Below are 241,034 nucleotides of genomic sequence, written 5' to 3' on the forward strand. Positions count from 1 at the left end.
CAGGAGCTTCTGGAAGTCCCTGAGCAGGCCTTCCCCCAGCCCGCCCTCAACCTGACCCCATGGAGATCCCTTCAGGAGGCCCATCCCCCGCCAGGACATAATAATGACCATAATGAGAGCAGTCACCCACATGTGTGCACAGCACTTTACAGGTTACAAAATGTTTCACATACATCTCATCAATTCCTCACAACAGCCCTGTGAGGTAGGCAGGGCAGAGAATAATGTTTCCATCTGTACAGATGTGGAGACTGAGGGTCAGTGACATGTCTGTGGCTGCACAGCCAGTCAGGGGCACAGCTGGGACCAGAAGTTAGGCCTCGTCCCTGCCGCTGGCTTTCTCGGCTGACTATGCTGTCCTCCAGGAGGACCCCAGTCCCTGTCCAGAGTATCAGCCACACCCGACCAGGCCTCTGACCCTTGGCAGCTCAGCAGACAGCCCTGCCCCCATCTGGCAGCCCTGTCCCGTCCACCTGCTCCCAGCAAACAGCCAGCTGGGAGGTGAGCCCACACCCGCCACTCTGCCGGCTCCTGAAGGCTGCCCTGGCAGGGTGGGTGGGTGGGTGGTTGGGGTTAGAACCTCCTTTCCTGTTTTCCTGAGTTATCCCTCCCCACAGGGGAAGAGAAGAGAAAGGAGGAAGAGGAGGAGAAAAACTAGAAACTGAGTTGGAAGAGGGCCCTGGAGCAACCAGGATGTCAAAAGTTTGCATTCCGACTAGCTATAGAAATAGTTTTTTTCTCTTTTTATTATTTCAAGTTTTCATAAAAATCCATAATTATTGAAACCCAAGTTACAGAAGAAGTTTGTAACTTTTTAAATTGAATTACTGACTTCTGCATGTTGGTCCGTCAGTTTCTGACTCCAGTGTGTCCACGTGTGCCCCTGTGCATCAGGTTTCCCAGGCCTGGATTTCTGAGGTCCTGGTGGAGAGAGGGGAGTCGGTAAGGGCCAGTGGGGCAGGCCAGGACAGCAGTGGGGACCAGGGAGGCGTGGCGCAGAGCTAGGGAGGGCGCCCCCCCCCCATGCTCATATCATCTTCATGTTGAACTTGCGGGGTGCATCAGTGGAGCTGATGCCTGCATCCGACTTGCGTGGCACGTACTCAATTTCGATGTTGTGCTTCGTGTTGCCCTTGCCTCGGCTCCAGAGGAACAGCAGCACCAGGCAGAAAAGTACGACGCCCAGGAAGGAGATGAAGCCCATGGTGGTGGCAATAATGAGGGTCTTGATGTCGAAGGGGAAAGGCACAGTGGCTCGGGTGCTATTGGCCTCTCCCTCACCCGGCTGGTTGGAGATAAAGGCGAAGGTCTTGTTGGGCTGATGGGGCCAGTCAGGTGAGTAGCTGCGCACATGCAGATGAGCGGGCATGGAGTCGTTGCCACCCGCGTTGGCTGCAATGCACAGGTATGTGCCGTTGTCCTGCACCTGGGCATAGCGTACCTCCAGCGTGCCATCAGGGAAGACCGTGAGCCGCCCGTTGCTCTTGGCAGAGACCAGGTGCTTGCGGGGCGATAGCCAGAGGATGGTGGGTGGCGGGTCACCATCCGCCCGACACACAAACTGCACCGTGTGGCCCTCATCCACAAACACCTGTTGGGCCTTGCGGTCCCGGATGCGGGCACGGCGGCAGGTGAAGTAGTTGGGCAGGAGCACATCGGGGAAGTCCTTGAACTCCTTGCCCTGGACGAACTCGGGTGTGGCACACGTGGGCTGCTGCCGATTGAAGTTGAGCCGCCAGCGGCGCCGGAACACCCACAGGAGACGGCAGTCACAGGCCAGCGGGTTGGAGTCCAGGATGAGAGTCTCTAGGTTGCCCACTGAGTGGAAGGCGGACTCCTCCAGTGTGGTCAGCTGGTTGCCAGAGACGTTGAGCACACGCAGGTGGTTGAGGCCACGAAAAGCATAGGGCTCCACCACAGCCAGCTGCCCACCCACCAACTGGATCTCCTGTAGCCGTAGCAGCTCATGCAACATGGAGCCCTCAATGGTGCTGATGGGGTTGTAGGAGAGGTTGAGGAAGCGGAGATAGACCAGATGGCGCACAGCCAGGTAGGGCACAGCAGTCAGATTGCAGTGTGTGATGGACAGGGACGTCAGATTGAGACCATAGAGGCAGTTGGGTGTCATGGTGTCCAAATACGGCCAGTGGGAGATCTCCAAAACCTTGAGCCGGTACAACCTCTTGAAGGAATAGTCTCGGATGGCATTGATATTGAGGTGCCGAAGCCTCAGGACAATGAGACTGTGCAGGTGAGACAGCGCTTCGGTGGGGATGGAAGTCAGGTTGCATTTCTCCAGTGTCAGCTGCTCCAGGCTGTTGAGGCCACTGAAGGCGCGGTGGGAGATATAGACAAGGTCGTTGTCACCGACCTCCAGTGCCTTGAGGTTGTACAGATCCTGGAACATGTAGTCCAGCAGAATGACGATCTTATTCTCGCTGATGTCCAGCTTGGTCAGGTTACTGAGACCAGTGAAGACGCCTAGCGGGATGAGCTTCAGACGGTTGCTGCGGAGTCCCAGTGTTCGAAGGTTGAAGAGGTTATTGAAGGCGCCAGGCTCCACAGTGCTCACAATGTTTTCATTGAGCTCCAGCTCCTCCAGGTGTGGGAAGCTGGCAAACTCATCCTGGTTCAGTGTTTTGATGCGGTTCTTGCCCAGGTCCAGCAGGCGGGTCTCAGTGGGGATGCCCTCGGGCACAGCCACAAAACGTTTGCGGTGGCAGAGTACTGCACGGTCCTGGGCGGAGCACTCACAGCGGGGTGGGCAGCCTGTGGCTGAGCCTGACAGCACTGAGCCCAGCACCAGCAGGAGGATGGGCTGCCAGCAGGCCAGGAGGGGGCTGGGCATGCTCCTCTCGCCCCCTGTCAGCATCCTCTTGCTTACCTACAGCCCAGAGCAAGCACAGGACAGAAGGGGCAGTTAGAGGATAGTATCTGGCTGGACTCCACCCTGAGCCTCCTGTGCCCCACCACCATCCTGCTCTGTCAGAATGTCCCCGACTCAGATAGACAGGCAAAAGGCTAGAGTGGCATATGACACCTGACTGGGACCCCGTAGTGAAGTCCAGATGCCTGAGGGTGGAGGGAAACTCCTGTCACCCTATGCTGCTTCCTTATTGCCACTTACCCTGCCCAGAGCCCTACTGAAGGGTCTTCCCAGCATCTCTCGAATCAAGGGGGTTCCAGAGGAGCCTGGTATTGGCTCTAAAGGGGTCACCCACCTCCTTTACATTTTATGTTTTATACGTGTGTGACGCCAGGCCTGCGCCGTGCCCCCGCCCCGCACCCCCTGCATCCTGAGCCACTACTTCCCCCAGTGCTCATCAGAGATTAAAGCCAGGCGTGCTGAATTGTCCTTGGGGGCTCACAGAGAGACTCAAGGCTGAGGCCTCTGGGAACAGTCCACAGAGGAGCATATCTGGTCCCTAGCCTGCGGGCAAGAGCTTCTGAGGCTGTTGGAGACTCACCTCACAGCCTGTAGCCTGAGATGCCCTAAGTGAAGACACCACAGTCCAAATTCTGTGCGATCAGCAAACCCAGTGGTACATGTCAGTGTTCATGAATCTGCTCCCCAGTGGGGTTTCTCGATCAGTGAAGAGCACTCCCACCCAGAAATCTGGGACCCAGCCTGATGCCTCCCCACAGAGCCTCTTCAACTCTCCCCATCTTCTGGGTCCCCACAGTGGCCCGCCAGGCTCCTGACTGCAGGACTCCAGGAGTGAGTTCTCCTGGCCTTGGCTCCTGTACTTCTGTCCTCTTGGAATGCCCTGTCCTGCCTGTTTGAAACCTCAGCTTCTGGGCCTAATTTCACGTCCAGTGCTCTGAGAAGCTTTTTCTGATCCCCAGCGAGAAATATGCTCCTCTCCAAAGACCCTCCAGCCTTCATTGCTCTGTCTTCTGGGATTTCAATCACTTTCATCCTAGTGCCAAGTTCTGTGCAGCTGCTAGTCTGAGGTAGGCAGTCAGAGCCCGGAAGCCCAGGATGGCACGGGCAGCCTGGAGGGGCTGGTACACACTGCAGCTCTGAGGATGTGAGGTTTGTCATAGCTGGGCCCTGAGTAACATGCAGGACTTTGGTGGTGGTAACAAGGATGACAATGCCAGGGCCCAGTTTGAGCACAGGCTGCAGGTGGAGGGAACAGGGGTGTGCAAAGCTAGTTCCCCATTACTGTCTCCCAGTCTGTGATGTTCAGAGGCCACTTGCTCACACTCGTACTCAGATGGTCTCCCCATTTTCTCCTTCCCTCCTTTGTTCCATCACTCGTCTGGACCTCTCCAAACTCCAGGGGGTGGACAAGATGGCCTCTTGGAGCCGAGCTGCAGCCCTCCACTTCTGGCGAGGCAAAGATCCATCCATCCCAGCCTGGCACCCTGGGGCTCTGCTGCCTGTCCACACTCCCCACATCGTGGCCCTGAGGAGGGCTCACTGCAGGAAGTGGAAGTGCAGGCTGAGAGAGCCCACCTCTCTGCCCCAGCTCAGTCCCTTCCCCCACCCCTTCCAGCCTCTCCCCACACCTGTGCACAGTTTCCACTTTCAAGGCCATGGTTCTTGTCACCCACACTTCAACCCTTAAGGCAACTGGGGCCTGGGGGGCTTGCGGCTGCCCAAGAATACCCAGTCCATACAAGGGAGGACTTCAGACCAGAGCTTTGGTTTATCCGACTCAGTGGAACCACATGCTTTCGAATGCTCCAGTGAAAAGAGTGGTCTCTCAGGACTGACAGGTGCTCCCTAGCTATAGATCAACTAAATGACTGATTAACCAGAAAGGGCTCTGGCTGTCACCAACATGTGATGGAACTGCGAGATTTTGTCATCCCCAAGGGCTTTGTCCACCCCCTACCCCTTCAGCCCTTCTCATCCTCTCTGCAGATTCTTCTGTGGTTCATCCTTCCCCACTCCACCCCTACCTGGCCATTTTCCATAGTCACACATGCTCCAGGGACCCATCAGAAAAGCAAACATCTGACAGCAATCAATAAATAACCAGGCTAGCAGCTGAAGCCTGCACAGGTAGGAGGTTGGGGACCTGCAGAGGTAAACAGGACTTTTAGCACCGAGCTAGGGGTTGGGTTGGTGGGCAGGGTGGGGGATGAGGAATTAGAGGGGGTTAGCAAGGGCACAGGCCACCTAAGATGTTGGTAAGCCCCTCACACAGGCAATAATCTGGTATTGGAGGCCGCCACCACCTTGCCGCATCCTACCCAACTACCTCCTTTCCCACCATCCACCCATGATTCTATCTCATTCTGGCCAGGTCCTCACATTCCTGCCTTGAAGCCGTCTCTGTTTGGAGAGCTCTCCCAGCCTTCTGCTCCAGCAGCCTTTGTGACCTTCCACCCCAAAGGCTACCTCCTCCATGAAGCCATCCTTGAACTACTCAGTCAGAAATCATCTCTTGCCTACCACACTGAAGCACCTTACATTTATTAGTATTGATATTACGTAACTGACATATAGCACACATCATTCTAAAAATGACTTGAGCCAACTGACAGAAAAGCTAAATGACAAGATGATAAAAAGACAAAACTAAAGAGGGCAAGCCAGTCAGAAAAGAATGCCACAAAATCCTAATTAATGATTGAAGGTGAGAGCTTCCTGGTGATATAAGCCAAGATGGAGCTATGCTCCACAGCCTGAACACTCGGCCCTGCAGCTGTTCCATATGTTTAACTGCAGGTCAGACAGTCATGGGTGCATCTCACCTGCTAGAAGTTGAGATGCCTAAGGACCAACGATGTGGTGCAGCCTCAGACCAAGGTGTGGCACATGCAGGTACCAGTGAATGCGCTTTGAAAGGAAGGGTGTGCCTGAGTTTTTACAGGAGTTGAAGTCCCTCTGATGGAGCTGACACAAGCAGACAGCAGAGCAATGAGAGAACTAGGGAATCCAAATATGTTGGTAGGAGAAAGTTGGTTGGCATTGCCTTGTGCGGCTGCCGCCCTCAGGCCTGGCAGTGAGACCGCAGGGCCATGTTCCACAGGCCTGGAATAGCTCCAGAAGGGCATATCCTCTGAACTACCTCCACTCACCTTTTACATTGGGGCTCTCGTGAAAGGTGAGGAAACTGAGGCCTGGAGAGGTGAAGATGTTGGTCCAAGCTGACACAGCAGTAGCAGAGCATGCCCATGAGGTCTCTATGACCTAGGGATGCTGGCAGGTCATGTCTGAGGGGCCACCAAAAATGCTAAGTGCTCAATGTGCTGCTTCTGCCATTCTCACACCATTAATCCTTCAGGTTACTCCTGAAATTGCCAAGGAGATGTTTTATGCATTTTAATCAGTGTTTTATTTTGAGTCCTTGCCCCCTGAAGGGCTTCCCACAAAGGCAAGAGTATAAGAATTGGACCAATAAATACAAAGGAAATAAACACTGTAGGCAGGCAGGTGGGCAGGCAGAGGAGAGCCGTGCTGGGACACACTGCTCAGACCCACAGCAGGCTAAGTCCTTTCAGTCCCAGGTCCCTGGGCTGCCTGTCACCCCCATCAGACCTGTGCTGCCACCATCACACCCTCATGCATATCCTAGGCAGATATGGCCAGCTCAGCTGCTTCCCATGCCGGCCACTCCACTGTGAAGAGGGTCATTGCCTGTCCTCTCTGGACTATTCTCCTCCACTGTGTAGTGAGAGGCTGGATTCCAGGGTCCTTGAAAAAACCCACAATGAAACTAGACCTTCTTCAGCTGGGAGAGTCAACATCCTCTAATGCGGTTGGGGGACTAAGGGGAGTCGGGGCTCAGGCTCCAACCGCAGCTCCACTGGGACTAGAAGGACCTGTTTGAGGGTACTCATACTGTGGCTGTCTCCTCTGAGGCTCAGGGTGTGAAAGCGCAACTGGTGGAGATAGAAGGGGCATGGACCTGTAGAATCACTGGGGAAAGTCAAGGGTGATTCGGCAGTATCTGGATGCTTCCAGGGTCAAGTGTGTGTCTCCTCCGCACATCCAGCCCACAGGCTTTATACACACTGTCTGAGGAACCCTCACACCAGCATTCAAAAGAATTATTTCTTACATATTTTACCGATGAGAGTAACTGAGATTTCCAAAAGGGAATTCATTTGCCTTAGGCTGAGGCCACAAAGTTAGGAGGCAGCAGAGCTCAGCTCTTTCTGGTTCAGCTGCCTGGTCCAAGACCTGCCTGGTGTGAAGCACGGTTTCTTTCAGACACACAGGCCAGACCGGGTAGGGCAGGTATGTCAGAGCAGGGTGAGGGTAAGGCCCCAGAGCTGAAGGAAGGCACTACCTTCGACAGCTGCAAGTAAGCACCCTGGGTCCCGCAAAGCTGACAACAACCTTTCCCCAACTATCTGAAAATAGTATGTTGAACTCACGGAATTTTTTCAGTGTTTTCCCACCATACCCTTCTGCTTTGCCTATTGCACCGTCTATGTGAGAATCTCACCTAACTTGGGGTCAGCTGCAGCACAGGGTAGAATGTTTAGATATTTTAGGTTTCTAGTATCAATATTTCATGGTATTCTCACTCAGCATTACTCAGAGACCACAGGGATCCCCAGCACACCCCAGGGGTGTGAGGTCCCTGGCAGGGAGGTGCCACTGCTATCCCTGGAGACCTGGGGATGCAAGGGCCTCTGAGTTCTCAGTCTGGCAGTGAGGCAGGTGTATGAGATCTCATCTTGTCCTGACACCCTATGACTGAATCTACAGCAAGAGGGAGTGAAGATGGATGAACAGAGGTGCTAGGCCTGGGAATGGGGGCCAAGGGCTCCTGAAAGACAGCCTAGGGCCCTCTGCCCACCAAGAAATGACCAGGACAGCAGGAGAAGGGGGAGGTGACAGAAACAGAAAGACACCCAGTGGGCAAGCAGGAGAGAAAAGGAGTGGAAGTGAGAGGCAGAGAAAGCAGAGAAAAAAGATGGGTAGCTGGGCCTGAGGGCAGCGGAGGGTGGAAGGAGTCTGGGAAGACAGGAGGAGAGCTGTCCCTGCAGATTCAGCTACCATTTTCTGGGGTCCTCCTGCTTGTGTTGCCTATCAAAAAGTCCTAGCCAGTTAACATATCCTGTCCTCACTGACACTCCACAAAGCAGGTTTGATTATTTGGAAGAGGGAAGGGACTCATGCAGGGTCACTAAAGAACATGGGGAGAGCCCTAAAGACCTGCCCTGTTCCCAAGTCCCTGCCTGTCTGAGGTCCCTTCTTTGCCTTCAGCTCCAGGGTACAAAGTGACTGGATCCATTTCATGAAATTATCAGTGTGTTAGTAGAAAGTGTACCTGCTCACAGGCAGCCATGGCCGTGGGGTGGGTGAGGCCTGTCTCAAAAGACCTTAATGGCCATTTCTCCCACTGTGAGGAGATGCCTGGACATCTCCCATTGGGCCTTCAGAATCAAGCTCATGGGTCTCTTCCCCCATGCAGCTCTTCTCAAACCCCCAGGAAGATGTCCCCTTTGCCAGCACTGCTGGTATGTTTACCTCTCTCCCTCCCTTGGTTAGAGCTTCAGCAGTGCCACCCCATTCTGTGCTCCCTCAAGCAGGGCTGGGGCTGACACAGCTCAGCACCCCTAGGCCATCTTTCTGGGCCAGAGACAGCCCATCCAACAACTGCCAGGAACGCTCCCAGAGCAGCTCTGACCCCAGCTGAGGCTCTTCACAGAGGCTTCATGGAGGAGGTATAACATGTGCTCATGCTGAACTCAAACACACTTCCACAGGCCAAGTAAGAGGACATTTCAACAGAGGGAAGAGTGAGAGCAAAGGTGTGTGGGGTGGTCTTGACTCGTCTGGTCCCTGTGAGAGCATCCAGAGACTCCAACTTGATCTCTCTCACCCCAGCCCTGAGGGGACCAGAACACTCCATTAGGTCTTTCTAGGGCTAATCTCTGCTGAGGTGTGAATGGCTACTCCTGGTCTAAGGTGTGAGCTGCTTAATGGGGGAGCTCATTCGCAGTGTGGAGAGGAGGGGCAGGGGAGGGCGTGTTGTGCACAGGTCTGCTTGCCTTTGCCACCCTCTCTCTCTTCCTTCTCTTCTTCCCCAAGCTGTCCTCTATAGGGAGAACCATTAACCTGGAAGAAAACTGAGGTCATGTCCTTTGTCATGTATCATTCTTTATTTTCCTCTTGTTCTTGGTTCTGGCAAAGAGTTATTCTGCCCCACCCATATGCATGAGGCCAGTGTGGGTGTGTGTGCCTACTGACACTCCTCCTGATATTGCTCACCCTCCCTGACCCAGAGCCACCAGCCCCATCTCTTAGGTGCACTTGAAAACTCAATACTCTCCCAAAGGTGCTCACCTGTCCTCTTAGCTGGGGCCGGGCTGGAAGGTGCTCACTGGGCACGTGAGGCTGCCTGCCTGTTTGCTAGAGCAGCCACCAGTCCCCCCGCCCCCACCCCCACTGACTTGTGCGGCTGCAACTGTGTGGCCCTGGGCACACAAACCTCACACCCCTGCCTACCTCACCACTCGCCCCACTGAAGCACAGCCCATCTCAGGAGGTGCAGCCTTCTGACCAGCCCATGGTTCCAGGACATTTGTGGAATAAATTATGAATTTTAATTGTCAAAGTATCTTCGTGTTTAAAGGCTTCTCTATATAGGCTCTGCCCTGCAGGAGTGGCCAGCTTGGTGGGGAGAAGCAGGGGTGGGTGGGGTAAGACCTAGAGGAGGACACTTCAGGTAAGCAAAGGGCACTGGGCATACAGGGCCCAGGCCTTGGCTCCAGCCAGTATGCCTCTTCCCTGCTGTGTAATCTTGAATGAGTCCTGAATCATTCTAGGCCCTGCCTGTCCTGGGGTGGTTCTGAGGTGAGAGACCAGCCAGGAAGCTAGGAACTGACCTGGGGAAGGTTGGAGAGGCCACTGGTTCTGGGAAGCTTCTTTGCTGTCGGTGCTGGGACCACTTGAGTGAATGGCACCCCTACTTGGATTGGAGCTGTCCCAGAATTGAGGAGGGGTAGGCAAGCACCCATGTGGTGACCTGAGGGAGCTCAAGAAAAACCCAGGTCCTGCACCCCCATACTTCCCTTCCCATCTGTCTCCAGGTCTGAGATACCAATCTGGGGTCTAAGGGGCGAGAAGTTGTCCCCAAAGGACTCCGGCCCCATCCCCTGCCCAGGTCAGTGGCCCCTGGGGAGGTGCCTGGCAGAAATGCCTGCCCCATCTCCACTCATCCCCTCACACCTTCCTGGGGCCTTCTGGGGTCCTCTCCCAGGTGCCCCAACCCTCAGGGCTCCTTCACTTGAAAAGAGCTCAGGCTTTGGAGTCCTGGAACTGCCAATGCCATCTGGGACGTCCACAGGTTTGAACTTGAGAGAGGGGGTAGGTCATAACCTCAGAGTCCCAACGCAGGGAAGGGGGAGCTGAAGGGAGTGGTAGAACTAGCCTGAGGTTTGGAAAGCCCTGGTGTGCCAGACACCATTCTCAGTACTTTAACATCTAAAGATGCATTTAATCCCACCACAACCCATTGAGGTGGGTCCTGTTATCATCTCCACTTTGCAGATGGAAAAAAAGACAGAAACACAAAACAGTTCTGTAACTTGCTTAAGGGCACACAGGTAGCATAATATGAACTCAAACTTGAACTTGTTTAATCCTATCAGGCTGGTATATTATCTGTTTTACAGATTAGAGAACTGAGGCACAGAGGTAATACAACTCCCTCCAAAACCACAGTGATAAGTGGCAGAGCTGGGATTAGACTTGAGAAAGATAGACCCAAGGTAGTCCTGACCACTCCTGCATACCGCCTCTTCTTCATTCAGGTTCAAAGGCCTGCTGAGCTGCAGGATCGTGGGAAGGTGACTTTATATCTTGGGTCCTAAACTCCTCTTTCAGAAGAGGAAGTGGCAGATTTCATACTGTCTTCACAGGCTAGGGGCAGAGAGTTCAAGGAGGGGGTGGGGAGACATTTATACCAAACACATATATTCAGTGCTTTGTAGAATGACTCTACTAACTCTCACCACGTACCCTTTGAGAGAGGTACCATTATCCCCACTTTACTGGTAAGAAAACTGAGGCTCCACACTGTTAGCTTATCTGCCCAAGGTCACTGGGGCTTGTCTGACTCAGAGGCATGATAACTCGGGAGACCATCACACAAGTGAGGAATCAGAGGCCCACACACATCAGGGACCTGTCCAGGGCACCATAGCAGCTCAGGGCTGGGGCTTAGGAAGAACCCCCACCTCCTGACTGTAACCACCTTCTCTCCAATGTCATGCCAGGGTAACATGGTGGGGCTTATTCAGAAATAGGTGAAGGTTTGGGTTATTTCTGCCTCAAAAATGGAAAAAGGTTTAAAAACAACTCCCTAATACATCATAAACCAAGATCCAGTGAGTTATTTATAAACTCTTGCCCTTCTCCTGGCACTGACTGTTCAAAGCCCTCTCTGGTCAACTGAATCTTGGTGAAGCCCCTGACTAAGCCCATTTTTCCAACCTGGTATACTGAGCTCAATACCAAGAGGCAATTAACCCCACTGGGCAGACACATATGGGTGCCATGTTCTACTCAGGTACAATCGATGCCATCGCCCAGCTCCCTGCTCCTGAGACATCCAGGCCGTGGGGAGGGCAACGGCATAACTGCAGATCTTTAAGAGGTGTCCTAAGGCAGAGGGTGTGGAGTCTAGTGCAGGCCAAAAGGCAGAATCACAAGGTAGGCCCACTCTGCTCTGTGTAAGGAATCAAATGGAAGATTAGATAGCTCAAGATGGAAGATCTGCCTTGGTAAATAGTGAGTGAACAGCTCGTCATGAGAAGTGTGCAAGCAGGAACCACGGATCAGGGACATCGCAGGAAGACTCCTCTGCTGGGATCCATACCTCAGCAGCCCCTCCTAGCTCTGAGATACTGCCATCCTGCATCCAAGTGATGGGATTTGAGATGGCCAGACCTCCAAGTGTACCTGCAGCCCTGTGCTAGGCCAGGCAAGGGAAGGCTGCTGACCAGGCCCCACAATTCCCTGGAGCTGCCAACAGGTTCTCTGCAGAGGGAAGCAGAGGAGGTGGCAGAGAGAGACTAATTCCCTGAAATGGGAAAAAACAGAAAAACACACACACCACGCACCCTAATAACATGTAATAAGAGGTTGGAGACAAGGAACAATGCCCAGTTAATGTCACCCTGGCGGCAATCAATTTGGGTGTCACATGAAATAAGCATAATTATTCCACAAGCTCCATCGCTCCTCTCTAACCAGCTCCAGGGGCCCCTGTCTGGGCAGGGAAAGGCACCAGGCTGGCAGAGGGAGCCACTCCAGATAACCTTGTCAGCACCGGCCTTCTCAGCCCCTGTGGGGAGGAGGCTTGAGGGCCTCACAGGGGGCCTTGAAAATGCCCAGGAGCCAGCTTGCTCAACCTACCCCTCAGTCGCTCAATGGTAAGAGTAATCAGGGAAGACTCCCACAGAATGGGAATGAAGGAAGAAGAAAATATAGTTCATTCCATCCTGTTCATTCCCCAAGTCACCAAACTCTTATTGAGCACTCACCAGTGTGCCAGGGTATAGAGACTAGGCTTTTAGGGCCCTGTGCATTATTGAAATAATGAAGCACAGGCTTCCTCTATCTCCCAAGCTAGGACCACCCCTGCATATCCTGGGGTGAACACAGTACCACTGGGGTTCCTTTCATTCTAAATGCCCCTCCTCCATTCCCACTTCATCGAGGAGTCCTCCCTGACCTTGCCCATCCTTCAAAATAGGGGTTGTACAGACAGCATTCCAACCTTGGAAACTGAGGTGCAAAGGGGCCAATTGCTTAGTGAGTATGTGTTACACACTGGCTGCTGCTCACCTCAACCCCATACACAAGAAACCCTGAATTCCAGAAATGTAAATCAAGACCATAGAGTTTACCATTTTACACTTATTCAATCAGTAACAATCGAGACATCTGAGCATAGGAGTACCGATGAGGGTGTGGAGCAAGGAGGACATTACCTCCTGCTGGGGACACATAAAGGGTCCAACTAATTTGGAAGACACTTCTAGTAAATATGAATGCAAATGTATCCCCCCACCCCCACCCCGCAGCCCAGCAATTCTGCTCCCAGCTCTGTGCCCAGAGACTATGCCCCAGGAGACAGGACAGGCAGGTTTACGGCAGCATTGTTTGTAAGAGTAAAAAGGAAAACAACCCACATGTCTATCAACAGAAGAATAGAAAATACACTGTGTTGTGTCCAAACAACAGACCACTGTATATCAGTGAACATGAATGAACATCTATTATTTGCAATAATAGAGATGAAGCTTATAAACACGGGTACACTTTCATGTTCTTTTTACAAAGTTGAAAAGTAACTAAAGCTGAATAACTTCTATGTATCAAAATACGATTTAAAAAGGCAAGGAAATTCTAAATGGATAATTTAGGGTAGGGGTTACCTCACAGAAAGAGGCCAATGGATAAGGTGAGGAGAAGCACAAGGGAAGACGTACTTTGTTATTTAAGTGCTAACATTCAGGTTGGGGAGTAGGGTCACAGTGTTCATTGTATTATTATTATTATTATTATTATTATCATCATTAATACTAAATGCATTGGTTAGTTAATTAGCAGGTCACACTCAGTACAGTGAACAAGAGCCCCAGAGCAGAAGCCAGGAGGAAGACATTCTAGCCTGAGCCCCATGGTTGTTAGCAGGGACTTAAGTAAGTCATTCCACCTCTGTGGCTTTGTTTTCTAGCTATCCAATCAAATCTCTGTACCACCTACAAGGGTAAGACTGAGAGCACCTCACTGACAGAAACTGTGAGTAGTGAGCATTTCTAGAGAGCTTACTGTGTACCAGGTACTGCTCTAAATATCTCGCATATATTAACATACTTAATCCTCATGAAGGTCCTAGAGTTAAACACTGCTATTACCCTCACTTTATCAATAAGGACAGTGAAGCCCAGAGAGATGAAGTAACTTGCCCAAAGTCACAGGGCTAGGCAGTATGGAGCTAAAATTTAAACCTGGGCATCTGGCTCCAGGGTTCACTCTCAACACTTCACTATATATAAAGTGACCTGGAAGGAACTGAACACACGTGAGGAGAAGACTGTTGTCAGCACAGCTCTACCAGGCCCATCACACTCAAGGATGTTTATTCAGTCATTTATTCAACACAGAAATAAAGGTCAGCATCAAAGATGCCTTGAATGCATTTGGAAATGAACTTGTCCTCCCACACTTTCTCCAAAGAACTATCCCTGATCCTGGAATCCTTTGCTTTCTGTGTCTCTCCCATGTCTGCCACTGCCTCAGGACCCACATAGTCTCTCTCTTCCTGGAGGACCCCTGACAGTCGCAGCCCCCAAGAACAAATCCCATTCTTCTTTGAGTGTCTGTGTGAGAGCACCCCGCCTTGGTCCTCCTTAGTGGACCCCTGCCTGAGGCATCCGTGATGTTACCTAGCTCTGTTCTTTACAGGCTGAGACCATTGCGTCCCCTCCAGGTAGTCCTTGCCACCAGCCAACAGCTGCTCCCTGGAGCCTCCCAGTGTCTTCCCCATTCCAGGGCCGGAAAGGGGAGGTCAGGAGGTGAGCACACAATTACCCACCGTGTTCAAAGCAATCCATGGGAGCCATAGAAGGGCCTAGCCTGGAGCCAAGCAGGCAGCTCAGCCAGGATGTGTACAATAAATGCACAAATGAGTGGGTTGGTATGATATTAGGTGTAAACCAATGTAATTCTACCCTGTGGGTACCTGGTGGGTCAGTGACTTGGAGCAGTCAGGGAGGTTTCCTAGATGGGCCAGGAGAAGGAAAGGAGGAGAGGGCCTCTGGGTAAGGATGTTGGATCAAGCCAGGTGATGGGTGGACATGCAGAAGAACTTACTGATGGGAACAGAGAGCCATTGGGAGGGAGGGACTCTGGGGCTGGAAGGCTACCTACCATCTTTACATAGATGTGCCACACACAGGACAGACAGACCAAAAGACCCTGGCCAGGAAACCAAGGCTCTGACCCTGAAACCACCCCCACTTCCTGCCTCCCTCCCAGACCTTTCTCTAGCCTCACATGACCCACTTCCTGACCCTCCATTGGACACAGCTCCATGCCTCGTAGGACCCCTACGCAAATCACCACACAGCCTCACTTCTCAACAGGAATGCAGCACTAGCTCTGACTGTCATCGCCCAAGCATTTGCTTGGGACATACCCCTGGAGAGCAGCACCATCACTGGTACCAGAGATCCTGCCTCGCTTTATGGTGACTGCCACGCTCACAAGAGGGTATGTGTATGTGTGTGTCCCTCTGGAATTCAGGGTTTTAGACAATCATATCTAATACAAGGAAAAATGGGTATTCAGAGGCACGGGATGGAGGAGCTGAGTACTGGGATCAAAGAGCGCTATTACAAGGGGCAGAGCGGTCTCTCCACCTCCCTCCAGTCACACAGGGGCCCTCAACCCACAAGTCATGCATGATACCTGGCCTTAGAGCACATGCCCATCCCCTAAAACTTGGCCCCTTGGTTTCAGGACCCACTCTAACTCCAGGCCCTTGGGAACACTGCAGCCTTGGCCAAGCCCTGTCATGGGCTTAATAGGCAGAGGGGAGGAGAGGGGGCTGAGACAACAAGAACACAACAGAGGACCTGCCCTGGCCTTTGCTAAGCCCCACTCCAGGAGGGGCGGCTGAGTGCTGCCTGGAGCTCCCATCTGGGTTCAAGGATTTGGCACATCACTTCTGCTACCTTATTTTCCCTCTCCTGCCTCAGGCTATGAGGAGAAAACAGGAGGGCCAGGCAAGCTGTCCCAGCAGACCAGGTGCTAGCTAGCATCTTCCCAAACTTATTAGGACTCTGAGAGCCACATGGCCCACACGAGGATAAAGGGTCTGGGGTAAGTAACCCTTTCCTTTCTTACCAGCACGTTTCACTGGTGAGGGATGAGGGGAGCCCCAGGCTCATTGCTCCCTGAGCAGGGGAGGCACCAGTGCTGGAGCTGTTAGCATACTGACCAAAAGGGCTGAGCCCTGAGCCCAGAGCCCAGGGCTAGGCTGGGCTGCGTGCCCTCTGGCAATCCAAACCAAGCAGAGGAGAACTGAGGGAGGGATGGGCTGGTAGGGAAGGGGCTTGCCCAGATGGTACTGCCCCCACTTCAGGGCCTCCTGCCCTCCCACCCGACCAGGGCAGAGCTGTTCCCATCCTCCCCACCCCACCCCAGGAGCTCTGAGAACAAAGAGGAGATGCTGCTGGCAGACTCTGGGCTGGATGGGGCTGGGCTTGGGGACCTTGCAAAGCACTGGGAGGGGACTGCCCACGGGGCCTGGCCTCACCCCTCCTCAAAGTGGGAGCCACCTGGAAGGGTACAGCTCCTGAGGGTCACTTAGCCACCGGGGCGCCCACAGAGGCAGAAAATCCCTTCTTACCTCTTTCTTCTCAGCTGGTTCCCACCTCCTACCCACTCTGCCTCAGAATAAAAAGTGGGGCATGATTGGTGAGAAGCCAGGGCTAAAGGCAAACAAAGGGGAGGCCCCTAAAGGGTTCTTGGGTCCTCCACAGACCCAATTCCCACTCCTCACTTTCCCTTTCCTCCTCACCACTGGGGTTGCTCCTTGTGAAGGGAGGTAGCCAGGCTCTAGGCTGAAGCTTGTGGAGAAAACTGGCTCCTCACCTGCATCCACTGGCCTGGGAGTGCCTGGTGCTGGCTCGGGTGCCTGTGGGTATCTGGGGTGTATGGAAAGAGGCAGCCACCCAGCCCCCTGACCAGGGGCTGTACCCTCCGGGGTGAACAGCGCTCAGAATGGGAGAAGGAAGGAAGACGAGCAGGACTGAGACTCCCGTGGGGGGTCCCTCTACAGCCCCGGGGTCCCAGCCAGCCAACTTGAAATTTGTTGGGGTGAGGGAATGGGAAAGGAAGAATCTTCTGAGGCTTGAAGAGAGTCAGATATTTGACCCCCAAGGGGGGCTCTGGGTTCACGGTGCCCCCCACGGACGCTCACCAAGGAGCTGCCCGCTTGGTGCTGGGCCTTGGCCGCCGGGCTCACCTGCATCTCTGGCCTGCCGTCGGTCCTCTTGATTCGGTCACCAATTGCATATCTCCCAGGCTGGGCCACAGCCCGTGCCCAGCCCCCTCCTCCGTCTCCTCCTCCTTGGCCAACACCTCCGCCAGTCGGTCCGTGAACCTTAGCTGAGCTGGCCGTCCCTCTGTCCGACCCACGCGGGCAGGAGCCAAGCCAGAGCTGGGGCCGGGGTCTGAGCTCCGGAGTGAAGAGCCAGGAGGCCGCGGGCCCGGCGGGCGGAGGTGAGGGAGCGCTCAGGACGTGCTATACCGGCTCCACGAACCTGGTTCTGCGCCCGGAGCCGGCCTAGCACCGCCGCTGCCTCTGCCGGTGGGGCCGAGGTCGAGGCCGGGAGCACTCCGCTGCGGGGCTGTGGCTGGGGCCAGGGCTGAGGCCCGCGGGCAGCGGACGCGCATGCTGCTTGGAGCCCCGCGTCGGGAGAGGGGCCGGGGCGACGCGGGTGGGGACTCCGTACACTCCGGGGCCGGGCCCCGCCGCCGCCAGCTGCGCTGTCGCCCGCCACCCGCTCCAGCTCCCGCTCCCGCGCCGGCTCCCGCCCGGGGTCCGCGCTGTGCCGCGGCGCGGGGAGGGAACGGGAGGAGCGAGGAGCGAGCCTGAGAGGGAGGGGTACCGAGGGAGGGAGGCAGCGAGTGAACGGCGGGAGCCGGGCGGGGGAGGAGAAGGCGCGGCAGCACAACCAAGCCGGGGGGTGCTCGTCTCCTTTCCGCGAAGGGGGCGGAGAGCGAGCAAAGCCCCCAACCCCTGCTTTGCACCCAAGGAACGGCGAAACTGGCAAGGGGCCCGCCAGCCTCGGGCGGGAGCCAGCGCCCAAGCGTCAAGCTCTGCACATGGCCGCGCCTCTCCGAGTCCGGGCTCCGCGCGAATCTCCGGCCATGCCACCCTCTTGTGTGCGCGCACCCTCTTCGGTGGCTATATGCGTGTGCATGTGAACCCGAGTGTGTTCACACATGTTAACTAGGGTCATTGCACACTGCGGTGGGAACGAACACACGAACGTGAACGGACAAAGCTCTCCACCCATTCAGGGTTGTTTGGAGGACAGCGTGGGAAGGGTCAGGCCCATAGCCTCTTTCCTGCGCCTTGTCCCCTCTTCTCGGAAATATCTGCAAGCAGCGGGAGAGCCCACAGTCTGGCGGTCTAGGGGCAAGCACGTAGACAGGGAAAGCTCCGGAGGACTGCGAGGAAGGGGCGCCAGCTCAGGGGCTTAATCCCAAACTGGGTCTTGTGCCCCTTTTGCAGTCAGGGTCCCCGCGCAGCCTGGCTTCCTGTCCAGCAGAGGGCAGCAAGCCACTCTGGCCGGCCCTGGCCACGGATACTCCATCCGATGACCAGCAGAGAGCAGCGTAGAGCCTCCGTTTGAGCTTGGGGGTCCCTCTCCTAGTACTCTAAAGGTCCAGGGGGTCCTGACTGGGGCCACATACTCTGATGGGACCAAGGAATGGGACCTCTCCTCAAACATCCAAATCCTTCTTGGCCAGCAGATACAGAGAATCAGCTGGATGGCAGTGTCTTGGCAAAGCATGCAGAGTGGGCTAAGACCCTTGGGAACTCACCTCTGTCAGCTGTACACTATCTTCCATCTTCTTGAAGGCAGAAGCCCTTTATCACTAAGCTAGTTTGATTAAGATGACCACGAATGCTGACACTGCCCCCCGCTCTCCACAGTTGGGAGTGCATTCCTTTAGCACACTAGTGCTCTTGACACCTTGGGCCCACAGATGTAGGGGTTGTGGCAGGCAGAGAAGAAGCTAAGGCTAGGTGGAGGAGACTGACACAAGGCCTCTTAGTCTCAAGACAGACTCCCGCATCCTGCTCCCAGTGCCGCATTCCCCACGCACCCCCCACCCCAACCCCCAGCATGCCTGACATTCATTGCAGATACCTGGCTAGCATGGTGAGGCCACCAGTCTCCCCTGATCCGCAGCACCATCTTGCTTCTCCACTGCTCAGCCTCACACATGCAGCCCAAGTGTTGCACAGACCTTTTTTTTCCAGCTAAACAGATTCTGGGTACCTCTCAGTATCACTGCCACACCACAGCTAGGGACAGTCCTGCCTGGAGAACCATCTCCTGTCTTCTATCTCTCCGTCCATCTTCATCCTAAGCCTGGCTGAAGCCCCGCTCCTAGCAGAAGTCGATGTTGTACTGCTGTGCCCTCTACATTCACCCTCCAACAACCCTGGGAGGAGATGCTGTTCTCCCTGTGACAGAGAGAAGGAATCCCAAGCTCAGAGAAATGACTTGACTTGCCTGTGGTCACACAGCCGGTAAATACGCCTGGAAAGGGAACTGGAATCGCCTTCCAGGGCTGAGAAAACCAGCAGGGGGCAGGCTTGGCAGAGGGACTTAGAGGTGGGAGGGGAAGAGAAGCTGTACGGGAGTCCTCCTCCCTTCTAAAGCCCAGAGACTGCGGCTGCCTGGACCCACTCCCAGGCTTTTGGCTCCTCCGCCCGGGCTATTTGTGTGTTACCCGCGAGCTCCCGTCTCCCGCACCGCCTCCTCCCACCAGCCCAGCAGGAATAGACTCTAGCTCCTGCGTGAAGGCACCGCCGGCGCGAGAGCGCAGACCCGCTGGGGCGGGGGCGGGGGCTATTCCTGGTGTCGCGACTGACGCAGGCACTGCGAGGCCGCGGCCCATCTCCGCCCCCACTCACCTGCTCCCTGCCTCAGTAATCTCAGCAGAGAAATGGGGAAGAGTCCGGTGTCTCCCACCCCGCCCCCAGATGCTGGCGGAGGTAGCTCGAGACCCGGGGTAGGGTCCTCTGGGGCCCCGCGATGATCCCTTCAGGTTTGATGGCAGAGCTGTCTCTAGGAGCAACTGCCAGGCAGCCTTAGTTCTACATTGTCAACAGTATCCAAGCCATTTCCCCGTCCCTGCTTCTCCAAAAGAAATGACCCATCCCATCACACCCCGTCTTATTTCACGAATGGAAATAACTGGGGGAAGAACTTGGAGAAAGGCCTTTTTGAGGGTCCAGTCTAGGCTTGGTTAGAGTGCAGGCTCCTGGCCTTATCACCACAGATACCATAAAAGGGGAATCTGTTACTGGACCCTCACCCAATCAGAGCCTCTGCAGGAGCTGTGGGAACAGGCTCCCAGGGCCACAGGGACACACGGGAGTGGCTCAGTCCAGGTCTGAACCAACACAACGAGGGAAGGATACTCTGAAGCTATAGTTGAAGAAGAGTCACCTACACTTCCCAGCCTTTGTCCTTATCGGTCCACCTGTTCAACATGCCCTCTCCCTGTCTCCACTTGGGCTTCAAGACCAAACTAAGACCGTTCTCTTCTACTCCTGTCTCCTCCCAGCCTGAAATGGCATTAGAAGAGGAAAGGCTCCAGTCTCCTCCCTCTCTGTCCTCAGACTAGGAGGTCCCAGGGACAGGCCTGAGACAACATGCTATACAGGTGGGCACAGAGCAGATCCTGGCTTTGGGGTGAAGTCTCTGCAATTCCCAATCAATTAAGAGCTGATCACTGGGAGAAAGAGCCAGCCTATTGCAGTCTGAGTGTTCACAGCAGCACAGAGAAGCTGAAATGGGTTTGCCAGGGCACTCTGGAGGAGGGGGCAGGGTCATCTAACATTTACTCGAGCCCTGTGGTAAGCCAAGCACTGAGTTATACTTTATATATTTCTCACTTCAGGGTTGACACTGCTACCTCCATTGCACAGATGAAAAAGCTGAGGCTCTGAGAGGGCTGTTGACTTGCTCAAGTTCACTGTGTGCAAGAGGGAGAGCTGGGTTTTGAGGCTCTGTGTGCCTCTGATGTCAGAGCCCAAGCTCTGGTCTCCCTCACTTTGGAGGGCTGAGGATGCAGAAGGTGGGCCTGGGTCCCCTGAGAGGACAGGAAGGAACGGGTGGGTGCACACAGGCTTGCCTGGATGCCTGCTCTGTGCTGATCCTGCCCACTTGCATCCCATCAGCTCTTAGGGTTTTGCAGAAATGATTATTTATGAAGAATGACAGCTCTAAAGTGGCTGGGGCAGTGGAGTTACTGGTGAGACCTCTAATTAGCAAGACAAATAAAAACCAATTGCCCAGGAGACAGGTAGGGGCGGGGCAAGTAGCACTGGGCATACAGCAATGTTGGGAGAGTGGGTTGGACCCAGCATCCAGCTGGAAGTCCCCATATCCCCACTTTGTGCCATACATTTGACTCTGAGCTCTCCCATTAACTTGCTGTGTTTGCCTCTCCCTGGACAAAAGTGTCCCCAGGTATGCAATGAGGTATTGGCTTGGGGGTCTCTGCACACAAGTCTCTGTGGCCCTGCCTACACAGGCAGTGGGATGAGGCCTTATGTGGGGGCTCCTTGAATGACCTGAGTCCTAGAAGTCTGAAGCCCCAGAAGCTGGGGACCCTGTAGCTTCCAGGAGCCACAGCAGAAGCCCTGTGCTCTTGCAGCCCTCCATACTAATGGTTGTTGAGTCTGCTGGTATAATGAAGTCCCAGAGACTAAAGCTGGAGTCAAGTGGATCAGGAAATGGCAGAAAATCTGTAGGTCAGATCCCATGCTGGTGCAGCTATGGAGTGGGGCAAGGGATAGGGGGCCCCTGAGGGGGCTGACAGGAAAGCCCCCTCTAGGAGGTAGGTCTGGAGCTGTGGCCAGGGCTAAGGCCTTCCTGCCGCCTCTTAACCCCCTCTCCAACAGACAGAAGGGACTCAGGTGCACCAGAGTCTCACCTAGGCATGTTACAGAGGGTCAGGCCAAAGTACCTAAAAAGGAAAGGTGTTACTCAAGGTCACTCATCCAGGTACACCCCAGTTCCTTGTCCTCCACAACCTGCATTGGGCAGCCAGCAAAGGAAAGGGCACTGGGGCTCAGCTAAACAGGTCATCTTTGCACTGTGGCTGGTCCAACTAGAAGTGGCGATGTGCTGGCCAACATGGAGGGACATCCATATGGGTACAGGCTGAAGCCAAGGTTCCAAGGGCAGAGTGTGGGAAGCCCACCCTTACTTCCTTAGGGCAGCTTCTTTCCTGGCAGTCCCCACTACTGGCACGTTTTGACATCAACAGCTTTCTCAGATCCTAGACCTGCTATCTTGCATCCTTCCCTCTCTTCCCCTTCAAAATCAGGGGGCTATGTGGTCCTCTTCTTCCAGAAGCCTACTCTAAGCACCTCAGTCCCCTGCCCTGAGCTGGGCTTTGTGTCCTGAGACACCTCACCAAGACTCAGTTTCTTCCTCTGTAAAATGGGATGATCAGTAGAAACCATTTCACAGGGTTGGTGTGAGGATCTCATGACAATGTATATCTAGTACTTGATGCTGAGCCTGGCACACAATAGGTGCTTCATAAATGCAGGTATTTTCATGGTTATTATACTTACTGTTATGGTTGCTGTCTGCCCCTGAACTTGCAGGACCTCCTCTGTAAAGGCCCTTGCAGCATTCCTACTAGGATAGACCTTAACCAAGCTCTTCACCCTTGAGAATCAGGAACACCCTGAAGGCAGGGACTGATTTTGTGTTGCCTCCAGTTTCTGCAGACAGCCCAGACTCCTGATTCCAGAGCATCTGGTGTGTACAAATTAAAGTTGACTGAACTCCATCAATCAGGACAGACCAATGGGTTCCCCAGGGGAAGGGGCCAGGGTATGGGAGCCAGGGGTACTCTTGAGTCCTCAATTTCCACTTCCCCTCATTTCAGAGCCTGAGTCATCCACACCTCTACTGAAAATATCCCAGCACCAGCGACATTCACTTATCTAGAAGCAATGTAGTAAGTAGCCTCTACTATTTGGAATTGCACTAAGAATCTGGAGAGGTCAAGAGGCTCTAGGAGGCCCCAGGACAGAAGCCCTGTAGAGAGACAAGGTCCCAGGGCTGGCCCCTGCTCAGCCTGGCCACACAGCCCTGCTGAGCTGCTGCATCCATAGCAGCTGAGAAGCAGGAAATATGTCTGGGGCCAGTCAGTGAAGGGGCTTGTTAACCATCCCTTCCCCGAAGTCCCTCTGGGAAACATCTGATGTTTCTGACTTTGCAGTTAGCTCTCTTTAGAACACAGGGAAGAGTGTACTCCAATAAGATTCACACACACACAAACACACACTACCCAAATTATTAAATTGAGAACAAAAACAAAAAAGCAAACACAAAAGGCAGTTTTGTGAAGGGACCAACCACTCCCTGGCTCTTTGGGAATCTGAGCTCCAGGCTTGGCAGAACAACTTCTACAAGCCTGGGCTCAACTGTCCCCACAGATCATGTCAGGGGGAACATGAGCTAATGTGTTTAAACAGTAAACAGTGTGTAAATAAATCGATTAGCAAATCCATGTATTAAGCATTTGTCTTGAGTTCTGTTGTGCAGGAAAGTTGTTAAGTTGTAACGTATTATTACCCTAAATCAAAGGCAGCATGGCAGCTCAGAAGGTGCCTAGCCTCAGGGCCAAGCAGTCTTGAGTTCCAGTCCTGGCTCTATCTCTGACCTGTGTGACCCTAGGCAAGTCATTTCACCACTCTGAGCCTCAGTTGCCCTGTGACAGGCAGCCCCTAAGATGACCCCAATAGTCCCAGCCTTTTGGTCCTCTTCCCCACCTCAGTGTGCAATCCCCTACTCTTGAGTGTGGCCTGGACTAATTGACTCATATATGGCAGAAATGATATATCACTTCTGAGGTGAGGTTACAAAAAGACTATGGCTTTCATCCTGGGTACCCTCTCTCCATTACTTGCTTGTTCACTATGACAGAGGCCAGCTGCCATGTTAATAGCCGTCCTGTCGAGAAGCCCACAGGGAAAAAAATCGATGTCTATAACCTGCCAAGAGCCACACGAGCAAGCCTGGATGCAGACCCTCTCCAAGTTCAGCCTTGAGATGACTGACACCTCGACTGCAGGCTTGTGAGAGACCTTGAGCCAGAGGCAGCCGGCTAAGCCTCACCGAATTCCTGACCTACAGAATCTGCAAGGTATTTGTTCTTTTAAGTCCCTAAGTTAGGGGGTGATTTGTTATGAAGCAATTGATAACTAATACCTGCTCTATCTGTAAAATGGGCGTAAAAACTCCTTTCTCCCAGTAGGGCTGGGGATTGAGACAATGTAGGCAAAGTGCCCACTGCTGACCAGGGTAAGAAATAACACAGCAACTAGATGCTTATCCAGTAAAGTTGAAAAGACACACACATTATGACCCAACAACTCCCTCCTGGGCATATACCCTGGAGAGATACATCCATGGAAGACAAGTACAGGAAACGCTCACAAGGGTAGTATTTGTAATAGTGAGGAACTGGAAATATCCTAAGTGCTCATTGTTGGGAGAAGGGATAAATAGAATGTGGTATAATAACACAGTGGAATACTATATGGCACTGGAAAAAGATACACTAGAACTGCCTGCATCAGTGTGAGTGATCCCACACACACCATGTTGTTGATGGAAAAAAAACAAAACATGTACCATTTATATAAGGTTTAAAAACAAACCCTAGACTGTGTATGGATACCAACATATATAGGTAAAGTATAAAAACACGCATGAGAATGATCCACACCAGTGTTACCCTCTGGGGAGAGAAGAAGGGGGGTATTAGAATTGGGCCTATCCCAAAGCCTTCCCTCTGGAGTACTTACTATGAGCAGGCACAGTGGTTCTCATTTAATCCTTTCAGCAACCCCATGGGGTCCATTCAATTATCATATCTTCCTACAGGGGAAGAAACAGAGGCGCAGGGTCTCCCAAGAGATATTCCTGGGCTTTCCAGTCCAGTGGGAGGACAGGGCTTGGTTCCTCAATTTGCCACTAACTTGGCAAAGCCATATTACCTCTCTGGCCTTGGACTATTATTCTGTAGAACAGGAGAGATTCAACCCCCTCACCCTTTGTCAGTGTGGATCAAGATGCTAGGAAAGTGTGTATAAATCAATCTGGAATATTTGCAGAGGCCCCCATGAGCCAAGCCTGGAGCCAGCTACATAGCAGAGGAGACTGAAAACAAAAAGGCATGGACAAGAGAAGATGTGAATTAAAGGTGATTCAATTCAACACAATTCAGTTCAATTTTACCTCTATTCAGTTCACAGACAGACAATGCTTAAGGTTAAGGAATATTGCTTGAGCACTCACAACATACTGGACATGTACTAGGTGCTTCTATAAATTATCTCACATAAGCCTAAATCACAGTCCAGTAAAGTAGAGACTGTTATCCCCATAGAACTAATGAGGAAACAGGATCAGAGAGGGTGACCAACTCCCGCAGGTGACACAGCAGAGCTGAGATTGTCAGGATTTGTCCTCTCTCCACCCTGAGCTGCCCTCTTGTGCTGGGGGCACAGAGAGAGGGCCGAGGACTTGCTGCCCTCTGGGGACCCCAACCAGAGCAAGAGGGTCCAGAGAAGATGGGAGAAAAGGGAGATATGTGTGGCCACAGCACACATATTTCCTGGAGGAGGGGTAGGGGTGGGGGCAGGAGCTTCACTAGTGCTAAGGCAGGTAGAAGCATTCTCCATCCCCACCTACCCATTTATTCACTCAACACTCACTACAGCTTTCTCTGTGCCCCAGATAGCCACGGTCTAATACAAAGGTTCCATGCACAACATGATCCAGGCTAAGGTAAGGAAAGTGTAGGGGTCATGCACACACAGGGCAGACTCAGGGATGGCTGAGCCGAAATCCAAAGGATGAGTAGGTATCAACCAGCTGTACAGTGGGGGATGGTGCTCTGAGCAAAGAAAACATCAGGCGCAAAGGCCTGGCCCTGGGATGGTACAGAGAAGCAACTGGCCCCAGGGTAGCTCCAGCTCAGCTGACGGGATGGGACTGAGGCTGCCACCATCTCTCTCCCAGGTAGAGCATCTAGATGCCTGCTGCAATCTCTAGCCAGCTACGTCCCCAAGCCAGCGCAGCCCTTTTGGGCAGGATGGACTCTCTCCAAAGGAATTAAGAGCAGGGGAGTTGGAACCATAACAGCGTACATAAAAATCTACCAAAAAAATGAAGAAGAGCTCCTTCGTAAGTGATGGTTGGAGAAAGTCCAATACGGGCAAAGGTGCCCAGCTGCATCACCCCATCCAGTCTGGCTGGGACCCAGGGCAGCTGCCTAATCACTAATATGCCTATAAATTATTGAAGTTATAAAGAAGAAAGAAGGTGTCATGCCACACCTATAAACAACTTGTTAGCTAGGACTCACAAAGGCGCAGTTGGTGCTTGGCATTGCATGGGCCCACCCACAACCTCCCTGACTGCAGAGGGAGAGGAATGAGGGGTGGGTGTGGGGAGAGGCTGAGATTGGGATTCCCATTTCCTGCCCCCTTTCCCACTCCACTGTGGAGACAAGGGGCGGTGGGAGAGAGAGGAGGTCCACAGACATGAAGAGCCCAAACCAGACTAGGAGCCCCCATCGTGTGGTGTGCAAGTATGTGCACAATAACCTGCCAAGGAGGATGCTGGGGGCTGGCACTCTGAGGTCCTGTCCAGCTGATGTACTGAAGTGGGTAGGTCCTGGAAAGAACTGGATACTGGAGCCAGACACATAGGGTGAACTTCCTAGGGAAGCCTCTTGCTGGCCATGTGACCTTGGCTATGTCATCCACCCTCCTGGAGTCACTTTCCATTCACACTAACTGAGAACAGCCATGCCTACTGGGAGGAGTGTGGTGGGGTTCCAAGGAGCACATGGATATAATATTCCTGGTGCACAGTGTGCCCTTGAGCATAGGGCACTCCTCCTCTCATCCACCCCAATTTCCCAGGGCTCCTAATTAGATCAGGCCTAATGAGGCTCTCCTCTGCCGGGCCTTGTTTATGCTCCATTAAGGCCTAAGTCCAGGACATTAGTAGGAAGGGGGACAGCTGAGGAAGGGAAGGTGTCTAGCTGCTAGTGCTTGGCCCACCCAGGCTCTATAACACACAGGAAGTGCCCACCCCCAGGGAGCAGAGAATGAAGAGGGAGGTAGGGCTCTAGAGCCAGAGCTGCCAACACAGAGGGGCCTTATATGGAGTGGGGAGAGGTAAGAGTGTTAGCTGGAAATGCCGGCATTTTGGTTCCTTCACAGTGAAGAGTTTCAACCCCACTGTCTCTCAGGCTGGTCTGCAAGTCTTTCAGACTCTCTCCTCTGGAGGTAGGGCCAAGCAGCCTGATTTGGGCACTTGGGTACCCCTGGTGTGCTCAGCTCTGCCAAGGGCCTAGGGAAGGTGCCCTCACCTCAGCCTGGCCCTGGAAAAGCAGTCAGGTCACAATCCATAACCCTCCAAGGGTACACAGGGAGTAGGGCTGGGCCCATCACTTGGGCTTTGGGCCACAGACAGGCTCCTCTCCCCAGTTCTAAAATACCCCCTATTAGTTCTATCAGTGGTTTCCTTCTCCCAGGGGAAAGAAGGGAATCCTGAAAGTTCGTATCAGCTATGCTTTGGTCTGGGCTGTTTTCCAGGGTTCCTCTCTGCACCCCTTTATCTTATCTTTTACAGTCTTGGTCTGTCTCACTGTGGCCTGTTTTGCAGATGCACAGAATAGTATCACAGCTCCCCAAGGTCACACAGCAAGTCGGTGCTGAAGCCTTAAGCCTGGGTCTCCTGCCCTTCACTCAGCCCCAGGAGGAGGTCGGGGAGATTATCATGTCATGACTGGTGCTCAGCATCTTGTTGTGACAGCCACTGTGGTAAGGTGTTCCCAGGAGCTCCCTCGCAGCATGAAGATTCCCAGCCATTGGAACATGCCTGTCTGGCAGCAGACACCTGCTGTGAGAGCCAGGTAGCCTGGTCAGAGAGGGATGGAGGAATCTTCAAGGGACAGCTCCTGGGTCTGGGTGCTCACACAGCCCTAAGGACATCTTTTGCCCAGGATCGCATGGGTCATGTGTGGGGGAGGTGGAAGGTGTCTGTCTGGTTTCAAAGTCTGCACCGAACTGAATGGGGGAGTATGCAAAGGTGCAGCGGTATGCCCTGCCCCCCCGCTGCTACAAAGAACTGGGCAGGTGCTCACTTTTGGGGGAGGGCTGGTCAGGTCAGGCCACAGCCCCTCCTGGCACTCAGAGATCAGCATCAGGCCCTCCCTGACCTCCCAATGGTCTTTCTCTCTTTGTTTCTGCTCTCCCGCATCTCTCTGGCAGACTTTCCTTCTCTCAAAGGGTCAGAGGAAAGAAAGGTGGACCTGACCAGGCCCCCTGGATGGTGCTGGGAGCTGAGAAGGAATGGGGCACAGGAAGGCTGTCTGGGCTGCACAATATAGGAGAGCAGGGTCCTGGGGGTAGGACTGGGGGGTGGTGGCAAGCCCCCAAGACAAGGAAGGCCCTCCCTTCCCCCACCTGGGTCAGGCCTCCATGAGAAATGCTGGGGCCATCAGTAGTAAGGCTTCACTGAAGGAAAAGAGGCCCGTGGGGCATGTGGAAAGTGGCACATAGGAAGGAATGCCCAAGAGCTTTCACAGGGCCTCTCCTGGCTATGTGGGCCTAGATCCCCTTCCTGCCATTCTTGGGTGCGCCACCCCACCAGTCAGAGCACAGGGCTCAGGGAAAAGGAGGTACAGAAGGTACCTACACCAAGCTCCATGGTTTAGTGTTTACATCCAGAGAGGAGCCACAGCTGTGACCCACAAACAGCAAGCCAAGGGAAAATCTTAGGTATGGATGCAAGAAACCAGGGCACCCTTCCTAAAAGTCTGGTGCCACACCCAAGCAGGATGCTTGGGCTTTTTGCCCTCCTACCTTATCTCCCTCTAGTATGGGATAGTCGCGGGGGAGGGGGCAAAAAAACCCTGGAATTATCTTCTGGAGGGTGGGCCACTTATAGTACAGGCTTCCCCTGCTGAATGGGTGCTTTAAGAACCCATGTATATCAGTGTACCAGCTAGTGTTGTTGTGAGAGGCTTCAGTGAATTTTTTTTGAAGACCCTTTCAACAGGTTTGTCCATTTCATGATGGGTGATTTACAAGCACACCTGCCCACAGCACCCTGAGAGTTCTGGAGTTTTTGACGAAAAACGTCATGCCCCCTGTGCCCCACCCTCCATATTCCCCCAATCTTGTCCTGTGTGACTTTTTGTTTGTTTGTTTTCCCAGATGAAAAAAGTCCTCAAAGGGAAATGTTTTGCTAATGTGGAAGACATGAAACAAAAAACAGCAAAAGCACTAAAAGGCATCATAATCGATGCATTCAAAAACTGTTTTGAGCAGTGGGAAAAATGTCTCGATAGGTGTCTTGCATCAAATGGAGAGTACTTTGAAGGTGATGAAGGTTAAACATGTCAGAATAAATACACAATTTTTTACAAGTAAATTCTGGTTTTTGGATGCCCTCCCCCCCCGCCACGTATCTGCAAACAGGAAAATGGGTGGGTGTGACGAGTGAGAAAACCTGGAATATGGACCCCTCTGGGCAGAGCACTTGAACAAGTCCCTTCTCTGCTCCAAAGGGTTGTGAGGATTAAGTGAAGCCATCTATTCAGGTCCCTGGGCACAGGGACTGGCACATGGTCTGCCCTCAACAGAGTGACCACTGTGACAGTCTAGTCAGTAGAGCAGTGTCTACTTTGTGGGTGTATCCAGTTTGTTGTGTTAGGGTTTTGTTTTTTTTAATATAATTGCATTGTGTGGCAGATCCTTGCAGTGAGTGTCACTATCAAACATGGGGTATCGTCCCTGTTGTATGTGTCAGGGGTAGGCTTTCTGAGCAGGACTTTTCTGCATCTCCCTCATTCTCCAAGGCTTCTCGCCACAGTCAGAAAACCCAAGCCACAGTTTAGGGCTTCCTGGCTGTGCTGGGGAAGAGCAGCACCTGTGGTCTGTACCTGGGCAGTACCATCCCTCTCTCTCCCTTCTCTGCCCATGTTGTTCTGGAAACCCACCGCCCACGAATGGCAGACCAGAGCCTGAGGGCAGGTGGCTGAAGGGATGCCCTGGTCCCAGGGTTCCCAATGGCAGACGTGAGGATCTACCCGCGCGTTCCGGGCTCCTCACCTGCTTGAAGCATTTCTGTTACCTGGGAAACAAGGTTCGAATTGGTGGAAGTGAGTGACACCACAAGGGCAAGAGAGAACGAGCACATGTCCCCAAGATGACAGAAAATGGGCCCCAGAGCCAGGCTGAGCCAGGGGCAGCTGAGCTCTGGCTGACTTCTCACTGGCCACTGCTAAAGCTGATGAACATAGAGCTGGCTGGCTCCCTCAATCCCTCCAGCAACACGTGCCAAAGGGGCTGTTGTGCCCATTCCACAGATTTAAAAAAAAAATAAAACAAACTAAAGTTCAGAAAGTGGAGGTGACTTGTGGTAAAGTCACAGAGGTTTAGGGTTGGATGGAGGACTCCTCTTCACTGGATAAATGATATGGCTCAGGCCAGCAGCCCATGGTGGAGAGACCTGGAAGGCCCTGGACAGTGGGAGGGCCCCACGCTCTCAAACCCAAACATAGGCATGTACACTCAGATGCAGGGTTAACATCACCTGCTGGGGCATGAAAACCAGCCATAAATACATGCACTGTCATTATGGCTCATCTGGCAAGTGAGGAAAGGGATCTCATGTGCTCCCTGGAAATTTCCTAATGACTCAGAGACTCATGAACCCCTCTGCACACCCAGACACTCTGCCTCCCATAAGCACACCCCAGGCCAGCCTGTCCAGGAGCCTTGACGCTTCCCCAAGGAGAGCAGGGTCAAGAAGACCACCCTGCCACTTCCCACATGAGGGGGCAGAGGCATCTAGAAGGCAGCCCTGGCCAGCCAGCTTGCAAAGACTTCAGATGTCACAGCTCAGAAAGCAGGGGTCAGGGAGGACCCCTAGGGCACACAATAGGAAGGGGAGAACAGGGCAAAATGAAGGGCTGACTTTGAGGGCCGCTCCTCTTCACCTCCTCTCTCCATTTCTCATCTCACCCACTCAAAAGGCACAGGGGTGGACCTCATCACTACTCATCCTCCCAGCGCCAAGCTCTCTCTCCACTCTAGAACTTGGCAGGGCCATTTTCACATTAGTTAACACGCTGTGTGTGTGGGGGGGGGGCGGGAGGGCCGGGGGGGGGGGGGGGGCGCTGCACGACTCATGGCTAAGATAAATGCCAGCAGCATCTGAAGTGTGGGAAGTATCATGGACAAAGGTAGGCCTGCTGTGGTGGCCCTCCCATCCCCAGGCAGGTTGGTCCCTAACACCACAGGCCCTTAGTTGCAGGCCTGCACTCACTTTGTACCCACACATGTCTTACTGGTCCCCCTAGAGAGCTGGCTCCAGACCCAGCAGTCAATGCTGAACTGAAGAATAAAGAGGAGCAGTTAAAGACCTTGTTGATATAATTCTCCCTTTGTGGTGGACATTAGCCAGCCTTACTCAGGTGTGGAAGAGGAGACAGCCTAGGAGCATAAGGTCCCAAAAGGTTCTCAGACACCTTCATTGCTGTGGGGTTAGGAGGCCCCAGAAGAGACTCAGCCTGGCTGGCCACCCAGGGTGAGTCCAGCGAATGAGCGAGTATATGAGCAATCCTCCGTTTCCCCATCTACAAACTAAGACAGCACTGCCTATACTGCCTGCTTCAAGCAGGGGCCAGCAACATGTCAAGGGTGGTGAAGGGTCTTCTGCATGAAGCCTGGTGGAGATGTGATGGGGGCAGACACATCTGCAGCCCCCATAGTCAGTTAGGGGGCTGACCGTCAGGGGAGTGTGGCCCCACCCAAACACGGACCCTACACCATCACACACCAGCCTGCAGGAGGAGCTGGTGTACATGTGGAGGCATCCCCACCACGGTCACACATGCTGGCACACTGGTTCTGTCCCATACGGAGTCCTGCTTTCCAGCTCCCTGCTATCATGGCAACCAAGAAAGCTGATTGGGGCAGTGGGGAGGAGAGGGGTAAGCAGACTGGGCTATGGCTCACAATTCATAGAGAGGGCCAAGCCTCCTCCTTGTGCCCCAAATAGAGGTCAAAAATCTATGAGCGAGAGAAGCATGGCAGGAACCTGGGGTTTCTCCACTTTCAGGAGGGCCAGAGCAAAGGCTAGCCAGCCATCCCTCCAGGGAGCAGCCATAGCAAAGTATAAACCCACATTTAGAGTAAAGTGGGAGGGCCAGCCCCAGGCTGAGTCTTCATGATATTCTCTTATCTCCATTCTCATGGCCTGAAATTCCAGCATGAGAGATTTCCTCCACTGGGCCTCTGAGGCACTTCTGTCCCCATAAGTGACTGGGCTGGGATTAGCTGACAGTCAGGGAGAGTGTGCTACCTTAAACTGGGCCTGAGAGAAGGCAGGCCATGCCATGGACCCTGGGGAAAAAATTAAAATGTCTAAATCTTGCTGAGCATTTACTCCAAGCCAAGCACCAGGACCTCCTATAATCCAGGCAATAACTTGTTTCACACTCTGGACAACTCTGTGAGGAAGGCTCTGATAGCATCCCCACTTTACAGGTGACAAAACAGAGTAGCGGAGAAAGAAGCACAGTACCTTACCCAAGGTCACAGAGAAGTAAGTGACAAAGCTGGGGCCAGCACTCTATACTCTAGGTGCACTCCAGCAGAAGAGTGTAGGGGTGTGGGAAGGCCACTCTAGGCTGGGTGGCTATGTGGTCTGGGACTTAGAGCTCACTGCTCTAACTGCCTATTTGCAGACACTGATTCTGAAGCACAGAGGGCAGTTCCCTAGCGGCCTCCCTAGTGGGAGTCTAGAGGTGGGTAGGTGGCCTGCTGAGAACCCAAGGCTCTCAAACCTGGTTCTGCTATGGTCCCTGGAAGGTCTACTCTTGACAGAAGACACTAGGAAGCCGGAACTGAAATGGCCCTGATTCATCTGCCAGAGCACAGGCCAGGGGAAAGGCAGGCCCAGTTCACAGGAGGGTCTGACACCAGGTTGGTGATGATCAGAGCGGAAAGGGAAGAGAGATGAGCCCCAGGGGTTGAGAGGGAATCCTAAGGGTCTCCCTGGAGGAGGCAGTCTTGTGGGAATGGTAGGATTCTGACATGCAGAGAGGGGGACAGACATTCTAGGAGGAAGGTGAAATGGTGCAGAGGCTGGACAGAGTCTATACGAAGTCCATGGAGTGGCCACAACTGCCCATTGTGGGGACAGAGTCAGAATATGGTTAGAGGCCAAGCAGAAGCCTGGAAATTCCTCTCCAAGGTCTCCAACCCCAGCTGAGATGCCTCCATTTCTAAAATACCAAGGGCTCAAAGGCCTTCCTGATGTTGAACAGGAAGATACACAGGTATAATAGCAACTTTAATGATCACAGATGGTGCTGCCTTTGAGCCCAGGCTCAGGTGTGCATGCAGTGGCTGCTGGCTCAGAGCAGGCACTGGTCAAGGGCAGCCTTGCTGAATGCTGTTCCAGGCAGCTGGAAAGGCCCTGACAAACCACTGGCTCATTTTCTGCTGCCCTGCCCCATGCCCTTCTCTTCCCTGTCTACTCTGCCTTTCCCTCCATCCCCTCTCTTCCTTCTTTCCTTGTGTCTTCCCATCCTTGTTCTTTTATCTATTTTCAGCACTCAGCACTTCTCCTGGAAAAGAACAGCTGGGCTGCTACAGCCACAGAGGACTACTACTTTTTGACTACTTTGCAGATTCTCCACATAGATGAAAACTGACGCTACCCTTGCTAACAGACAGACAGATGGACGGTGAGATATTCATTTCCCTGCCTCCTTCTTTCCTCCCTTCTCCGGACTCTGTTCTGGGGTATCTAGGAAGACAGGGCAGCGGGGTGGTGGCTGGGGGAGGAGGGTGGTAAGTGGGGAGGACTTTGGTAGCATCATAACCGCATCCTACAGAAGAGGAGACTGAGCCCCCAAATCACCCAGATACAATTATAGTTGCAATATTAACACTAGTTATACTGCTAGCATTTAAGGAACACTTGCTGCATGCCAGGCACTAGGCCAGACACTTCAAATGCAATGAACTTATAGGCAGAAGCATTATTGGTCCCATTTCACAGAGGGGAAAACTGAGGCTCAAAGAAGGGCAGTTACTAGCCCAAGGCCACATAGCTGACTGGGTAGAGTTGGAATATCCATGCAACCATATACATGACCACTCTAGCAATAGCCCCTCCCCAGCTCTCTGTAAAATGGGAGAACCAAGATTTGAACCGACGTTTGTCTACATTCTCATTCTAAGACTGTTGGTTATAGTTCTAACATAGGATGACCTGTCCTGAATCTCACTGCAAGGCCAACGGGTACAGAGTGCCAGCAAGTCTGGCTCAGCTGTGACCTGCCCTCTCTGGGCCTCAGAGACCCTGCTAAGAAAGAGAAAGACTGGGCAGGTCAAGCCCTGGGTAGCAACAAATGAACTGGGGCCAAGCCCCTCAGCCCAGGACCATGCTGAGCCACCCATACTCCCTTCCCAAGGGTTACCCTTTGCTCAGCCCGTTCTACAGAGCTGGAGATTTCAGGTAAGCCCCTGCTCCGCTGGTACCCCAGTCTGCTCCCTGCTGTCAGTGGATCCCAGGCGAGGGCACCAGGAACATAAGCCTAGGCCTCAAACCTGTGCTTACACAGGTTTGCCAGTGGCTCCAGAAATCCTGCACACACCCCGATAGCACCCCTTTAAGGCCTGGATGCTCTACCTCTGCATGTGTTATTGTGGGCCTTGAACTGTGTATCCCAAGTCCAAACTTTGGTAAGTGCCTTTACAATACATCCAAGGTGACCCTCAGCCCTGCATGCTCAAGGAGGTCAGTTGGACGGGATGTGGGTGCACTACAGGATACAACCAGCCCTTGTATTATCTGCAAACCCAGAGCCCTCCTTGGCTGACAATGTAAAAATGTGTTTTAATAGTAGCACATTGGTTCAGGTTAGTGGGATGTGCCAGGCTAATTTATGGCCTGTGTAAATGTTCATGAATTCAAAGTAAACATAGTGGGTGGTGATGCCTGAGTTCAGTGTTTGGTGAGACAGAGGACTTTATAAAAAAAAAAAAGATTTCTAGTTGATGGAAATGCATGTGTGAGGTCAGTGGCAATGCACGTATTTACTACAAATGTAAGGTTTGAGGTATATACCCATGGGAATCTATAACATGGAACTGACCATCAGAAATGGGAGAAACCACAGTGGAGGAAAAAATAGGGCCAGCTCTACTCATTCACAGGGAGAACAAAGGCCAATGGGCACATGTGGGAAGGAGAGAAGGTCTATGAATGCGGAGGAGAGAACAGAGGCAGCCAGGGGGCAGATTGTGGCTGCTGGCTCCGGGTAGAGAATCTGGTCAGCTGGGGTCCAGAGATGGCTGGGGAAGGGCTCTAGCTAGAGGACAGAAACCAAGGGACCCCCAAGGGCAAGTAGGAGATTTGGGCATCCAGTGTGGCCGGCTGGACCCTCTACCCAGGCTGGGCTCCCACAGGTTGCCCCTCTGAGTAAGCAGTTCCCGACACTGCTGTGCCTGAGAGAGTGATGCTCTGCCAGGGGGAGAATGGGGAGAAGGAAAGAGTAGGAACCCATACACCTCCTCAACTCTATCATCCCAAGGGGTCAACCATGGAAAAACAGAAGTAGAGCCATGAAGCCTTAGTTCCAGTGCCAGCCACGGGCGATACTGGTCAATGCACCTAAAATCCCAAGCCTTAGTCTTCTCACATGAAAAATGGGAGGGGGGGTAATACTACCATGTGATCCCCACATAAGAGGCGATGTCAAAGGTCTTTGCAAATTATAAAGTGATATGCAATGTAAGGAGGAAGAGGAATCCTGGTCCCTGGGGTTTTGCTGTCTATTGACAAGCATCAGAGAGGCCAATCTGATATCTCTGTGGCATGTAAGCACATGCATAGCATGTGCATGCATGTGCATATTCATGTTTTTCAGCCCCAGAGCTCTCAGAGACTCTGCCATGAAGGCTTGTATTGAGAGAGAAGAGGACATGAGATTTCAAGATAATCTTAAAAGCAAAAAAAAAAAAAAAAAAAAAAAAAGTTAAAAGAGTGGAGAGGCTTAAATGGCTCCCAGGTGGGACACAGAATAAAACAGTCTTTCCTGTTATTTTTCAATTGTCCCCACGCAGGGAAAAATAGGCAGAGGGTTGCCATAGCAACCCTGGGCATCCAGCAGGGGGCACACTGGGCTGAGCAGGGTGAGTCACCCAGCAGGCCCCAGGGGCCAGGGCTGGGTTCAGTCCAGCACCCTGTCCTCTGTTCCTCTGTTCTGGAAGCCACCACAATGGGAGAAGGTTAGCCTGGAGTTGCCAAGTGGCAGGGCCAGGCCAGGTTGGGGACTGGGAGCTGCATCTAAAGATGGAGAAGTCTCAAGACTGGGATGGGATAAGGGAGGGACGAAATGGCAGCCCCTCAGGGTCATCACAGGTAGGTAGGCCATGCACGGCTAACACAGGATTGGGAGATGGGGCAGGTGGTGGGAGGGTACAGGTGCTGGAGTTAACAGAGCAGGGGGTGGGGGAAGCTGGTGGCTCTCCCAAGCCAACCCCGAGCCTATGCTAACAGAGGGGCAAGTAGACATTTTAGAGGCTGAGCCAAAGGCAGAGGTCAGGCAGGAGAGGAACGTGGAGAAGAAAAAACCTAACTGGAAAAAAGTAGCCATGGCAGATTCATGCATCTGGGTATGTACACAGAGGCCACTTTTAATGGAAAACTGAATTGGGTGAATTGGGGAGAAGAGGGAGTCCTCCATTTGTGGGAAGGGAGCCGGGAGCTCACCACCTCCTTCGCTGCATATCCCTAGTGCCTAATGCTCAAGAAATACCTTTTTGAGTAAATGACAGAGGTCTGAATGAACAGTATTCAGAAAGCTACATGGACACTCTAAGAAGGCAGCCAACACCTTCTCTCTGGTAATTTGTAGGTTGGATGGAAAAGGCTAAGTAGCTGAAGAAGCCAGTGCGACCTACAATTGCTACAGAGACAGTAGCTGGCCTGTGAAGACAGAGGAATCTTAGCATCAAGTGGCCCAGGGCACACCTAAAGCTTCTGGTAACCCAATCTGGAAAGAGTGGTAATAGTTCCTTCTTAAGGCCAATGACAAATTGATAACTATCCATTTCTACCCAGAAAGTACCACATTGTTTACCTAGGTATTTAGACTTCTTTAAGTCATGCTTTGACTTCATGAGCAATTAAGGGACATTCACAGTCCTGGAAGTTACACTTTCAAAGTACAGCTTCGCCCAGCGAACTGGTGCTTTTACCAGTCTTATTTCAAGGGAAAGAGGCTCTGCAGTAATTTGGGGTTTGGGGACTTTGGGGTCTCTGGGCATAGCCAGGCCCTCAGGGTCTCTGGGCTGAAGGCTCAGTAAGGGTAGCCTTGGAAGACCTCTCAAACTTGAGAAGTCAAGGTAAGTCGCAGAGCAGGTAACCTAGAATCCATTCCCCATCCATACCAGAACCTTGCTCCATCTGCTCACCAGAGAGATGTCCTCTAATGAAGGTCCCCATGACTCCTGAGAAGTGGGCACAAATACACTACGGAGTCAAGCAGCATGAACATATGTCATGGACCCATTGACTTTGGGCAAATCTTTTGCCTTCCCTGTGAATCAGGGAATCAATGGGACAGAGTGCCACTCACAGGACCTTGTGAGGATCGGATAAGATGGATCCAAAGTGGTCCATTAACAGTAATGTGTCAGAAAGAGTTACTATTATTCTTGTTGCTGTTATTGATTCACTGGGTATAAGGGGATACCTTCCCACAGTCCTGGGGGACTCAGAATCCTCCCTGGCCTCGCAGCAGCATCCCTTCTCTGCAGTACAAAATGTTGGCTGACAGCTCTTTTGTCTTCCTGAAAAACCCCAACATCTCTTGCCTGTGGCTACAGCTGGGGAGAGGGAGGGAGATATGTTAGAACAAGGTGCTTCCCCTCATCAATACATATATCCTCCAGGTGATATCTGTCACTCAGTCCCAATCCAGAGGCATGTTGCTTCCAAGTCACTGCTTCTGCTGTTCTAAACCTGGAACCTGCCCCTCTTCCTTGTCCAGCTAAGTGGTTCAGGGTCCTACTCCAATTCCTCCTTCACCAGGGAGTCCTCCTGGATTTCTCCAGTCCAGTGGTGGTCAATGGCAGGACTAGAGGAGAGAGGGCAGGAAATTGGGCTCAACCTCTAGTCTGTCTGGTTTGTGCCATGGCTGATAAACAAAGAGCTTCCTTGAAGGGAGTGTGCCTCTGTCACACCACCAGGTCTTTTCTGGTTACCTGTCTGTCTCCTCCTCTGACTGTGAGCTACTTCAGGAGAAGGCAGGGTCTGACCAGCCCCATGAGTACAGCAAGGGAGAGGGTGGATGAACAAGATTCTCCTTCCTATTTTAGGGAGGGAGAAATCCCGTTTGGTAAAGAAGCTCTCAGAATCCCAATGTCAGAAATGGGGATGGGAACCTAGGCCAATCCCTTAATTGGGGGAGTTGCGGGCCAAAGAGGGAAAGGGACTTGCCCAAGGTCACACAGCCTGTGTGGCCGTGAACTCAAGCCTAAGTTGCCTTCCCTGTCCACTATCCCTTCTCCTGCAGGCCTTGGTTACTCATCTTGGACTCCAGGGCAGACCTGTGGCCTCCCGCCATGGAGAGTGTCATCATCCTAAGAGATGAGGGAAGGAGTGGAGCAAGAGGTAGGTCCCCAGCCTGGTGAGTCACCCAGGCCAGGCTGGGCCCTCTTGGTGTCCAGTGGAACATTTGTAGAACAACTGAATTTCCTGGTTGATTACAAAAGATGGAATTTGATCCGGGTTTACATTTTCATTTGTTAAAAGGGGCACTGGGCGGGGCAGTGCTCCGCTGGGAATGAGGACATCTGTCTGCTTGTCCTGGCTCTGCTGTTACCACACTGTGTGCCCGTGGGCACCACCTTTCTTTGTCTCAGAAACAGAGGTCTTCATCTTCAAGGTGGGGATTGTCCATCAGCCCTAACAGCCCACTGGGGGAGATAGCCAGAAAGAAAAAGGGGAATTGGCTCTCCTGGGAGCTAGGAGTGAAGGAGAAGAGAACTAACATTCACTAGGTACCTTCTGTGTGCCCAGGCTCCCATTCTGTTTAGCACGTGGTATGCTTCTAGACAGGTGCCTGTGGTCGTCAGTTAAGAAATATTTGCAAAGATTCCAGTTTTTTTCCTTTTAGGCACATGGTGAGGAAATGCACTTCCCCTTCCCCTTGAAGTTGGGCAAGTCCATGTGACTTGCTTTGACCAATGAACTGTTAGTGGATATTACCTGTGTCACCGACATCAGGGAGCTTTACCAGACAGTGTGGCCTTGGCCACACCTCTTCCTGCTGCCATGGCATTGTGGGTACACATACTGAGATGGGTGCAGCTCCTTCAGCCTGGGGTCCTGAGTGACAGTGAGGAACAGACCCTCCTCTCCCTTTGTAATCAAGGCAAGAAATGCAGCTGAGCTGTTTTAGATCTCTGAGATGTTTAAAGTTGTTATTGCAGCAAAACCTATTTAGTCTGACTGACAAAGGGCCACTCTATTCCCTGTTCTCTGAATGAGGAAAAGGAGGCTCAGAGAAGTTCCAGCTGCGACCAGAGTGTGTAACTAGCAAAGTTCTGAGTCAGTCTCACTTCACCTGGTTCCTAAGCCAGGGTCATATCTCCAGGCTGGCTGGGTACATTCCCACTGCAGACAGTCGGGACTGAAGCCTGGTGCTCAACATCTATTTCTCCCTGCTCTCCACTGTTTGCTGAGCACAGTGTCCCTGCAACCCGCCACAATGGCCCATTCGAGAGGCTGGACTGGGGTCTTCAGTCTGGGGGAGCTAGAGGAAGTCAGAAGAAAGAGGCATGCAGGGGTCATGAAACAGGGTTCCCGGGCTAGATGGACCTGTGTTCGAGTCCTTTCTCTGTTCCTCTAGCTGGATGACCTTGGGAAAGACTCTCCTTCTCTGAGTCTCAGTCTTCTCAGGTATCAAGTGGGAATGGTACTACTTCCCTAGTTGTCGTAAGGGTGAAATGAGATGTGAAGATCTTGGCACATAGGAGGATTTGACCCATGGGCTCCGTTACTATTGGAGGCAACAACCAGAGTGCAATAACTCTACTCTCCACTCCTGCCCTCCCCACTTGCTCAAAGGGAATAAGGCCAGACTTCCCTCCTCTGCTTTCTCTAGAAACCTGCTAAAGGCAGCTTGCTTCCTTGCCCCTGGGGCCCTCCTCAGCCCCAGAGGAGGGGAGGAAGCAGTCTGAAACCCCACTTACAGTGGGCAAACCGCAGTCCAGAGAACAGCGCTTTCCTAGGACCACACATCAAGAAGTGCTGGTAAAGCTGGGGTTACAGTGCCAGTCTCCTTGCTTAGTGGCTCTGTTTCCCAAGGGTCTGGAGGGATTTCCCAAGAAGGTTGCCCCAGACATGACAGGTGAGGCTTCAGGAAGAGGATCTGGGGGAGAGCCAGGGATTCAGTGGAGACAGCAGTTCTTCAGAGCTATGGCCTGGGCCTGGGCCTTGTTGTGCCCCCACACCCACGCTCCCTAGTTGTCACCACTGCCTTCTTCCTGCTGTCACACTCTCCTTCCCTGTCAGGCAGCTCCTCCCTACAACGCGGCTTACCCAGAACATGGCTGTGCTGGGTCCCACCACACCTTTGCTCAGGGGGGCACTCCTCCAGGCTCAGGGCCACATAAATTCATCCCTCTGTCTACTGCCAATGCTAGGGACCACAGCCTGAAGATCATACCAGTGGCAGCTGCTCTTGTTCCCCCAATGTGGGCACACCACAGGAACCCTGCAAGGGAGGTGCTATCAACCCCATTAACAGAATGAGGAAACTGGGATTCAAGGAGGTTCATTTGCCAGAGTTGCCAGGGATGGAACTAGATTCACACCAGGCCTGTCCACCCCCAAAAGTCTGTATTCTCAGCATATCCACCCCCCACACCCTCTCCAGATGGATGGGTGAAAACAGTCCTTTCCTTTCAGCTCCCCACATCCTCCCAAGCTTACCTGCCGCCTCCTACCCTGTACTGTTCCTTCTTCTCCCTCAAGACAGCTTCCACATCTGACCCATTAGGTGGAGGTCCACTACCAAGCTACTAAAGGACTCTGCGATGCACTAAGGTTAGAATGGATGCCTGCCACTGACTGAGGCTCCTAGGAACAGGAGTCAAGTCTTTTGCTCTCTCTGCCCCCGTGTCACTGTCCACAGGGTAGACACTCAGGGGAGAGGGCTGAGGATAAGGAATCCAGAAAGGGACCAAAGAGTTGACTTGAACGCTCAGGCAGGGCAGAGGATTGCGTGTTTTAAGGAAAGTGTTTATCCAAGTCCTGGACAAGGGCTAAGGGGGGACACGAGGCCCCACTTTGGCCATGGGTTAAGCTCTGAGGAACACAGGCCCCCTGATCAACACTCAACAGCCCCAGAGACCTCCCACTGCTCCTGCGGCTCCCTGTCTTGCTATCTCTCCCTCCTTGCCTTTTTCCACCCCCTTTCCCTGCCCTTTTTCCTTTCCTAAAAAACACAGAGAAATGGGATTCAGAAGCCTACACCGCCTGCGAAGTATGGTTCAGCCTCCCCAAAAGAGGAAATGCCAGCACTCTGGTTCTCATGGCAACCTCAGCCCCCACCCCCCACAACCACCCTGCACCCATATGGTAAGATTAGCATGGCACTGACTCAGCTGCACCGTGGAATCCTAGGCCCAGGCTGCAACAGGTGATGTTGGTTTATTTGGCTGCACTTGCCAGAGCTCACCCTCCTAAGCAAACGAGAGGACCTCCTACAGGGATTCTTTCGCGGGGTCGGGAGGCAGGGGGCAGTCTGTTTTAAGACCTACCCAGGGTGCAAGGAGGTGGGGGCAATATGCAGGAGTTGCCTCAGCCCTGAGTAGGAAACTTTCTGTGGTCAGCAGTAATCTGGTACAGCTTTGAACTGTTTTCAGCTCCTGAAGGCAGAACAGAATGAGCTGGTCAAAAGGGGGAGAAGAGTTCCTTCTGCCTACTCCTTCCCTCAGCCTTTGACCCCCAAGGCATGACCTGGACTTGGAGGGTTCTGTTAGGAGTGGAGGGATGCAGGAAACAGAATGCAGGTGGGGCTGGTTTCTTTGCCACTGGCAGTAGAGCACCAGCTACCTGTCTCCACTCCATACCGCACCACAGCACTGATGCCCAGCAGCCCTGGTCTCTGAGCTGCAGAATGAGGAATCAAAGCTTGGGTCCTCACCATGGCTGAGCTGCCCCAGCACTGCCCCTTATTCCCCTAACTGCTCCCTAACCCCAGGGCAGCTCCTACCAGCCTGCTATGTGGACTCCTGGTTTTCAGGCCAGCTGGCATTTCCAAGACTAATGAAATGGAAGCTGGTGCTGGGCAGGCCTGCAGACAGCAGGCTGGGGGCTGAGAAGCAAATCTCCTGGGTCCTGGCACCACTCTACTGCTCTCCTTGGCCCCGCAGGACAGGCACAGCAGAGCAGTGGGGTACACCTGGGTGCCTGTCCTGCCTGGCTCCTCCTCACCCCATCTAACCCTGGAGCAGCTGCCCTGGGTCACCGAAGAGGTACCCATGGTAGGCTAGGTGGAGTGGGGGCTGAGTCGGGGATGGGGGTAAACCAAGCCCCAAACCTAAGGGGAATGGAGCTTGGGGCCCACTTAGTCTGGCTTCATAAATATGGCTCTTTCTGTGACCTTGGGGTCATTTTCCCTCGATGCTCTGAACCCCAAGCTTCCCTGTTTGATCCCTCCTGTATTCTCCCCATTTCTAATCCCTCTCCCCAAACAATTCTATGAGTGTCAGAGCCAGGGAATTCCAAAGGGATGAGCCTAACCCCTTAGGAACACATGGATGGGACCCAGAGAGGGTCAGGAACTGCACAAGGTCACTCAGCAAGTCTGGGGTCAAGCTGGGCCCCAAAACAGGCCCCCTGCCTTCCTGCCCACAGTCCTCTTAGACTCTTGAGCTGCTCGCTCTGATTCTTTCTTCCCTTCAGCTCTGCAAGAAAGAAAGGATGGATGGGAAGGAGGATGGATGGATGCATGGATTGATGGATGGATGTGGTGGGGCGGGGGGCAGGGATTCAGGAACAGATGGGCTTTGAAGTTCCTCTGCAGAGGCCTTGGGGAGAGGGAGGAGGCCCAGAGAAATTGGAACTGTTACAAAGTTGTGAGTTAAAACATTCTTCACACTCCCGCCTCCTTTACTGTTCTGATGCACCAAGACGTGACAAAAATGTGTCAGATTTTTTAAAAACCACACACATACACAAATGCCAGTCCCCATCTCCACCGCCCGCCCAGGCTTGGGCCATCTGTTTCCCGGGGGTGAGCAGGGAGTGGGGCTTGGCAGTTGATGCCATCCCTCTGGATACCCCCACCACTGGGTCTGGTCCAGTAATGGCCATCAAGTGATGTATCTAGGAAGGTGAGGGCTGTGACACTGCCGTCCCCTGGCCATGCTGCCACTCCTTTCCAACTTACTGCATTTGGGGTTACTGGGGCTGAGAGCCCTCTCTGGACACCAAGAGCCCACCTCATGGTATAGATGGGAAACTGAGGCCAGAGACAAGAGGCTGGCACAGGTCTGAATCCCTGTCCCTCACTCATTCAACAAACACTGACTGAGCACATTCTGGCGACAGTACTGCTTTGGGCACAAAGGATTCAGAGCTGAATAGACAGCGCAGGAAACAGCCAATCAACAAGAATAAACACAATGAAAAACTGGTCTTCCAGTCGAAAGTGCTAAGGACAAGGAAACGGGCGGGCCCTGCCACAGGGGCTGGAGGGAGGTTAGGCTGACCGATCGCCATGATGTGTCTGGGATTGTCCTGATTACAGCACTCAAAGCCCTGCACCCTGGAAATGCCTTGGTCTTCAAGCTGGGTACATTCTTGCTGAGTTCCAAATATGGAGACTCAATGTAAGGGTCTGGGACCCTGAGAAACGGGGAGCTCTAGGGGGCAGGAGGGTGAGATACATCACATAGGGCCTGGTGGGTCCTAAAAGGGAGTGGGGGTTTTATCTGGTCACAGAGTCTAATTTTATTGTGGTCATAGAGCCAAATTAGGGAGAGCACAGGTTACAGCCAGTAGAGAATTTAGAAAATTCACCAAGTCTGGAAGCCTGGGGCAGGGCAGTGGCTCAGGTACCTGGAAAAGGTGCAAGAACTAGATCTTGCCAGGCCTCCAAATCTTCCCCAGGGACTAGAGACTTTAGCTCAAGGTCATCGAGGAGCCAGCCACTGAAGGGTATGAGCAGGGGCTTGGTGTGGTCAGATTTGTAAGTAAGAAACCCTAAGGCCCCCAACTTCTCATGCCCCCGTATGGAGCCCCTTTTTGCCATTCCCACAATGTCATTCACCACTGTCCTCACCCCCAAATGTGGGAAAACCTGGTCATCCTGCAGGGCCCAGTGCAAATGCCACATCCTCTGTAAAGTCTTCCCCGATTTGCTAAGGAAGGCAGATACAATCACGCCCTACCCTGGGTTCCTCCACTCTGAGGACCCCCAAGCATGGGTCCTGTAGGAGCCCTCATCACAGGCGTCACCCTGCCAACTCCCAAACTTTGTCACACTGGATCCTCAAGGCCTTCTGATTAGATCCACATCCCAGCTGTGGACATGGAGACTCAGAGAGGGGAAGTGATTTGCTTGAGACCACAAAGCAGTTGGTGGTTGAGGGCAGTTCAGAACTATGTTACTTCTGAGTTAAGAGTTCCTGGGGCCTTGCTGAGGGGTGGGGCAAATAAGGAGTGGCCAGCTCCCTTCCCACAGGGGAGGATGTGTAGGCTGGATGAAAATGGGCCGTGGGTGCGGTGGCTGGCTATTTGGGAAAAGCTGGCCCTGGCTGGGAGATTTATAATGGAAGTCTCCCAGATCGATTACCTAGTTACCTTGAAGGGCTAGCAGGTTAGGAGAGGCTGGGGAGGGTGGGTGGGACCATCTAGGACCAGCTGCTAAGCTTCCTCCAACAGAAGGGGCTGGGGGCAGCCAGGAGACTGCCTGGGGGAGAGGGAAAGGGGAGAGGTCTTAAGTGCCTCCATTATCTCACATTTGTCTTCTTAAAGTGGCTAACGTCCTTGTTAGAAAGCAAGAAGCTCTTCCTCACTCCTCACTTCAGGAGTTCATTAGGCCATCCTTCTAGACAGGAGGGCTTGGCACAGTTATTTTTCTTCTCTGAGTCTCAGTCTCCCCACCTGCAGAATGGGGATCCTCATCCCAGCTTCCCTTACCCTAAAGGGTTCATCTGAGACTCACATTAAATCAAACTCACAGACAGGCTCTGGTGCATGTCCAGCCTGGAGTAGAGTCAGGGATGTACCAGAGGGCCAGGTAGCTGCTCAGCCACAGAAGACTTGGACAGGTTCAGACACTGTGGGGAATGTGCTGGTTTTGGCTCCTTAGGGTGCTGTGTGATAACCTCTGCACCAACATATGTTCCTTCCTTCCTTTCCTTCCTTCCTTCCTTCCTTCCTTCCTTCCTTCCTTCCTTCCTTCCTTCCTTCCTTCCTTTTTTCTGTTCCTTCCTTCCTCCCTCCCTCCTTTCCTTTCTTCATTTTATTTATTTATTTTTAGAGAGAAGGGAAGGGAGGAAAAAAGAGAGGGTGAGAAACATCGATGTGAGAAACATCAATTGCTTGCATCTTGTACATGCCCCGACCAGGGACTGAATCCGAAATCTAGGCATGTGCCTTGACCCAGATATCAAACTGGTAAGTTTCACTTTGTGAACAACACCCATCCAGCCAACTGAGCCATGCCAGTCAGGGTACCAACGGACTTTCTAAGGGGTGCTCTGAGATCCTAGGGAGAGGCTGCCTAGCCTGGAGCAGCACCCTCCCAGGTGTCTTGTGGGAAAACTGTGAGCACCTAGGAAGAAGCAGAGCCCTCCCCAGGTGACCTCCAGCAAACAGCTGACATGGTCTGTAGTGCAAACAATGTGACTCTCTTCCCTGTACCACGTGGGAGCTGGGATGGAGGTTTAGAGGAAGGAAAGGGAGGTTTGCCCCTGCTCCCTCATTCTCTTTCCACTCAACATTCTTCCCTTATCTCCCTAACAATTAGAAATTCATTTGGGTTAGTGTATTAATTAAATGACTTAATACATGTGCAGTGTTAACAATAGTGCCTGACACACAGTAAAAACTGAGGTAGTAACTATTAGTATTGTTAATATTATTGCTACAATGCCCCTCTATTCAAGTCCAAATACCATAGTCAGGATAAACTGCTACCAATCACTTCCACCTTCGTGTGAATTAGTTAAAAACCACCTTGCTTTCCTGATCTAAGATCAGTTTCTCTTAAGATGGAGGTAAATTTGGAGCTTGCTGTGTGGGGGGCATAATAAGAAAGACCTGAGCCTCTGATCATCTGGTTTCAGAGTGATACCAGGTCTTCCTAGCCTGGGTGGAGAAGGTGGAGAGTGAGGGGTGAAAAGCCTCAAAGGGCTTGACAAACCACTAAACCAGCTTTCCAGTTTGGGAGCAGGGAAACCTACAGAGGCAGCGATAAGCCTCCTGCTTGGAGCACAGGCCTCTTCCCAAGATGGGCAGGAGGGAGGGAGGATGGGATCTGAGCTGTCCCAGAGCCTGACTGCCTGCTCACCACCATGCTGGGCATCACAAGGAGAAGCTACAGAGATAGGGACAGGCCTGGGAGGTGGGGGTTGGTTACGGGCACAGAGTGGAAAATGAAGACCTTCAGATGGACAAAAGTAAGCTAATTTTCAGACAGGCCTGGGAGGGAAGCCTAGGATGGGTCAGCTGTGCCCTCGAGGGCTGGCCATGCCACAGAGGCCAGTCAGTGCCCAACCCACAAGACCCAGAACCAAGAAAGCAGAACAGAGGAGAGGTGGAGTAGGAGGCTTTGGATTAACAAGATCCCACAAGTTAAAGCATGAGGAACTGTGGTCAGACTTGCAGAAAAAATTCTTGGCCAGCTCAGGGAACAAACAGGGAAGTCTGGACCCCTAAAGACATGGGTCTGCCTCTATCAGAGGAGCTCATCCCAGTTCCACCTCAAGGCAGCAAGCAAAGCCTCCTTGCTGAGTGTCCAGTTCTGGGCAACCTTTCTCACCAGGAGCAGGTCTGTGTTCCCTATGGGTAGGCACTGTCCCTGCCTATTCATGTGCCTTGAAAAGCCTCCCTTTAGGCCTCAGTTTGTGCATCTATGAAATGGGGATAACAGTGCCTGCTTTGCCAGGCCATATGAGCCTCCAAATGAGACACAATCTATTCCCTGCTGAGCCACCACCTCTGAGGGCAGGGCTGAAACAAGGCCTTCTCTGTTTGCTGGGTGAGCAGTTGGTCACATCCTCAAACCGCTCGAGATCCCGTGTCTCTCAGGCCACTGACTTCCCCACCCTCTGCTCCCTCTTTTGTCCTGCCCTTCCTAGAGGAGGCTGAGCAAGCTGAGACAGGGCGGCCCTCTGTTCCGCTGGGCTTTAGTTTTCCTGTCTGCACAATGGCTCTGCTGACCCAGAAGATCTCGCAGACCCTCCAAAGGCCAGTGGCTCTTGTCAGGAAGAGGTCGTCTTGGATCCTATCCCAATCTTCATGGTCCATTCCTGCCCTGGACATGGCCCACAGTGCACCCTGCCCACCAATCCTTCCAGCCCAGGATCCTACCTGGCCTCTGAATGGAGGCCAGAAAAGGATGGGGATGTGGCGAGCCAGAGACACCTCCAGCACAATAGCTAATAACCAGCTGATGGACTGAATGATACCTTTTCCAGTTCCTTGCCTTTTAGTCAGGGAAGATGTACAAGTGGCGTGTGCGTATGATCCTAGCCCTCAGGGTCCCGAGGCTCCTGTGTGTGCGCTGAGTCAGACAGGTGAGCAGAGGGATGATGGTGCGGACAACTCCTATTCTCCCAGAGGAAGCCCCAGCTGCCCCAGCTCCTGCCTGAGGGGCCCAAGTGTGGGGTAGCAGCTTCCTGGCTGAGGCTGTACAGAGTGAGGGAAGGATGTACCAGGTGTGGTCCAGATGGAGGGAAGATGGGGATGGCAGGGGACCTTGAGGACAAGCAGTCACCAAATGCCTTTCCACAGGTTCTCAAGGAGGAGGCAGGCTGTCTGGAAGTCGATAATGTCACAGGAACCCTAGTCTGAGGGGGGCGACCCAGCCCTGCTCTAGGGCCCACCCAAGCAGACCATGACCCTACTTCACCTCCACTTCTCAAACCCTAACTCTCTCCACCCCTTCTTCAAGGCCTTCATCCTTCTTCCAGCCAGACCTCAAGATCAAGGACCAGCTCTCTTCACCAATGTTTCCCTGAATGCCCGGCCACAGTCTCTACTCCATAAAGGGCTAGTCCAGACACTCCCTCTATGGCCTTTAAAAAAAAAATACATATATATATATGTATTTTTTTATATATATTATATTTTAAAAAAATCCCTTTATCCCTTGTAAGTAGCACAGGTACGTGCAAATACATACACACTTAGCAGAAAGGAACTGGCCTCTGGAGGAAGCGGGGAATGCCTGGGGTCACCCCCCTCTATGTGACAGCATTTTTGAGGATCTGTCTTCCCTCCAAATGCACCAAGTCTTGAGGCTAAGGCTACACCAGTGGCATCAAGAAGTCCTTTCTTATATCTCACTAAAATCAAACCAGCTTTCTATCCTTTCACTCCATATTTTTAGGTGGTCACTGAGGACCCTCAGTGGGTTATGCTGTGGTGGAAGGAAGGAGATATTTGCTGGGTCCCCTGAGAACTATGTGCCGAGAGCAGAGTAAAAAAAAAAAAAAAAAAAAAAAGTGGCTTTGTTGTCTCCCCGGGTAGAGACAAGGGGAAATTTCAGGTATCCCTGGGTGGCTTAAACCATGGTAATTCCCCAGTTTTCCCAGCTAAACAGGAAACCCTACCACCTCCCTCTGCCACCCAGTCCAGTGACTATCTCTCTGAGCTCAATGGATGTGGCAGTCTTCTGCCCTGGACTTTGGTCCTGTCTCAGGCATCGGCTTAACTTAGCCGAGTCCTACTCCAAGCTCCATCCTGAAAGGGAAATAATACCTTGAGCTTCTTTTATGTCCACCTTCTCTCAGAAACCCAATCCCATTCCTGAGGCATCCTACCCAGACCCCAGCCCCTGCCATATTGGCTAAAATTCCACCACGAGGGGTCCATCCTTTGTGTCTGCATTCTCTGTGAAAAGTTGCTATAACGCAGCCCAAGCTCCCCAAACCACTCCTTTCCTCATCCTCATACCCCAGGAGCTGAAGCTGGAGGGTCCAGCTGGAGACCGGGGAGCTTCTGTCACCTTCCATGCAACCAGCAGAGTATGGTAAAAAATTACCTGTGGTTCCTGAAGCCTAGCCTGGCATGCGGTCACCTGGACAGGGAGGCCCAGGGAGGGACTGGGTCCCACCACAGGGCACCTCTGGCAGACTGGGGCAGGACTGGGAATGGTGTTGGCCTTCAGACCATAGCCTGAGTCTGCAGCACTGAGCATCTGCAGGGAAGGTGAGGAGGCATCATGAAGATCTTTCTGGGAGACTGACCCAGATTTTCTCTCCCTCTCTTTCAGCCACACAAGAACACTGAGTGTGTTTGTGTGTGTGTCCCCAGCCCTGGCAGGGGGGAGGCTTGCTGAAAGCTCTGGGAAATGAGAAAAATCCTCCCAAACCCGTTGCTGCTGTAACTAATAGCTGAAACACACTCTTGACAATAAGGTGAGCCCTCAGGCCTGACCTTGCTGCCAAGGGCTAAAGCCCCAGGCCTGGCTGTTGGGGGAGAGCCCCAGGCCCTGAGTGTTCAAGGCTGAGCCCTGACCCCACTCGCTGCCTTTCTGACCTCTCCTTTCTGGGCAGTGTCCCACAGGTCCCGCTGGTGCTGCCCTGGGAGTGAGTGAGCTCCCCATCATGGGGACCAAACAAGCAGCAGAGTAAGGGTACCTACCTGTCAGGATCTCATGCCAGGCACTTAGGGATGGGTACGGGGAGGTGTGCACAGAACAGAGTTGGATGGCATCTCTAGGCCTGAGCTGTCCACCTGATGCCCACCTCCACCACAGTGCCTGTCCTTCAGAAGGCCAGGCCTCAGGACTCAAGGGAGGGCCTGTGAGAGGCAGGGCATTGCTGGGCCCAGGTTAGGCAGAGGCAAGTTTGGGAGCTTTCTGGCTCAGCTGGGAGGAAAAGGTTGGGTCCTGTGGGGCTGCTAGCATGGCAGGCACACATGTGAGGGCAGAATTGTACTCCCAGGGACATGCTCCATCAGACACAAGGACAAACACAGCTGGACACACATGACACACACAGACCTATAAGCATGAACAGAAGTAGGCCCCATGAGGCGTGTGAAGTTTTATCCAGAGATCAGCCTCTAGGTGTTCCAGTCAAATCCTGGAAAACCTTCTGGCATTAAGACTCCCCAGGGAAGCCTCCTCCTCTGCCAACATTGCAGGCCTCTTGTCTGACCTCTGTCCTCCTGCACCACCTCCTCTCCTGCCAGGCCTTTTCTGCACCATGCAAGGTATCTGCCCTGGCCCTGCCTTGCATCCTGACAGCTAGCGGTCTTATCTTTGTGGAAGACCCCAACATGTCATGTGTGACCCTACCTCATGTGTGACCTTGGGCAGGGTCCTGCCACTATTAAACCTCAGTCTCCCTTCTGCCCACTGGTGAGGTTGCTGTGAGGGCTGGGAGCTCTGATTGCTGGGAGGCACGGCCAGGTGGATGCAACCATGGTCACAGGTGCCCTCCAGGCCAGCACAGCCCAGAGCATCTGGTCCCTAAGTCCAAGGAGCTTCCCGACCTGGTCACGGTATCATTGTCCTCACACTCCACAGCTGGCTCAGTCCCCATGCTGGGGACCACCCTCTCCCCACAAACACTGACCTGCCCACACCTCACCCTATGTAGGGCGGGAAAGGAAAAATGAGAGCCTTCTTGCCACATGTCTTGGGCTAGAGCTGGAGACAGACAACGGTGGCAGGTCAGTGGAGCCACATGGCCTTGTTCACGTGCCACCACTTAGCAGCCCCGTGATCTTGGGAAGTTAATTTCTCTGCATCTTAATTTTCCTTATCTGTAAAATGGGGATAAGTGTATTTACCCCTTAGTGCTGTTATGAGGATCAAATGCTTATAAGATTCTCTGAACAAAAGCTAGCACAGAAAAATCACTCAAGAAACAAGAGCTGCCACTACTGTTTGTTTCATCAGGAGTTCAGAGCAGCCCTAGACCCAGCATGCAGCAAACGGGCAGGCTGGTAGCAAAGGCTGGGTGACTCAGCCTCTCCAGATGATGGCTGACTTGGCTTCTTCTGCTCAAGCATCCAAAGGATCTGAAGAGATCTGGGCAAAGGACCATGGAGGCAAGCAATAGGGTTGGAATGGGGGTGAGAGGACAGAGACCCAAGAATTCCCCGGTGGGAAGGGAAGAGGATGGACAAGGAGGTTCCCAGGAGTCGAGGAGTGCTCATCTTAGCCCTTCTGTTAGAAGCAGTGCACAGGTGAGGGGACAGGTGCAAAGACCTGTGGAGGCCAGCACCACAGAGGTGTTCAGATCTGAATGTGGCAGAGCTGGGGGGCGGAGGTGTCCTCCCAGCTGGAGGAGAAGGGCAGAGGGCTGAGTAGCTTCTCTCCCATCTCTGGCAACCTGATGTGGAGGGCCTCAGGCTGATGCCTGTGGGCTTTTCCAGGGGTGTGGAGGCCTTTCTTTAATCCAAGCCATCCTGACAGAACAGGAGGAACAAGGGGCCATGGGGTAAGAGAGGCAACCTGAGAAGTGAACTCCCTTGGGAGATACGTGCTCAACTAGCAAGTGCCTGCTAGAGAAGTGGAAACTGTTGACCTCTGCTCAGCCCACCCCTACTTCTCCTTCTCCTTACTTGAAGCCATTCCCCCATCAGTCTTGTCAGTGAGACATTAAATGGGCTGACATTAATAAGCTGGAGCTCCTCCACTTGTCTGCCAGATCAGGCCTCTGCCACGGAAGAACTGCTAATTAGAGCCATGATGAGGACATATCAATGACGGGCATCAATATTATTGCCTCCTGTGGCTCCCTGACTGTTGATTTGGGGCCATCTCTCCAAGACAACAGGGAGAAATGCTCCCTTTGGAGGAGGAGCACCTCCAGCTGCATTCATTCTTGAAACCAGGTCCTGTTCCCTTTGGCAAGGTCCTTCCACCTGCGGCCCAGGGCTGGGGCTGAGCTCAAGGAGTCCATGCTCTGGGAGGGGGAGTCGGTGATCTTGAGGAAAGACCTGGCTCACCGAGTGACTTCAAGCATGTCTCTCTAGATTTCAGTTTCCTCAAATGCCATATGGGTATGATAATTCCAGTTTTGCCTATCTTGCACAATGTGGAGAAGTGAATAAAGTACAAAACCAAGCTTTCAGAGGGTGATCTCAGTGCCAATGCGGGGGCTTTGTGGCATGGAGGAGACAGGTGGGGCCCCTGAGGGGCTGGGCGGCATTGACAACGGGATGGACGTGTTCTAGTTCAATGAACTTTCACAAGCAAATACCCTCTGCACCTTCCTGGCCCCCACAAAACACTCAAAACTTGGTAGGAATCAAACAAACACTGAAGCCAGAGAGAAGAGAGGCAAATCTTGAGGTAAATGTGCAGCTTCCATCTGGTGTCCCTGAGCCTCTGAACCTGTGAGGACTCAAAGCCTTCAACCTACCCCCAAAATCACGTATGCCATGCCAGTCACACGTGGAACTCACACACAGGGTATCCCTTTAGCCATTGAGAGCATCTCATAGGCAACCCTCAGAATGAGAGCAGCAGGGCACAGCAGAGAAGCCCTGTCAGAGACAGCCCAGCAGGCTGTGTGGGCTGCGTTGTGCCTGCAGTGTATCATAGTCATAGGCACATATATAAAACATACTCAGATCACAAACACATGGTCAAGTTCATCAGTGAATGTGTCCAGGTTGGAAATAGGCCAGCACACATGCATGCACACATGTATCCACACACACACACATGCAGCATCTTAAGCCCAAAGCCAAGTGTGGACCATAAAACCTTTCCTGTTGAGAAGGAACTAAGTAACCCCATGCAGCCTCCCAGGCACATGTGGCCTCAGAAGCCGTAACTAAGCCAAGAAGCAGCGATGAAGAGGCTGGGAAGTGAAGCCCAGCGTGGCTTGAATATTTCACAGGAGATTCTGCTTCACAGAAAATGCCTCTTCGCCTGTGTGTGTGTCAGGGTGTAATTACCCATCAGGTCACAGAACAGAAAGCAGAAGTCTGCGTGTAGCTCTAGGTCTCGGCCTCATTCTGCCTCTGCCACAGGCCTGCCCCAGCCTTCCGCCTGCCCCCCGAGAAAGGAAAAATTGGATGCCACTTTGGGACCCAGAGTGTCCTGGCTCAGGGTCACCTCTGCTCTGGGTCATCAGACTCTGCCAACTAAGGAAGGGCCAAAGTCCACCACCCTTTTGTCCACTCCCCTTGGGTTCTCTCTGCAGGGGCTTAAGACCACTGGCTATCTCACTCCTTTATATTCCCCCTCTCCTCTCCAAACCATCAAACTGTTTATAGTTCCCTGAGCAACCGAGAAGACCAAGAAAGAGAATTCAGAGAGAAGGCAAACACCCGAGGAAGGGACAGAGGCCATCTTGACTGTTCCCTGGAGGCCCTTCCCTCACAGGGCTTGCCCACCAGAGTGGGGAAAGGGAGGAGGTCACACCTCCCTGCTCTTGCCTCCCACCAGGAGCACTCTCCCTCACTGCTTCTGCCCTAGAAAACAGCCACTGAGCATAAACTAAGTTCAGGTGGTATCTCCTCCAAGAAGCTCTCCAGGACAACCTCCCTGGGACAGGAGCATTCTCTGGCTCCTACAGCCCCTTATGTTTCCCTGTATCCCTGCTCTGTAATCAAGGGCTAAAAACTTAGATGCCTATAGGGGCCAGAGAGGAAATGACAGTGCCATAATGCAAAGTAAGTGGGCAGGACTTGGGAAGGGGAAAAGCACATGCCCTAAGGGGTTAACACAAAGTCACTTCATGGCCCAGTGACCCTACTCCTGGGACAAACCCAATCCCCAAAGATCATTTCCCAAGTGTTCATAATGGTATTATTCATAATTGCCAACAAGTATAAACAGTCCACATGTTCATGAATGAATGGATAAACAAAATGTGACATATCAATAAAACAGAATATTATTGGGCCACATAGAAGAATGAATACTGATCCCAACATGGATAAATGTTGAACACATTATGCTAAGGTGACACAAAGTCAGACACAAAGGCCATATACTGTAAGATTCAATTTACATAAAATGTCCAGAAAGGCAAATCCACAGAAACACAAAGACTAGTGGTTGCCAGGGGCTGGGGGATTGAGAAGGGGGAGTGTTTGCTAATAGGTTCAGGGTTTCCTTTTGAGGTGACATAGTGCTCTGGAATTAGTGATGATGCTTGTACAATCTTGTGAATATACTAAAGAATGCTGAATTGTACACTTTAAAACAGTGAGTTTTATAGTATGTGAATTATACCTCAATTTTAAAAAAGCAAATTGTTTAAAATGAAACAAAACACATTCATAACCCACATCCCTGGCTGGGGCCTCCAGTTTTCAACCTCTAGTTCATACATCTGTCTACCCGCAAGAATGGAGAGTCAGTCCTAACTGAAAGCCATCCATGGTCGCCAAAGCTGGCACCCCAAGGTCAGGTACCTGAGCCGTAGCAGTGACCACTGCAGCTTATTACCACAGACCACATTTCTTGCTTTGCAAAACCTCCCTCAGATGACTCTGGCCCACCGTCACAGCCATATGTCAAGCAAAGCCACTGAGGCAGCTTGAGGCAGGGTTGAGAAGAGAAGCCAGACTTCCTGATTCAGCGGCCAGCTTCTGGTGGGCAGAGGCAGGCAGACACAAAAGGGCAGGCAACTCTGCTGCCACTTCCCGCCTCGAGGCCAGATCCAGCCTCGAGGCTGGGATCCCCCAGCAGACCTCAGAATCAAGTCTACCTGAGCCTGGATTTGGCCTCAGTCCCCTTTGGGGCCCTGAAGGCAGCTCAGCCACAGCAGCAAGGGCAGGACTTGGGAAGGGGGAGAGCACATGTCCTAACTCCCACAATCCTCAGACATGACCAGGATCCTAACTTAAGTGCCAAATTTCTTAGAGGCAGAACTGCTTGACTGCAAGCTCTGGGTGGGCCAGGTGCAGAAAGACGTACAGGTCGGGTGACCAAACATCCTGGGACTGAGAGCTGCTGAAACTGGGACAATCCTGGGCAAGTGGGCCACCATACCTGGGCAGGCCCCAGCCCCTTCTTCTGCCCTAATGAATGAGCCGCGGGAGTAGGGACTCCTCTCCTGAAAGGTCTTTTGTCCCTTCTTCTTGTGCCTACCTTCAGCCATCCTCCCTTCCAGAACCTCCCATCAGCAGAAAGGAATCCTCTCAGCTTCTTTTTCAGGTCCCTCAAGAGGAAAGCAGGTTTCCAGAACCAGTCCCTTGAGCCCATGTGTCTATGGAGATGCTCTGGGAGCCATCGGGCAGAGGAACTCGGTGACAAGGTAAGGCCTTTACTCCTTCAGCCACGGCCTTCCTGTAGACTATCAGCTCCTGGAGGGCAGGGAATGAATTTCGGTTTGGTTCACAGCTGGGCCTCTGGTCTGGAAGGCTAGATGCCCCGAAAATATTTGCTGAATGAATGATTGAGTTCATTTTCCACTTTAGGCTTCCCTATGATAGGTTTGAATTAAAGAAAAAGAGTTTGGAAACTACTGGCCTCAGGAGTAATTTCTGAAGTCATCAGCTGGCCATGGAGGCCTTCTCCATCTGACCCCTCCCACCTCACAGCCTTCCTCCAACTCCCTGACAGGCCCCACCCCAGCACCTCCAGAGACCCAGAGTTTTACTCAGGTAGGTCCCCTTCCTGGAGTGCTCTTAGCCTCTCCTGAGCACCAGCTCAGTTCTTCCCACCTGCCTCATCTCTCCCACCCCCTACCCAGCTGAGCCCTGGCAGTGCATCTGGGAGGAAGTGCAGGTAAGAATGAGGGAACGGCTGAAGGTTGTGTCTGACTGCAGGTCACCCGGGCCCTAGGCCAGCCTCCAGCTGAAAGGCTGTCTGGGTGTCTCAGGGTCTGACTGCCAGCAGCTGGGTGTGAGGCCAGGGTTGGATGACAGGGGAGGGGAAGAAAAGAGAGAGACTGGGGAGAAGGAAAGGGGGAGGGGGAAGGGGAGGGAAAAGATAGGGAGGGAGAAGGGAGATGAGGGAGGGACTGCTTCTTAGCTCTAGGGTCCCATGAAGGCTAGCTAAGTCAGGGTCCACTACAGTGATGAAGGGATGGGGCAGCAGTCATCTTTTTATACACATAATGTCCCTCAAAGACACAGATTAGTTCCCCTGTGCAGACTGAAGTAAAGTGCGGGAAGGAACCCCTCTGGGAGAAAAATGTCAGCTTTAGACCAGCAGCCACATCTCCTTTCTACTCCCCTGCCCCATGCACCAGTGGGGTGGGAAGCAGCCTGATACCACCTGGGCCTTTTGCTTTATCTCCTTCAGCCCAAGAGGTTCAGCCACCCACCTGGGTGACCTCTAGGGTTAGACTCTCCTAACTCTGCTTCAGACTGAGCACTGACCCTTGTCCTATAGCAAACTCTGATCCTAGTTATATATTGAAACTTGAGCCTCACCACACATGGAGCCCCAACGCTGCTCACACAGTAAGCCCTGACCCTACTGCCACACTGAGGCCCAACCCTGCTCACACTGAGGCCCAACCCTGCTAAACACTGAGGCCTGACCCTGCTCACACTGAGCCCATACCCTGCTCACACTGAGCCCATACCCTGCTCACTCTGAGCCCCAACACTGCTCACACTGAGCCCTGACCCTATTCACACCCTGAGTGATGGCCCTACTCACACTGATCCCCGCTCTGAGAGGGTACAACCTCTAAGAACTAAAGGAGGTTCCAGAGACTTCAACTTCTCCTCCTACTACTCCTCAGAGCTGGTGACAGATCCAGTCTGTGGGTGTCAGACACAGGTCACAGCACTGAGTGACAGATGGCAGCTGTCCGTCCCAAGATGGTTCAGGGGTGGCTGATTACTGATCTTCTCAAGATCAAGACTGAGAATGTGATAAGCCTCCTCTGGTACCAGGACACAGCAGTGTCTATGAGCCCCATCATTGGTTTCCACAAAGAAGCTGCCACCCTTTTTCCCCGCTCCACACCCCCTCTGCCTCCCACAGGGATACAGCTCCACCTCCCTCTCTTTCTCAAGTGTCCCTGAAAAAAAGCTGTGAAATGCTGGAAACCGGTCCCCTCCCCTTCCATCCCTCTGCCCTCCTGGCCTTTCCCAAGGCAGATACATATCACGAAGGTTCCCATTCAGTGTCCTCAGCTGGCTGTTAGCTAATCCCTACAGAGGTATTAACTGATAATTAAGATATTAGCTGTAAACTTAAAGTATGATTCACCACAAGCAGCATTTTGGTTTTAACAGGTTGTTCTTGGGAACGGGACAACCTTTAAGACACAACCAAATGGCAAAGTGGAGTCTGGGAGTACTCGGTGCCTGGAGCCCTTATGGCCTTCTTGGAGCCCCCCATCAACAGAAAGAAGATGCTGGAGCTCAGTGAGCAACCTTCCAGTCTCAGATCCACCTCCTAAGAGTTGATACCATTAGACACGTAACAAAACCTCTTTGAATCTCAGTTTTCTCATCTGCAAATGGGTATATAAAATATCAACCTTGAAGAATTGTGGCAAGGCCCTCCGTACTCAAGAGCTCCCAAGGTCCTTAACATCCCTTTGCATGTCTCTCATTGAAGGTAACTGTATCAGCTTCCCCATCTCCTGCCTCCTCACACTCTACCCCAAATCAATCACCAAGTGTGTCTATCTCTCCACTTCCTAAATCTCTTCTCAAGCAAAGATCAATGGAGTCTTTGCCAAAGCCTGGACAGATAGGGGACTATGGGGACACTGAGCAGACAGTGGGAACGGAGAGTCTGAGCAGCAGGGAAGGAATGGCTTACTCAATAAACAGCATCAAAACACCTGGTCATTTAGGAAAAAACACTTAGATGTCTTCCTCAAACCACACACATAAAAACATTCTCAATGAAGAGAGATTTAAAGATTTTTAAATATCATAAACAAATAGAAAACATGATAAGACAACATTTTCAAAACTTTGCAGTGGAAAAGAGTAACAGACTTGATCACAAAACAATTTTAAACTTTTAAAGATTAAAAAAACCCATAAACTTAAATGACAAAAAGACCCATAAAACTGAAAAAAGTTTGCAACATATGACAGATAAGGGGTTAAATCCCCAACCCTCTTATAAATCAGTTTGTTCTTTCAAGTCAGTAAAATGCATTTCTCTCTCTCTCTCCCTCTCTGTCATATACACACACACACACACACACACACTCACTCTCTCTCTCTCTCTCTCTCTCTCTCTCTCTCTCTCTCTCTCTCTCCCACACCTCCACTAAAACCAAGTCACAGGTGACCTCCCAAGGCTAATGTAGGATCGTTGTTCAGTCTACATTTTACTTGACCTCACACTTGAAACACATCTGCCTTTGGCTTCCAGGATACCACATTTGCCTGGTTTCCACCTTGCTGGTTGATCTTTCTCAAGTTACCCTTTCAGTTCTTCCACAGCTCCCCAACTTCTAGATGAAGGAGGCCCCAGGGCTGGGTCTTTAGTCCTTGTTTTCTTTTCTCTCTATTCTCACTACCTTGATGCTCATCCAATCCCACAGTTTTAGAACTGTCTTTATTCTGATGACCCGTAATTTGTATCTCTAGCCAAATCTATCCCCTAAGCTCCAGCCTCATTTATCCCACTGTCAACTCTACACTTGCATGTGAATATCTACTGACACCTCAACTTTTATAGCCCACAGCCACCTGGGCAGTCACACAGGGCCCCACAGTCAGGAGGGTCTCAAGCTTGGTTTAGTGCTCTATTGTCACCACTTTGAAATTCTTAATATTTTTTTAAACAAAGGGCTACCCATTTTCATTTTGCTCTGGTCCCACACATTATATAGCCAGTCCTGTCCACCGTGGAGCTTCCCAACTCCAAGCCCACTCCCTATTCTCTGCTCCATCTTTGTTGTTGGCAGCCCCACCCTTCTAGCTACTTGGGCCAAAATCATGGGAATCATTGTTATGGACTGAATGTTTGTGCCTCCAAAATTCGTATGTTGAAGTCCTCACCTTAATATAATGGTATTTAGAGGAAGGGCCTTTGGCAGTTAATTAGGGTTAGATGAGATCCTGTGGGTGGGGCCCTCAGGATGGGATGGGTGCCCTTACAAGAAGTAGGGAAGATAACAGAGCTCTCTTTCCATTTGCACAGAGAAGAGATCTTGTGAGCACAAGCAAGGGAAACAGAGGGTCCTCACCAAGAAGTGAGTCTGCCAGCACCTTGATCTGGGACTTCCTAGGCTTTAGAAGTGTGAGAAATAAAAGCATGCTGTTTAAGCCCATCAGCCTATGGTATTTGGCTGTGGCAGCCCAAGGTGAGTAAGACAGAAATCTTTGGCTCCCTCGCTCTCACATGCACCACCTCATCCAATCTGTCAGCTAGTGCTAGTGGCTCTGCCATGAACATGCATCTGTCTTCTCACCTCCATTAACGCCCCCTAGTCCAAGCCCCCACCATCCCTTCCCTGGATCATTGCAAAAGCCTACTGGCTGATTTCCCTTCTTCCACTCTGGCCTCCTTCACAGCAGCCAGAATGAACTGGGTAAAACGAAATTCAGGTTATGTCATGTCACCAGTCAGAACCTTCCATGGCATCCTGCTTCATCCTAAGGAAATGCCAAGTCCTTAGGGTGATCCACAGACCCAGCATACCTGACTCTAGATCCTTTCCTGGCCGTACCTGCCATTCTCTCCTCAGTCACCCTGTTCTAGCCACACTGGACTTGTCACTGAGCCCTGAACAGACCAGGCCTGCTCCCAACTCTGGGTCCTGGACATCCACATGACTCATTCACTCACTTCCTACAGTCTTTATTTCAATGCCACCTCCCAGCAAGGCTTTGCTACCTACCATATCCAAGTAGCCCGATACTTCCAATCCCTTCCCTGCTTTATTTTTTTTTTGCTTCTCAGCATTTAACACTCATACACACACTATATTTCACTTAATCTGTTTTTCCTTGGCTCTCTGTCTTCTACTACAGCATAAGTTCCATGGAGCAGGTATTTGTCAGTTTTGTTCACTGTTAGACTCCTACCAAAATAGTGCCCAATATAGAGTAGGTGCTCAATAAATGCTTACTGAATGAATGGACAGATGAATAGAAAAATAAGCTGAGGACATGGCATGAACTTGCAATTCACAAATGAAGTGGTCAAGAAGCACACACAAATATGCTCAACCTCATTAGGGGTCAAAAGAAATGGGAAATAAAATCAGTTTTACCTATCAGATTGGCAGGGATTTAAGTAACTGACAAGGCCCATTGCCTCTTGTATGCGCAGTAAATCAGCATAGCCTTCTGGAGGTCGATCTGGCCATACAGATTAAATCTTTAAGTATGTGTGTCCTCTGACTCAGGCAGTCCACTACCAGGGACACTCCTGAAGGACCCAGAAGACAAGTGTACACAGCTGTATGAACTGGGAGACTCCCTGAGGGAGTTGTATAAATAGCCAAACACTGGAAACCACCTAAACAGCCACCATCAGGATTAATAACTGACACATAATTTAAAGACCATCTAATCGATGGGTGTAAAAGGAGAGTGAGGAACTCTGGAATGAGCTATACAATACTTGAAAGTTAAAAAATCAAGTGACAGAGCAGTATAACTAGCATGAGCCCATGTTTTTCCTTTTAAAATATGTTTATAAATACATAGAAAAATGTCTGGAAGTGTTTATCCCTGAGAAGGAAGAGATTATGGGAAGAGCTTGAACTGAATGTTTGAAATGCTTCTGGATTATCCAATAGATAGGTAGGTAACATATAAAGAAAATATCACCTTAATAGTCAGAAAAATAACTCATCTTTAAAGAGAAATCACTTCCCATGTCTCTCCAATGTAGAAGATGCAGAAACAGGACATTCCAAGCCTTCATAATCTGACCCTGACTCAACCCTGTTATTTTCACCTCTACCTCCACACCCTCAAGCACTATGGGATTCAGGCTGATGAAACAATTTTCTATTCCTATGTCTTTTCACAGCTCCAAGCTCGTCTGACAACTCTGTTGATAGGCATGAAGGCCCAGCCAACCCTGCCCTGTGACCGCCTAAGCCTGGTCTCTGCTGAGAGAACCAGACAGGGGGAGATAGGACCCTAAGACCACTCTACAGCCACAGTTGCTGCCCCAGCCTCCAATGGGAATGGCTCATGGGACCTGAGAGATCTGGCAGTGGCCACTCATTTTGACCTGAGCAAGCTTGGCCACCCTTGGCTGTAGGACACCTATCACAGGCACTGGAGGCCACCGATTTGAGGGGGCCAAGGTGGATCGAGCAGGGACGACTGGCCAGAGGAGGGAGCCTGGAGCATCAGCCCCCTCTAAGGTTGTCAGGTTTAGCAAATAAAATTGTATGTCCCATGCAATATTTGGGATATACTTGTACTAAAAAAAATAAAATAAATAAAAAATAAAAAAAAAGAGTTGTTATCTGTCTGAAGTTCCAATTTAACTGGACATTCTATATTTTTTTCTGGCAAACCTAGACCGCAACCCATCCCAGTCCTTGGGACACTTGGCCCTAAGCAGAAAGTGTCATCTGAGGTGTCCAGGAGCAGCAGAGAAACACCAAATGGAAAGGTGAGCTGGGTCATGCCTGCTGCTGAAAAGAGCACCTCTGCCCTAAGGGAGTCCCGCAGAGAGCAGGACCTACCAGAGTCAGAGCCATCACTTGCAGAAGCAAGCACACAAGATGAGTACAGTGACTCTGGCATAAAAAAGCCAGAGCAACCGCGCAAGGGGAGCCCCACAGATGCAAAACCTCTCAGTCAGAATACTTAACAGGTGTGTGCATAAAAGTCCTAAACAAGCCACAGACAGTGAATATGCGGGAGCAAACAGGCACTGGTGGAATTATGTATTCTAGGGCCAGTCTCTCAGTGCCCTGGGGGTGGCCTGGTGAGGATACATAGCTGCTGGGGTGGCCCCCTTTCTCAGAGGTCATGGAACTCCCCTGCAGAAGACCCTGCTGTGCTCCTCTCACCACCGCCCCCAATAAGGGCTCACTCCCAGATCCCTCCCACCCAGTGCAGAGGCATGAGACCAGTGAGCCCACCTCCCCCTCCCCCTACCTGAATCAGATGGTGCCAGGAGGCAAACAGATCAGCCTCTGGGGGTCCAGGGAGCAGCAGCCTGTCCGTCGTGGTCCTAGCATGCGCTGTAGGGGAGGAGAAGGAAGGTTAGTGTGGGCAAAGATGGGGCTTCTGTTACTCCAGGTGGGCTCAACTCGGCATGGGTTCCCCAAGACAGATCCTGTTCCCCCAGCCTAGCAGGGCCCCATGCTGCCTACCGCCAGGAGGATGGGCCTCATGGCTCCAGCCTCACTTCTGTTCCCCAGACCCTTTGAGTGGCCTCTCTGGGCTGGCATTCAAGGTCCTGTCCAAGCCCTCGCTTCTCACCATAGGTCCTCCATACTGTCGTACTGTCCTCCATAGGTCAATCGCACTCTGCAAGTTGTGTTCAAAGCATGTACACTTGTGTATGCATGCACACACATACACACACGCAGGCGCACACATATACAAATACAAGGTCTGTCCGGAAAAAGTCCAACCATTGTTAATATAACAAGAACCTGGCAGCCAAGGAGAGTGGACTGGAATGAGCATGCATGAACAATGATGACTTCACTGTACCAGTCAGTGGGAGTGGTAGACACTGTTGAGTAAGCATGTGTAGTGTGTGACCTTCATATTCAAAATTACTTAGTGAGTCAAGCAATGAATCTGCATCAAATTTTGCATTAAGCTTGAACATTCCCCTGCAGAAACTATTCGGGTGATTCAGAAGGCTGCAGCTATGGGCAACAGTTGATTGGCAGCTTCATCACGACAATGCACCCACTTGTGCATCATGTCTCGTGCAGAGTTTTTTCGTTAAACATCAAATCACCCAGGTGACTCAGCCTCCCTACAGCCCAGATTTGCTACCCTGCGATTTCTGGCTTTTCCCAAAACTAAAAGCACCTTTGAAAGGGAAGAGATTTTATACCCTCAAGGAGATTCAGGAAAATACAACAGGGCAGCTGATGGCAATTGGGAGAACTGAGTGAGGTCTCAAGGTGCCTACTGTGAAGGGGACTGGGACATCATTGTCCTATATACAATGTTTCTTGTATCTTTTTCAATAAATGTCCCTATTTTTTCATAGTGCATGGCTAGACTCCCATACACATACATACACATAACACAAACATATATACACAAACACACACCCATACATACACACACACCAAAATGAGTAGCTCCACCCCATTCTCTCTAAGATTCTTGCTGCTTCCCAACAAGTCTGTCCCCTAAAAGCTTCATTTACATGTCCTCAACCCAGGATGCCTGGCTTCTGCTCCCCCGCCACCTGAAATACTCTCAGCAAGGTCTAGAAGGACCCCACATACCTGTACCAGTCCTCCGGCCCCAACCTGCCGGGGCTCCCTGACCCACCCTCTCCTTGGGTCATCACAGCCCTCCATCACTCCCACATGTGGTCACAAGCTGCTGTTTCCTATCCTCCCCTCCCCACCCCTCCTTGGGGCATTTCACCCACATCGATGTTTCAGTGTTTCCTTCAGAAGACAGTCAAAGCCCCTGCCCTGTCTCCTGCCTTCTCTTCCTCCGTTGCCCAGCTCTAGACACATGGGCCACCTTGTTGCTCTCTGCCTGACATACCATCCTCTGGATCCTCATAGGCCTGGCTCCTTCTTCTCATCCAAGTTCAGCTCAAGGCAAATCCTCAGAAAGTCTCCCTGACTACGGTGTGTGGGAGCCCCTCCTTACCCATGTCACACACTCTGACTCACTGGTTCATCATTTGGCTTTCCCTGTCTCAACAATCCCACAGTGAGCCCTTTTCGCCAGTCAGGTTAACTGAGGTATAATTCACCTGCAGTAAAATTTGCCCTTTTTAGTGCACAGTTCTATGAGTTTTGACAGCTGCATATAGCCATATAACCACTACCATGATCAAGAAAAACACAGAACAATTCTATCACTTTTTAAAAACCTCCATGTCCTGTCCTTTGTAGTCAACGCCCCCCACACCCAGCCCCTAATAACCTAACCACTGATCTATTTTCTTCCCTATAGTTTTGCATTTTCCAGCATGTGGTATAAATTGAATCTATATGTAGCTTTTTGTGTGGCTTCGTTCACTTAGCATATTGTGCATTTGAGATTTACTTGTGTTGTTTCTTGTATCAGAATTTCATTTTTTTTTTTATTGCTGAGTGGTATTCAATTGTTTACCCATTCAGCAGCTGAAGGACATTTGGGTTGTTTCCAGCTTTTGGTGGTTATGAATAAAGCCACCATAAATATTTGCATACAGGTTTTTGTGTGAACATAAGTCGTTATTTCTCTTGGGTACCTAAGTAGGGTTGCCAGGTTACATGTAAACATATTTTAAACTTTATAAGAAACTGCCAAACTGCTTTCCAAAGTGGCTCTACCATTTTGCATTCCCACAAGTAGATGAGAGTTCCGTTTGCACTGCACCTTCGCCAGCACTTGGTGCTGTCCATTCTGTAAAAGTCAATGTATTGTACTAGCTATGCAGTGGTATGTCACTGTGATATTAACTTGCACTTCCCTACTGACTAGTGATGATTAACAATTTTTCATGTGCCTGATTTTTTTTGTTTTAGTACCATCACTATTTAAAATTGTCTTCTGAATTGAATTATTTGTCTGTTTATTTTCCATTTCCCCCACCATATGTGAGAGCAGGGACCTTGACACCCACTCCTCGACACCTAGAACAACAAACATCTGGATGGTGATGATGATGACAGCGGTGATAGTGGTGGCAGCTAACACTCACAGAGCCCTTATCATGTTCCCGGCATTGTTCCGAATGCTTTACAAATATCAACTCAATCATCACAACTACCCCAAGAGACAGATGCTATCAATATCCCCATTTTAAAGAGGAAAAAACCAAGGCAGAATGAAGTCATTAGTTCAAGGTCAAATAACTAACAAGCCAAGCCAAGCTTCAATCCCAGGTGTTCTGCAGTCAGACTCTGCAGCTGTAATCATAGCAGCCACATTTTCTAAGGAATAAAAGCATGGAAGAAAGCCAACAACTTACTCTCCCAATAAGCGTGTTGTCCTGGGCTTAAGGCTATCATATTCAGCATGCCGCAGACTGAATGTTTGTGTCCACCCTCCCCGCCCCCCCCCCCCACCGCCATTCATATGTTGAAATCTAATCACCGGTGTAATGGTATTTGGAGGCAGGGTTTTGGGGAGGTGATTAGGTCATGAGGGTGGAGCCCTCATGAATGGGATTAGTGACCTTACAAAAGAGACTGCGGAGAGACTGCTCACCCCTTTCTCCACAGGAGGGTACCATGAAAAGATAAGACAGCCAACTACAAACCAGGAAGTAGGCCCTTACTAGATACCATATCTTCCAGAACATTGATCTTGTACTCCCAGCCTCCAGAACTGTGAGAAATAAACTTCTGTTGTTTCTAAGCCACCCAGCCTATGGGATTTTGTTACAACAGCTTCAATGAAATAAGACACAGTGGCTTCTATGTCTCCTTTTGAATTTTCTCCCTCCAAAGCTGAACTCATCCTCACTCTCAATCCTGCTTCTTTCTCCTTCTGAGAAATTCAATTTATGGAATTGTGTTAGAATTTAAAGTGCTCAATGGGATAAGAGAAGAGAGGCTTAGTTACACCTGGAGGCTAGTAGGTGTAGAGCCGGGGCCTTCCATGGGCCTTGCTTGTCCACAGGGACTCTTTCTCAGGGCTTTTCCCACCAGGTACAGAGAACGAACGGGAAGTCACGGCCTTGGCTCTTCCAAACCCTTGCTCTAAGTTTCACTCCCTGTACAGAGAATTTTATTGCTCATTGAATGTCTGGGCACATTTCCTCCCCACCCAGCACAGTGTCCCCCACATTTCCTCAGCCTCATTATAATTAGTGGAGGCCATATGGCCAATGGGCTGTGAACAAAAGTGATGTGTGCCATTGCTTAGCCAAAGCATTTAAGAGCCAGTGGGTGACTCTACCATTTTCTCTTCTTTACAACAGCGGATGAAAGAGGCCATGTTTCTGGTAGGGCAGTTACACGACGATGACACTTCTCTCAATCCCCTGAATGACTGTATGTACCACAGCCTGCCACACTCCTCACTTTGCACACTGGATACCTAATGTGAGTTCACATGCTAAAAGAAGAAAGAAGAAGGAAACCTTTGTTCCATTAAATCACTGAGAGTTCAGAGGGAACTCTGTGCAGCATAGCCTTGCTGCCCTACTACACTCCAACTCGCCACTTGGGAGCATATGTCCTTGCTGCATGTGGTCTGAGAACATGCTCAGATGACTTGCAGAGTATGAAAACTAAGCTCCACCTGGGAGCCCTTAAATACTGTATTATGCCATGTGTGCATTATACATGGGATTATTATATCCATTAATAGACCCATGGTATGTAACCATTACACCCATGTATAATGAGCATCTTCATTTTTCCCTCAAAAATTTGGGCAAAAAAGTGTGCATTATACACGGCAAAATATGGTAACTAGGATTTCGAGAGGGAATGGAATAATCTCACTACCCAATTTGGAGAATTCACTATTCACAAGGAACATGGGAAGGTTCCAGGCCCTGCAGCAGGACCCACCAGTAAGATAATACCCACCTGGAGAAGGGAGATATTAGCCGAGGCAGGTGGGAGCACCTCCGTGATAGCTGGGGACTTGGTCTACATTCAAGAGCTTGAATTTGACTTTAGAAAAAACGCTAGTGAGGCAGGAGATAGTCAGGAAGGAGAAAACTCCAAAGGTGCCCCAGGGCTAAGATAAAGAACCTGGATAAAGGGTGGAGACCCTGTTCTAAGACTGGTAGTTCCTGTTTTCTGGAAAAACACTGAATCCTAGTGAATCAGGAATGCACCTGCACCGAAGATGCTACCTGACCCCTGCTTCATTATAATATCATTATAATAAATTAGCATTGTGGGACTCCCTTCCCAGTAGCCAATCAAGGAAATCATGGGAGATCCACCCTAAAGGAATAAAAGCCCTCTAGCCCCTGAGGTGGGGGCTGTTAGGCTCCACTCTGCTCAGAGTTGGCCGACTCCCATGTTCTGTGTGGCTTAATAAATCTGCTCTCTCTCGCTTTCTGCTATAAACTCTGTGTTTGGTTCAATTTTTTGTCCGCGATCTCCAAGAACCTCATTACCTATGACCCACCTGTGACCCACCTGTGATACTAGCGCATCTTTAGAGTCTTATCCCTGAAACAGGTCTGGGACCAGCTCTCAGGAAGGCCCTGGGGCCCCCAACTCAACTGACCTGAATAGACAGCTGGGCAGGGCAGGGGAGGAAAACTGACAGGGCCCAGAGCCACAAATAACCACAAGCGGCAGGTTTAATTATGGGTTTCTATTGTGAACTTACTGGCACTTTACTTTGGCAATTATCACCTTGAATGTTGTATGCTCCAGTGGAATCACCCACATGTGGGATAAACCAAGAGACAGGGAGAAAAGGCAACCCCTCAAGACAAGAATGGGTGCTGACAGGCAGACAACCCTGGGGGGGGCGGGGTGGGGGGGAAGCTTTTCACATCTGTAAACACCCTGCATCTGCTCCCTCTCTCCTAGAAGTAAAAATTGACTGCACTGGGATACACTCCTCCCCCTAAACCCAACGTGAGTACAGTGCAGCTTCTTTGAGGCCATTAGAAATACTCTGCTACTGTGAGGGCAAAACTCAAGAAGTTCCTTGTATATGAGTGCAGATGCTGGTGTCAAGATTTCTATGTGTTGAACTTTGGCCAGGGTAGCAGGAAACTGTGGCACTGCGTGGCACCCCACCGGGGTACTGGTTGAGCTGGGGGAAGGGATTTGGGTTGGAGGCAGGGGTGGGGGTTGCTTAAATTAAAGAAGCCCCTAAGACAAACCACGCTTGCTAAGACCTGGAGACCTGGGAACGGGGACTTCCAAAAGAACAGTCGTACAGAATCTTCTCTCGGAGGCTTTGGGGTAGAATTCCCTGGGAAGGACTCAAGTAAGTTCTGCTATCCTTTTGGTTAACAATAAGAGGGTATGACTGATACACTGTAACTGTAAACAAAATACTACAAAAGAAATAGGCAAAAACTGTTTCATTTTTTGCAATGAGGATTTATTTACTTGGGAGTTTATTTTAATGATGAGAAATCCATACGAGTTTGGTGATTTCGGCAAGGTTTTTTGTTTTGTTTTGTTTTGGTTTGGTTTGTTTTTTGGCATAAGAAAACATTTAAATTGGGTGCAGACCTGAAGCTTTAACCCAGTTTGGACACCTTGCACCCACCCTCACGGTCACAGGAGAGAACTGCCGCCAAGATTTGCTGGGCTTCCCGCGTTTGTTTTCCATAGACAAGTTTCCAGCCAGTGGCGTGGAGAACTACCCATCCTGGGGTCAGGGGTCTAGTGCTGGCTTAGGGCTAGAGTAGAGAGTCAGTCGGGCTGGGGTCAGCCTGGGTCCCTGGCTTAAAAGCACACTTAAGCATCCCCACTCAGGGAGGAGAAGGTTTTAGATTTGGACATTATGTTCTGGTTCTCAGAGGCCTGAGCAATGTCAGGATGAACACAGCAGCACGTGGAAAACACCTGACTAAAGTGCTGGGGTGGGGTATGCAATGTGGGTCATTCCTCCCGAATGGTTTCTGCTGAATGGGCTTCAATTCACTGTCTGCCATGGGTTTGGTGGCTGACATAGATTCAAAGGCAAATGTTGAACGAAGTTCCTGGGGGAATTGAGGCAGAGCTGGCATAGGAGTGAGGTGAGAGGTGGAGGAAGAATGGAGGAGGACAGAAAAGGAAAGAGTCACAGAAAGGGGGCGAGGGTGAGTGTCAGCACCACTGTCTTCCTCATCACAATCATCAGACACTTGTCCGTTACTGGATAAGCACCTCACATACACAAACACACTGAATTCCCACCAGTGCCCTAGGAGGTAGGCACTGCTATTGTCTACACTTTCAGGAAATTGAGGCACCTGGGTAGATAACTTGCCTTGTAAGGAATGGGCTGCATTTCAAACGCAAGCAGTCTGGCTTTAGCACTCATCCTAAGAGTCCCTGATGAAGCTGTACTGGTCACGTTAGAAATGAATGAAAGACTCCTCAGTGCCAATGGTGGGAATTCTGCCTGTATGTGGTCAGATCCAAGCTGGCAAAACAAACAAACAAACAAACAAACAAACAAACACTTTCTATCATTTACTACTTCTGTGACCTTGAGCAAGTTACTTCACTTCTCTGAGCCTGGTCCCTTACCTGTGGTAGGACAGATTACAGGGCATGTGTGTGTGCCCACGTATGTGTCCTGCCTTGTACAGTACTTGATAGAGAACAGAAATGACACAAAAAGTAGATGCTCCCACACACAACACAGATTCCCATGAAGCCACAACACAGATGTGCCAATTTTTAGAACTTCTAAGCATGTACATGTGTGCATACATGTACCCATGTGCATACCCATCCCTGCCAAGGTGAGCACTCACATGCAACTCTGTGCATTTCCTCCCTAAACCTGTCCCCAACTTAGGGTGGTGGTAGCATCAGCTATGTTGTAGCCAAATAGCCACGCATCACTCCATAGTCCTTTCTCTCACCCTCATATCCCATCACCAGGGGCAGCCAACTCCTGAGTACTTCTCAAACTCACCTTCTCCCAAATTCTCTCCCAACTCACCCCAACACCAAGTTCTCAGCTGCGTCCTGTCCTCTGGCTTGCAGGCCCCTCTTCCCCTACCCTCAGCACAGTGGCAATCGGGGGACCTTTTCCAGTCACAAATCTGACCTCATCACTGCTCTGCTTAAAATCCTTCCAGGGAGCCCAGCAGATCAAGACATGAAATTTAGAAGTCCAGAGGAGAAGTCTGATGGATTTCACTGAATAAAGATCTAAAGGCTCTATAGGGTCAAACTTAGTTAAAAAGGCACACAGCAGACTAGGGAAAATACAGGGTTGGGCAGAAGTAACGCCGGCCTGAGTGTGGTTGGTAGGGTAATAATACGGGTGCAGTAATTTATAGTTTTAATTTGAACATTTCACCTAAGATGTCATATGGTGTGCTTGAATGTGATATTGTTATGTTACAGAACTACATGCTTATGATTTTGTAATAAAAGATCTTGTGACAAAAAAGGGGCGTTATTTCTGCTGGACCCTGTATTTCCAACACACATAACAAAAGTTTTTAAATTCCTAATATACTAAAAGCTCCTTTATGACAATAAGTAAAAGGCAAAAAGAAAAGAAAAATGGGCAAAGAATATAAACAGTCGCTACACAGAGGAGAAATACAAATGGCCAGTGATTGCATGAAAAAAATGCTCAGCCTGGCTGGGAAGAAAGGCAGTGAGGATTAAAAAAACCACAGTGAGATGTTTTCCTGGACTGGCAAAAATTAAAAAGGGTGATAATGTTCACTGCAGGGTGGGAGCCTAAAATGGCCCAGCCTTTTGGAACAGCAATGTGGCAGTACCTACCAAAATTTAATAAGTAAACCCTTGCCCTGGCAATCCCACATCTAGAAACTTCCGCCACAGATAGGTTTACATGTGTTGGCAAGATATATATACAAGGCCATTCACTGAAGCATTATTTGCAAAAGTGTAAAATGGAAGACAACCTAAATATCCATCAACCCAGGACTAGTTGCATAAATTATGCTATATCCAAACAATGGAATATCAAGCAATGATTAAAAAAACAGAGTAGATTTGTGACACTGACAGATGCCCACAGATACACTGTTACATGAAAAATGGAAGTTGGGGAATAAAGTGCATCATATGATTCCATTTATTTTATTTTTTATTGATTGATTTAGAGGGAGAGGAAGAGGGAATGGGGCGGTGGGGGAAGGGCAGAGAGAGAAACATTTATCTGTCCATCCGCTTATTTACACATTCATTGGTTGATTCTTTTATGTGCCCTGACCAGGAATCAAATGTGCAAACTCAGCGCATTGAGACAACATGAACCACCTGACCAGGGCCCATTTCTTCCTTTTTTTTTTTTTTTCTTTAAGTAAAATACAATAAGTATGCTTCTAAAGGCAAAGAACAAGTTCTGGAAGGAAGTACACCAGACCAACATAAATGGGACCTTGGCAGAATGAGATTTAAGGGCAAAGAAAGAACTTTCCTACTTAACAGGACATGCTTCTATATATATTGTTTCAATATTTTCTCATGAGAAAATATTGCTTTTACAGTACAAAAAGAAAAGAAAAGAAAAAGGAAAGGAAAGGGAAAAAATTACCCCATTTGATGGCCCCTCACAGGCTGCAGGACCAAGCCCAGGCTCCTCAGTGTAGCACCCAAGGTCCCTCAGGACGTAGCCCTGTGCACCACCACTTGTGGTCACTCCTCATCTCATCCTTACCCTAAGTCTAGACATGCCCGGCTCCCTTGCCTGTCCCCCAAACTGCCTTTGGGCCTTTGTCTATACAGTTCCCTCTTCCCAGGTGTCCTTTCCCGTGTTCTGTGCCTCATATCTCAAGTTCTTGCTCACATGCCCTCACCTTCTAGACACTCTCTGTGAATGTCTCCCTCACACACAGCCTTCACACTCCCTCCTGCAGCAATGGTGACAGCCAACATTCAGGGAGCACACTATGTGTCTATGCATTGACTCGTTCAATTCTCATAGCGACCCTAGGAAGGTTTGTTATCACCTCATATAACAGATGAGTAAACTGAGACACAAAGAGATTACATGACTTGCTCAAAGTCACACAGCCAGGAATCTGCAGAGCCTGTAAGTAAAGTCAGGCAGAGTGCCCATGCAGCCCTCCACTATACTCAGCACACAGGGCTGGATTCCCCTGACACCTGTACTTGCCAAGCTTCAAGACATGCCTGTGAGACCCAAGGGTGGTGCCTGCCTTGTCCCTGCACCTAGAACCTGGGCAGGTGGGGAGCATGCATAGGGAGCTCTGCTGGGGCCAGGGGGCCAGAGGGCCAGAGGGCCAGAGGGCCAGAGCCAGCCCTCACCTCTACCCAGCCAGGGTTAAAGTAAGCAGCTGATCTCCTGAGGAAACTGGGGTAGGGGAAAGAGTAAGACTAGCTGAGCTGACCCAAGACTGCTGAGAAAAAGGATGAGTTTGTGGAGGTGCAACCCCTCCCAAGGCAAGAACTCCAGCAACCTCCTGCACACCTACTGTGTGCTGGGCCCTAGAGTTAAATGGCCAGGAATTCAGGGGCCAGGAGACAACCTTGCCCTCCAGACAGCTACAAAGTCAGATGCAGGGAAGATCGAAGCCTAAGAAGGGAACAGACAAAGAGCTGTAGGATGGTGCTCAGGAGAGGAGGGCCTGGCTTCTGATCCGGGTGAGGGCAGACAGGGTCTCCATGAAGGAAGTGGCATTTGACTGTTGGTAGGAATGCAGACTGGTGTAACTACTGTGGAAACAGTATGGAAGTTCCTTGAAAAATTAACAATGGAACTGCCTTATGACCCAACAATTCCACTGCAGGGAATATGTATTAAACAAACAAACAAACAAACAAACAAACAAACAAACCCTGAAACACTAATTTGAAAGAATATATGCACCCTTATGTTCACTGCAGCATTATTTACAATAGCCAAGATACAGAAGCAGACCAAGTGTCCATTAACAGATGAGTGGATAAAAAAGCTGTGGTTCCTATACCCAATGGACTATTACTCAGCTGTTAAAATGAAGGAAATTTTACTTTTTGTGACAGCATGGATGGACCTGGAGAGTATGAATGCTAAGTGAAATAAGCCAGTCAGAGAAAGACAAATATCATATGATCTCACTTATATGTGGAATCTAACAAAATAAACTAACAAACAAAATAGAAACAGATTCATAGATACAGAGAACAGGCTGACAGTTGTCCCTGGCTGCCTTGTTCTCCAAGACAGGGGGACAAGAGAATTGGGAGGCTGGGTGAAAAAGGTGAAGGGATTAAGAAGTACAAATTGGTAGCTACAAAACAGTCATGGAGATGTAGATTACAGCACAGGGAACATAGTCAATAATATCATGATAACTATGTATGGGGCCAGGTGGGTACTTGAAATAGTGGGGGGACCACTCTGTAAAGTACCTGATTGTCTAACCACCATGCTGTACACCTGAAACTAATATAGGATAACACTGAATGTAAACTGTGATTGAAAAAAAAAAGGAAGTGGCATTTGGGCCAGCGTAAGATTGAGGAGGAGGATCTGGGCAGATGGAGCTGGAGCAGCTTGAGTAGGGCCTGTAGTAGGCAAGTGTGGGGAGTGCTGGGGAGGAATCATTGGTTTTGGCTGGAGCACAAGGCAAGTAGGGAAGCAGCAGTGGACTGGGCGGAGGTTGCAGGAGGCCCTTGGAGGAGGAGCTGTTTGCAGGCAAGGAGGGGGCAATTGTGGCCATCTGAGCTTGTCAGGCAGTCTCCCTTAGCAGTTATCTGCATGGCTGTGGCCTAGTTCTTGACCTTGGTTCCCTCACTTGCAGAAAATAATGTGCCTTCCCAGACTGTTGAGAGGATTAAATGATACCATAGTCTTCAGCTCCTGGAACCCACGGAAGGAGAACAGACACATCTGGGGACACAGTGACCACGGAGATAGGGGTAGCTCCCTGAGGGCATCTACCAGCATAGTGTAAATTTGTTTGCACATGTCTCCCCGAGGCCTCTCTAATACAATCCTTGTGTCTAAGGTGTAAAGTCAAGATAATGTGATTTCAGACTCTTCACCTTAGAGAGAACTGACAGGAAGAGCCCCATGATCTTAAGTGGGTTCCTGCCCTTCTCAGGGCCTCAATCTCTTCCTGTGGGGGGTTTCTCTAAGCCTGGCTATTCAGAAAGGGCTGGGCCATGGAAGGAGGGAAACGGGGTGAGGGGTTGGAAATCCAGAGGGGTGGGACCCAAAGAGGGGGATGAAGGAAGCCGAACCCTTCTTCCTGGGGCTAGTCTCCTATCCAGTCAGGGCACCCCTCACCTCTTCCACTGCAAGGACCCCAGGTAGGGTTGGAAGCCCTGGATACCAGCATGACCTGCCCAAAGCTCAAGTCCTCCACCCCTCAGCACCCAGGCTGTATTCACCCAGATGGGGTGGAGGAGTGAGAAGCAGAGGAGCCCCACCACCCGGGGCAAGTTCACTGGCAGGCACAGTGGTGTGCAGGTCCGGAGGCTGTAAGGCCTGGGAACACGCCCCACCAGGCTGCGGCAGGTGAGTAGCATCAGGCAAATCCCTCCAATCTCCATTTCCTCTTCTGTGCCATAAAGAAAAACACCTTTCTTGTGAGGCAATATTATCAGCCCAGTGCCTGGGACACCATCCAACCCCACAGGTGTACTTTTTTCACCAGGAGCTAAGGGTGGCCTGGGGGAGTCACAGCCAGTTCTTGGGGTTGGGAGGAATCACTCATCCCCCCCGCCACCCTTCCACGCTTCTCCCTTCCATGGGTGCCATCCACCTCATCTCTCACCTCCCGGAGAGCAGAGACCCCCTTTTGACCTCCTCACACTGCCTCTAGCACCTCCCTCCCACCTGCTGCCCGAGGAATGCTCTAAGTACAGATCTACAGCCTTCCAGCTCGCTGAGCCTCCTGTGCCTCAACTCTGGTCACCAGGCAGTCAACACCTGTTTGCTTGTCACCTCCCCCACCAGTCTTGTGGACAGGGACCATGTCTGATTCATCTTGTCCATTCCATTGTGTGGGTCCTGGCATAGAAGTCCTGCCCACGGGCAGCAAAGCTGGCAGCAGGGATCAAAAAAAGAGCCATTCAGCCCTCCTACCTGGACACCTGTTTCTCTGTTGACACATCCCACGATAATGCTAGGCTCAATGTGGGACCAGGAACAAGCTTCAGTCTGCCCAGGATTAGGGCTCAGTGTGGAGCTGGGGTCATGGCTCCATGAAGGAGTTTTCTGCTCCCCACCCACCTAAGGCTCAGGACCCTCCCCAGCCTTACCCATTGCTTTGAAAACAACATATCCTGTCTGTGGGGTGTCAGGGCCTATCTTTGGGGCCCCCACTATACCTCTACCCTAGCAAGACTCATCCTGTGCTCTATTCCAGACAGCTATGCTGAGATCTCCACATTCACTTTGCTCGAGTCCTCGCATGACCCCAGCAGAGGTAGTTCAAGGTGGGAAGTGCATCCTTGCACCCCTAAATGGCCTTCAGAAACACTTGGGGAATGGATGCATTCCCAAGCCAAGGAGAAGCAGTTTGTGGGTTTCCTCAGGTTTTTCGATTATCCACCCCGCTGCCCCAACTCCATTAGCCCAACTGATCCAGTATCAGCAGAGGTAAACTCAGGTCTGGCTGAACATGCAGGTGAAGGCATATGGCAATGAAATATGCCACGCAAATGTATCCCCCATCAGAGTGCCTGAAATCCTTCTTCAGTGCCCGTTGCTCTAAGCCACCCTTGCTGACCCTCCTCTGAAACCTCTATGCCGGGTCTACTAGACAAGGCCTGGCACTTACAGGGCTCAGAAATGGGAGCTGACTCAGATATTGGCCTGGGTGGGCATCAGAACTGGGCTTACTTCTGAGAATGGCAGTGCCAGGGCAAAAGGCTGTACCGCCCCTCAGCACCCATCCACCCAGCCAAGTCCCTTCACTGTCTCTGCCTGCTACTCTCAAGCACAGCATCAACTTGGTTTGCTGGCAAGACACATGATTCTCATTTTAATTAATTAAAGAAAATCTAATCACTGCATTAAACTTCTCATTATTCCACTTGAATACCCGTTAAGTAAATTTAATTATCAGAGGATTGGGTTTCCCAGTCTCTTCCATTAGTTTCTTATAAGACAGGGAGGGGTGAGAGAAGCAGGTGGGAAGCAAAACAATGCCATTCCTGACTTGTGGAGGGCAGGGTGGGCACTGTCCTGGGACCACCATGGTCAGGCTCTCCTGTTTCCCTGGGGAAAGGCTTGGCCCTGGACCTAGGGGTGACCAGCTGCCCCTAGGACGGGGAAGGCCTAGCATTTGGCTAGAGTTGGTGCAGAATGCTTCATTTATGACCACTCTTGGTTATTTATACCCAGCTTCTCCTAAAAGAGTGAGATGTTGCTAAGAACGGTACATGGCCAAAAATAAGAGAAGAACACAGAACAAAGAAAAAATGAGAGAGAACAAGATAAAGCCAGAGGCAAGGCTACTGAGCAACTGCATGCCACAGCATCCTGAGTGCTAATCAGAAATGGGCCACAAGCCAGCTATGAGTTTCCTCGCAGCCGAGGCAAAGAAAGCAGTTCATTTTGGCACTGATGCAATAACCGATAGAGTATTCATGAGAAAATGCACACTGAGCTTTGGTCTTTCCATCTGTAAAAAGGGTGGAGCTAGAGGTTGGACTAAAGGAGATAACCACGGGCTGAAGCAGCCAGCAGAGGCTTCCTGGAGGAGAATCCTAAACTTGGCCTTGAAAAAGAGCATGGGCAGACTCTGTCTAATGATCATTTGTTATTTGCCTCCCCCAGTTAGAGGCATCTCCTTTCTGCCAGCAGGACCACAGGCTTCCTTTGGAAAACATCTTCCCTCAATTCTGGTTAACAGTTAGGGAAAGAGGAACCCTGACCCCCCAGACCATCCAAGCCCTGTGCACCCATTTAAAGGATCAAGGTGATCCAAATCTTGTCAATTGTGTATAAGAGAATAACTCCAGGACTTGTATTTGTTCTATCAGGAAAGCAGATTTTGTCTCTACCCCAATACCAGATTTAAAGCTGGAGGCAGGTTGCCCTAAATTGCTGGCAGACATCTTGTGACCATATCTTGTGAAATACCACTAGAAGCAGAGTCGTCACCAAGGAAGGGGAACAGAGGAATACAGATGAAAACTAGATCCTGGTCACATTGTTTGAGCCACTGTATCAAGCCCTGCCTGAAGCCCATCCTACCTCTGGACACTTTGGTTACATGCGCTGATCATTTCATTTTATTGAGACAGGTTTTTTGTTACTTGCAACCAAAGGGATCCTGATACATACTGTTCATAAAGGTATCCTTCCTGTTCCAGGGACCAAGAAGGCACAGGTATCCCTAGAAACCAGGGAGTGGGCAGGGTTGGGATGCCACCTACCGTGACTGCTACTGTGCCCCACTGAGTCCCGAAGCTTGAGGAGTCCGCTTGACCCAGGCTAGGGTGGGAAAAAGGCTTGGGAGCTGGTCCAGGGGCTGGACAGGGCCACAGCTCTGAAATGCCCGTGGGAGGCTGTGCTGCCCCACAGACTCAGGGCAAACAGGACATGTTCTTGGGATCCCTAGAAAACAGAAGCAAGAGTAATTCATTTGGGGGAAAGAGGGACATTGGAGCACAGGTTAGGGCAGACAGTGGCCTTGACAAAGGAGAGACCATAGTCAAGTTTGTCTTCGCCTCCTCACGCCTTGCATCTTATTTTCCACATTTACTGTCCCTTCCTCCAGATTCCTCCCCTCCCCCTGGGAGAACCTCCAGGCTACAGAAAAGTACCTGCAGAAGGTCTGCCCTCTGCAGAGAAGAGAGGGCTGGGGGCAAGTGCAGCTGGAAACAAAGTGCTGCTGCCAGAGTGTGCAAGTTCAGCGGTGGGGAAGGGTCAGAGCAGCTTCACCCTCTCATGCTGTGGACTCATTTCTCACAGTTCATCTCCCAGCAAGTGCCCAGAGCTAGGCCTAGGGCCTGAGGCAGCCAGAGTGGGGCAGGCTGAGTAAGGTGGCCATATTCTTTGATCTCTAGTCCAGGTTTTTAAAGGAATCCCAGAGAGGATAATGTTTAACGCAAGGGGATGGCCGGTGGCAATTCAGGCATGGGCAGAGACCTGAGTAGGCTCTCCAAAGACCTTCCCTCCAAGGAAACAGGAGACCACCTACTCTGCCTTCAAGCCCTCCTCCCTTGGGCACCATCCCTGGCTGGAGGCCACCCTGAGTGGGGCCCACATTCGTCCCCTGCTTCTCTCTGAAGCCAAGCTAAAAACTTGGGGAAGAGAAGCCAGGTATAGCTTTTTCAGACTCAGGACACTTCCAGGGTCCTGGCATTTGAAAAATCACTTGACCTCTTTAGGTCCTTAATTAGTCCTCTAAGGGCTTCTCACCTTCCTCTTGGCTCCATAAAAAGGCTTGATGACAGAGATCCCAAATCTCAACACAGTAAGGCTGACTGGCTCTCTAGAAATGTCCAGAGACCAGCCTAGTCTGATAGAGCTTTCTGCAGTGATGGACTGTTCTATGGCTGTGCTGCTCAATGTGGTAGCCACTAGTCACAAATGGATATTAAAATATGGATAGAGTGACAAGGAAATTAATTATTTTGTTTTTATTAATTTGCAGTTAGGTTGAAATAGCCACATGTGAGTAGTGGCTACCATAGTGGACAGCATCGCTCTGGACCAAAACTTGTCCGGCCCCTGGCCACATTAGATGGAGAAAATTGAGGTCCAGAGAAAGGAAGGAATTTGCCCAAGGTCACAGAACAAGAACATGGTAAAGGCAAAACCAGAATCTAGTTCCTCTACCTCCTAGTCCCAACTCTACATGCACCTACTCTGCACTTTTCCATAGTGGCTTTTCATGTTCTCCCACCGTGCTCAGCACTACCATGCGAGATTCCCTGCTTTTCCCTTCATGCTCAACACAGTCACATTGAGTGTCTTGCTGCCCTCCTACCCATGCTGCTGCTCCTGTGTCGGCATATCAGACCACCTCTGAAGGGACCTCCTTCTGCCAGCTACTGCTGCTCGCCTATCTCTCAGCTGCCCAGCAAAGTAGCCTCAACAAAATGTCCCTGAGGTTGCCTGGGGGAAAGGTGCATTAGTGGGGAAGTGCTCAGGGCACAGAGCTGTTCACTGTGGGGTTATTTATAACAGCAAGATGCTGGAAGTTGCCTGAACACGCTACGACAGAGATGACACAGTGCATCATGAAAGTTCTGCTCAATAGAATATTACACAGCCACTAAAAATGATAAACATAGAGATGGGTAACTGACACACAGCAGTGCTTACCAGCAATACTGAGCAAGAAAACTGAGGAAAGAGATGAGGGTCAGGGCTGGGTTGCCACAGTATGCAGTGCTCCATGCTTACCAAGCCCATTCACACCCATTACTCCTGGACACCCTACGGCATTGTGGGGTTCAGATTAGTAACCACTCTACCGATGGAAGGCCAGGCTTGGCCAGGGTGAAGGAGGAACTAGTAGGATTCAGCATGTAAGCTGTAGCAGAAGCAATGACCTGAGCTGGATGTGAGCGGTGGAGTAAGAAAAAGGCATCAAGGATGACTCCTTAGATCTTTCACCAGATCTTAGATCACTTCTTAGATCACTTTCACCAGAAACTCATGTCCACTGGTCCAAAAGGTTGAAGAGGGTAAGGCTGGAGTCAGATTCATTGCTTTCTCTGGAGGACAGTCATTGCATAAAAAGTTGGATTGTTGGCTGACTGGAAAATAAAATAATCAGTCTTTTCTCTCCCAAGCCCCTGCTCTGTTCCCTGGCCCAGGGTGCAGTGTGTAGGGAGAAGCAGAGATTGGGCACCATACTTAGGCTGACAGGAGACAAGATTGTCCAAAAAGGCGCGCAGGGCAGGAGGCCCGATGGGAAGGGTGCAGGGGAGCTGGCCCAGAGCAGGAACCCTGCACAGGCTGGCTGGAGAACATGCTGGCTGAATCTGTGAGAAGTCATAGGAGGAAGCATGGGGGCTGGGGTGAGGGGCAATGTCTGGGAAAAGCATGAGTTTGAGAATAAGATCACCCAGGGTCTGAGTTCCAGCTCTGTCCCTTGCTAGCTCTGGGACCCTGGGTTAAGTTGTGTTACTTTCCAAGGCTCAATTCCCTCATCTGTAGAGTGGCAACCACAGTCCTCCCACAGAAGTTGTGATGAAGGTTCAGTGAAATGATATATGTGAAGAACTGGCATTTATAAATACTAGCATCATTTCCCTTTTGTTTTAAAAAGAGGAAGCCAATTTGGGCTTAGACTAGTGAGTTTCATGTCCATTCTAATAGAAGTTCTAGAAGGGCTGCACAAAACACCAGGAAAGACAATAGCAAGTTGAACGAGTTCACTACCAAAGAGTCTTGCAAGATAACCACACATCCTCTCTCAGCTGCTCGAAAAGGAAGCAGCACCTGTGAGGCAAAAGTGCTATAATGTTCTCTTTCAACATGTTTGAACAGCTGATTCCCTGGGTCTTCCAAAAATGCTTCTCCATACAGTATGGCTTTGTCTCCATGCCCATGCCTGTGGGGCCTAATGACAAGTCAGATGTGAAGAAAGGCAGGAAGGTAATTATGCCACCTTCAGGCCTCGATCAGCTCAGCCAACTCAACAGAACCTACCCCATGCTGTTTAAACTAACCGACAAGAACCAGGACCTCATGATGCGCTACAGTGTGTTGGAATTGGTGGTTGAAGAGGGTATCCGCTACCTTCCACACTGGATGATGCCGAATTTGCCTGGTTCAGGTGGGCTGTCAACCTTCAAGTGGCCGCATACTCCAAATTTCAGCCTCAGAGCCCTCACTTCCTGAACATCACCAACCCTAAAGCAGTATTAGAAAACACATGGAGAAATTTTGTCTGTCTGACTTCTGAGGAAAGGCAAACTGCAATGACAAGATCTATGAACTGTGGGTGATAGAGATCAAGCCTGACAAGGCTGTGTCCATCATCAAGTGTGACATGAGTGCAGACTCTGACGCTCTACTGGATTACAAGGAATCCTAAAAACAAGCCCCGCATGAGGAGTCAACAGAAGGCAAAGCTGACTACATGAGCTATGCTAGAGAGCTGAAGAGTCTATTCTCTGGCTCTGGGAATAGACTGGAAAGAAATAAGAAATGTGTAAAGCCCAGCCCTTCCGCAAATCAAGCCTGGAGACATTAAAAGAGGAATTCCCACCTTGGCCAGTATGGCTCAGTTGGTTACAGTGTCATCCCATAACTGAAAATTTGTCGGTTTGATTCCCAGTTAGGGTACATACCTAGGTTGTGGGTTTGACCTCTGGTATGGGCACGTTCAATCCCTGCTATGGGCATGTGTGATCCTGGTATGGGCATGTACTGGAGGCAACCAATTCATGCTTCTCTCTCGTGTCGATGTTTCTCTTTTCCTTCCTTTCTCTCTAAAAAAGAAATTTAAAAAAAAAAAAAAGTCCTCTAGTGAGAATAAAGTAAATAAATAAAAATAAAAAAGGAACTCCCAGTTATTAATTTAAACATGGTAAAATCACTTTCACCAGAAACTCATGTCCACTGGTCCAAAAGGTTGAAGAGGGTAAGGCTGGAGTCAGATTCGTTGCTTTCTCTGGAGGACAGTCATTGCATAAAAAGTTGGATTGTTGGCTGACTGGAAAATAAAATAATCAATTGCAAAAAAAGAAAAGAGTGACAACACTCCAGTAAAGCCCTCATGACATCCTTGTGGATGAGACAGGAAACTGGGTTAAGTTGCTCCATGGTTAGCTAAGTAGTCATGTCCAGGAACGTGCAGGGTGGGTCAAACTGGCCCACAGGGTGGATTCTCACTGGCACTGGCAGGGCTGGTCCTTGGCCCTGCCTAGAACAACTCTTTTGAAAGACTAAGATGGGATCTTGAAGGTAGTTCCAGCCTGGAAGGGGTCAATTAAGGAGGCAGAGTGCCCTGTACAAAGCCCTCCACTTGCCCTAGGAATGGGTCAAAGTGGACAAGAGAGAGTCAGTAGAGCATGGGTGAAGCCTGAGAGTAGTTCCCAGAGCCAGCTGCACAAAGTGGCTAGGGAGCCTGGTGGCCAGGAGACCCTGAGGCTGGGTGAGCCAGCCACTCCAGCTCTGGAGATGGTACAACCACCTCCAGACAGCCATGCCCAGTCATCAATGTATCTGTCCCGAAGGTCTTTGATAAAGCAAGATCTGCTCACGGAGTCCTTGTCAGGAAAAGGCAGGCCTGGAACCCATGTCCCCTGGGGACTTCAGTTCTCTGACAAAGACTTGGTATTTACAGGCCCAGAGAGCAGAGCTAGGCCCGGTGAGAAAAGATTTCAGAGAGACAAATCTTTCTTCAGCATTGGGAATCAGGAGCTCCTTGTCCCTGGGGGCATGCAAGTAGAGTTCTGGGGACCTCTACATGTGTGCCATGTGTGTTAGATGGGGTCTGCACTAAACAGGAAGGGAAGTTGCTTATAGCCATGAGTCTTCAAGTTTATTAACATATGGGTTAGAGCTACATTTTGTAGATCAAAGTGGGTGTTACAAAGATGAAGGAAGGCTAGATAATGATAGTTTTTATTATGACATTATAGATCACAGAACACTCCCATCTATTCTCTAACTGGATCTTCTATCCAACCTCTGAAGCAGATAGGGTAGAATGATTAACCCCATTTAGCAGATGAGGAAACCTAGGCCAAGAGAGGGAATGGGACCAGCTCAAAGTCCCATAATGCCTCAGTCCCGGATTCTCTCTCTGGCTCCACACCTAGGGACCTTCCCCTCCTACACCCACAATGGTCGTCCTGCTATTCCTTGCCCTGGAAGAAGCAGGAATCTCCACCACCCCACCCCAGGCTTCAACCCAGCTTCCAAGGGTCCCCATCCCTGAAGGGTAGAGGCTCTCTTTGCCTGCCTTTCTGAAGCCTGGGGGTAGAGTCCTAGCCAGGAAGGCTTCTCCCAGGTCACACAGGCGCTGCTCCTCTACCTGCTCTCCTTTTGACCCCTGAGAGTCTTGTCTCAGCCCCTTAAGAGTTGGTTCCTTCAAGCCAGGCCTGGAAACAGACACTAAGCTTTGCCCAGGAAATGAACTCAAGGAGAAGGGTCTCTCCCACTCAGCCTCATTCTTCCCCTCACATCTGTGCAGGCAGCTTGTGACCAAGGGGATCCAGAGCCCACCTTCCCAAACACCCCTCCTGAACACCTTCCCCTTTCCTGTCCACAGGGGAAGAGAAAGGGCATCTGGGCAGGAAAGGTCAGAGCATCATAAGGTGGGGGCTCCTCAGGGGAAATGGTTCACCAAGGCAGGGCAAACTGCCACCCCCAGGACTCCCCCGTGGCCACATTACACACTGAACCCTCAGAATGCAGCATCTCGCTTTATATCTTTTTTGTCCAGATAAGGGAACAAAGGCTCAGAGAGATTAAGGAATTTGTCCCAATTCAAAATATTAAATTGAACAGAAACAGCTTGTAAGTCCTGGAGTCAGGATTTGAACCCAGGACTGACTGATTCCAAACACCCAGTGCTTTATCCCATGCTCCCTGCTGCTGGGACAGAAGCACAAAGGGGTTCAAATAGGCAGCCTGGTGAGCAGATGAAAGAGGGTGGGACAAGGAGGGCAGAGAAAGGGTTGAGATGGAAAGACAAAGACAAGACGGAGAGCAGAGGAGACAGATGACCTGACAAGGGGGCCTCCCAGGGGACAGGAGGGGGCATCCTCAGAAGCTGCTGTCTTGATGAATGAAAGGCCATCAAGTGCCACTTTCGTTGCCATCTGCCCAGCCTCTGTATGCCCATGCCTGGCTAGAGGGTCTAGCCGCCCAGATTGCCCATGTGGCTGAGTGAGTGTTGGGGGCCAGCCAAGTGTTTTGGTTTTTGCTGGCAGCAAGCACAATCAGCCTTTCCCCAGAGCATGCAGCTTTTAAGCACTAGCCTCTCAACTGAATATTTAAGAAGGAAATACTTTTTTTTTTCAAGTGAGAGTAAAGGAAGAAAGAGGAGCCCCCAAAGGATGGGAAGGGAGGGAGGGAGAGAGGGAGAAATCTACCCCATCACAGCAGTTAAGGTCACAGGTACGGTTGCAGGAGGGGCACAGGCAAAGCAGGGGCGAGGGGTCTTTAACCTGGGAGTTCCGGCTCTGGAAAGTAAACAGTTGAAGCCGGAGTACATTACCGCCCTGAATGACCTGTCAGCTTCTATTAGGCTAACTATCTCTGTATAATGGGGAATTATCCTCTGAAAAGGCAAACTTCTGGCCTTTCCAAGGACGGGGTGCAGGACAGGAACCTCTCATAGTGAGGGCTCTCCCACATGGGGAGGGGAACAACAGGACCACCGTGGAAAGCCATCCCTCGCCCTCCCACATCCCTCCTTGAAAGTCAGTGAGCAGCTGGATGACACTTGGTTGGTGGGGTTGCCAGCCTCCAGCCCTCCTCCCCAGACTCTCCCTCATTCCCTCCACATAGGAGCCTGAAAAGATGCCACACCTAAGGTGTGACATCCATGCTAGAGGATGACCCTGGATGAGCACCTGAAGCCATTTGAATTTCCATTTCTCTGCCCATTAGATAGAGCTGATGACACCCACCCAAGGGCTGTGTCATGGGAGGGAATGAAGCTGACCGAGAGCCCAGCAGAATGGGCACTTGGGACAATTTTGCTTGTGCTGCCCTGCCCACTCGTAAGGACCTCCTCCTCTTTGTCCCCTCCTCCTTGTCCTCACTGGCTGGCATTTGACACTATGATCTCCACCAGGAAATCCTCCCTGCCCCTAACCATGGATATCTCCTACTGCAGAACCCCACCTCCCAGTCTCTGGTTGTTGTGTGCATGTGGGTGCTTCAGCCTTAGGGGTTCCCTCTGAACAGGGCAGCATTTCCTTCCTCCTATCCTCCTCACGCCCCTCCCACACTTGGGACTGGCACACAGGACTCTGCCCAGAGGTGGAGGCTTGGAGGCGGGGGCTGGGTCCACTGAAGTGAGGCACTCATGGGAAGGTAGTCAGCACCCGGGAAGCCAGAAATCTCAGGACTTGAGTCTGTGAGAGCAGGACGGTGTGCAGACCATCGGCAGGACTGCCAGGGCACAAGGCAGAGCTGAAATCAAGTCAGGGAGTGTAGAGGTGGACTCAGTGCTGAGGCCCTGAAGGTGCTTAGGCCAGGCCAGGGCCGGTTGGTCTCAGGGGTCGAGGGCCAGGACTGACCTGTTGTGGGCAGGGAGGGCATGAGCCAAAAGGCTCTAACTGAATAGGCAACAGTGCAGCAAAGCTAAGAGCCAGGTGGGGAGGTTCTGCAGACCTTAGTCTCTGCCCCTCGGGACTCCTGTGCCACTCTCAACCTAGGTCTAAGGATGCTCATCGCCAAACAATAACTGTCAAACTTTGCGAAGCCCTTTTAAATCCACTTTGGTCTGCATAATACTCAGGTAAGGTGGGCAGACCAGGAATTAGTTACTTAATTAGCTCACTAATTCAACAAGAATTTGTTGAATGCCACTATGTTCCAGGCATTGTTTTGACCCACTCAACAGAAGGCAAAACTGAGACCCAGATGTGCTGCCCAAGAAGTTTCACAGCCACTTGTGGCTATACCACATGGGAGTCCAGGGCTGCTGTCAGTCTCTATAACTGAAAGGTGGTACGGGGCTTCTGCCGTAGCCTATAAGAGACTGCTGGAGTGACTGGGAATGGCCACTGGCTTGGGGAACCCAGATATTCTCCAGAACTGGGGGAAAAGTGGGTGAAGAAGCCAAATCAGAACAATGGAAAGGAAATGCTGACCATTGGGCTGGGTCATAGTGGGGACAGGGATGAGTATGGCTCAAGTGAAAGTACAGCCTTCCCCAAGACAAAGCTGGCAAGCCAGAGAGGAAGTGTGAGGTGGAAAAAGGTAACTCCACAGCGAAGGGCTCGGTCTCCTCTACGGGCAGGAGGAGCACAGGCGGGGGCATGGTAGGGTCATCAGGAAAGAGGGAGGCATGCAGGCAGGGCCAGAGGGTCAGGGTGGGCACAGCAGGAGGCCCCAGAAAAGGGCTGGGGCCCCTAAGGTGGCCAGGGGGAGAGGAGAGCGGCATGGCTGAGCTAGGGGAGGGGCGGAGGGCAGGGGGACCCAGCGGAGAGCAGGCCCCATGACCTAGGGGGTGACCCATGCAGTGACCTCAGTCTGCCCTCCATACTCCCACTGCTACTGACAAGAGCTGCGTGGGCCAACTCTCCTCCACGGGCTCCCCTCCAGTTCCCTTCCTATAAAGCTGACCTCAAGGCCAGCGGTCCACACCCACCATTCCCCAACAGGGTCCTCACTTCCCTGGACCCTACTCTTCCCATCAGTAAACTGGGGCAGCCCCCATCTTTCAGGAGGTCAGGTGGGGAAAGCGCTGCCAATGCTCGACACACAGTAGGTGCACACAGATAATTGTCCCTGACCCTCCCTGGTGGCAGAGCCTCCTGGAGTCCAGTCCTCACAGCATCCCCAGTGACTCACACACACTTTTGTTCAATTGACTTTTATTGACCTGGGTTTAATTGTTAACCAGCTGGTAGTGATGTGAGGCAGTCAATTCTGCTGCCTGGACCTGGTGGGGTAGGGGCTTCGAGGAAGGAGGACGGGGCAGATACTCCAGGGAGCGGGCATGAGGATGCAACAGAGGCCAAGGTCGTAGGGGCAGGTGGCAGAGGCCCTGCTCTCACCACACACATTAGCACTCAACAATTCAGCAGGCCAGCAGGGGAGACAGTGGATGGGTGTGAGGGGTGGGGGTGGGGTGCACCCACGTCGGGGGTCCCTGGGCAGACAGGCTTCCCTAGGTCTCCTCAAAGCACCCACAGTTATGTGAGCTGCCCCTCCAACCCACCCCACCACACCTCAGAATTCACCCTATTGTGGTGTTGGGCCCCGACCAAGCTACATCATTGGAGAAACACCAAAGTAAGTCAAAAAGAAGGAACAGCCACTCTGGGAGAAGGGGCAGTGCCTTGCAGGCTTCACGGAGGTGGTGACTTTTCAACTGCTCAGGGCCTCACCTTGGTCTACTATGAAATAGGATTGTACTCCTCCTTCCCTTCTTCCTTCTCGTCCTTCTCCTCTCTCTCCTCCTCTATGACTATTATCACTAATAATAATAATATCTAAAGCATTGGGCACACTTGCTCCATCGCAGGCTCTGTGGGAGTTACTTGTGCCAAGATAGATACATAGAACTGAGGCTGAACCCGCCGCCCCCTCCCAGACTCTCTTCTGTCAGTCTAGGTAGTGGAGGGTTGAGCATGGTCTGGGCCTTGGGCCAGCCTGCAGGCACGGTGGTAGGGGAGATGGGTGTCGCCAGCGGCTAAGGTCTGCAAGTTGCCCAGCATTTTCAGCAACACTTCAAATAGCCAGTCCTGAGTCTGTGTGAGTAGGGCAGGGGTGGGGGTGGGTAAGAGAACCTTCCAGAGCAGCAAAGTGAGATGTTATACAGTGGGTGTGGTGGTGGCTCAGTTTGGCCCTCCTAACTGATGCAAAACACTGATGCAAAATGTGGCCCATAGCTGCACCTTCCCCCTTCTGTCTTCCAGAGGGCCACTTTCACCCACATGCAAGGATCCAACATCCTTAGAAATGAAGGAAGAAGAGAGGAAGAAGAGCTATAGTGGTCATTGCTATGTATGTTTCCTGGGCTGAAACTGCACAACACTGGGAGGCAGGTATTATTATGCCCCGTTGACTAGGAAACTGGTTCCAGGAGACTGTGTCCTTTGCCCAAGGTCACAAATGGAAATGGCTGAGCAGGGACTCACACCTAGCATTGTCTGTTTCTAATGGGCGAGAAGATACCAAAAGCTAGCAGGGCTCATGGGGCTGAAGTCAGAGAGTATTTTAGGCAGAGTCAGCAGGCCTTGGAAGGGCTTTGGGGGCAGAGTCTTCCTGGCTCCCCTCACAGTGGGTGCCAGTTGCCTCAAGCCCGGCGGGGGGTGGCGGGGGGGGGGGGGGTGTTGTGGGAAGGAGGACCAGGTAATTTGAGAAGATAAATGGCAGGGAAGAATGAGAGAGGTCTTACCACTGGCTCCCAGCTGCCCTCTGCCCCACTCATCCCTCTGACAACTTCCCACCTCCCTAGCGAGATGAGGCACTCAGGAGGTTGGATGTCACCAACAGGGCTTGAGTAAAAACCTCTGCATGGGGTGGAGAGGTGGGGTGGTGAGGTTGCGGTTTAAAGAGAAATGAAAGCTCAGCCTAGAGCTAGGACAAGGCCACCTGCGCGCTGAGGCTGGGGGAGGGGCACAGTCAGGAAGGCCCAAGAGAACAGGTGTCACAGTGCCTGGACTCCAACTATTAGAGCATCACTCCTTTGAGTCCCCAAAGGTGTTTAGTTTCCACAAGGCTTCTGAGCCAGGGAGAGGGACAATCCTGGAGTTATGACGATGGGAGGTAGGCCCCCTCCTCTAACACACTGTGTTTCTTGGCACAAGTGTCTTCCCCTCACTGGTCAGCAGTCACCTCATCTGTAACATGAAGTGTCCTGGCCTAAAGGCTGGGGAATACCTAAGGAGTTTGAGATGCCCCAGATAAGCCAGCCCTCCTGAGGCCAGTGTCAACTGTGGCAGGCTGTGTGGTCAGCATGACCATCCGGCCTTCCTTTATCTTCTCAACAGGCGGTGATGTAGATCTCAGACTCCTGTCTTCTAGGTGAGCAAACTGAGGATCAGACACAAGAATGGGCACTCTAAGGTGTCCAGGAAAAAGACAGACCAGCCTTGTGGGCACTGCTTTATGCAGCACCTTGGTTAGCTCCTGGCTGCTGCCTTCCTGACAACCACCTGGCTGACTCCCCCACCCATGCCCTGCCCCGCAACACACACCCCTTTAGCTATGTCTGCTTTTCCCAATCCCTCCTCCCATCTAAACATACCAGTTCCTCAACTGCCACAGCTGTACACATCTCTCCTGAACACAGGGCACAACTGTGACCTGCGCAGACAGCACTGAGACCTGATGGAGCCCTGGCTCCCTTTTACCTTTGACTTAAATCTCATTCATTCTCTCAGCAGTTCCTTGAGGGCAAGGAACTGTCGCCCATTCCCCTCTCTGTGCCACAGTCCAGGCACACAGAGGGAACGAGCCGGGAAATACTGGCTTTAGATCTGGCAGGTGTGGGTGGAACTGAGCTGGAAAACTCTTGGCCCATCTCTACCTCGCTGAGGTTCAGATTCCCCAGCGGGGACACGAGATGACCCTGTCCATCTCACAAAGTGCAAGTAAGCTTTGAAAGGGGCTGCTGCCCTTCCTCATGCCCCCCCGCTTCTGGGACTTCACTCAAACTCTGGACCACTTCTCCCCATGAAATTTTCCAGACAACCAACAAATGAGCTGATTCTTATTGCTGAAAAATGTCTGAGGCTAGTAGAGGGGCCAGAAAGGCCCAGGAAAACAGTTGGGACCGTGCTTGGAACCCCACTGTTGGAACATGATTCTTTTGTGTGTTCTGGAGTCTTCAGTTTCCACAGTGGTTTTGAGCTTGGAAATGAGAACACCTAGGAATATTGGCAGTGGGAGGCAGAGCCCTGGGGTTTTGGTCCCTCTTCTCTACTAACATACTGTGTTTCTTGGCACAGTGTCTTCCCCTATCTGGCCCTCAGTTGCCCCATCTGCAACATAAGGTGTCCAGGAGTCGGGGTGCCCTCTTCCTACCGCTTTCTGGAAGCAAAGAAGGAAAATGACTGTAGGGGTAATGTCAAGGGTGCTGGGAAGGACCTTCTAAAGGTCTCAAATCCAGGACCATGATGATCAAGACTTCACTGGAGCTGCCACATCCCTTCACCCTCTAACAAAAGGCAAGGCCAAACCCTAGGATTCATAGGCCTTGCAGACAGGCTCAACCTGTTCCCAGACAATGTGAGGACAGGGACTGCTTGCATGTCTTAGACTCTGGAGGAGGGCCTCCTAGCCCATCCTCAGGCCCAGCTGGCCTACCTAGGGAGCTTCAGCCTGAGAAAAGGTAAATTTACAGCCCCCAATGTCGATGGAAAAGGAAGTAAGATTCCGCGCAGTTACCTGGGCAGGATGAGCTCTACTCAGTGCCCTTTGCCCCTGGGAGGAATGCTGAGAGAGCAGAGAAAGGGGAAGAGAAGTTTTTGCTGTTGTTTTTGCTGTTTTAATTTGTTAATGTGAGAGAAGAGAGAGAGACACAGAGAGAGAGAGAGAGAGAGAGAGAGAGAGAGAAACACTGATTTGTTGTTCCACTTATTATGCATTCTTGCATAATTGGTTGCATAAAAGGTTGATTCTTATATGTGCCCTGACCCGGGATGCACCCACAGCCTTGGAGTATCTGGACAATGCTCTAACCAACTGAGCTACCTGGCCAGAGAAGGAAAGAGTTTATCCTGGCTCCACCATTTACCTTCCTGGCTGACTGCAGAAGGTCATTTCACCTCTTGGAGTTTGTTTCCTAATCTATAAAATGAGTAAAATGATACACAGTACACAGTACCTGGCATGTACATGACAAGTTCTGGAGGAACTGCGATCATTATGACCACATTCCTAGCCAGGGATTTGGTTTTTTAACCTTATGACCACAGGGGAAGACACAGACTTGAGCTCTTGACTAAACAGGCTTTGTGGGGGAAACGAGCACTGACATCTAAAAGGGAGTGAGGATGAGGTCAGACCCCAAATCTGTCCCATTAGGACACCACACAGAGATCCTGGATGAGCCTCAACCCTGCTCACACACCAGACCCCAATCCTAGTCACACACTGAGCTCCAGCCCTGTTCACACACTGAGCCCTTATCCAGGCACCAGTCCCTATAGCCAGTCCCCACCAGAGATGATATTGTAGTCAACTCTAAGGAGGAGTCCCATCTTTTTGTGGAATATCTGCTGGGTTCATCTTTCATCATGTGAACTGGCTCATCCCTGGTGGGGAGGTTGTGGGAGTTGCGGGCTCAGTGTATGCTCACAGCCCCTTGTCCCTCCTATTCATACCCTCTCCACCTTCATCCTCCACCTTCATACCTTCATCCTATGCCACTGCTTCTGCCTGAAGATGCCCCACATACATCCCAGCCCCACTTCCATCACTCTGGCCACGTATCTGAACCCTCTGACTATAACTCTACAACCCAAGCCCGTGGTATGTTTTTCCCTTCTGACTTTGGAAGGTGGAGATTCTGAAGGCCTGAGGGAAAGGGCCTCAGGCCTCACTCATTCACTGAACTCACTGTTCAGGTGGAGACACTCAGGTCACTAGGGGTGAATGGCAGGTCCAGGACTTGCATCCGGGTCCAGTGCTTTTTCTACCCAGACCTCTGGCTGCCAGGACATTCCCTCCTCTCCGTGCCCCACCAGTCAGCAGAGGATAAGCCCCAAGACCTCTCCCTTGTCCAAGAAGGCAGCAGGAGTTGGCAGAGCCTCAGGAAGCCACCCTGTCCAGGGCTCCTCTGCCCTGGGAAAGCCCCAACTCAGGGTAAATTTTAAACCTCTTCTCAAGCTGAAGAATTGGAGAACTTTTCTAGATCCTCACTGGCCTAATGGGACCACAAGGCTGAGTTGCGCCACCCTGCCAAGTGCAGCTGAGGCCTCCTGGCCAAGGGCAATAGAGCATGACACTGAGAGAGACTCTGCAACTGAATCCAGACATGGCCCTGGGAGAAGACCCACCATGCGTGACTCATCCTTTCAGGTGAAGCCCTGATCTTCTCAAACACAAGACTAGACAGTATAGGGGTCACCGTTAGAGGTGATGGCTCTGTGTTCATTTCCTAGCTCTGTATACTTCCAGTGTGGTCTTTCAGATTCTTCATCTGTAAGATGGGCATAATAATATGTCATTCATCTGATTGTGACCACTAAGATCCTCACATCCTTGCCTTCTCCCCTGGGATGTCCTGCAAACACCTCCTGGGGCTCTTATCTTCCCCCGAGCCCTCTCCCCTCCGCCAGTGCTTTGCCTCTGTGAAGGTCTTCACCACTGGCCCAGCTGTGCAGACCAAAAACTTGGGAGCTCTGTGATTCTTCTTCCATTTCCTTCCCCATCCAATTCAGCACTGTATCCCCAGTCCCTGGAACATAGCAGGTGCTCAATAACCAGGAATCCTCCCTGAGGTTCATCACTCAGGGGGAAATCAACGAGTTTACCCTCCCTGCTTCCCCAGCCTGTCCCAGAAGCCATATCCAGAGTTTCAGAAGAGGAATTGCTGGGCACAGACATCAAATAGGCACAGCTCTGCCTGCCTGGCCAGTTCCCATGCCTGCTGCACCCCTTCTCATGCTCCAGAAAACAGGGAGAGAGAAGAAAAATCCTAGCTTGCCCTTCTGATTGTGCCCATCTCAATGCTGGGCTCTGGCAGGTCAGCCATTTGTCAGGTACACCCCCTGCAGTGGGTCACGCTCAGGAAAACTTGACCTCAGGAGTGGGGAGTGGCTGGGAAGGACTGGGTCTCACAACCAGGGTTCATGGACTTGAATCTTGGAATTGAACCACTGTGACTTCTCCTAGAAGTGCTGGCAGAGCAGGGAGCCAGATGGCATGCATCCCCTGGCATTCGGGGTCCTCAGCACCTCCCAGCTTGACCCCTCCAACCTTCTCCCACATGGGTCCCTCCCAGAAACCCAGATTCTCATGTTCCTGAGAACAGGCCACAGATATCAGTCACACCTTTTACATGCCTGCCAAAGCTGTTTCCTCTGATCCTCAACACCTCTATCCAGATTTTACCCTGATCTAGTCCCACTTCTTGTGGGAAGCATTCCTAGACAGTGGAGCTCCTATAGAAGCAGGGCTCTATTCCCATCCTGTTTCCCCAGATGGATGCCAACACCCCTGGGACAGGGGATGGAGCTCTGGTGAGTGAGATATAAAGTGCTGGTGGCAAACCACAGCCATGTGTGTGGTGAGAGCCCATCCCCTCCCATTCCTTTGCCAGCTGGTGCCCATATCTTGGTAGGCCGGGGTACAGACTTCAGGGAGGAGGAAGAAAGAGGAGGAGGAGACGCCTTCTGCCCTCAGATGAGCCTCAGTCTTCGACAAGCAGGGTTCCATCAGGCATGGTCTGATGAAGGAGACCTAGTCATGAGGTCCAATCCTCCTATCATTTGATGACTGAACAAATCTGCACCAGGCACTGCTTGGGCACTGGAGCTACCAAAATGACACAGCCCTGCATAGTTCCCTGTGCAACTCCTGAAAGAGATGACCACACAAATAGAATTCCTTCAACGTTGCCTGTTTAAGGCCTCCTAGGTCCTGAATTGGGCACAGTGGGGTCCCTAGACCAGGCAGGGACAGCCCATGGATGCTGGAGACAGACACCCCAAAGCAGTAGTGTCTCACTGAGATGCAGTGAGCTGACAGAGGCCAGAGGAGGGGTGTGGAGGCAGGGGGAGTCTCAGGGAGACTGGTACTAAACCTCAGGTACCCTGTCCTGCCGCGCTGGGGCCTCCTCACACAGGCACACCCAATTCCTGACCACCAGGCCTGTGAAAAAGAGAACTTGGCCTGTCCCCATAGCTGTCCCACCACTGGCTCAGCAGTCCCCCCTCCCAAAAGGGCCTGGCTCTGAGGGTGTCACTGACTTTTCCACGTGCCATCATCCCTTAATCGTGGCCCACCTAACTAGCCAGCGGAGACCAAGGCAGTGCAGGGAGCCCATCACAATGTCAAAAATTGAAGAGGTCAGCATGGCAGAAAAATAAAATGCCCCATAGGGGGCATCTCCAGTAAGGGGCACCCTGACGGCCTCGCTTCTTCTCCCAGTGCAGCTCCCCCACACACAGTCAACTGTCAACCTCGGGGGAGGCAAGGCTTGAGGAGGGGCTCTAGGTGTGCCCAAGGCTTGGGCAGGGACCAAAAAAACGGAAGCAGTCATCCCTGTCACCAACCAACACCTATCATACACAACCCCTTGGGCCCTGGGTGTGGGGACAGGAGGGGAGCCACACCCACTCAGGGCCACTGAAATACACTAGGGAGCCATTCTTCATGTCACCCAAGTGGCCATTTGGTCCAGCATTATGCCGAGACAGAGAAAGAAGTCCCATGGCCAGCTGCTCTTAGGGAAAGGGAAGAAGCACTCACTTCCCAGTACACACTCAAGGCCAGGTATCCCGCACCTGGGGCCACAGCCCATGCCCGCCATGATCCTTGAAGCAGAAACAACCCTGGCCATTCTGTGTGTGAGAAAACTTAGCTCAGAAAGGTCACGTGACCTGCCCAAGGCCAGGAAAAGGGGAACTTAATATCGGGTCAGCCCTGGGGCAGCTGGGATTTTAGCCACAAACAAAGGAAACCTCCGGAAAGGTTGGAGCGAAACCTTGATCCCAGGTAGCTGAGCTGGAGTCCCTTCTGAGGAGGCTGCTGCGGGGAAGGACAGGGCAAGCAACCGAGGCCAGGGCCCCACACAACTGTGATTTTCTGATCAGTGGGTAAGCTCCTCCAGCCTCCAGGAGGATGGGCTTGGGCTGGGCAGCCCCTGAGCATGGCTGGGGGAGGCTCTGGCCACCCAAGCACAGGCACCAGTCTGCGGCTGTCACCCCAGCCCTGGCACTCAGCTGCGCTTTGCTCTCTGTGGAGCGTATGACCTCCTGGGTGCACCAACAGAGATGAGAGTGCCCCAGTCCCAGAGGAAAGAGGCCAGAGAGGAGTAAGCAGGGTAAAGAAGGAGCTCAGTCCCACTGGCCAAACCAGCTGATGGTGAATCCTGTCTGCAGTTCTGACAGTGGTAGACACCAGCTTATCCAGAACCTCCGTCTTACAGAAGATAATTACAGTTCTTCCTGTGTAATGAGGTTGTTTCTAAGGCCATTCAAGAGAAATTTCCTACAATGAAATGAAGGGGTTTATAGTGTTCTACATCAGGATGGCTGGTGGTTAGTGGGACCCAGATTGAGTCCCAGAGTAGAGTAATGGGTGTTCCATGTCTAAAGGAAAAAAGATCAGGAGGAAGCATGCCACACCCTGGCACGTAAGAGAGACAGTCTGCCAGGAAAGTTTCTGCAATACCAGCAGACATCCCTGAGAGGGAGATAAGGGCAGAGGAAGCTGGAACCTTGTGAGGTCATTGGAGGCTGACAGAGCTGGGGCTGGGCAGGAAGACCCATGGGGGTGAAGTCATAGGCTGGAAGTCTGGTCTCAGGAGGAGAAAAGTAAATGTACGGCATTGAATTGTGTCCCTAAAATTCATGTCTGCCTGGAACCTCACAATGTGACTTAATTTGGAAGATTAGTAATTGCAGATGTATTGAGTTAGGATGAGGTTATACTGGATCAGGACAGGTTTTGATCCAATGACTGGTGTCTATAAGAAGAGGAAAATTGGGACACAGAAACACAAACATGGAACAATGCTCTGTGAAGATGAAGGTGGGGATAGGAGTGACAATGCACACAAGGCAAGGAAATGCCAAAGAATCGCCAGAACCACTCAAAGCTAGGAGAGGCAAAAGGTTCCTGCCCTAGAACCTTCAGAGAGGGTGCAGCCCTGACGACACCTAGATTTAAGACTTCTTGCCTCCAAAACTGTCATAAAAACAAATTTCTGTTGATTTATATGGCCAGGTTTATGGTAATTTGTTACAGCAGACCTGGAAAATTAATACGATGGCCATTCTAACAACTGCATCTACCCAGCAATAAAAAACTAGCACCCTCAAAAGATGGTGACCACCCCGCCTGTGGAGGTATGCAAACAGAGCAGGGAGTGTCCCCTTCCCCCAGGACTCCGAACAGCTGCGATGCAGGTTCACACTTGACCCCCAGCCTGACTCCACTCGAAGCAGTCTGACAGCTGGGCCGGACAGTGGCGTCATTCACATAAGTCAGTGCCAGTGGCAGGCAGGCCAACCACCAGTCAGGGGCTCTTTCAGGCTCACTCCCCTGAGTCTTAGGTGCTGTGTCTTCCTTGTCTCTAGACTCAACTGCAGTTCAATGTCCAGGAAGGCAGGAAAAACCCACTGTCTACAGACCCAACTGTTTAGACTGAAAGTGACATCACTGCCTAAAGCCTTGCCCAACTCTTAACAGAAAGCTTCCGAGGGCACTGAAAGCCTCTGATTTTTGTGTCCTGGTACAGCCACCAGCCTCTCAGACAGCATTCAGCTAAGAGAAATAAATGCTACTGTGTGTACAATGAGAAGGGGTCGTTAAAAGCAGAGGACATAGACCCAGAGTCCATACAGATCAGATCACGAGCAAGACCCCACAGGGTATCCCCCCACCAAGTGTGATCTCTGGCTGGGCATCCTGGGCCGTCTCCTGGGACCCCCTCAGGAGCAGCTCGACCTGGAAGGAAAGGAAGAGAGGGTGTGGCTGAGAGAGAGCAGCATTTCTTTTGGTTCCTCCAGCTCTTTCCAGGCCTCTGGGCCCTGAAGACTGTCCTTCATCTCTACCTGAGCCTGGTACTCAACTTTGTCCATCTGCCCCAGGAACTGGAGAACTGCCTGGGGGCCCCAGCCAGGCAGCAAGACCCTAACACTGGTTAATTGGTACAGCACAGCCCAGGCATGAGAGAGGAGCAGGACTTTGAAGTCACCTGGTGTGACCTGTCCAATAGGAACAACTGGCCACCCAGCCTGTGGAGAGTCGGGGCTCTTTCTAATTAGGTGTTACTTTGAACACAGAGGCATCAGATCAATGAGGTTTATAGCACTCAGTATCATGGTCTGGCAAGCTGCCTCTGTTCTCTGATCTCAGTTTGATGCCAAATCCTTGTTCTCTAAATCAAAGGTTCTCCCAAAACTCTGCTTTCTGACACACCTTGGGTTTCTGGCTCGACATCTCTGCCAAGGAGCTAAAGTATTCACACAATCACTCTGGTGCCAGCCCTTGTTTCAATGAAGACTGAACAGGGCTGTGACACCTCACAAAACCCACCTGGGAAGCAGCAAGGGGCAGCTGGGCTAGCCCCACTGTGCTAGCTGGCTGGCTCAAGGTCACAGGTGAGCTGGTCTATTGTGCCCTGGAGCCAATACCGTCCCCCAACCCCTGCCTGCAGGCCCCTCTGCCTCAGCAACTGGTGGCTTAGGCACACTGAGCCACAGAGAATCCACTGGCCAATTTCCCATTGTTGGCATCTGTTCACAAGCCTCAAGGGCATCTGGTTGACCTGTCCCAGAGAAGACTAAGACATCTCAGGAGCCAGCCTGCACACATGGCCTTCCCACCTCTGTTGATCTAGGGGACATCTCCCTAACCCCTCTCTGGGACTTCGCTCACACAGCTCCCCTCCCCTCTTCTCCAGGAATGCCCTTCTCCCCCCTTCCCTTCAAAAACTCACATCACCCTTCAAAACCCATCTCCACCCCTGTTCCTCCTTCACCACCACAGTCACAGGACCTTCCTTTCCTTCTTTGAGATCTCCTGGCCCCAAATCCCTGTCACCTTGAGCAATTGTTTCTTGACCTATATTCCACTGTTTAAAGTTACCACCTTGGCTCATTAGTTTGTCCTGTCTCCCCTATGAGACCGTGGTACAGGCAGAGGAACAGCATCTATGTCACCTCTGCGTTTCCCATAGTGAAGATTGTCTGATAAAGATTCTGACCTCCCTTGGCACTCTGGGAGACACAGGGAGAGAAAATTCCATCTTCTCCTGGCCACTTCCCCCCATCCACAGGAGGCTCATGTCTCCCTTTGCACCCCAGCCCTTGTCGTCCTGTAGGCGACTTCACCATGCTAGGGATGACCAATGCTGGGGGTCTCCATTCCCTGACCTCCTGCCTCCAGTAACCTTTGGTGTGCATTCGCTCCAGCCTCTATCCTAGGCATGGCCTGGCCCTCGTCTCCACTGCAGCACAGCTCCGAGTTAGGCCTCCCAGGCCAGGCCAGCCCAGCCCTCCTCTGTCTCCCCTCAGCCCTCTTGCTACAATTCTTTTAGTAAACTGAGAACTTCACACCTCCCTCTCTCCATCTCCACTCTCCTCTCTTGCCCTAGCTTTGGCTCCACAGTCCATCAGTGTAATTAACCCTTCAAACATCTTGACCCCTCTCCCTTGGCAATACTTTTGTGAAACCTGGGTAAACTCAACCAGCACCCTCCTGACACCCATAGCTTGTCTGCACTCCTCATACCTCTCATTTCCATCTGAGCTGTCGGGTCACTCTCAACTGAGGAATGTCAGCCTCATTCTAGAAGCCCACCTGCTCTGCCCGTATCCCCTCTTCCTCCCTGAGAAGAGGTCAAGCTGCATGTCAAGGTTAGGTGTGCCACTTGGACTCTGAACCCATCACCTCTGTTCCATGAATTGGCTCCAACAACCACACTGTCTTTCAGCATCACCTATGTTGCCCTCTTTACTGGATCCCTCAGCCTTCCCACAAGTAAACAACTGTGTCCTGGTATATCCTGTCCTTTAAAAATCCCCTCCCTTAATTATGCTGCCTTAAAAAAATTTCAATCTCAGAAAGTTCTACACTGTACAATCCCACTCATATAACAACACTCACTAAATAACATGACTACAGAAATGGAGGACACAAGGGAGGTAGCTGGGGGAGGGCCAGTGTGGGAGGGAGGAGTATGTGGCAGCACAGGGAGCCTCATGGTGATGGAATAATTCTGTGCCTTGACTGCGGTGGTAGTTACACAAAGCCACATACATGACACAATGGCACAGAAATGCATGCATGTGCACACACGTGTTCACACATGTGCACACACGAGCACATGTATAACTGGGAAATCTGAGTAAGGTCTGTGGGCTATATCAGTGTGGATTGTGACCTGGCCTGATTTCATTCTAATGACACAAGACATCCCCACTGAGGACAGCTCGGGAAGGGCCTGGGACGTGCCTGTACATCCCTCAGAGATCTCCTGTGGCTCTTCCCCTCCAGCCACCACTCCATTTCTCTTCCCCTCTACACAAAATTTCCAGGAAGAGTCTATGACACCCTTTCTCCGTTTCCTCTCCTCAGCCCAATTTAAACTGGATCTGCCCACTCCTTCACAACAGTTCACTTGCCCCAGTCCCTTATGTATCTCCACACCCCCTAAGAGCAGTGACCATGGCGACCTGACTCTCCGTGTTGGAACCCTCTCTGCTTCTGAGATGCCACATCACCCTGGCTCTCCTAACTTTCCCTGAATGTGCCCATCAGCCTCCTGCACTGGCTTTTCCCCTCCATCAACTCTCCACATTGGTAAGCCCAGGGTCCAGGCCTTGGTCCTCTCTCTCCACCATCCACATCTCTTCCTGGGTGACCTGCATGATGTCTATAAATGCCACCTACAGTTGCTGGCTCCTGCATCTCCATCCCCTGCTCAGCCCTCTCCCTGAGCTCCAGGCTTGTAAACCCAACTTACAATGGACATCTCTGCTCTAGGAGGCAGTCAAGAACAAACTCCTGTCTGATCCCAATCCTCAACCTCCACTGTCTTCCCATCTCGAGTCAGGAAATGAGCAGCCCTCCTGGCACCCTGCATGTCCTACGCTCACCCCCAGCTCTGCAGTCACCTGCCTCTCTCCATCCCCATGGCTATCATTTTGGCCCAAGCCTCCATCACTTCTGCCTTATGCCATTCCCCCTGATGGCCCCTCCTGCCCCACCCAGAGACGTCTTTTAAAAGCATAAAGCAGATCAGACGCCCCTATTTAACCCATCAGTAGCTGGTCACTACCTCTTGAGGAAAAAAAAAAATCTCAGCTCCCTCCCAACAGCCCCAGATGTCCTCACATGAGGCTTCCTCCTCTGTTATGCAGCTTCCCCTTCCCCACACAGAGCCCCCCCACCACAGGTTCTTCCTCACATGAAAGAGGCCTGGGCCACATCTCAGGTATCCCCCTTCCTCCCATCACTGCATCATTAGTCATTTCAAATTCCCTGTTTGCATTTATTTTGTTAGTGTCTGCCTTACCCACCAGTCAGCACCCGGTGCATAGTAGGTGTTCCATAATGCCTGCTGAGTGAATGGACAAGCCTTCCCGCATCTACTCCCGCAACAGCGCCCTCTCTGCCACCTGACAAGGCTGGCTCGCCTATGCACAGGGGAAAGTGCACAGGTCAGTATAAACCCACGCACTCATGGGACCCTTCACTCCAAGGCTGGGCCCTGAAGCTTGGCCCAGCCTGCTCTACAGGGTGACCATGGTCACGTGGGATGTGGTGTGCCATGCCTCGTGTCCAAAGCACTGCCGGTGCTCAGTGAGGGGCACTTTACATTCCTTTCACACATCAGTGGGGCACCAGAGGAAATGGTGCTGCCTACTGTGCCCACATAGACAGGGTGTGGCTGAGGGGGTGTGGGGTGAATGAGGGGTGAGTAATGGCAACCAGATTTGGGCCTACTCTGAATACCACTGTTGGAATGGAATCATACAAAAATGCCATCATCTATCCTGAAAAGTAGGCAGCTCCATCACCAGAGGTGATGGGGCAAAGCAGGGCATCATGGGGATGGTTTGAGTGCTGGGACCTGAGCCATGAGTGGAATAGAGCTTCAGTGTCAAACACACGCCAGTTCAAACCCCACCTCTGCCAATGACAGCTTAGGTGACCCTGATCAAGTCACAAATCAGTGTTCAGGTGCAGTTTTCTCATCTGCACAGAGTGGTAACATATACAAGATATCTGCATACAGTAGGTGCCTACTAGACAGTAGCCTCTCTACTTCCCTCTTGAATCAATGTAAGCACCTCCATCCAGGCCTTCACTTTCTCCTAATATCCTTCCTGCCCTTCCCCAACAGGTTCCCAGGTCCACCCTTCTCTCTGTCTATCTGAGGCTTAATGTTGGTGTCATCTCCTTCAGGAAGCATCCCCTGGCTGCTCTGATGGACACACTGGGTTCCTCCTCACTTGCAAGTTGTAGAGCACATGAGGTGCATCTCTGGTATCTCGTGGTCAATGAGTTGGGGCAGGGGATCAGGCTGTGTATGAGTGTGTGTCTTACAATAATGACAGCAAACATTCACACTGCATTTACATGTGCCAGGCACCTTAGAAGCAACTATCTCATTTAGTCTGTACAACAAAGTTAGGAGGGAGGAACTATGCTCATTTCTATTTTACAGATGGGGAACTGAGGCCCAGAGAGGTTAAGTGATTTATCCAAGGTCACACACCAGTAAATGACAAAGCCGATTGCACCCGAGCATTGCAGTCCCAAAGTCTGTTTCTCAACCTCAACCTGCACCACTCTGCCTCTCACCGCAGATGTAGTTCCTTACTACAAACCCTTTCACAAGTCCTGCAGAGGGTCAAGAGCCATCCTAAGTGAACAATAGTGGTAGATCATGTATCATGGTAGTATACACTTGAAAACTATATGACCCTATTAACCAATGTCACCTCAATAAATTTAATAACAACAACAACAAAAAAAAACAGTAGTGGTACTCCATGACCCTAGAGGCCAAGACACATGCAGAAACACACTCACATACACACACAAAAACACAGAGACATTAGTTAACACATGCAGACTCATGCACACAAAGGAAGAAAGAGGCATTGAGCTAACACCACCAGTCCCACAGCCTGAAAGTCTCTCACCTCTCCTTTCCCCAAACCACCACGGGCAGGGAGGAAGGAGGGAAACATCAGGCACTGCCCAACTCTGCTGTCAAGTCTGTCCTAGATGTAAAAATCAAATCCTCATCTGCCCATGTGGTAAGACCCCTTTGCATAGGTGGTGACCTGGATGCTCAGAGAAAATTGAGTGTTTTCCTTAGGTCACAGAACAGGTTAGGACAAAACTAGGCCAGAGCCCAGGCCTAGGAAGTTCCCAAAAAATGCTTTCTCACACCATCCCAGGGTCCCCTCCACAACCCCCAATTCCAAACATCTCCTCTATTCCTCCTTGCTTTGAGCAGTACAGAAATAAATAGAGATGAAGAGAAAACAGGAAGAAAGGAAGGGAAACAAAGGCAAGTAGGAGTGGGACCCAGGAGAAGAGAGAGGAGGAACAACAGGAAAAGTCTGAACAGAGAGCAGCAGGGCCCTGGCTCAGCTACAAGCTCACCAGGCCTCCTACAGATGCCCCTGCAGGAGAGGAATGCAGCAAGGCAGGAGTTAACTCAGCTGTGGAGCAGAATATGAGGTTCCAGTTATTAGTTGATTTATTGTTCTGTCCTCAATCTGTGCTCAGGTTCTGGAAGGAAATGTTCCACTCGAAAGCACTAGGTGTCTTCAAAAAGCAGAGGTATTAAAAATTGAAATCATAAAACAGACATGTTCTATATATATATATATATATATATATATATATATATAGTGGAGATGAGAGGGGCAACCCCATGGACAAGCTGAAGTGGGGGTCGCAAGCTCTGGTCCCAGCTGGCCTAGGCAGGAGCCAACTATGTCTACTAAGGGGCAGGTGTTCCTGCCCAGAAGTGGCGCCCAGCATCACTCAGGGCACCTGAGCCCTTCCGTTAGCACTCCATGTCTCAGTGGTCAGAATTGCGCTGTCTTTGAAAACTCAGTTCCCCCCTTAACAGAGGGTCATAAGCTCAGCCCAAGGGCCTGTCAGATAATGGGGGAGAGGGCCAGGAGGGGAGACAGATGGGGGCTTAGCTGACTCCTACCTTAGCAGCTGTGTTGGTGGGAAGAGGAAGGGGCAGGCCTGAGAGTGGGCCTAGGAAGCTCCTGGCGGGCCAGGCTGCTGCTCCACTGAGGAGGCAGTCCCAGCAGACAGGCTGCCAGTTCAAGGCCCTCCTCAGCATTGCTCAGACCCCACTACACATCAAGGGTTTGGTTCTACCATGTGAGGAAGGGCCCATCCCCAGTTGGGCCTCCTTGGCACATCTGAGCATTGGAGACACAGGGTAGGCTATACAAGTTCACGCTCTCCCCATGCAAGGGCTGGGGGCCCAGTGTGCTGAAAGTAGGGCCTGAAGCCTGCCTGTTAGAAGACAGACTTCTAGGTACTCACTGGCACCTAGAGAGATGGTGCCATCCTTCCTGAGGGTGCCAGCTCCCAGCAGGGTCCAGGCACACAGCTCTGACTTGCCACCACCTGCCTAGAGAGCCACTCTGTTCCAGGACCTAGGGGAGGGGCCTGGCCAGGTCCCTCAGCAGCACATACAGGCCTACATGGGAAGACACATGTGTGAACATGCAGTGGTAGAACTGGGGCGCAGCTCCCCACACATATGTTAAACAGCCACATGTATACACGCTCATGGCCATGGGTGTGTACACACAGGAGCACTCCACACATGCATGTATATACACACAACCACATGCCTGCATACACCCATGTGTGAATGGGCATGTGTCAGCACATATACACATGTACAAGCACATCCCACATACACACGTGTCCATCCATGTATACACACCTGGCAACACACGTGTGCATGTGCTCGCATGCATACATGTGTGAGTGCCCACACCCATGTGCACAGGCAAGTGTCTGGACTCCAGTATCAGGCACCCAAGATGTGGGCCAGAAACTAGTGTGCAGGGTTTTCATGAGGGGTCTAGGGGACTAGGGGTCTAGGGGTCTAGGGAGCCTCTAGCATCTCTTCCTCTGGCTGTGGGGACCCTTCAGCCATAGTGCCCTGGCCTTAGCCACCTTTATTACCTCCTGGGGTCATGGGGCCTGGGCTCTGCCCCTCCCCCAGGCTGTATGACCTTGGACAAGCCCCTGCCCCTCCTGGCCCACATGCTCTGTGGGATATACGGGCCTCCTTGACGACAACAGCCTCTCCTTCCACCAGATGGCATATTCAGAAAAGAACCCCTCAGCTTATTTCCTCTTTGGGAGGCAGCAAGAGAGGCCAGGACTACTCTGGGACTGGAGGGGAACAGGAGATAGACAAGGCCTCAGGCTGCATTTGGCACATGGGGCTTGGGTTGACAGAACAGAAATGGAGCCAAAGCCCTTAGTAAATGAGGAATATGGCCAGAGGGGGACAGTGACAGTGACCTGGGGAGGGGCGTACAGTAGATTGCTGGGGTCTCAAGGAAACAAGGGTGGCAGGCAACTCTCCCTGCTAGGGACTCGCTGCTGTGGTGTCTCCTATAACCCTGTCCTCACAGCCTCCCTGAGAGAATCAGCCCCCAGCTTTGAGCTCCTTGGGCCATGCCCATGACTGGGCTGAGCAGCTCCCAGAACTAGGATGGCTGGGTGTGAATGGAGTGAGGAAGCCCACAGAGTCTCCGTGTCCCTCCAGCACCTGGGATACCCCCACTGAGGCCTCTGTGACCCCATCTGCACTCGGTCCTCTCAGGAGAAGGGCATGGCAGTCAGCTGAGATATACCCCCTTTCTCTGGGACCTAAACACCCTTCTCCTTACAAGGCCACCCCGCTAATGCTCACAGGCCTGAGCTGAGCACAGGGTCACAGGGTGCCAGAGCCCATCAGTCCTTTCTGAGACTAGGGCTGACAGTTCCCGCTCAGGCTGCAGTATAGACAGGGAAGGAGGAGGCTCAGTGAGAGTAGCTGCCAACTACCCATCCTGGGCTCCCAGCGGGCAGAGGGTCCTGAGCTTGTGACTTTTCAAAATACACCCAATGTTTCCAAAATCTATGAGTTGAGATGTTTACAACATTTTGTGGCTGGGATATCCATACACTCAGGCTTACACACTCATGTTCTCACACTCGGACACATAAATGCACAATACACTCATAACACATGCTCACAAACACACATAAACACAGTCACATATACACTCTTACACATACATGCACTTACATACCCTTACCCATACGGACACTCACACAAATCACACACACAAACACAACCATGAGGCAGATTCTGCCTCTGAGCCACTGTTTGGGCTCTTTCATCCAGGCAGAGATGAGGAATGAAGGCTGAGACCATGAGGCTGTGTCATTACAAAGGGCCTCAGGGTGGGAGGAGCCAGGCCCAGACTCAGATTCCTGGCATCAAGGCCCCACTCTCACTCCTCCCAGCTCAGCCTCCCTGGGAGTAAGAGACAGGTATCACCCCTTCCTCCCCTTCCTGCCTGCTTTCCCACACCCAAGTCCCTCCCTCACTCCATCTCTCAACCCTGCATATCAACCACCTCCAATTTATTAAGGAGCCCCTTCCTTACCTCCCAACCACCCCCTCCTTCCCTCTGCCACCATCCAGCCACAAAGGCGGGGGAGGGACGGCAGGGGTGCATCCTTCAGCTTGCTCTTAACTCTAGAACCACTCTGGCCAGGCACCTCTCTCCCACATGTAATTTTCTTAATTGGGAGCTCATTAATTATCCACATGCTTTCCAGAGCAGTAAACAGCAATTAGAGAAATGGTATTTTTATTCTCCAGAAGAGTCAGCAGCACAGCATCCCGTTCCATCCCTACCCTGATGCCCTCTCTAGCCGCCTGCCAGGTCCACTTGCCTGCCCCTCTCCCTGTGTCCATCCTCACATGTGTATGAGCAAACTGCTGGCCATCAGGCCATCCAACAGCAGGTCGCCTCTCAAAATCTGCGTGGAGATCCATAAATTGCTGAGAAAGGGCCTCCTTACCCATGCAACAGAAGGTTAGAGTGTTTAAAGAGAGCAGTGGAACTGTTTTTATTAATCAGAACTGCTATAAAGAAAGCATTTTAATTAACATAACTATCCTGATTGAGAAAAGCAGTCCTTATGCCATATATACTTTTCAGACCAAAGATGCAAGCTGTCACCATCAGTCATATTTAAGCAAAGCAAGCTTTTTCTTTTCTTCTGTCACTTCTTCCCCTCTCAGGGCATCAGCTCCTTCCTGAGTTCAGTCTCAGAGTGCGACAAGGCAGATGTCACACCCTCAATACTCATGCTCTCACAACCCCAGCTGTCTCTTGAGTTGCATTTCAGAGGAGTGCCCTGGGCCAGCGGGCCCTCCCATGCCTGGCTTCCCCGACTCCTAGAGAAGAAAAGGCACCCATCTCAGAAAAGCACTCACCTAACCCCCTCAGCCCTCCATCTCCCACAGAAAAAGGAGTTCCAGAGCGCTGTTCCTCCTGGACATCTGCAGGGACTTTCCTGGGTCAGCAGGCCCAGGGGGAATAATAATAGGGGCAGACAGCTAGCCAGTTGGCACTTGTCCAGACCCCCAACCCCTCCCAGCTGGATGGTCACATTTACCTTTAACCACCTCTCCCCTCCACCACCCACCCAATTCCACTCCTACTTCAACTTCAGGCCATTTCCCCACATAATAGCCAGAAATCTGTCCACACCGCAAACCTAAGTGCATAACCCTCCCCATCCCAGCTTAAGGCCCTCATAGCCCACATGGAGGCCTGGCCCAACCCCTTCACCGCCCACTCCACCTCCCAAAGGGTGTTGCACTCCAGCTGCACTGGCTTCTCCTCGGTCCCTGAGCTCTGCCACAGAGCTTTCATGCATGCCATTCCCTCTACCTGCTCCCCCATCCGTCTAGCTACAGCCCCGCACCCTCTCAGCTCACCCATTCATCCCGCTCTGCTCAGGTGTCACCTCCTCACAGAAGCACTCCTCTACCTCCCTGGCCTGGTTGATCCTCTCTGAGAGCCTTTCAGGGGATACCGAGGTGCCAGGGCAGTATGCACACAGCAGCCTACAGCATGACTGGCTTCTTTATTGAGCTCCAGTCTCCTCTGATCAAACTGTAAGCTCCACGAAGTCACCAGAGACTTCATTTTTGTTGGTTTGTTTGATCATTTGACTGTACTTCTTGTTTGTTCACTGCTGTATTCCCAGTGCCCATCAGTGCTTGGCCAGAGGTAAGCACTTAAGAAATATTTGTGGAAGGAAAGAAAGAAGAGAGGGAGGAGGGAGACCCAAGTCCATGCTCTCCAGGAGACAATCACAGCCTGTGTCTGTTGGGGGCCTTCCAAGGAGGAAGTGAGAGGACGTCGAACAAGCACTTAAATCCTCCTCTCCCCTAGTCCCACCTGGGCATCATGACTCTCCCCACAAGGGCCCAGAGAGAGGCAGGAGGTGCTAAGGGCCCAGTGCACCAGTGGAGACCCTGGGTCTGCCCAGGTCCTGACTACACCTGCTCTGAGATGGGATGAGGGAGGAGGAGAGAAATACAGGAGTGTGCCTATGGGTACAGTATCAGAGTGGACTTCTAGGGTCAGCTCTCAGGATGGGTGACCTTGGACCTTCTATTCCCTTTTCTGGGCCTCAGCTTCTCCATCTGTGAAATGGGCAGCCTGGAGCAGGTAATTGCCTCTACTCTCCACCGCTAGGCCGCACTCCACCCTACCCTGACATTTAACACCCCCAAAGCTTCAGACATCCCTCCTCCTCCCCTTGCAGAGTTTGAGATGCTGACCTACTCACCAAGTACCTGCTGCCCTTGAGACCACCCAGGGAGGGTGAAGCTGGGCACTCGCTGACTCCCTCACCAGTGCCTAGGGGATGACACATGCCTTGGTGACACTGTACACGTCTTTTACCTTGACATGCTACAGTTTCCTCTGTGAAAAAGGTGCTTATTTTTTAGTACATCTTAAATAGGACCTGCAAAAATGTGTTGTCAGCACTTTTTAAATGGCTTGTTAATGTCCCATAAACTCAGCACTGGTCAGAGGACACAGCTCACTGCTGGGCCCCGTGCAGCCTATGCTCCAAGCACACGCCTGTGCTGGGCCTCAGGCTGGGCCCCAGACATTCCCCAGTGAAAGTATGCCCGGAGCCCAGCTGGGGTCACATGACTTGGCAACTCTTGGGAGTGGCAGGGGGCAGACTTACACCCTGACCTGGCAGAGGAAAGAGGGAAGTGGTACAGGTTCAAATCACTTCTTGGCCACTTGTTAGCTATGTGACCTCAGGCCAGTGACTAAACTATTTGGGCCTCCAGTTTCCTCATCTATAAAACAGCAATGCTAACTCCTACCTGAGGTCTATTTTGAAGAATGAATCAGGTAATAAATACCAAGTGCCAGGTAACATTTGACTTTTAAGGTATGGTAATGGCATTATGGTTGTTTTTTTTTTAAAGGATCCTTAACTTTTAAGAGATATACACTGAAAATCTTATGGATAAAATTATACAATGTCAAAATAAGGCATTAGTGTGCGGTGTGGGTGGGTATGGAGGAACCAATCTGGTCCTGAGTTGATGTTCACTAATAGGAACATAGGCTTCAACCGACTTAGGTGTAGGTTGATGTTTTCACACTGAACTATCAAGCAGGCACCCACTGGGAGTTCACTAAAACCAGGAATGTTTACTCCCAGCTTCAGAAGCCTTGCACCCCTCAGACCTCTTGCATGGCCAGGTTCAGCAACAGGTGGCAGCAAGACACTATGAAGCACAGGAAGGAGCATTTGGGAAGGGGTAGGCGGAAGCGGGGAGGGCCTTCGATGAGGCCCCGAGAGGCTCCCACAGTCCACAGAAGGGGAGACAGGCCGGTGAGGGGCCCCTATAACCCTGAGACTTGGGAGCCCAGAGAGGTCAGATAGCCTCTGTTCCAGGTCCACCATCCCAGCTGTGTGACCCAGGGACCATGGCTTTTTCCGGATCCCAACGTTAAAGTGGGGATAGCAACAGCCCATCCCATTCCACCTGCCTATATAGTGGGAGCCTGTCCTAAGGCAGGTGCTCACTCACCCTTCAAATGGCCCTGCCTTCCTCAGCAAAGCTGTCATCTCCTGAAGGCTGTGGTGAGCAGGCCACCTTCATACTGGGCACCAGGATGCAGACCTGCTTTCAGGAAGCTCCCAGGGGAAAAGTCATTTTTTTAAACAACACTGTACTGAGCAGAGCCTCAGAAAATGGGGCTTGGAAGACCCCAGCCTCAGGAAAAGAGGGACTCACCGCCAGGACGAAGATAAAGATAATACGTAACAACAGTGACAGGGGCTGATTTACTGAGTGCTTTTGAAGTGCTTGGCCCCATGTCATGGGCTTTACCTATACCTCCCCTTCCACCCTCATCACCACCTACTAGGAAAGTGGTTTAATTTAGCCCCCCCCCCGCCACCCCCACTATGTAGTCAAGGAAAGTGAGGCTCAGAGGGAAGATATTGCAGCAAGTGAATGCAGAGCCAAGCCCTACACCCTCCTGAGTCCAAGGCCCAGTGGGTCAGGCAGGCTCTGGGTACCCAGAGGGGCCATAGCAGAAAGTCTGGGAGCCTGTGAGCCCTCTCCAGGCCTCAGTTTCTTCACCTGCAATGGTGGCAGGAAGATCCCAGCCCTACTCAACACACACAAGGGGAAGGTGGCACAGTGGGAGGAGGCAACATCCCGAAGGTTCCAAAAGGAATGGAGGCGGCCATGAGGTAAGTCAGGGCATAGGGGTGGGAGGCAAGAGAATGAGACAGATCACTCAGGCTGAGGCTCAGGCGTTGGGATATTTTCCCTGGGCTATATTTTTAGATGGACTACTTTCCTTCCCCTCCCCCGCGTCAGTGGGGGAGTGTGTCTGATTGGCTATATGTAGCAGGCACACACTTGTCTCCCCCACCCCGCTGCCCCAGGAGGCTGAGCTGAGAGGGGCAGGGCCCTTCCTCTGGCCCCATTGCTGCCAGGTCTGCTCAGCTCCAGCAGCCTCCTTCAGATGTCCCTCTCCCCAGCACACTCATGTGTGCACACATGCACAGCCAGACACACGTCCACCCATAACTACCTGCCCTGACCCAAGTCTCAGGGCGTCGGAGGGGTCCCAAAGCAACCGACAAGCCCTACCTAGAAAAGTAATAGTAACAGCATAACTAACTCCCCAGAGAGGGACTCATATCTACCATCTTGTTTAATCCTCAAAATTCCCCTTCAAGAAGGAAACAAAGGTTATTTTACAGATGGAGAAACTGGGGCCCAGGGAGAGGACAGGGCTTTCCTAGGTCACACAGAAAGTTAGTGGCAGAGCCCATTAACCGCCCCCCCCCCCGGCTTCACAGGCAGCCCCATTCCAGGTAAAGCCTGCATCCGCCAGGCCTGGAAAAGCCCAGACATCTGGGATGCCTGTGTTTAAAGTGGCTCAAAAAGTTCCTGACCATGTGCCAATGGGCTCAGGAGAGAGAGGTGTGAGCTGGCCCCAGATCAGCACTCCTGGGGGCAGGGGGTGGCAGCAGCCCAGTCCCCGCTCCTGTGCCCATCTCCTGGTCATTGAGCTTTCCTGCCCAAGTGCACAACTGCATTTTTCCCGCTCTAAAATTTCAAATGGTCTGGTGGGTTTTAGCCAAGAAATTCCATCAGCTGAGCACTCAAGGTGAGGACTGCCTCTGGCTAGCAAATGTGGACTCTGCACCATTGTCTAAGTCACCAGAAGAAGACTGGGGTAGGATAAGACCAGAGGCTTAGGGTGTCTCACTGATGACCTTCCTCCCAGAGATCAACGACCAGTCTTGACACTGGGCTATTGGTCCTGCCCAGTCCTGCTGAGTACACTGACACCGGACAGTCATGGACATATTCTCCTGCTCATGCCTCTCACGGCTCTGCCTAGCTCCTCACCTAGCCTGCCAGGAAGGAGGGATACCCAGGACTGGGAGGTGCCTTGGGACATGGCTAAGACATCAAATGCCATGTCTATTCCATCACACAGCTCCTGACCCCACCCAGAGGTCCTGGAGATGGGTGGGGCAGAGGCTTGCATCCCTGCAGTGGTTCACACCACCCCACTGGGGATGCGGTCCTGCCCTGGAAGCAACCCAGCCCTACTTGGCCTGGGGGCAGCAGCACCCAAAGGAAGGAAAAAGGACTCAGAGCCAGAACAACAGCCATCCCCCAGGAAGAAAGGACGTGGGTCCTGCTCTCAGTGGACCTGGATATATAGACAGTGCATAAGAAAGAATGAGTTTGCAGTTGCTACAGCCTATGTTCAGTTTCTGAATATCCACCTGCAAATGAATGAAGCCAGACCTTTATCTTACAACGTACAAAAAAGTTAAAGACCCAAAACTATGAAACTCCTAGAAGACAATGGGGGAAAATGTTCATGGCAATGAATTTGGCAGTGGTTTCTCGGATACGACACCAAAGCACAGGCAACAAAAACAAAAACAAGACAAGTGAAACATCAAACTCAAAACTTCTGCACAGCAAAGAAAACCACCAACAGAGTGAAAAGGCAACTTATGGAATGAGAAAACTTCTGCAAACCATATATCTGAAAGGGGGGTAATATCCAGAAAATATAAAGAATTCCATGTTGGCTCTGGTGCTTAGTGGATTAAGACCAGCCTGAGAAGGCCTGAGAACCAAAAGGTCACCAGTTCAATTCTCTGTCAGGGCACATGCCTGGGTAGCAGCCAGGTCCCCAGTGGGGGGCATGCAAGAGTCAGCCAATTGATGTTTCTCTCACATATTGATGTTTCTCTCCCACATTGATGTTTCTCTCCCTCTCTTCCTCCCTCCCCCTCTCTCTAAATATAAATAAATAAATGAATCTTTAAAAAAAAAAAAACTGAGACAAATTCCTACAACTCAACACCAAAACCAAATAACGAGGTATGTATTTTTCATACAGACATGCAGTATGAAAAATAGAGACATTTATTGAAGAAGATACAAGAAACACTGAACATAGGACAATGACACCTCAGGCTGCATCACTGTACCTGCATGTTGAGCCTCAGCTTCCACATATATAACATGGGACAGTAAGAAATTACCTGGCCCACAGAAGGGCGTAGGCAATGACAACAGGCTAGACTGCCCACTGAGGGAACCAGAGCTGAGCCCATCAGCTCTCCCCACCACCAGGGTCAGAATTCTGCCCTTCAACTGCCTGTGTGACCTTCAGCAAGTCACTACACCCCTCTGGCCTCAATTTGCTCCACAGCAGAATAGGGATAACAAAAGAATTGTCATTTACCAACACCTGGCATTTGATGTCTTAGCCATGTCCTCAGGCACCTCCCAGTCCTGGGCATCCCTCCTTCCTGGCAGCCTAGGTGAGGAGCTAGGCAGAGCCGTGAGAGGCATGAGCAGAAGAATATGCTCCAATGTGGCACCCTCAGGAGCCAGTACTGTAGGAGGTGGTAAAGAGCTGCCCGACCACCCTGGTTGCCCAGAGGGCTTTCTGCTGAAGTGGGGAGGGGGCATCAGCACATAGTCACACTTGCACATGCACGCACACCCTGGACAATCCATGTCTAATGTCCCCAACAGCCAGAGACCAGCACTCTAGCCCTACCCATTCATCGAGCCCACAAGTGTCCTCTGGTCTGCTGCACCACACCCAGCAGACCAGAGGACGCTTGTGGGTTCAATCCCACCTCTGCTGCTTCTGTAACTTGGGTCAACTCAGCTTCCCTACATTGGCCTCCATTTTTCATGTGGAAACAGGGCTCATAACATCCCTGCCCTGTAGGAGGAACAAATGATGCTACCTGTGTGAAGAGCCTGTGCTAGTTGCCCAGCGCATGACACGTGCCAGTTCCTTCTCCATCTGCCCTCTCTCCTCCCATCCCCCTACCCAGCTCCAGCATTGCCGATGCTGCCTTCCTGCACCCCATTAAAGCAGCCACCCTATTTCCTCACAACTCAAGAGATTTCAGTCTTCTGTGCGCACCTGTACCATGGTGGCTGAGAGTACCAGTCACCAAAGCAGAGACAAGCTCTCTCAAACTCACTGCAGCAGTACCCATGGCAGCCCTCGGTCACTGACTGCTAGGCAGCCACAGAAGCTGGAGCTGCCTCCCTCACTACAACAACAGGCTAGAGTGCAGAGATCCAAACCACTGGCTCAGCCTGCCCTGCTCACTGCCCACCCCACCCACAAGAGCACCCAGGTACCAACCTGGCAACCCTCGACCAGGCCCTTGCCAGGCCATGTTCAAAGCCTTCTTGTGCATCATCTCATCTCATCTCTGCACCCCATGAAGAAGCCACTGCTGTGCCCATCTCACAGATGAACAGACTGAAGTACAAACAGATTAGAACACTCTTCAAAGTGACACAGCACACAAGTAGAAATGGCACTGTGAAATCAGGTGGCCTGGCTCAGAACTTGAGCTCTTCTTTTTTCTGCTTAATCCACCAGCATCTCAGAAACACCCAGGTCCAGAGGTCTGGTGGGCAATGAAGAGAGGGCCGTGGGGTCTTCCTCCTGTGTTGGGCCAACTGAAATGAACACCAAAGTAACAGACTGTGTGCTAAGCAGACACTGACCTTTGAAGCTGAAGTAAGTTCTCAGGAATAGGATGTTATTTAGGGCACAGGCCTGACACCCAGCCCAATTTGTGCCCTGTTTCGAAAACGAGGGCAGTCCCAGCTTGGGTCAGCTTCTCAGACCCCAGGAAAAGCCAGGCCAGTGAACTCCAGCAGTGATAAATGGGGTAGGGTAGGTGTCTGGCAAACCCACCAACCCAGGCAAGCCTTTCCCCAGACTCAGGGGCTGTGCTGGGTGGTGCCCTCAGATGAGGCAAGAAACTGCCAGAGGCAGGCATGACCCAGACCCACCCAACTGCACACAGAGCCCTGGTGCGACCTGCACCTCCCCATTCCGCCCTCAGTATTGCCGTTGTTATAACCAGGCCTCCTAGATCTGCACTATGCCTCCTGCCAAGTTCCCTAATCCCCAACACACACAGACTCTGATCCAGCACAGGTTTCTTCTATTCCAAAGATGACATCTTTGTCCCACGAGTCATAAATAATCAACCGCGTCAGATGCTGCATGCAGGTGTTCTGGGTGACATCCTTTCAGTCTGCTACAGCCTCATAGATTTTAATTTGCCCCTTCCCAGCTCTATCCAGGAACAGCATCCCTGCTGCTAAATCCTACATCTGTGGGTTCTCTGGGTTGTGTGCCAGTCCTCCTGCCTGTTTCCAGGACCTCATGGAGCACAGCTAACACCCCACACTTTTCAGCCCCGCAGGGTATGGGACAGCACCTGGAGGTTTTCCTCACTGAATCAAACAGGCCTGGGGCCTACTCAGCCAGCCAAAGGATGGTAGCAGGCTGGGGAGGGCAACTAAGGACAGTTACTGTGAAGTAGCTTCTATAAAGGGGCACACTCTGAGCCGTCAATGTGCAGGGAGGAAGAGAGGGAAATGAGTCACATCCAGAAAGACATGTGTGTCCCAGAGAGGGAACCCAGCAGACTGGCCCAATGGCTCCACCTTGCAGCCCTGTGGCCTGGTCCAGACAGGCATCCCCAATGAGTTGAAGCAGCCTCCAGCTCCTACTCCACACGCTACGGCTTCTTGGAGAGCAAACCCCAGCTCCTGGGGGCCTGGCTAGAGGACATGGTGACTGAGGGCATGGCCTCCAACTGTGCACCTCCCCATGGGTGTCCCCAAACTGGGAACAATGTGCAGGGTAATGGGGAGTGATGGATGGGCTGTGGAACCTGGAGAGGGGACCTGGGCTGAATAGTGCCTCAGCCACCAGAGTCCATCCCCACCTCTAGGAAGGAAACAAAGAGCTCCCTTTTGTTCATTGTTGTTAAAATTAATGAGCTAATTAAGCTGTGAAAAAAGGTTTCTTGTACACTTAAATGAGAGGACCAACCACAACAAATTAATAATTATTAACACTCTTCCTCTAGGCAGTCTACCTGGATTGGGTCTACTGGGCACAGTTTCTCCTGGCTAGAATGGCAGGCAGGCTGTGCTGGCCTCTGAGGGGGCCATCCAAGCTGATGAGGACTGTGCCTCTCTGCTCCTGAGAGTCCTGCAGACACTTTCCTGTAACCAGTCCTACCCTATGCCGGGTCCAGGGCTCTGCACATGAAGATCTCAGTCCATGCAGCAAAATAACAGATGTGCATTTTAGCATTGAGCACCAGCTGGGTGCCAGGGTCTACACTAGGCTTCCTCCACATGACCCAACAGTCTGCAGGATACCCTCTGAGGGGCCCCTTTTACAGAGGAGGAGACACAGGAGAGTGGGTTGCACAGAGAAGGGGGAAAGACAGACTCCAACTCCATCTCAGTTACTCCCTGACCTGCAATGTGAGGGTGGAGAGAGTAGCCCTGCCCTCACCTTCCCACCAGCTGCTGCTGTGGAAGGCTTGGGAGGGGACTTCCACCTCCCCCATGTCACATCCCTATTTTCACTGCTGTTCATGGAGCAGGCTGACTCAGCAGATGCCCTTGAGTACCCTAACACCAAATTAAGGCCAGAAGCCCTCCCAGAAATCATCCACTCAGCAAAGCTGCCTTGGAACTAAAATCTGAGGAGACACAGAAAGCTGGGGGGGGATACAAAAGCGTCTAGTCCCAAGACCTGCTGGTGCCTCTCCCTGCCAGCACACATCAAACTGTGTTCTTAGGCCCAGGAATCATCCCCAAAATGCTTACTCATCACAGCGCACAACCAGGCCACCGAGGAAGCTGGAGTCTAACCACCCAAAGCAACTGCAGCCTCAACTATGTACACCACAGGCAGGCGCACCTCACCTAAGTGACCCACAGCCATTAAGCCACGCCCCCTGCTTCATGAGGAATCTCCAGGATTCTCAAGCCTCACTCCTGGCTGGTGTCCCCAGGCCCTTGAGCCTGTCACAGCAAGGAGCTACCCTCCTCCTGTCCTCCAGAAAGCTGTCCCAAACCTCACCCTCTTCTACACTCTGCAACTCAACAGTGCCCCTCCCCCCCCGCCAACACACACACAGAGCATGGCTGAAGGAGAGCAAAGCTGGCCTCTAGGAGATGGAAGAGGAGAAAGGGGTGGCAAAGAGAGCGCTGAGCACAGTAAAACTGCACCCCCGGAACCTGCCCTGCACATAGACTCCCAGCACCCAACTCACCCATTAACCCAGACAGTGGGAAAGTGGTGAGATGACAGATGGGGCCTGCAGACCCCTGGCCCATAGGTCCCATCCTGCAGTCAACCCCGCCCAAGCCTGTACCCACAGACCTGGACAGTGTCAGGAATGCACTTTCTGTAAAACTGGGCAGAAGCCACAGGAGGCACAGGTACACGGAAGGCTCCCTGTAGCAGGCCTGCAGCTCCACATGGCCCCTGAAGGGTATACACACCAGAAAGAGCAGCTGCCCTCCTCCCATCCACACCTGTGGGCTCTCAGGCCAGGGACATGCAGCAACGAACCTTAGGTCCTCCCTCCTAGGGCCAGATGTGGTGGCCCTCTCCTTCACCTCTAACTGGGACCTTGACCTGATTCATCTCAGCTTTGTCATGGGCTCTCCCCATAATCCTGGACTGGTCCTTCCCCTCACTGTGTCTTGATGTCCCATTAGTACCTACAAGTGCATCAGAGTCACCGGAGTTTCTATTGTAGCAGGTCCAGGTTGGGGTCTGAGAACCTAATTTCCAACAAACTCCTAGGTGGTGCTGATGCTGCCAATGAGGACCACACTTTGAGAACTGCTGGCCTCGATGTGTCCAGCCCGCAAAGTACATAGCCCACATCCCAGGAAGTTCAAAGGGTAACTTGAGGAGATCACATGCACATATGCATGCATGTACATTTGACTCAAAGCAGCCACAGCATGAAATGTGGCTTCTAACCACTAAGGAGCTCTGACAGGAGTGGGCTGTGGGCTGGTGCAATCATGGAAGGCTTCCTGGAGGAAGTGAAGACCTATATTACCATTTTTACTCATTGAACTCATTATTATACAAGTAAAACATGAAAGCTTTCTCTGATTAAGAGCTTCGAATAAGATGTTTTTACTGTAGCATAAACAATCATTCCCTACATCTCCGTCCTCACTGCCCCTTTGGTGTGAAACTTTCCCTGCGTATGTATACACCTGTAGAGAAGTGCGCACATGTATACATATAAACACAAATGAGGTTATACAAAAGGAGCATAGCCTCTGTGCTGGAGCATTACTGCATTCCTCACTTAGCAAAAGATTTTGGAGACCTCTCCCTGTCTATACATAAAGATAACAATGATCACTGTTTGTACTCACAGAGCACCTACTCTGTGCCAGATACTCAGCTGAGCGCTTTATGTATTATTCCAATTAATTTGCATAACAAGCTCCTAAGATGCGTGCTGTGGTTCATCTAATTTTGTAGATGAGAAAACTGAAGTGCAAAGTGGTGGTCATAACCGGCCCCAGAACCCTAGGCCGGGAGCGGCTGGGCCACGGGGGCTCCGCTGCCTGTGCACGCAGCAGAGTGCCACCTTGAGGGACTCCATGCAGGGTGTGCCGTGGCCCTATTTAACCAGACCCCTGAGGACGGTGCTTAGGGGTTTCCAATTTTTATTTCAAACATTGTTGAAAAACATCCTGCCTCTTTATGCATATGTGCAAGTATTTCTAAAGGGTGTGCATATTTAAAGTTTTGACACTCATTAGCAAATTGTCCTCCAAAAGTGTCTGTGCAGATGCCTGGCTGCCCATTTCCCTACAGGAACACCTACTTAAAAACAATTCCCATTTACTGAGCACCTACTATGTGCCAGATCCAGTAATATCTCCATTTTGCAGATGTGGAACTGAGGCTTAGAAAGGTTAAGCTACTTGCCCAAGTTCACACAGCTACAAAAAAGCATGTCAGTATGCGTCAATATTGCAGAGGGAGAGAAGAAGAAAGGGAGGGAGGAAGGGGAAACTCCTCCATCCCACATGCCTTCCCCGCAGTCTCTCCAGTTGGGCGACCGTTCCCACCACTCCTCTGTACTGCTTTTATCAAGGTTCCCAGAAATCCCTGTTGGGCCAAACTCCTGGTCATTCCCTGATATGCCCTTTATGCTGGGCTCCTAGCATTCAGCCTCTCCTGGTCGCCCTTCCACGCCTCCTCCAATCATCCATGGCCCCAGGGCTCTCCGGGCTCTCCGGGCTCTCCGGGCTCTCCGCTCCATCCTGTCTGCACGGTCCTTGGCTGGCCTCTCCCATTCATCTGGTTTTAAATCCCAGCCAAGACCCCAGATTTCTCTCCAGCCCTGGCTTGCTTCAGAGCACCAGCTGCGGGTGTCCAAGAGGTCTGTCATTTATCTCCACGTGTTCATCTAACCAACCTGTCCAAAACAGAACTCTCCATTTTTATCCCCAAAATTACATCTCCGTTGGCCTTGACTCCCTCTTTCACATCCCACCCCTAAGCCATCAGCAAACTCTGACAGTTCTCCCCCGTTCCCCACCCCAACACACACCCAGCATCTGCCCCCTCCCCTACAAGGCTTCTTATTAGTCAGCATTGACCTGGATACTACAGCAGCAGCCTACTGCCTTACATGCTCCCTGCTCCTGCCTGGCCCCAAACTAAATACCACCAGCAGCCAACTAGTGGGACAGATCGGATCCTGTCACTACCCTGCCATAAGCAAGGGGTTTCCATGGGGCAGAGAGAATCAAGTCCAGACTCTTCAAGCTTGCTCACTGGTCAGAAATCACCTTCTACTACCCCACCCCCACATACTAGCCAGTCCCAGGGTCTCTGTCTTTGCTGCTCCTTCTGCCCACAGTGCTTTTCCTCAACTTTTGTAACATTCTGTTCAAATGGGAACCCCTTTATCTGCCCTCATCACCCTAGGTCAAAAGCACCCATGTACCCTAATCTCCCTCATTTTTCATAGTACTTACCCCACCTGACATTATCTTTCTTATTTATTTGTGTCGTTTCCTATGTGTCTCCTCATCATAACATAAACTCTCCTGGGCAGGGAGGAATCGTGTCCGCCTTGTTGGCTCTGTGTCCACCTCCATACCATGTACAGTGCTCAGTACATGGTAGATGCTCAGGAAATATTTGTTGAATGAGTGAATGCATGCGTGAATAAATGTGTGAGTGAATGAATGAATGAACGAAAAATGAACTGGAGGAGCCATCTCTCTCTGGCTTCAAAGTGCTCCTGTTCCCTACACAATCTGCCTCCCTTATGAAGAAGTGGGAGACAGCCAGAGGCACACCCAGCAGGGCAGGACCCTCTGAGCAAAGGCAGGGAGGTGGGCATAGGCTGAGAGAAGGCCAGCTGGAGCACAGGCTGTACTCTGGAATACAGCAGGGCACAAGGCCTCCTGGGAAGCCAGGCCCAGCATCCCTGCCTCAGGGGGCTCTGGAGCTCTCAGACCTGCCAACCCGTCCCAATCAGGAAAGGGCCTTAGGGGCAGCTGGTAACTGAGCATACCTGGCAGGGGGCCAGGATGCCTGCCGACAGCTGGCGCTGCTGCCAGGCAGCCAAGTAATCATGTTAGCCACAAAAATTGGTCCAGGGAATTTTTTTCCTTCGCCTCCCATTTTCTTTCTCTTACCCTCCCCCTTGGAGCTGAAAGACTCGGAAGATTGATCTTTGCCTGAAATGGAGGAGATAACTCGGTATAATGAACTCCACTGTCCCTCTTGCTGTTTGGCGCTTTTAATAAATTTTAAAAGGCTCGGGACAAAAAAGCTTGTCCTTGGGGCTCTGGGTCCACGCCCCCTCCCCTGGAAGCCTCTGTCCCTGCTTGTGCCCCTCTCCCAACTCTCCATTTCCTCCTTCTCCCTTCTTTTTCCCTTGGGATGCCTTGATGGAACAAAGGTTAAAAATATCCCCCTTTTTTGCAGGTTTTAAAAATAATTCCATTAAGGTCAGGACTGGATCCACCAATTGCCCTGCCTCCCATGGCCTCTGTGGCTGCCCCCACTCCCTAGAGTCACCAGCCAGACTGGGTGACGAGTTGGCTCAGTCCACCTGTTCTCAAAGCCTTTCTGAAGGGAGCAAGTGAAGGCAGCCCACCCACTGAGGCACAGCCAGAGATGGCTTTTGTTCCAGCACAAGGCTCTTTAAACAGCAGCCTAATGTCACACACAGGGAGCACAGATCAGTCTGGGAGCACCTCACTGAAGGGCCATGCCTCCCCATTACCCCTCTTCCCCAGACCGGCAGTTCTTCCATCTGGTGCTCATGAATCCCGGGCCCCGGCATGAACTCGTTCAATCAACGTTATTGAGCACCCGCTCTTTTCCAGGAACTGGGTTTGGAGCTGAAGACACAGGAGACAACCAAACCCTCTGATGCCTACCTCAATTGCTTTAAAGCCTGGTTGGCATCAACAATCACTTTGCAGGAGGACACACTGGAATGATAGCCAGGGGGCCCTGACAGCATGGTCAGTGAGGGTTCCCTCAGGAAATGTCCTTGGAGCAGAGGTCAGAGGACAAGCAAGAGACCACCATGCATAAGGTATGGGTGAAAGGCTCCAGGCATTATGGGAAGATCTCTTCTCAGGATCATGTCACCTAGTGGGGGGCCTCTTCCCAGTGCTTTCTGCTGTCAGGAGTCCAGATGCCATGGTTCCTTACCTGGCATTCAGGGCTGTTCCCAGCCTGGTCGATGTCCCTAAGACTCCCTCACCCCCAGCCTGCCCCTACAAGGTGCAGCACAAATCTCCCCTTAATGGCCCTGGAGCAGGAGGTACTGCTCCCTCTGGGCTTCCACGCCATTGTGCTCCTCCCCACCCCGCCACGGACCACACTGGCCTGCTGCTGTATACTACAGGCTCCCTTGCTGAGCAGTCTCTGTGTAGCTGGAGTCCTACACAGAGCCAGGAGTGTGAGCCAAGGAGAAGGAAGCAACTGGAGACACCATCAGAAGGTTTAGACTCAGGACTGAGGCATCAGGGCAGGTTTCCTGAAGAGGTGAGTCAAGACTCTGAGTAAATAAGGATATGGAGAAGGGATCAGGTGGGGAGGTCCAGGGCAACAGAGACAGAGGCTCAAGAGGTAAGCCCCCAAAGACTGAAGTCTGCCTAGACTGCTCTCTAACCTGCAGCCCCCAAGAAGTCGAGTGGGAAAGGGAGAAACAGAGGCTCACAGAGAGCAACTGCTTTTACTAGACTATGCAGTCAGGTAACAGTGGCAGTAGGGATGTGGTCCACAAATGGGAGCAGCCTCTCTTGTGTCCTAAAGCAGCCATTGTTCACCAGCTCCCTCTAACACCACCCCCCCCCCCGGAAGGGCTCACAGACCAGAAATCTAGCAGCTACCATACCATGTGGCCAGTGGAGGGGAAGGAGCCTGCAGGGGAGCCAGAAACACCTGAAGTGGCTCTCCAAGAAGAATTTTGCTGGGCTAGGAAATACATTCAGACAGGACAAGTCCTGGGCAAGGCCCAGCAGTGCCTCTCCATGTGTACTTCTGTGTCCCCTGGGGCTTCTGGCCTGGCTGGGCTCCTGGGAACATGGGTCAGCCCACCCAAACCCGAGCCTTGAAGGAACCAACCTCTTCCCCAAACACTGCATTGTCCTGAGAGGTTGTGCTGGAAAATTCTGGAACCTGCCCTGGCCATTCTCAAGTTTTCAGTCCTCCACCTTTGGGCTCTGGGGACCCATCCCTTCCAAGCCCCTTGGACTCTGTAGAAGCTAAGGGCTCTTGTCCAGGAAGGACCTCCTGGGATCCTCAGCCCAGGTCCCAGCAGCCCCCACTCCAGACAGGGGGCAAGGCCACCAGGGTGGGCAGGCCCCAGGCCCAAAAGACTACACTGTGGCAGCTGCTCTCCCCAGGGCCCACCACTGCCAGGGCCTGACCTTGTGGTTCTGCAGGCAATTGGCTTCTTGCCTCAGCTTCCTCACTGCAGCCTCTGGGCTGGGGGTTCTGTGACATCAGGGACAGTTAGAGATACAAGAAGCTCAGTATAACCAGCCCTGCCTCACTGCTAGGGACTGAAGCCCTGGTCCCCATACAGACCAAGGAAGCCTCACCCAGAACATCCCAACAAGAGGTTCCCTAAGATCTCTGCTGAACCAGAGGAGAGGCATGGGAAGAAACTGAGGCTCAGAGGAGAGTACAGAGTCTGCTAGGGGAGAGGGGCAGAGAGAGAGGCTTTGGCCAAACCCAGTGGACAGCGCCTTGAATATGAGGAAGATGGAAATGCTGGACACCACCCTCTGTGCACAGCGGCTCATGGGCCAATCCAAGCACAGGAATCGGGCCTTCAGCCAGTTACTGGCAAACCAAGGCATTGGGCAGAAGGGCTGCTCCAGGGGAGCTGATCTTTCTGCTGAGCCCCCAAGCCCAGCTTTGGCCGGGCTAAAGAAGCTGCCATGGGCATGTGTAGAGCCTCTACAGGAGGGAGAAGACACCCCACCTCCCATTCCTCAAACCCAACCTGCCCAGTCAGAGCTGCCTCAGCCTATCACTGAGCCTTCTTCCCAGGCCTCTGGGGGACAGTGACAGCTGACAGGGCCTAGCTGAGCCACCTCCTGGAGTGGGGGTGGGAGACATGCAGTTTACCTACCCTCTCAGCAGCTCTCTGAGAGGGCATCAGCATCCCCTGTACAGACAGGAAACCAAAATTTGGAAGAAGGCGCAGAGAGCATTGTTCTGGCCTAACTGTGATAAAGCCAGTGACCTGCAAAATCACAGCTTTGATTTAGCCCATCAGAGCTGAGGCTGTGAGGCCCCCACCAGGAGAGCCAAATTCCAAAGATGACAAGCTACTTGAAAGTGGGCAGAGAGAGGTAAGCAGGCACAGGGTTAGTTTGCTTCTCTCAGAGACTAGAGGGAAGGGCAAGGCCGAGGTGCAAGTGTAAGAGATCTGGGGCTGAGTGTGAGCCACGTGACAATTTAGATGCTGGAAGTCCCAGACACAGGGTCTGCCCTCGCCACCAGCTCATTTCCACAGGCCATGAGGATGATCACAAAGTGTGGGTAGTAATGCACAGGCAAAACACCCTGCTCGCCACCCAAGCAGGTAGAGAGATGAGCCATTGACTGAAAAAGGCAGGGAGGGAGAGGGGGCAAGCTCTAACTAACTAACAACCCCCATTCTCCCATCCTCCCTGCCAGCCTCCCCTTCTGGGTGGTTCTTGCTGAGGGATTTGGGCAACTGCCTTCTCCTCTCTGGGCTCCTTCCCTCTATAAATCATGTCCACCTCTAGCACACCTTCACACGGGGACCATAGGGTACAGCAAGTGGTAGCCCAGGGGCAGGGATGTGGAGACAGAAACTTCCTCTATAAAAGAAGGAGCTGAGGGGCTGAGAGGACACAGATTCCTGGGGGTGGGGCTCAGAGCTAAGGCTTCCTGGGCAGGCCTGTGCCCATGCCCTTCCTAAGGAACTCCAGTCCAGTGAGGGTTGGCAGGGTGTGTCCTGTTCCCTCTGAAGTCAGAATCTACTCCAGACACAGAGTGAGGTTGATTTTCTTTTCTCTTTCCTCTAAGGCCTTCAGACAGTCAAATTATAGTTCAATATCAGAACAGATATAAAGAAATCAAGTTTGGGAGTTACTCTCATCTTCAAGAGCAAGCAGGAAAGACACTGGAATGAAGCGGGGCTGAAGATTTGCTGTGACAGGGGGAGCTGTGGATAGAGCAGAGCAAAAGCCCCCAGGCTACAGACTGCTCCTGGGAGGAAGAGCCTGGGGGTGTGGAGCTGGGAGGCTGAAGAAGCTCGTGCAGGGAGCTGCTGGGTGGCTCTCTGCCTTCATTTATCCAGTGAGCCATTCAACAAGTGTTTCTTTAGCACCTCTGCGTGCCAGGCCCTGAATCTCCTCAGTGAGTGAGCTAGACAAAGTCATACCAACAAAGGAGATAGAAAGAGAATGCATGGTGAGCAGGACCTGGTCCAGTACCTCCTCAGGTAGCTGGGTGTCAGGCTGCTCTGGCAGACACTGAAATGCGGAGAGTCAAGAGCAGAGCTTTGGAATTACACAGGCATTAGCCTAGCTCCTGAACCTTCATCTCAAGTTGGGCAAGTCTCCTGGTCTCACTGAGCCGCAGTAGAAGTAACAATTGCAGGTGACTTTTATTAAACAGTCACTATGTACTCAGATTGAAATAGATCTTTACATGCATAAACTCATTTAGTCAATACGACAGCACTATGAGGCAAATACTATCTGTATCCCTCTTTTCTTGGAGACAGAGAGGTGTAGTGCACTGCACAAGATCACACAACTAGTAAATGGTGAAGCCAGGATTCCCAACAGGGGAGCCTAGCTCCAGAGCCTGAGACCTTAACTGCTACATGATGGTCAAGAAGCTGTCCCCAGCACAGATGTCCCACTGCAATCTAGAACCACTGCCACCACAACCATCTGTGCTCACTGAACTCTCTGGAGGAGGCCATGCCCCCCCTGCCGTGAAACTTGCTGATTCCTCTCAGGATTAAGGCTCAAAAAAGACAGTGTTTTGTTCAAGGCCGTTCAGCTGGCCAGGGAAAGAACTTGCCATATACTACACACCTCTAAGGGGATGGATGTGGGGGTACTGTGTGCATGGAGACCAATGCGGGGTCACCTCAAGGTTTCTGAGCCACTTGAGAAGGATGTCGAGCATTTGAGCCTGAAAGAACAGGACTACACGAACTAGAGGCAGGATCCATCACTTGGCCAACGAGCACTGCTTGGACATAAGAAACGTGGGTGTGAGTAAGGAAACTCCTCCACTTTGTTCCCCCAACCCCAATGCTGAAAGCACCTTCTCTTCTATCCACTAGTCCAATTCCTGCCCAGCTATTTTTTTCAGGTCCACAACCAGTACTGCTACCTCCTCCAAAGAGTCAGCCCCGACTGCCCCAGCACCCCTCAGAGTACTCTGAACCTGCAGTCTGGCTGAGGACTGACTGAGGACTGGGAGGCAGAATTGCCCTGTGCCACATGGGTGAAGGATAGTCACGTGCATGACTATGGCTTGAGGAGGGGAGAACTGCCTGGAGTATAACAAGGCACCCTACCCTGCAGGAGGCTCAGGCAAGAGCCTGTTGTGTCTGCTGGAAGCAAACCTAACATGATGGATGACATCATTCGAGAAGAAATAAATCCTGAGGCCCACGGGCCAGGTAAACTTGGGAAGGGGGCGTTTATCCATCTTAGAGATGCTTAATGAATGTGCCAGCTGCCACGATGACAGCATACGTCTGCCCCCTACCCCTCTCCAGCTTCTTGTGCTCTGGGACTACCAGATCCCCCCTCAGGTCCAGCCCCTTACCCAAACTTTCTTAGAATCAGGAAAGGAAGGTGCAGAGGGGTCCAGAGATTAGCTCTTCCAAACCAAAACTCCCATTGCACAGATGGAAAAACTGAGGCCCAGAAAGAGCAGGGACTTACCCAAGGTCACAGAGGGAGCCAACTGTAAAACCTGGAACCCAGGCCTCCAGCCTCAGCCCAAGTGGCCTCTCCCTCAGGCTGCACACTCTCCAGGGACCTCTCCAAACCTCCCTGCTTTCAGCTCTGCTGAGTCCTCGAGGAACTGCTGACCACCCTCCATCCCCACGCCCAGACCTGTTCCTCCAGAGTACCAATCCTAAACCCTTCTGTCCCTCTGTACCCCTCCTTTACCTCTGACAGCATGGCGGTGCTGCAGAAGGCGCTGCAAGCTCAGGGGCACTTCTAATGGGGACATGACAAGTCAGAGTGGGATAACAGGCAGGCCCTGGGGTCTGCGTTAATGACCAAGTAAGACCCATCCCTAAACACTCTTTCCAAGAACCAGACTCCCAAGTTCCCTCCCTCTGGTTAATTGCTCCCCCTGCATACCTTTTAATTACTCTCTGTCCAGTGACCCCTCACTTCCTGGAACAGTGGTCAGGCTGGCCCTGCCTGCATGAGAACTCCTGCCAGTTTCCCAGGCCTGGCTTTTACCAAGCTGATGAGTGAGGACACTCAAAACAAATCCCTCAATCAAATTAATGAGATGCTGGCCTGCCCGTGAACAGAGCAGAGGGAGCCTTGGGAGAGGTGGGTGGGAGAAGGGCCCGAGAACAGGGCTGCACACAAAACATAGGAGCCAGGCAAGTCCCCACCCTAGCCACCATACCCGACAGCACCATGAAAGGGAAACATGGATCCTTTGGGGTTCAGAGGTATTAAAGTCTCCTAGTAAAGTGAAAATATCCCAGAGAGAAATCTACCTTCAATCATTGCCCACTTCTACACATCCACAGAGAAAGTGGGTCGGGGGAGGAGGAAAGTAGGTAACACTGAGCACCTACTATGTGCCAGATGTTGGTAGTGACGCGGAGGCTCAGGGGCCAAGTGGTTGGCCAGAGATCACTCAGGCAATGGGAGGCAGAGGCAGGATTTGAACCCAAAGTACGCCTGGGCCCAGAGCCAAGCTCTCTATTTCTACACATCCAATCAGGGGCTGCAGCTGCCTCCATGAGCCTCACTTTGGAAGGATGAGTGCCTGGCCACTACCATCAGCCCTGCAGGGTCTCAGGGCAGAGGTTTCCTGGGCCTCCAAGATATGAAAACCAGGATTCAGAAACCCTCCTCAGACCAAGCACTCTGAGCTTTCCTAGTAAGTCAGGACTTTGACATAACCCCACCCTCTGGATACACACCTCCCCCCTTTGGAATCAGATGACCCAAATTCTAATCATGTCCCCTACCCTCTCTGGGCCTCAGTTTCCCCATCTGTCAAATGGTGAAAGTAACATCCCCCTTGCAACATCACTTCTGCAGTGATGACAGAAGGTCTGGAAGAAATCCAGCAGAGCCTTGCTCAGGAGCAGCCCTCAGAGCACCCCCTCTGCCTCTGGGTACAGCCTCCCACCTTGACTTCCTGCAGAGCCCTCAGGTGGCTGCCACAGAGAAGGACTTAGGCACAGCAAGCAGAGCCAGGAGAGCACAGAGGCAGTAGGTGGAGAAAGGCCAGGTGCTCCAGAACATGGCCCCTGAGGGTCCTGGAGGGGAGGTCTGGGCACAACGTAACCTGCCCACCCACTCCAAGGCTACTCTGAGGCCCCTGCATTCAGCATGACCACAGGAAGCACTGCCAGAAAACAAGCACAATGCCACCGCCGCCCCTCCACCCCGGGCAGGGTCCCAGAGAGCACCACTCCACAACCAGCATCTTCCTCATTACTCTCAGTCTCCCACACTCTGGCCTCAAGGCCAGGATGAGAAAACAGAGGCATTGCTGGCTTGCCCAGAGTCTCCACGGAAGAGTGGAGTCTGGAGCAGGGCTCTGACTCCTGCACTTGCTCCTCCAAAGCTTCCATTTATGATGCCCCTATGCGGAATGGCTCCCTTTCACCCCTCCCGCAGTATAGGTCTCCTCACTGCTGCCCAGGGAGGCTGTTCCAGCACTTCCAGGGTCCTGCTACAAGACTACCCTCAACATGCCCCAGGTTCCCTGACATCATCAAGTGGTCATCATAATCTGAAACAAGGAACAGGACCCCAGCCACTTATTTGTCATCAAGTTAGTCAATCACCTTCTCTCTGCCAATGAGTGGGGAGCTGTCTGGGCGCATCCAGAAGCAGCCAGCTTGGGGGCCATAGGAGAGGAATGCACATTTAGTAAGCACCAGCAATGGACAGGCCCACTCTCTCTAATTTAATCCTCCCAAAAACCCTGGGGAGGGTCATATTGTGTCTACTTTACAAACAAAGAAAGTGAGCCTCTCCGAGGTTAAGATACTGGTTTAGCTTGGATTTGAACATGAGTTTGCCTGACTCTGAGGCTGAGCTGCCGCCAGGCACTGACTAACCATCAACAGATGAACTGCCCTGGAAACAGGGCTAGGGTCTTTTCCAAGATCCCCTTGGGGTAGCCTTACCAATGAAACCTTCCTCTCTTGCCCTTAGGGTAAACAGATGGCTTAGGCCAACCCCAGGGTGGGAGGTGTTTTGTGCTTCCTGTGGGGCTGTCTCTGTCTCCCCTCTCTCCACTCTGACTAGCAAATGAGTGAGAAGAATAGAATTACAGTTTGGCTACACAAGACACAGAATTAGCAGGATTAAATATAAATAGCTATTAAAAGTGCCTTATAATTAAACTCATTTTCCAGTTACTTGTTTTACACACACACTGCCGCCCACACGTGTGCACGCATGCACATGCTCCCATCCTCAGCTCCACACAGAGTGGGTGTCACGGCCCCAGCTGCTAACCTACCTCCTCCCCGCTGTCACCTCTTGTTTGGAGTTCCAGTGCCTACCCCTCTCCCGCCTCTCCCCTGACTCACCCACCCTGCTTCCAGTCTATGCGCCCAGCCCTTCCCAGAACAGAACCTGCTGCTGATGCTGCTGCTATTCCCATGTGCTGAGCTAAAGCACTTGACACCATCACCTCCTTTATTCCACCCAGAGAATTTTTTTTTCAGTAAATATTTGTTAAGTGCCAAGTACTTATCATGCATTTAATCCATTCAGTGAAACTCATTCCTCCATTAAACAAATATTAGTTGAACACCTACTATATGCCAGGGCCAGGTAAATGCTAGCAGTTCTTCAGCCAACATGCCTCAAGCCTCTCCCCTTGTGAGGCCCAGCCCAGAAAAAAAAAAAGCCCAGTGTCAGAGATTAGGCCAGGTGATGCCACTTGTCAGGCCAAGAGGATATCAGGTGGGAGAGGGACATGTGGAGGAGGTATATTAGGGAGAATCTTCAAACTGTGAGCTTCTCAAGGGCCCGAGCACAACCCACCATCTCCCTGTGTAAGGGGAAGAGGCAGGGCTCAGGGCGGCCACGTCAGTCATGATGGCCAGCCTACACTGACTGAGCTGGTGTGAGCTGGGCTCTGCCACTTCTCATGCTATGCCCGTGAGACGCCCCTTCTTCCCTCAGGCCTCAACTTCCTTCTCTATAAAATGGAGATACACTTAACCCTTTTTATATATAGCACAGGAGCAAATGCATGCAGATAATTTTGAACTGTGCCTGCACATAGGAAGTGCTCAATAAGCGTCAGCTGCTTTATGATTACCATTAATAGTACAACTACTGCTGTTGCCATTATCCACCTCACCTGCGGAGTCAAAGAGTCATGGCTATGAAAGGGCTTAGCAGAAGCCTCACAGTAACGGGAAGAATTAAAAGACCTGCAATAATGGGGTGGGGGGATGCCTGGGAGGAGCACAGTATAAATCTGTGAGGGGAGGCCACATAGGGAAGGTGTAGTTCCAGCTGATCCCTGGAGGAAGGGGCAGTGCTTCGAGCCTCTCCACCCCAGATCCCTCTCCTCTGCTCACTTGGCCTCATCTTTAGCCCCTTCCCATGGGGTCTTGGGAAGACCCTAGCCCCAGATCCTGGGCTATAACAGAGCGGGGCTCAAAATGTTAGCCTTTGACTACAGCCATTCAACTGGCCCCACTGCCTCTGGGACCCTGAGAGAAGTGGGACAAGAAAACTCCATCCCTCTAAGGCGTCAGATGGCTAGGAGGCAGGATACATGTAGCCAAGATGAACAAGGCCTGAGGCAACATCAAGGTAAGGGCATGACCCCAAATGGTAAACCTCGAGGTCACCAACATTTCCTAAGTTCCTGTTGGGCAAAAAAAGCACTCTACTCCATTGTGTCATTCAAAATGAACATCTGCTCTCTCACACACCAGAGGTGACCATGCCCCATTCTTCAGAGAGGTGAAACCCAGAGAGGTCAGCAGAAACTTGCCCAAAGTCACAAGACCTGCAAGTGGCAGAGCTGGGGAAAGAACCCAAATCTATCTTATCCAAGGTCTTTCCCTGCCCCATGCTTCCCCTCAACCATGAAGGCTCTGCTGCAGGGAACAGGGCCATGGACACTGTTCCTGGAAGAGTTCTTCTGGAGACCCTGCCTGCCCAGCCTTCCACTGCAGCCTCCAAGGTGAGCTGCCTACCTCACTGGCTCCCTGCAGAGCTCCCACACTCAGCCAGCCCCAGGAGCCCATCAGGAAAGTCTTTTGTCCTCAAGGTTGGCAGCTAATTAGCAGAGACTCCATGCTTTCCTCAGCAAGGACATGACTTCATTATCTGAAGCCAAAAAGAGACCCATGGTATTCAGCACCAGCTCAGGCAGCTGCCAAAAGCAGTGCAAATCGGTGGGCAGCAAGGGGCCTGCTCTGGCCCAGCTCCCCACAGGGCTTTAGGGCTCTGTCCCATCTCTATGACAAATGCAGGGGAGAGAAAGGAGCCATGTTGGATGGCACAAAAGATCCAGAGACAACTCACGCCTATTGTCACTTCCATTTGAAATCAGCCAACCCCAGGCAAAGGAAGGAGGGCAGGAGAGCTGGGGAGTGGGATCCTGTAGCAGCCAAACTGCATCACTCGAGAACTGAGTGGAAATCCTGCCCTGTCCAAGGTGACAGCAACCTTCCCTTGTGACCTTCCCAGGGACTAGCTACCCAAAGCCCATTGGATGGGCTTCTTGCCATCCCCTCACCCCCGCCTACAAACGGCCTCATGTCAGCCTCCTCTTCAGTGATCACGCGCTTTCCCCTACCTTGCTGCCTCTCCGGGCTTCATGCCCCTACTTTCAAGGGGCCTTCCTGACTGTTCCATCCTACAGGGACCTGCTCTGCCTCATAGGCCCCACAAAATCAAGCATACACTTCTGATGCAACTGTCATGCCAAGCTCTGTTGTAGAGAGAACAGAAATCTGCTGCCTCCATCACTCCTCCATCACTGAGCTGAATATAGAGACAGGTACACAGTAGGTGCTCCTAAGTGTTGACTGAGCATCAGGAAGTCCTTCTAAAAGGCCTCCATGTGTTGCAATGGGGAACACCCTAGCCTGGGATGACCAGGGTTGTAGTCAGCTCTAAAGATCAGTTTTGTGTGTGGTCTTGGATGTCCCTGGCATTCTCTTGGTCTTGGTGTCCCCGTTTGATAACACAGGGCTTGAGTCATCACAACCTCTGAGGTTGTGTTCACCTAGGAGGAGACAGGGACCCAAGGGGAGCTAGCCACTGTTCATAGTGCTGAACCTAGGAGTGACCTCCTCTGGGGCCATTGGGCACAAAAAATGGACAAAGCTGTACAGACAGATGACTAGAGGCTGGGGCAAGGAAGGAAGGTACAGCTGAGAGAGGCAATTTGCTCAAATTTCTGGTTCTGGGCCCAAGGGCTGTTGGCGGGGGGCCATGTGCTCGGGCTAGTAGAAAAGGTTCGGCCTCAGTCACTGGGAACCAAGAGTCTGGCCAAGGACCCAGAGCCACAGAGAATACGGTCTGCTGGAGATGGGGGCTGTAAGCACAGACACATTAAGTGTGCACACACAAGCACACACATGACAAGGTTAACGTAAACAACGTGCGCCCAAGCCTCACAGGTGTATTTCCCATCCCCGGGTGCCTCCCAGCCTTTGCCACGCTTGATTCACCTCACACCTGAGAAATAAGAGGAACCCTTTATGGGCCCACTTAAAAGAGGAGCAAAATAAGGCTCAGTTCCTGGATCCTTCTCACTTCCAGAGTGTGAGAAGCTACTGCCCAATCACCTCCTTCTCCCAACCGTGCCAGGTGCCTGTCTCCATGAGATGAGACAAAGAAGGCACTTGTTGCGGCAAAGCCAGTAACAAGCCCAGAGCTGAGAGAAAAAGGAGGAGCAGGGAGGGAGGAAGAGAAAGAGGGAGGATAGGGAGGAAAGGAGGGAAGAAAGATAGATTCCACTGCTATTGAGAAGCATATCTTGGCAGGGCCCTGTGCTGGCCCAGCCACCATTTTCTTCTGCATAATTTCTCCAGCAGAAGCTCCATAATTATGGGGTAATAATAATCACTCTGATTTGCATGTATTGAGCACCTCTCAGCGAGAGATCTCCAAGTGCTTTGCCAACATCAATTAATTCACTAGGCACGCCCACCTCCCCAGGACAGGGCCACACAATGCCTCTCTCTGCCCAGCACAGCACAGCTGGCTCCAGGGTACTTGAAGGGTGGCAGTTCCAGCATAGGTACCTGTTGGGTGTCCTGGGGGAGAGGCTCTGAGGGGAAAGGGCCTGCAGAGGGGCCCCTTTAGCCTCAGACCCTACCTCAAGCTGCCCCCCTCAGGGGTCAGGGCCACCCTTTCAGGGCCTCTATTAGAAGACCAGACAAAGGGAGGTCAGGTGCACAGAGATGACCTAGCCCCAACTCTGACCTCCGTCATCACTGGACACCTTGGGAAACTCTCAAGCTTCCATGACACAGTTGCTTCGCCTGTAAGAAAGTACCTGTGGGCTCCCAAGGTGGTTGTGAAGCTCGAGGCAGGCAGTCTGGGGTCGGGGGGCAGTGCAGGGACAGGGGGAAGCATTCATATATGGCCAGGGCTGTGCACATGAAGGTGTCACTTCTCCCTCTGCCACCAGGCCTGTGGGAAGGGGACTAGTAGGCCATAGACACATACAAACTTGCCCTCTGGGCCAGGACCCTCCTAGGACCATACTAGGACACTCAATCCCCTTTAGGAGCATGGAGATGCCCCTCCTCCACAGGGCCCTGAGTCTGCCCCTATTGCCCACCCCAGGTCAGGCCCCACTCAGGCCCTGGCGCCAGAGATCTGGCGGAGAAGGAGGAGGCTTCATGAAGGCCTGGTTCAGAATCAGGGCCAAGAGGGATCTCTGGTGTCAGCAGGCTCTAGCCTCAAAGCAAAGAACTCTTCAAACCCATAGAAAGTGGCCAAATAAGAGGTCATCTCCCCAGGCCCTCACAGTACATATGGGGGAAGTGAGGCACAGAAGTGGGGAGAGGAATACTTGGAAGTCTGACCTGTAATCAAATCCCAGTACCACCATTAATTTCTGCAGTCATCCTGCGCAACTCACTACTTTCCTGAGCCTCCAGTTCCGTATCTGGAAAGTGAAACAGTAACACCCTTGGATAATGTGAAACAGTAATATGCTCGGTTAACAGGGCTGCCTACACTGTAGGTGCTCAAGAAATAGAGCTGCTATCATTAACTATGCTAGAGTTACACTTTCCATTGAACCCCTTCCCCAAGGACACATAGAAAACTCCATAATTGGACCCCTGGTTTCATGTCATAAATATTCGCTGAGCATCTCCTATGCGCTAGGCATCCTGCCGCCGACCTCTCTAGCACCTCTTTGTAAGTACCCTGTGCCCAGCTGGCTGGCTTCCTGCCTAACCCTCCACCACATTTCTGCCCCCTTCCTGAAGCCAAGCATTTGCCCTTGATATTTCCTCCACCTACACTGCCCTCCTTGCTCCCCTCTGCAAAGCCAAATTCCCTTTCAATCTGCCAAAGCTGGCCATCGCTGACTCCTCCAGGAAGCCTTTTCTGATTATTCCCATGTGGTTTAACATTTTCCTGCTGCCAAGTTCTTCATCCTGTCTACTGGGTGGGACTGGGGGCTCCTCCAGGACTAGGACCAGGTTCCTCCACATCCTCTTTCTACAGTGTGGCCAAGCAAAGGCTGGCCGGAGGGTTCTGGACCAGTCCACAAGGAACATGCAAGTCTGTGTACACAAGGAAGGGCCAGGGTCCATGATGAACACAGGGCCCACACTCACAGAAACAGACACACACATTTACAGCACTAACACAACAACACAGTCATGCGTGCATTTTCACATGCACAATCACACACACACAAAAACAAAATAACACACACTCATACACAGTTGTGCAATGACAACCACAAATCCACACACACACACCATGAAGGGAATGACAAACCAGGCTGGTAGCCTTGGTTGGTGACTGTTTCCCTCCATCTGGGCACCTAACCATCCAGCTTTCCCTTCTGCACACTTTCTCCATATTCTTAAGAACACACACTAAATTGAAAGACAGCTGCAAAAGTGCCACTTTCAGGGAATGACCCTGCACTCTCTATTCCAATCTATACATCTTCCCAAGGGCACTGGTTACCTCCTTTTGTGCAGCTCACCCAGCACTCCACTGCCCACACGCACTCCTCATGCACATACATGCAGCCCTCAGGGATACCTTGCAGACCAGCCATGGGGAATGACCCCTACTTCTGCTGCGCCTGTCTTCCCATCCATACCAGAGCTCCTACAGCCTGGGGAAAGAGGGTGGGGACCCAAGCCTGGGAAGGAGTCCCATCATCCTTAGGCAAAGCTCGATGCTCAGGGCCCTGCTACCTCCCTCTTTGAACAAGCCACCCCCTTTCTCCCTCCCCTATAGTGTCCCTGTCTCAGGGTCACCTCCTCCAGGAGGTCGCCCTGATTCCCAGGAATCATCTTGGTTTGATGTTTGAGACTACTTCTTTGACAAGGGTCTTCCTGGGCAGTGTTACTAGAGGTCCTAACTCTGACCTGACAGGACAGGAGGTTTGGGCACCAGAGCAAGAATGGATATGAACCACTCTTGTGAGACAGTGGGACTCCTTCCCAGGCTTGGGTTCCAGCTCTGCTCTCCCAGGCAGGGAAGGGGGTGCGTGGGGTTGACTCGAAGGGAGAAGGATCCAGTCAGCCAGACCAAAACTGATGTGGGAGTAGGAACACCACAAAGGTGGAGGCTGGGCCCCGTAGGCCTTATAGGGGTCACTTTCCATCTTTATGTCTCAGTTTCCTCATCAGTCAACAGGGATATTGTGAAGACCAAGTAAAGGAGGTTTTGATCTAATAATGTCATATAGGTATTAGGGTCTCACATTATTTTCCTGCAGGGTATCCTCAGTGAGGTCTTCCCCCAAGAACAAAGGGTCCTCAGTGGAACTTCAGCCATAGACATGTCACTTCAAGTCCCCAGAGAGGATAGGGAGTGTACAGTAAAGAGAGCCAGCAAGGGGAGGGAGGCTGCCCTAAGGGACAGATAGAAGTATAAAGAGGAGAAAGGCAGCCAGCCATAGGCCTCTTAGGAGCAAGGGCTGGCTGGAATTGCCCAGAACCTGGGGCTCATTCACACCCTGGCTCAGGCCCCAGGGCACAGGGCCCTTGGTAAGGAGCCCAACCTCCAGCTTGTTAGCCAAGACCTGTTCATTAATCACTGTGGGCCACCTCTCCTTGCCCTGGCTGTGTCAGGCCATGATACTATATGAAGAACATTCATTTATTTACCAACTTCCCACTCAGGAAAAGATACAGGATTCCATACGGATGGATTTATCCGGACACCCAGCTCTCTGCAAAGCATGGCTAATTAACACATTCAAGTCAACAGCCTGCTCCTCCCCTTGACTCCTAATTTATGTTTAAATGATGGAAAGGTGAAGGATGGGAGGGAAGTTGAAAATGTACATGACTGTTGGGTTGGAAGGGCAGAGGCAATGGAGAGGAAAAGGGATCCTTCTTGGGGTTCCATCTGCTTCTCCCTCACTATCCATCCTGGCCCCACCTCTGAAATAAACCAGTGCAGCCAGTGAGTAGAGAAGAGTGAGCACTGGACCAGAGAGCAGAGTCCTGCTTCACAGCTAACTGCACCCCTGCCAAGCACCCCGCCTCCAGCCTCCATTCCCTGGTCTGTAGAGCAGAGACTACCCAGGCGCTGCCAGCTCCCGGAGCTGGGTTCTTTTGGCCTCTTCTGGGTATCTCCTAACTCCTGTGGTCCATCCACGTGCTCTGGGGAGACAGAGGAGAAGCAGGGCTGGGCCTGCTGCAGAGAGCCCTCAGGAATGGCCAAGACAGCCACCTATGAGGAAGAGACAGCTGCACCTGGCGGAGGTGAGCGCAGGCTAGGCAGTCAGGGTGTGCTCCACAAAGGAGTCAAAACCTAAATTCAGTCCAGGGAACAGCCACGCCTCAAGCTCTACAAGAGCACAGCCTCTGGAGCCAAATGCCGGGACTCAAATCCCTGCCTCCCTATTTGCTTTGTGGCCTTGGCAGGTTGCTTACACTCTCTGCACCTCAGGTCCCCATCTGAAAATGGTGATGAGAGTACCTACCCCACAGGACTCTTGGGAGAATCAGATGGGACTGCTGAAATGAAAAGCCCCAGGCACCGCACTGGACACAGAAAAACAGACAATGGCAGTGTGACTGTCATCAGGGATGGCCAGGAGGAAAGGGAGGAATACCTGGGTGAGGCTGGTCTGACCCGAGGCTCCCCACTGCTCATCTCCCCCTCGGCCCAGACCTGTCTAAGGTGTCCCAGGGTTGAGCATGCTCTCCTCAGCCCACAGAGAACCCACGAGGCCCTGACTGTGGCAGCAAGATTTCTCTTTGCTGTAGGCTGAGACTAAACCGTCCCACCCTCCATGAGTAAGAAATAAAATCAGGGCCTTCTCTGAAGCACTATAAAGCGTATGACAGCAGGGCTGGTGAGTAAATAGCAGGCCCCCTGCTATTTACTGTGACCTGTGTAAACAAAACACCCATACACATGGACGCAGCACCTTTCCCACAGCCCCCCTGTCTTCATGGTCCTGCCTCTGAGCTGAGGTTACAAGCCCCTGGCTGCTCCCAGCACCCTTGGGTCCACCCAGAAGTAAGGTGGTATGGAAGTGGAGTATAGACTGGAAGGGCCCTGCCCAGATCGAAGACAGGAGGGCAAATGGGAGGATGGACAGGGTCCTGAGAGGCCTGTTAACACCCATACCAGCAGAGCCAACTCAGTGCAGGTGGGCCTGAGCAGTGGCCATGGCCAAGTTCCTCGCAGGCCTGAAAAAATGGAGACAGTTACACCAACTTCACCTCACATGGTGGTTGTAAAGTCTGAGAGAGGCCATCTATGGAAACACGAAGCCCAGTGCCTGGCACACAGTACGTGCTCAACTACACCCTTTGGTACCCGTCCCTAATCTTGGAGACACAGGGCAGCTGAAAGCAGCTTTCATCTCACGTCCAGTTAGAACAGGAGACTGGGGGAAAAGGTTGCCAACTTATGGGGAGGCGGGGCGGGGGGGTGTCTGCATCTTTGTGAATCTTGCTCTAATTGAGTGCCCTAATAAAACACCTTGATCAGTAACACAGCCATTTTATTTAAAAGTTCCCGTGTTATTTTTTAAAGTCATAACTAAACAAATTCTCTCCCCTGACCACAGCTGCAGGGAGGCTGGGCATCCAAGTGACACTCTGTAACCAGGATGCCACTGCTCACCTGGTGCCAGGTAATGTCATCCCCAACGAGGCCTGGAGTGCAGCCACACCCCCAAAAAGCACTGAATGTCAGGCCCCTCCCTCCCCAAGCGAGCCTGGGTGACAATCCTAAGGAAGCAGGTTTTTTTCCTCCTCAGATGGGAGCTTGTCGGTGACTCACATCTGTGTCCCTGTAGCGGTCTGTTTTCGGTGCTGTCACTCAAGCACAATGATGACTCCCTCCCTGTGGGGGGCGGAGGGCACCACTAGGGCAGGGGAGAGGAACAGCGAACAGCCTTGGTTAGATATAGAGAAGGTCAAGGCGGCAAGTGGGCCAGCCACAAGAAGGTATCCCAGGCCCACCCAGTGACTTCAAGCCCCACCAGGCCTCAGTGCCTATCTGTAAAAGCAGAGAGTGGACCAAACCCAAGGGTTGCAAACTGGGCAACGGAATGTTTTGTTTGGACTGCTCAGTGGTTTTTAAAAAGATTAGAATCAGCTGCCAACTTTTACAAATCATAGAGAAATCTCAATTTCTGGTTTCTCTTGGAAAAATCGAGACTGGTCACACAGGGCCTCCATTTCCACACGATGATAATCATCTGGGGCTGACAGTGGCCCTCCAGGTCCCCACCGTCCCCATCCAGCCTGCTTCTCTCATTTCCATTCCAGGCCTGGCAACTTCAGGCACTTGAGTTTGAGACCCCAGGGCCTCCAGTGCTGAGGTTCCAAATCTCTAAATCTGTATCCAGCCCCTTGGGCCCAGCCTGGGGCTGGGGGAGTGGAGCACAGGAAGAATGGAAGTCACAGATCCATTTGGGGAATGCAATTCAGGAACATAAAAACCACAGAACTTGCTGTAAAACGTTTCATTTTGTTGCTGTTAATAACAAGTATCCATTTTTAGTTCATGGTGCATGGGGTGGGACAGTGCTGGGACCCACCCCCAAGTGTGAGGGACAAGGCCACAACAGCCCAGTCCAAACACAGGACCACAAATGATCAAAGGCTGTCCTAGCATTCTTGCCGATAGCACAGGAGCTGGGACAGACATTCTCTATTATCATAGTTGGGGATGTAATAACCAGTTTAAAAAGGTTGAATTGTAATTGTGCAAATAGACATAATAAGCAAAAAGCTTTTTCCGCCATGATTGTAGTTAAAATGTCTAGACACTAGAAATACCTTCACTGTAACACTCATGTGGCCCAGGTTGGGGGTATAGGACAGTCCAGGTAAATAATCTCCCACCGCAACTAAGAGATGGAAGGAGAAATTCTGACCAAAAGAGTTCTCAGAAGGAAGGGCACCAAGGGCTGGGGGAGCTGGCGCAGTGTTTCGGCGTCAGAGGCATGAGGCCGAGTCCTCTCACTAGCTGCCTGTGGCCCCTATGCCCCAAAGGATCTCACTGAGTCTCTGCCATGTGCCCAATCTCTAGAGCCTCTATCCCTGACCTATTTGAGGCTTCGTTTTCCCACCTACAAAGTAGACATGAGTGATGAACTGAAACCTGGCTATGCAGTGTTCAGGGAACAGTCCTCTGCTTCCATTTCCTTTGTTTTCCCCCCAAGAAAAGACCCATGAGCCATCTGAGACCCAATCCTAGGCTTGTGCTGCGCTACTAACCCCTGGCTAGACGATCCCAAACCCTGACCCTCTTTGGCCTCATGTCCCCAATCTGTAAAAAGGGGCTTTACACGCTCTTGGGTCTTTTGAGCCCTAGAACTTGATGATCCAACCTTGAAGTCACCTGGGCAGGCCTGGCTGTGACCAGAACATCTAGAGGCTATTTGGGCAGGGAAGGGGAGGGGAAGATCTCGGGGAGAGGGCTGAGGTGGCGCTCGGTGGCCCTTGCTCAGTGAAGGCAGAGGGCAGTGACATGAAGACAGTGAGTGTAGGCCAGTCTTCTAGGGCTTTGGCTGACTTTGTTAGGTCTGGATGGAATGTGGGGTCATGGCATACACCAAGCACATCTGATGCCCAAGACCCAAGGGCAAGGGCAAGATACATTCTCATAGCTCCAGAGGAGCAGGCCTTGGGCAAGCCTTCTCCAGGAAACCCACCATGAACACCTTCCTCTCTGGGTCAGGAGCCCACTCGCCACAGGCCCACATCAATTCCTGACCAGGCTCTCAGGGTACAGATGGAGCAAACAAGGCCCTGAGAGGAGCGGACACCTGCCCAAGGTTCTCTGCACAGGCCTCCCAGTCTCCGCACTGCATAGCCAGGAGCTCTGGACTGGAGTCTGGGGAAATAAGGCTGGAGTGGGAGAGCACCGGGGGGAGCTATACAGTGCACCAGGCTCTAAGCACCAAGTCTTTGCCCAGGCAGGTCCCTCCACCCAAACTCGGGTTTCTTCTCTATCTCATGAACACCTTTCTACTTCTAGCACTCAGTCCATGGGCCCTCCTCCAAGAAGCCTTCCCTGACCCACCACGCAAGAGATGCACTGATTCCTCCACTGGACCACTGGTTCTGCCGAGCAGTCTTGGACACCTCAACCTCTGCCCCAGGGGCCTTTACTGTAACATCTATTTGCAAAGCTGCCTCCTCACAGGGCTGGGAGCTCCCTGAGGGATGGACTGAGTCTCACTGTTCTCTGTCACCATAAGACCAGCTTCAGGACACCACCTGGTACATATTCGGTACTCAACAGATGTCTAAGGAACAAATGAAGGACCAAAGGTGAGGAGGCATAGAAGAAACATCCAGAAAGGGAGATGCCCACCCACACTCACCTACCAGGCAGGCAGCTCCACCCCACCCCGCCCTGGCCTGGTTGGCAAAAGCTGAAGAATTAAGAACAAGTTATAATTAAGATAGGATATTTGAAGAGAAACATCATCTCCATTTCTGTGGAATCCACGGGCACAACAGTAATTAACATCTCATTAACATTCGCCTAATTAAGCAGTTTATGAAAGGTGCATGGATTTGCATACAGCCATGCCAGCCTTGCTCAGATGGCAATTTAACCACTCAAGCCCAGCCTGGCCAGGAGGCGGGAGGGCTGGGTGAGGTCTGGGGAAGAGGAGGGGCAGGTGACACAGGTCAGCAGAAGCCAGAGGAGGGGATAGTCCTCACCCTGCCCAACCCTAGCACCACCCCCAGCCTCACCTCCCCAGCCACATCCCACCCCAGCCTGAGAGTGGACAGTTCACTCTTCCTCTCATCCCTCTTCCTACTCACTGGCCCAAGGTCAGGGTTTTTCAACTAAAACCTTTTACCAAAAAATAAAGGTGAAGAGCCCCAGCCCCGCCCCACTCCCCAGGCATTTCCTGCCCCTCACTGACCAACCCTGAGTGTCTACCTGCACAGCCCATGCCTGGGCCATGTTCCTGGGTGCTCAACCTTTCCCCACCTTTCCATCTAAGAAAACCTTTTCAGCTTCAGGTGCTTTTACCTGCATCATCTCACTCACCCTCCCAGCTCCCATTCTGTCCTAGAGGAGAGAGGCTCAGGGAGGTCTAGACCCTGCTCAAGGTCACAGAGCTAGTAAGTGGCAGCCCCCCCACCCCCGCACTTTCCCTGCAACCATCTTTTGGAGACACAAACACTCCACTGCCAGCAACACGAGTGTCCCCCCATGGGAAATGGGGGCTGCTCCTTCTCACCTCCCCTGGACACTAATTAACCACCTCCCCAGGGACTCCTCAATTCCCAACCCAGTGGCCACTGAAGGAGCTGAGCTGGGATCAGTCACCTGTGATGGGGCCATGGCGGGCAACCTCCATCCCCAAAGGAGAATAAAGAAAATGGCCTTTTAGGATGATGTCCAGGGTGACGTACAGCATTTTCCTCTAAAGTACTTTGAAGCCTTGCACAATGTCCACATTCCAGCTGCTCCTTCATTGCCTTATTCCTCAATCCCCACTCCCACTGCAGGCACGCCCCATCTGTGCGCCTGGGTGCCTGTCAACTCTCTGTCCAGTCCAAGGGCAGATCAGGACAGCATTTCTCAGTGAAGATGTATACACACATACATATATATATCAGGAGCCTTAAAAATGCTTATTCCCAATCAGTTATAAAAAGCATCAGTCATAAAGGTGAGATCTTTGGCTATTATAATTTAAATCAATTTGTTACAATTTAAAACAAAGGCATCACAAAGGAAAAAGAGAAGCCATAGACAGACTAAAAGACTACACCTGCACTACATACAGTTGACCAAAAAAGTTCTTTCCAGGCTATATAAAAACTCTGCAAATCAATAAGAAAAATACAAATCATCTACTTTTTGTTAAAGGCAAATAGGAACAGGCAGCTGGAGGATGAAGAGTCCTAAAGAGCCACAAACACAGGACAAGACTCGCCTCAGTCTAGCAGAGTTCTCAGATACGCCCAAGTAAAACTACAAAACACAACTCCATGCCCATTAAAGGTGGACACCTAAAAAGTCATCATGTCAAGTGTTGTCGGGGCTGTGGGAAGTGGAACTTGCCACAAGCTTTCTGAAGAAACAATCTGGCCTGAAAAGCTGAAGATGCGTGTACCCTACCACCACTCCACTCCAAGAAACCCTCTCCCCCCAGTACACACACACTAGGAGGAGGGGCAGTACTGGCAGTAGCCTTGTTTGTAGAGTGAAAGGGGAAATGCTGCAAGTGCCCACCAGCAGGAGAACGGGTCAGCATGGACGCACAGATTAACCATGTCAGACTGAACACATGCACTAACCTTTACTCCTTTCCAAAACCCTACTACAACAATGAAGGATTTTGGGGGGAGCGGGGGGGTACATAAAGCCACAAGAGCAAAGAATGGAAGAAAAGGAAACAGCAACATAATTTTGGAAGTTGGAAAACAGACAGGTGAGTGGTAATTGATTTGGCGGAGCTGAGAAAGAGTCCCAAGTTCAGGTCTTGTTAACTGACAGAACCCACCAAAGGCTCAGTACCTGGTGGCACCAGGTAGCCCTGGACATAGGAATAAAGGGCTGCTTGGAAGGCTGTGTAAGAAGCAGGTAGACCCCAAGGAGCTTCCAATCCCCGCTATGCCCAGAGAGGACTGGAATTTAATGGAGTTTTCCTCTGAGGAGGATCGACCAGCATGGGACACTGGGACAGATGGAGGGTGAGGACCATACTGAAAACTGAAGGAGCAGGGGAAAGTTTATATGCTGGATTTGAGTTCTCAGCCCAGCCTTCCTCTCCCACTCAGCTCCAGAAGGCTCTGCTATAAGAGCTCCCCAAGTGAACCAGCCCAGGCAGACCAGCCACAGGGAAGCCACACCTGAGGAGTTCAAGAGAGAGGTGACAGGGAGCGTGAGTAATGGAGGTGGGCCACCCGCGAGCCTGTGGCACAGCAGGCCTCTAAAGAAAGCAAATTGAGCAGGTCAGAAGGCTCAGGGAGAGAGTTCTTCCAGAAGACATGAGATGTTCTTTCACTTCATAGAGGACTCTTTGTGTTTACCTATGTCCAGAGGAAATTTGCCCAACTAGGTAAGAGTTGGGAATTGAATTAGTGAGAAGTATTTAAAAAAACAAACAAACAAAGAACACTAAACCTCCCCACCCCCACACCTGAAAAAAAGACAAGTAGTAACACCAGAGAAAATAGAGCTGTCAAGAAAGGAAAAGTAATCAAATGTGGTGAGTGGGGTGGAAGAGAGGGATGGTGGTCAAATGGAACTAAACCTTCAACTTCTATAGTAAAACTCACCAGGTAACACCCGAAGCTAGAAAATCAAGGAGCAACATGTAAGGCAGTTATCTAGAACTAGGAAAATACGCACACAAACAATCCACAAAAAAGAGTTAAAAGAATTTGCTCCAAAGGAGTGGCAAATGGCTGGCAAATGGCCCACTGGAAGGAAAGGGCAGTGGAGGGTTTGTGACAAAGCAACACCCGGGCCTGCCCATCCCAACCCATCCCCACCCCAGTGTGGCCATCTATGGCCCTAAACACCCCCCTCCACTGCGCTAACCCGTCAGTGTCATTGTCCCACGTACCCCTACCCACCAGCACCCCTGCTGGGTTTCCGAACCTGGGCTGTTCCCCTTCCTCAAAGGGACAGAAGCAGATCCCCTGCACAGAAAAAGATGCCCTCAGCTTCCTCTTCCTCTGCTCCCTGGCTGGGGGATTCCTGGTGGGGTCTAGCCCAGCCTACTGAGTTTCTCTTTCTATCTTTCATTTAACAAACAGTTACTGAGTGCCTCCTCTGTCCTGGGCACTGGGGACAGGGCTGAGAAGGCAGCTGCACATTAAACAAGTGAAACAATAAATACAAATTGTGGGGTGAGCCCTGAGGGAAGGGAACCAGGTCTGTGGAAGCACAGTTCTGATTTCTTCCCAGAAACACTGAGGGGTGTGTGGGCTGGGACGCTGACAGAAACACGAGGGTCTGAATGTTCAGTGTCAGGCTTAGAGAAGGGAGGAAAGAACCAGAGGGTAGGAGGGGGAGCATGATAGTCTCTCCTTACAGCTCTGTCCTGCCTGCCTTCTTTGCTCCCCACCTATCACACCTGCGGCCAGGCTTGTCAGACTACAGCAGGAGAGAGAAATTCACAGTCCAACCTCCAAAGGACACTGATGCCCGCCTGGACAGGGTGATCTGCACCCTCAATTCACTCCTCACTCAGCTCAGATGAGGTTCTGCAGCCATGGGGGGGAAAGGCGGGTCAACAGGGTGTGGCCGCAGGGTCCGTCTGCCAGACATTTCTCTCTGACTGGTGTAGCCCCACCCTTCCTCCATAAACCCTGCTTTCATTTAGGCCTCCCCTGCTCAAGAGTCTTCGATGGCTTCTGCTGCTCTCAGGGACAATTTATGGGCCCTGTCATGTAGCCCCGGCTACAGGCAGAGCCAGGCCAGACTCAGGGCCACCGAGCTAGACCAGGAGCTGATGACCACTTGGCACCACCCTGGCTGGAACAGAAGACGCTGTCCGTGGCAGAGAGGAACTAAGAGGGAAGCCCCAACCAGCTGCAGCAAAGTCAGCAGAGACCTCCAAAGGGACCATGCTGAAGGCCAGCCTTGGGGTGAGTGGAAATCTGCCAAGAGCTCATGGATAGGAGAGAACCCCACCTGGCCCATTTCCACCTCCAGGCCTTTGCTCTTACTGGGCCACCTGCCCAGAGGGCCCTCCATTCTCCTACGGAGGTAACCTCCTGAGGCTGCTCTTCAAGGACACTTCCATGCTCTCTCAGTCTCACCCATGACTTGGGCCTCTCTCTTTCCACCCCCTAGCACGCAGTGGGAGTTCCAGGAGACCTGTTTGTTGGCCAATAGTATGGCCAGGGTTAGCAAGGGGGTGAAGGAGGCAAATTCCAATGGGAAGAACCTCCCCCACTCCCTGCATACCCGAGGTTGGGCTACGCAATGTCAAAGCCAACTAGAGCCAAGGATGGAGGCAGGGGGATTGCCAAAGAGAAAGAATGAGGTAGAGAGCCCAGCTCCTCAGCCCCCTACCCAACCCTGGTGGACAGGGACTCCCACCTGACAGTGCTGGAAAATGATCATCCACTCACCTGGGAAAACGGTCCCACCGCACTCCATGAGTAGAAACTGTCCCTGGGAAGAGGGGCCCGGGAGGTCTAAAAGAGCCATCACCCAGCACCTCCTACATGCCAGTTACCTCAATGGAGACCTGTCTTTCCTTATCTGCTCATTGTCCTAAATGTGCCACACATGTGCTTTGTGCTTGTTTAATTCTAAGACCCTGACCTGCCCCATTTCCCAGTTTCAGGAGAAACTGAGGCCCAGAGAGGTTTCGGGAATTGCCTGCGGTCACATTGCAGAAGGTGGTGGGGCTGGGATGAAGGTCAAATATGCTAGCCTGGGTAGGTAGGTTCTTCCCAGGGGCCACCCGAGATGGAAGTTTCCAGAACTGGGGGGACAAACAACTTGTGACCTGAGTCCCAGGTAAACGACCTGTGGTGTTTTCAACTGGAGTGGGGAGAGCCCATGGGACCTCAGGCTCAGCCCCAGAGAGGCAGGCCCAAAACCAATGTTTTTCCTCCAGGGAGAGAACCTACTAAGTGCTGGGCACTGAGTGAATCCTCACCAGTGCCTGCAGGGCCGGATCACTGCTGCAGTTTATAGATGGGGAAAGGGAGGCTCTGAGAGGCTAAGGGACTCGCCCACACATTGGGAAGGGTGGACTCTGACTCGACCCAGGGGCCCTTCTCCAGGAACGATTCCTCCTACGCATCTCAGCAGGATCAGCAGGCCCTTTCTTAGCCCTCGACCAGCCAGAGCAGGGCTTAACCATTCAGGGACACAGGAGGCGAGAGCTTCCAGACTGGTTTGGCAGGCTGTCTCCCAGGACCAGAGAAAGTGCCCAGACACATGTCACCTTCCACCCCTTGTCAGGAGCTGGGCTCCAAAAGAGTCAGCCGTTTCTCATCTTCAGGCCCTCAAATGATGACTGTGACATCCTCTGGGCTCAAGTCACCCAGAAAGCTGAACCCCACTCCACGCCCCTGACAAAACATCACTTCACTCTCATGTCCCTGGTATGGTGAGACAGGGTCAGAGAAAGGATGAGAACAACAAAGGGGAGAGGACAGCATCACAGCCCTAAGGGAGGAGCAAGCCCCCTCTAGAGTGGGGGTTGGCTCAGGAAGTTCCTTCCAGCCTCCTTGACATTAGAGAACCCTGGGCCTCCAAAGGTCTATGACTCTAAAACCCCGCAATTCTGGGGATTTTGCATCTGCCACCATCTTTGGGGCACCAACTACACATGCTCCATCACACAGCATGGGGGACCCCCGTAAGAGGCAGGTTTCACCCACAGGGAATGGGACCTGCCCGAGGTCCCACTGATGAGAGGCAGGCTGAGGTCCCACACCAGTACACTGATTGAAGCTGCTGTGCCCTGGGCCCACAACCCACATGTCCTCACATTTCACACTGCCCCAGGCTGGAGGTCTGCAATAGATTCCTCTGATCTCAAAAACCAAGGGCCTGAGAGCTGTGGCTTCTCAGTCCTAGGATTCTCCACAGAGAGTTCTCACAGGGTAGGAAGCCCCCACCCTGGTCCTGCCCTCCCAGACCCTCTCCAAGCTCTGCAAACAAGAGTCCCAGTGTTCATGATCCCTGAGGAGGGACAGGTAGAGCTTGGCCTTAGGGTTCTGGAAGCTGGGCTAGGAGACTGAGATGGCGCTGAGAGATGAAAGACGCTGGCAGGGCCCCAGAAACCACTGCCAGTCATCTGCCTGTGAGTGAACAGGGTGCTATTGGGCCCATTCCACAGGTGCAATAACTCAGGAAAGGAAATTCTGGGCTCAGCTCGGCATCCTGGGGACAGGGTGCCTGCTCCTGTCCCAGCCCTCACCCTGAAAAGCTGTGGGGGAGGGCTGCCCTCTGTGTTCCATGAATTGAATCATCCACCTCCAACCGGGTGCCAGGTGTGGTGTTAGAATCCTCCAATTCAGAGGCCACCAGATAGGTAGGATGCCTGCCACCACTGTGGCTCCCCGCTCCAAGCCTACAACAAATGCCACTTGAATAGCATCCTCTGGGTGGAAAGAGGAACCCTGCGGCCCTCCTCCTGGGCCAGTGTGATCACAGGAGCTCTGGGTCCAGGGCTGGCCAGTGGCTAAGAGATTCTGCCAGGCTTCTCTAACATGCTGTCCCTGGGAGTGCCCTGGGCGGACTGTCCCACCCTGGTGGGACTCCTGCACCTCGTGGATCTGGTAGCGAGACAGAGCAGTGAGAACATGGATTTGCTCTCACTACTGTCAGACAGCCCAGGTTCAAAGGTCATCCACCAACCCCTAAAATTCCAGAGCAGTTTGGGACAACCCTTTTAACTTCTCTTTACCTCCATTTCCTCATCCATAAGTGGAGGCCAAATGCACACCTTTAAAAGAAGGGATGCATGTGAGCAAGCAAAACGGTGGGGCTGAGGGAGGCTCTCTGAGCAGCGTACCTGCCCCCAGGTCCTCCCCACCCAACACCTTGTTCTCAATGCCCAAAATCCACAGAACAGGGGAAAATCTGTAGTTCAAAATAAAGTGAGATTTGCTTCTCATTAAAGTGAAGTTTGTCACCTCTATCATAAATTGTTCTTCTCAGCTGCAGAGAAGGGTCCATTAACACATTTCCTTCTTTCTCCAAATGATGCGAGAGTGGCTAGGTTTGAAAATCCCTGTGGACAGTAGTCCACAAAAGGCTGAAAAGTATCCCCACCTTCAGCTGTCCCCCAGATGCCAAAAATCAACGTAATGACATGTCTACTAGCAAACTGGGAAGAGCACCCTAGCCTGGCTCCTTCTAGTGCTGATAGGCAGGGACCAGCCCTGGCTCTCGGGGCTGGCGACCAGGCAGTGGGCTTTGGTCTCTCCCTCCTATCATCCCCCATCTTCCACCTATGGACATTTGCTCTCAGAGCCTAGGTCCCTGCAGTTATATTCTCCCTCAAGGCCTCTATCTCTCATCGGAGCCATGGAGCTGCCTATATGATTGCTGAGGATACTGGAGCGTGGGATGTTCTGTTCCTGGGAGCGGCAGGCCGGTTGGGGAAGGGGGTTGCCTGGGGCTCTGAGCACTTTCCATTCTGATATTATTACAATGATGACCAACATTTAATGAACACTTGCTATGTACAGGGCTTGAATGAACTGACTCAATCTTGGCACAGAGCCCCACAGGGTCATCCCTCCCCAAGTCATTTACAGATGAGGATGCTAATCACAGTCAAGTTAAGTGGCAGCTAGTAGGTGGGATCTGAACAGAGACAGGTCAAACTGAGCCCATCTCCACCCAGCCAGCACCCTGGAAACCCATGCGGTCCAGCCAGACTCCAGCCCACATCCACGCAGAAAGGAACACGTGATTGCCCAGCCTTCAGCACCCTTTCAGGACAGTGGCCCTATGAGATGGGAGCTATTGCTATACAGTGATACACAGAGATAAAGGCTCTCATCTGCGGTCACAGGGCCTGGAAGAGGGAGGATTTTAAGAATATGGGCTCTTGGCCCTACTTCACAGCCCTGGAAACTCACTTGGGCCCAGCCAGCTCCTAAGAGGTCCCGCCCAGAGCAGAGCTCTCTTCCAAAGCCCTCACCTGGGAACCGCCCCAGGAGCAGCTGCCCCTCCATGAACTTAGAGGCTCCCATATGTCCTGCCAACTCAGGGGTCTCTGTCCACCCATCCCCTATTAAATCCTGAGAGCCGCTCAGGCTCCTGCCAGCCCTCACAACGATGCCCCTCTTCAATCCCACACCTCCATGCTCCAAAGGGGTCATAAGTTCTGGGAAGGCTGCCACCCCCCCTGAGCTCTGACCATCAGAACAGCAGTTACAAGATCCCAAGTGGGGAGCCGCACCCTAACCGCCACCCTCCTAAGTGCTCCCAAGGCAAGAGGCTCATGCTTTGATCCCTGCCTGGCCAGACTCTCCAGGGGCTGAAAGCTGGTCCATGGTCTCTCTAGGGAGAATAAGTGAGAGGAGTTGGAAACCACAGAGGGTCAGTCCAGGATATGGTGAGAGTGTACAGGGCAGGGGTTCAACTTCCCATAAAGTTTTCTTTGCTCCTCTAGGGAGGAGGGAAGTGTGGGCCTTCACTCACATGAAATGCTGATCTGACTCTGACTGTGCCTGACAGGTCTTTATCCCCTGCCTGATGCCCACTCTGTCTCCAGCCAAGCCTTCCAGCCTTTTGCCCACTTCACCCAGGGCCTTTTGCCCCTCAAGCACCTGCTAGTCTAGATTCCACCTATACACCCCTGGACGCCAGAGGTGGCAGGGCACCCTTTGGGAGCCCTGCTCCCAATACTCACCACACGTATATCCACATATGCACTCCTACATGCCATCTGGGCACTCTGCATGTATGAGCACAGCATGAGTACCCCCCTGCCACCCAATTCAGGCCAGTGATATCAGCAATGACAGCAGCAAGTCAATAGGTCACAGGGCTGACTGCCACTCACAGCAGATGAAAAGAAGCTTCCTGACCCCAGGCTGAGCCCTGACCCTGGTCTCAGGGATCATCGATGGGTGCTCCTAGATTTCTAGCCTTCCATTTTTCCTGGAGCCAACTGTCTGTAGAGCGAAGTACTCAGGAGGGGCTAGAGTCACCACCCAGCATCGGGCCCTAAGGTTCCTTAACAGCAGCCCCCTGACCACAGCTGCAGTGCTCCTTGCTTTCACCTCAGAGAGGCCAAGGGCTCCATATGAAGTCACACAGCAAATCAAGGCCAAGCTGGCCCTGGATCCCAGGTCTCCCATCTCCTGGACCTGGGGCTCAGCGGCAATGCATGTTATGAGAGGAGCAGAGCCACAGGTCCAGAGCTGATGTCAAGGTCTATCTTATCTCCTAGAACTCAGGACGGCAGTGCCTCAAACCTAGAAGGACAGACCCCATACCCACCCCTTTCTCCATCAGGAATTCCCTGTCCAGTTTCCTTGGCCATGGCCATCAAGCCCCTACTTGCATAGTTCTGATGACAAAAAGTTCCCCACCAAAGCAACTTGTCCATCTGTAGCTCTAATTGGGACCCTGCATCCTCGATTTGGCTCTGTCTCAGGACAGTTAGTACCCATTGCAAGCCAGGGTTTGGGGGAGGGGATTCTGGCTCCTCAAAGATTTCTGGGCTGCAAGTGCAGCCCCCCCCCCCCCCCCCCCCCACCCCCACCGAGCCTGACACTTTCCTGGTTGCGGGTCCCAGTTCCTCCTTGCCTTCTACTTCTCATTAGTGTCCCTGTGGACCCAGGTAGGGGCCTAAGCTAGAGCACCAACTGGCTGGGTGGCTCAAGCCTAGTTCCTCATTCTCTCTGAAGTAAGTCAACTTAAGTAAAGCTTGGCCCCAGAGGCTCTGGCAGTGTGGGTCCACCACACTCAGCCCTGGACAGGGCCCTGCATACCAGGCATGACTGGGCCTCCCCAGTCATCTCCTCCTTCACACCAGTCTCACTGTTCTTGTGATACGGCCTCCTACCACCTGAGCCAAGGCTCTCCAGGACTCTGCCCTGTGTCTGTGCCTCTCCAGACCTGGAGCAACAATGTGTGGTTAGGTCTCCTGTGTGTCTGTCGCTGAAGAGTTATAGAAGGCCTCCGGCTCTGAATATATCTTCTTGCCAGCTTGTTCTGCCTCTGATTTTGGAGGGTCTCCCAAACCCTGCCGACCAGGCACCCCACTATCTCCCAAAATGCCCAGTTCTGAGCCCCATCACTCCATCAGCATCCCAGCTATGCCCTCATTATCATAGCTGGCTGTCCCAAGCCCCAGGCTTGGTGAGTTACAGCCCTTCCATCCCTCTCAATGTCCTTACTTCTCACACCATGGGCCCATCTTACAATGTGCACATCTGTCAGCCTGTGGCTGCCATCACCACTGCCATTCCAGGGAGACAGACTCATTTGTGACATTATCAAAAAGTCTGATCCCTTCCTCCCTCTCCCCTTCCCTCCCCCCACCTCCCTTTATGAGAACAGATTTGGGTTGTAAATATCACCCCATCTTCCCAGCAGATTCCAACAGGCATGAATACATGGCTGCTGCCAGGGCCGACAAAATCACGGATGCACAGCCACAGCATGTTAATGGTGCCTAAGGCTTCACTCTGGCTGCCCTGGCCACCCTCCCTGGCACGCCCAGAGCCACTGGAGAGTGCCCAGCCCACCCTCACCCATGTACCCGCTGCCACCCTGCAAGCCCTAAGACAGAGTCTGCCCACAGTAGAGGCCAGCTGGGAGATGAGTCACCTGCCCAGGGCTTTGATGGGAAGAAGAGAAGGAAGCTGGATCCTGGCGGAGCCTCCAACCTGGGGACCCAACATAACAGGTTCTTTACATATTGGCCACCAAGTCCCCCCAGCAGCCTGCAGGCAGCCGGTGTCAACAGAAGAAAACCGAGCCTCTAAGATGGCACAGCCAGTCTATGTGGGAGCTGGGACTCGAACCAAGAACCATGGACTGCAAAGCTCCTTCTACCACATCCTGGCCCCCAAGGCCTGAGAGTTAACAGCTGGTGTGCTCCAAGTATTTTACATGTAATAATTTTAACATATCATGATGACTCCATGAGGACAGCACTACTAATACATCCATTTCATAGACAAGACACTGAGGCATAGCCAGGACCGCACAGCTTGCAAGTGGAGGAGCCAGGATCAAAGCCAGGCCACCTGGCCCCAGAGCCCAGCTCTTAAGGGCTCAGCTTAGAGCAGCTTTCCAGCCTGGCCAGGCAAGATGTTCCCACTGCCCTGGAAGACTCAGCCCCATGAAGACAGGACCCTCATCACTGAGCTAACTAGAGGAGAAAAGCACAGGAGCTGGGCCTGACACATTGTAGGTGTTTGCCCCAGCCTTCCCAACCAGTAGCCTTAATTACAGGAGGAATCACAAGGAACAAATGTTCAAGATTTGAGTCAACCATCAAGTGCCAGGTAGGTGCTATGAGAGGCATTGCTGTTACTGGTATTGCTATCATCACAGTGGATATAATCCCATCATTATGGGCCTTCAGACCTCACACCCCACAGAAAAGCACATACTCCCTGTCTCCATGGCACCAAGACATTGAGGGTATTTTCCTTATCTCTTACCAGGCCTGTTACAAGTGTATTAGTTTCCTGCAGCTACTGTAACAAAATATCACAAACTTGGTGACTTAACAGAAATTTATTCTCTCACTGTTCTTGGGACCAGAACTCTAAAACTGGTTTCAGTGAGCCAAAATCAAGCTGTGAGCAGAGCTGGTACCCTCAGAAGGCCCTAGGAGAGAATGACTTCCTTGCCTCCTCCAGCTTCTGGTGACTGCCAGCACTCCTTGGCTCGTGGCCCCATCACTCCAAACTATGCCTCTCTAGTCACATCAGCCTCTCCTCTCAGTAGTCAAATTTCCCTCTGCCTCCCCCTAATACAGACATGAGTGATAGCATTTGAGGCCCACCCAGACCGTCCAGAATAATCACTCCATCTCAAGATCCTTGACTTTATCATATCTGCAAAAACATTTTCCATGGAAGGTAACTTTCACAGGTCTCAGGGACTAGGACACGGGTATCTTTGGAAGCCATTACTTAGCCTACCACAGCCACCACTCCTGGACAACACAGGCACATCAAACTTCATTCATTCATAGCTGAGTGAATTGTTTTACCCCAAGACTCACCCTGCTAGCTTCCCCGTTTCAGGTGGTGGGACCCCCATCAGCCAAGCTGCTAAAATCTATGGGATTGACTCTGACCTCTCTTTCTGCCATTCTCACAGCAAACCCACTATCGGCATGCCTTGTTGGTTTAACCTTCAAAATCTATCCAGAATCTGACCACTTCTTGCCACCCGCACAGCCACCCCCTGTCCAAGCCACCACCCTCTCTCCTAGATCATTGCAAAAACCTCTAGCTTTCAGCTGGCACTTCCTGGAGCACCTGAGCTTCCAGCTTCTGCCCCTTCCTTCCAGTGTCCTCAACAACACAGCCAGAGGGATCCTTAAAACACAAATCACAGATGTCACTCTATCAAAACCCTGCAGTGACTTCTGTCTCACTCAGAGCAAAAGCCAAAGTCCTTACAATGGTCTGTAAGTTCTGGCCCCATTTACTCTCTACATCAATTTCCACCTCCTTCCTCACTCCCTCTCCTCCTGCCCTCTGGCCTCCCTGTTCCTCACACAGGCAAGGCATGCTCCCACCTGAGGTCCTTCTCCCTAGGTATCCATATAGCTTCCCTACTTCCTCCAGGTCTTTACATAAAAGCTACCTTCTCAGTAAGGTACCCCACCCCTGACATTTCCTTTCCTCCATCTCTGATTTATTTTCCCCCCTGGACATTATCACTATCTACCCCAACACATATTTTGCTTATGCATCTTGTTTAAGCCTGTCTCTTTTACTAGAATGTAAGCCCCATGATGACAGCCCCCCAGGTCCAAACACTGTGCGTGTACTAGTAGGTGCTCAATAAATATTCATCCATTCATTCACTCCACTGACAGTTATGGAGCCAGGTGCTGAGGAGGTAGCTGGACCCAACTTTGAACCAGACACAGCCCCTGAAAAGGACGAGGGTGAAAAGCACTGTGGGAGGAAAGCCCAGAGTGCCACTGGAGTTCAAAGAAGGGAGGGCCGAACTAAGCCCAAGGAATTTTGCTGAGGATGGTTTTGAAGAATAAGTAGGAAGGAGTTCACTGGCTAGATGAGGAGATAACTTCATACCTAGCAGAAGGAACAATAGGTACAAAAACAGGAAACAAAGTAGTAAGACATGTTCTTGGGACAATAGAGGGGGCAGGAAGTGAGACTAAATGGGTTGAGCAGGGGCTAAGTTTGAAGGGCCTTAGAAAGCAGGCCAAGGGGATTGCACTTTTCCCTGAGGGCAATGGTGGGCCACTGAAGGAAAGGATGAGGCTGGTGTATGTGTCTGGAGGCTTCCCACCTCAAACGCCAACAGGCAGACTGGATGTGGAAGAGGTTGGGGTATACAGCCCACCTATCACATGCCAGGGGAAGAATTTGGAAATACCCACCCCCACCCCCACCCCCACCCGACCCCCACCCCCGCCAGTTGTGGCTTCAACCAGGAAGCGGCTTAAGCCAGAATGTCATTTTAGAGCCCCCAGTATGCCCAGGACCATGTTGGGAGGAACCCTGGGGAAAATTAAAGCTAACAGTTTGCAACAAATGCTAGACTGTGGGTCTTCAATGTAGCCAGGGGACAGGAATGCAGGGATGGCACTGTGAACAAAACTGTGTTCCCCAAAGACCATGTGTTGAAGCCCTAACCCCCGAAGTGACTGTATTTGAAGGAATTAAGATTAAATGAAGTCATAAGGGTGGAGCTCTAATCTGAAAGGACTAGTGCTCTTATAAAATGAGACACCCGAAATCCCTCTCTCTCTCTGCCATGTGAGGACCCAGCAAGAAGGTGGGCATCTGCAAGCCAGGAAGAGAGCTGTCACCAGAACCCAACCATGCTGGCACCCTGATCTCAGACTTACAGCCTCCAGAACTGTGAAGACAAACTGCTGTTGATTAAGCCACCAGTCTATGGGTTTTTGTTACAGCAGCTGAGCAAACTGAGACAAATGACAAAGTCAAGGACAGCTTCCCTGAGGAGACAAGGTGTGGGGCAGTCCTAGGGCTGGAGGCAGGCCAGATCACGCTGGCTGAACCCGTGACCACACAGTGGGCCCCAGCCAAGGCCCGTCCTTCCTACAGCCTACAAAGCCTGCGAGGAGCACAGAGGCAGTTGAATGGTTGATGGGACTTTGGATCTTCCACAAAGCACAGCAGACCCCTCAGGGGAAAAGGCTGAAACTTTATGGCTCCTTAGCACCAGATCCCAGCTTCCATCTTCTGCCTCCACTAAAGGTAACAACCTGGCCCAAGCTAGCCAAGAGTCATTGTGCAAGGGCCTTCCTCCAACTCAGACTACCACCCCTAAGGGGGCTGCCTGCAAGTGAAAACCCGGGCTCTGAATGACAGAAATGATTAGGATATGCAGAGAGAGAAAAGGTATATAAATAAATATATATTTTTATGACATGGTTAATTAAAGTGGGTTAAAATTAATTTAAGAAAATTATAAGTGCCCTAGAGGGTTTCAGAAGCAGGGCAACAGTCCCTGAGTCCAAACTGCACAGAAAAGCCTGAGGTAAGGGAGGGAGGTATCCCATTCCCTGCAGAGTATCCTCAGAAGGCAGTTCACATGTACAGTGTTCTGTGTACAAGGTGTATTCACGTGGGATGGTGGATGTGATCAGCCCTACTTGGCCAAGGGTAAACTAAAGCCCAGAAGGGGTGGTGACTTGCTCAAGGTCCCGCAGTATGTCTGCGATAGCTTCCAGGAGGCCGCAGGTCCTTTCTGTCAACTCTGGGCATTTAATTCACACTCAGGACATCAAAAGCCCCTTATGCTCTGTGCCTCTGTGCCTCTGTGCCCCCCACCTGCGCTTCTGCCCCACCCCCAGGTCCCTTGCCTGTGTACAGTCTGGCTCCTCTGAGGCCCAGCACAGGGAAGGCAGAGAGAGGTAACCTGGGGGTTAAGGACAGGAGGTAGAAAGGGAAAGAACCTAAAATCAGCAAGCAGACCAGAATTTCAAGCGGTTTTTGGAGGAGCAGGTTCAGCAGTAGCAATTTGCTCCAGGGGAAAATCATGTTTCCGTGCTCTATTATACAGAACAGAAGGAACATTTGGTGGGTTGAGTACTTGTTAATTTATTTCTGTTTGTTAATGGGCCCGAGGGTAGCAAGCTCGCATGGGCATGCACACATACTCACCAGGCACTGACAGGAGCCAGGGCCTGAGCTCCCCAAGCTCTCCTGCCATCTCCCTATCAAGTGTCACTCAAGTTCTTGTTCTTTCCTCTAGATGTGCAGTTGCAGGACTGAGGTGAGCCCCTAGTTTCCTCGTGTGAAAAATGAACTTTGCAACAAGATGACCCAGCATGTTAGGGCAAAGCCTTTGACCTTGGAGCCAGTGTTAACAGATGTGAGATGCCTTGAGAGCGTCTACAGATCTGCAGGAGGTCCCGACTAGATGGCTCCTTGGCACCTCACACTGAGCAAGTCCAAACAAGGTTTGTCACACTTCCACCGGGCCCAGGTTCCCGTTTCAGACAATGGTGCCACCATGGATCTTGCTGCTCAGGCCAAAAATGACCTCCCCTGACCTGGACTCTCAGCCTTCCTGTCCCAAAGCCAGTCTCCAGCATCTCTCCATCATCCTCACTATCCTACAGCCACTCAAGCCATAACCCCAGCTCTACCCTCCAGACCCTGCACCCCTTTCCACCAGGCTCCCTGCTCTCCTTGCCTTAGACTCCAATCTAATTCTCTCTCCATGGTGGACAGAACAGAGTTTGAAATGCACAAATCAGGCTCCATCACTCTCCTGCTTAGCTTCCTCCTGTGCTCTGAATAAAAACTGCTCCACAGTAGGGCCACCAAGGCCTCCTTTCCCACCCTCTCCCCTCTCCTCTCCCTCATCCTCCACCTACCAGCCATGCTGTCTTCCTCGTCCTGGTCTTCAAACACACCCAGCTCCTCCCCACCTCCAGTCCTCTCCCTGGCTGCTCAGCCCTCCTGGAGGCCCGTTCTGCTCAGACTTTAGGTCTCTTAGCTTCAATGTCACCTCTTCAGAAAGGACTAGCTGGACCTTCCCCTCCAAAGTGGCTCCACCCACCTCAGCCACCCTCTTTCATCATCCTGTTTATTTTCCTCTCTAATCCATTATAGTCCAATGTCATCCAAATTATTTGCAGTTGGGCTCACTGTTGCTCCCACAAGATGAAACCCTCCTGAAAGCAGGAACAGTATGTATAACATTCTAGATGCTGGATCCTCAGAACCTGCAACAGCACCTTGCACTTAGTGGGTTTTTCATAAACAATTGATAAGTGAATAAATAAATGATAAGACAGATCAGCTCTAAGCCCAGAGGAGGGTGTTAACAAGAAGGCCAGGACTCCTTGTTCCCAGTGTTCCCTGCCCCCGTCTCTGAAGGGCCTTAGCACCTCCTCGGCGAAGGAAGGGAGCAGGTGGGGACTAGGCAGCACCTGTAGTCTAGGTTCTTTTCTATTAGCAAATTCATGGAGCACTTCCAGGGAATCAGAGGTCCAGGTCTGAGCCCTGGCCCAGCCACTCTGTGCAATTTATTCCACCTCTCTGAGCCTCAGTTTCCTCATCTGCATAATTGGGACAGTAACAAGACCCCCCACCTCCTAGGAGCCTTGTTTGGGTGAAGAGATCGTGTTCTCAAAAACATGAGATAATAATGATGATAAAAGAATCCCACTCTCACAGATGAGGAAGCCAGAAAGATTATGGGAGCTGCCTGGGTTCCACAGTCAGAAAGCGGGAGCTAGGAGCCCAATTCAGACTTGCCTGGCTCAAAAACCAGTGCCCCTGTCCCTGGGCTGGCCACACTCCAGCCGGGAGTGGGCAGTGGAACACGGGATGCCTCTCTTCATTCTCTGCACCTCACCATGGGTGTGCCTTTACGTTCCCAAGTGTGAAGTGGCTTAGCCTCCCTTCCCCCAAGGTTCAGCCCAAAGACACTTTAGGCAGCTGAGAGAGCTGGCCAGGGAAAACAATGCTGACCCCTTCTGCCACTGCCTGCGGTAAGACAGCCAGGGAGGAGGCAGCTGGCCAAGCCCTAGACAGGTAAACTGAGGCAGGCAGACTCCCCCGGTGGTCTGAGGTCAAGGAATGGACAGGCCTGAGTCTCGAGGTCCAAGAGGAAGAGGTGGCCCACATAACAGGAGAGGAGGAACCCTCCCCAACCTGGCCAAGGGAACAGGCAGGGGAGGTGGCAGGGTCCTGAAGACCCTCAGAGGCTCTAAGAACAGATTCGGAATCCACCCACTGCCACTTAGACTGGCTTATGAGATTGGAAGGTCATCACAGAAGGTCCAGAGTCCCTGCTCAGGACCAGCTAATGAGTGATTTCCACTGCAGGCAGAAGAAGCAAAGGTGCTTCTGCCTGCAGTCCATGCACATTAAGAATTTCTTGTCCTTTAAGCAAACAATTTATTACAATATCCATCCACACTTTTTCCAGCTGGACACCCTCCCATACATCCTGGATTAATCCTGAAAGTTACTCCATTCATTTAGGACATGCCTGAGTATACCTTCTATTTTACGAGGGAAATTTTTCATTGTTTTGAAGCACTCACAGGTTTTAATTTGGGGCTAAGATTTTAAAGCCTCCCTCAGTGACTAAGAGAAATGAGGAGGATTGAGGGAATTTCTGTCCTCAGACCTGGAAGGACCTGGCAGGGGCCGCCAGACCCCGGGGAGGACGGGAGCACAGCTCCTCCTCTCCAGAGGACCAGGGAGTGCAGATCCGAGCGGTGTGTGGCACGGGGGTGCACCCTCCACCTCTCTGAGCCTCCCTAAGACAAAGCCTAGGAAGACTACCTATTTGGGTGTCCCTCCACTGAGCCACCCAGGGAAGTCTGGAAGTCATCACCACTATAAACCACAGCCCTGGGAAATAGTGTGGGGCCCCTGAAAAGGCAAGGAATTTAGAGTTCAGGTTTAGGATATGACCCGGGGAGAGTGAATCATTAGCCTCTGAGACTCATTTTAAACTCTCTAGGATGAGACTGAGGACCACCCCCATTCTGGATTGTCATCCAAGCCAAGTTTATTGCGAGTCTGACCCAGGGCTTGGCACAATGGGTTACTGGATAAGCCTGAGTCTCCCGGCCCTCTAAATCCACCACAGACCCCTCCTACTTCTCTGTCTCTTGGCCCTTGAGAAGCCAGACCACCTGGTTCCTTAATCCTGGCTAGGGGCTACTTTCAGGGTGCCCTCTGCCTCCAACCACAGCCTCCCTAGAGGCCCGTCCTGCCCATCTGGACAGCCGCCATCAGCCTCCTCCCAGGGCTTGCACCAGGCCTTCATACCTCCCACCCAAGGCCTGGTAGTCCTGTCAGTGCATGGACCCTACACTGAACCCCTCCCCTCCTCCCAGGCCCCATATCAGGCCCTGTGCTGGGACCCAGGCTACATGCTTGCTTTCCCCCTGCCCTACGTCAGGAGACAGCTGTCCCATTCCCAACTCCTAGTCCCCTACCCCAACCAGGGCTACAGGGCTGGGACTTCTCTGGGCTCTGACTGCACCTGCCATCCCACATTCAGCACGTCTAGAGTCTGTTCTCAGGAGCTCACACCCTACCCTGTGCTTGCTACTTCTGCCTGGTCTTTGTTCTCATGATTCTCAACCAGGCTTGCCCTCTCCATACTCCTCCCTTGTCCCATATGCTCCTTCTAATCCTCCTGAACACTAAGGTCCAGCCTCCTCCAGAAAGCCCTCCCTAACTTCTCCAGCCCTTATATCCTTCCCTTTTCTGGTGCTCCTAACATTTCTAACTTCAGGTTGTTACCCAAAGGCAGGGACTACATCGCCTACTCATTTTGTGGCCATCAAGCCCAGGCAAAGCCTATTGGGTATTCAGGAGGGATAGGCTTATTAAATGATTTGGAGGAGCGAGAACAGAGGACTCCTGCTGATGGAATATGTACCTCTGGAGTGCTCCCCTCTGAGAGACAGGTGACATTATGCCCACTGTGCAGATGGAGGCAAAGACATTAAGAGAAGTGAGGCACTTGCTCAGTAGTAGTGCTAGGAGACAAACCAGCCCCACCAAATCCACAATCCACATCCATGGCCCACCAGTCCTGAGTCCACACACACTCTTCCATGTGACCATCTCAGTTCCACTGTTGTCTATGCCCCACAAGAGGAAACTGAGGCCCAGAGAGATGCGATCACTTGCTCAAGGCCACACAGACAGTAAGTGACAGGACTAGAACTTAAATGCCAAGTGTCTCAGCTCCCAGCCTGGTCAGAATATATGTTCAAAATACCCCCTCACAGGATCTGCGAACCCACCTTGCCCTCCCTGGAGGCCACCCTCTTCTGGGCTGCTAGATGTCCCCTTCCCTGACCCCAACCAGTACGTCACCTTCTCCCAATTATTGGCCTAACTCTGAGACAAGAAGTACAAAGCTAGGAAAATTCCTTGGCAAGTGGAATAGGGAAACTGAGACACGTGGCCAAGCAACTAACTGCTGAGCAATTTATAGCTGGTACAGATGGTCGCCAAGGCAGAAGGTCCCAAGTGCCTGGCAGGGGGCAAAACTGGGAAATCAAGGACCTTTCCCCCAGAGTAACCTCTTCTTCCCTGCCCTTCCCTCCTGGATGATGACATCTAGGCCTCAGCTGTATTTCAGTGCCAGGCCCGGAAAATCAGCAAAACCAGGTGGGCAACACCAGAGCCAATTGCAATGACTGAAGACCCTCTGCACTGCCACTGACCAATCAGTGGATACCATGACCCTGAAGGGGACACCTGGAGAACAGATGACTATTGTACTGAAACCCTCCCCTGAGACCTGCCCTAAGATTCGCACCTTCAAGAAAGAGATAAAAGCCTCAAGACAAAAAACCCACCTCGAGCTGTCCCTCTGGACAGCAACCTGAACCATTCCCTTTCCTTTCTTCTTCCTCCACTTTGCCCCCCACAGGCATGTGTCTCCTAAACTCTAAGGCAATGGGCAGCTGGCAGCTTGTCCCAGGCTGATCCCCTGAACCTGTCCCCAGAGCTCCTTTTTCTCTGACCTCCCAGTGAGCTAAGGCAGCCCAGCCTAGGCTCTCCTGTTGCTTCTTCTATGCTAGGTCCTTCCTTGTTTCACTGTCCCCAACTTTAATAAACGTATCCTCACAGTCATCTCAACTCATGTTGTGAACTCTTTCCTACACAAAGTCAAGAACCCACACACTACAGCTGGCCCTGGGCAGATCCACTTGGGCTAGGCCCCTGTCTGGTAAAAACCCCAGGGCTCCCAGGAGGCCTGCATGGTTGGCTGACGTTTTGGAGGGCCTGGCTCTCAGTTCTGGGTATTTACACAGATTGCCTGTGGTTCCAGAGGAAAGTAGGACACTGGGGGAGGAGGTGGAGGGATGGCAGGTGTGAACTGAAAATACTCCTGCCACCCTCCACACCACCTGGACAGCAGAGCCACTGCCTAGACTGTGGCAAGGTCTCCTCAGATGACCTTGGTAATTCCTCAGGGTGGACCCTGTGGGGCCTGGGGTAAAGGCCTGGACTGCCCACTGAGCAGAGGGCCTTGGCCAACGTCCCCTTCCAGCTCATCTCTTACAAGGTGAACTGGAAGGCCTCAGGGGACATGGGAAGAGAGACACCCTTTAGCAAGAGTCCCTCTCTGTTGGAGGACTTCACTTCACTGAGCCTCTCTCTGCCCCTCTCATCTTCAAGTGGGGTTCTGGTAACAACTACTCAGCTGCACTAGGCTGGCATGGGTACCAGGAAGCCTGGGGTCTCAGAAGCCAAAAGGATACTAGCCCCACTCCAGACTGGCTGCTCCTGAGCCCAAAGTCCAAGCCGCATACACCACTGCAACTGCCAGCAGCACACCCCAGCCTGCCCCCAGCTCCATCCGGGTCTGAATGGAAAAGCAGAGGGTGAGCTGTGGGAGACAACAGGTCCCTGGTGAAGGGCACCTGAGTGTATGATTCAGGCTGGGGCTGGAAGGAGCTACGGGCTGCAGGGAGCGGCGGGGGGCGGGGGGGACTTCCACCCATCCTTGCCCTCTCCATGCCAATCCCCACCCCTACCGCTGAGCGAAAATTAGCAGCACTTTGGCCCCACATACAGCCATAGTTCTCAAGGCCCTGGGCCCATCCTCAGGGGCCCCACCCTTTCTTCCACAGCTCAGGCTCCACTTGGTCTCTCCAACCCCAGTTCTAGCCCTTTTATTATTCAGAAGAGCCTCTTGATAGAAAAGGCCTCTGAGGCACCTCACAAATGAGAATCCTTTAATTGGGAAGTTGTTAACTTCTCAGAGGAATTTTAATTTTGCTTCCCTACCATCTCCTCTCCCCAAAAGCTGCCAACTAAAGGCAAAGGCTAACAAAGCCAAGCACGTGGCACCTGGGCACCCCTCCCCCATGGGACAGAGGCAGAAATGGAAGGTGTTCCACCCCACCTGCACATGGCCCCAGATTCCTACCCATGACTGTGAGAAGGCCTCCAACTTCTCCCTTTGGGCGTGCCTGCTCCATATCCCCCTCACTACCCTTTACCCAAAGTGCCCTCGGAGCAAAGGGTAGCAAATGGCTAAAGGGTTAACAGGATGACAGGGCACCCAAACAAGGCAGGGACCGCAGACCCTACCTAACACTCAGTGCACAACCATCATACTGTCCCACAGCTGATGACTTAGATTTATATTTATTGAGCATTTACTATGTGCGAGACACCACTCTAAGCGCTTCACTTGCACCAACCTATTCAATACTTAATCCACACAAGGTAGATACTATTTTTATTCCCAATTTACTGATGAAGAGACTAAGGCCCAGAGAGCTGAAAGAAAATGGCCTAAATTCACACCAGTAGCAGGAGGCAGAGCTAAGACTGGGTCCAGGTAGTATGGCTCCAGAGGGGGCACGACCTTAAGTGCTGCCTTCACCTACCTGCACACCCAAGGCCTGCACCCGTTTTGAGGGTGTGGACGGGAAAAGGGCCACACACTAAACTGACAAGCTCAGAGGAGGCCTGTCAGTTACAAACCTAGACACCTAAAGTAACCACGTAGGATAGTCTGAAATTAAAACATTCTGAGTAAACGCAGGTCAAGGAGGGTAGTCATGTCCTAGGCTGGTGTTTTGTGTTGTTGTTTTGTTTTGTTTTTTTTGCATCTATGATAACACAGCTGATAACATACCTTTGGAATATCGAAGTAATTTCCTATCTGCCCCCCAACCCCTCAAAGAGTAGAAACCACAAATCCCCTCACTGTTATAGTTGCCATGTTAATTGTTAACTGTTACCCACCAATGTAAAAGAAGCAAGCATCTATTCATTGTACTTTTTATCAATCCCAGAGATTCCCCCGACCCACTTTGCTTTCTCCCACCTCCCTAATCTATCACCAATGAATTTCATACAACCCCCTTTATGCCTCCTCCTTTGATTGTTATGTATAAAATAAGTGGTAAAACTGCCATTTTCCTGAGTATTTTCTCAACCCGTTGAGATTTTTCCTTCCCAGCAACTGTTGTCAGTTTGGCTCAAATAAACTCATAAATATTCTTTCAGGTTTGGATGTTTCTTACATTGACAAGAGCCAGGGCCATGAGCATCTCATCTCTGTGTCCCCGGGGACAGCACAGTGCCCAGCAAACAACCATACTGAATAAATGTCTGCAGGGTGAATACATGAAAATGAACAAAAGCAAAGACCTTCCTATCCATTCTCCTACAGGCAGGCAGGATGGTCTCCAATTCACAGTTAAGTACACCGAGGCCCAGAAGTGAAAGCAACTGCCCCAGGTCATCCAGTTAGGGGTGCAGAGTCCCAGGAATTTCTCCTCGTACCCCGATCATGCATACCTGCCTTCCACCAGAGTGTGCAAGGATGAGGTTGTTCCTGGGCCCTCACTAACATCCTGGCTGAAACAGACCTCCAAGAGCCCTGCTCATGGCCCTGATGTAGGAATCTCCTCTCCATCCCTGACAACTTAGGCAGCCTCGCCTTCCCTCTTGCACACCTCGAGGCATGAGATGCTACCATTTGTGCACCACTTTGGAAATCCCAGGTCTTGAATTGTGTGCCCCCCGGCAAGCAAAATTCATATGTTGAAGTTCTAACCACCACTGCCTCACAGTGTGAGCTTATCTAGAAATTGGGCAGTTGCAAATATAATCAGTTAATTAGGATGAGGTTATTCTGGCACAGAGTAGAGCCCTAATCCAATATGACTTACGTCCTTATGGAAGGGGAAACTTGGACACAAACAAACATACATACAGGGAGAACACCATGTGGACATGGGGGACAGAGGAAGACAGCCATTTACAAGCCAAGGAGTGGGGCCTAGCACAGATCCTCCCTCAAAGCCTTCAGAAGGAACCAGCCCTGCTGAGTACCTTGATCTCAGGTCTCAAGCCTCTAGAACTATGGGACAATAGGTTTCTGTATAAGCCACCCAGTTTGTGATACAACACGTTGTTATAGCAGACCTAGCAAATTAATATTCCTGCAGACCTGGGCTTCAGTGTTGACTCAGGCCTTTAGTAGCTGTGTGATACTGGACAAGCCCTCACCTGTCTCTAAACCTTGACTTGTTCCCATCATCCCCAGCACACAGCTTGGCTCATAGTAGGTGCTCAATAAATGCTTGTTGGAAGACTGAATGGAATTAACAGCATCCACCTTCCACATGGCTGTGATAAGGATGAGGTGAGATGAAGAATGGCATATGTTCTGACAAAGCCAAAGTACTCGACTCACACGGTGATGGCTGGGTCAACAGACACACAGAGGGCAGGCTGATGTGGCTGCAGCCACAGTCTCAGCATAGAGAGTTGCTCCAGGCAGGCAGAGGTGGGCAGAGGCAAGTCCTCCATCCGTTAAGCCACAGACATAGCCTGGGTTCTCACCACGTGCCAGGCTTCCCCCACACTGGGCCCTGGGAGTGGGAAAGGAGAGCTCCCAGGTGCCAAGTATGGCCCCTGCCCCACATGGAGCCTAGACCTCCATGAAGGCTGCAGGCAGGTAGGTTCAGCTCAGTCAGCACAAGAAAAGACCCTTCTCCACCTCAGAACTGCCTCCAGGGCCTAGGTGTCCATGGGGAAAGGGAGGTCTGTATTCCTGCAGGCGTGCAAGGACAGTTGCACTCTCCAAGCAGGAGCCTGAGCTGAGCCAGATCATCAAAGTGACCATGAAACGTATTAGCCATCCAGATTCCTGGCTTCCCCCCTCCCCCATGACTCTGAATCAGAGAAGGTCTTCGTAGACCCCTGAGGATCCTTCTCTTTAATAAACTCCCTTGGTGGTCCTGATACAGAGCTAGGCTTGGGCACTCTTGGCAGAGAGCTCCATGGGTTGAGCAGGATTCCATGTGGGAAGAGCTTTGACAATAGTGCACGAGGGCAGGGAGCAGGTGTGGACAGGAGACATGAGGGCAATGGTGCATGAGGGCAGAGAATGAGGAGGGTGGAGATGAAGACAAGTTGAGGATCATGACAGTAAAAAGACAGGCAGCTAGCTCACCAGGTGAAAGGTACCAGCGGCCATTCAAAGGGGCCACAGTACATGGGAGAGTTGGGGAAGATGCCCGAGAAGAGGTGGAATTTGGCTGGGGTGAGAAAAGCCTTCTAAGACAGAGGTGATGGAAGGTAAGACTGAGCCTGGTATGTGCAGAGGATGGAGGAGGAGAGTCACCTGTTAGAAAGAAGAGGGGCAGGAAGAGCAGGTTTCCACCAGACCCTGAAATGCCTTCAATGACCAGGAGGAGGAGCTTGGAGTTCAACCTTAGCCACTAACGGGTTTTGAGGGGGAACATGACATGAAGGCAGGCCTGTTGTAGTGACCACCAGCAGGGCTCAGAGGGGCCTGGGCTGTTCCAAACTTATGTCATGAGGCTCCCTTTAGGGAGGGAAGGGTGAAATGACTGGGCCCAGTATCAGCACCCTCTTCCTGCCCAACAGTAGTCCTGAATCAGGTTACAGAATGACAGTACCAACCATTAGGCCATTTGGAAGGAGCAGCTAGGAGAGTGCGCTGGCAGCAGTTTCTCTGGCCTGGCAAATCCAGAGGGCTTGCCTGCAAGACTGGAGTAACAGGCCTGTCCCTGGGCAGGAAGCCCCACTGGGGAGAGTCACACTGAGCAGTAAGGCCAGATCCCTCCTGTACATGACCTGTCCAGGCTCAAAGGCTTTAAAACAGTCCCTTCCAGGTGCTGATGATGCCCTCCCTGACATGCCCAGCCCACCCTGACCCTCACCTGCAGCCTTACACCCCAGGTCTATGCAGCCTCTCCACCTGCCTATGGGCATCTCAAATATAACACCACCTCCAAAGAGGACTCCTCCTTCCCCTCCAAACTCATCCTCAGCCCCTTGTTGCTCAGCTCAAAGGCCCCACCACCTACCTGTTCTCAGACACTGATCTCTCACAGTCAGCCTCTCACTACCCTTCCATCTCCTACAGTCAAGTACTCCTCCCTGCCATGGCCTCTTAACCAACCTGCCAGCTTCTACTCTTGCCCACAGGGCAGTGAGGGAGAGCCCCTGAGCTTGGACCACCTCTACTCACACCCCGTAGCCCTGGTCACAGCCCCTCTTCCCTACAGGCACTCCCAGCTCAAGGTCTGTCCAGTCCTCCAGGGGCCTGTCCCTTCTCCAGTCTCTGCTCAAAGGGCACTTCATCTGAGAGGACTTTTCCTGACCACCCTACGGAGAATGGCTCCCCCTGCATGTTCACTCCCTTCTCCTGCCTTATTTATCTCAACATCACTTATTACTCCCTAACCTTATATTATGAATTACTTTTCTGTTTCTGTTCTATCTACTCTGTTCAAATTGGAGTTTTATAAGGGCTATGACTAGTCCAAATTATTGACCCATGGATGCTGGGCATGTAGAACAGGGCCTGACATGCTGCAGGTGTTCAGCAAGTCTGTGTCGAATGAAGGATAAATGAACCATTGAACTAATGAATGATTTCAGTGAGCATTGGTGCAGCAGCTGGGATACACCACAAGGAAACAAAGGGCAAATCAGGCTAGATCTGCCCCAAGAGCCCTCACAGCCTGTGGAGAGAAAGAAACCAACACCTATGGGCAATTCTATGCAGTGCGCAAGCAGTGCTGGGGTGAACAAAAGTGCACAGGGAAGAGAGTCCTGGGGAGGGGACCTCCAGCTGGGCCCAAAGGTCAGGAAAGCTTCCTGGAGGAGACACCCCACCCCCAGCTTCTCTCCCTGCCTCGCAGGGCCCTGGACCACCTCCAGTCCCAAACAAAGGAGGCCTGACTCACAAGCCTCACTGATTCAGAGCCGGTGTGTGCATCCCTCCTGCAAGGAGTAGGCATGGGCAGGGCTGTCAGGAGAGGGGGGCATGATCCCTCCCCAGTGGTCAAGGGCTATAGCATCTGGGACCCCAGTCTTGCCTGCCCTTCCCCAACCCCACCATCCTGCCCCTACCCTTCCAATCACAAGAGCAGCACTAGAGGAGCAGGCAGGGCAAGGAAGAGCCTGGGCTTCCTCGAGATTCAGTGCTTCAGCATTCCTTCAAGGCTGCCCATGAACAGCCCTGCCTGGTCCTGGGCACGCCACTCCCAAACACTCTGAAGTCCCCACCTCTACAGCTTTGCTAAGGCTGGACCCTCCCCCTCCCCTAACCCTCTGTGCCCATCATAGCCCTACAAACATTGCCTTGTGCACCCAGGCAGTATTTACACTGACACACCACTGGAAACAACCAAAATATACAATGGAGAATTGGTTAAACATGCTACGGCTCACACAGGCTGAAACATTACACTGCCATTAAAAAAATCACATTACAGAATAGTATTTAATGATGGGGAAATGATCTTGCTATTGTATTAAGTGCAAAAGGAAGGTTAGAAAACAGTAAGTACAGTTTGATCCCAATTATGTCATAAATATCTATTTTATAAAAGACTGAGGGACAAAACACCCATGTGTTCACATTTTCTGTGGAGAACATGCATTTCTTTAATAATCAGAATAATAGGACATTTTTAAAGAATCCTACAGCCTTTAAGTCTCAGCCCAGGCGTCCCCTCATCCAAGGCCCCCACTCTCCCAGTTGAGAGTGGCCTCCACTCTGAGTGGGCTCTCCGCTAGCTCTCTGCCTGCTGAGCTTCCACAGTGCTATCCACCTGGGCAGCAGAGGGAGGCTGCCGTGGCCCCTGTTAAGGGTAGGGGAAGGGCCCGGCCACCCTTCCTCCATGACACCCTTGCCCTGGGCCCTCCCATCACCTTGGCCACCTTGAAGACAATCCTGACCTCCTCCTCTCTCCCAATCTCCCAGCGGCAATTACAGGTTAAACTGGAGAGGCTCATTAGCTGCTCACTCTACCCAGGACTGACCGATTAGCAGGAATATTTTGATGGAGATAACTGGACTTCAAGGCAAGGCCTAATACCCAGGAAGGAAACTCAGCTGTCAGCTCCCTGCCACACCTCTGCCAACTTCCTGGTTGAAAGGACAGTGTCAGCTGAGCCTCGGCCACACGTATCATCACATCTGCTGTGACTGTCACCCAATCCTTGAGGAGTGGGATTGGAGGCCTGCTGCCCTGCTGAGCCCTGGCTCTTCTTCACCTGAAAAATGGGGACCACATTCCTGTCCAGCCTGTTTGCAGAACATTTCCCCAGCATTCCTTCCATTTAGCAAATTCTTCGGCAGCCTTCTCAAGGGTCCCAGAGGTCTGTCGAGGACAGAGGATTATCCCAGATAAAGGGTATAAGTCATTTGTCTAAGGTCACAAGCAAGCCAGGCGGTCAAGCCAGGCAGCAACCCAGTTCCCCACTCCTTCCCCTCTTCCCATCTCTCTGTGACTTGCTGTCATTTCTCCACGTTCTCTCATATGGGACGTGAAATGGGAGGACTGTCACCTCCCACGTTCTGAGTGTCCAGCTCCTCAGCATACAGTCCAAGAGGCCACTGCTCACTCAGAGCCAAGGTCACCTGGCTGCCAGTGATTGTCCCACGCGCACACATGCAGCTGAGCTTCATTCTGCTGGGACAGTGTCTGGACCTGCACATTGAGTCTGGCTTGGGAACTCGTTAAACTCCACGTATCAGAGCCAGCCTCCTGACAGCTTCTTGGACCCTGGCTGTCTCAGCCCACCTGTTCCCACTCCCTCCTAACCCAGAGTCATGCGCACATTTTGTCAACAAAGCGAAAGAACCAAGACCAAGTCCTTCAGCTCACCATTAGAGATTCCCATACCACAGAGGAACCCATCAACTGGCACAGCCATGAAACCTGGTTGCTCAAAAGAATGTTCAGGCTTCTGAGCTGGCTCCCAGTGCCCTGCCCTGTCAAACCTTGTAGACTAGACTTCAGGTGGGGAGGGAGACAGGAACGTACCCCCAGAAAGACTGCTCCTGAATGGCCTCTCTACAGCTTCTCCTTTGGGGACCCCACTGTGCCACGTGACAGAGTGGCTTCTTACCTCAGATCGGGCAGACGTTTGGGGAGTGCAGTTGAGCTAGGAATCTGGGCTTGACTCAGTTGCCCTCTTTGTCTGTGGGCAGCAGAGGCTCAGGGCCTATGCACACAGGAGGCTGTGGGAGAAAGAGGAGATGAGCTGTCAGCCAAAGCAGGGAAGCAGGCAGCAATTCTAGGGAGCAGTGGGGACCATGCATACAACTGGTCTGACCCCACCTAGCTGGGCAATAAACACTCATACGTCTCAAACATGCTCCCTATTGCTGACACACACACACATGCTTTCGCACTCACACAAACTCACACATGCTCTCACTGTCCAACACTCATGCACACACTCATATGCCACCAGCTGGGACAGGTAAGGCTCTGGCAACGTTAAGTTTCTGGCCCCAGAGGCAGGGGGGGATCTGAATGTGCTTCCCCACACACTGGCTCTGTGACCATGGGAAAGCAAGTCTCTGAGCCTCACTTTCCTCATCGAGAAACTGGGAATACCGTTCCCCCTGCCAGGGCTGCTAGGAAAATAAAAAGAGAGCAGAGATTGTGGCCTGGCACAGAGCAGGTGTCCAGCCACCACTGGGCCTGCCTCCCTTCCCTGCCCTGCCCCAGGAGGCAGGCCCAGGGGCTGCCCCTTGACAGGGAGCAGGCAGAGCACCAGGGGTGTCTATTGGGTGCCTCAGCCTCAGCCTCCCAGTTCCTACATGCCCACCCCTCCCTTTCCCAGCCTCTTCCAGTTTATGGTACTTCCCCTCACCATACATTCTCCAATAGTAACTTGGGACCACACCCACCCTGCCTCCGTGAGTGGGGAGGAGAGCATGGAGTCCTGTCTCCTTGGCAAGACCCCGGGCCGAACGGCCTCAGGCATCAGGCTGAAAGTCCCCCACTAGCTAGCTGTGCAGCCCTGAGCAAAACTTCCCCATCTGAGTTTCAGTTTCCTCAGCCTCCCAGACAAAGACCCAAACCCCCTTCTGAGTTGTTGCCAAGAGGTTCTGATCCAGTCAGTGTTTCTCAAAGGGTGAGACATAGCACGTGCCAATGGGGGTGTGCAAGGGGATTCTACAATAGGTGGTACACAAACTTTTTTAGTACCATAGGTATGTGTTTATTTTTGTGTGTAGTAAAAACCTGACAAGCGCATCACAGCTGTGATTTCATGGATATATGGCTTGGGGGGTGCCTGGTAATCCACCTTCAAACGTGAGTCACTGCACAAGGATTAAGCAGATATGAGTGCAGGTGGCGCCCAGAGGTGGCTACAGCCTTGGTGGTAAAAAGGAACCACAGAAGGTTGGCATCTAACCCAGGCCTGGCTCTCAATTCTAGGGAGAGCCCTCACAAGAATGTACAGTTTGCTCTCTCCCTGGAAGGCCAGGCCAGCCTGTCCTTTCCCTCTTCATTCCGCACATGGCACATCCAGCACAGGCCTAGGTCCCCAGGGTGTCTCACAAGTCCTTTCAGGTGGGATCGATGGGGCTCAGGGACAGTTGCCATAATGTGAGCAGAAGATGGCAAAGGCCTCTGACTCCCTCCCAAAACCAACATTCTTCAAGTCTAAGGTACAAATCATGGAATTTCTAGGCACATGGAAGGTGAGGATGGAGGGACTCTTTGGAGGCAAGGATCTCCTTGTTTCATGAGCGGCAATCTTCTCCTCCAAGAAGGAGGCAAAGACCTGGGCGCTGAGCACATTCTAGGGTCTACCTTGGCCTTCCTGTCCTGACAACAGAGCAACAGTGTAGATCAGTATGGGAGGGCCTGCCTACCTAGCCCTGTTCACCAGCCACCAGCTATTCCCCCTGCTCTCCCCAGGGTGCCTCGTAATGGCTGTTGATCCTGGAGGACAGGACAGGACTTAATGGTATCGACCTAAGACAGAGGGGTAACCAGAGCCTGGGCAGTTCCTCAGGCCTGGGTCCTCCAGGCCAGGCCTAGCTAGGCAGTGTCATCGGTGATAGGCCTTAAGCTGGCTCTCAGTAGACAGGCACAAGTAGACAGGTCCACGCCAACCAGCAGCCCTATCATGGCAGGCCTTCCGACCCCCAGACTGCGGCCCTGAGCCTAGTTCCACCTGAGCTGGCAGGGCCAGCCATCCCCACAGCACCACACCAAGCCACCAGCTGCCACGTGGCAAGATAATGAATGGGTTTCCCACTCCCTTCTCCCCAGACTTTCCTGAAGCTCTTACTCTCCTGAACAGCATCACAAGGAGTCGCTATGGAAATGGGAACACAGGCAGAGCATAACAATAATTTGGGGCAAGGGAGGAGACACAAATAGAGCCAGGAGCTCTCCTGGACATGAGGCCTTCCTGTGTGCCAAGTCCAGAAAGAACATGAAGTCCCAGCTGCAGGCCTCAGAGCCAAGGGGCCTCAGAGCCATGGAGAAAACCATGGCAGAGGTGACGGCTTCCAACCTGCCCTCCTGGCTCCTTTCCCCTCAGGGGAGTGCAGAGAGGTCTGGAATCAGATGCTTGTGTGTTCAACAGAATGACCACATGCCCTGGGGTGCGTGGGACTTCTAGGAACACAGCTACCACAGGATACTGTCAAAGCGGGTTCATACTGTGGGGGGCTGGCACCCAGTAGGTGCTCAGTGAACATTGTGATCAAAGAGGATGGTACTGGCATGTGGAGGAAGAGGGCATGTGCCTACTCTGGTCAACAGAGTCACAGAATCACAGAGCTTGAGAGGCCCACACCCATTGTACAGATGGGGAAACTAAGGCCCAATAAGGGCTGGGGACACCCCATAGGTTAACTAAAAAGTCAAGCCCAGAAGCCAGGTCTTCTCTTCCTTAGACCTGAACCCTTGACCCAGCACTCCCAGCTATTCATTCATTCATTCATTCATTCATTCTATTTTGTACTTGATGATTGGGATAAAGAGATGTGAAGGGCATTGCTCCTGCCTGCCAAAAGCTCAGAGAAAGGACAGATCATCATGGTCAGAGGGAGGGACCTGGGACAGAAGTCCAGGGGGCTTCAGGAGCCCAGGGAAGTTTACCTCAAAGATTGTAGCTACGTGCCCTGGCTGGTGTGGCTCAGTGGACTGGGTGCCAGCCTGTGAACCAAAGGGTCACGGGTTCAATTCCCAGTCAGGGCACATGTCTGGGTTGCAAGCCAGGTCCCCGGCAAGGGACGTGTGAGAAGCAACCACACAGTGATGTTTCTCTCCCTCTCATTCTACCTCCCTTCCCCTCCCTCTAAAAATAAATGAATTAAAATCTTTAAAAAAAAAAAAAAGATTGTAGTTATATGTTCTGAGCCATGCTTCAAAGACACCTCCGGGTTTCCCTGGCTTGTCTCCCAACTGCTGTCTCAGCCCCAACATGGAGGTCTCACCTCCAGGAGGTAACAGGGGTATTTCCCCATTAGCACCCCCAGGCCCTAGAAATGAGGAACCATGAGGAAAGTGCCCTTGACTACCCTTCCCTTTCCCACCTTCCCACATTCAGCATCTTCCTGCATTGTTCATTCTTTCCTCCTGAGCGTCAGGCATTGTCCTTGGCCTGGGGCAGGACAGAGAACTATGGAGCCCTAGTCATCAATCTTCACCCTATGGAACTCAAGTCCCCATCTCTTTTCCAGAAGCTTGCAAATTCTCTCCTGTGGTTGTTTTCTGGTTTGTTTGTTTGTTTGTTTGTTTGTTTTTTGGGGGGGGTGTTGGCAGGCAGGAGGGCTAGTTCTGAGAGGGGAAAAGAGGACACCTCCCAAAGCTCTGCTTGGAAGACCTACCAGCTCTGCTGTATCCCATGTGGGCCGTGGCTCCCAGCAGCTGGTATAGACTCTCAGGACCTATTTAGCATAGGTGGAAACAAAGACTCAGAGGTAGCCCAGTGGACCTCAGGTTGCTCAGTGCTGAGAAAGTAAGGGGTGGGGCAGGAGTGGGGGGAAGTGTACAGCAGTGAGGATCGAAGGGAGGGGCCAGGTCCAGGGCTGTGGAAGTGGAAGAAGGCACTGTTTCCTCTATGAGGAAGGCACTGTCTTCCTCTACAAGGAAGGCGCTTCCTCGTACAGGAGGAATTTGGATTGGCTCAGAGCCTGCTTTCAGACTCCTGCAGGAAATAAGTTTCTCTGCCCTGGCAGCCCACAAAGGGTAGTGCGGTAGGTAGAAGGTGAAAGGACGACGCTCCTTGAAAACTGCCATCCCACCCCAACCCAGCAAGGCTGGGAGTATGCGGGGGGAGGCCAGGCAGGGGGTTGGGGAGCAGAGTCAGTGCTGCAGATGCCAGGAAGAGCCTCCAAACCTCCTGCAGAGGCTTTTCAGCAATAAAATTCTTATTTGAAATGAAATTGTATATGGTGGGGGAAGCCTTTCTATGCCAGACATTAAATCCAGAAGTCGTAAAGTGAGAATCCGATAAATCTGACTACATGAACACCTATAACATTTGCACAGCAACAGACACTATAAGCGAAGTTAAAGGGCAAGTAAGACATTGAAAGAAAATATCACTAACATACAAAGAGCCCCTACAAATCAATAAGAAAAAAGAAAAGAAAGAAAAGAATGGCAGGGAACTAGAAACCTGCAGAAGAAGAACTAAACTGGCCAATAAGTATATGAAAAGATGTTCTACCTCACTAGCAACCAGGGAAAGGCAATTGAAAAAAATACAATACCATTTTTTTGCCCATTAGATTGAGAAAAATTAAACTGATTGATAACAACCAGTGCTGGCAAGGATGTGGGGAAATGAGAACTCAGACCACTGGAGGGCGGGGAAATTGGCTAAGCCTTTGGAAGGGTAACTGGGCAGTACTGAATAACATTTTAAACCCACACAGCCTACACCTAGTAATCCCACTTCCAGGAGCTTCTCCTACAGAAATGGTAATGCAGGCACTCACATATAAATACTCAGGAATGCTCGCAGCAGCATTACTGGTAAGAGTACAAGAGAAATCAGAATGGCTTGCATGTTCGTCAGTAAAGGACTGTTCAAACAAAACCGAGTACATCCTCACTGTGGGACAGTCCGCAGCCACTGACAGAAGGAGGCACCACTATGTGCATTAGTATGGGAAAAAATGAGCCATACAATACTATTTCAGAATGAGCCCATCTTTATAAATAACAGTTTTTGGTATATGCCCCAAAAGGCACTGTCCAGACATTGCAGTGATTTCCTCCTAGGAGGGGAACAAGGGAACTTGCATGGTCTCTGTTACCCAAAAATGTCATTGGATTTTCTTTTGTAACCAATAAAGGAAAATCAATAAAGAGTTAATGGTTTTTCCTTTAAATCCTGCCCAGACCCTAATATAAAATGCAGACCTAAACAGCCCTGTTATGGTTGAAGGGAGAGAGGCCTGTCCAGCCCTACCCCAAAGCTATAGTCCCCAAGTCCCCTCAGGGACACCAGGGCTCTAACACCAGTAGAAGGACCTCCCTCTGCTGCAGAATGTGGAGCTGCACTGCTGCTCCCCCAAACTAGGGCTCATGGCAAGAGGTTGCCACAGTCACACAGACAGTCCAGACTGGCTGAGGCTAAAGCCTGGGCCTCTGGTTCTCTCTGGCTGGGCCCTGGCTGTCTAGGACTGGGGTGGGAGGTTTCCCTAGGTACCAAGAAAATCCTGGGACATCGCAGCCTTGAGGAACCCTAGGCCGAGGTTCAGGGGAGCACAGGGGCCTTTGCAGTAAACTCCAGGGGAGGAGGCTTTGAGGCTCAGCTGCAAACTCTCACAGGGCCCTGGTGCTAGGCAAGAAGATGGAGAGAGGAGAAAAAAAGTAACAAAAGAGAAGCTGGGGGGGGGGGCGTGTTTTGTCTAAGAAAGAGGGGGCTGGTATATTCAGATGCTGGTGCTCACAGAAAGAGAAAAAGCTCATGTGGCTCTGTGGAGGTGAACTGTGAAAAGTATGTGTGTGTGTGTGTGTGTCTGCATCCAGGGGAGAGAGCGTGTGCGTGTTGTCACTTCTAAGGATGACAATGAAGAAGTAGTGTGTGTTGAGGGACAGGAGACACAAGAGATGTGTGCATGCATGTATGTATGTGTGTTAGGGTGTATGGGCAGCCAGCAGACCTAAAGACAGGCCAAAAACAGGTGGCAAATTCCAGAGACCTATCCCCAGTGGGCCTTTAGCCTCATGCCTGACCCAGTGCTTCCCAATACTACCCTCCAGTTAGACAAGGCTCCTGCCCTCCTTGACAGAGGCAGGCCTCCAAACCTTTGCACTTGCTGTTTCCTCTGTGAGGATGCCCTCCCTCCCTGGCCAGTCCCCAGTATCAAGAAGCCTCTTCTTACTCACCCGCACCTCTCCTTTTAGGCTGGGTCAGGAGCCCCTCTGCTATCCCTGCCAACTGTGAGTGCTGACAGATGTGACTTCCCAGCAGTAGGGGTGCATCTAGTTCTTTTCTGCACTCAGAGTCTGGCACAGAGGATGCATGGAAAACTAAGTTTGTGGAAAGAATGAGAGAATTATCACAGCACCTGGCCCCCAGCGAGGTGCACAGTGGCATCCTCATTAGGCAACAGAGTAGAGCAGAAAGAGCATGGCCTGGGGACGGAGATGCCTTGCTTCCTGTCCTAGGACAGCATGACAGGTAACATTAATCATGTCACCTGGGAAATGATTAAAGCAGGAGTACACAACTAGGGTCCCCAGTGAGGGGGACTTAGGAAGTCTGCAAGCACTGATGTAAATTTATGCACATGGCGTGTGGGGGAGGGGGGGACTTACCTGTTTCAGGTATACCCTGTGGCTTTCATTCCCTAAGGACCCACAGACCATAAAGGGCTCACAGAATGGGACAGAACAAGGCTGTCTCCCAGGAGAGAAGACTCAGGGGCCCACTTCCACCTGCACACCGGGAGCTATTGGAAGGCAGAGACCAGTACAGGTTCTGTAGCCCCAGGTCCAAGCCAGGAGCCCTGGAGTCACGGGGAGCAGATACTGGCCCTGAGCAGGTAAGTGAGCTGTCCGAGATGGCAGGCCGCCTTGTGGGGATGAGCAGGAACACAGGTGGACAGGGCAGAGCTCAGAGTGAATGAGTGGCAACCCTGAGTCTCACTCTTGGACTCGATTGGCCTGTCTCCCCATCTTACAGCCCAGAGCTACACAGAGCAGTCCCCGTGAATCCATTCTGTGTGGTGAAAAGAAGCACCAGGCCGTGCAGGGGTGAGGCTCCAGGCTGCAGGGTGAGCACACAATCCTGCATTTGGGCAGTCCTCCAGCCTGGTGGGGACCTGCAGCCCTCTTCCCTCCTGGGGTAGAAAACAGGCTGTGCTGGCTGCCCTACACGACTAGCTGGGCCTGCCTTGGTGTGCAGTCACCACATCCTACAGGAGGGTGACTCCAGGCAGCACAGGGGGGAAGGGGTTTCATTATGAGTCTGGACTGGGGCCAACAGAGCCCAGGGCAAGACAAGCACTGAGCGGGGCTGCCAGCCAGGCCAAGGCCGCATGAGCCCAGGGGATTCCTCCCAAAGTCTCAGCCCCTCCAGAACCTTTCCCAGCCTGGCCTGGAAAAACCGAGATACAGAGAGAGCACTCGGCCCTTGGTCACACAGGTCTGGCTGGGATCCCAGGCCTCCTGCCCTTAGCTGGGCTTACGCTGGGCACCAATGAGCCTCACCCACTCGGGTGACACTGCACACCTCAGCACCCCCTAATCCTGCCAGGATAAGGTGGCTGGAACTAGCGTTCCAACAGACTGATTAAAACACAAGCATGCTTTGTCCCCCAGGTTCCAGCCAACCTGAGCATCAGTTTCCTGCTCTCTAAAACAAAGGTATGAAAACCACCCTCCTACACCTATGTGAGGATGTTTTGCTCTAAGCAGACTATATATCTGTGTTTACATATATATGTGTATATGCGTGTGTGTATATATATGCATGCTTAGAGCAAAACAGGGGCCCTTTCCAGCCACACCCCATCTCTGGGCCACAGTTTTCCCATCTTTAAGTGAAAAGATTGCCCTGAGTGATTCCCTAGGCCCCCAGAGCCTCTGATACTCTATGGGAAGCCCGCTCCTTGCCTGGCCCATGGCCATGTCTTTGGGAGCAGGCCATGCCCTGGGGGAGCTCCATGTTAGTTGGCAGATGGGAGCAGTGGCCCTGGAGCAAAGGCTACTTAGCAGAGCTGGGACGGCAGGGCTCCCAAACTGGTGCCCTGTGCCTCCTCCTTGCCAGTCCCTACCACTCCCTTCTGCATCGCACCCAGCCTGCTCCACTCATTACCTGCCTGTCCCCTGTAGACACTTGGTTTGTACCCCTGCTCCAGGGGCCACAAAAGGCTTAAAAATAGAAAACCCAGTGTCAGTTGAGCAGTGATGAAGGAAAGCTTCCTGGAAGAGACAGGACAAAGAGGGTCAAGTTCATGCAGGGGCCTGAATATCCATTTGAGGAATTCAGACCCTGAGAAGCCACCAGCAGTTTCACATGTGCCTCTTCCCCCTGGACAGGGATATATCACCCAGCCTGGGGCCGGCCTCAGAGCTGCATCCCCAGCAGAGGTCTTAAGGTGGATGGGGGGACTTGGGTGCAAGGCCCCATCTACCCCTCCTCCACAGCCGTGGACTGTGCCTCCACCCCAGGGGACTCAGTCCTGATCAGTGATGCCCAACACTGCTGAGGCCTCATTGCAAACAGCTTTGCCACTGGTGAGTATCGCCTGGCCAGGGAGGACTCCCTGACAGATTAAGAGCAATCCCAGCCCAGACTCATTAGTATTCTAGTCTGGCAGCCAGCTTCAATATGGCTGAGAGACATGAGGGCAGAGGCGCCCCTCCGAGAACGCCCAGCAATGATTCTTCTCCTATTCCAATTTATTTTCTATCATTAATGCTTTTGAAAAGCTCCACTCGCTCTGCAAACAGGGAAGGAGCACAGGGCTCTTGAGGTGAGGGAAGGAAAGGGCTGAGGGTGGAGGGGGTGCAGCAAAAGCAATGCAGGCAGCTGGCTAGAGGCCCTGAGTCTCGGGTTCAAATCCCACCCCATCTCCACTTGCCTGCAGGACCCTGAGGTAAACCTGGCCTATACCTGTCAGTGGCGCATAGCCCCTGCTCTGCCTACTCTGCCTACCTCAGGGGACTGTTTCCAAGATCTACTAAGGGCCAGAGGTGAGCAAACTTTATACACTGTAAAGGGCTATATACCTCGAGGGGACCCCCCGACTCCAGGATCCAGGGAGGACCTGGAGCCACAGCGCAAGCGAGATAAGCACCAGGATTTGGATCATCCCCCCATTCCTATCTTGTCTGTCTCAAACTCACATTGCCACCCTCCCTTCCCCCAAGAGCTCACCTGAGACCAGCCTCCCAGCCAGCAGTCCTATCCCACCCCCGCTGTGGAGCCAGAGAGATCATCCCCACGTGTCCTCTGCTCAGAACCTTTTCAGGACTCACCAGTATCCTCCTGATGAAGTCTAAATTCCTCAGCTCCATGCAAAGCTCTCCCAAGCAACTCAGGCCCACCCGGGCAGCCTTCCCTCCTCCCTGACCAGACTCCACCCATAACTCCCCTCAACTCTGTCCATGCTTTTTCTTCTCTGGAATTCCCTTGCCCTTGACCCCAGGTCACCTGTAAAACTCCTACCCCTTCTTCACAATACAGCCCAAGTTCTCCTCTACTGCAGCTTTTCCAGCCCCCCCTTCCTCCGTGCTTCTAAGTACCAAGTACCCACCTGTATTACAACTCAATAACACAGTAATTACATTTGCGTGGTGGCTCCCCTACCATCAGTGAGCACTCGTGGCCAAGAACTATATCAGATTTGTCCTGTGCATTTCCAGTGCTTGGCAAAGTCTGGGCCCTAGCTCATAGTAGGGCTACCGATCCAATCACCTGACCTTAACTGAGCACCTACTCTTTGTCAGGCTCTGTACTGGGTGCTGGGGACACGCTAGCGAAGGCGAAGCCAGTCTTCTCCACCTTCAAGTTGCTTCTGGTGAATGTACTCAGGGAATGTCTGTTGAGTGAATGAATGGATACACAATCACCTTGTAGATGGGGAAACTGAGGCTCAGAAAGGCAAAGTGTGGCATCTCAGGATGGCATACAAGCGTGCCCTGCTGCCCTGCCTACATGTCTTTCTACTTCATTTCTCTTCTAGAACCTTGGCAGCAATGAGGAGGAACTCAAACTGCAAGGGTAGAGTCAAAAAAAAAGAAGAAGAAAATGTGGTGGATTTTCCCCCCTTCTCCATAATGTAAAGAAAATTGCTTTTGCCAACTATCACAGCTTAAAAGCAATTAGAGGTTTTGGAGGGGACTCTGGGCAAGAGCAGAGGCAACACAGTGAGCACCCAACACAGAATTTTTCCAGCATTCCATTTGTATCAAGCAAAAGGAAAAAAAGGTGTTAAAAGCAGCAATTTTCAGCAGCAGACACGGTATAGATCAAATATTTACAACTGCCAAGGGAGGGGTCTGGAAGGGGCCAGAGACCACGCCCCTACTCCCCACTCTCATTCCATGTTCCAGAGGCAGAAAAGGGAGGAAAAAGAGTGAGAGACAAGGAAAATAGGCTGCCCCCTTAGCCTGCAGGGATGGGAGCTAGCAGCAAGAAGGGGAAAAGTACCTACGCAGATGCCCTCTATTTTCTCAGCCCTTCCCCCCTGCCAAGGCCCACTAAGCAGCCCCCAGTCACCATCCAGCCATCTGTCCGTACCACAGACCTGACCCTGCTCAGTCTGGAGAGCATCCACCCTGCAGACTTGCCACTAGGCCTGCACACCCAGCCCCTCTGCAGCCTCATCCCTGGAGGCCTGCCACATGGCATGCTGCCCAAACTGTGCTCACTCCAGGCCTTTGCCTGATGAGGGACCAGAAGGAATGTGCACCACTCCCCTGAGGAGGCGGGTAGTGGTGAAGGCAGGTTGGAGACGGACCCAGAGCAGATGACGGAGCTAAGAATGCACAGCTCTAGGCCAGACACTGACCTCCAGCCAGGCCTCCCCTGTTGAACCACCGTCCCTCACCTGGACCTTTCACCTGACCCTTGGCCTCCTCTCTCCAAATACAGAGCAGCCACCATTGGCTCCTTACTGAAACGTTTCTTATTCCTACCTGTAGCAGACTATACCTTCTGTCTGGGGCACAAAAGACACAGCCTCCTTTAGCAGCAGAGGTTCCTCAGTTCAAATGCCAGCTCTTCCATTCACTAGCTGTGTGATCTTTTAAGTCCCTCAATCTGTCTGAGCCTCAGCTTCCTCATCTGTAAAATGGGAATAGTAATAGTACCTATCATGTGGTTGTTTTTAGAATTAAATGAGGTAATGCATATAGAGTACCCACACTGTGACTAACACTTAGTAAGTGTTGGATAAACTTACCTCTGCCCTACTTCATGCTCTGTCCTCAAGTGTGGCTCTCAGGATGGCCTACACACATACGCACATGTTCCCACACCACTTTGCAGTCACAGGATAAATGCACAGAGGGCACACACTAGCTGACGGCAAGGGGTGTGGCAGGCTCTGAAGGGCTCTGCACACACACACAGAAACCCAATCTCTCAGCACGGTGCCAGGGAGCCTCTCACTTTGCTTGGCTTAAGAAGGATTCCTCCAAGAACAACCATACCCAGAGCCCTTAAAACCTGCCAGGCCTGGTGGAGGAGGTAACCGAAGGCTCAGCCTCCACTCCAGCCTGTGGTGGCAGTCCAGCCCTCAGCAGCTATCCTCCGAGTTCCACTGGACAAAGGCAAACCCCAATACCCAAGGAACAGCAGTTAGTGGAGTCCCTGAGGGCAGAAACCAGGCTTCAAAGGCAAAAGGGGCAGTTCTGACCTCAAATCCCACTCTGCCATCAATCAGCTAGGTGACCTTTGCAAGCCTGCTTCCTCATCTGCCCACTAATGAGGGTGGGCATCTTCCCGTGCCCTGCCCAGGTCCCAGCACACAGCCAGTGTGCTTCTATCTTCCCTGCACCTAGACCTCAGGCAAAGTGCTCTCCCTCTCTCTGCAGCACTGAGAAAGCAGAGGAAAGGCCTGGGGTAGGGGGTGGGGAGCAACAAGAATCTACCTTCTTTCCTGTGATTCTTTCTAGCCCACTTCTCACTGGACAGGGGGCTGAAGAACCAGCCAATGGACAGGCTAACAACCCATGGTCTGCCCAGTTCTCCCTGCCTCACTTGAGAGCGGAAGAGGTTCATGCCTTGCCTCATTTTACCAAGAGGGAGAGCGACATGTCCCAGTTCACACTGCCCCTATGGAGCCACTGCTTTAGTTGGGTGTTTTCTGCTCGTTCCCCAACTGCGAAGAATACAAAGGCTTGATGTAGGGTCTGCCAGAGCCACGGGGGCACAGACTGGAGATCAAAAGGTGTTTGATGTCTGTCTCTTGCTTTCCTTGTGGTCGCCTTTCTCCCAGAGGGCCTCTCCCACCCAGTGTGCTCCCGTCCCACCCTAGAGAAGCAAGCCCAACAGTAAGCCTGGCACTAATCAAGGCTCTCCTTGTTGTGGGGGCAGAAGTAGGAGCACAGGAGGCAGGTCCCAGCCCTGGAAGGCTGACAGCCCACGCACACAGGGAGGGAAAGGGGGTACCTAATAGAGGAGCCTGGGGTTTGCCCTCAAGAGATAACTGACAGCCCTTCCCCAGCTAGGCTCACGCTCCCCTTTACACCTCCAGGAGCCCAGGTGGCCCAGAAGCAGGGGATCCTAGGACTGAGAAGCCAGACGCCTGACTTATTGCCAAGGCCCTGCAATACTTTTCACCAAGAGACCCAAGACTAGGTTGGCCACTCCGTGTGCCTTGGTTTCCCTATCTTGAACTTATAAGAAAAATAAGATCAGTTCTGAGATCACCTTCCAGTTCTAACATTCTCCAGTTCTATACCCGTGACCTTTATGACCCCATACAGAGCCAACAGGTGCTCTCAAGCAAAGGCAGAATAAGGAGTCTCAAGCATGTGTAGGTGCTGGCGGGGCAGGATCACCTGGACCCCAAGAAGACAAGGAAATGTAGAGAGACCTGCACCTGCCCTAAGCTGGCAGAGGATGCGGTCCTGTGAAGCCTCCCCAGGGAGGAAATGGCAGGGCAAGAGAGCAAAGGATAGCTCTCTAGTAAGTCTAGAGGCAGTCATGCCCTTCCCTCTTTCTGCACATGCCCAAGTCCATGCCTCACTTCCCATCAATGAGACTACAGTCTCCGGCCTAGCCCAGATCTCAGGTTCAGCCCAAGCTCCTCATACCCCCAGTTCCCTCAGACCCTGTGGCTGTCCAGACTGGGATCCCAAGCCCTCCTACGAGGCCAGAACCTCCTTTGCTTTCCCCTCTGCCCACCCAAGTGGCTGGTGAAGGGCAGCGCCACTCCTCACGCCAGCAGAGGCTCCCCGAGCGCTTGCATGGCCAGGACCTGATAACATCCTCCTCAATTAAACAAGAAATGAAAAGCTATTTTAGGCTTTCCTGACACTGCAGTTCCTGATCAATCCCCACAGCAAACAAAAGGATGAGGCGATTAACCTAAAAGACAGTCGCTTCCTGTTTCCAGGTGGAACTTCCATCCTGAGCCAGAGGAACCCCCAGAGGGACATGTGTGTGAGACCAGGCTGACTGACCCCCAGTCTGCCTCCCAGATCCTACCTCTCCTCCCCTTGCCCTCTCTGCTATATGACCTTGGACAGGAGAGGCCACCTCTCAGGCCTCAGTCTCCTTGCCTGTCAGCATTCTCATCTCTCAAGAATAAAATGAAAAGAAGTATGTGACCACTCTAGGTTAGATAGAAATTATTTTTTAAAGGTGGATGCTGAAATATTTAAGGGTGAAATACCATGATGTTTATAATGTACTTCAAAATAGCTCAGGAAAAAAGATACAGCAAAATGTCAACAACTGTTAAATCTAAGTGAGAGGTATATGGGAATTTCCTATACCATTCTCTCCACCTTTCTGTATGTTAAAAATGTTCCTAACAAAAAAATTTTAAATAAACCAGCACTGGTCATGTGAACCAGTAGCCCACAAACAGTGCCCGTGCTCCTGGTGGGCCTGAAAGGCAGCTGGGTCTCCTAAGTAGGTTAAACATCCCCGCTGCCATCTCCTTATGTGGCATCGCTAGGAAACAACTTCTTCACAGATTCCACTGAGTCCTAGATCCCCATTTAGAAGCCTTAGCACATTCAGAAGCCAGACACAGCGCTTTAGTAAGGCAGCTGTTGTCTTCTGACCAACCCCCACCCCCACACCTGTCCACTGTCTCCCTGTCCTGCAGAGACACCCTAGGCTGGGAACTGCAATGCTGGCTCCATCCGCATGTGGCCAACACCTTCCCTGAGCCTCAGAATGCCCCCACCCATCAAGCAGATGACAAGTCAGTGACTGCCTGGCCATCTCATTTACAGGCAGTGTTATTCCACAAAGAGACTGAAATCCCCATTTAACAAATGGGAAAGCTGAGACCCAGGACCAGGAGAGACTAGAAGCAGAACACGGAAGGTGGGAATAGAGGGAGGTGGGAGGGAGCGAAAGCTCCCTGCCTGCCCCAATCCCCTCTCCTCTATGTCCCTCAATCCCAACCCTAGCAGTGGGTCAAAGAGAGGGTACACTGCACCTCCTTTGCTCTGGCTCCTGTTTATAGAGATTTCTTGTCAGGAAAAAATGGCCAAGATTGCAATGGCCCCGCCCGGTCTAGTTGACCCACATAAGCAGTGGCCAGACTCACTTCTGCTGGTTGATAACAGGAAAGTTATCAGTACCCCAAGTAATCAATCACTAACTAAAGAATGTCATGCAGTTCATTGAGAAGAGTTACGTGTGGCCAGACAATGGACCCTTGCTCTGGGCTGCTGGAGCCTCCAGGGGTGGGGACTGCCACGTCTACAGAGAGCACCTCAGCGCAAAAGCCATCCAGAGTCCTGGACCTCACCCGAAGCCCCAGCCCAAGGGGGAAGAGGAGGTGGCAGTGGCCACAGGCACCCTTAGGGACAGGCCACATGCCCCTGCTCAGCCCATCTGGCCCCAGATGGATAAGCCCAGTCCCTGCCACTAAGGTTGTCTCAGTACTCGTGACACAAGCCTCATATACAGTAGGCCTCACGCCTAGTAGGTACAAAGCAAATGTTTGCTAAATGTAAAGCAAATACACTCCTCTCAGAGTTCTGAGGAAGAAGCAGCTACTTCCAGCTAGGGAGACAGGGGAGCGGTGTTTAAATATGGCATTTGGGCTGAATGTTGAAAAGTGGGTTGGGGCCTATACTGGGAGAAATGGAGAAAGAGATGAGGTGAAAGGGACAATGCAGCCAAGCCCTGGAGGGAGAAAACCACAGCAGGTGTGAAGAGGAGAGTGAGGGGTATTTGGCTGGAGCCTGGGGGCACAGAGGAGCATGGAAGGAGACTGCTGGGGCAGAGGGGCAGAGGTTTGAACCATGCAAGGCCCTGCTGTCCAAGGGGTCCGGACACCAGGCTGGAGGCGACAGGGAGCCTTGAAGTGTGCTAAGCAGGAACGTGATGGCCGGCATGTGTTTGGAGGACAGTTAAGAGCCACAGAGTCCACAGTTACTGCCAGGTTGCACTACTGAAGACGGTGGGGGCTGGTTTCATTCATCTCCGGCCAGACAGCCAGCCCAGAGGAAGCGACCAACAAGTGAATCTCTGAATGACTATAGGGTCATCAGATGGAGGATTAGAGAATCCTGGACTCACAGCTATGGAATATCATGTTTGTATAAAAATATATATTTAGCCCTGGCTGGTGTGGCTCAGTGGATTGAGCGCCAACCTCTGGACCAAAAGCTTGTCAGTTCGATTCCCAGTCAGGGCACACACCTGAGCTGCAGGCTGGGTCCCCAGCTGGGGAGTGTGAAAGGCATCCAATTGATGTTTCTCTCACGTGGATGTTTTTCTCCCTCTCTTTCTCCCTCCTTTTCCCTCTCTCTAAAAATAAATAAATAAAATATTTTACACACACACACACACACACACACATTTATAGTAGAACCTCAAAAACAGCCTTGCGAGGCAGGCAGGGAGACAATTATCTCAAGGGGTAGCCAGAGATATGCAGAAAATGCTGCCTCATTGAGGGTACACCATACCACCCCAGCTGGGATTTGGCTGCTTGTCACCATGACAGCCTGTCCCTGCACCTGTGATGGAGACAGGACTGTTCAGGGAACCTCTGGAATCCCCAACCTTGATCTAGACAGGGCTCTAATCTCGAAGTTTGAGAAGCATACCCACAGAGCAAGAGTCCTGGTTAGGAGTCCAGAGACAGGGCCAAGCCCAACTCACTGTGCAACCCTGGAGAGTCACTTCCCAGTTTCAGCATCTCTGAAATGGAGCAGTGGTTCCCTGACTACTTTATATAACTGCCATGAGGACTGTGAGGGAAGAGGTATAAAAACTTGTAGATAATTATAAAGCAAATTTTGTCCTGGAAAATAATAATAATAAGGCTCCTTTTTACTTTGGCCTGGACACTGAGACTCCAACAGGACTCACCTCCCTCTCCTACCTCAGAAAACTGAAGTGACTTGTCTGAGCTCCCTAGCTTAGGAGTGGCTGAGCCAGGATTCAAACCCAGCCACTGATGGCATCCAAACCCAGGTCCTTTTGATCACAACAGTCTGGGCTGATTCAAGGAGCCCATTTCCATAACCCTAAATCTCAGAGCTGCAGACACCATGCTCAGGCTGAGGCTTCATGCCACATACACATACTCCACTGAGGACCAGGACCCTGACATCAGATGTGCTGTGCCATCCCAAGGCCTATGGACCAGCAGGGCCATAAGAGCTGGGTGGGGGATGGGAGGATGGCTGGCACAACTGGTCTTAAGCCAACTGGATCAATCCTGGGCACGGAGCTGCCTGTCTGGCTGCCCTGGCAAGTGGGTGCTGGAAATACCTCCATGTCCAAACCAACCTGCACATCAAGGTTTCATTCTGGTTTCCTCCCACCCTGACCCTGGTGACTAGCAGTGCCTACGCAGACCCAGAAGGCCAGGGTGGCAGCCACGATCCCTCTTTCAGTGGCTGGCACCTCCTCTGATGTGGCCATATGGCCCCATATGCTCCCTGACAGCTGGACTGCCAGGGCAACTGCCTGAGGGCAAGGCACCAGCCACTGCCCCCTCCCTACCCAGCAAGCTACAGGTACAACCAGGAAAACCACAGGCTGGAATGCCCTGCTCCCAGTTTCCTCAAAACTTTGTGCTAGTCACTGCCCCCTCTAAGTCTCAAACTCTTCCTCTGTCAAACAGCAGTGCTGACCTTCTACCGCTTCCCTTTGTATCCCACCTCTGAATCCAAAACTTCCACCCAAAGTCACTCCAGGTGTCCAGGGAAAAAAATAAACAAACTTTTTACAGAGCCTGAGGGACCACAGGGACTTGCTCATGTGTGCCAATGGGAGGCTCATACTAAAGCCCCATACTTATGACTCCAGGATACCTGCCCCTCTGTATAATACCCAGGTGGTGGGAATGGTGATACCCGAGTTTCTGCCCAACTCTGACAACCTACATTGCTCCACCTGGCTTCCCATCTAGGCCGAATCTCTCCATCCTCCATCTGGTGGGAAGCCATGCGGGGACTCTTAGCCATGCTGGTGAAGGGAGGCAAGGCACCTGTCCTGCTGCGGCCCCCACCAACAATCCTGTATTGCTATAGCAGCTCCAGGTTCACCTTCCTGCCTCTGGCTCTCCTGGTCAACCCCTCCCACAACCACCAGAGAGTGCAGTTTAAATTGCAAGTCTGATGGAATCCCTCTAGAACTTCAACCCCAGAAACCTGGAATACTCCTCAGTCAGGTACTCAAGGTCCTCCTCTGTCTTGTGCCAACTTGCTCTGTGCCTGCTGTTTGCCCCTGCACAAATGACTCCATTGCAAACACATTTCACCCATGCCTGCTGCTTCCCACCTCCGTGCCTTTGTTAACGCTGTGCCATCTGCCTGAAAAGCCCTCATTCATTCCCATTCTCCATTGATTAATTTTATTCACCATATTTACTGAGCATCTACCAAGTGCCAGAAATATCTGAGCAGGTCAAAATGCACCAGCCCTACACTGGCCAGGTGGCTCAGTTGGTTGGAGCATTGTCCCATACACCAAAAGGTTTCAGGTTCAAACCTCGGTAGGGACGCATACGGGAGGCAACCAATCAATATCTCTCTCTCTCTCCCCCCTCCCTTCCCCCTCTAGAAATCAATGAAAGCATATCCTTGAGTGAGGATTTAAGAAAAAAATGCTCCAGGCCTTCCAATCTATCTGAGTAGCCCCTTGCCCACCCCCCGTCCCCCTACCTCTCCAGATTCCCAGGCCACCCTGCCTCATACATCGGTGTGAGTCGATGTCTGTATCCCCTTTCAGAGTCCATCCAGAGAGGAGCCCAGGCTTGTCAGCAGTATTCCCAGTAGTCCATCCCAGACCTCAAACCAGGAGATGCTCCCAAATGTGGAGTAAGCTCCAAACGTAGAATTCCAGGCAGTTAGGGGCAAGGTCAAGGCATGGTTCTTGGGAGCAAACGTATCAGCATGGCCTGTCCCCATTTCCCTCAAAAGGAGGACTGAGTGGTCAGGAGTATCTTTACCCCTCAAATCACCCTAAGGCCTAGCCCACCCGATAACTTCTTCTCATTGAATTTATTAGAATGTAATATTTTTATAATTTAAAACATAAACATGGCAGGGGCAGGGACTGGCTAGAGAGGGAATTTAAAGGGGCCTACCTCTTACCAGTCAGAAGGTTTGAGGGGTGGGTGGCTGTTTTCCTAAAGGGGCAGCCAATGGGGACTGGGAGCATCTGGCTGGAATTTTCACTGTTGACAGCAGAGATCAGGGGCCAAAAAGACACCTTACTCTCTCCTTCCCCATGGTTTGAGGCCCCAAATGAAGGGCTCATCCTGCTGGAGTTGGTTGGGGTCAGAGGGTGAGGAGTATAGAAGAACTAGGGCCATGGTTCAAGCAGGCCTTGATGGCAGAGGTGGGGCCAAGCAGTCCCCTGGCCATGCTACAGCCACCTGGGTGTCAACCAAAGCATTGGTAAACACTCAGGAGGCAAAAGTCCAGAGCTCAGAGACCCACAGGGGATCAGGGGTAGGGGGTCGGGGAGAAAGGACAGCTAAGAAAGACTGAGTCAGCAAGAAGATGCCCAAAAGTGAAGCCGGAAGAGCCTGAGGGAGCCACCACAAGGTCCAGCAGGCCCACCCCGGCCCACCCCACCCCACCCCACCCCCCAACCCCAGGAGGAATTTTGGTCACTCCTGGGCAACAGCTCTTTCCACCTCCCCACAGGAGGCCTCCAAGGGCCCGAGTGGCCCTGGGGATGAGCCTGGGCCGCCATCAGACTGGATGGTCACAGGGGCCTTCCTGTGGCTGACAGCTACTCTAGCTTCCTGCCTCAGGTGAGCCTGTGAAGGAAGTGGTCTCAATAGCCACCAGACTACCCTCCCCCCAATGCACAATTAGACCTCTGTGAGGAGCCCATTCCACTGAAGGCGAGCTATGTAGCTCCAGGATGGAGATCTCAGGAGAGTGGGAAGGGTTCCAGGGCCCAAATGGGAAGACAATGCCAGGGCCTAGCCTAGAAGGCCAGGCTGGGAGTGGGAAAACTCCACTAATTCCCAGAAGGATACCAACATCCCAGTGCTGAAGATTTACAAACCATCATGCAGAGCCCTGGAAGATGCTGGCCCCAAATCTGGGAAGCAAAGGTTAATGAGGCTGGGGTCAAGAGGTGCCAGAAATCAAGCGAGGGAGAATCAGGCTGGGAGTTACTCTGCCCACCTCCCTTCCCATCAGGGAAGGATGTTGGTCACAGAGCCCTGAAGCTAAGTCAGTAAATGGAGCCAGTGCCTTCCCTGCCCCCTCCCTACCTCGACAAAGAGCAGAGTTAATACCTTCAAAGGAAGGGGCTATTCTGAAACTGGAGTTCTCCTAGCTCCATCTCTGCCTCAAAATCCTCCTCTGTGAAAAGGAGAGAAAGTGTGCTCATGGACACTGCATTGTCACAAGGAGTCTGAGAGATTCCAGAGGAAAAATGGAAGTGGAAGTAAAGCTTAAGCCTGAATGCTGGTCATACAATATATTACCATTCCCCAGAGACCCAGGTACATACCGAGTGGTCCAGCATCACACCCCTCCAGCCAGCATCTAGGCTGAGAACAAGACCTCTGACCCCACAAGCTCATACGCTGAGTGCCAGGAAAGAGGGCATATGGACAAGGACTGCTGGGGAAACCAACTGTTCTAACCCAGAAGCTCAAGCTGGAAGGATTCAGGAACAATCAAAGAAAGCTTCCTAGAGGAGGGAGAACCTGCCCTAAAAGCAGGGAGGATTTGGTAAATGGGAGGGGCCTTCAGGGGACCTGACGACTGACCCTTCCTTGGGCTTCTCACTCCCAGGGACACAGAGTTCCCTCCCTCTCAGGGACACCATCCTGGCCCAGATCTCCCCATCCCCTCTTCCACTGCAGGGGCACGGCTGGCGTTTGTGAGGGAGAAAGCTAGGTTGTTTCCTGAGGCAGCCAGCACAGGTCAGGAATGTGGGAGGAGACTCGAGGATGCGGGCCAAGGGGCACAGCACAGCCACAACCTCATCACACGGAGTAAGGCACGCAGGAGCATGGCTCCAAGCAAAGCAGGGATGGTGGGGCACCAGGCCAGAGGGCCTAAAGTTGTCCCTTCAAATCCCCAGCCTCTGGGGAACTATGCACCCTTCAGGTAGTTCCCTTTTTCCAGCCGACATTCCCACGGAACAGAAGGCAAGGAGACGCTGAAACATACACACTGGGCACCACTCCCCCACCTCAAGCCTGGTATCCTTAGCCTGCTGGAAAGACGACCTCTCGGACCTGAGACCTAAAACCTGTAGGCACGCAGTCCCGCCAGACCCTGGCAGGGTCAAAGGAGCCCGACAACCGGAGTGGCTCCCGCACGGCACTGCCAGGCTGGACGGAGGTTCCGAGAGCAGGCGGCTGTGCCCACTTGGTGGTAGAGACGCACGCACCTTTGCTTGCCTGGAAGCACAGTCTGCGCCCCGCCCCACTCCTCCCTTGCTCTCTCTCCTCAGGTAAGAAAGGATGGCTGCTACCATTAAAGCGTCTCCATCCTCTCCCCGCACCACGTTGCTCCAAGTCGCCGGGGTTCTGGAGTCAGGGGAGGGTTAGGCAGACGCGCGCAGAGGGAGGGCGCGCGGTCACGAACCGGGGCGCGGAATGCGCCCCACTCCAGCTCCGCGCGTGCACCCACCCACGAGCGCGCACCCAACACCCCATCCCCACCGCAGGCTCCCACCCAATCAGAGGCCGCGCACGCGACACCGCTGGCGGGCAGACACCCCAATCCCAGCCTGTGCCCCGCGATCCCAGCCTCGCCGCAGCCTCCCGGCTTGGCCTTACTCACCGTTCCGGGCGCGCAGTCCGCGCTCGGCTCCGCTCCAGGACCTCATCCCCCGCTCACCTCTGTTCTGCTTCCCGTTCCGCAGGAATCGGCTCGGAGATTGTGGCAGCGGCAAAGAGCGAGCAGAAAGGGCGTGTGCGCGCGCGACCGGTGCGCGCGCGACCGGTGTGCGCGCGCGACCAGTGCGTGCGCGTGCGCGCGGCGCGCGCTTGTGCGCAGTAGGGCCCCTGCGTGCCCCTGCGTTCCCCTGCGTTCCCCTGCGTTCCCCTGCGCTCCCCTGCGCTCCCCTGCGCTCCCGTGCGCATCCGCTCCTGCCGGCTGCCCTCAGCGCTGCGATGGCAGCAGAATCCCTAACGCGCGCTTCCTCCGGCTGGGGCGTTCACACTCCCGCACGCGCAGGCGCCGCACCCAAAGGCCCGGTACCCCGGCCCTCCGGATCCCCAGAGCGCGGCCCCCGCAGAGCGAACCTGAGTTCCCTTCCTGCCTGGCCCCGCCTTAGGTCCCCTGCCACTCCCAGAGTGAGCCTTTTTGGCGTCCCTGCTTCGCCACCAAGCCCCAGCGGGCCGCAGCTGCGGCCGCGCTCTCGGCTGCGGCGCCCAATTCGGGTTGCCGTCGCTCACACCCAAAAGCTCCGGCCCCCTCTTCCTCGCCCGGGTTGCCGCCCGCTCCTTCTCTTCCCCTCTCTGTCACTGCCTCTTCTTTGCCTCCTCTCCTTTCTCCCATATGACCCCCACCCCGATCTCTGTCCACTGTCTCCCGCTATCTACCCTGCCCCCGCCCTCTCCCGCACCATCTGCTCCCCGCTGCCCGGCTCTGCTTCTCACATTCTCCGCATTACATTGGGTGCCGCCCACCGCTCGCCGAGCCCAGGTTCCGAGCGCGCAGTTGGGGGCGAGAGGACCCTGAGGCGCCGGATCCCCGTGCCCTGGGCTTGCCTCCCCCCCCCACCCCCAGCTCTCAGCTCGTTCCCGGGCTCCTAGCTCCTGCCTGTCGGGCGGGGACGTCCAGCGCTGGACTCAGCTACTGCTAACTACTCCTATCTCCCTCGGGCTTAAAGGGATAGCGCACCAGGTTCGACCTGCCCCACCCAGGGGCGCCGAAGAGGGGTGGCCTCTCCGCCAACGGGACAGTGCGGGGCGGTGACGTAGCCTGGACCTTTGTGCACCGCCCTTCAGCCAAGCCTTTTCTCCTGGAGGTGAGTCAAGGAGAAGAGCGGTTGAAGCTGTCCAGACCACGCCATCGAGGGGGGCGCTCAGTACTCCTTGGCGACAAAGCCTAGGGGCAGGCTGGTGGTGTGGAGGCAGTCGGCATGGGCATGGGCGCTGGGGCTGTGTGGCAGGGAAGGAGGGACAGGGAAGCAGCTGTCATATTCTAAGCCCAGGGTGAAGATACCTGTCATGTTGGGAAGAGCTCACAGGTGGGCCTCCCACTCCTGCAGTCTGACCTTGGGCAAATGTCTGCCTCTCTCTGGGCCTCAATTTACACTTTCTTGGAAGGACATTGGCTTTCATCATCTCTGGGACCATGCCCACCTCTGTGGTATTAGATCCCACAGGAGAGAGAGACCCAAGTCAGGCCCTCAGCCCCCAGAATTCCACCCACTCCTTGCTTCTGACAGCTTGGGCTGCCACCACTCCTCCCTCACTAGGCCTGGTCTGCCCCTTCCCTCATTCTGTAATCTTCCTTCTCCATCCTCCTCATCAGTGGAACAAGGCAAAGAGGGTACAGGGACCTACCAGCGATAGCACACTGCAGTGTGCAAAGCTCTTTCACATCCAAGGTCTCCCTGGACCCTCATGACACCCCTAAGAAGTAAAGTGCACCCCTAGACTCCTGGTCAGCCTGATCCTGGAGAGGGCTGGTGCCTGAGCATGTCATCTTCCTGGTCCCCTCACCCCAAACAGACCCTAGCTCCCCAACCCCACAGAGGAATGAATGCATTTCGGTAATTTGTTTACTGAACATCTATTACGTGTCCCATCCTGTGCTAGGTACTGGGGACATGAAGATTATTTAGACACACTCCTGCCTTCAAAAAATGAGACAGAAGCAGGTACGATGGAACTTTGGAGAATGGAGGAGGTCCAGAAGAGCTCCTTCAGGAAGAACGATTGAAGCCAATAATTGAAGGATGCATAGGAGCTGACCAGGCAGAAGGGAAAATAAAGGGCATCCGATGCGAAAAGAAGAGCGTGTGCAAAGACCTGAAAGTGGGACATAAGGAAGGATGGGTATATTTGGGGGGGAAACAGATATAAGAGCCTTGGATTGAGGAGTGTCCACTTTGTTCTGGGGCAGCAGCAGGACTGCCACTTAGCAAATCTAGGCAGAAGTCCTCCCTATCTTTCCGCCATTACAGAGGTATATCTAATGGCTTCCCAAACCCAGGAGCTTTTGTAAGGCCTACTCTCCCATCAGTACGCCCAGTCCTACCTCCGCTCCCCATCTCTGCAGCAGGATGCAGTACAGCCCCCGCCGCTGCTGCACCCCGCCCCCCCCCCCCGCCCCCAGACTGCCGACTGGAGCAGAAGTGGTAGAAGCCCAGGCTCCATTTTGGCTGGGATATAAGTCCAACGAGGGCCAGACTTGGTCATACACACATCGAGGTATGTGTGTAAAAGACCTCAGACTTTGGAGTCAGGCTTACCCCATGCCAATTCCAGCTTTAGTGTCCTCCTTTGTACAGTGGAAATAAAAATACTCAGCCACCAAGGGAGTTGGTGAACAATTTTTGAGGAATAATGCACATGAATGACCCAGCACACAGCAGGTATTCAGCAAATGGCCTTTTCCTTCCCGACACCTGAGTTTGGTTTTATGGTCCATTCCAAAGTCCCTTGCTATCCTTATGTTCCCTCCTTGCCTGGCCATTTTCCTTCTACCCTCCTACCAGACTTCTTGAGGGCCTCTAGGGAAATGAGCTCATGGCTGTTGCCTACTCTGGCTCAACAGACCTCCTGAGGAGTCTTCCCAGGGCTCTCAGGTGGGCCCTAGGGAAGCCAAACAGAAACAAACAGCCTTTCCCTAGAGTGCTTGACATCCAAGCACTCTACATCCCTGTCCATTTTTCCCACTCTCTGGTTCTGAGAGCCATACAGACTTTGTGTCTGTAGCTTGGGAATTTATGCCCCCAACTTTGCTCTGCAACCTCAGATACACTGCATGCCCTCTCGTAGCTTCAGGTTCCTCCCTAAGTACAGGGTCAAGCTGTGTGCCACATAGGGGCCATGAACATACGTCTAAGTCATTTATTTTCCCTCAGCAGGCCCAGGCCTTGGCCCTCTATCCAACAGTTCTGCACAGAGCCAGACAGGTACAGAGGTCCCCGTTGGGCCTTCTTCTGTCCTGCCCTTGTGCTGGTGGCCAGGAGCTACTGCTACCTCTGCTCCCAGCAGGCTTGCTCTCTAGGCAAGGCATGAATGATGAATAGGCCCACCTGGAGGAACTGCTCTCTGCTGCCAGAGCAGCAGCAGCTGGGAGTCAGGGGCCAGGAGCAAGGCCAGTGTGGGCAGTTCCAGGAAGGAACTCCTTTACCAGAAGCTGGGATCTGGCTGTTTCCTGCCACAAGGGTTGAGTCCCTGCCCCTGCAGGTGCCCGCCCAGGGCCCCTCTGCTATTTTCAGCCATCTCCGCAGGCCAGTGGGGGAGACTTTGGCAGCGTCCCAGACCCAGTCACTAAGCCAGGTCCAGCCCAGGGTTCAGTTGCCCATGTGGAGTCCCAGGAGGCAGTGGGCATTTCCTGCCTACCTTCTCAGCCAACCCCTGGCTTCCTGGGTCAGGCTGAAAAGTAAACAGGGTCACCAAGAGTTTAGAGAAATGTCCCACCCAGCCAGTCTGTTTCCTTGTGTCTCTCATCTCACCTCCCCACCTCCAAGTCTTTCCCCATTTGTCCCCATCACCACTTGTCTTCCACACAATCCATTAACTCCTCAAATCCTTTCATTCTTAAACAGCTTTTCTTGACTACCCTCTGCCCATTTCAATTTTTCTCCTCTTCTCCACTCTTAACTGACTGTGTCTCAGGAGTTTTTATTCATTGGTTCATCCTCACACTAATCCTGTTATTATCATTCCCATTTCAGAGAGGTGTGCCTTGCCCAACGCCTTGCCCTTCCATGGTCACCTGCATCCAGTGACTAGTCAAAGGAGTGGATAAAGGCCCAACCCTCTTGCTCCAACCCTGAAAAGAACACTCAAGTCCCAACCCATCGCAATCCACCTTCTCCCTCTGCCCCATCTTGCTTCTCCCTCCATCCCCCCCCCCACCATGGCTGTTGATCTCAAAAAACTGTGCTAGTCTCCCTCCACATGGCACTAGTATTATCATCCCCATTTTACCCATAAGGAAACTGAGGCTCAGAGATGTTACATGTCTTGCCTACCATTGCACATTTGATGAGTGGCAGGGCAGGGCTGTCTGGAGAGGGAGGAGGCCAGGGCTCCTGGCTGGCTGGGGCAGAGGTGGGTGAATAGGGTTGGTGGTCAGACCCCAGGGAAGGTGAGTCCACTTGTAGACCAGTGCTAGAACCAGGACGGATTTATTCCATCTGCCTCTCTCCCCATTCCACAGATGGTGAAACTGAGCTCAGAGAAGGGACAAGATTTATCCAGGCTCATAGTGTCAATTAATGGTGGCCCCAGGTATATTTCCTAGGGTTCTGCCTCGCAGCTCAGCACAGGTGTTTCCTTTGGACCAGAGTGATGTCTCCTCCTGCCTGCTCCCTTTCCAAACCCAGTACTGGGTCTCGTGCTCAGGGACCTGGCTGGATCGACCCTTCCCCATTTCCCAATGCTGAAATGAGGCACTTGCGGCTCACACAGGCCTGTCGCAAAGACCTGTGCAGCAGCCCGAGTTGCCCAGCCCTGGCATGAGGCTGGGATGGACTGAGCTGGGCGGGGAGGCAGGCATCTGACTGGCACAGCAGAGCAAACAGACAGGAAGGAAATCAGTTTGAGTGTTTGATTAATTTTAATTTTTAATTTGCACAGAGAGTAATACACCCCATTTGACACTGCATACTCACTGCACTGCTGGCATTTGTCACTGTTGCCACCATTGCTGCTTGGTATGCCCAGCGGCTCACTGCCCTTCTATGAGATGAACCAGACCATCACATGGCAGAGTGGCCTCCTACAAAGCCTGAAGGAAGAGTTCCCTCTCAGAAAAAAAAGGGTCTGGTGAGTCCCATCTGTGTGAAATGCTCCCTCCTGGGAGGGACCTACTTGAGCTGTGTCTGTTCTAAAGTAAGGGTGCACTATTGGACTATTGGGCATGATGACAGACCAGTTTGTGGGCGAGGGAGATTCTGAATGCACCTAAACTCATAGGTGCTACGTAGTTACCCAGGCCACCTACATGCAAGGGCAATCCTGTACCTAGAATCAGATCTGTCTTAAAAACTAGGACAGTCTCAGCTCTAGTGATCTACAGCTTCAAGAGTCACAGCTCTGCTCTCTCTTCATTGATTTGGCGTTTGACCACATATGGGGAAAGTTGATCTGAATTGGGAGAGACTAAGTCCTTTGCACTCTGTAGTTCCTGGCCCTCTCCTCTCTGCATACCAGACCTAATGCCCTGAGATCATTATCCTATCAGGTTGAGAACAGAGACCATGGAGTAAGGCAAATGTGGTTGTAATCCTAGCTCCACTACTTACAAGCTGTGTGACCTTGGACAAGTCACACAATCTTGCTGACCATGGCCTTCTAGGATGCTTCTGACTGTGTTTCTTGCCTGTTCTCCTTCAGACTTCACTGTCTACAGAGGTATCTACAGAAGACAACATTCAGATGCCTCCTCCAGGAAGCTCTCCCCACCATTACTATCACCAGGTGCTGGTCCTGCCATGAAAACAAGGGCTCTCTGACCCTTCCTGAGCCTGCCGTATCTCACGTGTGCCTATGCACTCTGCACAAGCTATTGGGCTACAGAGAACATGGCTTTCCACGCAGATATCCCTGGTCCAAATTCAAGCTCACCTCTATGCTAGCTGCTCAGGCCCATCCCTTGAACACCTCAAATTCAGGGAATCCAAAATTGAAATCATCTTCCCTCCCCATACCCACTCTTTGTTCTTTTTCTTTCCTTACTCAGTAAACAGCACCTCATCAACCAACTGCTCAAGCCAGAGAGCTAGGAACCACTGGGACTCCTCCTCTACCTCATCCCCTACATCCTATTCTGTATCAGGTCCTCTGTCCCCACCATCCACCACATACCCTCTGACAGGGCTGCCAGACAAGAAAGGAGGGATTCTCTGGGGTATTTATTCCAGTGCATGGCTAGGCTGGGAGAGTCTTTGGAGATCAGCCAGTCCTACCCTCCCATTTAATAGAAGAGGACACTGAAGCCCAAAGAGGGACAGAGGCCTGTCCTGGACCCAAAGGTGAACTGCCCATAGCAGAGCTACACTGAGGAACCAAGCCTCCTCTATGGTCAAGGTGGAAATCTCAAAGATGGCATGGTTAAGGCCAGGCCCTGTGACAGTGGCAGAAGGGAACCTGAAGCCCCTGATGTCCCAGCCCACTTCCCCCCACACTCCAAGTCTAGAAAGGCTACAGAGGAGGAGTGAAGGGCTGGGTCTGTGTTCAAATTCCCAGGCAGAATGAATAATCCACAGGTGAGAGCTCACAAAAACCAGATATCACTTTATAGCAATGCCATGGTCTAGCCCCCAGGAGTTCTTCTTGGACGTGACCGTAAGAGCAAGGAGGAAGCAACCTTAGCCATGATTGGAGCTAGTGGTCATTCTCTGTGTCTCCCCAGTCCTCTCTCACAGTGCCTGACCCAAATGCAAATTAATACATTCCCAACCATCAGAAGAGCTGGTACAAGGAAGGGTGCGAGAGAGGGGAGTCCTCCCAGTTAAGGATCCCAAAGAGGGAACCCAGGATGGACAGGGCTGTCACCTTTTCTTGAGCACCTTTTACATGCTGGACACTGTGCTAAGAGCTTCACAAGCCTCATCCCTGTGGCTCTCAGACTGCCTCCATATGACCCAAGCTTCAATCAAACTCTCCAGGCCTCAATTTCCTCTCATGTAAAATAAAACTAGTAATAATAGCTATGTCTAGAGGCTGTTGGTTGATTAAATAATATGTGTAAAGTGCCTTTTAGAGTGCCAGATACAAAGTAGATGCTAATTAAATGTCAATTACAAATGAGATAATTCATGTGATAAGGCCTAGAACCCCACACCCACCCCAGTTTATGCTTGTCAAATCTGAGTTGTTAATAAATAAGTATTTCACCATTTATTACTGGAATGGAGCAAAGCTGGGAGTGGAGAGGGGTGGCTGTGGGACAAAGGAGTTGTTTAGAAGTTCAGAGCATTAATGCTAAGGCAAAGTGGAGAGAATGGGTGAGGCCACAGGTAATGGACCACCAGAGGCCAGATTCTGCTCTAATCTTTTAAAAGCTTCTCTCTTTGAGGTTTGGTCTGGATGGGCCAATTCTGAAGGATGGGCCAATCCAACCCCAGTTCTCTGGGTTGGACTAAGCCAGGAAGTCAGGGAGAAGAGGGACAGGGCAGTGGCAAAATGAGAGACAGAGACACTAGGGAGGCAACCATGTGACAGCCATCACTCTAAAGACCTTACAGCATGTGTGCTTGACCTCTGCCTGCATGTTCTCCTCTTATCCATTGAACAACCATGTCACAGGTATTGTTATGCTCTTACACAGACAAGTCTCCAAGAAGCTAGTAGAAACTCGCCAAGATCATTGCCTGTGAGACCAAGAGCCAGGATGTGAGCTAGGGCCCTTCTGGCTTGGAACCACAATGAAGAAGGAGCAGGGAAGGAGGGGGTGCCGGGGCCCATCCTCCTCTCAGCGTCTCAGAGCCCTTGGCCTAGGACAGTAGAGTCTCCCAGTTCCCAAACCAATGCTTTCTTAGACAACCCTGCTAGCACTCCAACAGTTTACAAAGCCAGGAAATGCCTGCCTCTTCCCAGTCTGACCCTGAGAGCAAGATTGGGAGTACCATGGGAGAACCTGGCCATGCATCAGAGCTGGAACAGAAATTCTTGGGATTAAAAAATAATAACATATTACTGGAGAATCAAGATGGCGGAGGAGTGAGTGGAAGTCACACTGACCTCCTCCCAGGACCAACCTGGAATTACAACTTAATTGTGAAGAAATCACCTGGAACAAACAACTGAACAATAGCGAGAGAGGAGCCTGATAACCTCAGACTGGCAGAAGAGTCAGCTTTAGCACAACGTAACTAGTAAGGGGTGCAGTAGAGACTCGAGAAGACGGGTGGGGGCACCCATGGGTGGCAGGACAAGAAGGATACTGAAACAGCCAATTAGATCCCCCTGAGAAGAGTGGAGTCGAAACCATAAGTGGGCATCTCCAGCCTATAGCACCAGAGCCAAAAAGTACACAGAAAACAGCCAGCTACGAAAAGCGGCAGGGTTGCTCTCCGCCAGAGACAGGCAGCTGGAGACACAAAGAGCCTTTTAAAGGGCCAACATATAAATTTTTATTTGCAGCCAGTTACCCTGGGCTTCGGCAAAGGCAGGGACAGAGAGAGCTAGAGACACCTGAGGAGAGACCGGGGAAGGAGGCTTTGAGGAGAGAACTGAGAAAGTAGCTGGCGGGATCCCGGAGCTGACTCCTCCCCCATAACGCAGCAGCCATCTGGCTCAGGCAGACCATTCCCCGGAGCTGACGCAGTGTGAGAGGAAACAATAGCCCCGCCCCCAGGAGGGACTCTATCCTGGTACTGTGGTGTCTAAGCTGGCCTGCTGAGTGCAGAGTGACTAGATTAACAACTGAAGGAGGTAGCCACAGACAGTAGATTGCTGGAAGTCTCAAACAGACAGGGTCAACATCTGACATCCTCAGAGGCAGATCCAGAAAGGAAAAACAGTGGTCTCCTACCATAGAAGTTCATACCACAAAGTCAGGAAATAAAGACAGATCAATTTAAGAAGCAGAAGCAAAAAAAAAAAAAAAAAAAAAAAAAAAGTCTCACAAATAATGAGAAGACAAAGAAAAAAACCCCAGAAAAAGGGAAAGGAGAAATCCCCAGAAAGAGAACTAAATGCAATAGAGGCAAGTAAACTATCAGATATTGAGTTCAAAACAATGGTTCTAAGGAAGCTCAATGAGCTCAGAGAGAATTACCAAAAACTACAGGGAAACTACAAGGAACTTACTGCAAACTATATCAGCATGAAAAAGGACATAGAAACTATCAATAAGAGACAAGAGGAAATGAAGAATACAATTTCTGAATTGAAGAACACAGTAGAAGGAATCAAAAGCAGGCTCGATGAAGCAGAGGAATGAATCAGTGAGCTGGAGGGCAAGGTAGAAAAAAGCCCCCAGAAAGAGCAAGAACATGAAAAAAGATTTTAAAAAAATGAAGAGGTGTTTAGGGAAATGCAGGACAACCTGAAGTGTCATAATATCTGTATAGTAGGGATACCAGAAGGAGAAGAAAAGAAGGAAAAGATAGAGAACCTGTTTGAAAAAAGTAATGATGGAAAACTGCCTTAATTTGAGAAGAGAAAAAGTCACACAAGTTCAGGAAGCAGAGAGGGTCCCATTCAAGAGGAACCCAGTGAGGCCCACTCCAAGACACATTATCATTAAAATGGCAAATATCAAAGACAGACAGAGAATCCTAAAGGAAGCAAGGGAGAAACAGGTAGTAACATATAAAGGAGCCACAGTACGTCTAGCGGCTAACTGCTCAACAGAAACACTACAAGCCAGAAGGCAATGGCAAGAAATATTCCAAGGAATGCAAAACAAAGGCCTGCAGCTGAGACTGCTCTACCCAGCAAGGTTCTCAATGAAAATGGAAGGCAAAATAAGGAATTTCCCAGACAAAAAATAGGCTAAAAGAAAACACCTCCACCAAACCAGCACTGCAAGATAGGCTAAAGGGACTACTTTTAGAAGATGAAGAAAAAGAGTCTATGAATACCCAGTTCCTTTCACAGTCACCAATACTTGATATTACCAATATTTTTAATACTTATTAATCTGATTATGACAATGATGTGTTATTTTAATTGTTCCTTTATTATTGGTTGAAACTAAACCTGTTTTTGTATATTCCTTGCCTATCTCTATTATCTTTAAGAAGCTTTAAAGGAATTTTTGGTATTCTTTATCCATTTTTTGATTAAATGTTTGTAGAATTTCCCCCCCCCCAAAAAAAACTATTAACCCTTTTATAGATGTGTTGCAAATACTTTCCTATTCTATTACTTGTCCTTTAACTTTTTTTAGATGTATATTACTATATAGTCTTACATGTTTACTATAGTCATATTATCAATATCTTACTTTGTAGCTTCTGGGTTTCAATATTTTACTCCAGGGTTAGAAAAATGTTATTTTATATTTTCTCCTAAAACTCCTTAGATTTTACATATTGATTTTTAACTCATCTGAATATTTTTTTTTGTATAATGTGTGAAATAGGGCTCTATATTTGTTTTATTTCAAGTAATAGTGGTCCATGCACCTTATTTGTTGAATAAGCCTTATTTTCCCCCATTGATTTGAAATATCAATTTAATCTTATATTACATTGTTAAATATATATGTTTGTTTCTAGAATGCTCATTTTATTTCATTGATCTTCTTGATTATTTCTGTGCTGGTGTCATGTTTTAATTGCTGAGACTTTATAATGGATTTAAATTTTTAAATATTTTATCATGGATTTTTATATTTTAAAAATAAGTAAATAAAATCAATCTGCATTTTAAAAACATAAGAAAGAAGGAACTCCTACTTTTTGTGACAGCATGGATGGAACTGGAGAATATTATACTAAGTGAAATAAACCAGTCGATGAAAGACAAATACCATATGATCTCACCTATAAGTGGAATCTATTTAGCAAAATAAACTAATGAACAATATAAACCACAGGCATGGAAACATGGAGCAGACTGAAAGTGACCAGAGGGGATGGGGAAGGAGGACAATTGTGGAAAGGAGAAGGGACTAAACAAAGAACATGTATGAATGACCCATGGACATGGACAACAGAGAGGGGGGTGGGGTGGGATGGGTGGGGAGGGCAAAGGGGGAAAAATTGAGACAACTGTAATACAATAAACACGATTGAAAAATTAAAAAAAAAAAAAAAACAAAAAAACAGCCAAGTATTGCCCCAAGCCCTGAGCCACCAGGATGGTGTTGAGTCAGGTTCGACTGACAGCATTCCTGCATGCACATACTCTTTGGAGTGCAGGAAATGAGACATCTGTGTCTTTGCAGACTCAGAAGAGAGAAGCAAGCTATGTTGCCCCTGCTTTTGCCTTTGTTCCAGAAGACACAGCCTCAGAAAGTCAGGCCATTTGGAAACACAAGGCTACTGGCCTGATTAATTAACTTTGGAGCTCATGTTCCCAGGACCCTAGGCCCCAGCGCACAATCCTCATATAATGATTTCCCAGGAAGAACTAGTTCTGAAAAGTCCAACTACTCATTCCACCCTCCTCCTGGGAGTTTGAGATACTCTCCAAGGCCTGAATCTCTCCTGAATGTTGGCGAGAAGTCTGGAGACCCCAAAACTGACTTGGTTCTCTGGACATGTTCTTTAAAACAAGGCAATTAAATCAACATTTGGACATGGACTGTTATCCTAAGCACACATGGAGAGCTTTTTCTTAGATTCACCACCACCATGGAGAATCTGAGTTCATGAATTAATGCACCTCTCTCTCCTTCCTGTGGGTGGCTCCATTCCCACCTGAATGTTCATTTAAAGGAGGCACCTTAATGATGTGGGCTGTAGCCTGGAATTCTGGTGAGTGCAGCAGGAAGTGTTTAGCCCAGGTGCTCAGGAAATGTCATCAGCTGCCATCATCACCACCATTAGGTTCATCTTCCCTGGGCAGCCCTCATCCTCTGGGACAGCAACCACACTCAGATGTGCACTCCCAGTTTGTGGCTGCAGTAAGCACATCCAGGGAGAAGGCAGTGGTCCCCATTGTTGTGTTCAAAAGATGGCCAGAGGGCAGCCTTTAGCTGAAGGAGGAAAAGGGCCCTCCTCCCAGAGGCTGCTCAAATTATCTCTGTCCTAAAACTATCCCTTTGGGGGACCTAGAATATCCTTGTCTTGTGTTTTCTCATTAAAACTGTGTAGGAGTCTGAGAGAATCTCCCTCAGTCCCCACACCCCGCCATTCACAAGTCCTGATGGGAGATGACTTCAGTACCAATTGATTTAGGGGCTATCTGTGCCCTGTACACCCTGAGCACCTTGAGCCCCCAGGCTCCCCATCTTAGTGGGAAGCCAGGAAGACAAATTCCAGTGATTAAAGATGGCAAGGGCTCTCCTCATTTAAAAAAAGAGTCCCAGCTCATAGGGAAAGAGCTGTGTCCCCAGTGCCAAGAGTAGGGGATGTGGAAAGAGAAGAAGCTACACATCTACCCACATTTGCTTCCCACATTCTCCCAGTTAGCCCAGCTTGGAAGGGGCAAGGTCCCAAGGCAGAAATCCCTTCCTCTTGTCATCACATCCACCCCCATCCAGGCACAGGACCCCGTTAGGCTCCATTGCAGAGCAACTATGCAGGCTTCATTGCTAAGTCTGAGAGCCCTCAGCTCTTCCTTTCAGCAAATACTTATTGAGTACATATTGTGCACCTGGCATGTGCCAGGCACTTCTCTTACACTTGACCCCATTCGATCCTTATGGCAACCCATCGAAGTAGGTCTTTTACAACTGAGGAAACTGAGGCTCAGTTAGGTTATTTTCCAAAGGTCGCACAGCTGAAGGTGGGTGGATCAGGAACCCCAGATTGCCCCTTTTCCATTCTGATGAGAGTGGCTTTAGTAGCCCTGCTCTGCTCTGTGTGGTTGATCCCACAGAGTTGGCCACAGCCCAAACAGTTGCCTAAGTACAAGTGAACCTCACTGAGAGGCATGGGGGAAAAGAATGTCTGGTCTAGCTTACACCTGCTCTGGGAGAACCTGCACAGCCTGAGTCTTGGAAGCACACATTTTATGTGGGCAAGAGTAAAGGCAATGGAGGACTAGCAACCCCTTCCAGGGCACAGCTCCATCTTCACCCTTCTGGCAATCAGCCAGGCACCCAGAGCACTGCTGGGGCTGCAGCGTGAGGATCCAGGAGGCAGCTGTGCCCTCCTCAACCTGAATACAGGCCACTCACTCTATGAGCCACTGGAGAAGACTCCTTTTGAAATGCTAACGTTTCCTGAAAGGGTCAGGAGTCAGGCAAGTCGCTGGAAATGGGCATGCTGAGGAAGGGTCAAGAGAGCGCATGTCCTGCATAAAAGCTCCTGCTGATTTTTTAAGAGAAGCCAAAAGCCAAACTTCCCACAGAAACTGCCCATTTTTTCAAATATATATATCTATATTGGCCACTTATTCAGTTTTGATGCTCCCACTGACTAAAGGCCCAGTGGGTACTAGCACAGTGTAGATCCAGGAGTTCACAGTTCACGGAGCCCCTGCATTCCCCCTCATCTGAGCCTCAGGAATCGTGGTCCCCTTTTTACAGATGTCAAAACTGAAGCTCAGATTAGGCAGAATCCTTGGCAAGGCTGGGCCCTGACCTCAGCCCAGGCTTCCTCCTTCTGCCCCATGTCAGTGAGCTGACCCCTTGTTGCAGCCCAGGGAACACAGGCAAGCCCTTCTCTAGCAGGAAACCTGGGCTCCACCCAGATTTGAACCAGCCTGAGTACAGATGAGGACACCAGGCTGCTCTGAGGAGCAAAACCCAGATGCCTGGGACAGGGGGGCACTGATTTTATTCACCCCTCCATCCTCAGTGGGCCCTTTTAATGGATGTTCTGTGTGGAATGAGGGCCTAAGGGCCCAGAAGAGGTAAAACTGGGTGGCAGATGGGCTGCCAGTGGCCAGGTCCTTGGGAAGGGGCAATGGGTTGGATTGGGTTTTCTCCATTTGGAGGTGCATGCTGGTCTCATTGATATTTTTGTTTAAGAAGTTGCTACACTGGATACGGTGGAGCTGGATGGGGACAAGTCTCAGGGACCTGGGCCCACAGGGAGCTAGGAACCCAGGACCCAAAACACCAGGCTTCTCATGGGGAAACCATGAGGAGGTGAGAAAACCCACAACTCCAAGACAAGGATGCACCAATGTCCTTTCTCAGCATTTTACACACATGCATATGTGTGCCCAAGGCATGTGCATAGAAGCAACAGCATGTGCAGACATATGTGTACAGAGGGAGATACACACCTACACATATGTCCAAGCCTTTGCTCACATCATGCTCCCCACCTAGGATGCCCTTCCCTTCTTTCTGACGCCTCCAATGGCATTTCTTGGGCTCCCTCAATTCCTAGCCCCTCGAGCCAGAGACAGGGGTCTGGACCATGACTCAACCCTGGGGGGTATTACAGATAACCCAAAGCCTAACTGGGTGTGGGGTTGGGGGAGAGAGGCCTAGAGCAAGGTGGAGCCCAGGGACCAGGAAAGTGCCAGAGCTGGTAGAGGGGCAGAGAGGTGTCCCAATGCTGCCAGGATGGGAGTGCTAGGGTTGCCAGCAGGGTGCTGGGCAGGGCCTGTTGTCTGGAGAAAAGGGCACCAAGACTGGGCTTGAAAAATCCTTCATCCATACCTCCTCCTAGAAGTCCTCCAGGACTGCCCCAGGCCAGGTGCGCTCTCTTTCCCCTGAGTTCCAGCAGCCCTGGTGGTAGACAGACCTCACTAGATACTGCATTTAGGGAATCTTAAGTTCATCTTCCCAAAGTAACCAACCTCCAGCATCATGCTTTTCTGAAGTGAGGAGGTAGCCCACAGCACCTAACAACAGAAAAAACACAGTCCAAGTGTGATTAGTTAGTTCCAGGGCACAAGATGGAAGACATGAGCAGATTGGCTGGCACTGATTGGCTCCTTTATAATGTGGAGAAGCCAAGACCTGGAAGAAGCAAGAAGTACAAAGAGAGATGATAGGGTTTGGCTGTCCTCCGGGAGGCGGGAAGGGGAATAGTTCACAGCTCAGATTTCCCCCTCATGACCAGACAGGCCAGAGTGGAGCACCCCAGTAGAGGTGTCCGGTTTCAACCATACTCCCAGCAGATCCCAACCTTGGCGGTCCCAGGAAGATGGGTCTACTCTTAGAGGCAGAACTATTTGCAATAAAGCAAATGTTTCTGGCACTCACAGACTGGATTAACTATGACAAACCTATAAACATTTCCCAAAGGGTCCCAGAGCCTATGTTCCCAAACAAGTTCCTGGAAGGCCAAGAGCTTCCCAGCTAGAGAGGCTTTGGGAATGACATAGCCCAGTTCTTACTGCATAGATGAGGAAACTGGGGCCCCGAGGAAATAAGGGGATGGAATTTATCCTGGGTCACATAACCCAGGATAAATTAGAAGCAGTGCTGGGACTGGTTCCAGGTCTTCCTGACTCCTAGTCTGTTCAGCTCTTTCCTCTGCCCCACCATTTAATTTTCAATTCAGGGACCATCTCATCTAGGAAGGCTTCTCAGGCGCCACCTCTGTCCCTCCTTGTGCTCCTGTAGCTTCCTTCATGCCATCTATCATCATTTGGTCACGCTGAACTCTTACTGTCTGTTTATGTGTCCGTGCCCCCCACAAGGCTATCACCCCTCAAAGACAGGGTCAATCTGCTCCATCCCCATGTCTCCAGCTCCGGGCAGGACCCAGGGCACAGCTGAAGGCTGAGAAGTAAATGCCTCTTCAATAAAGGAATGAAAGACAATTTGCCTCCATGTGTCCAGCCCTGTGCTTGGCAGGAAAGAGGGGGGAGGTGGAGGCCCAGACCGTGCCCCTGAGAGCTCCCAGACTGGAGCTAGGAAAAAAGAATGTTAAGTTAGGGTTCAGACATGGTATGCTCAGGGTTATTCCTTACAGGCCTGGGTACCAGTAGCAGGAGTAGCACTAGACAGAGTAAGACGGGCTTTGGCATTGGCCCTAGCCTTGGCCTGGGTGCCCATGCAGCAGGCTGATGCAGGGAGAAGCTGTCCACTGTCCCAGATCTCCCCATCAGTTGTAGAGCTGTGAGACTGCCACCCTGCAGAGCTCTCAAGCCTCAGCTGCACATCTCTGAGGGCATTATCTGTAGACTACGTGTGAACGGCACCCTCTGAAGCTGGGTAATGCAGGGACTCGGTGTTCAGGGCGGCAGAGCTGATGGTGGGCCCAGAGGGACTCCTTTGCAGTATCCCTAGTGATGCTTGTGGGTGGAGACTAAAGGCTGCCAGCTCCAATGCCCCTGCCCTGGAGAGTCTGGACACTCCCAGCCTTGAGCCTCTCATCCCAGGCTCGGCTCCTAGCCCTCTCACTCAGCAGGCAGCAGCCACCTAGCCATCTAGGGAGTCCACGATGCCACATCTGCAGCACCCTGATGACAGCCAGGCAGTTGTTCATCACAAGACACCCATTCACTGCTCTTGGCAATGTCACAAAAATTGGGGCATAAAGGCTGCTCTGAATAATAGTGGGTCCATTAAAGGAGTACCCTGTGTGCCAAACACCATGTAGCATTTTTTGGTTAAATTTATTAATCTGAGAGAGAGAGAGGGAGAGAGAGAAACATTGATTTGTTGTTCGACTTATTTATGCATTCATTGGTTGATTCTTGTATGTGCCCTGACCAGGATCAAACCCACAACCTTGGTGCATCAGGAAACACTCCAACCAACTGAGCTACCAAGCCAGGGAAAATGTACATTTCTAATTCTCCAAAAAAGACTTGGGAAAGAAGTAAATTAGTCCCATTTTGCATATGAGGAAACTGAGGGTCAAAGAGACTCAGGGACTAGTTCAAGCCACACTTGCATGGCAGAGCTGGGCCTGACCCCAGAGTTTTCCACCTCCCCCTACTAGCCCAGCCCCAATTACCCTCTGTCCTCAGGGATTATAAAAGCAGCAGTGAATTATGTCTGAGTAGCTTTGGCCAGTCCAGTGTGACAGAGAACTGTACAATAGTCGTCTCCTCCCCAAGGCTGTGGGCTCTCCTTTCCTGAAGTGGACAGCTAGCTATCTTCTTTGTGCTGCATGCAGGTGTGGTTGTAGGTGCACGTGCCTCTGTGTACAGTTGCTACCTGAAAGAGTCATGTGTCCTGGTCCCAAACAGGCTGGCCTCAAATCTCACTCATTCCCATAGGAGCTAAGAGCATGGCCCCTGGGGAGTCATGGCCCAGCTCTCCCACTGATGATCTGTGTGACCTTGGTGAGCTACCTGACCTCCCTGGGTCTTTATCTGTACAATGGGGATAATAATAGCACCTTCTTCAGAGGTAAGTGAGTTTGTATACAGTCCTGGTGCATGGTAGATGCCATGTGAGTGTTAGATAGTATATTTTTAAGCAAAAACTGGTTGAGCTCTTATTCTATGCAAGGGAGGGTATTAGATGCTAGTATCACAATATTAATCAAGACAGGCACAATCCCCACCTTCAAGGAAATCACAGTCTATCAAGGCTGCCTCCTTCCACAGAAAGGTGACAGGTAATGACTGAGACAGAAAGAGGATGGAGATGTGGCACCAGGGATCTTACTCTCTGGTTTTCCTCCTGTCTTTCTGGCTGCACTGTCTCAAGCAGGCCTGGGGCTCCCTGTTGTCTGCCAGGCCCAATGACAGGGGTTCCCAGGGCTCTGTGCTTCACCTCTTCTCTCCCTACTGCCCACTCACACCAGCCCACCCACCCTCCCACATCTTTACACAGAAGGCACACATCTCTGCTTCAACCTGATGCACCCAGCTGCCTGTTCAACACTCCTACCTGGACGTCTACCATGTCCAAATAAGAAATTACCCTGCTCCCACTAGGTCTATCCTCCTTCTGGGTGCCCATCTTGAAGCCTGACACCTCCAAGCCATCCAGTCACCCTGCCAGTAGCCTTGAAGCCCCTCACCACTTCACCCTTCATCACCCCTTTATTTGGCCACTAAGTCTTGTCAACTCTGCCTCCTAAATCTGCATGAATCCATCCATTTCTCTCCAACCCCAACAGACTGCTTCCAGTCCATCTGTAGTAGGTTTTGTTGGGGCCTCACCCAGGCCCCTTCTACCAGGCTAGCACATCTATCCCTCTTCTCTGGAGGTCACTTTCAGCCAGGGGAGACCTACTTGAGCAGGAAATGCCTGGGGGGTTACAATTCACAGCCAGTGGCTGACAGATCCAGGGACAAAAGTGTGCCCCTACCTCCTGACAACCCTGGTACAGTTCTACTGATAGCTCCAGAGCTTCCTGGGATCAGGCTGAGACCTGACTTCAGCTAACCCCACATCCTAGCCTAGCTTCCTCCCATCTTCGTCTGCTGCCCTCACTCTCTTGTAGCCATCAATTAAAAGCACTCATTTAATAAATCTCTAACACTCGGATTCCCATCTCTGCTTTGCAGGAATCCAGCCTGACACACCATCTCCCGTGCTGGGCCAGGCAGAATGACACATCCCAGCCCCTAGGAGAAAACCTGGGAGACAGGTGGGGACCCTGGGAAGGGCCCTACTCATCTTGCCCCTAGGTGGCCAGGAGGAGATGGCCCAGTGCTCACCTGACCTCCTACACACTATGATTAAATTTTGTGCCAGAAGAAGAATGGGAGTTGGTGCTTTCCCTGCCTACTTTTTTCATTTTACTACCCTTTTTCTTCTTTTCAAAGACTGAGTCGACGTTAATCAAATAAATCCCTCACTGGTCACACCACAATTTTTCTCTTTTTTTTGTTTAATTTTTTTTCTTTATTTATTATTGCTAACAGAAGCTTTTCTGTCAAAATGAGGCAATGAATAAAGAGTAGGTCTTAGGTGGCTGAGGGAGTGGGAATGGCTTTAGGAGCAGGGTGGTGATATGAATATCCTCATGAAGGAATGGACATAATACAATAATCAGACATCTTGCTTGGAACAGTCTGCTTCGAAAGTACTCATGGAGGAGATACTATAATGCTGGAATGAAAATCTCATGAGGCTTTAGTGACACTGAAGTAGGTAATGAAATAAGGTACTTATCCTGGCAGTTGAACACGTAGTCAGAAATAAATGAATGTTACCAACAGCTCTAGCTCAGTTTTGCTAACAAAGAAACTGAAGTCCAGGCAACTTGTTTGAAATCTACCACTCCATCTCACCTAGTTTCCCACATTTTTCTTGCTGCCCCCATGTTTTCTTACATAGGTGGTCTGAGAGGGGAGGATCTTCTATTAGAGTAATAGTGGCTTTCTTTTGGATTTGATTATGCTTTGATTCTGAGAAAGTCATTCAATTTAATAACGCTCAGTACACCCTAACTTTCTCTGAAGCATAATTGTTCCTAGTGTCTTAGAGGTCAGATCCAAACTGGATTATTCCAGGAAAGCTTGACTTTGATAGAGTACATCTTTGACTTCAAGTTTGCTCATGCACAGGTCAAGTGCCATTCTCTTCCAGATACATCTCCTGGTACCACTTTCTGTCTTGGAAACTTGAGTCCATCATTGCTTTTGTTCTTAAGGGAACATCACCATGTGCTTAAGAAGTGCATTATAAATGTAGAGTTATCAATTTTGGAAGAAATAGGAAGGCGTATGGTGAAATAGACCTAATTTCCTGGCATATCCTATACTAGCCCATCTGTTCTCTTCTATAGCAAGTGACAGATCACAAAACTACACAGTAAGAGGAGGTGAGCTTGGTGAGGTAGGACCTGGAAGGATGAAGCCTTCCATGGAGGATTTGGCCCATGTTTCTGATTTGTAGACAATTTTCTAATCTTATAATCCAACAATTACCCACAGTTTTTCCTCTTTCTTGCTCATCATCCTAATCTTATCATCTAATTTAATCTCCTGACTCCGTTTTCTGGTATAGCTGGGCCTTTGGTTGATATGGGAACTTGCCTGATCATAAAAGCAGATCTCAATGATCTGCCTAACATGCTGGCCTTAAAATTTATTAAGTTTTCTCAGTATTCTTATTATGTTTTGTCATCACTTGGTTAGCGCCATACTTTGATAACTTACTATTGTGAGCAATATGCTTTGAAGATTTTATTTATTTATCTCTGTATCTTTTTATTTTTTAGAGCGAGGAGAAGGGAGGGAGAAAGAGAAGGAGAGAAAAATCAATGTGTGAGAGAAGCATCAATCGTTTGCCTCTCGCATGCCTGCAGCTGGGAACCTGACCTGCAACCCAGGCATGTGCCCTGACTACAAATTGAACCAGTGACCTTTCTTTTTGCAGGACAATGCCCAACCCACTGAGTCACACCAGTTAGGGCGTAACCAAATATGTTTTAAATTTTGGCTCCATAAAAAGTCAGTCAGTTACTTAGGCAGGGCTTGGCTTACAGAAAACGATCAACTTTTAGAAGTTCTTTGTACTAACAGTTTGGCATTATATTTTATACTCTGTTGAACCTGTTTTCAAGAAATACCATATTTTGCTGTGTATAATGGGCACTTTGTTGCCCGAATTTTTGAGGGGAAAACAAGGGTGCGCATTATACATGGGTGTAATGATTATATGCAATGGGTATAATAATCTCCTGTATAATGTACACCAGAACATGGGTGTGCATTATACACAGCAACATACGGTACCTACCTACTTCTAAAGGACTCTGCAAGCCTTATGCCCTCTGCTGTTCCCTTAAGAGTGTCATTTTCAACCCTAATAGAACAAAGGAGACTGGCTTCACCAGGCTTTACAAGCATAAGCCAGCATTTGCCCAGGTTTTTAGTTTCTTCCCAGATCTGCTCTGGCTTTTTCCTGTTTACTTGGCTTATGCCTGAAATTTTAAATGCTATCTTCTTTGCTCATAAGAGGCAGTATCCTAAGATATACGGCTTTTCCGGTCAGGGATTTGTCTTAAACTTTTCCATGAGTCCTGTTTTCCTTACTTAGAAGTAGTGTATAAAACAGTGTTTGTTCTAGGACAGTCATTTCTGCTTTCAAGCAAATGAGGAGGAAATGCAAGATGTGATTCTATCCACTAAAAGTATGCTTTTTGGCTCTTTTTCACTATTTAAACAATGAAGATAAAAGAGAAAGAAACTTAAAAATCACGGGGGAAAACCCCAATACTTTTAAAAGCTGCCCTTGATAAGGACGAAGACAGAACTCATGTTTTTGATTTCTGGTATTAAAATGAAATCCTATTTTAGGTAGACATTTTGGAAAAATCAACAGACCTCCATGAAGGCTATTTTCAGCAACACATCCCTCAGTGGGTGGCATGTGGGTTTACTTCCTTATCAGTAGAATACAGGTTGATATTTTTCAGTTTCCTTCTCATTTAAAGAGTTCATAACAATTAGTATGTGCTGAATATGTAAGTGACCAAGTCTCTTTAAAAAATAAGATGAACACATTTTTTCTCTGGATGAAAATCCACTTCTGCGTAAGAACTGGATTTATTATTACCATATTGAAAGTATTACACTGAGCTCTTTCTTCCTTTCCCTTTTTTGCCAGCATAGAAACACCCTTTCATACTCAACAGCTAACCTTTGGGATGAGTGCATTTTGAGATTTTTTTCTCTTACTGTATATGCCTGAGCTGCCTCTTAACAGTATGAGATTTACAACAGGTTTTCTGTAAATAGCTCACATTCTCACACATAAAGTCATGCAATATTACATATTTTGCAAAACATTTTCTTGGAAATTTAAAGAATAAAATAGAACTTATGTAACCAGAACTAATATGTGATGCATATGGTATTTTACTATAACTATGAAGTGACTAAAAAGTAAAAGGAAGTCATTAATACATACCAAGTACTACACTTAAATTTTTTCTTTTAAACATAAATTAGTCATATAACCATAAAAACAAAATCCTTTTTAATCCTGAAAACCAAGAGCCCAAGAGGTTAAATGTCTCACTTAAGTTTGCACAGCTAAGGAGGGACAAGAGCAATATTTTCTACTCCAATCTGTTAGTTCAGATACTAATCCGCTAATTGAACTTTACTGGGCAAGAAAAAATACAGCATTATTCTTGAGAAAGACATATGTTTCATTATGAAATACACAACCTGATGAATTATGATCTAGCAAACTCACCTATTTATGAAAGAAGAATTGGACCCAAACTGTGTTTCTGACAGAATAAGTTAGTTATCTGCTCAGATGGCTAAAACTTTTACTAATTTTACTAATTTACCAATTTGTGGAAGAGACTTTAAAGGTTTTTCATTCACATCATTTCCAAATAGCCCCCCACCTTTTTTTTCTGATAAGAATTATCTCCCTAAAGTTTGTGTTTCAGGAGTTGGCTATGGATTGGCAAAGACCAGATAGAGCATTTATACCTCAAAGGCACAGAGGAAGAATATAAGTTTTTCCAAGAAGAGATTTTGTTTCCTAAATCCAGACCTTTTACAGTATCTTCAAGGCTTTGATATGACTAGAAGAGGTTTGGGGTTGGTAAAAAGGGTAGGTGGGCTTTACGTTGTTTCCACAGCTCCAGTTCTATTCTTGTAAAGACTTGATTTATAAGCCAAGTGCAGTTGTTTCTAATTTCTCAGAGAACTAGGTTGTAACCTGAATGATATCCAGAAGTTGACCCAGCCACCCAGCTACATTATCTTCAATTTGCTTCTTTATATTGAGGAGATCATCAACTAAGATGGAAGTCAAAGGATTTCTATGTTCTAGATTTAGAGTTGTGTTTACTTGGAATGTTTTAGTAAATTCTTCCCCAGTGGCTTCGGAATGTTTTTCTTCGCCTCTGGGATCACAGTATCATTTTAGCCCTTGCTGGCTTCTGTCAGTTTTCCCAGGATCCCAGCTGCAGGCTCTGGAGTGAATGGAGTGTCCCAGCGGGTCTCATCCTGCTTACCAGAAATTCTGTCGGGTTGCTCAGTGCTCCTGGGGGCTTTCAAGTGTCTCCTTTGGTTTCTTCTTTTGACATCAGAACTGTTAAAAGATTAACTGAGGCATATTAAACATTTTAAGAGTTCATTTGAGCAAAAATCGATTCTAATCGAGCAACACCAAACTGAAAGTAGTGAGGAGTGCCCCGCCAACAGGAGTTTGGGGAGGGACCCAACAATTTTTCTAACGTTCAGTCTCCCCAGAGTGACTCATAATTACTCCAGACTGAGACATTAAAGCAAAGGGTAAAGAAGAGGGGGAGGAAAAGATGTTTTTAATTAAAAAATTAATTTTTCTAACATACCCACTGACGCTGCCCGGCTGTGGTGCTTTACTACCCTGGAAATAACCCTGCTCCATCCCTCTCTTCTTCATTAGCCCGGAGGAAGGAGGAGTGGCGATCCTGGTGAGAGCAGCTCCTCCCCTGAACAAAGCCTTCTCTCCTTCCAGCTGAAGGCTTCTCTTCTCTGGTCTACTGTAAAGTAAGTGGATGAATCGCAAGATTCCAAGTGCGAACCGCAGACACAAAGCTCAGACATTGGAGTCAGACAGACATGAGCTCTTACTCAGTCGCTTGGGGCATGTGGGACTTAGCCAAGCTCACTGGCACCTTCCTATTCAAGTGCGGTCCTTCGGCCAGCAACATCAACTTCACTTTATCACCTATTAGAAACCAGAACTTCGTACTGCACCCTAAACCACCTGAATCTGAATCTGTGTTTCAATAAGATCCATGGTGAGTCCTATGCACATTACATTTAAGAAGCACTGCTCACATGACTCTGAGCCTCAGCTGTCTCCTCTGGAAAATGGAGATATAATGACATCTGGCCTGCAGCTTAATTTATAAAAGATGATAAAGATGTACATGGAAACAGTTCAGCAAACTGTAAAGCAAGAACTTACAAAAATGTTCACTACTTACTACCCTGAGCCATTCTGTTGTTTTGGTTAAACTTCACATCTGGTAGCAATTCTGGAACTTGACCCAGCAAGCCAGAGGCCTTCGCTTTCTCAACACTTCGCTTCCTGTATCTGGGGCCCAGGCAGGAGTTTCCTAAAGGAACCAAATTGTTTGTAACCAAGGAAGTCTTGACTAGAGGAAATAAAGTCACTTGCTCTCTAACACCGCATTCAGGTCTTCCCCTGCTCCCAGCACACTGGGAGCTGCTGCTAGTGGCTGGGGCTGGGGGTGAGGGTCGCTCAAATCCCAGTGTCATAGAGATGTAGGTGTCTGATCTAGATAGATATCAACAGCCAAAGGCTCCAGTTTTTAACTTGTCAGTCTTTTCTAGAGTTTTTCCTAAAGATTCAGTCTAAAGTGTGGATAAAGCTTTATGCCATCAGGTTACCTCTAATTATGAGTAACTGGAAATAACACTGAGACAAAGAAATAAGTAAATGATAGTAAAGACCTTTAAAATAGTAAAGAACTTGTAATGACGAGAGGAAATGTTTATAATGTGTTGTAGGATACAGAACAGTTATAAACTCACATATGTTTTAAAAAATTGTATATATAAATGATGGGGGGTGCTGTTTCTGGCCAGTAAATGCTGTTGTACTAGTTTCCAGGGTCTCTACGAGCCCAAGTCCCATGGCCAGGGGGCCCTGTGAGCAAAGCCCTTCTTCAGGAGAAGAGAGCTGAGGCAGGAAGGGGAGCTGATGGAGGGAAAGGGTCAGGGCAGCTGCCGACAGTGTTCATCTCCAGGAGAGAACTGCAGAAACCTATGGCAGAAGGGCAGAGAATGAGGGGAACATAGACCACCTTGTAGGGGTGTGAGGGGAAAGCTAAGGCTCCAAGATGGCCCTGGCCCTAAGTGATGGGGGTGAGGGATAGAGCAGCTCCCAGTATATTCCAGACTCTTGGAGCTTAGCTACTGAGTAAGGCCCAACCTGCTTTGCCCAGAACAGGCAGGGGCTGACACATGTCACAACATCCAAAGGCATTTGGCACTTAACAAGTTGCTATTGTTATAGTAATGACCACAATAGCTAAAGCAGTGGACTTTCAGTCAGGATGGTTCTCTAAAGATTTTACTTATTTTTAGAAAGAAAGGACAAGAGAGAAACATCAGTTGCCTCTCACATGCCCCTAGCTGGGTACCTGGCCTGCAACCCAGGCATGTGCCCTGACTGGGAATCAAATAGGTGATGTTTTGGTTCGCAGGCCTGCACTCAATCCACTGAGCTGCACCAGCCAGGGACAGAATGGTTCTCTAAAGTCATGAACTGTGGCCCTACCACTTACTCCCTCCCCTTTACTGAAAACCTGTAACCACAACAGAAAATTTGAAAAGAAACAAATGAAGATGGTGTAACCTAGAGAGGCCAGAGAAAGCTGGCTCAGGGACTAGATTTACAATTCTTACAGAATCATCAAGGGATAAGAGCCCTAAACGGGATATAAAAAAGGGAGTAAACCAAACTTTAGACAATAATCAAAAAGTAAATTTAAGACTGATTTTGCACATGGGACTTCAGGGAATTTTAGTGAGCAATGGCAAAACCAATCATTGTAAGAACAAAACAAAAGAACTTCCCCACAAGATAAGCTTACAGAGCAAAATTTCAAAACATGCAAAAAAGATTGATGCTAAAGCAAAACCAACAGTTAGAACATGAACTTATTGCAGACAAAATAAACGACAGAGCAATCTTAAAATGACTTAACATAAGCATGTCTAAAGACCTTAAAAAACTGAGGAAAGACAGCATCTGCAAAAAATGATAAAAATATATGAAACAAAAATAAGCATAAATGTAACAAGGATAGATATGAAAAAGAAACAATTGCAAATCCTAGAAATAAGAAATAAAGTAACTGAAAAAAAATAAACCCAGTAATTGGGTAAATTCTAGACTACACATGGCCAAAAAGAAACTTTTTTTATTGTTGTTCAATTACAACTGTCCCAGTTTTCCTCAGTTGCTCTCCTCTGCCCTGCCCACCCACCTCCCCCACTCCCACAGTCAATCCCCACCATGTCATCCATGTCTGTGGGCCATTTATGCTAGTTCTTTAAATAGGTCTTTCCCCTTCTTTCCTCCGTTATCCCCCTCTTCCCTCCCCTCTGGTCGCTGTCAGTCTGTTCCTTGTTTCTATGCCTCTGGTTCTTTTTTGCCGATTTGTTTTGTTCATTAGGTTCCTGTTATAGGTGAGATCATATGGCATTTTTCTTTCGCAGCCTGGCTTATTTCACTCAGCATAATATTGTCCGGTTCCCTCCATGCTGTTGTGAAAGGTAGGAATTCCTTCTTTCTTTCTGCTGTGTAGTATTGCATTGTGTAAATATACCACAGTTTTTTGATTCACTCATTTACTGATCGGCACTTAGGCTTTTTCCAGCTCTTGACTATTGTAAATAATGCTGCTATGAACATTGGGGTGCATAGGTTCTTTTGAATTGATGTTTCAATGTTCTTAGGGTATAATCCCAGTAGTGGAATCACTGGATCAAAAGGCAGTTCCACTTTTAGTTTTTTTAGGAAAATCCATACTGTCTTCCACAGTGGCTGCAACAGCCTACATTTCCACCAAGAGTGCACTAGGGTTCCCTTTTCTCTGCATCCTTACCAGCACTTGTTTGTTGATTTGTTTATTATGGCCATTCTGACCAGTGTGAGGTGGTATCTCATTGTGGTTTTAATTTACATCTCTCTGATGGCTAGTGATGCTAGTGAGTCTCTGAGCCCTCTGTATGTCCTCCTTGGAGAAGTGTCTGTTCAGGTCCTTTGCCCATTTTTTTAATTGGGTTGTTTTATTCCTGGCATTAAGTAATATGAGTCCTCTTTATCTTTTAGAGATCAAACCCTTGTCCAAGGTATCATTGGCAAATATGTTTCCCCATATGGTTAGTTCCTTTTTCATTTTGCTGATATTTTCTTTAGCTATGCAGATTTTTAATTTGATGTAGTCTCATTTGTTTATTCTTTCCTTTATTTCCCTTGCCATAGAGGATGTATCTGTGAAGATATTACTGTGTGGGATATCTAAAATTTTACTGACTATGTTTTCCTCTAGGACTTTTATGGTGTCATAGCTTATGTTTAAGTCTTTTATCCATTTTGAGTTTATTCTGGTGTATGGTGTAAGTTGCTTATCTAGTTTCATTTTTCTGCATATGTCATTCCAGATCTCCCAGTTCCATCTGTTGAAGAGGCTACTTTTTCTCCATTTTTTGCTCCTGTCCCTTTGTCAAATATTAATTGACCATAGAGACGTGGGTTTTTCTCTGGGCTCTCTATTTTGTTCGACTGATCTATGTGTCTGTTCTTATGCCAGTACCAGACTGTTTTGATTACAGTGGCCTTGTAATACACTTTGATATCAGCTTTTGTGATCCCTCCTACTTTGTTGTTCTTTCTCAAGATTGCTGTGGCTATTCAGGGTCATTTTTGGTTCCATATAAATTTTTGAAATATTTATTATAATCTATGAAATACATCATTGGTATTTTAATAGGGATTGTGTTGAAACTATAGATTGCTTTAGGTAGTATGGACATTTTAATGATATTGATTCTTCTAATCCATGAACATGGTATATGCTTCCATTTGTTTGTATCTTCTTTAATTTCTTTCTTCAGTGTTCTATAGTTTTCTGAGTACAGGCCTCCTACCTCCCTGGTTAAGTTTATTCCTAGGTACTTTATTTTTCTTCTTGCTATAGTAAATGGGATAAATGGGATTTTTTTTCCTAATTCTATTTCTGATATTTCATTGTTGGTATATAAAAATGCCTTCAATTTCTGAATATCGACTTCGTGTCACATTATTTTGCCAAACTCACTTATTAGGTTAAGTAGGTTTTTTTGGTGGAGTCTATGGGATTTTCTACGTACACCAACATGTCCTCTGCAAACAGTGACAGCTTTACTTCCTCCTTTGCAATTTGGATGCCTTTTATTTCTTTTTCTTGTATGATGACTTTGGCTAGAACTTCCAGTACTGCGTTGAAGAAAAGTGGTGAAAGTGGACACCCTTGTCTTGTACCTGATCTTAGGGGGAAAACTTTTAGTTTCTGCCTGTTGAGTACGATGTTGGCTGTAGGTTTCTCGTATATGGCCATAATTATGTTGAGGTATGCTCCCTCTATTCCCATTTGCTGAGCATTTTTATTATAAATGGGTGCAGTACCTTATCAAATGCTTTTTCAGTGTCTATTTATATTATCATGCGATTTTTGTTTTTCATTTTGTTTATGTGGTGTGTTACATTTATTGATTTGTGAATATTGTACCATCCTTGCATCCCTGGGATGAATCCCACTTGATTATGGTGGATAATCTTTTTAATGTATTGTTGGATCCGGTTTGCCAATATTTTGTTGAGGATTTTAACATCTATGTATATCATCGATATTGGCCTGTAGTTTTCTTTCTTTGTTGTTCCTTTATGTGGTTTTGGAATTAGGATAGTACTGGACTCATAAAAAGGGTTTGGGAGTCTTCCCTCTTCTGGAATTTTTTGGAACAGTTTGAGAGGGATAGGAGTTAGGTTTTCCCTAAATGTTTGGTAAAATTCACCTGTGAAGCTTCTGAAGCTATCTGGTCCAGGGCTTTTGGTGCCAGGATTTTTTTGATTACTGCTTCAATTTCACTAAATTATTATCTGCCTGTTTAGACTTTCTGCTTCTCCTTGATTCAGTTTTGGAATGTTATATGTTTCTAGAAATTTGTCCATTTCACCCAGGTTGTCAAATATCTTGGCATATATTTGTTCATAGTAATTTCTTGCAATCCTTTGTATTTCTGTGGTATTGAGTAGAATTTCTCCTCTTTTGTTTCTAATTTTATTTATTTGAGTCCTTTCCCTATTTCTTGATGAATCTTCTTAAATATTTATCAGTTTTGTTTATGTTTTCAAAAAAGCCAGCTCAAGCTCCTAGATTTACTAATCCTTTGAATTGTTCTTTTAATCTCTGTGTCATTTAATTCTGCTCTGATCTTGATTATTTCCTTCCTTTTACTTGCTCTGGGCTTTGTTTGTTGTTGTTCCTCTAGTTCTTGTAGATGTAGGGTTAAGTTGTTTATTTGAAAATTTTCTATATTTTTTAGGTAGGCCTGTATTGCTATGAACTTCCCTCTCAGGACAGCCTTCATTGTGTCCCATAGGATTTGGGCTATTATGTTGCCATTTTGTTTGTTTCCAGAAATTTTCTAATATCTTCCTTGATCTCATTGTTAACCCATTCATTATTTAATAGCATGTTTTAATCCATTCATTAAAACATCCATGAGTTTGAATGTTTTTTTAGTTTTTTTCCTTGAGGTTGGTTTCTGGTTTCAAGCCATTGTGATCCAAGAAGATGCTTGATGTGATTTCAATTTTCTTGAGTTTGTTGAGGATTGTTTTGTGACCTACAAGATGGCCTGTCTTGAAAATGTTCCAAGTGCATTTGAAAAGAATGTATATTTTGCTTCTTTGGGGTGAAAGTTTCTGTATATAATCAATTAAGTCCATTTGATCCAGAATATTGTTTCAATGCCACAATATCCTTGCTGATTCTTTGCTTGAAAGATCTAACCATTGTTGAAAATGGGGTGTTAAAATCCCCCAATGTGAGTGTGTTGCTGTAGATATCTCTTTTGAAGTCCTCCAAGATTTTCCTTACACATTTCTTTATATATATGTTGGGTGCATTTATGTGTACAAGGGTTATATCTTTTTGATGGATTGTTCCCTTAAGTACTATATGGTGTCCTCCTTTGTCTCTTTTTATGGTCTTTGTTTTGAAATCTACTTTTTCTGATATAAATATTGCTACCCCAGCTCTTTTCAGGTCATTTTGCTTGGAATATTTTTTTCCATCCCTTCACTTTCAGTCTGTGTAGATCTTTTGTTCTGAGGTGGGTCTCATGTAGGCAGCATATATATGGGTCCTGTTTTCTTATCTATTTAGCTACCCTATATCTTTTGATTGGAGCATTTAATCCATTTACATTTAAGGTTATTATTGAGAGTACTTATTCATTGCCTTTTTTTTCCTTTTGTTCTTGTGTTCCTCTCTCTCTCTCACTCTCTTTCTTCATCTTAAAGCAGTCCCTTTAGCGTCTCTTGCAATGCTGGTTTTCTGGAGATGTATTCTTTTAGCCCTGTTTTGTCTGGGAAGCTCCTCATTTTGCCTTCCCTTTTAAATGAGAGTCTTGCTTGGTAGAGTAGTCTTGGTTGCAGGCTTTTGCTTTTCATTACTTGGAATATTTCTTGCCATTCCCTTCTGGTTTGTAGTGTTTCTGTTGAGTCCTTAGCTGATAGCCTTAATGGCTCTCCCTTGTATGTTACTAGATATTTCTCCCTTGCTCCCTTTAATACTCCCTCTTTGTATTTAAATTTTGCCATTTTTATTGTGAAGTGTCTTGGAGTGGGCCTCTTTGGATTCATCTCAATTGGGAACCTCTGTCCTTCCTGGACTTGCATGACTTTTTCTCATCTCAAATTAGGCAAGCTTTCTGTCATTACTTTTTCAAACAGGCTTTCTATGCCTTGCTCCTCTTCTTCTTCTGGTATTCCTATGGTATGGATATTATCACATTTCATGTTGTCCTGAAGTTCCCTTAAACCTTCTTCATTCTTTTTGAGTCCTTTTATATTTTGTTGATTTGTCTGGGAATTTTTTTCTACTTTGTCCTCCAGCTTGCTGATTCAATCCTCTAGTCTATTTCATCTAGTCTGCTTTTAATTCCTTCCACTGTGTTCTTCAATTCAGAAATTGTATTCTCCATTTCTTCCTGGCTCTTACTGATAGTTTCTGTGTCTTTTTTCAAGCTGATGTAGGTCACAATAAGTTCCTTGTACCTTCCCTGTAGTTCTTTGTAGTTCTCACTGAGTTCATTGAATTTTCCTATAACCATTATTTTGAATTCAATGTCTGATAGTTTACTTGCCTCTATTTCATTTAGCACTCTTTCTGGGGATTCCTCCTTTCCTTTCATTTGGCGGTTGTTTCTTTGTCTCCCCATTTTAGATAATCTTCTTTTTTGTTTCTGCTTCTTAAATTGATCTGCTTTGACTCCCTGTCTTCGTGGTGTGACCTTCTATGGTAGGAAACCTGTGGGATTCAGTGGTGCAGTCTCCTTGATCTCCTGAACTTGATGCTCTTGGGATGCCCTTTATGACATTTATGTTAGCTCTCTGGTTGTAATTGGGTTTTGATTGTTGATGGTCCTTCCCTCCAGCTGACTGAGAGTCACTCCACCCACCAAGCCTTGTTTTTTGTTGTGCAGGTTCACTGTTCTTTCTTTCTGGATCTGCCTCTGGTGATGTCAGATGCTGTCCCAGTCTGGCCTTGGGCAGCCTGTTTGAGACTACTAGAGATCTAGTCTGTGGCTGACTCCTTCAGTAGTTAATCTAGTCAATCTTTAATCAGCAGTCAGGCTTAAGCACCACAGGGTGAAGCAGAGTAATTCCTGTGGGCAGCACTATTGCTTTCTCTCAGGCAGGTGCCACTTGGAGTGGAGTGGCCTACCTGAGCAAGATGGCTCCTGCAGTATGGAGAATGACTCAGAACGGGGTTCCTCGTAGCTGCTCTCTCAGTTCTCTCCCCAAAGCCACTGTCCCCAGTCTCTCCTCAAGTGTCTCTAGCCCATTCTGCTCTCCTCTTTCCTGGAGCTCAGGGTAAGTGGCTACAAATGAAATTTTATGCATTGGCCCTTCAAAAGGCTCTCTGTGATTCCCGCCATCTGCCCTGGCAGAGAGAAACCCTGCCACTTTTTGCAACTGGATGTTATCTGGGTCCTTTTCAGGCTCTGGTGCTGTAGGCTGGGGAGCCCAGATTGGAGTTTAGACCCCACACTTCTCAGGGGGAACGTCTCCAGCTACTGAATATTCCTCTCGCACTTCAGCTACCACCTGTGGGAGTCCAGCCAGCCCTCTCACATCTCCTTTCCACTCTCTACCAGTCACATTGTAGTGAAGTTGTTTCTTCTGTCTGTCTGTGGCTATAAGGCTTCTCTCCTGCTATTGTGCAGTTGTTTATTCCAGATGATTTCTCTGTGATTTAGTTGTAATTCCAGATTGGCTCTGAGAGGAGGTTACAAGAGCTTGTACTTACTACTCTGCCATCTTGGATCACCTGCCAAAAAGAAACTCAATAAATTGAAAGATAGTATTAAGGAATTTACATAGAACACAACATAGAAAAGTGAAGATATGATAGATGCATTAAAAAGAACAGAAGATAAGTTGAAAGGTCCCAGCAAACACCTAATGAAAGGTCCAGCAGAAAAGAATCAAGGGATAAGAAAGAAGCAGTAGTCAAAAATATAAAGGCAGACCATTTCCTAGTATTAAAAAAAAAAAAAAAAAGGTAAATTCTCAGAGTGAAAATAAAGTAAATGTTGAGTGTTTGGCATCAAAATAATCAGCTAATCATAGCTGGACCTGGTAATAAAACTGCAGAATGTCAAAGATAAAGATAAAAACTAAAAAGCTACTAAAAAGAAAAGACCTTTCACCTACCCAAAAATTGATGAGATGTGCAGACCTCTTACCCTAAAGAGAAAAGACCAGAAAATCATGGAGCAAATGCTCTTAAGTACTGAATTTTTTTTTTTTTAAATAAAAAGGAGGGTAAAATTCCATTTGCAGCTAAATAATCCCTTAAGCTTAAAAACAAAATAAAACCTTTTTAGACATGTAAAAACTAGAAGAGCTTATGTCTCAGAGAGCTTCAGTGGAAGAAGTTCTAGAGAATATACTCCAGCAAAATGAAAAGTAAACTTAAGGGGGAAAAGGGATGTAAAAAACAAGAATGGCTACAGAAATTGGTTTTTAAAAATCAGTAAACTGAACCATTGATTATAAAATAATAATAATAATTAATAATAGTAGCTACAATGGTGGAAGTTGTTAAGGTATAAAATTTCAGACAATTTTTAAAAATTCTTTATTTGTCTGAAAGGACAATAAAGATACTGAATAACCCTTGAAATTTGTTAGAAAGACTATAAGTAGATGTGTATATTAAAATGTAAAAGTAACCAGTAAAGACTGTAAATACAATTGATAGCTTGTGAGGCACAGCTAATACAACAATTAGAAGTAAATATATAGCCTTACATGAATTAATTAAAATATAGAAAAGATTTAAAATAAACACATTGAGTTCTTTAATTCAAAGAGAAAGAAAAAGAACAAAAGAATAAACCTAAATAAAGTAGAAGAAAACAACAAAAAGAAAGGTCAGAAAAAAATTTTAATTAGGAAACAGCAACAGCGAGGTATAACAGTCCAATTATTTCATCTCTCACGCCTGTTCTGTAGGGGCGCATCTTTACGTGCTATAAAAACTCCATTCTAACTTTGTCTATCTTTGAAGGTTATAACTTGTATACCTGTTTTGTTTTGTTTTTCAGGAGATTTGCTGATAGACTTTGGGTATAAGCTTAAATGTTTTGACCAGGTGTTGGGTGTAGAAATCCATGCCCAAAAATTCAGGATTCCTACATTTGTATCCTGTCAACACCAGTGCAGTGGGAGGGCAGGGCTATCACTGAGGGGCAGAAAGGTAGAGACTTGTCTACATTTGTGCAATGGTTAGTGACACAGCTAGAAATAGAACTCATGTTTCTTCCTCCACCACCCTGATTTTTCTCATACCTCACCAGCCCATCCTCCCATGTTGTAGAGGAATTACAAAGTATCTTTCCTTGAAGTCTCCTTCCTGGGCAAATTCAAATCACTCTTCTGTATGTGACCTCATCAAGATGCCAGAGGTGAGAGAGCCCAGGGCCCCTGGGGCCACCACAGAGCAGTCCAGGCTACCTTGCCCTTTTTCTGGGGAATGTGATAGATCTTCAAACCAGGGGAGCTGTGTGCTAACTAGGACACTATCTCTATCACCTGGTTTTTGAGGCTCAAGGTAGCAGACAGACAACAGGGAGGGACTGGTCATTTTAAAAGATCAGAGGAGGCCTTTTCCGAGTGGACAAAAAAAAAGTTGTGAAGAAAATCATTGTTCTTTGGATCTGCTTAAAATGAAGCTCAGCCATTTTCTAGTTAATAACTTCACTGACTGTAAAGAAAGGTAAATCATTGACAACTTCTCACTAGAATGACTTGGCCCAATATTGTGGTTATAAAACCCTAGACTGGTAAATTCCATCATCTGTGAAATGATCTTCCCCAGAGAGCTTCTAGAGCATGGCAGACATCCAGCTACCTGAGATGGGCTAGAGGTGGCAACCAGGTTCTCTGTAGGTCCTGCTCTGCCATCGCCCTCTCAGGGGCAGAAAGCTGATTGAGTCGAGATGTCATCTGTTTGCACACAGCTCTGACCTAGTAGGTTGGACTCTTAGGTAGCCTTGAGGACAGTCACCAGCCTACTGGCATGGGGCTAGTCACATGCTTCCCTGGAAGAGAAAGAGGGGCACCCTCATTTCCTGGGGTTTCAGCATGCTGGGCTCACCACTGTCTCACCCAGTTCCTTCACACTGTCACAATCTCGGAATAAAATTCTATGCTTTGAGATCTTAAAAAAGTAGTAAGCCACAGAGTAGTCAGGGCCAAAAGGAAACTCAGAGCACAACTGCTCCAGCCCCTATTGTTCACAGGACATTGAGGCGCAAGGTCCCACAGAGAGGATGAAGAGTCCTGGTCCAAAGTTCAAGTCTACAGCCCCTGAAGTCAGCATCAGCTGCCTACAGCTCACACCCCCAAAGACCCACTCTCTGCTGCCAGGAGGGAAGGCTGAGGAGCTGGAGAGGAAGAGGCTGGGTACAACAGAGGCAGGGGCAGAAAGTGGCAGGAATTTGCTCAGCCCCATTGTAGCTTGATCAATTGTAAGTAGGCAAATGACAGCGGGAGCGGCTGCTGGAACCACAGCTCCCCAGAGCCCCATCACTCAGTGATACAGTAATAAAGTGGCCAGGGCTGGAAAAATGCTATGAGGCTCCAGAGAACTCAGTCTCTTCCCACTGGATTATAACCCTATTATTGACACCCCTGGGGCTTGTTCTGTCTCCTTCAACCCCAGCTCTGGAGGTGAAACCTGCCAGGGGCATCAGGAGGTGGGGGTGCTGGTTGGTTGGATGCAGCCTGACCCAGCCCAAGGGCTAGCAGAGAGGGGAGGCAGAATGAGAGAAACTCACTCCTCCAGGGCCACACTTGCCATTGATGTCTGGGTGTGACTCTTCTCCCTGAGCCCCAACTCCAGTGTCCACTGAGGTCTTGCACCTGCTATGCCACAGAGGGACAGAGGGAAGAGAAACTGAGGGCCAGACCTGAGGGTTCTGGAATGCTTGGGGCACAGTCCTCACCTCCCAAAAAGTTAACAGACAGCAGAGATTGTGTGATTCAGCTATGGATACTAAGAAGGCAGAAAGGGCCCTGCGGGTTTCAGAGGAAAGAAAAGCTTCCTGGGCACCATGAGGCTGCACAGGCTGCAAGGGTCGAAATTTCATTGTTGAACCATTGCCACAGGCTCTGTCCACACATGGATCAGAGAGCACACAAAGCAGCAGATGCCCGCTGTCATTCTATGTGACACTCTCCCCAGCATGCCAGTGCTTGCAGGGAAAAGCCAAAGTCCCATCACATGATCATAGTATTCAGTTATAGACAGAAATAAAATTCTGGTATGTGCTAAAACATGGGTGAAACTTGAAATCATTTTGCTATGTGAAATAAGCCAAACACAATAGGACAAATACTGGATTATTCCACATATATGCAGTACCTAAAATAGGCAAATTCACAGAGACAGAAAGCAGAATGGTGGTTGCCAGAGACTGGGGTAGGGGGCTCATGGGAGAAAGGGAGTTATTAATGGGAAAGGGTTTCTGTTTGGGAAGATGAAAAGATTTTTGAAATAGATGGTAATGGCTACACAGAATTATGAATGTACTTAGTGCCACTGAATGTATACTTAAAATGGTTAAAATAATAAATCTCATGTTATATATATTTTACTAAAATAAAAAAAAAATCCATCATGCATAGCCACATAAGGCCACCACCACCTTTCCCTAACTTCAGGAGAACGTGGACCTAGAATGAGGGAGAACCAGAAGTCTTGCTAAGCACAGGCAATGTCACCTCAAGCGTATTCCTCATCCCCTGAATGGCCCTCTGTCTCAGCCATTGCAAACTGCCCTCTGTCTCTCGTAGGCACCATGTCCTGTCATGTCTCTGTGCCTCTGCATATGCTGTTCCTTTGGCCCGAAGTCCCAGCTTCTCTTTCTCTTCCTAATGCCAGGTTGTGCTTTGGTACTCTGCTGTTATGGCATCCTTTCTGTGATTTCTCCCTGACCCTACTCCTTACACAAGCGGAGTTAGATTCACCCTCCTCTGGGCATCATGCCTGCATCAATGTGCCTATGCGGACATGTGTTGAACCTATGTGTGCTTAAGATAACGTTACCATCTTGAAGTGGGGCTGGACTGGGCAGCCCAAGACATCACAGCAAAGACTCCATTGTCACTTCCTGTAGGTGTTCTTAGTTAAAGCAACAACAACAAGCCACATCACTGGTTGGAGGTAGAATTTGGGCAATTACCCCAGCATTTTCAATGTTAATGTAAGCCATGGCTCAAAAACAGTGCAAGCATTGCTGTTACATTAGGGCCAAGCTCAGTATTAACTTTCCAAGAGAACACAGCAATATTTTGGTCAACCAGTGTGCCATTAAGCGGCAGGTATGAGACAGTGGCCACTTTATTTGGAAGTTCAGATCCACGGACAATAAAGACCCCAGATCAAAATAAGAATAACTGAGTACTTTATTAAGAGAAAGCAAAGTGAAAGCAAGAATTCAAGAGCAGACTTCACCAGGCGGGAATTCACCAGCAATCCTGGAGAGAGCATTCAGGTCCGACTGGCAAAGTTCCAAGCAAAGCGTCCTCCTCTCGGGTGGGATTCCACAGTCTCACTTTGGGGCTATGCTTAAATAGGTTTTAGACAAATGTGGCTATATGCCAAGGGCCTTGTGTGACTGAGTTAACTAACAGGTTCTCCGGGGAGAAGGGTCAGCTCTCCCCGAAGGAACAGCTATACATCAAAAGTTGTGAATATTAACAGTACTGGTCTCCCAGGGAGGAGGGCCAGTTCTCCCCTGAAAACAGCACATCACCTTTTTAATTCTTACAATAAAAGTCATGACTCAGGCATAAACAGGGAGAATTCTTAATGTCCCTTTAATCCGTCAACCAGCAACAGAGAGGGGGGAAAAAGAAAACAATGATAAGGACTTGGAGAAAATCAAAAGACCACCTAAAAGCTTTATCTACCCCCATCTCTCTAGGGGAACTTTTGTGTGGCTCCAACTAGAGTAGTTAAAAACTGGACACTAGCTTAGGAACTTTATGATCTATAAAAGTGATAACCCACCAATCAAGATCTGGTTTCCTAGTTTATTCCAGGATAGAAGATGCTGAATTTACATAAATAAAATCACATTTGATGCATGCATACATACATAGAGACAGACAGAGAGGCAAAGAAATATATGACTACCAATACTCATATTTTTTAAAATCCTTGTAAAATTACCATGAGACTTGCCCACCTGCACACCTATACTTCAGCAAATACAGTACTGCATCTATGTCCCTGTTTTCCCATCCAGACAGTGAGAACCTTGAGGGAAGGTCCCTTTGTGGTCCTGGCCCAATAGAGTGTGCACAGAGAAAGTAAACAACTGTCTGCTTTGTAACTGATTGAGTTATTCCGTGGTTCGACAGTCAAAGCTTAATACACATTGGGAAAAAGGAAGAAAAGACCTGACCACTGACAGTTTGTCCTCAACTGTAACATGGCCCTGTCTCCTGTTGTAAGCACATGGAGAAGTAGAGCTGCTGCACATAGGAGAGCTCTGTCCTTGCTCATTAGTTTGCCAGCGCCAGCAGTTGGGGGATGGATGGGAGGAGGCAGGAAGGTGGCCTCCACTGAGGGAGGAGGCTGAGAAGGCAGACCTGGGCTCTAGGGCTGTGAAGACTGAGGTGGGAGCTACACAGAACTCTCTGTGAGCCAGGAGTAGCTCAAAGTCTGCAGTTTGGATGATGAAATGCAAGTGATGTTTCAAGAAGAAACTATTCACAGTGGCAGTGTTCATAATGTCAAAAGAAAAAAAAAAAGAGTCAGACAATTGAAATGCCCTAAAAAAGGGAAATGGGTTCATGGGGTAGAGGCATCCTGTGGACAACTGGATGGCAATGAGATGAGAGAAACCACAGCTCCATACAACAGTGTGGATGAGTCTTAGCAATGTAATGGTGAGAGAAAAAGTTAATCTCAGCTTCAGGTCAAGATGGCAGCATAGGCAGACATGCTCACCTCTTTGCACAACCACATCAAAATTACAACTAAAATATAGAACAACGATCACTCAGAACCATCAGAAATCGAATTGAGTGGAAGTCTGACAACTAGGGAATTAAAGAAACAACATCCATCAAGACTGGTAAGAGGAGTGCAGATGCAGAATGGGCTGATCTCTTACCCACGTGTGGTGGATAAAAACTTGGGAGGGATAACTTGGGAGCAAGGAGTCCCAGCCCCACACCAGTCCCCAGCAGCCTAGGGTTCCAGTTCCAGGAAGATAAGTCCCCACAACTTCTGGCTGCAAAAACCAGCAGAGATTGAGTCAATGGAAAAAACTACTGGAGCATCAAGCAAGTTCTCTTAAAGAACCCACACACGGACTCACCTGCTCAGATGCACTCCCTCTGAGCTCCAGCATTGGGTTGCCAGCTTGGAGGGCACCGATGGCATACTGGGAGAGGCAGAAATGTCTGGCATCAAGGTAAGCAGAGGCCATTGTCCTTTTTCTGAGCCCTCCCCACCTCAGAGCCAAGGAGATGGCAGGCTGATGCCATATTTGAGACTCCATCAACCTGGCTAACGCCATCTGACCCATCTTGGAGATCCCCAGAGACTCCACCCCACCCAACCTACAGGCCCACCCAAGCTGCTTTTCCAAAAGAACGGCTGGTCTTGGCTCACACAGCACAACTTCTTAAACCCTCTCAAACAAGCAACAGCTGGCTTCAGTGAGCTCCAGGCCCAGCACTAGCAGCAGCCAGACTGGTTTCACAGCTTGGCCTCACCTGGTAATCTCCAAACCCAGCACAAGTAACAGTCATCTCAGATTGCTTTATAGCTTAGGAAGGGTGGCCCAGGAAAAACACAGGTGGGAGCTGCTCTTGGCCTGCACCACCCAGGAAACCCCAGGGCCGGCGCACCCAGTGGACAGCTACAGACCGTGTTGGAGCACCACCACCCTGCCCCTGCACAGCTGATCCTACATGGAAGGTGGAGGAGGGTGCTAAGTGGTGTCCTGTAGGTGTCCTGTAAGATCCAGTGGCACAGCCAATCCTTGCTGCTGACTGGCCTGGGTAAATCCCTCCCATTGATCTGCCAACAGCAGCAAAGGCTCAACTACAAGAGGAGGGTGTACTCGGCCAACACAAAGAACGCACCTCAAATACCCAGCTTGAGTGATAGTGGAGGCTGTGCCACTGGAACCTACAGGACACCTACTACATTAGGCCACACCACTAACACATGGAGTCAAAGCAGCTCTATCTAATACATAGAAACAAACACAAGGAGGTTGCCAAAACAGGGAGACAAAGAAACATGGCCCAAATGAAAGAACAGATCAAAATTCCAGAAAAGGAGCTAAACAAAATGGGGATAAGCAATCTATCAGATGCAGAGTTCAAAACACTGTTTATAAGGATGCTCAAGGAACTTAGTGAGGACCTCAGCAGCACAAAAAAAGATCCAGTCAGAAATGAAGGATTCACAAATTTATATAAAGAACAATTTACAGGGAAATAACAGTAGAGTCCATGAAGCCAAGAATCAAATCAATGGATTTGGAACATAAGGAAGCAAAAAACAACAAATCAGAACAAGAAGAAAAAAGAAAAGTAAGAGTAATATAAGCAGCCTCCAGGACAACTTGAAGACGTCTAACATTCATATCATAGTGGTGCCAGAAGGAGAAGAGAAAGAGAAAGAAATTGGAAATCTACTTGAAGAAAATAATGAAGGAATACTTCCCTAATTTAGCAGAGGAAATAGATATGCAAATTTAGGGAGCTCAGAGAGTCTCAGACAAGTTTGGCTCCAAAGAGTACCACATCAAGACACAAAGAGAAAATCTTAAGAGCAGCAAGAGAAAAGATAAGTTACCTAAAAAGGAATTCCCATCAGACTATCAGCTGATTTCTCAAAAGAAATCTTGCAGGCAAGAAGGGGCTGGCAAGAAGTATTCAAAGTGATAAAATCCAATATTACTCCATCCAGCAAATCTCTCATTTAGAATGGAAGAGCAGATAAAGTGCTTCTCAGACCACGTAAAGCTAAAGGAATTCAGCATTAAACAAGCCATTATTATGTGAAAAAGGGACTTATTCTAGAAAAAGAAGATCAAAACTCTGAACATTAAAATGACAATAAACTCACAACTATCAACAACTGAATCTAAACAATAAAAACAAAAACAAACTAACCAAACCACCAGAACAGGAATAGAATCATAGGTATGAGGATCATTTGGAGGGTCAACAGCTGGGAGGGGGCAGGGGCAGAAAGGGGAAAAAGGTGCAGGGATCAAGAAGCATAATTGGTAGGAACAAAATAGACAGGGCGATGTTAAGAATAGTATAGGAAAGGGAGAAGCCAAAGAACTTACACGTAAGACCCATGGACATGAACTAAGGTGGGGGGGATTGCTGGAGGGAAGGGGGGTTCTGGGCAGAGTGGAGCAAAGGGGGAAAAAATTGGGACAACAGTAACAGCATAATCAATAAAATATACTTTAAAAAAAAAGTTAATCTGAAAAGATCACTTATAACATGATGCCCTGTCTATGAAGTTCACCAACAATTGAGATCAAAGACAGCATTTAGGCATGCACAGACACACGGTTGTGGTGACATTACCCAAGCTCAGCAAGACCTCTGGTTCCTCATTCTTCCCAGGTACATGCCCTCCTGAAACTAGGGAAAGCCTGGGCCAATGAAATGTCACAGAAGTGCTCAGTGTCACTTTTGGGTAGAAGAAATATCTAAGATCTGGTGCTGAGTTCCTTTTTTTTTTAAGACTTTATTTATTTATTTTTAGAGAGTGGGGAAGGGAGGGAGAAAGAGAGTGAGGAAACATCGATGTGAGAGAGAGACATCCATCAGTTGCCTGTTGTGGGTGCCCCAACTGGGGACTGAACACACAACGCAGGCATGTGCCCTGACCAGGAATTGAATGAGTGACCTTTCACTTTGCAGGATGACACCCAACCAACTGAGCACACAGGTCAGGACTGGTGCTGAGTTCTTATTCTCCTCCCCTGCCGAAGCAAACCCCAGGTCTTAGTGTTGATAGCACATGGTAGGACGACTGCGGCAGCCCGTCCAGCTGTGTCTGCAGCGGGCACAGGCCACCAGCCCGCACTGGTCATGTAGCAGGAGTGAGAAATAAACCCCTGTTGGGGTGAGCCACTGAGATTCATGGTTATTTGTTACTGCAGTGTCTAACTAGCTTATCCTGGCTAATACAGTAATAAAATGTTATTTTAAAAGTCAAGGGAATTATAATCACAAAATTCAGTAACTACCTCTGAGGGGAAGTTAGGGAATATCATAAGGGAGCTATCAGCACAAGATAAGTGAAAATATTGTTAAGGTTCTAGATCTCAGGTTGATTTCTGAGTTCTCCTGATGTATTCACCATGTCATTATAAACAAAAAAAATACAAGTATATCATTGTAAACTAATTAATTAATTAAAGTGGCCCTACAGGGGCCAAACATGAGAGTGTGTCATTAAGTTGGGCCTGTGATTTACCAACTTCTGCATACCTGAAGGGCATTTAAAAAGGAAAAAAGAAAAAGAAAAGGGAGTGCTGTTCCAACATGAACTGGAAACACAGCCTCTCTACCTCCCCAAGGGGTGCTGCTATCTCACTTTGTAGGCAAGGGGCACACGCAAAAGTGTGTAAGGAAGGGCAGGGGATGAGCTCAAAAGCAAAGGTTTTTTTCCCCCCAATCCCCTGAGATCCAGGGCCTGAGATTCTATTCTAGACTAGACAGCCCCTCCTCTAGTCACCCCCCAAATCGTTGCTAGAGCCAGCTGGTTGGGAAGGTGGGACACAGGAGCATCACAGCACCTTTGTTCTTGGCAGCTTGTCAATCCTGCTCCCAAAGCCTCATTGCAATAAGTTTGCATGATGTGGTTTCATACCAGTCACCTCCTCCCCTCTGCCCCCACCTCAAGGGGCAGTGCAGGCCTAGAGTAGGCTCAGTGACTTCACAGACCCCTGGGCAAACCCTAAACCCCTTTAATGATGTCATTATTTACCAGGAAGAATTCTGCTTTTTCTGTACCCAGGGCATCATAAGACTTACATACTTTTTCTCCCTCAGCCTTGATGCTAAAAATCATTACATTTAATGAGAAGCTATTGAGGAGTTTTAAGGAGGAGGGGATGGTGGGATTTGTCACTTGAAAACTGCTCTGATTACCAGTGAGGGACAAGGGTAGAGGCAGGGGGACCACTGAGGCATTTGGACTGGGGTTGGGGAGAGGGGGTGAGGAGTTGGAAACCCCTGGACGGACCCAAGTGCCACTGAGAAGGTGGAATCGAGAGCCTGGCAGGGAGTCAGAGGTGGTAAAGCCTGCCTGCCACCCCATCCCAGGCACTGAAGCTCACAGCTAAGGCTCCTACCACCCGTGCCAATATTGCTTAGGTAGCTCAAGGTCAGGAGTGGAGAAGGAGAGAAATATCAGGTGAAATGGCTGCAAGTGGCCTCTGGAGGAGCGCGAGCCAAGGTGGGGGTGAGCAGGGGAGCAGCCATTTATCTTTGGACTTTTAAAACTATTTGCATATATCTTCCAGCCAAGATGGAGGCGCAGGTAGATACATTTTACCTCCTTGCACAACCAAAAGAAGGACAACAAATTTAAAAAACAAAAAATAACCAGAACTGCAGAAAATCAAACTGTATGGACATCTGACAAACAAGGAGCTGAAGAAGAAACATTCATCCAGACCGGTAGGAGGAGCCGAGATGGGCTGCCAGGGCAGAGAGGACATGCGGCAAGGCAGCGGCTGGCAAACCGGGTGGTCCCACATTTGCATGCAATAAACCTGAGGAACAGCTGGGCATCGAGACAGACCACGCAATCCAGGGTTCCAGTGCAGGCATAGAAAGCCTCAAAACCTCTGGAGGTAAAAACCTGTGGGAGATGTAGCAGCAGGAGAAACTCCCAGCCTCACAAGAGAGTTCATTGGAGAGACCCACGGGGTCCTAGAATGTACACAAACCCACCCACCTGAGAATCAGCACCAGAAGGGCCCAATTTGCTTGTGGGTACCAGGGAAACTGAAAGCCTGCTGAGAGAAAAGCAAGTGGCATTGTTCCCTCTTGGACCCCTCCTCCACAGACAGGATCACAACACAGTGACCTGGGTTGCCCCGCCCTGGCAAATTACTTAAGGTGCTGCCCCTTCCAATGTAACAGGCACACTGAGACAAAGAAATATGGCCCAAATGAAAGAACAGATCAAAGCTCCAAAAATAGAACTGAGCAATGAAGAGATAGCCAACCTATCAGATGCACAGTTCAAAACACTGGTAATCTGTGCGGCGTTGGTGGTACAGTGGTAAGCATAGCCGCCCTCCAGAACACTGGCAGTCAGGATGCTCACTGAACTGGTCGAGTATGGTTGCAAAATGGAGGAAAAAGTGAAGGCTATGCAAAGTGAAAGAAAGAAAAATACACAGGGAACCAACAGTAAAGGGAAGGAAAACGGGACTCAAATCAACAACTGGGAGGAGAAGGAAGAGATAAACATCCAACCAGAACAGAATGAAAAAACAAGAATTTAAAAAACTGAGGAGTGGCTTAGGAACCTCTGGGACACCTTTAAATGTTCCACTATCCAAATCATAAGGGTTCCCGAAGAAGAAGAGAAAGAACGAGAAGTTGAAAACTTATTTGGAAAAATAATGAAGGAGAACTTCCCCAACCTGGCCAAGGAAATAGACTTCCAAGAGATCCAGGAAGCTCAGAGAGTCCCAAAGAAGTTGGACCCAAGGAAGCGCACACCAAGGCACATGACAATTACATTATCCAAGATTAAAGATAAGGAGAGAATCTTAAAAGCAGCAAGAGAAAAGGAGACAGTTACCTACAAAGGAGTTCCCGTAAGACTATCAGCTGATTTCTCAAAAAAACAAACAAAAACAAGTTTTGGCGAGGACGTGGAGAAAAAGAGAACCCTCATGCACTGTTTGTGGGAATGCAGATTAGTGCAGCCACTATGGGGAACAGTACGGAGGTTCCTCAGAAAACTAAAAATAAAACTATCTTGTGAGCCAGCAATTCCTCTTCTGGGTATTTATTCAAGGAAATCCAAAACACTAATTTGAAACAATATATGCACATCTATGTTCATCGCAGTATTACTTACAATAGCCAAGATATGGAAGCAATCCAAGTACCTATCAATAGTTGAGTGAATAAAAAAAGTGGTGGTACATATACACAATGGAACATTACTTGGCCATAAAGAAAGAGTGAAATCTCACCATCTGTGACAACATGGATGGACCTAGAGGGTATTATTCTAAGTTAAATAAGTCAGGCAGAGAAAGACAAATACCATATGATTTGACTTACCTGTGGAATCTAAAGAACAAACTAGACAAAACAGAAACAGATTCATAGATACATAGATCAGTCTGAGGGTTGCCAGATGGAAAGAATGTTGGGAAGTCTGGATGAAAAAGGAGAAGGGATTGACAAGTAGAAATTGGTATTTACAGAATAGTCATAGTGGTGTAAAGTACTGCATATGGAATATAGTCAATAATATTGTAAAAACCGCCCTGGCTGGTGTGGCTCAGTGGATTGAGTGCCAGCCTGCGAACCAAAGGGTTGCCAGTTCACTTCCTAGTCAGGGCACATGCCTGGGCTGTGGACCAGGTCCTAGTGGGGGGGGGGGCACTCCAGAGGCAACCACACATCGATGCTTCTCTCCCTCTCTCTTTCCTTTCTCTCTAAAAATAAATAAATAAAATTTTTTAAAAATAATAATACTATTGTAATAACCATGTATGGTGTAGATGGGGGTACTAAATGTATGGGGTGAGGGACCACTTCATAAATTATATAAACATCTAATTACTACGCTGTACATCTGAAACTAATATAAAATAATACTGAATGTCAACAGTAATTGAAAACTTAAAAATGAAATAAATAAAAAAGAGAAGACAGTCCCTCTTCTAAGCCCAATGGCTCCTCTGAGTTGCCCTGTAGCAGGCATGAATGTCTGACCACAGGCCAAGACTGGCCCCCTAAGTACTTTTACCTTCCTTCCAAGTGAGGTAGTCAGTCCATGGCATAGGCAGAAGCCAAGAGCCTGAGTCTAGAGGGGCCAGAATGTAGAGTCGGAGCCATGCTGGATGGCCACATACATACCAGAGTTTTGAGTGACCAGAACTCCCAGGAAGCTAAAGAAGCCCACGGAGAGGGAGAAAAGTGGGGACAACTGTAACTGAATAACAATAAAAAAATTTAATTAAAAAAATAGCTATAAATTTAAAAAAAAAGAAGAAGCCCAAGGAAGGAGGCAGGAACAGAGGAGACACTGGGGAGCAGCTGCTGGTGAGGCCCCTGTTGCAACTGTGGCTGGTGGTCAAGCTGTGTCCACATTGCCCAGAGAGCTGAGATGCAGTGAGACCTGTCCATTTACAAGGAAAGCAAGTCTTTCCCAGAGAAGAGACAGAGCTTTCCCCGCTATCCAAGGCCCATTGAGGCTCTTTGCCCTGAAGGAGTGAGGAGCATGGTCTTTTGGCATTGTTTCAAGGAGCCTTCTGGGAACTCCAGGGCCAGGCCTCTTGGAGTGGTAGAGAGGACTGGAGAGGAGGCAGCAGATTTGGACTTGAGGAGGCTTCCATGGCCCTGATCCAGACTCCTCAGCCTGTGCTCCCTGCTGTGCCCTGGAGGTGCCACCACTGTGGACACTGGAACCAAGAGGCACCTGTCAAGTAGGTGTCAGAATCTGTTAGTGCCTCCTCTCAGAAGTGCTAAACAGAGAACCAGCAAGCAAGGGCACCTAGTATATGGTCTGCAGACTGCTATCCGTGCAGTAAGGAAGAACAGACAGGAGGGGTGTGTGTGTGGGACTGAGAGCTAGCAAGAAAATCAACCAGGAACAAACCCAGAGAGTCCACTCTGGCCTATGCCCCAATCTAGTCACCAGAACCAGGACTGAGAATACAGTGTGGTGACAGTAGACCAAGGTGACTGGTCTTTGCAGCATTTCTCACTTTCTGTGTTAATGTAAGAGTAGCTGCCAGAGTTGACATTTAGCCAGTGAGTGGTTGGCCAGGTTATTCATTTGAGCGCCTGGGTATCCCCTGAGGCTATGGATGTTTCTGGCAGGATGGGCCTGGAGGGCACAGACCTGGGGTCTGTGTCACCCCTGGTGGTGGTGCCATCTCAGAGGTCCTCCATGACAACGAGGTAGAGAGGTAAAAATGAGGGGCAGGCAAGGAACAGAACGGGGAGTTCTGCAGTCCCAGACTCAACTTCAGCCCTCCTTCCACAGACCCTCTCCTGCCCACCCTCAGTCCCATTTTCCCCCACCCCCACCCCTGCTCCGTGCCTGGCAGGTTCATGATGCTGACTCAGCACCTTCAACCCCTACAAACAGGTTCCCTATGCAGCCTAGCAGTGGGTGACTGCCCAGCTCCCTCTGGCAGAAAAGCCCAACCCCACCACCCCTGGGAATTGGAGGCTCAGGGACTCCAGAAAGACTACAGCATGAAAAACTCCATGTGTTCTCCTATGGAGTATGGCTTCTCTCTGCGGAAAGGAGGCCCCCTGAACATAGCCATGGGCTCTGCATCCCAGCTCAAAGGAAAATACACCTCTCGGGTATGCAGGTCACAGGGATCAGGATGCCCCAAGCCCATGCTCCAGCTCTGGGAGGAAAGACAAAGAGTTGCCTCAAGGCCTCCACTTGCTGGCCCAGAGAGAAGGGTCAGATAAATTAGCATGGGGTAGGCCCTGTGTCCAGTCTGGGGGATGCCATAGCCTCTGCCGCCCCATCCTCAGGCAAGGATCTTGCTGCTTAACACCCTGGGGGCTGTGGACATGCTGGGCTGAGGTCACCATTGGCCATGTAGTTTTCCTCTCTGAGTTCCCCTTGTGTGAGTTCCTGAAGGCAGGACCTTGGGTGGCTTCTCTGTCACCCAGTCTGGAAGCTCCCAGGGGGATTGGAGCGCCTCTGATGCTACTAAAGTGAACCAGGGCTCAGCCAGGAGATGCTGGAGGAGGGAAGGTAGGAAAAGCCCTGGAATGAGCACTCTCCCCCACCCTCAGCACAGGCAGCCATCTCCAAGAAGACACTTGTCCAGAAGGGACTCAGATGGTAGCTGACAGTCATAAAGCCATCTCGGAAAGGTTCCTGACAGCTGAGCATGCCTGTGCCACCACCAGCACAAACTGTTAAATTAGCACTGAGGGTTGCACCCTCACTCTATATTTATATTTGCCTTGGTACCTAAAAATGAATATTTATGTATTTTCAACATCAGGTGTCATGTGGTTGCAGCACACTACGCGGACCCACCAAGACACCCCTCTCCCGCCTGGTTTGCCAACTCTGGGGCTTCCAAGGGTGTCCTGGGCCCTGAGCCCCCAGAAGAGCCCCCGTTGTCATTTGTGGGCTCATGTGCCTCAGGGGCCTGGGAAGAACAAAGGGCCAGGCCAGCCTCCCCTTTAGTCTCAGCGCCCACTCAGAAGCAGGGTCAGCCCAGCCTCACTTTATAGACCAGACGCCAAGGCCCAGAGGTCAGTGGCCCTGGAAGGAGCACACAGCATCTTCTCTAGGCCAGGGTTCCTCCCTCCATCCCCCAACGTGGGGTGCCTCGCTTCTAATCAGGGAAAGTGGTAGAGTTAGGTTATTGCTCCCAGTCTCCAGGTCTGTCTTTGCTTCTCTTTACATATGATCCGCCTCATCCTGGCTCTGACTCTCTCTGGATCCCCTCTGTGTCTCTGGGCCTGTCTGGCTCTCACTGGCTCAGTCTCAGTCTCTGATACATTTTTCACTGTCTCTTTCTTAGTATCTCTGCATCCCTCTCATCCCTGGTCCCGGTGTCTCTCTGCAGTACTCCTACCCACTCCCCTCACCACTCTCCCGGCTTACATCCTTTCTCTTTCTCAGAGTCCCTGTTTTTGTCCACCCCTGTCACTCTGACTTTGTCTTAGGGATGAGATCAGGGCAGGGCTGGTGGGGAGCTGTCCTGGTGTCCAGGAGGGTCTCCTTGGGCAGCCGAGCAGTCATGTCTCCCTCGATCCTGGCCCCTGAGCCAATGAACCACAAAGAAGAAAGTAGGACTGAGGGTGAAATCTGGAGGCAGATTTCTACTCGGTGAAAGACAGTTAGTCCTCCATCGCCAGAGCTGTGCAGAGGGAGCTCTGTGAGGAGATTTCTGCACCACTGCAAGCACTTGCCTTGAAGCGTACATCTGGTTCCTGTTGAGATTTGAGCTGAGTGATGGGGTCCCTGGGCCTGCACTGAGCTAAAAGGGTTAATGCCCTGGGCCCTGAGGGTATTCCAACCTGCTCCCACCCCCTCTTCACCTTCACTCCTCCAATTGTCCCTCCGTTCCTCCCCCTTGTGCCTCTCTCCCTACTCTCTTCCCTTTCTCCCTCTGTCAGGAATGATAAGAATTCATTAAATGTGTCCTCGCCTCCTGTCTCCTCACTTCCCCCTGGGAATTAGCCTTGAGACTTGTGAGGTTCCAGGAACATACCACTGTGTGGCGCTGTCGTATGGACCTGTGCCTGTAAGTATTCTTACAAAGGACACACTGTGTGCTTCTGCCTGTTTCTGCAGGTTCACCAGTGTGGACACAGCTGTGCGTAATTCCACATGCACCTCTGGATCTGCAGACACACAGGTTGTGTGTGTAAATGCACTCAGGAGTCTCTTGGTGTGAGTGCTGGTCTACACTCTGCATGTACATTTGTGTGCCTGCACTGTATGTCTTCACATCGAAGCCCACATCTATGTGTACACAGCTCCATATTGAATCTGTGCTTGTACGATGTCTGGGTACTACCTGTTATCATGCTAGCCTGTTTGGATGCAAACACGTTTCTGCATTCTGCGTGTGTGTGTGCGTGTGCATATACCTAGATGTATACATCTTATTGTGTATGAGTGTGTGTGTACATGTATGCCATGTGTGTGCATGGACATGGGTGTGTGTGCAATGTACACACACCCTGACCACCTTGCACACACATCTCCTTCCTGGCTCCCCAGCAAGAGCCATCGTGCCGCATCTCTGGGGTGAGGATGGTGGCAGCAGTGGCAGTGCAGGTGGCAGGATCCTGAAAGCGGGAAGGAGGCAGTGGTACAAGGAAGACACTTAGCAATGAGGCCACTTGCCTTGCCAGGCTGGAAACTGGTGCCACTATTATCGCCTCAGTAAGCAGCTCCCCAGAGAAAGGCTGCTGCCTGAGCCCCACTCTCCCCATCCACAGGGACCCTTTTCCCCACCTCTTCACTGTATTGACATACTGCACAAGCCATGGGCACCAAGACGGGCAGCCACAGCACGGGGCTGTGCCTAGTCCCACCGAGGGACTCAAGATACCTGCCTGCCTGCCCATCATCTTGCTGCCAGGAAGCCACAGTATTCTGCGCACTCTCCAAAAGGCCTCTGGGGACCCAGTGTGCTTCTGGAAGAAGGGAGGCCTCCACAAACAGTGAGCATGCTTCTGTAAAATGAACACTAGGCTGGGAGTCAGATGGGCTGGCTGATAATCCCAGCACTGTATGGCCTTGGGCAAGTTTCCTATACCTCTCTGGGTCTTGCTTTCCTTGTCTGTAAAATAGCAGAAGAGGACTAAAGTCACTTTTCTTAAAGCATGGTTTATGCATCATTGGTGAGACACAAGACTATTTCAGATAGTACGCAGATAGCATTTGCTGTTTTAACTACATATTTCTTTTGTTAATTTCCCTTTCTGATATAAAAATGCAACTGAGTCTTTTCATGTATCTATTCTCATGTATGTGTTCAGCTAGCATCTCAGACCCAATTTTCATAAATATTGTCTGTTTAAAGAAAAATGTTAAGTAAATAAGAAAGGCTGGCATCTGAGCATGACAAAAGTCCTGGTGGAAGTTGACAAATGACTGCAGTCTTGTGCCCAAGGGTCTCTGAGGCTTTCCCTCCCTGAGAGGCAGTGGTTTCAGGGCCCCAGATGCCCAGGAATGACAATACACAGACTGTACCATATTTTCCACCTCATCCTCATCATCACCAAGATGGACTGTCATGTGGAGTACAAGGAGAAGTTGGGATAAGTGGGCGGTTGCTCTTGGCCACAGGCCCCATGAGACCTCAGAGGACACAGAAATTGTCCATACATGTGATCCCTGAGGTGATTCAGGCCAGATCAGGCAGGGGCACAGGAATGACTGAGATTGAAGGCTGAGGTAGCCACGTCTGGGCAGAGATGGCTCAGGCTGGATTAAGGTGTCCTAGGGGCCTCAGCAGCTGTATCTTCCAAGGAGCCTATGGAGGGGGCTGCCTGGGCCCCCCAGGTCCCCTGAACAGGCTATTCCCCCTGTTTTGCCCAAGGGGGAGCAGCCTGTCTACAGCCTGAATGTCTCTGTCTTCCAAGAGGCTGGGCATGAATTTACAGCCCAGCCCCAAGTGAGAGTTATGAGTCTGCCTCAAGCCTGCCTGGCAGAGACTGGCCGCCTGTCAGCCCCTCATTGTCACCGATTGATGAGGCTGCTTCCTTCTAGTAAAAAACCCCTTCCATGGCAAGCAGCAGAGGAAAAGCCTCCCAGGCCAAGGGTCAGCTCATCACCCCCATACCTGTCATGATCTGAACCCCTCTTCTACCCTCACAGTCCACACCTCTCTATGATCCCCCCCAGCTCCTCACAGCTCCAAACAGGAAGTGTACCCAAGGGGCCTGGATCCCTAGCCAGAGCTCAGCGCTCCCAGGCCTGCCGATTGCTCACCCTTTCCCATTGGCCTTCAGAACAATCAATCCCAGGACAAAGCCAAATCTCAGAGCCAGTTTGAATCTCTGAGGTAATCCAGAACATACACAGATATTTTGCAGATAAGGAACCAGAAGTCCATAAAGAAGCCTTGCCCAAAATCACACAGCAGCACAGTGGTATGGCTGAGACATAAACGCCAAGACCTCCGGGCCAGTCATTTCAGTGCCTGGTCATAGCCAATTGTCATTCAGCCATGGGAATAATTTTCATCTCCGAGTGCAGGCCCCTTTCCAGGGAATGGATGGACCTGGATTTGAAATCCCTGCTCCACCACTTCGTGTCTAAAAGTTACAACCTCTCTGCCTGTTTCCTCTCCCCAAAATCGGGCCACAAAAATTACCCTAACCTCCTGTGGTTGTCATGACGCTTCAGTGATATAATGCAGGTAAAGTCCTAGGACAGAGCTGGGCCCCTGGCAGGTGCTCTCTGCATAGTGAAGATCATCCTTCTTCATCATCCTTATGTCTCAAGGGGACCCAATGCCTGATTTGTTTGGGGGTAGGGGACAATTCAGGGCAAATGCAGCAGGAGGAACAAGGAAAGGATGTGTGTAGGGCTGCAGGGCAAGAATAAGGCCACTTCCTGCTGGAGGAAACACTGGAAGACTCACATAAGCAGAAGGTGGCTTGCAGTGGAAGATTCAGAGCTCCATCTCCCTTGCTCTGAGGACCCTTAGGGGCTTCCTGAAGACTGCTGGGCTTAGGGAAAGCATCCTACCCTGAAAGCCTATCCCAGTCCAAACTTATACCATGGATGACTTGAGGATAAGTCCCTCGCCTCTCTGGGCATCTGCCAAAACAGGACAAGAGAGGACCAGACAACCATCCCTTAGAGATGTCTTCCAGTTCAGACCCTTTTGCAATCCCACCCATACCCATTCCCAGCAGTACCCAAATCTTGCCACTGGGGGGCAGCAAGGAACTGAGGTGGAGTCCCCCTCCTTCCAGATGCTGAGGCTGGGGCTGCTACTGGGGCTGCTGCTGGGGCTGCTGCTGGGGCTGCTGCTGGGACAATCCCTCCCCCAACACTGGGTGTTCTTTGTTCCCCCACACGCTCAGTTGGCTCTCCAAGGAACCAGAGATGGATAAACACCCATATCCCGATGTTTGATCCTTCCCATAGTCCTGCAGAGCAGCCAGCATTCTCTCCACTTTTCAGATGGGGAAACTGAGGCCCAGAGAAGGGAGAACTTGTTCATGGCCACACACCAGAAATAGCAGAGGCAAGTCTCCAGCCCTCGTTCCCAGCCCCAGTCCCATAGCAGAGGCTGTGTGAAAGGAAGATTGGAGTCAGATAGATTTGGGCTGGAACCCTGGTGCCCCACCCCTGGCTGTGTATCGTTGGGCACCCACCCTTCTGACTGTCAGCTTATATAAGTGCCTGGCACATGGCAAGTGCTGAACAAATGAAACCACCGCTTTTTTTTTCCAGTAGATTTTTACGGTCCACAAGAACAGATACTTGTCTATCTTACTCACCTTGGCATCCCCAGAGCCTGGAAG

At 50.7% G+C, this 241,034-nt stretch overlaps 1 protein-coding gene and 1 pseudogene across 3 annotated transcripts; one reads left to right on the plus strand and one right to left on the minus strand.

Annotated features, from left to right (window-relative positions):
• Positions 1 to 575: 575 nt before the first annotated feature.
• LINGO1 (leucine rich repeat and Ig domain containing 1) lies at positions 576 to 188,816 on the minus strand. 3 transcript variants are annotated; one of them, XM_054592036.1, is made up of 6 exons: positions 188,676 to 188,816; positions 167,389 to 167,500; positions 80,928 to 81,068; positions 77,052 to 77,232; positions 62,041 to 62,126; positions 576 to 2,884 (listed from the first exon to the last, which is right to left on the minus strand). In XM_054592036.1, the coding sequence occupies exon 6, from the start codon at positions 2,870 to 2,872 to the stop codon at positions 1,028 to 1,030; it is 1,845 nt and encodes a 614-aa protein (XP_054448011.1). In that variant the 5' UTR covers positions 2,873 to 2,884; positions 62,041 to 62,126; positions 77,052 to 77,232; positions 80,928 to 81,068; positions 167,389 to 167,500; positions 188,676 to 188,816; the 3' UTR covers positions 576 to 1,027. The 3 variants fall into 3 exon arrangements, with proteins under 3 accessions (XP_054448011.1, XP_054448013.1, XP_054448012.1); XM_054592038.1 differs by lacking the exon at positions 80,928 to 81,068; XM_054592037.1 differs by lacking the exons at positions 167,389 to 167,500; positions 188,676 to 188,816 and adding an exon at positions 81,183 to 81,257.
• LOC129085597 (ubiquitin recognition factor in ER-associated degradation protein 1-like) lies at positions 80,095 to 188,894 on the plus strand (annotated as a pseudogene).
• Positions 188,895 to 241,034: the final 52,140 nt, after the last annotated feature.

The sequence above is a fragment of the Pteronotus mesoamericanus genome, unplaced genomic scaffold (assembly GCF_021234165.1).
Source record: "Pteronotus mesoamericanus isolate MK-2021 breed Mesoamerican mustached bat unplaced genomic scaffold, CSHL_Meso_final scaffold_31, whole genome shotgun sequence".
Taxonomy (NCBI): domain Eukaryota; kingdom Metazoa; phylum Chordata; class Mammalia; order Chiroptera; family Mormoopidae; genus Pteronotus; species Pteronotus mesoamericanus.

Bases quoted from the DNA above. Each gene is read 5' to 3' on its own strand.
- LINGO1 (XM_054592038.1), bottom strand. From the start codon at position 2,872: ATGCTGACAGGGGGCGAGAGGAGCATGCCCAGCCCCCTCCTGGCCTGC.